The sequence below is a fragment of the Cervus elaphus genome, chromosome 5 (genome assembly GCF_910594005.1).
Source record: "Cervus elaphus chromosome 5, mCerEla1.1, whole genome shotgun sequence".
NCBI lineage: Eukaryota > Metazoa > Chordata > Mammalia > Artiodactyla > Cervidae > Cervus > Cervus elaphus.
In genome coordinates, this window is record NC_057819.1 from 8,466,760 (window position 1) to 8,692,605 (window position 225,846).

Sequence of the window (225,846 nt, forward strand, 5' to 3'; positions counted from 1 at the left end):
ACATGGGCTTAGTTGCCCCAAGGCATGTGGGATCTTCCCCGACAGCAGTGATCAAACCCATGTATCCTGCATTAGCAGGTGGATTCTTAACCCCTGGACCACCAGGGAAGTCCCAGAGGGCAATTTAATTAACTTGTTAGTGATAGCTTACAGTGAATGATGTCAGATTCATGATCTCCTAAGACTTAACTTCAGGATGAGGGACCAGGCTTAATCATTCAAGAGGTTTTGTATAGCAGAGTTTTATTAAATTATAAGAAGGGACAGAGAAATCTTCTGACACAGACATCAGCAGGGGGATGGAGAGTGCCCCGTCCCTAGTCTTATCAAGGCCTTACATACTTTTACCAGACCCACTCCCACAACATACATCTTAGGATAGCAAGATTAGTCAGAAGGTTCTTGATAAGAAGGAGATACATGTCCTTGAGCAAATACATAGTTGTTATATAACCATTAGTCCAGAGCTTAAGGAAAAACATACCCTTAAGCAAGATACATTGTTCTGTTGTGTAATCATTAGCTCTGAGCTTAAAGCAAGTTAGTCTTAAAGAGTGTTGTCAAACCCACAGCAAGCATCACCCTCAATGGTGAAAAATTGAAAGCATTTCCCCTGAAATCAGGAACAAGACAAGGGTGCCCACTCTCACCACTACTATTCAACATAGTGTTGGAAGTTTTGGCCACAGCAATCAGAGCAGAAAAAGAAGTAAAAGGAATCCAGATAGGAAAAGAAAAAGTGAAACTCTCGCTGTTTGCAGATGACATGATCCTCTACATAGAAAACCCTAAAGACTCTTCCAGAAAATTACTAGAGCTAATCAATGAATATAGTAAAGTTGCAGGATATAAAATTAACACACAAAAATCCCTTGCATTCCTATATACTAACAATGAAAAAACAGAAAGAGAAATTAAGGAAACAATACCATTCACCATTGCAACAAAAAGAATAAGATACTTAGGAGTATATCTACCTAAAGAAACAAAAGACCTATACATAGAAAACTATAAAACACTGATGAAAGAAATCAAAGAGGACACAAAACAGATGGAGAAACATACCATGCTCATGGATTGGAAGAATCAATATTGTCAAAATGGCCATTCTACCCAAAGCAATCTATAGATTCAATGCAATCCCTATCAAGCTACCAACAGTATTTTTCACAGAACTAGAACAAATAATTTCACAATTTGTATGGAAATACAAAAAACCTCAAATAGCCAAAGTAATCTTGAGAAAGAAGAATGGAACTGGAGGAATCAACCTGCCTGACTTCAGACTATACTACAAAGCCACAGTCATCAAGACATATGGTACTGGCACAAAGACAGAAATATAGATCAGTGGAACAGAATAGAAAGCCAAGAGATAAATCCACGAACCTATGGACACCTTATCTTTGACAAAGGAGGCAAGGATATACAATGGAAAAAAGACAACCTCTTTAACAAGTGGTGCTGGGAAAGCTGGTCAACCACTTGTAAAAGAATGAAACTAGAACACTTTCTAACACCATACACAAAAATAAACTCAAAATGGATTAAAGATCTAAATGTAAGACCAGAAACTATAAAACTCCTAGAGGAGAACAAAGGCAAAACACTCTCCGACATAAACCACAGCAAGATCCTCTATGACCCACCTCCCAGAATATTGGAAATAAAAGCAAAACTAAACAAATGGGACCTAATGAAACTTAAAAGCTTTTGCACAACAAAGGAAACTATAAGTAAGGTAAAAAGACAGCCCTCAGATTGGGAGAAAATAATAGCAAATGAAGAAACAGACAAAGGATTAATCTCAAAAATATACAAGCAACTCTTGAAGCTCAATTCCAGAAAAATAAATGACCCAATCAAAAAATGGGCCAAAGAACTAAACAGACATTTCTCCAAAGAAGACATACAGATGGCTAACAAACACATGAAAAGATGCTCAACATCACTCATCATCAGAGAAATGCAAATCAAAACCACAATGAGGTACCATTACACGCCAGTCAGGATGGCTGCTATCCAAAAGTCTACAAGCAATAAATGCTGGAGAGGGTGTGGAGAAAAGGGAACCCTCTTACACTGTTGGTGGGAATGCAAACTAGTACAGCTGCTATGGAAAACAGTGTGGAGATTCTTAAAAAACTGGAAATAGAACTGCCATATGACCCAGCAATCCCACTTCTGGGCATACACACCAAGGAAACCAGATCTGAAAGAGACACGTGCACCCCAATGTTCATCGCAACACTGTTTATAGTAGCCAGGACATGGAAGCAACCTACATGCCCATCAGCAGATGAATGGATAAGGAAGCTGTGGTACATATACACCATGGAATATTACTCAGCCGTTAAAAAGAATTCATTTGAACCAGTCCTAATGAGATGGATGAAACTGGAGCCCATTATACAGAGTGAAGTAAGCCAGAAAGATAAAGAACATTACAGCATACTAACACATATATATGGAATTTAGAAAGATGGTAACAACAACCCTATATGCAAAACAGAAAAAGAGACACAGAAGTACAGAACAGACTTTTGGACTCTGTGGGAGAAGGCGAGGGTGGGATGTTTCAAAAGAACAGCATGTATATTATCTATGGTGAAACAGATCACCAGCCCAGGTGGGATGCATGAGACAAGTGCTCGGGCCTGGTGCACTGGGAAGACCCAGAGGAATCGGGTGGAGAGGGAGGTGGGAGGGGGCATCGGGATGGGGAATACATGTAAATCTATAGCTGATTCATATCAATGTATGACAAAACCCACTGAAAAAAAATAAATAAATAAAGGGGAAAAAAAAAAGTGTTGTCATAACAACTCAGAGTTTAAGAACAAACGCCTTATCTGACTAAGACAAAAGTGAAGTGAAAGTGAAAGTCGCTCAGTCTGTCTGACTCTTTGCGACCCTCTTTCCGCTAGACCAGAATACTGGAGTGGGTAGCCTTTCCTTTCTCCAGGGGATCTACCAAACCCAGGGATCAAACCCAGGTCTCCCACATTGCAGGCAGATTCTTTACCAGCTGAGCCACCAAAGAAGCCCAAACAATATAGGAAAAAAAATGTCTTTTTCTCCTCTTTGAGGACCCCAGACCCCTTTCTCCTCCTCAAGGCCCTGGACTCCTTATCAACCTACCTAAGAATTAACTCTCTCATTAGGTTACCAGGATGATCCTTCTCTTGTTATGCCTTCTCTTGGCTTCTACCCTCCCAGGGCTGACTACCTACTTGTGCCAAGTTTGAAAACTGCTAATCTCTCTAGCTATTGGACATGTCATCCAAAATCTTTTTTCTGTATTGGATCATGCTGATTCCTTGATTGTGCCTCTCATTAATTTTCCAACTCTCCCTAACTTCACTTTGTCTTCACAAGCAAGGCTGTGCTAAGCCGCTTCAGTCGGACTCTTCGCAACCCCATGGACTATAGCCCTCAAGCTCCTTTGTCCATGGGATGCTCCGGGCAAGAATACTGGAGTGAATTGCCATTTCCTTCTCCCTTCACAAGCAATATGTTGGGCTAATAACAGAATTTCCTGTCCCCTGTTTTTTTCTTGACTAAACAAATTTGGTCCTCTCCTCATGGTCTTAGATTCAAAAGTTGTTCTTTTTTTTTTTTAATGTGGGACTTTTTTTTAAAGTCTGTATTGAATTTATTAAAGTATTGTTTCTGTTTTGTTTTGGTGTTTTAGCTTCAAGGCACATGAGATTTTAGCTCCCTGACCAGGGATCGTACCCACACCTCGGGCATTAGAAGGTGAAGTCTTAACAACTGGACCACCAGGGAAGTCCCTCTGCTTGGATATTTTTTTTTTAAGACCCTGGTGTCTCCCCCTGGCAAGATTCTACTTGGTCAAGATATTATAGAAACTGTACTGAGTTTTCCCAGGCTATGTTTCTTCCATAAGAACTTCAGTTCAGTTCAGTTGCTCAGTCATGTTTGACTCTTTGCAACCCCATGGACTGCAACATACCAGGCATCCCCTGTCCATCACCAACTCCTGGAGCCTACTCAAACTCATGTCCATTGAGTCAGTGATGCCATCCAACCATCTCATCCTCTGTCATCCCCTTCTCCTCCTGCCCTCAATCTTTCCCAGCACCAGGGTCTTTTCCAACACTCAGTTCTTCGCATCAGGTGGCCAAAGTATTGGAGCTTCAAATATCTGGCATTCTCTGTTCCCCCTCAGGCTACATCTTTGTGGTTTCAGTTACCAATCTTGGGCCTATAAATGCCTTGACAGCTGGTATGTAGGTGGTGATTGTTTATTGGGATCAAAATGTTAACTTGAATCTGGGAACAAGAGAATATTTTCAAATGAATGGTGCTAAATGGTTTGATTCATCGAGCTACACCCCTTCTCAGCAAGAAGGAGCCAGAACAGTTGTTGCCTTTATTTCTTAAGATTAAGGAATGATCCAAAAATAGGGGCAACCGTGGGTTGAATCTATTTCATCTGCCTCCACTAAGGTCATTTTAAGAGTTGTGTGTCCCCCAAGCGTAACTAAAAGTGGAGCATGGACTGTTCTCTGCTCAAAAGCTGATAAAGAAGCAACACTAATGGAACAAAAGTTTGCTTTATTTTTGTTGCCCACAACCAGGGTGATGGAGGAAAGATTTCAGTCCATAGGCTGACTTCTCACCCCCACCCACCACAAACAGTGGAAAAGAGCTTCTATAGGTGGAGGAAGGGGGCTGCATGTAGAAACAGCACCAGCAGCTCTGACAGTCATCTTGAAACTGGTTGTATGGCAGTCTGACCAGTATCGTTTTGATTGTTTTAAGTACAAGTAATCTTCAGTTCCAGGGTCTGTTTCTTCTTATTTTCTTGAGGCCAGTTCTTGGAATTGTGGCAGCTTATGGCATGGCTATTCTGACTATCATGTAGTTAACTTCTTCCACTGGTGGGGGTTTCAGTATCTATCAGACAGCTCACAAGATATGACTTAGAATATTATCTATAGCCCACGAAGAGGAACGAGAAATGTCCTTGATTGTGCATAGTGACGAAGCTATTATTGTTTAATCTCCTTGGACTCTCTTCCTCTGTGCCTGCATTTTCTCACTTCTCCGATTAAACTCATTCTTGGTGAAAGTTTTTCCACAGACAAAAGGCAGGTGGGGGACATGTGGAGAAGGACTATAGGACCCTGCTTCGTTTCAGAAGCTGCCCATAGCTAAACAATAAGATGTTTACCCGAGTTGGAGTCAGTTGTGTCTAGATTGAACTGAGCTGGCTGAGACGGGTTAGGATCACTCACCCTTCACCGGGGCGTGGTGAGGGTCCCTCTGTGACCTTTTGAATGTGTGGAGGCCTGTAGCTTAGTTACGCCTGCACAGAACCATAGTTTTCACACCTTCTTCCAGTTACCTGCCCCATGGTCCTCAAGCCTCCATCCACCCAGCAGCTTTATTCATCTCATAAAACCCTGAAAGTGAAAATGAAATCATTTACCACAGATTGGGACTTAAACCCACATGCTGGGACTCGAAACCAGCCTAAACCCAGTTTGGGACTCAAACCCATGTGGCTCTTGAACTCAGCCAAAATCCTGCTTGGGACTTGAACCCACGTGACTGGGACTCAGTTCAGTTCAGTTGCTGTCGTGTCTGACTCTTTGCGACCCCATGAACTGCAGCATGCCAGGCCTCCCTGTCCATCACCAACTCCCAGAGTTTACTCAAACTTATGTCCATTGAGTCAGTGATGCCATCCAACCATCTCATCCTCTGTCATCCCCTTCTCTTCCTGCCCTCAATCTTTCCCAGCATCAGGGTCTTTTCAGATGAGTCAGCTCTTCGCACCAGGTGGCCAAGGTATTGGAGTTTCAGCTTCAGCATCAGTCCTTCCAATGAATATTCAGGACTGATTTCCTTTAGGATGGACTGGTTGGATGTCCTTGAAGTCCAAGGGACTCTCAAGAGTCTTCTCCAACACCACAGTTCAAAAGCAACAACTCTTGGGTATTCAGCTTTCTTTATAGTCCAACTCTCACATCCATACATGACTACTGGAAAAACCATAGCTTTGACTAGACAGACCTTTTTTGACAAAGTAATGTCTCTGTTTTTTAATATGCTGTCTAGGTCATAACCTTTCTTCCAAGGAGCAAGCATCTTTTAATTTCATGGCTGCAGTCACCATCTGCAGTGATTTTGGAGCCCAAGGAAACAATATTTGGGACTCAAATCCAGCCAAAAGCCTGCTTGGAACTTGAACCCACATGGCTGGGACTTAAACCCAGCCAAAACCCATGGTACCTGGCTTCAGGACCTAATGAAGCTCAGGTTCTTGATTTCTCATCACAGAAAGAATTCAGTGAGAGACAAAATGATAGGTAAGTAGTGGATATATTGAGAAGGCAATGGCAACCCACTCCAGTACTCTTGCCTGGACAATCCCATGGACGGAGGAGCCTGGTGGGCTATAGTCCATGGGGTCGGGAAGAGTCGGACACGCCTGAGCGACTTCATTTTCACTTTTCACTTTCATGCATTGGAGAAGGAAATGACAACCCACTCCAGTGTTCTTGCCTGGAGAATCCCAGGTACGGGGGAGCCTGGTGGGCTGCCGTCTATGGGGTCGCACAGAGTCAGACACAACTGAAGCAAATTAGCAGCAGCAGCAGAGGTAAGCACACTCCACAGATAGAGCATGGGCCATCGCAAAGGGCAAGTATGATGCAAAATGTCGCATGGTTAGTTTTTATAGGCTGGGTAATTTCATATGCTAATGATGGGAGGATTATTCCAACTATTTGGGGACAGGACGGAGATTTCCAGGATTTGGGCCACGACCCACTTCTTGGTCTTTTGACAGGGCCTTGGAACTGTCATGGCGCCTCTGGGTCTTGTCATTTCACTTGCTGATTGAGGATCAAGGTCTAGTCTTGTCTGCCATCTTGGTCCCACTTGATTCTAATTGGTTTATCTTGTGTCCTTGGGCTACATCATTCTTTCAAAAGTTGTGCCTTACCCCTTTCCCTCCTGTTAAAAAAGTCACTCAGTGTTTGCAACCCCATCAACTATACAGTCCATGGAATTCTCTAGGTCAGAATACTGGAGTAGGTAGCCTTTCCCTTTTCCAGGGGATCTTCCCAACCCAGGTCTCCCGCATTGCGGGCAGTTTCTTTAGCAGCTGAGCCACAAGGGAAATGCAAGAGAAACTCAAGTAAATACCCTGAGCCCCTGGCTTTCAGAGAGAAGGATCTTAGATTTGTTCTCCTGTCTCCTCACTTGGCTACCTCTTGAATAAATCCTCTTTGTCATAAACCTCAGCTCCTTAGCATTTTAGCATGCTGTGCATGGCATAAGAGGAACTTGATTTGGTGTCAGGGCTTCTGCAAACCCCAGACTTCAGGGCAAAAGTGAGGCAGGCTGTTAGCCCCCACTTTACAAATGGGGGGACTGAGACTTGCCCAAGGACACAGAGTGGAGGTGACAAAATCTGAATTGAAGCCCAGGTCTCTCTGACTTCAGAATCTGTAGTGGTAACATTTTTTTTTTAACCTCATATACTTAGAGCTTAGCATTTCTGGATGCGTCCTGCATGTTTAATGTCAATATTTGCAAATTAAGATGGAGGTTTCGGCTCTCTGCTTCAAGGAAAACTTCTGTCAACTGAAGAAAAAAAAAAAAAAACCAGAAACCATACAAGCTCAAAGTTGTCTTATTCGGGCACATTACTGAGGACTATATGGCCCAATACAGAGTCTCTCAGCTCTGAAGATCTGTTCCAAAGAGCTAAGGGAGGAGCTAGGATGAGTTTTGGCTGGGGCCATGTGGAGGGTGGGGTGGGGGAGAGATGCAGTTGAACATCCAAACATGACCGTTAATCACAAAAACAGACATCTCAAGTTAATGATTCTACTGCTCTCCTAGATATGAGAAGATGGAAGAATCTAGGCTCATTGAAATTATTCCTTTGATTGCATCTGAACTGTCTAGGCCCCCTATTCTATTTTTCTCCATCCTGAATTCCCCTCAGGACACACCCTCTGGGCAGCTGGTTGATGGCTTGTGGGATGGCCACAGTCTGTTGTTTACCGGAATGGCAGCAACATTCTTTGTCCACACCGGGAGGCAGGAGAACCAGGCTGGCTCTTCGCAAGAGTATGTAAATTTAAAACTTAGGAAAAGAAGGTGAGAGAGAGAAGCCGGCAGACCTGGTAGCAGAGACCAGGCTGTGAATACGGGCTCGGAAGTCAGACACAGGTTTAAACCATCAGCCTCCTCATTTTACACCTAAGGAAACTGAGGTACCCTCCTTCCCAGGGCCCCTTCTCACCCTCCCCTGGGCATAAGGGAAAGGTAATCGGAACCTCGTTTCCCTGTCGCTACCCAGAAGGCCCCAAAGCCGCCTAGGTGGGGGATTTCCCCCGTGCCCAGGGCTCCCGCTGGTCGCCCTGGCCCCGCCCTCCCTATTGCTTATTGGCCCTTTCGAGCACGAGACCGATACAGGAGCCAGCCAATGGGAGTGGCCCACGGCGCGTCTTTCCCGGGAAAGCGGAGGCCGACTCGGGAACCCGGAAGTGCGAGACGCCGACGAGTTGAGGAAGCCAATCCGCTGCGAAGAGGCTGGCGGACCGACCAATGGCGAGTCGCCGAGGGCGGGGCCATGGGCCGGCGGCGGAGGTCCGGGGAGCCGGCCGCCAGCCAAGACTGTGAGCGCTGAGAAGGTGGCAACAGGGCCCGGCAGCGGCGCGAGGTGAGGAGGGGGTGGGCGGGGAAGGGTGCAGCGGGGCAGTGAAACCTGGGTGGGGTTCGGAAAGGGGAGGGTCCCCAGGATGACCTTAGTTCAGTGTCCTCTCGGGTCCTCAGTTTCCCTTTTCCTAGCTAGTGAGCATTGAGATTCGTGCCTCCCAGGAACACACTTCCTCCCCGGCAAGCTGCAGCCGGGCCGGAGAGCCCCGACCACCTAGACGGAGCAGTGACCCGCACCTTCTTCTGTACCTCCCCATTAGAGTTCGTACCAAGCCTTTTAGATGTTCCGTATCGACCAGCCAGGCTCCCCCTGAAACGTCATCAGTTCTGGGTCTTGGGTCTAGTCCCAGGAGTTGGTGCTTGGGCCCTGGTTGTGAGTTAAGGTGGTGGGGAAAACCTAGGTACTCTAGACACAGATGCACTGGGGATTCGTTCCTGATGCCTGTTTACTTCTTGTGGGTCGTCTGGGTGTTGACTTATTCAGTGTGTTAGTTTTCCTCAGCTGAAAAGTTAACGCCTGGGGCAGCTTACCTCCGTGGGATGATGAGGGGGGAGATAAGGCACAGCTGGTACTCAGCTCAGTACCCAGCACACCATAGTTGCCTAATAAATGCTTATTGTTAGCATGGTGGTGCTTGCAGACTGGACTCCTCCACTCCCACTGCCAGCCCCAAGTACCTGCTCACTGTCATAGAGGGCAATCACGCCTCAGACCCACAACCTGAGTTCCTCTTAAGATTCTCAGACTGCCCAAACTGTAGGCCAGATGCCTGCTGGACAGGCCAGAAAAGGAAGGCCAGAGCAGGAAACAGTATTGTGGGTAATATCACGGCCAGGGCAGGGGGAGGTGGTTGCCCAGGTGGCAATAAATCAGGCCCCCAAACAGATGTACTTCTCAAACGAGCCTCAGAACTGCCTTAGCTGTTGGACATGTGTCTTGTGTATCCAGAACACCCAGTTTCGGGTCTGAGGCCACAGAGATTTGTGCATAAGTGGGGAGACTAGAGCCATGGGTTCCGCACTCAGGTCCCAAGGCCGTCACTTGCTGTCCGAGTGCCTCTGGGCAAGGGCCTTCACTTCCCTGAACCTGTGTCAGCCGCAGAGCCAGGCTTCTGCTTGAAGGCCGCAGGAGAGATCGTACGAGGCTGCCACCAGGGTTCAGCACGGGGCCTGGCACACAGCAAGTGTTTAGTAAGTGTCGAGCTGCAGCAGTGTTCCTTTGCAGTCGCACCACCCTGGACATGGCACCCATCTTTGCCTTGCCCCCTCCCCCGGTCATCAGTTAAGAGGCGTGGGGGTGAGGGGGGAGGTCTCTGAGACTCTGCTGAAGCCAGGCCTGTGTCCTGAAGGTGTCATTCCCCTGCTTCACCTCCTGCAGGTCCTGTTGTCTCCCAGGCCCCTGTGGATGTGTGCAAGGGGCCTGCCTCTGGGCCCAGATGACACTCACGCCGATGGCTTCGGTGATGGCGGTGACTGAACCAAAGTGGGTCTCAGTCTGGGGCCGCTTCCTGTGGGCGATGCTGCTGAGCATGGTGCTGGGCTCCCTGCTGGCCCTGCTGCTGCCGCTGGGGACGGTGGAAGAACACTGTCTGACTGTGCTCAAGGGCTTCTACCTGCTTAGGAGCAAGCTGGAGCGGGCGCAGCCCGCCATCACCAAGTGCACCAGGCCGTCCACGGAGCTCAGTCTTACCTCCAGGGGTGCGGCGCTGCTGGGGGTCAAGACCAAGGCCTCTCCAGGTAAGACTGGCCGTCTCTGCTCAACGATCGTTGATCCCACAGGTGTTCAGAGGGCCTGCTATGTCCTGTATGCAGGGCACGTGGTTGCCCTGAGCTCCCAGCTACACAAGGTAATAGGTGGCCAAGATAGGGGTGGTGCTATGGAGCGGAGGGGGCCAAGGGAGCATGCCAGGAAGGCTCCCTGAAGGAGGGGACGCCTGCGGAGAGACCTGAGGGAGAGGGTGTGAGGGGAGAGTGATCCAGGTGGGAAGGGTAGGAGGGCGCCGCACCCTTAACTAAAAGCCTCCCAGGAGGTGTGGCTGGCACTGAAGTTGGGGGGCGGCAGAAAAGGGCCAGGTGTGATGCAGGGCCTGGTTGAAAACCATTCGGTCAGAAGGTCCCGGGATGAGGAGGCCCCCAGGGCCTAGCAGCAGTGGGGCGCCCTTCACACTCAGGGTCTAAAGGGGCAGGGGGGATGCAGGGAGAAGGGACCCGCACCTCCAGAAGTCACTAGAGTGGCTGCAGGCTGGAGCAGCTGTAGGGGAGGGCTGCCTGATGGGAGCTGTGGCCATCCAGGAACACCACCGCTCAGGAGGGGCCAGGGCACCCAGCTGATGCCCGCACAGTGGAGTGGCTCGGGGCCTGAGTGGACAATGACCAGCCCAGGGCCCCACGGGGCTGCAGGGGAACAAACCTGTCTGCACAGACAGGCACACGGAAGGGCATGTACAGCCTGGCTGGAGGGGCCCTGAGGCTGTGGGGGAGACAGCCCAGGTGACGGGCCCCCTGAACATCCTCTGCCTGCTCTGTGCCTCTGGCTCTTTTCTAGCCGGCAAGTTGGAGGCCAAAGCAGCTCTGAACCAGGCCCTGGAAATGAAACGGCAGGGCAAGCGGCAGAAGGCCCACAAGCTCTTCCTGCACGCCCTCAAGATGGACCCGGGCTTCGTGGACGCGCTCAACGAGTTCGGCATCTTCTCGGAGGAGGACAAGGACATCATCCAGGCGGACTACCTGTACACCCGCGCGCTGACCATCGCACCCCACCATGAGAAGGCGCTGGTCAACCGCGACCGCACGCTGCCGCTGGTGGAGGAGATCGACCAGCGCTTCTTCAGCATCATTGACAGCAAAGTGAAGAAGGTCATGTCCATCCCCAAGGGCAACTCCGCGCTGCGCCGGGTGATGGAGGAGACGTACTACCACCACATCTACCACACGGTGGCCATCGAGGGCAACACCCTCACCCTCTCGGAGATCAGGCACATCCTGGAGACGCGCTACGCAGTGCCGGGGAAGAGCCTGGAGGAGCAGAACGAGGTCATCGGCATGCACGCAGCCATGACGTACGTCAACACGACGCTGCTGTCCCGCGTGGGCTCCGTCAGCATCGGCGATGTGCTGGAGATCCACCGGCGGGTGCTGGGCTACGTGGACCCCGTGGAGGCCGGCCGCTTCCGCACCACACAGGTCCTGGTGGGCCACCACATCCCGCCCCCACCACAGGAGGTAGAGAAGCAGATGCAGGAGTTTGTCCAGTGGTTCAACTCGGAGGACGCCATGAACCTGCACCCCGTGGAGTTTGCGGCCCTGGCCCACTACAAGCTCGTCTACATCCACCCCTTCATCGACGGCAACGGCAGGACCTCGCGCCTGCTCATGAACCTCATCCTCATGCAGGCAGGCTACCCGCCCATCACCATCCGCAAGGAGCAGCGGTCCGAGTACTACCACGTGCTGGAGGTCGCCAACGAGGGCGACGTGAGGCCCTTCATCCGCTTCATCGCCAAGTGCACGGAGACCACCCTGGACACTCTGCTCTTCGCCACCACGGAGTACCCGGTAGCACTGCCAGAGGCCAGACCCAACCACTCTGGGTTCAAGGAGACGCTGCCGGTGAAGCCCTAACGCTATGAATCCCTCCTTGGTGGCAAGGGATGTTCCAGCAGAGGGAAAAAAACTCCACATTTCTAGAAACCTAGTCGTCTCCCAGAGCAGAAGGAGATGGGGAAGGAACTGAAAACATTCTTTACCTCCAAATGTCTCTTTAAAGAAGAAAACTAAATTATTAAGCCTTGTCCCCAAGATAACTTATAACTGAGCCAAGTTATTTATTTTCCTTTGAGCTGGCACACGTGTGGTGTCTGCTGGTGGCCCTGGCCCCTGGGGTGGTCCCAGTGGCTTCAGGGGCATCCATGCTCGTATAACTAGAACACAAGTTCTGGAGCAAAATTTGCACTAGGTGAGGAGTGTGGGCTGAGCCCTGGAGGAGTAACTCCTTCCAGCACTTTCTGGAACCAGCTGAGAGGGTCTGTGCCTCCCTGGGACGTCAGCACGGCTGAGGAGGAACTGGCTGCAGGTCTGAGAAAGGATTGAAAGCTTGCTTTCTTACAGGTGTTGGCGCCCCTACGAAGCGATTAGTGTTGTGACTAATCTTACTACTAGAGCAGATTTCTGAGACAGGAAGTGAGCATTCACCATGTATCTAGTTAGACACCTTGCTTAGTCCAAGGAACATGCTTTGAGCCAGTTTCCAAACCTCTGGTACCAGATATGGCTGTTTTTCCGCATCGAGACTTTTTCTAATTAAGAACAGGGGTGTGGCTAGCCTGGTTTCTATTGATGTTTCTCCTATTTGCAGCAATTCAGACCAGATGTTTTAGTCTAAAGTTTCTCTGGGTTTGTCACCCGACAGTTAAATCCTGCTCCAAGTCAAGTGTTAGGACACATCAGAGAAGACAGATGCCAAGTCAGTATCAGACAAGCGTTTGTGATGAGTTAGGATGCCGCTCTGTAGGAACCAAGAAACACCCTCTACCACAGCCAGGATGCATCCCTCTCATCCACTTACCTGCCCCATGGCCCCTGTCCCCTTGGGGGCAGCAGCATAGATGTGAAACGTTACATGTAACACACCCAAACTGTCGTTACAGAGGCAGAGTCTTCTCAATCATTACCTGGCACAGGTGCCAACACCACTGCCGCTGTTCAGAGGCTGGACACCATCGAGCCCCTTTACAGGGACCGAGCCGGTGACGTCCAGCACTGGACTGTCGGTGTCTGAACGAGGGTGAATGCCCACCGAGTGCTGTGTGGGGAGACAGTTCAGATCCTGACGCTAAGGAGGACCCTCTTCTGATGTAGTGTTTCTACAGTTACTTAACTGTGTAACAAGCAGAGTAGTTTTCTAAAAGAGAAGTGAAACGATGTATGCAATGGCCCCAAGTGAGTTATTCAAGCCTTGATACAAAGTATTTTTGTATTTGTATGCCATAAGATATTTCTTAAACCTTGCCTCCTCTACCGTTTTGCTTTTTGTAAGCACACCAAGGAAGCCTGACTGAAGGGCTGGCTTTGTACTGGAGGGAGAAATTTGCACTTTAGCTATATGTGAAGGGTATTATTTTAACAAACTACTAATAAAGTATTTTGTTACATAAATGCCTGAGACTTTGCTACTTTCCTCAAGAGATGTTCCCATCTGTCCTAGGGATGAAGTAGGGACTCTTTCAGAACTTTAGCCCTGTATTGTTGTGAGAAAAAAAGCAGACAGACCCAAGACGGTAATGTCACAAGAAAGTGAGACAGAACTGGTTGGTTATGCTAATGGGGATGAACCACTGACCCTGCACTAAGACTGAAATAACTGGAATGGTTTTTCATGTATCTATTCACCATCAGTTCCCCCTCCACCCCCAACCCCTCTCCCCCCAAGCCAGGGACAACACAAACCCACTCCTATGTTCCTGAAAATCTATTTCTGGAACAGTCAACACCTAAATGGGGTCCTGCTCAAGTCTGAAAGGCCCACCTCTGTAAGGAGCTCTGTGCACACCTGAGGATGCAGTGAGGGCAGAGGACTGGAACAGCAAGAGAACGCCACCGTTAACTAGCACCCCGCAACCTGGATTGAGAAGCAGAGGTTCATGGCCCCTTGGTTCCCACCTGACCCGCAGCCTCTCAGCCACAGAACAGGCCTCTGCAGGGGAACGGATGGCCAGCCACCCCCGGAGAACACAGGCTCCTCCGACAGCTTCAAAGCTGCTGCCTGAATTCAAAAACACCTAACAAGCATTCTGTGCAAAAGATGAGGTACAGAGAACCTACAGATTAAAAGGGTTATTAAGAAACAATAGGAAATTGGCAGTTTGTCTGGATGGCTGACATTAACGTTACTCATGTTTCCAGAAGTAACGATAAAACCATGGTCTTTAAGTCTGTAGAGATAGGTGCTCCAATAGTGGGGGCGCTATGATGTCTGGGGTCTCCCTGCGGGACCCAGGGGGTACAGGAGAGAGGTGGAGACGAAGACCAGCTGAGCAAGGCTGAAGCTCGATGGCAGGCGTGTGGGGTTTAGAGTACTATTCTGTCTACTTACCTGTTTCAAATGGTCCATTAAAAATGTTACACTAGAAAGTACAGTAAAGCCTGACTGATGCCTAAAACCTTTAAAAACAGATAAATGAGCCAATTTTTCACCACAAAGGAAAGAATTCCAGTATTTTCCCCCAGAGTGCCTTTATAAAATCAGTTTTCCCTACTGAACTGGCAACGTCACTTTCAAAGGAATAAATGCTGGATAAAAGAAGAGGGGTAGAAAAGCTGTAAGCGCCGAACTGCTGTAAACTGGAGGTGTTACAGCTGAAATGGTTTAAAGCAAAACAACCGGATCTGACTTACAAAAGGTCTATTTACACATCTATCAGGTAAAGCAAGGTACACCCATTTCAAAATACATATTTGAACACACATCTGAGTACCTTTCTGCAAGAAGTTTTTAAGAGAACTTCAGTTTAATAAACAAAGCTAAATGGACAGAATTTAAGTTTGCACTTGACATGGTGTTTAAACAAAACCAAAGGGCTGAAACTCAGTATTTAGACAAAGAACACAGTTCACTAGTCACTAGGCAAAGAAAATGGTCCATAGCAGATGGCGCACAAAGTTCCTACACAAAACAAATGTCACAAATATTTTGCTTTGAGGAAACAAAACAATGGGTTGACAAGTCATTTACAAATACATAATATAAAAACGCACAGCCCCGTGAACAAAACTCCATCAGATTTTTAAGTGACATCCCCTCCCCACCCCTTTACTAAAATAGGCCATTCTGGTGAATTACTAGCATCTGCCATTTTGTCTTTTAAAAATTAAAAGAGTGACGGGCACATGTGCTGTGCAGGGTGTAGGAAGTGTCCTATAAAAAGGGACCAGAGTTGGCCAAAAACACTGGACAGGTGGGCCTCAGAACAGTGTGTGCGAGTTTCACTTGTTTCTCAACTCTTTCAAGACACACGAGTATCTCAGGAAACTACACCCTGCACCCAGCCTGTGGAGTGATGGTTTTCATCCTCTTGCCCTCAATATGAGGGAGCACTCACAACTTTCCTTAGACACCCTTTCCCAGTCCTGCCTAAACCACAGGAAGCGTGTGGCCGCGCCCCTGCACGGTCAGGGCCCCGCTGGGCACCGGGCATCTTCCCGGCCAGCGTGAAGTAAGGCATTTCCCTTCTCGCACTGTCCCACTCACTTTCTCAGAAGCAACTTGGCGAAGTCGGCATTGGACATCTTGGGAGCCTCGCTGGTGGCCGGGGTGGTGCCTGCTGGCAGGGTGGCGGGGCCGTTCTCAGCCTGGGCGGTGGTGGCGCTGGGGCGCTGCAGGGCGCGAGGCAGCAGAGAGAGCTGGGTCCTCCCCTTCCCCCGCCTGGAAGAGCAAACACTGCATGGACCTCCCAAAGCGACAACTGGTGAGGTGAGCCAGGCCGGTCCTGGACCACCCCAACACAAAAGGTGGAAAGCAACAAGCAAGAAGGCTGAGACAGCCCTGAGCTCCCTGCCTCGCTATCAGGTGAAAGTGACTTTAACAAACTCCGCCTTTTCCACAACTTTTTGGCCAGGGCCACACCTGTGCAACACCGTCACACGTAGTGTGGACAGAACGGCTGTGACCGTACAGACCTCACCAGACAAGCTTGCAACCTCGCCACCTCGTGCCCATGGGCTGAGAACACAGCTCTGCCAGGACTATAGCTGGCGAACACCTGGTTGTCAGGTTCGGGACCCACACACGGGGATCCACCTGTCAAAGGGGACTTCAGAGTGACCACCATCTTAAAAAAAACTTTTTAATACTTAAATAAACCACCAGTGTAAACCAGTGAACACAAGGGAGGGCCCACTTCTGGGCTGGCCCTTGGCGTGGACTTGCTGGGGAACCCCTGCCCCAGGATGGAGCAGGCAGGCCCGACCCTCCGCCTAACTCACTGCCCTGGAGGGAAACAGGGTCACCATGGGGCCCCCACGACCAGGCGGCACCAGCGCGCATGACACTTACGCCCCGTAGACCTGCCGCGGCAGCAGGGCACTCCCCGGGGCCTTCCTCGCCTCCGGCTTCTCCGGAACCTTCCTCTGTGGCGGGTTGCTGATGGCCACCTTGATGACGTTCTCTCTGATGGTCATGCCGTCCATCTTCAGGACGGCCTGCGACGCCTGGGATTCATTCTCGTACTCCACGTAGGCCAGGCCCTGAGGGTGGGTAAGGCCTGGCCAGGTCAGCGCTGCAAGCCAGGACGCAGCTCCCCACGCAGGCCCCCGGGCCGGTTCAGAGAGCCCCTCCCTCGCGTTTCCCTGCCCCGATGTCCCGTGCCTCTGGGCTGCCCATGTATTCGTCAGCTCTCAATTAACCTGGACAAACGTGAAGGGGCCTCTCAAACCAAACTCTTCTTAAACAACCACTCAAAACGTGGTCAAGGATTTCACAGGAGGCTGAGGAACCAGGGGGACACACGCTAAGGGGGACACCAGGGCAGGGGTTCAGGGAGATGCCGGAGGCCTCATGAAGAGGGGTCCAGGCAGGAGGGAGGAGGCTGCAAAGGCGGGCACCTCACCCCGAGGTCCCAAGGCCCCTCAGCCTGGGCCCGCACTGAGCCCCTGCTGATTCGTAGTAGTTTCTCCTGCAACACTTTTTTCTTTTCAGTACAGTGATCCACACACAAGTGAACCTGACTCCAAACGGAAAGAGCCTCGTGCACCTATCCTTGTTAACTTCTTGTCTGTTTCTTAGACAAACCAGAAACCACTCTAGAACCAAGAAATCTGAACAGAGGCTCGCCCGGGCTCCAGGCTCAGACACCGACCTTGGGTTTGCCGGCCCGGTTGGTGACCAGCCGGATGTCCTTCACGGTGCCGTGGGCCTTGCAGATCTCCTCGAGTTCCTCTTTGGTGCAGGAGAAGGGTAGGCCCGACACGAACAGCTTGTGTTTCTCCAGGGCAGTGCTGTACCTGAACACCTGCGGGGGAGGGAGAGGACTCACACCCTGGGCCCAGCCCAGCTCCCCACACCGCAGGGGCAGGCCTCATCCACAGGCCGGGCCAGAGCCGGCTCTGGGTGCGAAGAACTGCTCCCTCGCCCTGGGCAAGTCCCTCACTTCTCGAAGCCTTCACTCCCTCCTCTGGAAAACGGCCAGAATGAAGGCCGCCATTCTCCGAGTCTGGGTGAGGGTCGGAAGGTCACACACCAGACGCTGGGTGCAGCCCCGTCACTCCTGACCATCCCATGGCGAGGAGCTGTTACACGTGCCTACTGTTACCATCAGCTGTCAACACCAGCAGTTCAGTGACCCAGCCCGGCGCAGAGACCTCAGCGAACCAGCTCAGAATGCACCCAGTTCACTCAGGCATTTCACTCTTAACAAACATTCCACTCAGATTCTACATAGGAGACGCGGCAGGAAAGAGCTTTTAGTCTGTCCCACCGCAACCCTACAGAAAGGCGGGCTTACCCCCCAAACCAACCTTGAAGTCGGGGTTTTTGCTCTTGTCCACACAGGGGGAGACGAACATGGGCCGGCCCTCGACGCTCTGGCGGTCCAGCTGCAGCGCCTGCAGGGCTGCCGCCTCCTCTCTGAACTCCACGTAGCAGTAGCCGCGGAAGTCGCCACGGTTACTGAAGATGGGGCGCACCTCGACCACGTCCCCGCAGGCCTCGAAGAGTGGCCGGAGCGTGGCGGCTGGCTCCCCCAGCCCGTAGGGCAGGTTGCTGACGAAGACGGTGACGCCGTCCTTGCTGCTGTCATGCGGCACCTTGGGCACATCCCTCCGCCGGGCGCCCACCCGCACCTCCTTCGGCTCCGAAGGGGGTTCCGCAGCCGCGGGGGCGATGCTCCCAGAAAGATCAGCTTCTGAGCCGGGCTCCGCTTCCCCGGCAGGAAGAACGCTATTCTCCACCCTCCTGCGCTTGGAGGGCTGCTCTGCAGGTTGTCAGGGGAAAGGACGATTAGGTAACGGTCTCCTGGCGCTGGGCTGAGCCGGGACGTGCCCAGCAGGGAGACAGCTCTCCCCACCAGAAGCCGGGACCCCTGTGGATGCCAGGGTGCATGGCTCCCACCCTCTGCCAGGTCTCTCCCAACCCTCCCAGCACACCCCAGTCCTTGCCAGGCCCCAGTGACATCCGGGGGAGGAGACAACTCAGGTGCAAGTGACATCGTAAATGCTCATCGTCCACGCGCAACCACACAAGATGTCGAGGTCGGGGGTCTCTACATTGTCCCAGCAAATCCCTAGGACCCCTCCTGGAAAGCCCGGGACAGAAAGGGGGATGGAGCCCAGGGGCCACATGTAAACAAGCACCTCAGTGACCCGGAAGTGCATACTCCCCGGGCCACCCTGGAAGTGGTACAGAGCACGAGCTTCTCCCCACATTCATGACTGTCCCACGTCCTTCCACAGAGCTTAACAACAACACGCTACTCCAACCCGCACTCCCCACTGCTGCCAGGGGGACAGGACTGAACCAACCAGTGTGGGCCGCCTGCTTCCAGAGCTTTCTGTCAGTTCCCCACTGCCCTCCAGATAGGGTCTGCCTGCGGCACTCTGCATTCCAGAGCACTGATGGGCAGGCTGGCCTGTCTCACGGACCCCAGCACCCAGCCCCCTAGCAGGATCAGGGCCCGAGGCTGCAGAGAACAGGCCAGCCTGCGCTCTGCCGGCCTCTGCCCTCCCTCACTGGACACTCACTCACCCTCCCCCGATGCCGAGGTGCAGTGCACCGCCCCACAGGAAGCCACCTCACCCCCTCCTGCAACCCTTTCGCTGACCCCTGGTACCTTCCCGGCCTCCACCACGGCTCTCACCCACAGCTGCCCAAGTCCCCGTGACACGCCACTGCGGTCACAGGTCCCCTGTGCCTTCCCCTGCAACACCAGAGCCCGAAAGGGCAGCGAGCTACCCACAATCACTTCTGAAGGCCCCAAGAAACGATGGCTACTCCATCACTTTTTACTCCAGCTGAAAGTTCTGCACTAGGAAAACGGTGAGCCTCCTTTAGCGTCTAGAGACCACTCTTTACCTTGAGCAACTTTGCTGAAATAAATCTGACCCACACCTGCCCACACATGAAATGGCAGGGGTGACAGAAACACAGGGTGGAAAATTCTACAAGTCTAACTGCCTGGTGGGAGTCAAGTAAGGGGAAGGAGGGGTACAGGTGCAGGGCAGGGGTCAGCTGGGTGCCAGGGCCTAAGGGTACAGAAAAGCCCACCCTTGGTGCAGAGGGCAGGGAAGAAGGCAGGCACCACTCAGGAAGGGGACGGTGGGGTCAGGCACGTCAGGGGACGGAGCCCAGGTGGGTGCGGGCAGGGGTGGCACCTGGCGCAGGCCTGGGAGCCAAGCAGGGGAGGCGGGCAGCACCACGTGGGGAGGCAGCGACCGGGAAGGCGCTGGCACTTCGTCTGTGTCGCTCGCTCTGCTGTGTCCCACTCCCTGCAACCCCATGGACTGTAGTCCGCCAGGCTCCTCTGTCCATGGGGTTTCTCCAGGCAAGATACTGGAGGAGGTTGCATTTTCCTTCTCCAGGGATCTTCCCGACCCAGGGACCAAACCCGCGCCTTCCACACTGACAGGGGACTTCTTTATGGTCCGAGCCACCAAGGAAGCCTTGCCAGGACCTTATTCTCACACGGTTCCAGCATAAAGTTCTCTGTGTTCAGCACCCTGTCTGGAGGTCTAGGATGTTCCAGTATGAAACTCTTGCCAGGCATTACCTTCCTCATCATCGCCCCATTCCTTTTCATCGTCCTCGTCGGCTCTGCGCTTGTCCGCCCCTCTGGTCTTTTTCTTCTTCTTCAACGCTTTCTTCTCGGCCCGGGCCCTCTTCCGTTGCTCAACCTTCTCTTCCTCTTGCTGGGCCAGGGCTGCTTCCTTCTCCGCAGCCTGGAAGGTCAGGATACGACGCGTCACTGGATGCGGCCGTTACACAAAGTCCACTGACTTGTGAAGGGAGAGGTGAGCGCACCCACAAGACGGCCACCCCCAGGAGACCAGGAAGGGCGGGGGGCTGAGTCCCACCTTTGCAGGCCCTTAAGGAGCTACAGCTCAAGTCTATGGTATGTCTCACACGATCCCCAGGAATGACCCACCAGTAAAAAGAAAAACATCTATAAAACGGGCCCTGATTCATCTGGGGGTGCTCATGCTCCAACCACTAGGCTACATCAGTCAGGCTCCTTTTTCATCTTCTTCGTCTATTTCAATAACCTTTAAGTACTCCACTACTTAAAGTATTTACTGTTGGGGCTAACATTTTAAGCCAATCTAAAAAAAAAGATAGTCTTAAACACTGATTCAAACATCTCATAGTTAACACATTGAGTAAAATACACTTCTTAGGATGACCCCAAAGGTTTTAACAAGGAACAGTCATATCAAACACAGTCAAAATCACTATCAGAATTGTTAAATCCACTATACTCCAATAAGAAATTTAAAACAAAAAGCTTTCAGAGGTTCAAAGACTTGAAACAAGAGTATCATTACCTTAATTCTCTGCTCATTAACTCGAGCTAGTCGAGTTTCGGTTTTCTGAACAGCTATGTCCCAGTCTTCTAGAGTACCTTGAGAGGAAGGAGAAGCGGACTTTCACTTCTCTGGATTTTGAAGGATATAAAAATATAAAATTGTCTTAATTTCCCCACACCTCCAGAAGAGATCTCTTCCATCAAACAGTAACAACTGGAGAATCGGTTTTCCATTTTAAGATTCATTTGTGTAGGTTTCAAGTTTCAGAACTCAAATAGTTCTTACAGGTCTATTTAGATCACCCCTTCTCTTTTAGAAAAAAGACTTGAAAACCAGACTAGGTTCTATTACGAGCTCTCTGTGGCAAAGATTATTGAAAACATTCTAATGCAAAGGTACAAAACATTTGTACTAAGATCAAAAGATTTTAAGAGCTCCTCAGATGATAAATGTTGAGGTGTTTTCCTTATTGATGCTGCTGTTTAGGTGTCTATTTCCAGTTCTAAGTGACTCATAGTACCCAAAATCCAGACTAATGCCCATGGAAACTGTGTATGGAGGCTCTGAAATTCACCAGAGGCACAGGTGATCAGAGAGCAGTCTCGCCATGGGTCTCACTGCGCTGTGCTGGAACACAGGCTCTGCTGATCCAAGGGAGCCCTTGGCAACGTCCGGAGACGGTTCTGCTGGTCAGGACCGGGGGTGGGAAGAGCATTCCTGGTACCCAGCAGGAAGAGAGGGTCCAGGGAAGCTGCACGTGACAGCATCCCCCCGTCCCCCGGGAGGCCTGTGCTAAAGCCTTGTCATGGGTCCCTTTGCACCTGGAGCGTTAAAAGGGCGGCGGGATTCCCCTCACTGCCGAGCACTGCGTGATGGTCTCATCGCAGAGGCCCCTAGAGGGGTGGAGCCGGAAACACACGTGTCCTTACGCCTACAGCCCTGCGGCCACACTGGTCTAGGGACAAGCCCCAAGCCCGAGGCCGCGCCAAGTCCGCACCTTCCGTCCGCTCCATGGTGAGCAGCACCTCGCAGACGTGCTCCGGGTAGTCGCTGGTGCACTGGACGGCCCGGTGCAGAGCCTTCCTGCAGTGCTGCGTGTCGCCGTGGGCCCTGGGGCGGAAAACACACAGTTGGGGCCACAGGGGCCCAGCGGAAGACATGGCGGGAGCACCCCCACACAGCCAACGCCACGGCAGCAAAGCCCAGTGTCAGCTTCAGCTCCGAGGAGACACCACACTCTATGCCAATAGTTTTTATGCTTCCTCCTTGTCCCAGAAAGCTCCCTAGTCAAACAAAACTGAAGGCTTTCTTCTAAACCACTCTTCCCCCCAGCAATGCTGGTGGAAGAGGCACCTGGGGACAGCAGTCCACAGCCAGGCCTTCTGCCTTTGCATGTGCAAGGTGTGTGGAAGGACCCAAGAGCTGGGGTGACAGGGTAAAGTCCCCAGAGATTCTAGGATGCCATCCCCGAGGGGAAAGCCAACACAGCGACTGCCAGGCTTTGTGCCCAGGGTCACAAAAATCTTCCCACACTGACATGAAATGAGATACTGCTCAACACAACAGTTACAAAACAGCATTCTGTTCATCCCAGCCGTTGTAACACACTGTGTTCTCCTTTCTGTTTAAAAAGTTTTTATAAACACTGCAAATACACATTAGGACACTAAGAAAAAATTTAGGGCAACGATTCTCAAAGCACGATCCATGGACACCTAAAGGTCTCCAAGACCCTTTCAGGAGGTCTGCAAAGTCAAAACTACTTTCATTTATATACCGACATACTTATTGGACTTTTTCACTGTGCTGACATTTGGACTGAGGATGCCAAAGCTACAGTGGCCCTTGGCACAAATCAAGACAGTGCACATCTTGATAATATTCTGGGTGACAAATGGAATGCACACATTAAGCACCTCTTCATACCCAGGTACAGTGGTTGGAGCAAAGGAATAACAGATTACTGTCTTAGCTGCAAGCTGGGCTACTTCCCTTTTCTTCATGAAACATCATTTTCACTTGAGAGAGCAGCTGAGTGACAAAAACTACAGTGACTCAGACGTGTGTATTTGGCAGACATTTTCAAAAATTAATTAAGTGAGGCTGTCACTTTCAGGAAAACCACTTAAGAGTTTTTGTTGACTGATAAAACTGGGGCTTTCAAGTGAAAATCAGAACTTGAAAAACCTGTATCTGCCATTACGAGTCTGACAGCCTCCTACTTTAAATACCTTTCTGTGAAGATCAGTGCAGATATGAATAAATGGGATAATGAGATGCGTCAGTATTTAGAAGAGCTACAGTACTTGACGGGTCAGCATTTTCCTCACACACAACGCATGTCGTGGAATCCTGTGTGGGTAAAAAGGTCTGCTCAGTGCAAGACAGACCACTGGATGTTAAACATAACAGTCTCATATTCTCCAATGAAAATGTCACGACAGAGAGGGTGCAGAACCAGACAGGAGAATCCAGCTGTCTGCTACTGAGCCAGATTAGAGAAATTTGTAAAAAGTGTAAAACCAGGCCACTTTCTCACTATGTTACTTTGGAGTCTGGAAAGCAGTCATTTCTTATAAAAATATGTTATTTCTGTTCAATGTCTTCACAGCGAATTTTAAATGAATAAAAGTGTTGTTTTTTTTTTTTTAATTTTTCAGTTTCATTTTCTAATACAGTAAATGTTAATAAAAATACCTCACATAAACAAAAGCTCTTGAGGTGGTCCTGAGACCAAAACATTTGAGAACCACTGATCTAGAGGAATACTCAATAAGCTTTAACTGTGGTCACCTCTGGGGAAGGATTTTAAGGAACTTTCTCACATTCTATAAATGTTCTATTTTAACTAGAGCACATATTATTTTTTTAAATAAGGTGGGGGAGGCAAAATATTCAAAACAGAAAAAAAATATGTTTATTGACACGTAATGCCCAAGATACCCCTTCATGGATTACCTGCATTCTCATGGCAAAGGGCTTGTGTAACTCAATGAAGCTACGAGCCATAATATGTAGGACCACCCAAGACGGACGGATCATAGTGGAGAGTTCTGACAAAACGTGATGCACTGGAGGAGGGAATGGCAAACCACCCCAGTACACCTGCCATGAGAACCCCATGAACTGTATAAAAGGAAAAAAGATATGACATGGAAAGATGAGTCCCCCAAGTCTGAAGGTGTGCAACATGCTACTGGGGAAGAGTGGAGGTCAACTACTAACAGCTCCAGAAAGAATGAAGCAGCTGGACCAAAGTGGAAACAACGCTCAGTTGTGGATGTGTCCAGTGATGAAAGTAAAATCTGATGCTGTAAAGAACAATACTGCATGGGAACCTGGAAAGTTAGGTCCATGCACAAGGTAAACTGGAGATGGCAAGAGTAAACATCGACATCTTGAACTGAAATGGATGGAAACGAGTGAATTTAACTCGGATGACCGTTGTATCTACTACTGTGGGCAAGAACACATAGAAGAAATGGAGTAGCTCTCACAATCAAAAAGTGTCTGAAATGCCATACTTGGACACAACCTTAAAAACGACAGATCTCGGTTTGTTTCTAAGGCAAACCGTTCAACATCTCAGCAATCCAAGTCTGTGTCTGAACCACCAATGCCGAGGAAGCTGAAGATGATCAGTTCTATGAAGACCTGGAAGACATCCTAGAACTAACACCAAAAAAAGATGACCTACTCATCATAAGGGATTGGAATGCAAAAAGTAAGAAGTCAAGAGATACCTGGAGTAATAGGCAAGTTTGGCCTTGGCGTACAAAATGAAGTAGGGCAAAGGTTAACAGAAATCCACCAAGAAAACACATTGGTCATAGCAAACACCCTTTTTCAGCAACACAAGACATGACTTTACACATGGACATCACCAAATGGTCGATACTGAGACGAGACTGATTACATTCTTTGTAGCCAAAGATGTTAAAAGCTGTACATAGTCAGCAAAGACAAGTCTTAGAGCTGACTGTGACTCAAATCATCAGGCTCCTCATAGAAAAATTCAGACTTAAACTAAAGAAAGCAGGGGAAACCACTAGGCCAGTAAGGTATGACTTAAATCAAATTCCCTATGAATCCCTTGAGCTCCCCTGATAGCTGAGCTGGTAAAGAATCCACCTGCAATGCCGGATACCTGGGTTCAATCCCTGGGTTGGAAAGATCCCCTGGAGAAGGGCATGGTAACCCACTCCAGTATTCTTGCCTGGAGAATCCCCATGGACAGAGGAGCCTGGTGGGCTACAGTCCATGGGGGTCACAAAGAGTTGGACACGACTGAGCAACTAAACAATAAAACACAAATGAAAATACAGTGGAGGTGATGAATAGATTCAAGGAATTAGATCTAGTAAACAGACTGCCTGAAGAACTATGGACAAAGTTCCATAATACTGTACAGAGGCAGAGAATAAAACCATCCCAAAGAAAAAGAAATGCAAGAAGGCAAAGCGGTTGTCTGAGGAGGCTTTACAAGTAGCCAAGGAAAGAAGAGAAGTGAAAAGCAAGGGAGAAAGGGAAATGTACACCCAACTAAATGCAGAACTTCAGGGAATAGCAAGGAGAGACAAGAAGGTCTTCTTGAAAGAACAATGCAAAGAAAAAGAGGAAAGTAGAAAGGGTAAGACTAGAGATCTCTTCAATAAAATTGGAACTATCAAAAGACCATTTCATCCCAAGATGGGCACAATAAAGGACAGAAATGATAAAGACCTAATAGCAGAAGTGATGAAGAAGAGATGGAAAGAATACACAGAAGAACTGTACAAAAAAGATCTTAATGACCCAGATAACCACAATGGTACAGTCTCACTCAGAGCCAGACATTCCGGAGTGTGAAGTAAAGTGGGCCTTGGGAAGCGCTGCTGTCAATAAAGCTAGAGGAGGTGATGGAATTCCAGAAGAGCTATTTAGAATCCTAAGAGATGACTCCATTAGCTGCACTCAATATGTTAGCAAATTTGGAATACCCAGCAGTGGCCTCAGGACTGGAAAAGGTCAACCCTCATCCCAATTCCCAACAGGGCAAGTACTAAAGAATGTTCAAACCATAGGGACAATTGTACTCACTTCCCATGCCAGTAAGGTTACGCTCAAAATCCTCCAAGCCAGGCTTCAGCATTATGTGAACTGAGAACTTTCAGATGTTTAAGCTGGGTTTAGAAAAAGCAGAGGAACCAGAGATCAAATTGTCAACACTGACTAGATCACAGAGAAAGCAAGGGAATTCCAGAAAAACATCTACCTCTGTTTCACTGATTATGCTAAAGCCTTTGACTTGTGGATCATAACAAACTATGGAAAGCTCTTAAAGAGATGGGAATACCAAACCATCTCACCTGTCTCCTGAGAAACCTGTATATAGGTCAAGAAGAAACAGTTAGAATTGAGAACCCTGGTGGCTCAGAGGGTAAAGCATCTGTCTGCAATGCAGGAGACCCGGGTTCGATCCCTGGGTCGGGAAGATCCCCTGGAGAAGGAAATGGCAACCCACTCCAGTATTCTTGCCTGGAGAATCCCATGGACGGACAAACCTGGTAGGCTACAGTCCACGGGGTCGCAAAGAGTCGGACACCACTGAGCAACTTCACTTTCCTTTCACTTTCATGGAACAACTGACTGGTTCAGGATTGAGAAAGGAGTACAAGAGAGTTTACTGTCACCCTGTTTGTCTAATTTATACACAGAGCACATCATGAGAGATGCCAGGCCGGACTGAGTTACAAGCTGGAATCAAGATCGCTGGGAGAAATATCAACAACCTCAGATGCAGATGACACCATTCTAATGGCTGAAAGCGAAGAGGAAGAACTAAAGATCCTCTTGATAAGGGTGAAGAAGCAGAGTGAAAAGGTCGGCTTGAAACTCAACTATTAAAAAAACTAAGGTCTTGGCATCTGGTCCCAACACTTCATAGCAAACGGGGTTGGGGGGGGGTGGGCGCGGAAGGGAAGCAGTGACAGATTTCCTCTTCTTGGGCTCTAAAAAATCACTGCAGATGGTGACTACAGCCATCAAATTAGAAGCAACTGCTTCTTGGCAGGAAAGGTATGACAAACCTAGACTGTGTTACAAAGCGAACACATCATTTTGCTGACAAAATTAAAAATAGTCAAGACTATGGTCTTTTCATAATCATGTATGGATGTGAGAGCTGGACAATAAAGAAGACAGAGCACCGAAAAATTGATGCTTTTGAACTGTGGTGCTGGAGAAGACTCTTGAGAGTCCCTTGGAAAGCAAGGAGATCAAACCAGTCAAACTTAAAAGATGTCAACACTGAACCCTTTTTGGAAGGACTGATGTTGAAGCTGAAGCTCCAATACTTTGAGTACCTGATGCAAACAGCTGATTCACTGGAAAAGCCCCTGATGCCAGTAAAGACTGAAAGAAGAAGGAGAAGGGGGCAACAGAGAATGAGATGGTTAGACGGCATCACCGATTCAATAGACATGAACTTGGACAAACTGCAGGAGATCGTGATGGACAGGGAAGCCTAGCATGCTACAGTCCATGAGGTCTCGAAGAGTGGGACAACTGAACACTTGGCAACTAAACACAACCACCATCCAAGATATACTGAATTAAAAAGCTGATCATTCTTTTTATCTTCCCTCATGTTATAAATATCATTTAAAATAATTTTAGAGACTTAGAATATGTATACTGTAATTGCATCACCATTTCTTAAAAATCTAAGCACAGGAAAGTCTCAAAGAACACACCCAAACCATTAGCTAACCACGGTTTTATGTGGGTCTGTCGCTGCAGAAAATTTGGGGGTTTTTTCCTGTTTTTCAGTATTCTTAACTATTATAGACAAAGCGAACATAAAAAAAGAACACAGCTCCCCAAGAAGTCAAATAAAATATTCATGTCCCAAAATCAAAACAAGCCAAAATAAGTGGCAAGTAACACATGGCCGTAAGAAGAGCCAGGCACAGAGTATCACGTGCGGTTCTCTAGGGCCCCGGCCAATCAGCCCAGGCACTAGAGACAGGGCCAGAAAGTGAGCAGCGCCCCGTGAGCCGTGGGCAGCAGCCTGAGCTGTGCGGGCGGGGCTGAGGCCGGTCACACCTGACGAGCGCCTCCCCTCACCCCGGGCCCGTTACCTCTCCAGGTTGTAATACTCGAGCCACATGTTGGCGAACTTGGCGTTCCCTCTGGTCATGATGCTGTCCCAGAGCTCCCGCGCTTTCTGCATGTTGTTGCAGAGTCGAGCCTGAAGGCATGACCAGACCGAGTTAGGAGAGGACTCGGGCCTGACGGTGTCAACACCCGTGACAAAACATACTTCAGACACCGTGCTGAAAACCTCCCACCCCAGAACTATCCGTGCTACTCAGCTCCTCAGACCTTGCCAGGCGCCCCCTGCCCCGGCCCATGCAAACAGCCCGGCCCAAGCACCTCGGCCTTTCTGCAGCGTCAAGCCTCAGGCTGCCTGCCCACGTTAACCTCGAGAGCCACACGGGCGAGCACGGGGGCACTGAGGACAGTGCTGGCCGGGCATCTGCTTTTATTTTTATCAAGCCTTAACTCGAAGTGTGTCATCCGAAGGCCAAGGCAGGGACAGACCACCAGGAGCCAACGCTGCCCTCAGCCTCTGCACCTCGGCTGCTGCATCCTTAACAAGGCTGCAGCACAACCATCCCATCCACCCACACCCTGACACTGGACTCCCCTCAGAGAAGAGAACACAGGGGCAGGGTCCACGATCCAGCAATAACATCCAACTCATCATATCCACTAACCACCTGCGACATCGTCTGTCTTCCACATTAGTTTCAAGGCTTTCTAGCACAGGGACAGAGTCTATCTCATCCGCAGCCCACAGTGGAAGGCCTGGCAAACTGCTCACGCCTAAAACACGCTCATCACTGGGGCCCGGGGCGGCAGAGAAGGAACACGTGAGTGAGCACCCGGCATGCAGACAACTGCTGCGTAACGTGGCTGGGAGCTCGGATGCCCCCAGATACCAACAAATGCGGCGAGTGAGGTAAACAACGCGATCCCCACAGAGCCTAGGTGGTCATCTGGGACCCCGACTCAGCTTCAGCCACGCTATCAGACAAAGGTCCCGCAAAGGTGGGTGAAACTGACAGGTCTGTTAAAAAACATTTACCTCAATCCGAGCCCAGTTCTGCATGATCAGGCAGCTTGGATCTCCACTTTCATTGAAACCTTGAAGAAGAGTAGTAGAGAAAATTAGAAAGTAACTGAGGGACTTCCCTGCTGGTCCAGTGGTTATGACTCCATCTTGCAATGCAGGGCACATGGGTTCGATCCCTGGTCGGAGAACTAAGATCCCACATGCTTCAGGGCATCTAAGCCCGAGGTCCACAACTAGAGTCTGTTGTGGACTCCACACGTCAAGCAACACATCGTGTTGCAACTAAGATCTGACACAGGCAAATGAATGAATATTAAAAGCAAAGAGATAGCAGAGAGGCAAACCACCTTTGACTGAAAAGGCCCCAGGACCAGAAGAGGAAGCACAAGCAGGCGGGGCAGGAGGGCACACTTACGCTCCTCCACCTCCTGCTTCAGGTACTCCAGGGCGCGGGCGAACGCGGACCGCAGCTCCTCCAGCTCTTTACTCGAGTCTGTGAGAAAGCGCAGAGCAGGTTCGACTCTTGGACACCACATACCATGTCTTCTAAGTTCTGTGCAATCCCACACTGACAACCCCGGGGCTCTCACTGGGGACGCTGAATATAACACCGCCAGTTCCTGCCCTGATCACACACAGGAGGGGAGGCAGACCCAGGACAGAGCCCATCACCGACAGGCCAAGGACAGAGGGGTCAGGGGGCCAGGTGGGGCCACAGCGGAGGGGTGCTCCCCAAGCCAGCAGAACAGCCAAAATCCACCTGCAGGCGTAAGCAAGCACCAGTGCGGCGGGGGTAGGAGCATGGCGGTGCTCTGGTTGCTCTTTATTTATTTATTTTTTGGGGAGGGAGGAAGGCAGGGGATCCCATGGAGGTGGAGGTTCAACAACTCAGAGGGAACACAGCAGTCCCACGTAAAGAACTATTCAGGACCCACAGAAGGCAGAGAAGGGAGAAATGAGACTGAAGAGGTTGGCGGGAGCCAGCGTGAAAGGCAAGGACCATTACTCTCTCCCTCTAGGGCCCATGGCGGGGCTCACTACAGACTGAAACAGCTACAATTCCTACCAGCGGCCGGTCTACATCGCTTGCCCCATCGTGAGGTATTTGGGCCACTGCCCCATCCCAGCAAAGGACACGCTAAGAAACCGTTCAGTTCTGACAGGAAACACGGGAACTTCAGTACCTTGTTTGAAGTCAACCCTTCTCCTCAGGTAATCAAGGTATGCCTGCCAGATCTCCACATAGTCGGTGGCCTGAATGAAGCCAGCGCTGAGAGCTTTCTCAAAGGTCACTAGAGTTGAAGAAAAAGCCAGGATTTGTTATCAATTCAAAAAGAAGCTAATATAAAATTATCGAGAGCATTATAAAAACCTCTTATAAAACACTATATGGCTAACAGTAATAATGGGATGCAACCAAGTGAAATGAGCTAGAGAAATATTCAAAAGAAGGGCTACCACAGCGGTGCACAAACTTGTTCTTTCTGGAAAGGGCAAGCCCCACAGGCGCCTGCACTAAAGTGCTCCAGGTCAACCGAGGGGAGGGAAAGACCACGACTCCAGAGACACCATGACCAGTAAAGCACAGAGAGGTTTTAGGAGGTCAAAACTACAACTAGTTTCTCTCTCACTTAGAGCCCCTTTTGTCACTAACACCAAATATTCCAAAATGACCCCTGGGGAAGGCTGATTTAATGACTCTGTCACAGCCCAATGTTCCTGACTTGGGACAAAAAGCTTAGACATCTTCCCACAAAAACAATCAGCACCCGAAATCACTCGGTGTTCAACTCCATGTCTTTCCATGGCCAGGAGGTATCGACTCCACAGGGCAACCGTCCACGGGCAGTTTCTAACAGCGCGACTGTGTACAGACAAAACCAAATCCTTTACTTTCAGCTGCCGATCCTATGATAAAGAATGCCAGGGTCAGGAGAGAAATTTTCATTAAGACGTCACCATTCAAGAGACATTCTCAGCAAAGCCAACCAACAAAAAAAATGTCCTTAAGATGACTGATGTCTTCAACAAAGAAATCGCCAAGGGTTTGAGGGGAGAAGAGAGAGGTAGAGGAAAACCTACAGATCAAAGAGCTTTAAGAGACATCAGCCAATCCTAACGTATGGACTTAGCCGAGATCCTGATTCAAACCTCGTATGCACGTGTACTGAAACGGTTACCGTCAAAATGGGATCTCTGGATTTGCTTCAGAATAACAGGGAAGGGGGGAATAGGTAAGGAAACAGATAAAACTAGTTAAGATTATAGATCAAACTAGACTAGTGCCATTAGTTAAGTGTTGAAGCTGGGTGATGGGTACTTGTCATTTCATTTTACTAATCTCTCTATATTTATGTATTTAATTTTTCCATAATAACATGTTAAAAAAAAAATCAATCTGTCATAAAGTCCTTGATAGTAAGACTATGCCAAATTTTTTTCACAGTTAGTGATCAGTTTAAAATAAAACATGAGAAGACTTCCTTAGTGAATCAAGCAGAGAGGAGCAGCACACCGCCAACTCCTGGCACTCTTTCTGATTTTAAATAGAACCTAAATTGGTAAAAATAAAGTGAGATTAGAACAGGTAGGTTATCTTACTAGGTACTGACTGTAACGGATCCATAAGTCTGGAACAAGGCAGTTCTCAACCAGGGCGCGCTCAAAGATCAACTGAATGCGGGCGGGGTCGCCAATTTTCATCTCAAAATCGATGTATGCTTGATACTCGGCCAGCCTGGGCGCTTCAGCTTGCAGCTGGGGCAAAAGAGAATGGCAGTGAAGTTGCAATGGGCTACACGACACCATCGGAGGGCACACAATGTCCCTAGTAAACCGTGGCGAGAATGGCCACAGCAAGATAAGGATCACCGGTCCCCACTCTCAGAGCCTCTGCACATCGGATCTCCAAGTCTGACGGAGAGAATGAGTCCAAAGTGCCACCTCATGGCAAGAGTTACAGAGGCTCCATAATTCCTCTTCTAAATCCATTCCTAGATCACAGAGAATTGAAACCACCCATCAACCAGGAACTGCATGAAAGAGACACCTGGCCAATGACCACTGCTAGCCATCTTCTGAAACAGAGAGCACTTTCTTGGCCTACTGAGTGGGGTGAATGCAACCACACCAGAGTGACTTGGGGCCCTGTGTCATTTCACATTTGTCATTCCAAGTATCAGCTCCTGCCAGAGTACAGGTACACGCAGGAGACAGAAGAGGCTATATATGATCACTGTGTACTGATCCAAAGACATTTTTAGACAAAATCCTCTTATTCACTTTATTCTCTCCTCAGCCACTCTCTGCTGATGGTCAAAACAAAACAACTGGCCAAGGATTTCATGAATGAGGCTTTGTGAAATATAGTGGTGGTGTGTTAGTCGCTCACTTAGGTCCAACTCTTTGCAAACTCCATGGACTGTAGCCTACCAGGCTCCTCTGTCCATGGAATTCTCCAGGCAAGAATACTAAAATGGGTTGCCAATCCCTTCTCCTGGGGATCTTCCTGACCCAGGGATCGAACCCAGGTCTCCTGCATTGCAGGAAGATTCTTTACTATCTGAGCCACCAGAGAAGCCCCCTGTGAAATACAACTAAATACCAATCATTCACATGTGAAAAAGAGAGTGCTCATTCAGGCCAGCAAGAGAGCACACATGCTCTGCTTTTAGAAAGAAGATGGAGAGGCTCAGTTCCTACTAGATAACGACAAAATCAGTCCCAGACACACTGTGCCAATGAAGACGGCAGAAAATACTAGATTAAATACTAAAGGAAAAAAAAACCTTGCAAATCAACCAACTGGGAAAGAAACAAGAAAGACCACAAACGAAATCTAAATGAAGGTGGTTAAGCTAAGAGAAGGCTACGCTTTTGCCAGTTGAAGAGATAATATTAAGAATTTGATCTTTACAACAATCCCAGGAGGCAATTATCATTTCAATCCCATCTGACATTTGAGGAAACCAAGTCACAGGAGTAAAGTCCTAGCCCAGAGCTAAAAGCTGTGTTCTCACTCACCAGCCCATTAAAGATACCAAAAACAGAGCCAAGAAATCCAACAAACCGTAAGCAGGATAAATACAAAGAAATCCACACACCTGGCCCTACTGTAACCAAACTGCCAGACATCAAACCAAACCAATGACATCCTGGGACTTGACTGGTGGTTCAGCGGTTAGGACACTGCTCTTCAAATGCAGGGAAAGAGGGTTTGATCCCTGGTCAGGGAACCAGAATCCTACATGTGCAGCCAAAAAAGAGAGAAATAAAACAAAAACAAACAAAAGACAATGACATCTTAAAACTGGCCAGAGAACAAACAAGAATTTCCTTTCAAGAAGCAAGAGTTAAGACAGTTGACTTCTCAGCAGCACAACAGAAGCCAGAAAGATGTATTTAACTGCTCAGAGAACAGAACTGTCAGCCTAGAATTCTATATCCTGAGAAATTAACTCTCAAGGAGAACAAAGACCTCTTAAATAAAAACAGAAAATGTGTTACAAGCAAATATCCAAGCACATGTCACTAAAGGGTGGACTTGAAGCAAAGGAAAAGTGACTCCAAGTAAAAGATCTAGGATGTGGTAAGAGGAAGCAAAGAAAGTGGGAAATGTATGCAGTAAATGTAACCACACAGGTGCTGCAAAACGCAGCATTAACAGTGACTTGTGGGTCAACTAAAAGTTAAGACACGAGAAAACAAAAGCATAAGTCTGAGGAGTCGTAAATGAAATAAATATTCTAAGACCAAGAAAAGGGAATAAAGGCCATTTATAAATAATACTGTGTGTGTATTATTGTCAACACAGAAAATTCCCCCAAATCTATACATTACCAGTATTAATAAGGATTGAACAAGTTTGATTAAAATATCACTAAAAAATTTCATTTTATATACCAGGAACAGACAGCTAGAACAGAAAATCTTTAAAAAAGATATTGCTTACAACAGTATCAAAAACATTTAGAAATTACATCTAAAAATGTGTTCAAGGCACTGGGTAAATTTATAAGACCTCACAGAAAGATAAGACCTAAACAGCAGAGGCCTATACATTGTTCATGAACTAACACCAAAAAAAGATGGCCTTTTCATCACAGGGGACTGGGATGCAAAAGAAGTCAAGAGACACCTGGAGTAACAGGCAAGTTTGGCCCTGAAGTACAATGAAGCAAGGCAAAGGTTAACAGAGTTTTGCCAAGAGAATGCACCAGTCATAGCAAACACTCTTCCAACAACACAAGAGATGATTCTATACACATGAAATTCACCAAGTGGTCAATACCGAAATCAGATTGATTATATTCTTTGCAGCTGAAGATGGAGAAGCTCCATAGAGTCAGCAAAAACAAGACCTGGAGGTGACTTTGGCTCAGACCATGAGCTCCTTATTGCCAAATTCAGACTTAAATTGAAGAAAGTAGGAAAAACCACTAGGCCATTCAGGTATAACCTAAATCAAACCTCTATCCACAAGAAGTGACAAATAGGTTCAAGGGATCAGATCTGATAGACAGATTGCCTGAAGAACTATGGACAGAGGTTCGTAAAATTGTACAGGAGGCAGTGATCAAAACCATCCCCAAGAAAAAGAAAGGCAAAATGGTTCTCTGAAGAGGTCTTACAAATAGCAGAAAAAAGAAGAGAAGCAAAAGGCAAAGGAGAAAAGGAAAGATAAATCCATCTGAATGCAGAGTTCCAAAGAACAGCAAGGAGAGAAGAAAGCCTTCCTAAGTGAACAATGCAAAGAAAGAGAGGAAAACAAAAGAAGGAAAAGAGTAGAGATCTCTTCAAGAAAATCAGATACCAAAGGAACATTTCATGCAAAGATGGGCACAACAAAAAACTGTATGGACCGGACAGAAGCAAATGATATTAAGAAGAGGTGGCAAGAACTGTACAAAAAGGTCTTCATGACCCAGATAACCACAATGGTATGATCACTCGCCTAGAGCCAGATATCCTAGCGTGTGAAGTCAAGCAGGCCTTAGGAAGTATTACTACAAACAAACCTAGTGGAAGTGATGGAATTCCAGCTGAGCTACTTAAACTCCTAAAAGATGATGCTGTTTAAGTGCTGCACTCAATACGCCCAACATATCTGGAAAGCTCAGCAGTGGCCACGGGACTGGAAAAGGTCAGTTTTCATTTCAATCCCAAAGAAGAGCAATGCCAAAGAATGTTCCAACTACCACACAACTGCACTCATTTCACATGCTAGCAAGGTAATGCTAAAAATCCTTCAAGCGAGGCTTCAGCAGAACGTGAACCGTGAACTCCCAGATGTTCAAGCTGGATTTAGAAAAGGCAGAGGAGCCAGAGATCAAACTGCCAACATCTGCTGTATCATAGAAAAAACAAGAGAATTCCAGAAAAACATCTACTTCTGTTTCATTGACTATGCTAAAGCCTTTGACTGTGTGAACCACAACAAACTGTGGAAAATTCTTCAAGAGATGGGAATATCAGACCACCTTACCTGCCTCCTGAGAAACCTGGATGCAGGTCAAGAAGCAACAGTCAGAACCAGACATAGAACAACAAACTGGTTCAAAATTGGGAAAGGAGTACATCAAGGTTGTATATTGTCACCTTGTTTATTTAACGTATATGCAGAGTACATCATGCAGAATGCTGGACTAGAGAAATCACAAGCTGGAGTCAAGACTGCCGGAAGAACTATCAGTTACCTCAGATATGCAGATAACACCACCCTAAAGGCAGAAAGCTAAGAGGAACTAAAGAGCCTTAACGAAGGTGAAAAGGAGAGTGAAAAGGCTGGCTTAAAACTCAACATTCAAAAAACTAAGATCATGGCATCCAGTCCCATCACTTCATGGCAAATAGATGGAGAAACAATGGAAACAGTGACAGACTTTATTTTCTTGGGTGCCAAAATCACTGCAAATGGTGACTACAGCCATGAAATTAAAAGACATTTGCCCCTTGAAAGAAAAGCTACGACAAACCTAGACAGCATATTAAAAAGCAGAGATATCACTTTGCTAACAAAGGTCCTTATAGTCAAAGCTATGGTTTTTCCAGTAGCTATAAACAGATGTGAGAGTTTTACCAGAAAGAAGGCTGAGCACCAAAGAATTGACGCTTTCAAACTGTGGTGCTGGAGAACCCTTGGACAGCAAGGAGATCAAACCAGTCTATCCTAAAAGAAATCAACCTTGAATATTCAATGGAAGGACTGATGCTGAAGCTCCAATACTTTGGCCACCTGATGCGAAGAACCGACTCATTGGAAACAATCCTGATGCTGGGAAAGACTGAAGGCAGGAGGAGAAGCAGGCAACAGAGGATGAGATGGTTGGATGGCACCATCAACTCAATGGACATAAGTCTATGCAAACCCCAGGGGATAGTGAAGGACAGGGAAGCCTAGCATGCTGCAGTCCATGGGGTCACAAAGAGTCAGACACGACTGAGTGACTAAACAACAACATACCATGTTCATAGATTGGAAGATTCAATATTTAAAAGATGCAAATTCTGCCCCAAATTGATCGACAGATTCAATGCAATTCCGATCAAAAATTCAAAGGAATCCCCTGGCATTCCAATGGTTAGGACTCTACGCTCTCACTGCCAAGGGTCCAAGTTCCATCCCTGGTCAGGGAACTAAGATCCTACATGCCGCATAGTGTGGACAAATTAAAAAAAAAAAGTAACAATAATATTAAGTAGAACTTGAAAAACTGATCCTCATTCTTAACAGAAGCATTAACAGCTAAAGAAAGTCAAGGCCCTCTTGAAGAGGAACAGCATGGATGGGGCTCATGCTACCCAAGATCAAAACTTAATTATAAAACCATCACATCATTACAACAGTGTAACATAAACCAGTGGGGTGGAACAGAGTCCAGAAATAGACCCACACAGAAATGGACACCTAATCCCTGACAGGCATGGGGCAACATGAGCGAGGGGCGGGGAGAATTATCAAAGTCAGCACTGAGCAACTGTTTCTCTACATGAAAAACAAAGTTAGCCCCCGCCTCAGACCAGCCCAAAGATCCATTCCAGATGAAAGCTGAAAAACAAACAACAAAATTATAAATTTTCAGAAGAAAAACAGAGCTAAGTCGATTGATTACTGACCCCAGAGTACAGAGAGAATTCTTAAGCACAAATCCTAGGGAAAGAATGATAAATCCAATTACATTAAAATTAAGAACCGTTCATTGGGCTTCCCTGGTGGCTCAGTGGTCAAGAATCCTCCTGCCAACGCAGGAGATGTGGGCTGGATCCCTGGTCCAGGAAGATCCCACAGGCCCAGGAGCAACTAAGCCTGTGCGACACTATGGAGCCTGCGCTCTAGAGCCCGGAGCCACAGCCACCGAGCCCACGTGCCGAGCGCCCGCGCTCCGCGACGAGAAGCCACCGCACCACAACGGAAGGGCAGCCCCACTCCCCGCAAGCAGAGAAGAGCCCACGCAGCAACAAAGACCCAGCACAGCCAAAAATAAGGAAAATTACTGGGAAAAAAAAGAACCAGTCCTCAAAACACGCCACTGGGGAAAAATGGCAACGACAAGCCACCGGCTTGGGAGGGAGAAACTGCAGCACATGCAACCAGAAGCATGAACCGAGACCCAGGACACCCAGACACCAGTGAGAAAAAACCTGACAAACCAAGAGAAAAACGAGCCAAAGATCCTAACAGCTACTGCAAAGATTTTTTTTTAAAAAAAGAAAAATCTGAGGTGTGAAAAGACAGCCAACTTCATTAGTAATGAAAGGGAAATGCAAATTAAAACTGTACTTTCAAATCCATGAGACTGGCTAAAATGTAAGTATGTCAATATCCCCGCTGGCAGGGCAATGAGAATGTAAGATACTGCCGGCAGAAGCAGCGACTGACAGCCTGGAAACAGTTCAGCTCCGCCTCAGGACCCAGCACTTCCTCCCACTGTGATATACATGTACCTCAGCAATTCCTACATATGTGCCTAAAGAAACTCTTTTTCACGTGTACCAAGAGGTACGTCTGAGAATCATCAGAACAATTCTCCTCCTCCTAGCAAAACACTGGATACAACCCAACTATCTATGAACGGGACAGTTTACACACAGACAACTTTACAGCAGTGAACACGAATGGACTGTAACTAATCAACATGAGCAAAACTCAAAGACATTTTGAACAAAAGAAAATATACAGCCTGATTCCACTGTATGAAAGCTCAAAAACAAGCAAAACTAAACAATACATTAAGGATACGTTCATAGGGTGTAAAACTATAAAGAAAAGCAAGGGGATGATGATCACAAAAGTCAGGAAAGTGATTACCTCTCGGGAGAGGGAGGAGGAAGCAATCGGAGAGGGGCACAGAGGAGACTTCTAAGGGACTGGCAATGCGCTATATCTTAACCTGGGTGGTGGGTACATGGATGTTCACTTTATTATCAGGATGTAAACTGAATGTACACATTTATCCACTCTACACATGTCATGATAAACAAAGATCCTGTTTTACTTGCAACTGTCGATCTGGGGAAAAGTTGGGAGAGAGACATTTAACGTAAAAGGGGCCAACACTCACCAGGGCTTCCTCATGGGGTTTGTATTTCTCCAGCTGCTGCAGTGCTTTGTTGTAGCTCTGAATTACCGACTCTGGAATTGGGTCTTCGGACCATTCCTCATACTCTGCAAACGTTGCTTCCATGTCTATTGAGAGATGGAGTCAGCCCTGTGGGCCTGGCCGTTGGGTTTCATCAACTCAAACACAGAGTAAACTCTGAGACAGGTGCCCCGGGCCCCTCCCGCATCTGTGGCATGGGCTCTTACTGACTGAACCCTGGGCTCTTCTGCTGAGCCCTGAATTGGCCCCAGACTCTGTCTTGAAGCGCCATCCTGGGCAGCCCTACCAGCTAATCCATCCACCAGAGTAAATGAAACTAATTAACAGCAAGGCTATAACCACACTTACCTACTGCTTCCTATGTTCTAATACTTCACATCCATTACCTCATTCAATCCTCACAATTCTGCAAGGGAGGGTCTACCGTGATTCCCACGTTGCAGTTGAGGAAACACAAGCAGAAGGTAACATCACCTGGCCACAGTCAAGGGCAGAGCGAGGCTCTGAACCCAGGCAGTCTTCTGGCTCAAGTTCATGCTCACTCACCACACTGCACTATCTCACACTGCTATGTGAGGTGAAATGTACAAGCCAGCTCCGCTCTGGCCTTTTCTGCTTGTCACCCAAGGGTTCACCTGGAGAGCCACTTTATAATTTGTCCAATCAAACCCAAATAAACCAGGAAGTAAAAAGAGAAGTAAAGTTGTTCAAGTAAAGTAAAGGGTTCAAGTAAAGTCGCTCGGAGGTTCCGAGGGTGTGTGGTGCATAACCGCATCCAGGGAACACACAAGACGGTGGCCTTGAACTCCTCCCACGCTTGGGAAAGTCCTCCTAGTGCTTCTTGCATTCAAAAGAGGTGGTTTGGCTTGCCAAAGTATGTTCACACAAAAAAGAATCTTTCCCAACCCCCCAAAAATTCAGACAGAGCTACTCCCACCAACTGTGCTCATGAGCCAAATCACCTCCACAGAAGTCCACATAAAATATCCACCCTGTAATAGAGATTTCTTCTGAAGAGAAATAGCTTATGACAGAACTCTTATTCAATGAAGTTTCCCCAGAAAACACAGGGGGTCAGTTTCCCTAGTCCTTTCAGAGACCCTGTCTCTGCCCACCCCTGCACTATGTCTTAACATAGGAAAACTGGGAGTCCCGCCTCTGACCCTCACCAACTCTCCTGAGCATTAACAATCCAAGATACGTTTTTACCCAGGGCCTTGTCAACAGTGACACTGTCCAATGAGAAAACAAACGCCAGCCACGTTTGCCTCACGAGATGCTGGGAAAGGCCTAACCACGTGACATGCCCCAAAGCGCTGACTGCTGACGGGGCAGCTTCTCTTACCGTAGAGTGGGATCGCCAGCTGCCGCCGGAAGAGACTGTGGACTTTCTCCAGCTGTGAATCAAAGGTTTGTTCCCAGTCAGAAGGGGAAAGGAAGCCAGCCATGGGCTAAAGAAGCAAACCCGTAGTAAATGACAAACTTTGGTTCTGCCTACTGCAAAAAATATTTCAGCACATTTTTAGCTCACACACTAAAAAAAATTCATAGGCCCCCTTATACATGAAGTGTTATGCCAAACGTTCTAAGAGGCTCAAATGTCAATGTTATCTCTACCAAGTGACGATGATGGGGAAAGCAAGAAGGAATCTAAGAAATGGACCCCAATGACTATCATGAGATAGGACAGAGGCATCTCAAGTATCAAAGGATCGTGGCTTGCTTCAGGCTGGTTTTTAGGGCTGTCTGCAGCTATCAAGGGAGGAAGTCAGGAAAGACTCCTGGAGGAGCTGGCACTGGGGACATGTCTGCAGGCTCTCCGGAACTAATGAGACAGAAACAGACTCCCGGATGAATGCAGAGCATGAATCAAAGCACAGAGGCAGAAACTGCAGGAGGACTGAGGACAGCGTGGGACCAGAGTCCACGTGGGGTCACGGCTGACACGTGTCAGCCAGAGGCTCTGCCCCGGGCCTCAGTGAAGGTGGGGGACAGGCACCACCACACGTTCTTCAAGAGGGACTCGGTCCAGAAGGGCCTGGGCTCTTGTAATCATGATGATCTAAGTAATACAGGGCTCAACGGTGTACCAACAGTGTGGTCACACACGTAGTGGGAGAGACACTGGGAAGTGGACTCTAAAATTCTATAAATCAGAGTCTAGTCTAAAAAAATACAATTATGGTGAGGTCAAATCTCTCATATTACTATGGGACACGCTCTATATATACAGCATACAAAGATAACCAAGTCACCCCTTCAAAATTATATATATATAATTTATATTTATATTAACATATTTATATTTTATTAACATAAATTATATTTTTATATTACATTAGTAGATAACATGTATATATTAACATAACCTATATTTATATATTATACTAATATAATTTGTATATCATATTGATACATAATTTGGGGGGTGACTTGGTTATCCTTGTACATTCACCTGGAGTCATAACTAAAACAGCAGTATTTTTAAACACTACAAAAAGCTTGTTAGGGTCATCTGCTTTTTAGTCAAGGAAGACATTGCTACTATTCCACAAAGATACATGATTTTATTTACTTTACTGCCCACCCACTAAGGGATGGGCAAAGACCGCTTTGTTAACTGTGTTCTTCCAAGGCCACTAGCAAAGACTGGCAAGCGGCTGTGGAAGGCAGGCACTGGACACTCACCCGGGCGGCTTCCACGATGGCGCTTTCAAACTCCCGGTATGCCTCCCAGATGGCAAGTCCCTTGGTCATGTGTAAGCCGACGGACGAGAGGGCCCTCTCAAACACAGAGCGGACTTTCTCGAGGCCGCCTTTCTGACCAATCCCGCCGACTGAGTACTGGCCGTACTCTAGCCAAATGTTAGGACCTAAAAATGAGAAGTATATTCAGGATAGGAAATGCCCGAATGTCAAAACCTTTATTCTGACACAAACAGAAGAAATGAGCCCACTGAGAAAGTGCTCATTCATGGAGAAAGAGAATAGCATCACTGACAGGCATCCCAGGTTTCCTTTATCAACACTGCAGCCTGAGAACAAAGTCTACCTGACATTCCTACAAAGTATCATCAGTGAGACCTGACTATGTAAACAGTACTTGCCAGGTGGTCATTTGTAATCTTATGACGGGTTATAAAGCTGATTTATTAAAATTGAAGGAACCCTTAACAGATTTCAATGAAAATAGTTAGAAATCTGAGTGAATTTTCAGAAAGACTGCAAAGTCTAGACTGTTCCAACTTTTAAATCTTGATTCATTTTTAAGCCTTCTGATTGAAATGAAAACAAAACAAAATTAAAAGTACCAATTCTATTACCAAAGATTTTAAATCTCTAAAACACAACAAAGAGACCTGGCTGTCTTGTTTCTTTCGCTCCTATATTCTCATTCCTACAGCTTTAAAACTAATGAATTAAACTCTTGATAAATACATTGTTTTTTTACCAAACACATTTTGCCTATTAAGTCACTTTTCAGAGATCTGAAAATAATTTGATGCTTATACACTAATCTTAGAAAATAAAAATTCTAAAAAGATCAAGCTAACGTGAGAATTCCTGCATGTTTTCCTGAGGCTTGCTTTTTCAATGAAATAAATCTATTTCAAAGAACTTAGCTAAAGTTTGTTAGCTGCTCTGTTTTCACTCACCAGTAGAGAGCTGCCACATGGGCTGCAAAATACAAAATGAAATGAACTAGCTCTTTGAAGCAGAATCCTCCCTTAGTGAGGGTTAGTCAGGTTTACCGAGGGGTCTACACTTCTTACAAGGGGAAATGCCCACAGCGGGAGTGAGGACAATTAGACAGGGAAAAGGGATATTTAATTAACAATGGGGAGTTTTTTAAATATTTTTTAAAAAAACATTTTGTCCACAGCACTGTCTGATACAGTCCTCAGTTCTGCAGAGAAAATATTTTAGAGACTTATACCATCAAACTGGATTTAAAGAGATAAAGCGTTCACACTTCCCTTCCACTGTTAAGACCAGCAGACAAGGCAGATCTCCATGGTGATGGAAGATTCTGTAGCTCAAGGCAGTGGAGAAATAAAATATCACAAAACTATTCGCACACGTTGTATGTACTAAGGTCCATTTCCTGTTGTTTGTACTACAGTCATGGGGCTTCCCTGGTGGCTCAGTGGAAAAGAATCTGCCTACAGTGCAGGAGACGCAGGTTCAATACCCAGGTTGGGAAGATCCCCTGGAGGAGGGCATAACAACCCACTCTAATATTCTTGACTGGAGAATCCCATGGACAGGGGAGCCTGGTGGGCTACAGTCACAGGGTTGCAAAGAGTCGGACACGACTGAAGTGACTGAGCGCGCACATACTACAATCCTAAGATAGTGGGGGAAACTGGGTCAAGAAAGTACACAAGACCTCTCTGTACCATCTTCACAAACTCCTATAAATCCATAATAATTTCAAAATTTTTAAAGTTTTTTAGTATTGGGAGAAAACAAGCATCCTGTCCAAAGCTTCTGAAATTCCATTCAATATGTAAAAGGTAACCTTTAGTCACCTGGAAATATCAGCTAAGTTCTCCCAGGAGATAAATGCTGGGGGCGAGTACATTCACCTCCTCCCTTCAACTGCTTCTTCCACATGTATTGTGAAACCAACAGACTCAACTGAAAACCACAGACAAGGATAATAGTAACTGCACTCCCATCTTTCCCACTGCTGGTCAAAGGACTCTTCTGGGGGCAGCACCTCACAGTGTGATCCCAGCAGCCAAGAGGGACGCGAGGGGAGCCTGCCAGACACGCCTGGGCCAGCCCGAAGGGAACTCACAGATATAATCCTTCACCGCTCTCTCGAAGAGGTCGTACACGTGCTCCCGGTCCAGGCCGTCCATGGCCATGCTGATCTCATCGTGCAGCCACTCCAGCCAGAGCTCTGCAAGACACCGCGGGCTGCGTCACTGCCCGCCCCCGCCCCCAAGGCGGGCTGAGAGCAGGGGCCGCACCCCGAGCACACAAAGGTTTCATCTGCCTCATACAACCTGGCCCAGCTCACAGAAACTCAATTCTTATCACCTGCGCTAAGCACACACAAGGTTTAGTTCCCAAGTAAGATCAAATCACTGAGGTCATATCCCTACAGCCGCGGGGCACTTTATATTCTGCAAAGTACCTACACACTTTCTCCTTCAGTATCTATCACATTCCTGTGAGACAGGCAACAGTAACATTGGCAACAATGGCATCTATCGAAGCATTTATGACACGCAGAGCATGTGTTAAGCGTTGCACACAGGATGCCTCGTGGGCAGAAACTACTGTTATCTCCATCGTACTGCCGAGAAAACTGAGTCTTAGAATGATTATACAATGTGCTTAATGGCACACAGCTAGAAAGACATCTGAAAGGCAATCAGATTTCAGCTTGTACACTCCGCAGTCATGCTTTGTGGGAGGGAGAGGGGGACAGATCTGGATCTAGGACCTGTGTTAACTCACTTGTCCCTAAAAGATCTATATTCATGGAGATTTAACTACAAAGATGCTTGGCGTAATCATGTTTCAAATAAGCACGTAAGTAGAAATAACTTAAATGCCCAACTACTGTGGAACAAATAAGGTATGTAACATTTAAATTAAAAATTGCTTATGAAAGTTTAGTTACACTACAGTTACAATTATCTGTTTCTGAGAAAACAGATTAAATACATAAATACCAGAATGGGAAACAGAAAGGGAACGGGGAAATTCTAATTACATACAAATATTTTATTGTAACATTACGACAAAGAAATCAAGATTTGAAATGTGACTCAGTGTTGCATGACCACAACTATGTTTAGCAAAAACCTAGAAGATGACAGGGCTTCCCTGGTGGCTCAGACGGTAAAGCGTCTGCCTGTAGTGGCAGAGACCCAGGTTCGATCCCTGGGTTGGGAAGATCCCCTGGAGAAGGAAATGGCAACCCACTCCAGTACTCTTGCCTGGAAAATTCCATGGAGCGAGGAGCCTGGTAGGCTACAGTCCATGGGGCCGTAAAGAGTCAGACACGACTGAGCAACTTCACAGAAGGTGATAAAATAAAGTCACTGACTCTGGATGGATTTTCTTCTTTCCACTACACTTATCTGTTCTGAGTTTTTTATAAGGAACATGTCCCACTTTCAGCACGGAAAAAAAGACTCTTCAATTCTCTGTGTTTATGAAAGCAGCTCGACTGCGGAAGCGCTACCTTCGGTCAAAGGGAAGATCTCGCTCATCTTCTGGCGCGCCATCCTCACTTTGGTCAGCTCCCCTTCCAGCCGGAGCAACCGGATCAGGTCCACGTGGCAGTTGTAGTCATAGACATTGATAGACAGCTGGAAGGAAAAGGAACACAGGTGGAGATTTAGAATGCGATCATCAAAATAACTCAGCTTCTGTCACCCCTGGTGAAAGCACACGCCTGCTACAAGCACAAAATATGTGTTTTCTGGAAGAGACACAAAAACAGCAAGGCAACATTTCCCTCAGGAAGATGGAGAAAAATATACAAGAGATTTTTTTTTTCTTTCTGACCACACCACTCGGCGTGTGTGATCTTACTTCCCTGACCAGGGATTGAACCTGGGCCCCTGGCAGAGTCCTAACCACTGGACCACCAGGAAATTTCTGAGAGACTTTTCACAATAAATCTAACATTCCTTCAAATCTGTTACAGGTCCTGTGAGAACACACTTGGTTCTCCCAGAAATACAGGAAACAGTCTAATGAAACAAACACAAAGTGTGACCTGAGGCAAGTCACTCACTTTTCTAAGCTTCCATTTTCTCATCTGTAAAATGGGATACATCACCAGATTATGAGAATTCTGAAAGGTAATTCAGTGTCACACTGTAGCACATGCCAGGGACATGTAAGTAAGAGCTCTTTTCTTTTACTGAACAAACAAATGAAAATCCCTACCAGGAGAAACAAGAATGGTGACAGACTGGTACCAGTCTGTGATACGGAGTGACAGGCACATTTTATTTTTATAGGTACAAAAAGATTTATTTCAAACTTTTCAAACTAAAAGTAAATAAATTAAGATCACTGCTTCCAAAGATACTTGACATCTGAAACAAAGGAAAACTAAAAGAATTTGTCACTAGCAGGCTTTTACTCTTGAAACAGTTAAAGGAACTTCTTCAAAGAGAAGGGAAATGATAAGAGAAATCTTGGTGTATCAGGAAGGAAGAAAGAGCAGAAATACAGGTAAGCACAACAGATGAGCCTTCTCTTCTTGACCCTTCTAAATTGTATGCAGTGATGGAAACAATTTTAAGACTATCTGACACCCAAAACAAGGACATTAAAAAGGAAGAATGGTAAAGAGACCTAAATGGGAGGAATATTTCAACACTACTCAGGGATCAAACACAGATACCATGTAAATCAAATACACTGAAATACTCAAAGCAACTACTAAGGAACTATGTAGAGCAAGACTCTAAAAATTGGTGAGCAACCAAGCTGGAATCCAAAGGATGTTCATGTAACCCATACAAAGGCGAAAAAAGAGAGACAGCAGACAGGAAACAAACAGGAAAGAATGAAATGTCAATATCAATAATTACCTTTAGCACCTGGTCTAAACATACTAATCAAAAGGCAGAGAATAGCAGAGTGAATAAAACACAACCTACCTGAATGCTAATTACAAGAAACTCACTTCAAATTCAAGGAGAAGGATGGGGGCCTTCCCTGGTGGCTCACTGGTTTAAAAAAAAAAAAAAAAATCCACCTGCCAATGCAGGAGACATGCGATCGAGCCCTGATCCGGGAAGATCCCACACGCTGCACAACAGCTAAGCCCGTTGCTGAGCCTGTGCTCCAGGGCCCGAGGAACCACAACTACAGAGCGCTCCTGCCGCAATTACTGAAACCCACGCGCCCCGGGCCTGTGTCCACAACAAGGAAGCCACCACACTGAGAACCCACACACCACAGCTGCAGAGCAGCCGCCACTCACACAACCAGAGAAAAGCCTGCAGAGCAACAAAGACGCAGCACAACCAAAAATAAACAAGCAAATAAAAGTATACAAGGCAGAAGGACGGGGAAAGATCCAGCACGCAGCAGACAAAAAGAAGCAGAGGTGGCTATACTAGTATCATATCAAATAAACTTTAGAGCAAAGAAAATGATCAGAGAGAAAACAGGACATTATGTAATGATAAAAGGATCAACCCACCAGGAAGACAAAACAATCCTAAACGTGCAGGCACCAAACAACAGAATCTCAAAATAGATGAAGCAAAAACTGATACAGCTAAAAGAAGAAACAGACATATCCACAATTACACTGGGAATTTCAACAGCCCCCAATCAGAAACTAAAAGAACTATCAGATTATCAGCAAGGATATAAAAGAACTCAACAACACCACTAACCAACATGATCTAATTGCTATATAAAGAACACCCTACCCACAATAACAGAGTAACACAGTATTCTCAAGTGCCCAAGGAACATTCACTGGGACCATATCCTGGGCCATAAAACAAACCTCAACAAATTTTTAAAAAATTGAACCATATAGGGTATGTTTTCTGGTAAGAAGAAAAGCAAACTAGAAATCAATTACTGTAGAAATCAATCTGTCTAAACACTTGGAAATTAAGCAATAAAAAAAATTTTTTTTTTAATTTTTTGGCCACATCCTGCAGCATATGGGATCCTAGTTCCCAACCAGGGATTGAACTCGCAAACCCAGCACTGGAAGGCAGAATCTTGACCACTGGACCACCAGGAAGTCCCAAGCAATACACTTCTAAATAATCTATCGATCAAGGAGGAAATCTCAAAGAAAATTTAAAATACATAGAACTGAATGAAAATGAAAATACAGCAAATCAAAATAAGTAGACTGCAGCTAACACTCTGTAGAGAGGAAAACCTACAGAACTGAAGTCAACGTACGAAAAGAGTTACACGCCATGACTAAGTGGGAGCTACTCCAGGTATACAAGGCGAGTTCAGTCTTTAAAAATTAAGTCACTGTATTCCACTGTGTAACAAAGTAAAAAACAAAATTCATGACATCAATTAATACAGAAAACAACCATTCACAATAAAAACTCTCAGCAAGTCAGGATGCTATCAAAATTAAACTTTTTGCTCTGTAAAAGACTGTTGTGCTCACCTGTGCTCAGTCGCTAAGTCGTGTCCAATTCTTTCAACCCCATGGCCTGTAGAGCCCGCCAGGCTCCTCTGTCCATCGGGTTTGCTAGGCAAGAATTGTGTCTCCTGCTCTGGCAGACAGATTCTTTACTACTGTACCACCTGGGAAGCCCCGTAAAAGACTGTCAAGAGGATGCAAAGACAAGCTATGGGCCAGGGGAAAAAAAAAATGTATAACTCAAGTATCTGACAAAGTTAGCATCTAAAAGATGTAACTCCAAACTAGAGTTAAAATACAAACAATCCAAATAAAAAGTAGGCAAAAGACATGAACCAAAAATGTATACCCAAAGAGGACACAGGTGGCCAGTGAGTGCACGTGAGTAGTGGTCAGCATCGTTAGCTATAAGGGACACACAAGCCGACACTGCAATGAGCTGTCGTCACACACCCATCAGAACGGCCAAAAGGGGACTTCCCTGGTGGTCCAGTGATTAAAAAATCTGCCCGCCAAAGCAGGGGACACAGGCTGGACCTCTGGTCCAGGAAGATCCCACATGCCGCGGGGCAACTGAGCCCGGCTCTCAGAACCACTGAAGCCTGCAAGCCTAGGGCCCAAGCTCCTCAAGTGACGCCACCACGAGAAACCCACACACCACAACTAGAGAGGGGCCCCCACCTGTCACAACTAGAGAAAGCAAGGAGTACCCAGCACAGCCAAAACTAAATGTTTTTAAAGAAAGAAAAAAGAAACAGACACAAAACCAAGAATGGCCAGAAGGGAAAACAGGGGCACCACCAAATGCTAGAGAAGATGTTAAAAAAAAAAAAACAACCAGTTCCCTTTAAAATTCGACAACTACTGGACCACCCAACAAGTGCACCCTTGGGCATTTTTCCAGAGCAATAAAACCTAGGTTCACACAAACACCCATGTAGGACTGTGCATAATGGCTGTACTCCTAACAACCACATCTGGAAAGAACTCAGAGATCCTTCAATGGGTGAGTGGGTAAATGAACCATGGAACACCCACACTATGGAAAACTACTCAGCTATAAAAAGGAACCAACTAATATACACACCCAACTTGGATAAATCTTGAGGGAACTGTGCTGAGTGAAAGTAGCTCCTCCCCAAAGGTTGCCTACTATAGTACTCCACTTACATAATATTCCTGAAATAATAAAACTATAGGAGTAGGGATCAGGTTAGTGCGTGTCAGGGGTCAGGCTGTGGCTCTATCTGGGCTGGAGGAGGGACCTGAGGTGACAGAGCCCATCCGTGTATTGACTCTGGCAACGTCAATACGAGGGCTGTGAAACTGTACTCTAGTTCACCACTGGGGTAAACTGGATAAAGGGTACATAGGATCTGTCTATATTATTTCTTGGAACTGCAAGGAAACCTACAATTGCCTCAAAACGAAGTTTAATTTTTTAAAAAAGCTTTCAAATGAGTGAGGGTATGAGGTCACATTAGGTCTATACACCAAGGGACCTCCTTGGTGGTCCAGCAGTGAAGACTCTGCTCCCAATGCAGGGGGCTCGGGTTTGATCCCTGGTCAGGGAACTAGACCCCACATGCCTCAACTAAGACCCAGTGCAGCCAGACAAATAATTTTTAAAAAAAAGTCTAGGGACTTCCCTGGCGGTTCAGTGGTTAAGAACCTGCCTGCCAATGCAGGGGACACGGGTTTGATCCCTAGTCCAGGAAGGTCCCACATACCGAGAGGCAACTAAACCCAAGCACCACAACTACCGAGCCACGGCGCCAAGACCACCGTGACCAGCAAGGAGCCCCGGTAACCAGAGAAAACCCGCTCGCGGCAACGAAAACCCAGCACGGCCAAATCAGTAGATTTTTTCTAAAGTCTACACACTGAGACTAGATTAGTGTCTACTCTTCCAACATCTGCCACAACATTTCAGCAATAAATATTTCCCTCTCCAGAGACGACAGATGAATGATAATTCATTCAACTAACACTGCCATCTGACAATACACTCTTAGTAATCTAGACACTAGCTATTGCATTAAACTGCAGGTAAGAGGATCTGTCTCAGCAGGTAATGAGTTGGACCACGGAACAGACACAGGACAAAGTGACCAACAGAACACTAGAGAGTGCCTAGAAACAGACCCCCACACACAGAAAGTGTATCGGAGGGACACTGGAGTATCCACTGAAGTGAACTCACGAGCCATGACCATGACCCCAGTTTGAACAATACTGACTCTTACACAGCTTCAAGAGCGGCAGTTTACCAGTAACAATGTTCCCTGTAGCTAGTCTGTATTAGGGGAAAAACTGCAGGCAATTCAAATGCCAGAACACCCGATAAGCTGTGTGCTGCTCACACCCTGGTGTACTGAATACACAGCAGTCGAGATGGATAACTAGAAGGAACATGGTGGAATCTTAGAAACACACCTGAGTGGAAAGCACTCCCAGGTTACCTACTGCATGATATGCTTCCTTAAAAGCTCAAAAACAAACAAAAGCAGACAGTATCTGCTCCCGGCAGCATATTTAGTGGATAAAATTATACATTTTAAAAGAGAAGGGAGCACAAGTCCATCAGGTTCAAGAAAGCAGTCACCTGGGTTTGGGGGTGTGGGGCAGCGGTGAGGATCGAGGCTGGGCAGTGGGAAGCGGGAGAGGCCGTCCAGACCGGCAGCATCACTGATGAAGTCCCCACCCTGAGAGTGAGGGGCAGAGCAAGGGTGCGCACCTCTTTACCACCCTTTACAATTTATAGATGTGAACTGCCCCGTATAGGTCAAGTCACACATAAATAGGGACTTGGTGGCCCAGTGGCTAAGACTCCTCGCTCCCAGTGCAGGGGGCCCAGGTTCAATCCCTGGTCAGGGAACGGGACCTCATAGGCGGCAGCTAAAACAAGAAGATCCCACGGACCCCGCACGCTGCAACTACGACCCAGCACAATCAAATAAATAAAAACATGTTTTTTTAAATTACATGCAAACAGATAATAAAGAATCAATAACACATAAGCCCACGACCCGTAATTTTTTAGAAGAATCTTTAAGCAATGTTTTCCTGCTCATGACTGATAAAACTTGACAGGCTGAACCCACCCCATGATTACATGAGGGACTGAAAAAGGTCAGAATGCGGTCAGGACACAAGTGTTCTAACATCCACCAGTTCTGTTTCCCCATCTGTACTGGAAGGCACTAGAGTGCACCTCTGGATCTCAAGTGGGCTCCCGTGACACAGCAACGTCTCAAAATCAACATTCAAGCGTGTCACACAAGTAACAACAGTGAAAGAAGAGAAGATGGTGAGCGGTGCACTGTCCTCATGAAGGCGTGGGCATGGCTCTCCAGGTCACCCCATCACGCCAACTCACCTGGGTCTGAATGTGTTCTCTGGGCACGAAGGGGTGGGGAATCCTGGGAGTAACATCTACACAAGCCCTCCTATGACCACCACAGGGAGGTCAGCATTGAAATGTACAAAACCCACTGAAGAAATGTCTCTAGGGTGCTTTTCGGTCTAAATTTCTGATTTTTAGGCCCAAATGATGAAGATACTGTATATGGAGAGGCACTCTGGGAGTATGTACTTTAATACACAATGACATGCATTTAAGAGAACTTTCAGAGAGTTCAACCAGAGCTGACAAACAAGCACACGTGCCGATCTAGTCCGGTCTCAGAACATCGCCGAGGACAAAGGACCCTTCAAAGAAAGAGGAAGCCTAGCCATCGTGCAACAGGCTTTGTCAGTCCCTGCCAGCACGACCTGGACCTGGCCGGGGGATGGAGGTGACAGAGGCGCCTGGCGGAGACCGCGCTCGGCCCAATCACGGGAAGGGACCACGAGGCGCCACTCCTAGTTCCAGCCACGACCACACACACAGTGGGACGTCTCTGCTTCTGTTATCAGGACAGATTTCACAGCTGACTACGAGGTTTCATAAAAACACTTGGGGTGAGAAGCGGAATTCAAATACAACAAGGCCGAGCGCTTCGCGGGCCTCTCTGGAAGTTACTGACCATCACGCTCCACCAGGAGAGTCGTTACAGCAAGAACTAGAGGCTGGGATTAGGCAGGCGTGGGAGGGAGTTTTGGAAAAACTGGAAAAGCCCACTTCTGGAGCCCAGGAAGAGGATAAAGCAGTGGCTCTTCAGGTCACCGTCGCCTGCCGGATGCTGTCCTGTGTGGTGGCCTGAGGCAGGGCCGGCAAGTGCACACCACCAGTGGCCAGGAGACCTCTGCACTGACCCGGCCTCCACTCCAGTGAGCAGCGCACCCGCACTGAGGACTTAATCCCTCTGCTCCAGAGCCTACCTTTCCCCTCAGCAGGTAATCCTATTTGCCCGACTGAGCAAGCTAAGGGCTCAGTGAAAGGCCCGAGGCCAGAGCAACAGACTGCCACCAGGACAGTCACAGGCGGCCTGCCACCTCACATCACACTGCAACTGCTGAATGAGGCAGAGAATGGATGGACTTCAGCGTGCTCGTTTATAAAAGGCAGAAACAGTAACCACCTGCCTACCCCTGGCTGGTTCAGATGGGATGACAAATGAGACAGATATACCAAGAGAAGATGTAACTATTTCACAACTTAACAGGCACATCACCGCCAGAGAGAACATTATAAGGAATTTCACACCCAGCCAAGTTAACTGAGAAACCCAGGCTACCAACCTCACATCACTAAGTGCTTTCATAGCCCCTATGGCATTCGGTCTACAGACAACCTTGAAAGGTTCAAATGCCCTTAGGCCTGACTCTGACCAAATCATTTCATCAGTCCTTTTGAGCCTCAGTGTCCTGTCTGTAAAACGAGACGGAGCTCTATCTTTTCCCCTCCAAGTGTACTCCACTCTCTCCCCTCCCTGTCCTGGGACCCACCGTCTGGACCACATCCATGGGGTCTCCGGGTCTCTGGCTTCCAGCAGGGTTTGCCCAGGAGGCCATGTGGAAGCAAGGCACAGAGGTAGGTCAAGGTACTTCTTGCCCACCCCACTCCATGATGGGAAACAGGGGCTACCTCCCTGGAACAAATATCTCAACTCCTCTCAGGGATCCTCTCCACAAAGTATCTAGAAAATCAGTCGCTCCCATCACCTCTACAGGACTACAGGTGGACATGTAAAGGTCCTGCTACTACTAGCTCTGGGGAACCAAACCTTTGCTCCTGACTTCCCTGCCCTAGACTCAGTAGCCTCGCCATTGCTATGCTGTGCCCAGTCTTGTCCGACTCTTTGCAACCCCACGGACAGCAGCCCAGCAGGCTCCTCTGTCCATGGGATTTCTCAGGCAAGAACACTGGAGTGGGTTGCCATTTCCTTCTCCAGGGGATCCTCCCAACCCAAAGATCAAATCCATGTCTCCTACACTGGCAGGCAGATTCTTCACCACTGAGCCAGCTGGGAGGCCCAGGCTCTTTATGAGCCTTTACTCCAAACTCTCCTAACTTGAATGTGCTGCCTATTTCCTGCTGGGATCCTGGACTACATAGGAGACACCACCACCTGTACCTCCTAAGGTTACAGGTTAGAAATCACATAGCTACTATTGCCAGGCCCCGAGCTCTGATTACCGTTACAACAATTCTCTGGGCGGGAACCATTTGTTCCAGTTTATAGAGTGGAGGATGAGAGACGTTAAAATACTGGCCTGAGCGCACACAGGTATGGAAGAGCTAGAACTGGGGCCTTAGCCTCCAGACGCCATTCCGTTTCTATTATCACCGTCACGGTCACTATTTTCCCTACCACGCCAGAGCTCCTTATCTTCGTCATTCCTACAGGCAAATAACTCTTCTTGGAGGAAACGAATCTTATTTCTAGGCCTGGACACAGTTGAGCGGTATGGCTAAGCGCGGGAGTTGAGGAGTTAATTCAAAGTTCAAAGCCTGACTCGCCACTTGCAGGAAGTGTAATGGTGAGCAAGAGAACTCCCTCCACCAGGAGCCTCAGGGTCCTCCCACAAAACGGGGTCTGGCGAGGGTTCAATAGGATAACGCTTGAGCGTTATCCTCTGCCGAGCAGTAAGCGCTCCAACGACCTGAGACGCGCTGGACATCCGCGGTTTGGAGGCCTTGGCGCTTTTTATTACCTCCGTGGACCAGGGAGGTGGGCCGGGGCCTGGGAACCCGAGGGAGAGAGCCCGCCGCCGCAGCCCACCCCCGCGCCCACCTGCTCCTCCAGCCGCTCTATCTCCAGCTGGTTTTTCTCCTCTTCGTCGTACCCCCACTCGTACTCCCCGGGGGAGCTCTCGGCCGAGGAAGCCATGGCGTACTCCTCATCTCCATCGCTCTCACTGACGCCTTCCTCCTGCTGGTCCCACTCTGGCCCCGTGGTCTTGTACGTCGCGGCGGCCACGGCCCGCGATAACACCTTCCTCCTCGCCCGAGCCGCCTTAGCCTCATCCTCCTCTCCCTCGGCCTCGGGCCCGGCCTTGGGCTCAGCCTCCGCTTCAGAAGCCGATGCTGCGGCCGCCGTCGCCATCTTGGACTTCCAGAGACTCCCGGGTCCTCACTTGGCCGCCAAAGACCCGCAGTAGTAAGAGCTGCCCGCGGCGCGCGCCTGGTCAAAATCCCGCTCTTCTGCCACCTGAAGAGAAACTCTGCGCCTCGGATGACATGGAAATCTCGAAATACACGAGATCCATGTTATTTTATGTACTTTCAGTAGTTATTGTTCAGGAAAAAAGTGCTCACCAGCAGGGCATGCATTCCGGCACAACGTCGGACAGCAGTTGGGTCCTTAGGCAGGAAGTGGAAGCCATAGAGGCAGCCGCGGAGTGAGCGTGATGGTTATAGTTAAGGTTTTGGCGCCATCTTGAGAAGGTCAAAAATGATTCTTTGAATAACTACCTTACCACCTAGTCTGACCTGGCGCGTGATTCTGTCTCCCCAGCAACTGAGCCTCAAACGCGCAGAAAAGCCTTAGGTCCTCGGGGAGGGATCGATTGCACCATTCATGAGAATAACTCATTTCCCAGAGATTCCTTCCCTTTATCTAATGCCTGGCGCCTAGCACTTAAACACACGGGAGTTTTGATTTTATAGGATCATATTCTGCAAACCAGTATCAATAAATTACATTAATAAACATTTACTTAGAATCTCTTCATTGCTATATCTTGTGATTTAATCTGTGCCAGTTTGTTTTTTAATAGAAACATAAACATATACACTTTTTAAAATCAGAGTAAAGCATTCTTTCCTTTAGTTAAGCTTCTCACTTCAGAGGTAGAAAAGCCTTGGTGGGTCTATTTATTGCCTTGCTTCCTCATTAGCAAGCTTAATTGTGTCGTTTTTGGTTGTTTTCCCAAAGCACCCTGACAAAAAGTAGATACTCAACACAGATTTGCTCAATGGATGAAGAACTGTCCTTGAATTAGTACAAAAAAGATCGAGGTTTACAAAGACGCTTTCACCTAGGAGCACACAGCCAGTTAGGAGCAGAAACGAGATTCTAACTAAGGACTGTTCGAGTCAGAATCCCAACTGGGCCCCTCTGGGCAACCTAGGGCAAGTTACTAAACCGTTCTGATCCTCAAAATCCTAAGCTGCAAAATAGAGCCAAGAACGGTGGGCTGGTTGATCCCCTGCGCCGAATTCCCGCGGTGGGGGGCGGGGGGCTGCTTTATGAACGCAAAGCTGGGTCCCGATTTCCAGCTCAAGGATCCTCAAGATTCAGAACCCAGATCGGTGGACCAGCCCTCAAGCGATTTCAAACCTTTGGGCTCCGCGCCCCGGGAACAAAACGCGAACACGTGAACGCAGCGGAAAGGCGCAGGCGCAAGGTCTCCGGGACGTTAGAGGGTGCGCGCTCCCAGCTGGGAGCCGACTCGCGCACGCGCCCCTTCCCTCGGTCGCGCGCTCCACCTGCGCAAGCGCAAGCCCGCAAGATGGCGGCGGCTGGAGTGGGCCGTCTGAGGCGGGCGGCATCGGACCTGTTGCTCCGGGCCCCGCGCCTGCCCGCCCGGGAGCTGTCAGCGCCCGCTCGGCTCTATCACAAGAAGGTAAGAGCGGCCAGGGGTTCCGCACCGGGCGGGGGCGGGGAGGGAGTGCGAGGACCACCGAGAGGACTTAGGGGTCCTAGCGGAGGCCCAGCCTAATGGCCCTCCCGGCTCTGCGCGGCCCTGGAACCCCGACTGTAGCCCAGGGCCCTGGCCGCCCCCAACCCCGGATGGAGGGGCCTTCCTCTCAAGATGCCGCCTCGAATGACTTTCCATCGCTGCGCTGGGGCAACTAACCGCGCCTGAAACAAGAACGACAGCTCCCGCTAGCCTAGCGGCCGCTGCCCTAACCCTGAAGCATCCATCCACTCTTTAAACCTCTCGACTGCCCAGGAAGCAGAGTCCTGCTCCGTCCGGGCCAGCCGGACACACAGCGGCGCGGGCCCCGGCTTCAGCCAAAACCACTGCTCTGGCCGAGTGACCTTGGGCAAGTCACTGCCCCGCGCTCGTCAGATGGGGTCTGGGCAGCGCCCCCGTATGCGAGACCATTGCCTGCGGAGTCCTGGGCAGGGCGCTTGGCACAGGGAGGCCACTGAGGGTTGATGTTACCGTTGCAGGAGCTCAGAGCCTCCGAGTGGACACGGACGTGTAACCAACAGTCGTCACGTTTTTGTGTTTGTTTTGGTTTGGTTTGGGGGTGGGGGGACGCTGTGAGTTAAGAGACAGGTTAGGTAGTTGGCAGCCCATACCTTCCGGGGGCTTCCGTAAACATGAGACGTGTCTCACTCGGGAACCGGTTAACTAAAAAAAGAATGCGGTAAATCAACCCCGGGGCAGAAAGTCCAGATTGGATATTATCTTACAGATCCTTGGACTTGGAAGTCAAAATCCATGGTCGGATAGGTCGGGGGAAGGGGACTGGAAGCTCGGAATACTTAACGACTAACTGGGAAGCAAACCGCAAGGTTTTTAAAGCCTCGCGTGTGCCAGTTTGAATAGAAGTCTCCTCTGGTCTGGCTTGCACGCCTTTGCGCACAGACCTCACTCCCCGCGGGCCCGGGGCTGTTTATTGTTGACTGTACACCTGGCCTCGCTGTTGACTGTACACCTGGCCTCGCAGCCTTTCCGCCACCAGGGCGCGCTGCGGCACCGCAGATTTCAAGGCCCCAAAATACAGTCATGGTTGGTATTTATCACCGCACACAAACGGCCTTGTTCCTCCTGTAACAATCTCCTGAAGGCTTCTGGGAAGTCCTTCCCTTTCTGGACCATACATACGTATGGGGTTTTTGAATAGCCATCATTCTTTTGAGAATGGATTTTCTTCCAAAATTACAAAAGTGCTGTTTGAGCCCAACTCTGTGACTTGGGTGGTTAGAGGTCAAGTAATTATTTGTGGTTCAAAACCCCACAGAATTAAAACATGATTTTGCTGATTTTTCTCCAGGATCCCCATATCTCTTAAATCCTACCCAAGTGAAATTTGGTATTTAGTGATGGCCTGCCAGGTCCAGCTTGCTGACTTGAAGGAGCTTGCCATCAAAGTCGGGGAGACCAACAGCAAAAAAGAGTGACTGTGATTTCTCTTCACTGTCTCATTTCAGGTTGTTGATCATTATGAAAATCCCCGGAACGTGGGGTCCCTTGACAAGACATCTAAAAATGTTGGGACTGGATTGGTGGGGGCTCCAGCGTGTGGTGATGTCATGAAATTACAGGTATCCCTGGTTTCCATCTTTACTGGTGGTAACGGTGATCCCTTTGATTGTACAGTGCTCCGTAGTTGACAGAGCATTTACATGTCCAGCATTGCCTCTGGTCCCCATCTTGATTCCTGTGAGGTGGGATAAGTCAGTGTTATAAATGATTCCAGTCAGGGCTGAATCCTAGTCCTACTGGTAAACTGTGCTGACCCCTTCTGACAGAATAAACGGATCTCAGGTTCATACTCACTGCTATAAGTTAGCAATCCCCAGAGGGACAGAAAATGCAATAGATCAAATTCTCCCTGCCCCCACGTTGGAAGCGCCTGGCGCTATGGTAAACCATAGCTTTCTCCACATCTCCTTTGTCACCGTGGTGGGAAGCTGGCCAGATGGCTTCATGCCTATCTTGGAAAACAGAAAGAAGGCAGGAGGGAGCGCACTACATGCAGTTTGATATCAAAGGAAAAAGCACTAACCAGTGACCTTTATTGCCAACTCTCACAGTGTTTAAAGATGCATACTGACCCAGCAGCTGGGAAGCCAAAAATCAGGCTTGGGAGTGGGAGGAGACTGGGGAGGAGGCATACTTTTTTGGTTGATCTTTGCCAGCTAGGCCCGTATAATTCTGTATAGTTGTTCCTGCTTGCAGCTTTTCATTGCTGAACTCTTTGAAACAGAGGGGCCTCAGTAATCAATGCCCAAACTTTTAAGTATGGAAAGCAGGACCAAAACTCTTAGGAAGTGCCCTGTGGGCCTCCTTAGTGCCAGGTTCTGCAGGCAGCACCAGAACCCTGCTAACTCCTGCCCCTTTTCTAGATTCAAGTGGATGAAAAGGGGAAGATCGTGGACGCCAGGTTTAAAACATTTGGCTGTGGTTCTGCCATTGCCTCCAGCTCGTTAGCCACCGAATGGGTAAAGGGGAAGACGGTAAGGCTCTTGAAAACTAGAATTAAATCACATCCCCACACACCTGGCTCTCGGTTAAGGGAAGGGTTTAAACAAACACACACACTATAATTTTTTTTTCTAAATATTCCAAGAATTTTCTTTTTAATTTTGCTTACCCAGATTTTTATCAAATTCTTCTCCACATTGGGAATTATGGATGATCATAAGTGTTTTTTTAGTTTGGGGTTTTCTGTTGTTGACCATTTTTATTTGCTTGGGGGTTTTGGTGGTGTTTTAACTAAATCAAAAAAAGGTCCCCACCTAACCCTAGAACACAACAGAAGTGGAGAGAAATCTTTGGCTTTCTCCAAGGTCACAGATGTTATCATTTCTTAGAAGTCTATGTCTGCTCGGGGGAGGGTGTACCATGGTTTGTTTTATTTCTTGCCATCCGGTTTCAGGAAGGATTGCAGGTGGCTTACAAGGATTCATGAGATAACAAACTAGCCTTTCGAAAGTCCCGTCCTCATTAAAGCCTCTCAGAAAAGCCAGACTGTAGGTGTTCATCCTTGCAGCCCCAACAGCCAGAGTTCAGCGAGCTGAGTCAGGGAGGCCTGTGCCGGACAGCTCTGCAGCCAAGCCGCCTGCCAGGCCACATGCCTTCAGCCCCCTGTGACTCAGGGCCTCCTGGCCAGCAGGCTCCTCCGGGCCAGGAAGCAAAGACCTAGCTTGTGCCGGCCGATCTGTCCAGAACGATCCTCAGGGGAAGAGGGCGTGAGGAGACAGGGCACCTCAGAAAGTGGGGAGAGGGCCTTTCTCTGACCTTGAGAGCCTCCCGTCTGAGTTTGCAGGAACAGAACTTGAAGCTTAATTCAGTAGAGTTAGTGGACTTGGGAGACTAGGAGACAGGCTGGGAAAACGCTTTCCTTAAGGCAGCAGGCCCTGTTCCACAAAGGCCTGCCTCCTGCTCTGCCCTCAGCTTGAGACAAACTCCAGGCATCCTTTTAGTCCTCCTGGAGGCGAAAAGTCCTCAGGGGATGAGCCCCAAGGTCTCCTCGCAGGAGCTGTCTATGCTGCTGGCCCTGGCCTCGCCCACCTCCCTGACACCATCCAGCTCGTAGAATCGATGGACATCAGAGAAGCTCATAGTCACACAACCAACGCAGGAAATCACTGCTGCTGCTGCTGCTAAGTCACTTCAGTAGTGTCCGACTCTGTGCGACCCCATAGACGGCAGCCCACCAGGCTCCCCCGTCCCTGGGATTCTCCAGGCAAGAACACTGGAGTGGGTTGTCATTTCCTTCTCCAATGCATGAAAGTGAAAAGTGAAAGTGAAGTCGCTCAGTCGTGTCCGACTCCTAGCGACCCCATGGACTGCAGCCTACCAGGCTCCTCCGTCCATGGGATTTTCCAGGCCAGAGTACCGGAGCAGGAAATCACTGCCTTTTGACAAACAGGCTCGAGGGGACTTCCTGGTGGTCAAGTGGTTAAGATGGTGCTTCCACTGCAGGGAATGCAGGTTCAATCCCTGGTTGGGGAACTAAGCTCCCTCATGCCTTTTGTCCAAGGGGAGAAAAAAGGCCCGAGTTGCTGGCCTTGGGCAGATCCCTCCGCGACTCCCTGGGCTCTCCTGGCTGTGACCGTGTCTCTGCAGGCCAGGCTCACCCCAGCCAGCAGTGTTTGCGCTTCGGCCCGCCATTCAGAGCACCACTAAAACTGCCCGTCTGTCCTGTCTGCCTTTCAGGTGGAGGAAGCCTTGACCATCAAAAACACAGACATCGCCAAGGAGCTGTGCCTGCCGCCCGTGAAGCTGCACTGCTCCAGTACGTGTCGCCTCCAGCGTGCCAACAGGCTTGGACTGGGGGTGGCGGTGGCAACGGGGCTTCTCTGTAATGGCATCCACATGCATCTGGACAGGGGAATGGCAAGTCCTTTGGGGCCGTGGAATCCACCTTTATAACCTCTGGGGGTTAGAGCCCAGGGAGTCTGTCTTCACAGCCTCCAGAAGGTCGGGGCCCCAGGGTCTCACGGCAGGTGGTGTGGGTTGGACGTCATGCCGAACTGGTCGCGGCCTCACTTCTGACACTTTGGAATGTCCTCCAGTCATGTCATTGCCTCCCCCTCACAGAGGAGGAAATGCGGACTCCGGTTAAATCCACCCAGCCTCCCAGCTCCTCCGTGGAAGGGCCAGAGTCTAAAGCCCAGACTTTGATTCCGAATCGGTGCTGTTCTCACCCCACCGTGGTGAAGTTGGCACCGGTGCAGGAGAAAATGCGGCTTCCACCATAATCCCATCTGCCGTGTGGTTTGTCACTTCCTTTCCAGAGGCCGCTACTCTCGGGGTCTGCATCTGTGTGTATGGGATGACTCAGCCCAGCTGTGCAGTACCCCCTCTTCACTGTCCTGAGAGAAAGCCCAGATGGCGAAGGCTTTTACTTGGCTTTCCCGTTCAGTCTAAAGCTTTTAAAGTCTCACCCTTCTAGGGGAAGGAGGGAATGCGACACGGTAGCCCTAACTAAGTGATGGAGGTTTACTGACCAAATTAGTTAAAAATCAGCAGAGAGCCAGGCCTCGTGCCAGGGCAGGACTCACAGGGCAAGACCTGAGTGCCGGGGCCAGGACGGAGGTCTGCTGAGACCCAAGTTCTTTCCACTTGAGCTGGAATCTCAAATACCCGAGAATAAAGGCCGTAGCTTGTAAACAATTTCACGTGGTTTCAGAGAAACCCCTGCCTTTAGGCCTTCATGGGCGCTGGAACTTTAGCCAGTGCTCTCAGCCCTCACTCCAGCTGTCTCAATGTTTGTTTCCCCCAAACCCTCTCTTTTAATACCGACTGTAAAACAAAAGCTGCCAAACTTGGGATCACTAGAGTGAGCCGGCAAATGCCATCCCACCCCCACACTGATGCGACCCAAGTTATGCTAGCCAGCATCACCGACATCCACTGCGTTATCTCAGTTTCCACGTGAGCAGCTGAGAACTAACATCTGTTGTGTCGTTCCCCACCCACCCCACCCCCAGCGCTCCAGACACTTTAGGTATACCGCCCTCACGCTATCCCAGAGAGAGGCGAAGGAGCTAATGCAGAATCCCAGGTGTGTGCCCTGCAGCCTGTCCCCAGAGGTGCCCCAAGGGAGTGGCTGAGGAAGCAGCCAGCTTGCTCCTGGCCCTGCACCCTGGCGAGGTGACTGTCCAGCCCGTCCCAGCACCACTGCCCAGCTCCTAGAGAGGTGGAAACTCATGGCTGTGTTTTGTTCCGTTACCTGCAGTGCTAGCTGAAGACGCCATCAAGGCCGCCCTGGCTGATTACAAACTGAAGCAAGAACCCAAAACAGGAGAGGCCGAGAAGTGAGCCCCGGGTGATGGGGCCTCAGGCCCCACAGGCTGCCAGCGCCCCAGCCACGCGGTCACATAGATGTGGAGAAGCCCTCGCACGACAATAAAAGCGCTCTGAGATCCGCACAGCCTTCGCTGCTCACGTTGCGAGTCTAACTCAAGCAAAATACACAGCCTAGTTCTGAACCCTGTGGTTTCTTGCAGCTCACGTTCATCGCCTTAACCTTGCGTGTGTCTAGCTCGATTTGTGTGTGACCTCAAAGCTGAAATCAATAGCCAAGTCTCAGGTTTGGGTAGTCGTGAAGTGCACAATATCTAATTTTACCTGAATCTTTTGGGGGAAGATTACCAGTAGAATGCCTCAGTAAGATTATTTGGTAGGACCAAATAACGTACAAGTATTGTACATAAAGCAGATTTTGCATCTATATAATAAATAAAGGATGTTGTAAGACAGTGTCTGTCTCTGGAAAGCCTTGTCGCTGGGTCCCTCCCTCACGTCACGGGATTGCCTTCAGCCCCACAGGGTTCATTCGCAGATGCTGGATGGGGTGATGACCGAGGCTCCTCTCCAAGCAAACTGGGTGGTAAAGGCCACGCATGGAGGTCTTTACAAAGCCGACGTCAGTAATGTCTTCTGAAACAAGGGGGAGGGGGAAAGGACATGGCCATCACTCTTCATTGTTCTTTACAAAAATAACAGGTGGACAACTCAAAGTGACTCCAAGAGATTCTTTTTGTAACTTCACTGGTTTCTAAAATCTGAGAAATGCTGGCTTGAACTCTACCCTAAAGCTGTGGACCAAATACAGATAGAGGCCTGAGGGATGAGATTTAAATGTCAGTTTCTAGGCCCAGGGTTCTGCTCTAGGTCTGGCCAGGCAGTTCCAGTATCTTTTTTTTTAACTTTTTATTTAATGGAGTATAGCCAGTGAACAGTGTTGGGATAGCTTCAGGTAGACTGCAGAGGGCCTCAGCCATACAAATACACGTGTCCACTCCCTCACACCCCTCTCCCGTCCAGGCCGCCGCACAACATCAGAGTTCCCTGTGCCATACAGTAGGCCCTCGTTGGTTATCCATTTAAATATAGCAGTGTGTGCATGTCCATCCCAAGCTCCCTAACTGTCCTCTTCCCCGTCCCCCCCACCACCAGCAGCCATAAGTTTGTTCCAATACCTGACTCGTGAGAACCTCTTGGGTGGCGTTGTGTGGAGGCGCTGAACCAAGCCACCAGGAAGAAGCCTCTTTGGTCCACACCCTGCACAGTTCTGATACTTAAGTAGTTCATTCTGAACTGTCTGTGTGTACACAGTGATCTCAAGTTTTAAAACATCCACCTCTGACCCAGGGACAAATAACAGGCCTCTCATCTCTGTCCTGCCCACCCCATCTGCCCCCAGGGTAGACAGGCGGGGGTGGGGGGGTCACACAGCAGCTCAAAGCCCCACTGAGGGAGGTCCAGTGGTCCAGTGAAAGCATGACCTCAAAATGCCAGCTAAGACTCAGATCTCCAACTTCAAAAGTTAGATGTCCTGACGTTCAGGCGTAGGCTGGCTGTGTCTTCTCTTAAATATACCTCCTTTGTTTAAAAAAAAAAAACGAAACAAAACTCCTCTGGGTTCTGGGGAAGGGCATGGAACTTCAAAGTCCCTTCCCCCGCACCCTGTGGGGAAGGCCACAGAGCAAGGCCTTCATCAGAGCCTCAAATTAGAGAAGGTGGGTGGAACCATGTCATGTTGCCCCGTGTGGCGTGTTCTACTGTTTAATTCACGGTCCCTCTAGGCTGCGCTTGTCTCTTCATTATATGTGGCCGCCCTGCAATTCCCCACCACTGTTCTTTGTGACTTTTTTAAAATGAGACATTTTTGTCCCAGTTACACCCTTTGAGAGCCGAGCCTAAATTCTATACATCAGAAGCTGTTCGTAAACAGCCACGGCAATAGCCCAAACCCCAAAATACATGGTCATGTAGCTGAAAGAGAAGAACATTTTGTTTGAACTTCCACGAGAGACTGTCCTTGGCCCAGACACAGCTAGTCTGAACCACAGGGGGGCACCATGGCCCTGTGGGTGAACTCAAGTCTAGAGATCTTGACATCCCATGAATCTTGGCATCTCCACGTAAACTCCTCCATGGGAGATCCCAGCGTATAAGTGACAGAAGCTCCCTGCTCTCCCACTTCGGGCCAGGCCCTCACATTTGTAATCCCCTACATCCTCACGACAGCCCTCTGCGGTGGGCATTGTTTTCAACAAGCAAACTGGCTCGGGAGGTCAGCTACTCCCAAGCCACGAGGTTGGGCGTAGGCTGGATGGCCTCAGAGGCCGTGATTCTCCTCCCGTTTCCTTCTGGCAGACTCGACAGCATCGGGGGCTCCCCTGTGCCTTGAGCATCAGCAGGAGGTGACCCCCACTCCTGACCCCTCAGGCTGACCTAGGTGCCATCTCTGCTCCCAGAGCACCTGCCCTTCCCTGATCCCGTACGTATTACGGGTGGCTTCTGTTCTCTGCTCTCACCTTATCTTTCTGTATCATTACTCAGAAACTTGAGTCTTTTTTAAATAATTTTTTTCATATTTAAATAGGTGATATACTTTTTTTTTTTTTTTTAATTCAGGACTTCCCTAGGAATCCAGTGGTTAAGAATCCGCCTGCTAAAGCAGGGGACATCTGTTCAGTCCCTTGTCTGGGAAGATCCTACCTGCCGTGGGGCAACTAAGCCCGAGCTCTAGAGCCCACGAGCCACAGCTACTGAGCCTGAGCGCTCTAGAGCCTGTGCCCTGCTCCAGGAGAAGCCACTGCAACAAGAAGCCCCTGCACCACGACAGGAGACAGCCCCAGCTCGCTGCAGCTAGAGAAAGCCCATGCAGCAAAGGAGACCCAGTGCAGCCAAGCATAAACAAAAGTGTAAAAAATAAACATGATTAACTAAATTCCAACAGCCTGAAAAGGAACACAACGATATATAAGCTTCCTTACCACCCCTACTAACTCCCCAGTCTCTCTCCTCATAGGCAATCTCTGGTATTTGTTTCTTAGCTGTCCTTCCAGAAATTTCCAAAGCATATCCACATAAATGGTAGCATACTACACATACTTCTGTATCTTTTTATTTTCCTCTTAACCATATATCTCCATTTCAATTCCTGTAGACTGGCCCCATTAACAGCTACCCAGGATTCTATGTAGGATGGTTCATAATTTAGCCTTCTATTGATGACAGTAATATCAATTATGGCTTCCCTAAAAATGAAAGAGGAGAGTGAAAATGTTGGCTTAAAGCTCAACATTCAGAAAACTAAGATCATGGCATCTGGTCCCATCACTTCATGGGAAATAGATGGGGAAACAGTGGCTGACTTTATTTTTTGGGGCTCCAAAATCACTGCAGATGGTGAACGCAGACATGAAATTAAAAGACGCTTACTCCTTGGAAGGAAAGTTATGACCAACCTAGAAAGCATATTAAAAAGCAGAGACACTACGTTGTCAACAAAGGTCCGTCTAGTCAAGACTATGGTTTTTCCAGTAGTCATGTATAGATGTGAGAGTTGGACTGTAAAGAAAGCTGAGTGCTGAAGAATTGATGGTTTTGAACTGTAGTGTTGGAGAAGACTCTTGAGAGTCCCTTGGACAGCAAGGAGATCCAACCAGTCCATCCTAAAGGAGTTCAGTCCTGGGTGTTCATTGGAAGGACTGATGTCGAAGCTGAAACTCTAATACTTTGGCCACCTGATGTGAAGAGCTGACTCATTGGAAAAGACCCTGATGCTGGGAAAGATTCAGGGCAGGAGGAGAAGGGGATGACAGAGGATGAGATGGTTGGATGGCATCACCAACTGGATAGACATGGGTTGGGGTAGACTCTGGCAATTGGTGATGAACAGGGAGGCCTGGCATGCTGCGGTTCATGGGGTCGCAGAGAGTCAGACACGACTGAGCAACTGAACTGGTGGCTTAGTGGTAAAGAATCCCCCTGCCAATGTGGGAGATGCAGGAGATGCAAGTTCAATCCTTGGGTCGGGAAGATCCCCTGAAGAAGAAAATGGCAACCCGCTCCAGTGGAAATCCCATGGACAGAGGAGCCTGGTGGGCTACAGGCCATGGGGTTGCAAAGAGTCTGACACAACTTAGCAACTAAACAACAAACGTCAATTATGGGGCCCAGCCTCTGGTCCAGCTCTTGTCTTACTAGGGGCTTCATGAATGCTTATTTAGTGAATGGAGGGAGGGAGGAAGGATGTGTGAGGATGGATGGGAAGATGGAGGGGATGGGTGGAGGGTGTGTGAGTGGATAGATAGATGGGTGGATGAAGGAAGGACAGATGGAGAAACAGAGGCTCAGAAAGGTGAAATGACTTGCCTCAGATAGCACAGGGAGGAAGTGGTAGGTTAGAGCTCCAGCTGCGGTCCTCTGCCCACCTCCCACCCCTTCAAAGCACTACACCGTGGCTATGATCATATCTGTAGTCTAACCTTTCCTAGATGTTATTCCTGGGTTCCAGCCACTTGGGACCATATCAAAATGCACTTTTACAACTTCCCATTAAGCACTGTCCTGCCAAAACTGGCTATCTGTATCATGGAATCTTCTTAAAAAGCCAAGCAAATGAGAGGTGATCAAGGCCCCTTGAACTTGAGACATGAAGAAAGCAGGCTCTGTGTCCATCTTCGTGATGGGACAGAAGACTTCTGGGTCCCACTGAGTCTTGGCAGAGTTAGGGGGACCCTGCGGATGAGCTCCGGCCCCAACAGGGAGATGGATGTGAGTACCGCTCCATAGGTGGCTTTGTGGCCTCTCTGCTTGCTTCCTCCATCCCTCAAGATGACATCAGCTAAGCCCTCAAGGGGCCACCTCCCCAGAGAAGACCATCTCCACCCAGGGAGCGGCAGCAGGACAGAGCAGGGTGAGCTCAGGGCATTGGAGTCAGAAACAGTGGGTTCAAATGCTGCCTAGCCCTGTGTGACCTTGAACAAGAGCCCTCAACCATCCCAAGTCTCCATTCATTCATCTGAAACATGGGATGAGAATAGGACCTCCCTGGTCTGGTTGACGTGACCATTAAATGAGATGAAGCCTGTGAAGCAGGTGGCACATAATGTTCATCGTTGTTACGGTCGCACAGCTCTTCAGCCCGAGACATACCCGGCACAGTTGCTGGGTGTTGTATATAGATGAGCTCATTTAGTCTGCGCAGGAATCCTAAAATTCTGTGATCATCCCCCATTTTACAGATGAAGAAACTAAAAGGTAAAGGCATGTGTCCAAGGTCACAGAGCCAGGAAGTGGCCACAGTGGGGCTCCAGCCCAAGATCTCAGCCCGTGACTGGCCTATTCTCTCTCACGGCCGTTATTATTACTGTTAACATCGTCTTACTACCATGACTTGTAGCAACGGTTATTATTAGGACCATTGCTATCACCATGCTGCTATTACTACTTTTAAAATACCAAAAGGAATTCCCTGTGATTCAGTGGTTAGGACTCGGTACTTTCACTGCCAGGGCCCAGGTTTGATCCCTGGTCTGGGTATTATGATCCCACAAGCCACTCAGCATGGCAAAAAAACTAGAGTGACGTGAAATAAAAATTAATAAAGTAAAATAAAATACTATAACTTCAGGCCTCCAACCTATGGCGTCTTTGCCTTGGGATGAGCCCTCACAGCACAGCCTCCAAAGTTACACAAAGTTGTAGTCTGCCTGCCCCTGGGCAGGGGACACACAGACGTGACTTCTGTCACACGTGGCTTGGCAGGCAAGCTCACTCCACTGCACTTGGTCAGCCACAGGGCGCAGCTACTCCCAAGGCCCGGCCTCAAACGCCACCAGCCCCCTCCCTGTCCAGCTATCTTTGGAAATGTCCTGTTAGGCACGCCAGCCTGTGGCCTCGCCTCAGGGAAGCCCACATCCCAGAATAACTCCTGGAGGCTCCCCCGGGTGAGGACAACGCTTAATGCCCTGGAGCTGCTGGTGCAAAAGAGGTCCCGGGAGGCCTCCATCCCACTGCCCCACCGCTGGGGCCTCAGGCTGCTGGAGCAGAGGAAGCCCCAGGGTGGGAGTCGACTGGACCCCCTCCCCACCAAACACCCCTCCACCACACACAGCCCCTTTGAGCAGGACCACAGGATATGAGGGGATAACCTTGGATGGGGATCTAGGGACTTGTCTTCTAATCCCAGCTATGTCATGATCCCTCTGGTGACCTTAAGCAAGTACTTAACCTCTCTGAACTTTGATTTCCCATTCTGAAAAATCAGCAGAATACTAGCTCCTAAGTGATAGAATTGTTGTAAGGATTAAAAGAATGATCACAAGTGGGGAAAAAAAAAAAAAAAAGCACATTACCAGGCATGCAATAAGCACTCAATAAATGTTAGCCGTCATCACGATCACCATCATCATCATCACCCCCATCAACACCACTACCATCATCATCATCCCCATCACCATCATCATTCCCATCATCACCATCCCATCATCCCCATTATCACCATCATCATCCCCATCATCCCCACCATCATTTAAATCATCGCCGTTATCACATCATCACCCCCATCATCACCCGTATCATCATCCCATTATCACCATCACCACCATCATCCCCATCATCACCATCATCACCACCCATCATCACCATCACCCCATCATCATTTAAATCATCACCACTACCATCATCCTTGTTATCACATCATCATCACCCCCATCATCACCCCTATCATCATCCCATTATCACCATCACCACCATCATCCCCATCATCACCATCATCATCCTATCACCCTCATCATCATCCCCATTACCCTCATCATCACTCCCACCATCATCATCCCCATTATCATCACCCCCTGTCATCACCATCATCATCCCCATCAACCCCATCATCATCACCCCCCATCATCCCACCATCACCCCACCACCCTCATCATCACCCTCATCATCACCATCCCCATCATCATAATCCCCGTTATCACCGTCATCATCACCACCATCATCATCATGATCATCCTCAATACTATCACAGTTGTTATTGTCATTATCATCACCACCATCACCACTATCATTAACAACATCATCACCACCATCAGTAGTAGCAACAAATGTCATGGTCACTGCCATCATTATTGTCACCATCATCATTGCTATAGACTATACTGTGCCCCCTCTCCCAAAATTTATATATTGAAATCCTAACCTCACTGTGACGATACTTGAAGATAAAGCCTTTTGGAGGTAATTAAGGTTAAAAAAGGTCATAAGAGTGGGACGTTATAAACAGAGGTCTCCTCACTCATGCTCAGAGGATAGGCTATGTGAGGACAAAGTAGCCATCTAATATCCAGAAAGAAAGTTCTCACAGAAACTGAGCCCTATTGGAAACTTGATCTTGGACCTTCCAGCCTCTAGAACTGTGAGAAAAGAAATTTCTATTGTCTATGCCATGACATATGTGGTATCTTGTTATGGCACCCTGAGCAGACTGATACATCAACCATCATCACTGCCACCATCAGTATCAATGTTTTCACCATCATCAGCATCACACCATCATTATCATTGTCATCATCATCTGTGTCAACATTACCACCACCATCATTATACAATCATCAGCAGTATCAACATTACCACCACCATCAACACTATCATTATCATTGTCATCTGCAGTATCAACATTACCACCACCATCAACACTATCATTATCATTGTCATCATCAGTATCAACATTACCACCACCATCAACACTATCATTATCATTGTCATCAGCAGTATCAACATTATCACCACCATCAACATTATGCCATCATCATATCAATGTTACCACCATCATCAGTACCATCATGATCAGTGTCATCATCATCAGTATCAACATTATCACCACCATCAACATTATGACATCATCATCAGTATCAACGTTACCACCATCATCAGTACCATCATGATCAGTGTCATCATCATCAGTATCAGCATTATCACCACCATCAACATTATGCCATCATCATCAGTATCAACGTTACCACCATCATCAGTATCGGCATTATCATGAACACCATCATTATCATTGCTATCATTAGTATCAATAGTATCACAGTCATCAACATGACACCATCATCATCAGGATCAACATTACCACCACCACCAACAGCATCATTATCATTGTCATCACCAGTATCAACACCATCATCACACCATCAGCATCAGTGTCCTCATCAGTATCAAGGTTACCACCATCATCAATACCATCATTTTAACTGTCATCATCATCAGTATCAACATTATCACCTTCATCATCAACATCACCATCATCATCACTGCCATCATCAACTTTATAACCGTCATCATCACTACCTTCATTATTGTAGGTCAGATTCCCCAGAGAGTTGACTCTCAGGTGGAGTTAACATGCAGGGTGTTTATCCAGGAGTGTTCCTGGGATTGACACCTGTGGAAGGCTGGTTAAGAAAGCAGGTCTGAGCAGAGGGAGAAGATGGGTGGCAGGGTAGCCCCAACAAAGTCTCCATTGACCCCATGGAGAAAAACAAAAAAAAAACTCTGATCGCCCCTCAGAGTTGTTCAGCATCTGGGCCCCTATCACTTACAATCTCCAAATTTTATCACAATATTGGGTTTGAGACATCATCTTCTCACTTTTCTCCAAAGGAGATTTGCATCTTACAAGAAGAGAAGCCCAAAGGAAGGCTTGATAACACCACCAAGTAAATCACTGGTGGAATTCCAGGCATCTGCTGGGCTTACTATCCTGGGGCAAAGAGCCCTTTGGGAGTTTCTCACACTGTCCCATTTGCCCTCCAGCCCCAGATTCTTGCTCACTTTCCCACCACAGCAGAGCCCCTGGGGACCACCTCCCTTCCAGTGGGTGCTCATCCATTCCAATCCCAAAGCCTCAGGCCAGCATGGCCCTGCTTCCTGGCAAGTCTTCTTGGGCAGCCGCCGGGATTGGAGTCGCCTCTCAACCTTTCCCACTCTTTTTCTTCAGGAACTGAACCAAAGGACAAGCTGCTCTTGCAGTCTTGTCCTTTCCTGGCTGAGCTAACCAGGCAGAGGTTCTCAATGAGGGACGGAGCCTGGGCCAGGGATGTCCGCAGAGAGTGCCATGAGCAAGCGTGGGCCTCTCCCATCTGTCCTCCTCCGATGGTCATCCTGGGAGAGACGGCCGCACAATGAAATGAGAACACATGGACGAAGTGCCCAGGACAGCTGGGCACACAGTAGGGGCTTACTAAGTGCTCATTCATGCACAGGACAGGCCCTTAGTAGGCAACACGGGGCAGGAGAAGGGGTCACAACGGGGATCATGCCCCTGATGAAGGGCAGGCAACAGCTTCCCACTGAACCTCTCTCTGGTCTCCAAGGCCCTGCCTGTCCCCCTTACACCTCCCTCAGCCCCCTGGCCTCCCTGCTGTCTCTCAAACTCACCAAACTCATCCCCACTACAGGACCTTTGCACAGACTGGCCCCACTGCCTGCAGCCCTCTTCCTAGAGCTTCTCCACCCTCATCTGCAGCTCACTTCAAATGCCATCTCCCCAGACAGGCCTCCCCCATCCACCCCAGCATCACACTGTCCGTATATTTGTCTCACAGCGTAACATTCTGAATTTCTCTTGCTCGGGGAAAGCGAGTCAGAGGATTCACCATGAAATCTCAGTTACCTAGAACAGTAACCGCGTACAATACAAGGAGGCGGTGCCAAAGGCTTATTTTGGCCACCATCCCTGGAAAAAGCTACGAGGCAAGAGACCCGTTCTTTACTCTCTGGGCAAACCTTTCCCCTCTCTGTATGTGCAGTACCTCTGTCTGCAAAATGAGGGGACTGGACCCGATGAGTCCATACTCCCTTCCAGCTCAAATAACAAGATTCCACATCCTTGGATAACTTCTCATTTTAGCCCATAACCAGCTCCCGCCAGGACATGATTCATCTCTGCCGATTCTGCCTAGCAACCAGCCCTTCTCCCCACATCCCGAGCCAACCCACCCCCCCTCTTCAAGACAAATTCCTCCCCCACCACACACCCGCCCGGCCTCCCCCCTCCTCTGGCATCCTGGGGAGGAGTGCCAGGCTTCAAGATCCTCCCCTGTCTGTCTGCCACCAGCATTTTAACGCAACCTCAGAATGTCTCAGGCTATGTCTGGAACCAGATGGGGGGGAGCTGGTCCCCCCGGGATTAGTACAGGAAACGGCAGCAGAAGTCAGGCAGGCGGAAAGCGCTGACCCAGCACGGGAGATCATTTCTATTCTGATGCCTCGCCCTCCTCTACCGTCCAGCTCCCCGGGCCTAGAAAAGTGTCTGTGTTTAGGTAAAGAGAAAGAAGGGGCAGAGAAAGTGGATGAGAGAGAGAGCGCAAGTTTCCGTGCTTGAGACAAAATCAGTTCATTTGGACTTTCCCAGGGAGGTCTTCATACAGTGCCCCACGGTGAAAAAAAAAGAACCATCTCACCTGCTAGCTCAGTGGTAAAGAACCCCCCTGCCAATGCAGGAGATATGGGTTCGATCCCTGGGTCGGGAGGATCCCCTGGAGAAGGAAACGGCAACCCACTCCAGTATTCTTGCCTGGGAAATCCCATGGACAGAGGAGCCTGGCGGGCTACAGTCCATGGGGTTGCAGAAAGAGTTGGACACAATGACTCAACAACAACATCATCTTCGTAGATACTGGAAAGCATTTGATAAACTTCACTGTCCATCTGCAACTCAAAAATCTTGGCAATCTAAGAATAGAAAGGAATTTCCAAAACTTGAAGAAAAGACATTTACCAGAAAACTGCAGCAAACATCACAGGAAAACTCTGGAAGCACTCCCATAAGGATCAGGAACAAAGCAAAGATGTTCACCACCATCACCACCTCCACACTGACGTCACCACCTCCACCACCACCCATCACCCACCCCCACCACCACTATCACATGAAAAACAAGTGATGTGCAGGGCACAGACTGGAAGTGACGAACCTGTCACTGATGGATGGATCATCTCCCCAGAGATCCTTCTTGAATGACCACTGACAGTCAGCCTACCTGGAGACCTGCCTCCATCTTTTCTGGGCAACTTTGTGTCTCAGTTTCCCCACTTAGAGCTGGAGTGGTGGGACTATACCAACTGTTTGCAAACTATAAGCCCTAGGGGCCCCTGAAGAGGGGGAAGAGGGGCAAACAGGTGATTCCCACCCACTCCTCCAGGAGGCAGCTTTGCTTTCATTCAACTTATGTTAGGATTCCTAGGAAGAATTTATTCGAACAAATGATTCTATAGGCTCAAAAAATGTTGAAAACCAGTGGGTATCTAATCAAACAACACATGTGGAAACTAAGGCTGGAAACAGGTCATTCATAGGAGAGGAACTCCCTGAGGTTAAAAGCCCCTCTCTCTCACAGATAATTAGAGAACCAAAATGAAAACAATGAAATACCACTCCTCATCTCTTTGACTGGAAACTCACAGTGCTGGCAAGGGTGTGGGGAAACGGAACCACTCTTAGACCTAGATGGTGATGGAAACTGGTGACGCGTTTTGGAAAAGTTATCTGGCAGCACCACTGAAAACGTGATGCCTCTATCCCTGGCCTTGGCACGGCCCCTTCAGTAGGACCTGGTGTCTGCAAAGACACCCACATGCAGGATGGCCTGGTGACACAGGGCCCTCCAGCTCTGCCGCCTGTGGTCTCCCCTTGTGAGCTCGCCCAGGGCCCGCTCTACCCCCGCACCTGACCTGGAGGCACCCTGAACTGGTTCCATTGTTGGGGTGCCAAAGCCTGGGTGGGGGAAGTCTGGGCTCACACTTCCAACAAGTGACTCCCAGGCGTGAATCCACCACGCCAGTGCTGCCCTTTCCCTCACGTAAGACAGACCACAGACCACAGGAACCGATGAGCTGCCAGACCAGACCCAGGACCTGAGCCCTCTCCCCGGCTCACCCACGGTGTAACAAGTCCCCTTGTCCCTGGGGTTACCACATCTGTCAACAATTCTCTGAGCATGGGTGCTTTCCTCATTAGCTCAATGAAGCTGATGGAACCGATTTCACAGTGATCTTTCACATGAAATCATTCACGTGAAAAACAAATTGGGACATGTTGACGACAGTCCTTATGTCCAGACCCTTCTCCCAGAAGCAAATTCTCTCTGAATATCCTCTTGAACTAGACAGGACAGCCACCTCCTTAACCCTTCTACAGCGATAGGCACTTAAGTCATTTCCCCTTTTCTCATTTATTCGCATCAACACTAACATCAACCATCCTTGCAGGCCCATCTCAGGGCCCATGCAGAGGTATTTCTGTAGCACCTTCTGGAAAAGAATCTCAGGGGCAAACACAAGGACAAGCTTGGTCGATGTGGCCCCCACCACCTTCCAAAAGCCTCCTTCTCTCTCTTGCTGAAGTCTACTCAAAACCAGACAGTGTGGAGATCAGATCCGGACAAAGACGAGATGTTCTTATCTCGTGAGAGGCCAGGGGAAAAATTCAGAAGAGTTTCTAACTGGCTTGCCCATGGCTGGCCCTGTCCTCCCAGCCAGAGCTTGTGCTGGGGGCTCGGCTGGGGGAAACCAGCCCTTGGGCGGAGCCGGTTCGACTTCCCTTAGGTGGAAAGCGGCTTCCTGAGAGGGTTTGTTCAGATGCTGGAGAGGCTGTCAGAGAAGCTGGGACACCTCTTCCATGGGTCTCTTAAGGTGGGGTGGTGGGTGGTTGCTCTTCCCACAATGGATTCAAGGCGGGTAAAAAAAACCACCAGGTTCTCCCAAGATCTTCTCATCCAAAAATCAAGCGACTCTTTTTACTTCAGGGAAAATGGCTTCCTGCAGCCCTTGCCTCAGCTGCTGACAATCACTGCCTCACACGGGAATAGTTTGAGGCCCACCAGCTGCCTGAAATCTAGATGAGGCCTCCTTCTTTCCTTTGTGGGAGAGGCAGCTGAGGGCCAGAAGGAGCGAGTGACTTCCCTCAGGCGGCGCAACCAGGAAAGGGGCAGAGCCAGACCTTCACTCTGGGGCCTCAGACCCAGGGTCAGTGCCTGCCTTGGGCCCCCCACCTCCAAGTTCACGCCTCCGGAGAGCCCAGGGCCAGTGGGCTAGGCCCCAGAGACCTGGTGGACTCTCGGCGTCGACCGCATGCGGCATCCTGAGCAGGGACAAAGCCTTGATTGGAGCCCAGCAGACTAGCTTGGTCATTCCCCGGCCACGTGGACTGGAAGGCCACTTCAGTACCCTTGGCAACACCTGAAGAGACAGGCCCCAGGTGGTGGTGGGAGGTGCAGGGACGCCAAGCTCCGTCCCCTACCCAGACCCCACCCCCAGGCAGGGTGTGCGCCCGGCGCAGTTGGTGCTTCTGTTCGGTCGCTCAGTTATGTCCAACTCTTCGCGACCCCGTGGACTGCAGCACTCCAGGCTTCCCTGTCCATCACCAACTCCCGAAGCTTGCTCAGACAATCCAACCGTCTCATCCTCTGTTGGTGCATAGGTGGGGCCTGACCCCGTAGCCAGTTACCGTCAGAGCACTCCGCTGCCTTTCCACCTCGTGGAACCACAAGGATGCAGCACCAACAACTGCGATGACGCCCCTGTCACCAGCTGAGCTGTGGCCACATGGAAGTCTGGACACATTGGCCTCGGGCCCCATCAACCCCATTATCCTACATTCATGCGCTCATTCATTCACTCATTCCTTCACGAATAGGCCTGCAGGCAGCGTGAAGCTGTGGTCAGAGCACTACTTAAGGGATACCAGTGTCTTCCCAGCCGGAAGACACCTGGTTAAGAGCTAGTGGTTAAGAGGCTGCCTGCCATTGCAGGAGATGTAAGAGACACAGAATCGATCCCTGGGTCAAGAAGATCCCCTGGAGAAAGGCATGGCAACCCACTCCAGTGTTCTTGCCTGGAGAATCCCATGGGCAGAGGAGCCTGGCAGGCTACAGTCCATGGGGTCGCAAAGAGTCGGGCACGACTGAACAGACTTAGCATGCACGCATGGGATCCCGACAAGCCCAGGAGATTCAAAACCCTGCTCTCTCTGGCTGTGTGACCTTGGGGAAGTGACTTGGCTTCTCTGAGCTTCCATTCCCTCTGTAGAAGGTGGATAATACCCGTGCCACCCTCAGCTTTGTGAGAACCCAGCGTGAAGAAAGTCCTCAGAGCCATGCTTGCTACACAGTGGGTGCTGAAGAAGTGATGGAAATGCCCTCACGGTGGGATTTAAATCCTGAGGAAGGCGCAGGTGGGGGACCTGGGGGTCTCCAATGTGGGCCACATGCTCAAGGAGCATTGTTCTCATCTAAGCCTCACAACAGGGCAGGACCTGTGGTTTCACAGGTGAAGTGCTGAGAGAGAGCAGAAACTACCCAGGGTTGAGCAGCCTGCAGGTGGGATTCGAACGCTGGGATCCAAACCCCAGTCTTTCTGGGATGCAGACACCTTCTGCCCTTCCCCCACCGCGCCTAGAGAAATTTCTGGCCAGTCTAAGCATTTGGTTTGTTCTATACTAGATACACAGCAGAGAGGGAAGGAGAGATATTCTAGGTCACCTGACTATTAATCCCACTGGGTTCCCCTTACCTTTCCAACCCCTCAGAAATAGCCCAAGCACCTGCCCCGCCTCCGCGTCCCTAGGCTCCCCAGCCCGTATCGACAGCCATGTCCCCAGCTATGCCCACCAGACAGTATCCAAACCCTGGCTGGGGATACCACACCCCAGAGGGAGACGGGGAACAGCTGCCACGTGACCCCTGGCCCCCACTGGGCGCCAAGCCCCTACAGAGGGGCACATGGGACGGGGGTGACTTCACCACCCACAAGGCCACAGCACCCTGTTTCTGTCTCTGGCTGCATCTGCCGCCCTCTCCCCGGAGTTCACGGGACTTTCCTGGCTGCTGGTGGTGCTCTGAATCCACCAATCCTGCTAGCACCCTCTGCCCTGCCCCTCAAGAATAGATGTTTAAAATGTGAAGTTCCAAGCATCTAAAATCACTGATCTTAGGATACTGAAGCTTCTAAACCTAGACCTGGAAAGAAGTGACTCCCAGAACAACCAGACATTTAGAGACAGAAGTTTCCCTCTTTTCTCTTCCTGAGGAACTGTACTTCACAGATTATAGCAAACAAGAGCTCACATTCAACGAGCACTTGTGGGGGACCTGTTCTACAAGAATGAACTCAACTCCCACCAACCCTCTGAGGTTCTGTTTCACAAACGAGGAAACTCACTCAGGCCCAGAGAGGTTAAGTGACTTGCCCAAAGTCACACAGCTGAGAAGTGGCAGAACTGAGATCCCAACCCAGGTCATCTGAACCCTTAACCACCAGGCTACCCTGCCCTGCACATTGTAAAGTGCACTCACATCCATTAACCTCACAGCATTCTGGGGAGATAGGGCCCCAGCTTTACAAATAAGGAACCTACAGTTCAAGAAGTCACACAGCTAAGAGGACCCTAACTAGGTCTCTTGGTTCCTTATTTCCATGTCCACTACCTCCTTCTCCCCTCATTGTCCCCAGTCTGGCCTGTGCAATCCTAGTCTTTTCCCCCTCCAGTCCCTCCAGCTGAGACCAACTCTCCAAACCCTAAGGGAGAGGCCACAGGTGACCACCCTAGACCTGGACCCTCCAGCCTTCCGGGGCATCATCAGCGTCACCGCAGGGCCCCAATGGGTGGGGGGGACACCATACTGAGCACTGTAGAGGCCTCTGGCATCAGGGACCCTGGCAAGAGCGGATTTACGAGAAGAGCTATTTTATACTCTGCAGCTGCCACCATAAACCCTGCACCCGCCTGGGGAGGGGGAGCAGCTGCGGGGGAATCTCCCAGGCCCTGGAGCCAGCACCAAATCCTTCCTGCTATTTCTGAGCAGCCGGAGGAATCCCGAAATCAAAACCTCCTGAAAAAATGACAAATCCCTGTCCCACTCCAGACAGATCCTTCCCCCAAACCAGATGAAGAGCCAGGATAAAGCAGAGTGGAGCTGGATACAATGCAAGACTGCCCAGCAGAACCCCAAATTCTCACCCAACTCTAGAAGAGACCCAGCCCATCTGGTCCTCAAATGCCCAAGTATAAAATGAGGGCCTGGTCTGAGTCTCCCTCAAATTTAGAGGTTCCCTAAAGTCACTTAGCTCAAAAATTCTCACTCTTTAAGATTCTATGCTCCAACTACTGGTTGTGTGACCTTGGACAAGTTACTTGACCTCTCTGAGTCTCCATGTGTCTCATCTGTAAAATGGGGAGCACTAACAATCATCTCTTTAAGAAGGTTGGGAAGGAGAGATAAAACAACATCCAGTAGTTTATAGCTTTTTTTGTAATAGCCAAAGCCAGAAACCACACAAACATCCATCAACAGGTAAATGGATAAGTTTTCATATGTATATACAAGGGAATACTGTGTGTGTGTGTGTGTGTGTGTGTGTGTATTCAGTTGTGTCCCACTTGTTGCAACCCCATGGAGTGTAGCCCGCCAGGCTCCTCTGTCCATGAAACTTCCCAGGCAAGAATACTGGGGTGGGTTGCCATTTCCTCCTTCAGGGGATCTTCCCGACCCAGGGATCAAAGCCACATCTCTTGCATCTGCAGCATTGGCAGGTGAATTCTTTATCACCGCATCACTTGGGACGCTCACAAGGGAATACTACTCAGCAATAAAAAAAGTGTGAAATGTTGGTAAATATAATCACATGAATAAATTTCAAAATATTTATGTTGAGTGAAAGAAGCCATACGCAAAAACAGAGTACACACAGTATGGTTCCGCTTACATAAAACTCCAGAAAATAAAAGTGATTCATAGCGGCAGAAAGCAGATCAATAGTTGCCTGGGGACTGGGGTTGGGGATGGGGGAGCAGTAAGGAGAGATTACAAAGGGTGATGGGTATATCCATTATACTAATTGTGGTGATGGCTTTAAACACGTGTCAAAGTTATCAAATTGCTCTCTTGAATATGCGCATTTTATTGTGTGTCAAGTACACCTCGGTAAAGCTGTAAAAAGTAATACGGGTAAAATGCCAGACACGTGCATAACAGTCCACTTATAAATGGTGGCTATTTCCGTTGTTAATCATTGTGGTTGCATCTGGATGATTCTTTGATGAAGTTTCATTTCCTCTGCTAGAATGTAGCCTCATATCTGTTTTGCTAACAGTTCCTCCCCAATACATGGCACAGAGTAGTTGCTCAAAAAGAAATGTACGTGGAAAACAAAAGATCTAGGTCCCTGCTACACACTTCTGGGCCACCTCAGAACTCAGAGGGTTACATCATCCCAGGCAAGGAAAAAAACTGGATGATTCCAAGAGTCTATGAGTGAAAACAAAGGCAGTGGGCAGTCACTGCCATCAGCCCCGGAGGCAGGGTGGGGTCAGAGCAAGGAAGGGGGACCCAAGATTAAATGCAATGGATACAAAATGCTTGTGCCCACCCCACCATCAGGGAAAGGGCTCTGCCTTTGGACCACGAAGTTCTAAAACTAGATGGCAGGCTCGGCACTGAAGAGTCCAGGCTGAGAAGCCAGACAGACCTGGGTCCGAAGACCAGCTATGCCCTGCTGTGTGACTTTAGGTAAGTCACTCCACCCCCTCTGAGCCTCAGTTTTCTCATCTGCAAAATGGGGGGAGGGTAATGCTATTGCTCCTCTCTCCCTGGAGAGTGTGAGGAGAATTAGATGTGGTTGTGGATGTGCGGACACCATCCCGCCTTTGCCCTCCACTCATGCGCACACACAGAGCCCTTGCTATGTGCCAGGGGCAGTGTTGAGTGCTGGGCAGACAGTGGTGCTCAGACCCCCGGCCCCTCTCCCGGTGGACTCTGCATCTTGGCTGTGACAACTGCCTGCCTGTACCCTCAGACACTCTGATCTCATTGGTCTGGGTGGGGGCCAGGTAGAAAGGAGTTTCAAATCTCCCAGGTAATCCCACTGGGCAGGGGGAGAACACTGCAGGCTGGAGTAGGCTCATCTTCTCTTTATCCACAGAGGCCCAGAGAGGCGAGGCGACCCCCCCAAGGCCACACAGCCAGGAAAGCAAGCGTGGAGCTGGCACGGACTCAGGTGGTCTCGCCGGAGAGCCCAGACCACTGTGAGCCCCCCAGGGGGTAAAGATGATGAGCCCAGCTCAGAGCAGCCTGGCAGGTGTGCGTTCTGTCCCTCCTGTTCTCAACAAAACGCCAGCCAGAGTATGGCCAGCCTGCCGGGTGATCAGAGCCGGGCAGGACACGGGGAAGGGGCTCTTCAGCACACCACCCCCACCTCACGTCACCAGAAGCCCCATTCCCACACCAGCTGGGGTTCACGTCTCAGGCGGTTTTGTTCACCCTCCCCTCCCCCTCGAAGGTGGCCATGGGCTGGCCCCGGGACAGACTCCCAGACTGGGGGCAGCTGCGGGGTTTTACAAGGCCCGGGACAGTGGGGGCCTGTCCCTGCCCTGGCAGACGCCCGGATCCCTGGGAGCGCTGGAACCCCTCACCCCCACCAGCTCCCTTAAGCCCTGTTGTGCCCCCCTCCCTTGGACTTGCCACACACACCCCCCACCGTGGTCCCCCTCTGTGGCTGACTCCCCGCTGATGCCTGCCAGATGTGAGGCCATCAAAGGCCCCTCCTGGGTGACTCCATCACAGATGTTGGGGGGCAGAGTAGAGTGGCTCCAAGCCTTAAAGGTCGTGTGGCCGTTCTGTCCTCCCCAAGGGCGACCTTCATTCAACTCGTTCATTCATCGAAAAAGCAGTGGAGCCCAGCGGAGAACTCAGCCTCCGGAATCAGACCGCGGGGCTGGAATCCTGGCTCTGTGATCTGGGACACTGACTTCCTGTCTCTGGAGCTCAGTTTCCCCAGCTGTGACATGGGGATGATAACAGTGCCCGCCTCCTAGGGTTGCCATGAGTTGATGATGTCCGCTGCTTAGAGCGGTGCCTGACACATAACAGATACTCCTTTAACTGTAAGCAATTATCCTTGAGCCCAGGGGACTGTAGAAGAGAGGCTGGGGGCGGGGGGAAGGAGGGTGTCAGGGAAGACTCCTAGGAGGCGGGGACATCTAAGCCAGAAGCTTAAAGATAAGAGTTAACGGGAATTCTCTGGTGGTCCAGTGATTAGGTCTCCGAGATTCCACTGCAGGGTGCACAGGTTCCATCCATGGTCAGGGAACTAAGATTCCGCATGCCGCACTACGTGGCCAAAAAGAAAATTAGAGTTAGCAAAACAAGGGAGGGGGTGGAAGGGTGTCTTCGGCAGAGGGAACAGTAGCTGTAACGGCTCAGAGGTGAGAGAGAGGTCCATTCCTGCACTGGGGCTCAGACCCCCTCCGTAACCACCTCCCCAGCCCCGGGGAAACAGGCTGTGGCTAAAACCACACACCCCACATCCTCTGGCGGGCCCAGTGGACACTCATGGGGAGCCACTGGCCAGGCAGCTGCTGATTGGAGACCCACCCCTGGCTGCTCCCCAGGGATCTCCAGTGTCTGCTGCTGTCTCATCTGGGTTTTGCCTGACTTGGGGAAGCTTCGTGCCCTTCCTAGCCACAGCCCTGTGCCTAGGACCCCACACAGGCTCAGGAACACGGAGAGGGCTGGCACACCCAGAGAGGTGGAGTGACGGGTCTGAGCCACACAGCATCCTGGTGTTCCGTATTTGGATTTCAATTCTCCCTACGATCTTGGGCGGTCGCCTGTCTGGGCTGAGAGCGGGGGAGCCCTTCCCCACTGAGCCAGACAGTGGCCATTGTGTGTTATGAAACCTAAACCCCGGCCCCCTCCTGATGGATGGGGGTCAATGGAGGAGAAGAGCTGCAGGGGGTGGGGGTGGGAATGGCCTCTCCGCCCCCATCACCCCAGGGATCCAGCATGTGCTCCCAGCCCAGCCACATCTGGATTCCAGCTGGCAGCTGGAATAGCAGTGGCCACAGGAATCGCCATCAAAGGCCAGGAGGAGCCTGGTGGGCGAGGAGACAAAAGGCAGGGACTGCCTTCCACCCCGGGCACCGCAAGCCAAGGGTGCGGCCAGTGTGGGTTGTCCCTGAGACCCAGAGCAGCCCTCAGCCATTCTGCAGGGAGGAGGGGAACTAAAACTTCAGCTCCAAGCCCCTCCACGCCCCCTGTCTCCTGGGGCAAACGGAGAGGTGGGTGGTTCTCCGGCAGACACTGTAAGCAGCAGAGGCATGCATGGACACTGCCTCGGTGGCCATGAGCCCAGGGCTTCTGGGGCACAAACTCCGGCCCCTGTTCCCACAGGGCATCCATCCCTTCCTCCATTTCCCACACCCATCCAGCCCCCGAGGCCAGGTTGATGTGTTCCGCCCCCTGAAAGTTGCCCCACCCCCACAGAACAGCCCAGAGGAAATGCCCCCCCAACCTCCTAGCACACTCACTCTCCCCATCCCCAGAAAACCAGAATGCTTAGGCCTGAATAAAGGTTTATTGTGCTGGTTTATTATATTCCAGCACCTGGACAGCTGTGCAGAGGTGGGGGAGCCTGGATGGACGGATGGAGCAGAGGACCCCCTTACAGGGCCTCTCCAAATCCTGGACGAAGCTCAGGCTCGCTTATCAAAGACTAAAGAATGCTGTGGGCACAGGCTGCCAGGCGTGTGTTTGTGTGTGTGTGTGTGTGTGTGTGTGTGTGTGTGTGTGTGTGTGAAGGGTGGGGGGCCATGGACCCCTGCTTCCAGCCTGGGTGTCGGAAACCCTCCCCCATACCTTCCAACCCCTCCTAGAATGGGGTCCCCTCACACACAGCACCCCCCAGCTGACTTCTAGGTCTCTTGGAGTCCCTGGCAAGAAAGGTGAACTTCATTTGCCCCATCCCCACAGCAGTAAGTAGCAGGATGAGAGGCTGAGACCCCAAACCCCACCACCCTCACCCTGGACCATCCAGAAACTGGGGAGGGGGCACGCCGTGGAACATTTAGGGCAGTAACTTCCAGAGGGTTCTCTGCAGGATTTTACTCTGTAGTTGTAAAACAAAAACAAAAGTACTCCACGGTCAAAAGCAGTTTGGGAAAGGCTAAGCGAAGCCGGATTCCATGGGCGCCTTGACTGCAGGACTTGTCAGAGCCTTGGAGGACTTCCGGTGGTGGGCGGGGGCGGTGCACAGAGCGGAGAAGCAATGTTTCCTCGACTCGTTATTGGACCTCAAAGTCCTGCTTCTGGGGAAGCCAGTTTGGGAAACGCTTGTGCTTCGTGCAGGGGGCCCTCACAGAAACCTCCTGATGGATCTTCTGTGGTACCTTCAGGCCCCTGTGCGTCTCCCCATTCATTCAACCTTTTCCAAAACGTCTAGTTATTCTGTTTCTCTTTCCTGCCTCGATGGAAAGCAGCGGCGTCGGCACTGTAACAGGGGACCTGAGACTTCTGTCCCAGCGGACGTGTCTGTGACGGGGACACCCCCACCCCCCCACCCCATCCCCCAGCCCCCAGAGGAGCTCTGCCTTTCGGATGAGCGCCTTGGGGCTGCAGGGACAGATGTTCTCGAAGTCGGTGAGATTCCTGAGGTGGGACAGAGACCAGCATCTCCGCCCACTGTAGTAAGATCAGACACGCTGGGATCTGCAGCGGGAAGTGGCCGAGGAAGCGGGGTGGTCAGAGCGCGGTAGGGACCAAGGGCCTTTCTATGCCCAAGGAGGTGACCGCCAGGGTCCAACAGTCAGGGCCCGCAGTTCGAGAGGGGGCAGCTAGATGCTGGGGGGGACACTGCCGCAAGCACAGGGGTTTTCGGGGGGACCAGCTGGGCCCCCGGCTTCCTGGGAGAGTGAGGGAGCCCCGTCTGGCTCTCCTTGACCTTCAGGCGCTGCCGCTGCGCCTGCAGCTGCGTCCGCCTCCACTGAGCAGGGCTCCTCTGGCAGCGGAGGCACCTCGGGTTTCTCCGCCGGAAGCGCACGTCCCTGGGCTTCCAGGTCCGCCTCCCGGGGGCCTTTCTCCTCTTCCTCCGACCTGCCCTCCGGCGCCTGGGCTAGGTCTCCGCTGCTCGGGGCGGCCCTGGAGGGAGACTTGAGGTTCTGGGTGGCGGCGAGGATGTGAGCCTGGAGCTGCTGGGAGGAATCCAGGGTCTCCTCGGGCCGGCCGTCGGGAGCCCGGTCGGGAACCTCGCTGAAGGCCCGGGGGCCCCCCGCGCGGTCGCTCTGGTCCACGTACTTCTTCTTGGGGAAAGACGAAGGGTAGTAAGCAGAGGCCTTGTGCTTCTGGCGGGTGATGACAGCCGCACAGACGATGAACATCAGCAGGAAAACCAGGGAGCCCACCACGGCGATGAGCATCACGTACTGGCGGAAGAAATCCACGATGCCGTCCAGGAAGTTGGTGGGGGGCTTAGGGCCAGCCAGGGGTGTGGGCTCGGGCCCCACCGACGTAGGGCTGAGGGCCGGGGTCTGGGGCGGCAAGAGGCTCGGGGAGGAGGCCGACGAGCCCTCGGCCTCCCCGCTGCCCCCCGTGTCCTCCAGGAAGCCGGCCTGCAGGGACACAGGGTAGGACGCCGTGGGTAGGACCCGCAGCAGCAGCAGCAGAGACACGGTGAGGCTGGGCGCCGCTGCGGAAACCATGTTGCCTGGGACCTGTGGGGAAGGGAGGCAGGAGAGACGTCAGGGTGGGACCCCAGGGCCTCAGGGGACCCCGAGGAGATGCAGGGGACACAGAACCTCTTCTAGCAAATCGCTTCCCTTCCCTGGACCTGAGCCTCCCCACTGTGCAATGGACCCCATCCCGGGGTTCACGTCGGTTCACCCCCGCCGCCAATTACTCACTTCACTCTGAGCTTCTAGAGGGCACAGGCTGAATCTTACTCATCTCGGCAACTTCAGGGTTTTCTATCATATCTGGGTTCTGGACCCCACAGTAAGCACTCAATAAATGCATCTTGATGGACTTGGCTCAACGAATAAGAACTTACTCTTTCATTGCTTGCCATGTGCCAGGCCCTATTTTACCTTTCTTGGATGAAATTTCTCTTGACTCCTGGGAACCACCTGCTGGGGGTAGTACTACATTCTCCCCATTTTCCAGGTGAGGAAACTGAGGCTCAGAGGGATTAAAAGCCTTGCTAAGGAAGAGCTGGAGTTTGGATGTAGGAGGGAGGGCTCAGTGAGTAACTGAGCAAGCTGACCCCCTCCTCCAGGAAGCCCTCCCCACTGCCCCTGGCCTATCTGCGGTCCTGTCACCAGAAGATTCATAAGTTTTGAAGCATCCAGATTCTGAGCTTGGCAGGGGCCTGAGTGAGCATGTGCCCCACGGCTAACCCCCACCTCAAGGCCCCCCGGGGGAACGCTTGTGCCTGAAACAAAGCTGGAGCCCGAGTCTTGTGGCCGCCACCAAATGGGATCCAGATGAACTCCGCACCTCCCTCCCCGGCGGGTAGGCTGCTCCCGACGTGAACCCCCAGACCCTCCCTGGCCCAGACAGCCCGGATGACTAATAAATTCCTTATGGCCCAGCTTTACAGAGGAGCCTGGCTTCTAAAGCACTAACTCTCCCAGCTGGTGTGAGTTGGCCTGGCCTCTCAGACAAACCCAGGGACCCCTTCTATGCCCCCCAGGCCGCCCCCTGAGAGCCCCTGCCTGGCCCAGCAGAGGGCCCAGGTCCCTGATGCTGGATGAGGCTGCAAGTGCCAGGATGGGAAAACCTCACACGCCCTTGATTGGGGCGCCCCCTCTCGGGGATGCAGATGGGAGAGACAGAAGCCCAGAGAAGGCAAGGGGCAGGCCTCAGGCAACACAGCAAGTTCCCGGACTGGAGGAGTCAGGTGCCCAGCATCTTGCAGCAGGTCCCCGTGAGAGCCCAGGTCTCAGGCCCCACTCTGCAAAGCAGGTGATGGTACCCACTCATGGTGCCTTGGGGATTCAGGAGGTGATGTAGGAATGACATGGGGCCATTGACTGGCTTGTTCCAAGTGACCTGGTGCCTCCCAATAATGACATGAATTTAGACAAACTGGCTCAGATAGCAAAATACAAAAGAAATTCCCAGAACATCAGACAAGGTAACACTCACCCAGGGGCTCTTTTAAAAAAAAAAAACTTTGGGGGGCTCCATGGCATGTGGGATCCTAGTTCCCTGATCAAGGATCGAACCCACATTGGAAGCAAGAGTCTTTACCACTGGACCATCAGGGAAGTCAAGAGGTTCATTTTAAATGAGTAGATCACCGTGTACTTTTACCACAGGTTGCTCCTCTGAGCCCCTTTTGTGGGTGCAATTCCAAAGAAGCCCAGAACACTAGTATTGTCTCTATGTTTCAAATGAGGAATTGGAGGTCCAGAGACAGACAGTGACCTGCCCAAGGATACACAGATGCTGAGTGTTAGAGCTGGGATTGGAACCTTCCTTCTTTGTGATTCTGAGAATCCACACACACACTCACTCACACACACACACACTCCAGTGTGTCCCCGGCTAACCCAGGAATGGGCTCACACTCCCTGGTCGACATCACTGGTCAGCTGGGACCAGGATTTGAGCAGTTCCACGAACTTCAGGAGCCTTCCCCTGCTACTTGTTAGCCTAGGTTCCTACAGACAGCCTCGATCTTTGGCGGTTTTGCCCCTCACAGGTCACCTCCCTGCCTGCCGCCTTGACTCAAGCCCTGGAATGACCTCTCATGGCGGCAGCTGAAACTTCTCACTGTAGATGGCTGGCCGGGTGGGGCCTGAAGACCAGGGGTCTTTCCTGGGGCGGCGGTCGTCAAGGTTCCGCCCTGAAGCCCTGCAGGCACCCAACTGAGGAGGCCAGTTAGGCCAGTATTAGAATCCTGGTTCCATCTGGGTCTGGCTCTGCTGCCGGGCTCCTCGGGGCCTCACTTTCCCCATCTGTAAACTGGGGGCGGGGCAAGGAGGTGAGCACAGGGCCTGCCTCTCAGAGCTGTTAGGATCAGATGAGACCAGACGAGACCACACGTTCAGAAAGCGCCTGGTAGGGAGCTGCTGCTGCCCCGGGGGCCGGGGGGTGGGGCTGGTGGAATTCAGAAGCAGCCCAATTTCTACCCCAGCAGAGATCCAAGACCAGCTGGCACTCTCCCACCCCGCAGCGGACAAACGATGATTACCCTCGCCTGACGTGTAAATGTGCTCACTCTCCCCTCATCCTCCAGGAAAGACCAAATTTGTATTAATACCTCGTTGAGTGAAATCTCCCCAAGCTGTAGCCAACGAGGAATCCAGGACCAGACACACACACACGCACACACACGCACACACACACACACATGCACAGTAATGAGTCACACAGAGCAAAGTGTTCCTTTCCCCAAGAGCCTTGGGGGCTGGGGCAGAGGATACGGAAAGAGGCCACGCAAACTACTTCTGGCTCTTAAAGACTGAGACCCTGACTCTCCGAGTCCATTCATATGCCCCCACGACCTCTCTCCCCTGGGCTCCCCAGGAAACATGCAGGCCGAGTGCAGGGAGCCGGCGGGGCCTCACAGGAGATGGCTGTGTGACCCTGACCTCTCTGGGCCTCCACTTCCAGTCTGTAGAATGGGCGCGCTGCCCTGGGCGCTCTGACGTGATTGTCCTGCCCATCAGCTGCACCCAGCTCCTCCCTGCTCCTCATTTTTTTCCCAGGACGCAGAAATTCACGGGCCATGAGGAGGTGAGGTCAGGCCAACCCCTCTCATTTCATCCAGGAGGAAACCCAGGCCAGACACTGGGAAAGGCCTGCCCAGGGTCACAGAGTCAGTCAGGACGGAGCCTGACTGGAAAGGCAGCTCTGAACACCCGGGTGGAGGTCTTTTCCCAGCTGTGTGTCCTGAGGTCAGGCATGGCACCTCTCTGAGCCTCAGTTTCCATATCTGTACGATGGGGATAAGGCCACCTCCCTGGACTATTGTTAGGACAAGAAATAGCGGTGGCTGGCACAGCGGAGATGTCAATTACTAGCACCACGTGATTATCCAGGACCCCAAGGGAGCAGGGCCCCTCTTCAGAGTCCCTCTCACTCAGAGTTCATTGTTTTCAAATGTGATGCCCCCACTTGAGGTCAGGAATAGGCAGATACTTCAAATCCATCCCTAAGGCCAAGGTATCCCGCCAAGACCTGAGGCAGAGGGGCCAGGGGCTGCCCTGCCCCCACTCAGGGACTGGTGGCCAGAGGGGGAGGGGAGCCCACAGAAACCTGGCTTCAATTAGTGGCCTGGGGGGAGGGGTTCTGGCTGAAGCTCTGAACCCCCCTGCTCCAGGGCACCCGAGGACAGGGACCTGGGCCCCTTGGAGGGGAGGCCTGGGGAAGGACGGGAGTCCTGAAGTCTTGAAACACACACACACACACAAACACACAGACACACAACACGGGGACAAAAGACACAGACGCACAGCGTCTCGACGCCCCAGATGGACGGACCCCCCGCCCAGACACACAGGGAACACACACAGACACACACGCAACATGTGCACCCATGTACCCCCGACCTGCTGGGGGCCCCCACAGATGGGACCGCCCTCATACACACCACCCTCCTGCGGACCCCGGGAATACCCACCCCGGCGCCCACTTTCCAACATATCCCCTACAGCCAGGCCCCAAGTGCACACACACGCCCCTCTCTGGCCAACACGGCGCCGCACTCAGGACGCATCACCCCAGGTGCACACACGGCCGGCCACTCGTCCTGTTAACGCAGGTCACCCACGTACACAGCATCCGACACACACTCACGGCTCACACCTACTTAGACAAGCCCCCTAAAGCACTCACTCTGGCCCCCTGAACTCCAAGACACCCCGAGGCCCCCTGAGAGAGGAGGAGGCCCCAGGACTCACCAGTTCCTCTGCACGCAGGCTGTCCCGCCAGGTGGAGCAGAGCGAGTCGAGTCCGTGGCAGTGCCCGGTGGCCGCGGCTCTGGGCTGCCGGCCGCCCTCCCCTGCCTCCCCCGCCCTCCCCGCCTCCTCCTTCCCTCCCTCCCTCCCTCACTCCCTCCGTCCAGCTTGATTTCATTAAGTGGGTTTGGGGTGGGGACAGGCGGAGGGGCGGGGCCAAGCCCGGCCACACACAGTCCCCCTCCCCGTTCACACTCACAGACGCCCCCTCCTCCACGGTGCCCCCTCTACGGCCCGGGACACCAGAGGCAGCATTTCCTCCCTGACTGCGGGTCCCCGGGGCAACTTGAGGCCGACAGACACAGAGCGGGGCCGTCCTGTGGAGCACCCCTGGGCGGATCGAGCAGGGGTCCTGCCTCCCCTGCCCAAGGCGACGAGGTCAGGGAGGCTCCGGGGGCCCTGGAAGTGAGGAGGAAAATTCCCTGCGCTTGGTTCCAGCTGTGACTCAGGTTTTCCGAAGCTCAGGGCACAGAGTGGGAGCTGGGCTGTGCTTAAAGAATTCGTGGAGGGTCAGGCCTGAGGCAGGGAGGGAATTCAGACACCCGACGTCAGAGCCTTTTCTTCCGCAGGCCTCCATTTCCCCATTTACAGGGGTGGGTGGGAAGCTCTGTGGGTTCCCTCTAACATCCTGAGATCCGCGGCCTCGCGATACCCCAAAATGAAATGGCCAGAGCAGGGGTCATGGCCCCACTTCACAGACTGAGAAGGTGAGGCAGGGTGCATTCTAGAGGCTCCGCCAGGGAACTGACATAAGTCAGTGTGGGCACTGGAAGCAGGCCCTCTGGCTGTCCTGAGGAATCCAGTGAGTCAGCAGACCTTTGCATTCATTTATTCCTGAGTTTGTTCATTCATTCGTCCATCAAATGCTTAATGAACACCTATGTGCACCAGACCCCGTGCTAAGCAGGTTTCAGAGGTGAATCAGACACAGCCCAGCCTTCAAGAAGCTCACGGACTTCCAAGCAGAAGCGCACATACGTTAATTGCTTTTTTTTACGAAACAGAAACGGGTCCATGGCAGGAGAGAAGCCGGGAGCTCAGGGAACCTCAGGACAGACAGAGGTCCGCTGAAAGGCAGGGGTTGTCCTAGAGGTCGTGACTGTGAGTGAGCAGAGAGCCAGGAAGGTCCTTCCGGGAGGAGAGCCCAGCGTGGGCGAGGCAGGGGCTGAGGATGCCAGACACTGATAAGGGGCTGTGGGGAAATTGCGCTGGAGCACGAAGTGGGCGAAAGGGAGGAGCCAATGGGAGGGCGAGGGAAGAGCAGGGCTAAAGGCTCGGGACAGCATTCATCAGGGGCAACAGGCAGCCAGTGAAGGTTTGGAGCACAGGGATACAAGAATCCACAGATCATGCCCACCCTTTAGGAGCCAGGGCCCTAGATTGTAGCTATTCCCTCTGATGGTCCCAGCAGCCCCAACTCCCCTCCCCAAAGAAGAGCCAGCTGTTTAGAAAATAAAACCAGGGAAGTTACCAGGCCAGTGACCCCGTTAGACAGCTATCAGACCATCTCTCTCTCTCTCTCTCTCACACACACACACACCCCTTAAGCCAAACATCCCAACCCACAATCTGAAGGCAGAATAACAAAAACGTCAGTCACCAACAGGAGGAAAAAAGATCCCTGAGTTCCAGCCCTGGCTCACTCATCAGCTGTGAGTGGCTGGGCAAATCTCTGTCTCTCTCTGGGCTACAGCTAAATGTGGGGTTGTTCTCGATGCCCACTACAAGCCTGCCAGCTCTGAACTTCCAATGCTGTGACATTCTAAATTGTATTCAGTCTACAAATATTTCTTGAGCATTGAGTTTACACCCAGCCAGTGTCAGGCCCTGGAAGACAGTAATGAGCAGACACAGGCTCAGAGAGAGGAGACTTGCAATAAGCAAGTAAACAAAGAAATGAATATCTAACTGTAAACTGGGCTAAGAGTTGGGATGGGGCATTTCCAAGGCTGTGAGAGGCCAGTCTGGGGGGCAAGAGTCTGGTCCTGGGGCTCATGTGGGCCTCCATGAGGAGGTGGAAGTAGAACTACTGGTGGAGGTATTTAGGAAGGCAAGAATGCAAGAGGACAGCACGTGCAAAGGCCCTGGGGTAAACAGGAAACCAGCACCTTCAGAGCAGTTCCTGATCATCATCAAGCAAGAGTCCATGAACTAGGCATGCGAAGGGACCAGGAACTCTGCCTGTTTTGTGCATGGCCATAGCTCCAGCATCTAGGGTGGTCCCTGGAACACAGTAGGTGCTCAATAAATGCTTGTGACCATGTCAGTGATCACTCTGCCCTCCACTCTCACGTTCCCACTATCTAGCCACTCTTCATCCATCCTGAGGGACTCAGGGTCCACATTCTCCAGCTCCAGGACCCATGGTGGGGCCTGGCCTGGGTGATCCCATGGCCCACAGCGCCACGCATGGCTCCAAGGGTGGGGGCGTGGGCAGGCCTGTGGCTTGGAGGGGGCCAGGCCACTCGCTTGCAACCCACAATTTCAGAAACAGAGCAACAGGTCCTCTGCCCAGCCTTGAAGCAATTCAGAGCCCCCACCCTGGGCCTAGCCTGCAATTAGCAGCTGTGACCCCTCCGCGCCCCCGCCCCGCTGAACAACCAGGACTGAGGAGGCAGGGAGGAGGAGGAGGAGGAGGGAAAACCTCACCCAGGCTTGAGTCTCTGCCAGAGTGCTCCCCGGTTGAGCCTGGGGCAAGCTGCTTGGCCCACCACAGCCCCCAGCTCCAGCCTCTCGTGGGCTCAGAGCCACTGCTAATTACACAGCCCCTGAAGCCACTGGGGCCTGCCTTCTGGGCAAAAATATCACAAGATTTTTCATGTGGCTGGAGAGACCTGGGCTGCGGCCCCATCACAGCACGGCCTGGCCTGCGGACGGACACCCGTGGAGTAGACCCTGGTGGGGGGCTTCAAGGAGGCCGAGTGGCCAGGACCCAGGTGCGCTGTGAAACCGCCCCATGCCTCAGTTTCCCCATCTGTAAACTAGAGATGTTCACTTATTCCACAGCTCTTTACCAAATGTCTCTGTGAGCCAGGAACTGCCTGGGGCCTGGAGAGAACTGTGAATGAAACAGATCCTGAAGCGACTTGCCTCCGGCTGTTCCCTTGCCTAAAGCACTGTCCTCCTTGCACCCCCTCGCCTGACCTGTCTGCATATCTTGCATCTCTGTTATCACCACCTCCAGGAAGCCCTCCCTGAACCCCAGCCTCTGGGGAGGGAGATGAGCAGCTGCTTTTATGTTCCTGCACCCCTGGTGCCCTGTAAGGGCTTGTTTCTATGTGTCTCTAGACTGTCAGCTTCTCGGGTCCAGAATGAGGGCTTTTTCTGCCACCATATCCCCGGCACCAGTGCCTGGAACACAGTAGGTGCTCAGTAAATGCCCTCTACTGGCTGAATGACTCTCGTCCAACCTGCCCATGTTACAGGTGGTGAGACTGAGGCCCAGAGAGGGGATTCACTGACATAATATTGCTCTGCCTCAAGGAGCTCCTCTCAGGGGAACTGAGAATCAAGTTGAGAAGCAAGTCAACAGCAATTCAAGAAGACACCCTAACACTGCAAAATCAAAGAGATAAGGAGATAAAAATCAAAGAAGTAAAAAGGCCGAGAAGACAGGAAGTAGCTTGGAAAGGGGTGGGGGCAGGTGTCCGGTCATCTATTTTAGTGACTGTGGTCAAGGCTGGCTTCCTGGAAGAGGTGTCAGCACTGACATATGCAGGATAAGAGGAACCAGGCGCTCAAGGAGCAGGAGGAACAGCTTCCAGGGCCAAGAAAGCCAACAGCAAGTGCAAAGGCCCTGCGGTGGGAAAGGGCTCGGCACCAGGCCTCTTACGGGAAACCAGACGGGGTGCTGAATCGGTTCTCACCCGGGAGTCATTCAAGCTTAGAAATCGAGAGACCTGCCTTCTTCACTCCCAGCTCTGCCCCTCCCACACTGTGTGAGCCAAGCCTCAGTTTCCCTTCCTGCACCAGGAAGAGGTTCCAAGGTTCCTCTGAACTCTTTTCGCTGCGTGATCCTAAGTGAATTTCCCACCCCAGCAAGCAACCCACCACTGCGGTAGGGAGAAAAATACCATAGCCACTTTGGAAAACAGTCTGGTGGGTTTTATCAAGTTAAAGATAACGCTTCTCAATGACCCAGCAAGCTCTTCTCTGGGTATTTCCCCCAGAGAAATGACAATACACATTCACATGCAGACAAGAATGTCGCTTTATCCATAAGAGGCAAAAAAAAAAAAAAACCCTGGCAACTACCCAGACATCCACCAAGAGTTGAGGGATGCACAGACTGTGGTCCATGCAGTGACACTTCTCCCCAGTGGGAGGAAGCGATCGGAGGCCGACAGTTTGGACGAATCTCATAGACACTCTGAGCAAAAGAAATGGACGCAACAGAACACGGACTGGGTGATTCCGTGTACAAGTTTTAGAACAAAGGCTAAACCAAGCTGTGGAGACAGAAGTCAGAAGAGCAGTTACCCAGGAGCTCCCTGGGGATCCAGTGGCGAGACTCCACACTCACGATGCGGGGGGCCGGAGTTCGATCCCTGGTCAGGGAACTAGACCCCACATGCCGCAACTAAGACCTGGTGCAGCTGAATAAATAAAGATACACATTTGTTAAAAAAAAGAAGAAGAAGAAGAAGAAGGGAGTTACCCTTGGGTGGGGGGGTATTGACTGGAAAGAGACACAAAGAAACTTCTGGGGCTGGAGACGGACAATGTCTGGGTGGCGGTTATGTGGGCACATGTGTATGGGAAAATCAAGCTTCACACTTCAGATGGTTGTGCTTTAGGTAGGTTATGACTCAAAGCTGTCTTTAAAAATTAAGAACCCTGCCTCCCTCTCATTTTTTTGTGGGGTGGGGTCACCAGAGCCGGTAGGATCTCTGGCTTCCTGTGTCCCTGGAGACCTGGCCAGCTACACACAGCCTTGTAGACATGGACCTTCCCCAGGCCCGGTGCAAGCAGCAGCTCTGTGCGGCCCACGTGGGAGCCTACGTGTTGGAGTGTAGGGGGTGTAGACTCTGCACCCCCGGCTGCAGACCTGGCCTGGCTGTCCCGCTCTGCCAGCTGCCCACGGGGTGCCCTCGGCGAGGTGCCCTCTGGCAGGCCGTTCTGCAGGAGCCCCCCACTGCCCCGCCCCACCCTCCATCAGGAAGAGGAATTGAGATGGTGCTCCTGGACCCCCTTTGCAGCTCTGTTGGAAATCGGGGGGCGGGGTGGGGGGAGAGGGGTGCTACCTGTCTTTGAGCAGAGGGGCAGAGTGGGGAAGGCTCGGAGCTGGACTTCGGGGCCCTGAAGTCACCCAAACAGTACATCATCCTGTGTGTCTCCTGCTCTGCGACCCCTCCCTTTAACTAAGACCGTCTGTCCCATCTTCCCTCTCTCTCCCATCTTTCCTCATCTCCCCTTCCTCCTTCCTTTCCTCTTCCCTATCCTTCCCTTCCATTTCTTCCTTCTTTTTCTCTCTCTCTCAGTCCTTACTGATCACATGTTATATGCCAGACACTTTCCACCACTGGGGCTACAGCAGAGAACAACACAGATGAAGAACCTCTGTCCTCATGGAGCTTGCCTTCTGGGGAGAGCAGAAGACCACTCAAAAGATAACTTTGGGACTTCGTCCCTGGTGGTCCAGTGGTTGAGCATCCAGCTTGCTATGCAGGGGACTCAGGTCCGATCCCTGATGGGGAACTATGATCCCACATGCCCTCAACAGTCTGCACCTCAGTGAAAGATCGCAGCCAAGAACCCGAGTGCCGCAGCTAAGAACAGCCAAATAAGTACATGAAAAGATAACGTTGGGACTTCCCCGGTGGTCCAGTGGTTAAGACATTTGCACTTCCATTCTGGGGGCAGCGGGGCAGAGGTTCCATTCCTGGTCGGGAAACTAAGATCCCACATGCTGCCCAGCACAGCCAAAAAAAAAAAAGAGATAGGTTAATAATTACATACAGAATGACAGGTGGTGATAAGGGGTACTGACCAAGACAAAGCAGGGAAACAGAGATGTGCAAGCAGAGACCTGAAGGACGTGGCACAGTGAGTCAGGGAGATGATCAGAGGAAGAGTGGTCCAGGCAGAGGCAAGAACTAGTGCAAAGGTCCTGAGGTAGTGGGTGCCGGGCTTTTTTTTTTTTTTTATCTCCAGTCAGTGAGAGGCTTGCAAGAGATATCACAGACAATCTTTTTTTCTTTTTTTTTTTGGCGGCACTGGGCCTTGGTCGAGGCACCCGGGACCTTCAGTCTTCTTTGCAGCATGCAAGAGCTTTAACTGCAGCATGTGGGATCTAGCTCCCTGACCAGGGATGGAACCCGGGCCCCCTGCACCAAGAGTGTGGAGTCTCAGAGGCTGGACCACTAGGGAAGCCCCTGCCTGGTGTTTTCAAGGCGTGGAAAAGAAAAGTGTCCGGTGAAGCTGGAGCCGAGTGAGTGAGGGGGAGGGTGGGAGGAAGTGAGGTCAGAGGGCATTGGGGCCAGATCTTGCCAGGTCTCTGCGGGCATTTGCAGGGGGCTTTGGCTCTTACTAGGAGTGAAGGCCAGCCACGGTCCCCCCACATGCGTGAAGCCCTCTCCTCCCTGCATCAAGCTCCTCTCTTCTTTATGCGCGATGCCGCACACACACACACACACACACACACACACACACACACACATGCATGCACAGACTTACCTTTTCTCTCAAGCACCATCATAAAGGGCTCTGGGTCCCACCTCTGGGGATGGGGAAGGGGATCCATGTAAGGCCCCCATGAAGCCCATGCAGATCCCCACTGCCCCTCCTCCAGCCACCAGCTTCTGGTTCAGCTGGGACACTTGGCTCCCGGGTCTCCTAATGAACCTCCTCTCCTGGCAGCTGCCGTGAGTCACCTTCTGCACCCAAGCCCAGGGACAGCCTCACGGAGAGGGTCTTCCACAACCCCCAGATCCATCCACCAGGAGGGAAAGGGCCTCGTGGGGGTGACAGCAAGGAGGGAAAACTCACCCAGGGTGAGCTGAGACCACCTACCCTTCAGGGGCCTCTGGGTCCTGCTGCTTCAGGGCTGAGTGACCTTGGGCTAAGTTCCTCCACCACTCTGGACCTTAGTTCCCTCATCTGTAAAATGGGAGTAACAGTAACTTTCATTTTCTTGGGTTACTGTGAGAGTGTAGTAAGCCTTGGTTATTAGTTATGGTGGTGGTTGTTTGGTCGCTAAGTCGTATCCAACTCCTTTGCGACCCCACGGGCTATAGCCCACCAGGCTCATCTGTCCATGGGATTTTCCAGGCAAGAAAGCTGGAGTGGGTTGCCATGTCCTTCTCCAGGAAATCTTCCCGACCCAGGGATCGAGCCTGGATCTCCTGCACGGCAGGTGGAATCCTTACCACTGAGCCACATGCGTGCTAAGTTGCTTCAGTCATGTCCAACTCTGTGCGACCCCATGGACTAGCCCGCCAGGCTCCTCAGTCCAGGGGATTCTCTGGGCAAGAATACTGGGGTGGGTTGCCCTGCCCTCCTCCAGGGGCTCTTCCTGACCCAGGGATCAAACCTGCGTCTCTTATGTTTCCTGCACTGGCAGGAGGGTTACCAGTAGCGCCACCTGGCACTAAATACGTTCGCTAATAACAATAGCAGCAGCACACGTGGCGCCTCAGACTGAGACTCCTTCTCACAGTGTCTGGACAGCAGCAAATACAGAGGCCTGGCATATAGCAGGCGCTCCACAAGGCTCCTGAATGGAAAAAGGCAGAGCGGTTACCCACCCCAGCCCCCACTCGCCGGCAGGTCAGCTGGCGAGGGGGGCCCCATCCTTACAGGGGTGAGCCCACAAGCCCAGGCTGGCTCCCGCTCTTGCCCCCCCCACCACCAGGGACCCCGAGTGCGTGCTCCGATCCATCTCCCCTGGGTAGAGTCCGACCTCCCCTGGGGCACACGCAGGCGCTGGCCAGGGGGGAAGGGCCCCGACAGCTGGAAACATCTGGTTTGAATTGTCGGTTGGAAGCACCGACCAGGCAGCCAAGGAATTTGTGAGCTAATTTTAGGCCAAAAGACGGCGCGCTCAGCAGGGCGGGGGCTTGCTCCCCAAACCACAGGGGGGCTGGGCTTCCAGGCATGGGGGGATGTGGAGGCCCCACGGTGCGCCTCAGAGGGTCCACGCCTGCCCCCATAGCCGGGGACTGCCTCTCTAACATGGGCCCTAGTTGATCACCTGAAGTGTGCCAGCCATGTCTCAGCGGTATGAATAGCAAGGACTTTTCTCCCCATTTCACAGGTATGGAAGCTGAGGCTCCCAGAGGTTAGCCTTGCCCGACATCCAGAAATAAGCAGTGGAGCAAGGATTGAAACCCAGGCCTGACCCTAAGCCTTACACCTAAGGCTCTTTTGATTTCTGCCTCTGGTGCTTAGATTTTTGCCAGTCCCACAGTTGTCCCTGCATCCTCACCTCCTTGCCAAACTCCCTCGCACATTTGTCAATGCAGTAAATGTTTTCTGAACCCCTGCGGACTGCCAGGCACTGTGCAGTGATGAGGAGAGGGTGAATGTGAGGGACAGAGGCCCCACCCTTGCACAGAAAAATCCATACATCCACACGGTCAGCTGGCTTCCCAGGCGGCACTAGCGGTAAAGAGCCCTGCTTGCCAACGCAGGAGACGTGAGAGAAGCAATTCAGTCCCTGGGTCGGGAAGATCCCCTGGAGAAGGGCATGGCTACCCGCTCCAGTCTTCTTGCCTGAAGAATCCCATGGACAGAGCACCCCGGTGGGCTACAGTCCATGGGGTCACACGGAGTCAGACGCGACTCATCATGAGCACCAACACCACCGCCCTGAAGGGGCGTAGGGGGTTGTCCTAAAGCAAAAGTGGGCACAGGGCCGCAGAGAAGGCCCCTCTGAAGAGGCGACATTCATGCTGAGACATAAAGGATGAGAAGATGCTGGTCCCGCAGACCTCTGGCAAGAGGGCACTGGGCAGATGAGCAGCAGGCGCAAAGGGCCTGGGGCAGGAGCGTGCGGCGAGGAAAGAACCAGCAGGCTCGTGGGGCCGGAGCCAAGTGAGAATGACAGGTGACAGCTTTCCTGCCCTCATCCAGCCAACACATCTGTCAGTAGGTGAGATGGGGGTCCAAACGGGCAGGGGTTGGCTTCCAGAAGCTTCGGCTGCTGGCAGGATTAGGGGAGCCTACCGTCCTACAGATTCATTTACAGCCAGTGATTTGCTGAGGGGGCCACTGAAGCTCTGGGGGAAATCCCCTGAAGGCCGGAGGGGGCCGGAGGCCAGACACAAAGCAACAATCGGTCTCCCGGAAGGACTGCCCCAAGGGAGGGGGCAGCCCAGAAGCAGTGCTGGGACAGGAAGGGACCATGCTTCACCCTTTGCAGGGTTCATGTGCCCGGGAAACGAACTGTGTCTTCACCCCTTTGGTGCTTCTGTCTCCTGCCCTGGGCCCATTCGTTTTTGCTCCTTTCCTCGGAAAAGCAGTTCCAAGGCTGCCCCCTGCCAGGTTCAGCAACAGCATCCTTATTTTGCCAGGCTTAGGCATGGGGCGCTGGCTCTGTGGGACCCCAGGGGGCAAAAGCCTGAGCAATTATGGCTACAGGCTTCCAGCCACCAAGAGGACACTTAGCAATCAAGTTCATGGCCACACAGTTCGGGTTTCCAAACACTTTTGAGAAGGGGAACTCCAAGGGGCCCTCACTGCCAAGTGGGAAGAGCAGAATTTCTCCACCTCAGGACCACTGACATTTGGACCAGACCCTTCTTTGCCTTGGGGGACTGGCCTGTGCACTGCGGGATCTTTGTCGGGGTCCCTGACAACCTACTAGATGCCAGCTCCCCCAAGTCGTGACAACCAGTTTATCTCCAGACATTGCCAGATGTCCCCTCTGGGGGGGCAAAGTTGCCCCCGGGGTCAAGACCACCAGCTCAGAGCCTTCCTGTGTGGGCATTCATAGCTAAAGAATGGATGGTTTTACTCACCAGCTGGGGAGACCTGGGACCCCCAGCCTTCCTAAACACTTATGATTTTGTTCTGCCCATTGAAAAATATTAGGAAAACATAGGAAAGTCAAAAGAACCAAATAAAATTCAGTTATAATCCCATGCTTGGTGGCTAATCTCTCTTAACAGTTTGGTATACTTCCAGCCATTTTTCTGCATTTAATAATCCTAAAAACTATGGTTTATGGAGGACATATCCTGTGCTTAGGCATCAGGTAAGACTCGGCTGAGTGGCAGGCGGGGGTGGGGTATGGAGGAGGGTTTGGGGAGCCTCTGTCCAGATTGACTGCTGGATGAAGCACCCGCAGGGCTGGCAGCCCCCTGCCAAAGGGACAGAAGTAGATTTAGCATGCCACCCCATGTCCCCCATTTCCTGTCTACCCGCCTTCCTTCCCTACTACCAGAGCTGAAGTCAGCGGAGTCTAGTTTCTTAGCAGTGCAACTTGCTGAAGCCAGTGGTCCAGCTTTCTGAATCTCAGTTTCCTAGCAGAGAAGTGGGATAATAATTGTCCTCACCCCATGGGTTGTTGTGAGACCTGAATGCGATCAGGCAGATAAAGCGTTTGACGTGGGGCTGGGCATAGACTGAGTGCCCAGGAAATGCCAGCGCCTTGTCGCGGCCACCTCTCTCTGTCCTGCGTCCCAGGTCTGCTATGTGCCTGCTTTCTGCAATCGGGGTTCAGCTCTGTCATCCTGGGGCTTCCCTAGTGCCTCAGACAGCAAAGAATCTGCCTGCAATGAAGGAGACCCAGGTTCGATCCCTGGGTCAGGAAGATCCCCTGGGAAAGGATTGGCTACCCACTCCAATATTCTTGCCTGGAGAATCCCAGGCACAGAGGAGAGTCTGGCAGGCTGCAGTCCATGGGGTTGCAAAGAACTGGACATGACTGAGCAACTAACTAACAAGTCCCAATGCCTTCTCTCAGCAACTGGGAGCCACAAAGGGTGACTGAGGGGGACTTCCAGACGCCAGGACAGGTCAGCAGGAGTTGGAGTTTGGGGCATGGGATTCCCCCAGAACCCCACTGTGATCTCAAGGACCACATGATTTAGTGGTAAGAATTTGGCTTTCTGGTTCAAGCCTAGATTCCAATCTCAGATCCTCATATACGATCTGGGACATGTGACTGCACTTCTCTGAGCCTCAGTTTCCTCTTCTGTAAAATGAGGAGAATCCTAGTTCTCCTTCATAGGCTGTATGAGGGGATCCATGGAGACTTGGCAGATATTCCTGCTCAGTGGATGGATGGGGCAATTCACGGGGTGATGTTCAAGGGCAAGGGAGGTCCGGACAAGGGGAAGGACACACTAGGGTGCAGGAGCCAGCCTATCAGTCTCAGATCCAGTTGTCAAATTTTCAGAATTATTTGAACCAGCTGTTACATAAAATTAAATTACATTATTTTAAAAACTAAGGTCTTCAATACTTAAAACTCATCACTTCCTCATGATCTTACTACATCCTACATCTACACCATTGGCATTATTTACATTTTTTCTACGATCTAATTGGAGAAGGAAATGGCAACCCACTCCAGTACTCCTACCTGGAAAATCCCATGGATGGAGGAGCATGGTAGGCTACAGAACATGGGGTCGCAAAGAGTCGGACACGACTGAGCAACTTCACTCACTCACTCACTGTATAAATGGTTGGTTGCTCAAAATCAGTCATGGGAGTATTTACAGCAAAGAAATTGGCAAGCACTGCAAATAGTGCTTTGGGCACCAAGCCACCAGTTGGTAAGTATATACCAGCACCCCACTGGGTTTGGAGCTCGGACCTGGCTCCATCCTTCCTTCATCCTCCGAGACTGGACCAAGCGAAGCGCCAGGCTGCCCCTGGCTCCACTAGCTGGTGGTGGGCGCCCCCTGGTGGCATCTTCAAGCATTCGCCATCTCCGCTGCTGACGAATCCTGCGCCTTGAAGAGAGGGCTGCAGGGAGGCGGTCCTCTTCCGGTAGAGATGGAAAACCAACGTGGGGGAGCAGAGGCGCTCCCCGGGGCCCTTAGGGGAATCCGGAGACCTCTCCCCGCCCAGATGGATGGGGTAGCAAAGTCCCAGAGGAACTGCTCAAATGTCCCCCAAGTCCTCCAGCCTCTGGGGCCCCACCCCAGTGATGTGGAATCCACCGGCTGACTTTTCTGATCCCTGATAAAGGGGAAGTGAAATCCCTGTTGCTCTCTTAGGAGCCCGCCATCTCCAGGGTTGGCTGTCCCCGCCCGTGGCGGATACCCCGCTCCACCAGCGCACCCTGAACACACCTTCCTGTGTATCACAGCCGTTCTAGAGGTTCAAGGGCAGGGGGCAGGGGAGGACAGAACCAGGCAGTGCTTATCCCCGACTCTGTCCCCTATGGCCCTGTTGCTTTTCGCGTTCCTCCTGCCTTTCCCCCAATCTCTCTCTCCGAGTTGCAGCCAACACCCCCCCTTCCCCTGCCCCAATTCGACCTTTTCTTTGAATTCTTTCTCTGCAGGTTATGCCACGGAGTGGAGGGGGTCCTGAATTCCCAAAGAGGCCCTTGGAGGCATTTTTCTAGAAGAGAAAAAGTCCCCTGAGATGAATGTTCTAGAAGGTAGAAGAGAGAGTGTGTGTGTTTCCTTCCCCATATACATTAGTCAGCCATTAGTGACGTTGCTCAGTCATGTCCCGACTCTGCGACCCCATGGACTGTAGCCTACCAGGCCCCTCCGTCCATGGAATTTTCCAGGCAAGAGTACTGGAGTGGATTGCCGTTTCCTTCTCCAGGGGATCTTCCCGACCCAGGGATCAAACCCAGATCTCCCACATTGCAGGCAGACGCTTTACCATCCGAGCCACCAGAAATGACTAAAAGGCATTAGGAAGCAAAGATCAAAAGTCTGAAACCCGGCTCAGCCACGTCAGGAAGTAAAAAACCACACCCTTCTCCTCTCTAAGCCTTTGGCGTCCTGACCTGACCCTCGGGGTTCACGTGGGTTTCGATGCTTAAATAGGGCCATTAGCTGTCCTAATCTGCTGGAGCTGAAAGCCTTGTATCCCATTGATATAGGACTTTTGGTGCTGAAACCAGGAAAGTCTCAGGACATCTGGTCACCCTACACTGAAGTCAGGGACAAGCTGACTTATAGAGCCTGACCCAGCCTGCTTCCTGTTTGTAAACAGTTTCAATAAAATTCAGCTAAACCCCTTTATCCATGATGCAGTCAACCGCGGCCTTCATGCCAGGATGCCAGAGTTGAGAAAATGCGACAGAGACCATGTGGGCTGCCAAACCTAAGATATTTATGATCTTGCCCTTTAAGAAAAAGTTTACCGGGCCCCAGACTCTCTATGCTGGAGAAGGAAATGGCAACCCACTCCAGTATCCTTGCCTGGAGAATCCCATGGACAGAGGAGCCTGCCGGGCTACAGTCCAGGGGGTCGCAGAGTCGGATATGACTGAAGCGACTTCATTTCACTTCTTCAAACTCTGTAAGACAGCCAGTCAGTTGTAGGAAGGCCTTGTGGGTTGTAGCCAGGCTCCCCCTGTGAGGAGGGGGCCACTGGGTGTTAAGGGGAGATGAGCCTCATGCAGAACAGAGAGAGGTCAGGGTGGGCTTCTGGGGTGCATGGCATTGATGTTTGGAGAGGGTATCTGGCAGAGATTCGGGGTGTGGGGGACCAAATTCTGTAGGCTTGAACTGTGTCATGGGTGACGCACCGGATAAAGTGGTTCCTGGGGCCAGTATTCTCTGCCCCTCGACAGCCTGAACCCCTGCCCCAGCGCCCAAGGATACACCGAGGTGCCCCCTGAAGTAACCCTAACAGCCTGTGCAGGGGGCTTCCTAAGGGGCCCGGGGCTGGGGCTGGGGGAACAGCCAAAGGACCCACTCCCCACCTGGAGGAGGCAGCTTGAAGCATTCATTCAGCCATCACTTGTTCACCAAACATTTACTGAGCATCTGCGCCATCCTGGACCCTGAGCTGGGCCCTGGGAGACCTCTGTGAGCACCTCAATCAAGGCCCCGGGGGGAGGCGAGGGAGGGCAGGATGGGGTTAGTCTGTCACTAGATGATAGCTTGGCGGTCCACAGAGTCCCCTAAGGAACATGCCCAGCCCCCACAACTCACTGTGGGTTTCCTGAGAGACACCCCCAAATGAGGGGGGCGGGGAATGACAGGAAATGAACTAAGGAATCCAGTTCATAGTGCCCCCTTCCTGTGCAGGGACCATAGCAACCAGAAGGGAACGTTAGCGGGCATGGCGGCAGGGAACTGACTCTGAGTCCTCCTGGGGAAGGGAGGCGTTAGAGGGAGCCCGGGACACACGGGGGCTGGGCAGGGAGCTGGAGGGGCCGTCTGCAGCCTCTCCTGGAGGTTCTGCTTGCCAGGCCTGCTTCGGTGCCTGGACCCCGGCTGCTCTCAGTCCTGTGGATGGCGGCCCAGGTCCCCGCCCAGAAGATTCCAGTCTCCAGGGGTATCTGAGGAAGCCCCACCCGCAGCTTAGAGCCTCGGCATGGGGCATGGGCCGTGGCTCAGCAGCCAGGAGCTAAGGGAGGAAGCTGCGCAGGGTGAGGTCATCCCCTTCGCGGTTGCCCCCCGGCCCCACCTTCCGGCCCTGGTCCTTGGCCTTGGGCAGGTCCCCATTGGGCGTGGGAGCAGGCCCCTCGCCCCCCTCGGGCAGCAGAGACGAGATGCAGACCATCTCACTGGGGGAGTAATCGCGTACGGGGTACAGGTGGCTCTTGCGGGAGAGGCGGATGGCCAGCACCACGGTGCACACGAGGAAGATGGTGGCCAGCAGGGCCAGGATGAGGATGGCCAGCAGACACTGCTTCACGGGGCCCGGGTCTGGCAGGCTCTCTGGGGAGGCCGGGGCCACAGAGCTCCAGGGGAAAAGGCTCTGACCTTTGTTCCCAGTGAAGGCCTCAAACCAGTTGCCAGCTGCCACAGTGGTGCCCTTGGGAGTATCAGAGGCCACAGGAAGGGCTGTGGTTAGGCCCCTCGTGGTAGCAGGTCTCGTGGGCAGGGCCTGCACAGTGGTTGGATCTGTGGGCAGGGCCAGCATGGTAGTGGGCTCCCTGAAAGGGGCTGCTGTGGTGGCCGGTTCTGTGGACAGAGTCTCTATGACTTTGGATTCCATGGACAGGGCCTCTGTGACTGTAGGTTCCGTGGACAGGACCTCTGTGGGCACAGGACCCGTGGACAGGGCCTCTGTGGCCGCAGGGTCTGTGGACAGGGCCTCTGTGGCTATGGGATCCATGGACAGGGCCTCTGTGGCCACAGGGCCCATGGACATGGCCTCTGTGGCCGCAGGGTCCGTGGACAGGGCCTCTGTGGCCGCAGGGTCCGTGGACAGGGCCTCTGTGGCCGCGGGACCCGTGGACAGGGCCTCTGTGGCTGTGGGTTCTGTGGACAATGCCTCTGTGGCCACAGGGTCCGTGGACAGGGCCTCTGTGGCCGTGGGGTCCGTGGACAGGGCCTCTGTGACTGCAGCCAACTCTGTGGATAGATCCTTCATTTTGGGAGGGATTTCAGTGACCAGTTCTCTGGTCAGAGGGACCAGTGTGACCAGTTCTGTGCTCAGGTTCTTGGTGGTTGCCCCTGTGGCACTCAGGACAGCAGAGTCCCTTGTGGACACCTCCAGAATGAATGACTCAGGTGTCGTAGGCCCTGCAGGCTCTCTCTGCCCCAGCGTTGCTACCATAGGCAGAAACTTGGGGGCCTCGGTGCCACTGTCAAGCATCTCTGGAGGGTCTGTTTCTGCTGTATAGTCATATTCTGGATCATAGTCTTCCAGGTCTCTCCAGTCACCACCTGGGTATGGGGGGTCTGGGGCCTTCACAGATTCGTTCTTGCTGGTCTCCCGCAGCTGGAGGCTGCTGCCAGGGCCCAGCAGGACCACCAACAGCAGGAGTTGCAGAGACATGGCACCTGGAGGGGGGACATGGACAACGGGACGTCAGGACAGCTACACTCCTGGGCCCACCAAGCGCCCTTGACCGTGACCCTGAGCAGCCACCGCTGGTAACACGTCTGGTCTGGGGCATCCTCACCACCCAGCACATGCCTGGGGCACAGAAGCCCCTCCACAGATAGCAGCCATTACTACTTACCAGCACCAATGAATCCATCTGGGGGCGCTCTTCAACTCCCTTGACCCAGTGCACAGAAATGTATTAATAGTTTCCTCAGACCTCTCTGGTGGTCCATGGTTAAGAATTCACCTGCCAGTGCAGGAGACATAGGTTCAATCCCTGGTCTGGGAAGATTCCACGTGCCACTGGGCAACTCAGCCTGCACACCACACCTGCTGAACCTGTGCTCCAGAGCCCCTGAGCGACAGCTACAGAGCCTATGCTCCACATCTATGGAAGCCTGAGTGCCACAGAGCCTGTGCTCTGCAACAGAAGAAGCCGCCACAACGAGAAGCCTATGCCCGCAACTAGAGAGCAGGCCCCCATTGGCCAAAACTAGAGAAAGTCCATGTGCAGCAGCGAAGACCCAGTGCAGTGTGGACAAGACTGAGGTATAGAAAGGTAACATTAGACCTTCTAGTTATATGAACTTCTGTGCCACTTAACTTCTATTTCTGTACACATTTACAGTGTCTCATGAACACAGCAGTACCTGTGTACAATTCATCAATAGATCAATGTACCTATCTTGTCCACCAATGGGGTCCATGAGCAAGAGTTTGGTGACCACGGGACGACAGGATAAAGATGCTCGTTTGGCCCTCTGAGGCCTCTTGGAGTCTGATGCTGATTCCTCTCTCTGCATCCCTCTGTTCCAGTTTCCCTTATCTTGGCTCCCATCCCACACAACCCTGGCCTGTCCCTCAGATTCTCAGTCTCCTCATCCTTTCTCAATGTGTTGGCTTGATCCAGTTCCCTTTGGCTAGGTCCTCGCTTACCTGTTGGGAATGATAGCACCTACCCGTAGACTATTGTGAGGATAAAATGAGGTGATACCTCCAGAGCCTTTAGCATTTTGCTCCCATCTCCAGCTCCTGCAAATATCAGCTACTGTGGTTCTTTCAGTAAATCTATCCTGTAAGTCCTCAGGGGCCCAGAGCCATCTACTGCTCCATCTGGGGCCAGGAGAAAAACTCAAATCTGTTGTGAACAGCCTGTCCTCAGTGAGCTGACAGTCATCTCATTTGCCTGTGGGTAGCAAAGGCGATTGTCTTCGTATCACCCCTCAGCCTCCTGACCAGGGAGACAGAAAGGGCAGTGCCTCTCCCTGTGGCCATCTGATTGGTCTTTCTTCTTGGCCTTGTGAACACTCATGCCTCCTGGGTTTCTCTCTCTCCCCTTATTCTCCCCCTGGCAGTGGCTGGTATTTGTGGGATTCAAAATCTTGCAGCTGAGAATCCTGTGGTGACCAACAGCTGTGTTTTGGGGTGAGATTCCTCGATTCCCTGACATAGTACCCTTCAGCAGTATGCAATCCAAGGTACTGTGGAAGGGGCCAGGTTGTGATCCCCAAGATGGGCTTTCCCCCCAACCCACCCCTGCACACAGAGGCAGCCCAGGGCAGAGGAGAGACCGCTAAGCTGCTGTGTAACCTGAGCAGATTGCGTCACCAAGTCTGAGCCTCAGTTTCCTCATCTGTAAGATGGGCGGCATTGTCTCAAAGAGGAGAACGGAATGACATGCTGCAGGAAGGTCCCCTGATGCTGGCACCTAGCAGGAGGCTACGGACAGAGGGGCAGAGAGGATGAGGGGTGCCTCTGACTCAGGAGGGTACAGAGGTGGCGACCTCCCTACCTCCCCACATTAGGGAAGCTGCAAAGACCTGTGTGAGAGCAGAGACCTCCCTGCCTGTTTGGGATGCAACAGGGAACACTGGGAAAAGCCAGTATCTCCCTTCCTGGGAGTAAGCTGACCAGCTCATTCCAGAGTGGAGCAGAGCCTGGATAATTTCCAATACTTTTCCTTGTGATTTTTTTTCAGTTGGAGTATAGTTGATTTTACAATGTTGGGTTAGTTTCAGGTCTACAGCAACGTGATTCCAGTATATATTTATTGATACCTCTATCTACTTTTTCAAACTATTTTCTCATTTATTCAATACCTTTCCTTGTACATCACGTAATTCAGAGAAGAGCGCAGTTGTTCATCATTTGTTGAATGACTATAACTCACTCACAGACCCTCTGCTTCCAGACTCAACCCAACCTCTCACATGTTAGTTAAAATTACGATGGTTTCTAAAATGCCAGTCTGATCTTATCTTAAAATAATTTCTTAAACTAAATGATGATATTTGCACCAGACACATCTGGCTCTCACAGATACCCTCATTTTGTTGAGGAGGGATGAAGCTCAGAGAGGTAGAGCGACTTGCCCAAAGACACACAGCTGCCAAGCCACAGAGACAAGATTTGAAGCTAGCGAGAACTCAGGAAGGCTTTGTGGAGAGAGACCTAACCTAGCTGAGAGGGCAGAAGGAGCAAAGGCTTGGAACACAGCTTAGCTTGGTGGGTTTGTGCCTGCCACTGGGGACCCAGTGAGGAGAGGGAGGGCAAAGAAAGAATCAGGAGGAATCTGATTCTGATTCAAGGCCGTAACACCCAGAAAGGTCGGTGCTCTCTGTACTGGGTACTATGCAGGGCATGAGATTGAGAGCACAGATTTTGAGGCCCAACAAAAGGATGTTCAAGTCTCAGCTCTGTCCCTTACAAGTGAAATCACCTTGACTCAGATCTTTGCCTTTCTGAGCCTCAGTTTCATCACCCGTAAAATGGGAACAACAAATGCCACCCATCTCATAGGGCTGTGGGGAGAATGCAATGAGATAATGAATTCAAAAACGCCAGCTCACAGCTCGTGCTAAATAAGGGTGTCATTCAAATGTGCACACACACACATTCTTTGCCTCTGAATTTGCCTTTGGGAGGCAGACATTCTTTGCATCTCAGGAAAGAGTACATGGCCTAATCTTGGCCCCACTTTCCTGACGGCAGGGGACTTTAGGAAGACGCCCTATTTAGGACATATTGCATAACTATGAGCTTGGGCACTGCCCCCACTTGGGTAGTTCTCGGTTCCTGGAAGGCCGAGCTCTTAGCCACTTCCTGGAAGCAGAAAGGGAGAAACAAACACAGAAGACCCAGCCCACCAGCCCCTGGGTCAGGGAGGTACCTGGGTGAGTCAGGGAGGATGGGAGGGTACCGTGGAAGGGGCCAGGTTGTGGTCCCCAAGCTGGGCTCTCCCCCTGCACCCACCCCTGCACACAGAGGCGGCCTGGGGTGGGAGAGACCGCTGAGCTGCTGTGTAACCTGAGCAGATTGCGTCACCAAGTCTGAGCCTCAGTTTCCTCATCTGTAAGATGGGCGGCATTGTCTCAAAGAGGAGAACGGAATGACATGCTGCAGGAAGGTCCCCTGATGCTGGCATCCAGCAGGGGGCTACGGACAGAGGAGCAGAGGAGATGGGGAGGCCTCTTGACTCAGGGAGGGTACGGAGGTGGTGACCTCCCTACCTCCCCACATTAGGGAAGCTGCAAAGACCTGTGTGAGAGCAGAGACCTCCCTGCCTGTTCGGGATGCAACAGGGAGCACTAGGAAAAGCCAGTGCCTCCCTGCCTGGGCCTAAGCCGACCGTCTCATCCCAAATGTTCCCAGCGCTAGCACTGACCATCCCTCGTCCCCATCTGTCTCAGGCAACCCAGGACCCTGAGGCCTGCCACACTGTGAGCTTCAAGGGGAAGGTTACCGGGGACACAGCGGCCTGCAACCAGGCTGCAGCTGGGCAGGCCTCACCCATATGACGGAAACCCACACGGTTCCCAGAGGCTCTGTGACTCAAAGAGCCTCACCGGTAACAAGGAGTGGAGCAGAGTGTAAGCACCATCTATGGCAGGTAGGATAATGACTTTCATCTTTGCTAGGACACGTGTATTGTACCCTAACGAAAACAAGGCGGTATAAACCCCCCACTGTGGATGGGTCGTTTCACTACCTCATCATCTGGGGTGCTCGTTCGTCTTCCCCCCAGCGCTGGCCGCTCTGGTTCCTGTTACACAGATTAGGGAAGCAAGGCTGAGGGCAATGAAGCCATTACCCTCAGCCCCCAGCTTTTGCCTCTTCTCTCCTCTGATGGCAGGAAAACAGTCACTTACCACCAGAGAGGGATGGGCGAGGCACAGAGAGGGGCAGAGAGATGCCACATCCTATTTGTCTTGTCGCTTGCCCGACGGAGGCGGTCAGACACTGCCCGTTTCCTTCCACCCTAAACTGGGGTACTTCTGCCTGAGCCCCACTCAGGCAGTGTAGACTAGCGAGCTGCCAGGAGGCACCCCCCACCCCCACCCCACCAAGCTCTGCACGGCTGCCCTGGACCACTCAGGAAAGACGTTCCTGGGACTCAAAAAGTTTGGGACCTCCCATCTGGAATCCTGAATCCCAGCATTAAAAAGCTTGAAATTTGAGGATCCGAAAGATGGAGCATCTCAGGGTGTGGGTTGAGCAGCCTCAAGAGAGAGGATCCAGTGGAGGCCCAGGTGTCCCCCTCCGCCAGATCCAAGCTCAGGTCTGAGTGCTGTTGGACTGGACATGTGACCAGGCAGGACCCTATGGGGCCTTCCTAGGACAGACCCCACCCCCACCCCCGCCCACATATCCTTTGCTTTAGCTCCTCCCTGAAGTACCTAGATAACAGTATCTGCTGCACATTTCCTGAGCTGTTTTACAGATGCTAACCTTTCCCCCACCAGGTGGATGAACACGTAGCCCCCAGACCTGGCACCCGAGGATTGATGATGTTAACCCCTGTGATGCTGCCCTGTTACCTAACCATCAACCAATCAGAATTGTCCAACGCTCCTCCTTCCCTCATCTGGCCTTTAAAAATGCTTTGTAGGACTTCCTCCGTGGTCCAGTGGTTAAGACTTCTCCTTTCAAAGCAGGGGCTGTGGGTTCGATCCTTGGAGAGCTAAGATCCCACATGCCTTGCAGCCAGAAAAATAAAAAAATAGAAATAGAAGCATACATTGTAACAAGTTCAATAAAGACTTTAAATATGGTCCACATCAAAAAAGATCTTTAACAAAGAAATGCTTTGCAAAGGCTCATAGGGGAGTTCTAGCTTTTTGAGCCCTAGCTGTCCTAGATTCCTTATCTGTTACCCTGCAATAAACAGCCTTTTCCTCCCCCACAACATGGTGTCAGTAGATTGGCTTGACTGCACGCAAGTGAGTGGACCCCAGTTTTGGTAACAGATAGGCTCTGGCCCCGCTCAGGATCAAATCCAGCATCAAACCAGATCCAGTCCCACCTCTGTCATGTACAAGCTGTGTGACCTTGGGCAACTGAACCCACCTCTCTGAGCCATGAGTTCTTTATCTGAAATACAAGATTCCAGTAGTGCCTATGCTTTGTGGGGTTGTTATGGGTTGAAGTGAGCTGGTCCGGGTTGAACATTTAGTATCTGGTAGGCGCTCACTCAAGGCCAGCTGTTGTCATTGTCATTCTGCGTGACATAAGGTCATATCCCTGAAAAACCTGCAACCCTGGGGCAGCTGCAACACACTTCGGACCTTGTTAGTCAGAGAGAGCCAGGGCCAGAAGCCCCAGAAGCCTGGGTAGTATACACAGCCTCAGTCTCCTGTGGCTTGTGAATCACATGTGTCCAGTGTAGACAATGCCCTGGGTACTGTTCTAAGAGCTATGCATGAATTACTAGCTCACTCGGGCCCCACAACCTCCTCATGTTAACTCCATGTGAAATATGGGGAAACTGAGGCTCACTTGGTGCTTAGAAGCACATGGCCAGTAAGAGAAGGAGCAGGAATTTGAACCTGGGTGGTCTTGCTCCAGAGCCCACCTCACAGTCACAGCTCCGTACCACCTGTGAACCAGGCGTGGACCATCTCCAGAGCCAGAATAAATGCTGCTTCCTCCAAGAAGCCCTCACAGATTGCCCAGCATGATTAGTCCGGTCGTTTAAACCTTTTTAAAAAAATGCTTGTTTACTTTCAAAACATTCATTCCCATCAGCCCATAAACGCTAAATAGGAACCAGAGACCCTTATGACTCGTGCTACATGCCCAGGGCTTAGCCGACAGACAGGTGCTTGGTAAGCGCTGTGATATTGGTCCATTGGAGTACGGGCAGCATGGCCGGCCACCTCCATCAGATCACAGGTCTCCAGTGAATGCCCAGTCCCCACAGGCCTGGCATCCTGGCGGCTCATTAAAGGCATGTTGCAGGAGTGGACACCAAAGTGAGGCCCGGCAACAGGCTCACAACTGCACAGGACGTGCCGTCTACAGGCTTTTGGCCTCACATTTGTCATCCTGCACTTCCCAACCTTTTCTTATCAATGACCCCAGTCCCATCAGGAGCCTTTCCAGACATTACCACATGCTCAGTTGCTTCAGCTGTGTACGACTCTTTGCGACCCCATGGACCATAGTCCGCTAGGCTCCTCTGCCCATGGAGTTCTCCAGGTGAGAATACTGGAGTGGGTAGAAGGGCTTCCTTGGTGGCTCAGACAGTAAAGAATCTGCCTGCAATGCAGCAGACCCGGATTCAATCCCTGGGTCAGGAAGATCCCCTGGAGAATTCCATGGACAAAGGAGCTTGGTCGGTTACAATCCATGGGGTCACAAAGAGTACGATGCGACTGAGTGACTAACACTTTCATTTTTTTTCATAGCTGTTGAATGTTATATGGACCTTTACAGGCACACAAACCATAGTGACATCTAAGGATTTTTTTTTGCCTTCCTCTCATCCTCCAAAAAACCCAACTCTTGGAACTTCCCCAGTGGTTTTAGTGGTGAGGACTCCAACCCAATGCAAGCAGCATGGGTTCAATCCTTGTTGGGGAACTAAGATCCCACACGCCCCTCCAGTGTGGACAAAAAATGGACAAAAAAAAAAAAAAAACAACACTCAAGTCTCAAGTGTCGTACCCAGATTTGCTGGCCTGGTAACAGAGGAGGTGAGGTCCTTCCACAAATGAAGTCACTGAGACCTACACTTGGTTTTAGTTTAAGAACTGACAATTTTCAGAGGGTATCTGTAGACAGACAGACGGACCAGCACACGGACACACATACACACCAGCCATCCTGTAACAGAAGAACAAGCCTGACTCCATCTTGTCTGCCTTTAATAGATGGGGAATGTTTCCAAAAAGAGTCCTCTGGGGGTGCATTTTGGGTAAGTGAGAGGTCTGATTATAGCCATGAACCCATGACTAAGAGGAAGAGGACATTTTATTGTAATGATGCAGGGCCACCTAACAGCAGAACCTATTAGGATCTGAGAAACCCTGGCCTTTGGATGGCTCTCTAAATTACAATACAATAGTGAAATTGGAGCCATTCTGTGAAGAAGTGGGGAAGAAGGATAAAATCCCCTCTGAGCAAGCAATTACATCGGGATGAGAAAAGTCCTACAGTTGTTGCCTTACACAGGCTATTCAAAGGCTTGAAAAGAAGCCCGAGGGAAAACCTGTCACACGGGAAGAAAAGGAAAGCATCGAGATTGAAGCCACGTTGCTCCAGACCTTACGTGCTCCTCTGGCCGAGCTGGCTGTCCCAGCCACTCCAGCCACTATGCCAACATATCCACTCCTCCCACTGCCTCCCGTTCTTCTTGCTCCAGCGCCACTTCCCAACACCAGGGCTCAGGAAGTGATTGGACTGGTTCCCTCTCCTTAGGGGGATCAGTTAGCTTCCTGGGCACCGGAACCTGATCTGGTGTCACTCTCCAAGACCCAACAGGGCACCCAACTTGGACTGGGAGCCACTCCCAGAGCAGGGCAATTACCCCATAGAAGGCATAAGTGAAAAAGGCCAGGTGGCTGGGTTTCTATGGATGCACAGACCCTTCTCAGCCTTGGATTTGTTTAATTGGACAACCCTCCTTATAGGGAGGATCCTTTCTGAATGACAGAATTGTTTTGCTACCCATCAACCAACCTTCTAGAACAGACATACACAGTCTTCTCAATATGATCTTCATAGGAGATGAAAGGAGAATGGTCACTGATCAGGCCAGGGAAGAAGCATACCAGCTCCACCTAATGGACCCAAATGGTACACCCAAAGCCCACTTGGCAGCACCCACAGCTGAACCAAACTGGGAGCCTTAGTCGGGGAGCAATGTCCGTTTTTGCTTGTTTTTGGCCATGCCGCACAGCATGTGGATCTTCGTTCCCCAACCAGAGATCAAACCCGGAGCCACCGAAGTGAAACACTGAGTCCTAGCCACTGAACCCCCAAGGAATCCCCGATGCCCTTATTAGAGCACTACCGTACGTGCGTCTTGGCAGGGCTTCAAGAAGGGGTCCCAAAACGAGAGTTTCAAAAAAAGTTCAAGAGATTCAGCACAAATCAAAGGAAGACCCCTCTAAATTTGGGGGAAGAATTTATCAGACTTTATAAAGATGCAGATCCCGAGGGCCCTGAAAATACTAGAAAGGTAAATGCAAACCTTATGGGGCAAACTGCCCCAGGAATCAGGAGAAAGTCATAAAAATTAGGCGGTGCGTTTAGAAGGAATCTTTCTCAGTTGGTAGACATTGCTTTTGAGGTATTCAAAAGTAGAGGACACAGACGAAAGAAGACCAAGGGGAAATGCTATTTTTCTAACGGCTCTGTTGGGTTCCTGGAAGACAGGAGGCTCTAAGAAAGGTAAGCCAGCACTTCGTACGAAATAATGGACTTACTGTAAAGAGAGAGGACACTGGGGAAGAGAATGCCTGAAATTAAAGAAAAAGAGGGCTAAAGACATGGAAGCAAGCTAAATGTTCATTGACAAATGAATGGATAAAGAAGATGTGGTGTGTACATGTGTATATATACATACACACATAAAAAGGAATGCATTTGAGTCAGTTCTAATGAGGTGGATGAGCCTAGAACCTATTATACAGAGTGAAGTGAGTCAGAAAGAGAAAGATGGATACCATATTCTAACACATATATACGGAATCTAGAAAAATGGCATGGAAGAATTGATTTACAGGGCAGAAATGGAGAAGCAGACATAGAGAACAGACTTATGGACATGGGGAGGGGGAGGAGAGGGTGAAATGTATGGAAAGAGTAACATGGAAACTTATATTACCGTATGTAAAATAGACAGCCAATGGGAATTTGCCCTGTGGCTCACGAAACTCAAGCAGGGGCTCTGTATCAACCTAGGGGGGTGGGATGGGGAGGGAGGTGGGAGGGAGCTTCAAAAGGGAGGGGATATATGTGTACCTACGGCTGATTCATGTGGAGGCTTGACAGAAAACAGCAAAATTCTGTACAGCAATTATCCTTCAATAAAAATAAATTACTTAAAAAAAAAAGATGTGGTGTGTACATGTGTATGTATACATACACACATACACAATGGAATACTACTCACCCATTAAAAAAGAACAAAATAACGCCAGTTGTAACAATATGCATGAACCTAGAGATTATCATACTGAGTGAGGTAAGCTATATAGAGAAAGAAAAATATATCATTTATTTGTGGAATCTCAAAAAAAGATACAAAATAACCTTTTTATAAAACAGAAATAGACCCACGGATATAGAAAACAAATCTATCGTTACTAAAGGGAAAGGGGGTTGGGAAGGAATAAGAATATGCAATTAACATTTATATACACTGCTATATATAAAATAAACAACAAGAAACTACTGTGTAGTACAGAGAACTATACTCAGTATTTTGTAATAACCTATATGGGAAAAGAATCTGAAAAAGGATATAGACAAATATATGTATAACTGAATCACTGTATTATATACGTGAAAATAACACAACATTGTAAACCAACTATACTTCAATTAAAAAAATTTTTTTAAAGGAGGGCTAGAAATGGGTAGGGAAGGATAGGAGTGGGGCCTATCAGATGGTAGAGAGGGAAGAATATTCAGATGATGAATGAAGAGGCCTGGGGCTCCTCTGGATTTACAACACTCAATTCAAATATCCCCACAGGAGCCCTGGGTAAAATTGACAGTGAATAGCAAACTGGTTGATTTTCTGGTAGACAGGGGGGAAGCGAACTCCATGCTAAACCCTCAGTTCAGTCTTTGAAAAGACCCCGATGCTGGGAAAGATTGAAGGCGGGAGGAGGCGGGACGACAGAGGATGAGATGGTGGGATGGCATCACCGACTCAATGGACATGAGTTTGAGTTAAACTCTGGGAGCTGGTGATGGACAGGGAAGCCTGGTGTGCTGCAGTCCATGGGGTTGCAAAGAGTCGGACATGACTGAGCAACTGAACTGAATTGAAACCCTCAGTTAGCACAGAGAACCTCCCAGTCTACCCCAGTCACTGGGGTGTCAGGGGAAGTACAGAGGTGATCATTTTCACAACCACTGGAATGCCAACTAGGAAATCTGATATTAAAATATAGTTTCTTGTACATGCCTGAATTCCCTATCCTCATCCTGGGCCGAGATCACCTCTGTAAACTAAATGTTCAAGTGACTTTTTCGACAGGACCACTAGATATCAGAGTCCCACCGAAACATGCTTTGAAACCTACCGAGGGCTCTCCTAGAAAACTCAGAAAAATGGACAGAACTTAGATGATCTCCCTGAGGTTTACAGAAAGGTAAGACCAGAAATATGGGCCAATGGCATCCCAAGAAAGGCAAATTATCCCCCAATCTGTATTGCCTAACACCAGAGTGACAACGTGCTTGCTTTTATCTACAAATATAAGCCAACAAGTATCATATTGATTGGAAACTATTCACGTACCTGGGGATAAGGCCTTGCCAGTTGCCCTGCAATGGATTAGACTGGTTCCCAGAAGCAAGCTTAAATTAAGCCCTTTTGAAATATTGGATTCCTGGTGTCTGCCTGACCAGGAGAATCTGTAGCCAATAGGTCCACAGACTCGGCCTTGCAATCCATTAGATCTTAAGTTGCTGTTTCAAGTCAGCCTCGTACCATATAAGTAATGAGGACTTCACTCTCTCATGTCACTGGTACTTGTTGGAAAGAAATGCTTTAATCAAGTTCTGTCCAAGTGTGGCCAACAGGGGAAATATACAAAGATAGCACATGGCAGAGCAGCCTCGGTGCCCTCAACTGCTAGAGTTTATATATATGTAAAGTGGAATTATACACACACACACACACATGTGTGTGTTCAAGTGCTCATCTAAGTGTGCATACATGCTCACTCAGTGGTGTCCAACTCTTTGTGACCCTATGGACTGTAACCTGCCAGGTTCCTCTGTCCATGGGATTCTCCAAGTGAGAGAACTGGAGAAGGTTGCCATTTCTTCCTCCAAGGGATCTTCCTGACCCAGAAATCAAACCCAAGGCTCCTTCAGGTTCTGCATTGGCAGGCTGAGCCACCTGGGAAGTCTGCTTGTCTAAGTGTGACAGAACTGTAAAAAGGCGGGGCAGTGTCCTCATAATGCAAACTGCTTATGCTCAACGAATTGGGAATACTTTCAAGTTGATAGATTCCATTCCACCCTCACTCCTTCCTTGCCTCTGTTCAGCAGGAAGTAGCCAGAGCGATCGTTTACCCGACCCTCCCCCATCCCCCACCCTTCCCCCACCTTCCCCACCCCCACCACTGCCAACACTGTGGAATGGACATTGACAGTAGGGAACTGTAACAGAGAAGAACAGACCTGACTCCATGTTAGATCTATCCCTTTAGCTCTAACCTTTGTATTTTGTTGCCTCTGGTTAGGCCTTCTGGCTCTGCACTTTTGTAAAGAAAAAAAAGTGTCACCTATAGCCAGAAATACACATAATACTGTGTCTCAAGGCTCTGCCTCCCAGACTTGACCTTTAAAGGTATAACACTTTTCCATTCATATAGAGACTAAAAAGTTGCTGAACAGAAAATAATTGTCTTGTTAGAAGTTTACAGGAACACTGTGACCAGAACTATTGTGGACAGTTGCAAGAACAAAGGATTCCAACTCCAAGAAGTTTGCTTCAACCAGCCACCCCACCCCTCCTCTTTTAGTATAAAAGAAGCCTGGATCCTAACTCAGGCAAGATGGTTCTTTGGGACACCAGTGGGCCATCTTCTCAGTCAACTGGCTTTCCGGATAAAGTTGCTCTTGCTTGTACCAACACCTTGTCTCTCGATGGAGTGTCCTGTCCTGCAGTGAGCAGCACAAGCAGTAACAATGCTATTTCCTTCTAGCCAGAGGCCACACCCACCATCTGCCTGCTCCAGCTCAGCAAAAGGAGGCCGAGAGACCAAAATCTGGGATCTCTGTGGGCTCCACGAGGGTCCGGTGACCAGATGGGGCCGCCACAAGTGCAAGCCTGGCCACCTCCCAGCCGTGCTGCCATGGGCAGCTGCCTCACCCCTCTGAGCCTTGGTTTCTTCATCTGTTAAAAGGGGGCACAGAGTTCTCAGATGACTCCCTGACCCCTCTGAAGGCTGAGGCTCCCAGGCAGTGCTCACCCTGCAGCCCAGCCCATTCTGCTCAGTTTCAGCCTCCCCTGTCTGCCGGCCAAGCCCTGCGACCGTGCAGGGTGTGGCCTGCCTGAGGCAAGGGGAGCCACATTCCGAGAAAAAAAGAATTCCAGGCAGCCAGCGCCTACCCACCCTGACCCTCTCCTTGTCTCTGTGTATGTGTGTGTACAGGGGACAGTGCTTGAGCCACCAGCCCCCCACCATCCCTATATGCCCCCTAAAGCACTCCAGACACAAAACAGGAATATTCTCATCATTACTCTGACTTTCTCTTTTGCTAGCAGTAGTTTCTTAATTCTAACATTTTAATTATTTGTTGTGCACACGCATCCCTTCCTCAGTCCTATAAAAATGTGAAGAACACAGATTTGAAAAATGCTATTTTAAATGGATCCACAGCTTGAGCAAATCCCTTCTCTGGGCCTTGGTTTCCCACCCATGAAGGGGTAGGATGATTTTTAGGGAAACATTCCTGATTTCTCCATTAAAAAAAAAAATTCACAGTAACCCCCAAGCCGGCAGCTGCTGGCAAAACTAGTGGGAAGGGACGGATGGAAGTTGAGGTGGGTAGGACCCAGAAGAGACAGCAGAATAAAGCTATGAACTCTAGGCACACCTCAATCCCGAGTGCCCAGAGTGCTGGGACGCCCTTTGCAGGGGCTGCAGCTCAGGCCCTGCCCGGGACTGGCCCCCAGCCTGCCCTTGTCTGTCAGGCAGGCCTGCTGGCCCCTGGGGACTCCACCACCCAGCCACTCCCCGTGGTTTTGCAAGCTGGCACCTACCGTGCTCAGCAGACCATGGGACAGCCGCCTCGTGGGCCCAGGAGAAGTGGTTCCTCTGCTTCAGCGACGAGGACCCAGCCTGTGCTGCCAGGCCCGGCTGTGGCACCCCTGCCGTGGTCTCGGATCGCGCCAACCCCCAACGGCCGTGTGTAAAAGAAGGAAGCGAGAGTGTGGTTACTCAAAGCCACGTGACAGCCCACACCCCCTTGTTTGTGACAGCTTCAGGGACGCTGATCAAGCCTGGTGGGGAGTGGGAGACAGGGCCCCGCGGAGTCTGAGGTCACTCTCGGGTTCCTGTAACCATGAAAACACCTAGAACCACGTGGGAACTTGTGGCGGAGGTTGTTGGGAGGAGGCTCCAGTTGAGAAAGGCCACGGTATTACTCCACGGGGATGGAGGGTGGGGGTGAGAAGGCACCCCGCCCTGGAAGGGAGGGATTGACCAGATGCAAAGGGGGATGGGTCTCGATTCTTGGCCAAGAAAAGAATTGGGGGTGGGGGAGATTCAAATCACAGATCTTCTTGAGCTTTGCAAATCAAATGCAACCATTCTTTGGAGATCCAAGAATCTCTCAAAGGTGCCCAAGTGGTCCTTTTAGCTGCAATCAAGAACCTCTCTGGGGAGACAGACTGCAAAATCCATAAGGGCAGGTTCTGCCTGTTTTATTTCTCTTTCCTGTTTTGGTTCTTTAGCCAACTCTGACACCCCATCATCTTTGCTCTGAGACCCTAAGGCAAGTAACTCTGGGCTCTGGCCTTCTTGTGGCTGTTCATCTGATGAGGAAGCCAGCAAGTAAACAAGTAAACAGATCATTAGGACAGAGTGGTGTGGTCATGTCACCCCCGGGTAAGCCAGGGAGGGGCCCCAAACCTACCCTGCGCAGGGGAGGGAGTTGACACGAGGCTCTTCCAAGGAGAAGTGACCACTGAGATGACAAGTAGCCGAGGGAGAAGGCAACATCCCAAGGAGAGTGTAGAGCATCAGCCCAGGTTGGGAGGCCTGAGAATGCACAGACTCTCAAGGAAGGCAAGGGACAGGGAGGGCTGCCTTCCAGGGCCTGGCCAGGGCCTTTGTGTTAATACAAGGTGGGGCTCGGGACACTTGCTCACAGAGGACCACACATCCTGGCTTGTTGTCTTAAACTGAAAATCAGAGCCCCCGTGGGTGTTCACATGACAGAACCTTGATGGCTTTAGGAAGCTACAGCCAGAAGGGGACCCAAACACACTCAGTCTGTACAGGCAGGGAACCTGAAGCCCCCAAAGAAGAAGGGAGACACTCAGAGATTCTTGCTCCTCCCCAGCAGGTGTGGGAACAGCCAGCCCTCATGCGCAGGGGCTGAGAAACTCTGAATGCCTTACCCAGGGGAGGAAGGCCATGCCCTGATCATAAGCATCTCAGATATTAATACATCTCTTCGGGCCCGGCTTCACAAGCCCATTGGAGGTGGGACAGTCCCTCTGCTAGGCTCCGCCCCAGATGTCCACCTCAAACCCCAGGTCATCCCAAACCAGAGCCCATCACCTGGCCCCACAGGTGTGAAGTCAATGACGATTTCCTCAAGACGCAGAGGTCAAGGGAACAGCGCAAGCCAGGAGTCAGAGACCTGTGTGACCCCAGGGTGCCTTTCCCCATCCAGGTCCTGGTGCTTGATCCATAAAACAGGAAGCCCTCCAAAGATGGAAGTTTGTCCTAGAACTAGGGGTGGATGCTAATGGCCAAGTCAGAGAGACAGGAGGATGGCTCTGATGGGAACGAACAATGGGGCAATTGCCCACCAGCGGGGTGGACAGGGGAGCAGCCCTGACTTTGCAGCAGGAAAGACCCTGTGAGAGTTAGGCTCTAGGATGACAGTCTACACAGAGTGTGATCAACGATGCAGGCCATTTGGAACTAAAGGAGCTCCTGGGATGTGGGACTTTTAGTGTTAAACCTGAATCAGGTGCTCGCTTCGGCAGCACATATACTAAAATTGGAACGATACAGAGAAGATTAGCATGGCCCTTGCGCAAGGATGACACGCAAATTCGTGAAGCGTTCCATATTTTTCTGAGGAGACCAGATCTGAAAGAGACATGTGCACCCCAATGTTCATCGCAGCACTATTTATAATAGCCAGGACATGGAAGCAACCTAGATGCCCATCAGCAGACGAATGGATAAGGAAGCTGTGGTACATATACACCATGGAACATTACTCAGCCATTAAAAAGAATTCATTTGAATCAGTTCTAATGAGATGGATGAAACTGGAGCCCATTATACAGAGTGAAGTAAGCCAGAAAGATAAAGATCATTACAGCATACTAACACATATATATGGAATTTAGAAAGATGGTAATGATAACCCTATATGCAAAACAGAAAAAGAGACACAGATGTACAGAACAGACTTTTGGACTCTGTGGGAGAAGGCAAGGGTGGGATGTTTCGAGAGAACAGCATGTATATTATCTATGGTGAAAGAGACCACCGGCCCAGGTGGGATGCATGAGACGGGTGCTCGGGCCAGGTGCACTGGGAGGACCCAGGGGAATCGGGTGGGGGGGGAGGTGGGTGGGGGGATCAGGATGGGGAATACATGTAACTCCATGGCTGATTCATGTCAATGTATGACAAAACCCACTGCAATGTTGTGAAGTAATTAGCCTCCAACTAATAAAAATAATTGGAAAAAAAAACAAAAAACTGAATCAGTCCCAGGCAAACCGGGATAAGTTGATCATCCTAGAGCAGGGAGCAGCCTCTCCCAAGCCACAGGGCTAGGGGACCTGGTCATTTGTTCAATTATGAATGGGGTGCCAGAGGCTGTTGGCCCCACCTGCGGAATTGGGGTGGGGGTACTGGCTAGGGGGTCCACAGCAAGCAGAGGCAGGGCCCCACGTCCCCCAGATACCTCCTTTCCTCCCTGGCCCCTGTGCAGCTTCAAGCTGCTTCTCAGAAGATTCTGGCACAGCTGAAAGGAAAGTTAACTCTTCCAAAGGCTGGCCCCAGGCCCTTACGCCCCTGTGAGCTTTGAAAAACCATCCAGGAGCAGAGACCCAGAGGGGACCACTCCCAAGACCAGGGGCCTGGCAACTGACCTTTTACAAGCTGAGTGACCTAGGCAAGTCCCTTCTCTGGAGCCTCAGTTTCCTCTCCTGCAAAGCCTTAAAATACAGAAGTTTAACATTACCTTGGCTTCTGCTAAGCACCAGTTGCTGTGCATCTATCTGCTTGTAGGCTCACAGCAGCCTTTGGAGCTTAGGATGTGGAGGCTCAGAGTGAAGTTGTGCCTTGTTCAAGGTCACACAGAGTCAGTGGCAGAGTCCAGGAAGCCAGAAAAAAGGCCCCAGTCTACACCCCGGCTCGTGTTTGTGCCGGGGTGTGAGGCAGGAATTGCAATCAGCAAAGCCACTGAGTGTTAATTTCCTTTGTCAGAGTTCAGGGGTGAGCTAGACTGGGAACCAAGGGCCATTTAGGGGTCTTCTGGGGAAAATGTGTCCCTGAACATTAACTAAAGCCTGGAGCAGTCTCGTCTTAAAGTGAATGGTGTGGCTCCTTGGGTTCCCAGCTGGACAACCAAGGATTTGCTATCCAAACAGCCCGCAACCTTCTTACACTCGGACATTCCTAAATACTCATCTGGGGGCTAAATGTGGTCATGCTGCTGCTGGCTGATGGGTCAGCGTCACACGGTGGGCGCCCAGTCCCAGCAGCCTCGCTGCCACCTGTACATCTCTGCTTGTGGGAAGGACTCTCGTGTGGTTGCATTTGGTTCCTTAGTTGTTTCTGGGTGGGGACTGGGGTGGGGAACACTGTTCTTATGAAACAATACCATAGAGACAAAGAGAGGAAGCATTAGGTGGCCAAAGTCAGCAGAATTTAGCCTCAACCTGGAATTTACCGGACATAAGCTGGTCAAGGATTGAGGAAAATGAGAAAATAAAAACAGACAGATAAAACTTGTGGAATTCTGGAAATATGTGGAGAAGCAGGGACTGTATCTGAAAGGCCAGGAGTAGCTGAGATCTGATCATCTTTGCAATTTGCTGGGGACTCGCTGGGGCCCCTGCCCCACAAGATGTCCATTTCCTGCGTGACCCTAGGTCCATTTCCCTAAAAATGGAGGAAACTGCAGGAAAATGGGGGTGGTGTCTCATAGAGTCATGCCTGCCTGCCTAAGTGGCCACTGCGCCAATGAGGAATCTGGGGATCAGGCAAGGGCCCAGGGGATCGGAGCCCAGGTAGACCAGATGGCAAAGCCTCTGGCTTTCTCTCAGACAAAGAGGAATCTGGCTTCCCAGGTGGCACTAGTGGTAAGGAACCTGCCTGCCAATGCAGGGGACATTAAGAGATGCAGGTTCAATCCCTGGGTCGGGAAGATTCCCTGGAATAGGAAATGGCAACCCACTCCAGTATTCGTGCACGGAGAAGCCCATGGGCGGAGGGGCCTGGCGGGCTACAGTCCACAGGGTGGCAGAGAGTCAGACACGGCTGAGTGAGTGAGCATGGCACAGCTGGAGACGCAGCAGTTTTCAAATTTACCTGCCATGGGACCCTTGGTTCAAGCGAAAACAAAGGTCTCCTAAAATAGAGAACAGAGATATTGTAATAAAAGGTCCTGCCCTGGAGAGGCAGAAGGGACTACACCCAAATGCTTGCCCTTTCCTTCCCCTTCCCCCAACACCCTCATGGACACAAGGGAGGGTTCACAGAATGCCATTTGCTGATTTGAATGGCTGAAGGGGAAAATGGCCACCTTAGGGCCCACCAGAGCAAGGATGTCATTCTGTTAGGGGAAACACTGAAACTGCCTACCCTGGCCAGGCCCGATAGTAACCACTTGCATGAGTTATCTTACAACAGGGAGGTTCTGGTAATAAACTCAGAACTACCAAGCCACCACCAGTGAGAATTCGGGAAAGGTGAAGAGGAGAGAGGAGACACCAGTCCATATTTCCTATGAACCTCCCAGCATCCTTGCTGGAATCCATCTTGGCCTCTTGGTCCACACCAAGAAGGACCACATCTTGGTGGTCCTTCTGCCACCAAGAAGGACCCTGAGTCAGAATGATTGGCCAGAGACAACCCGGAAACTAACCCCATCACCATAAAACCTGAGACTGTCAGCTACCTAGCAGAGTTCTCCTGGGTCCCCCACCCAGGGAACTGGAACCCCTTCCCAATAAAGTCTCTTGCTTCATCAGCACCTGTGTCTCCTAGGACAATTCACCACTCAGTGCTAGACAAGAGCTGACCCTTAGGCCCTGGAAGGGGTCTCTTCCTGCAACAATTCCCCTTCTCAATGAGAACAGAACTTCGGGGAGTTGACCTTCAGCCCGATTCTGGGTCCATCTCTGAGCAACCACAGGAGCTGGCTGCTTTCAATGGAAGCCTACAGAGTAAGCCAGTCCTTCAGAGTGAAGAGGGACTCTCTAGGGCTCACTGGATCAGCTTAGGGTGCACAGGGGCTGGTCCCAGACCAGAAAGCCAGACGACAATCAAATCTTAAAAAGGTGCTCCGGACTCAAGCGATTTTTCCAAGGAGCATAGCAGTTGAAGAAATCAATGCCTCCAACAAGCTACCCCAAGCCCTGGGCCTTCCTTGGCCCTAAAGGTACGGAGATGAACTCTGGACCTCGGAACTCAAGGGCCCCTGATGGGGGAGACAGAGCTGTGAGGAGGCAGTCTTGGTTGCAGACTAACTCAACTCAAACTGGCTTAGGCAGCAGTAGGCTTCCTAGGGTGTTTCGGAAAGCTGGATCTCAGGCATGGACTCAGGGAGCAGAAGGGAATCAGGATGCTTTCTCCATCACAGCACACCTGCCCTGCCCGCTTGCTCCACGCACCCCAAATCCAACTCCTTCATAAAGGGCTTGCTGCCACTGAAGGTGGTGGGTTCACTGGTCCAGCCTAGGGTGGACAGTGGTCAGGGGAAGGTCATATTCTGGAAGCAAAGTACTGTTGCCCAGATATTCCACTAGGCACCTTCATCTCTGATGTCTGTATTTTCAATTCACTCGTTCAACAAATGTTTATTAACAGCATATGCCAGATTCTAGATACCAGCATCAAGTATTGGTCCTGTCCTCATTCCATTTGGGAGAGAGAGAAACTTAAAGAGTTGATAGAGCTGGTGGTCACAGGTGTTAGGAGCTCTGCAGATACTGGGGGTGGGGGAAGGACGGGTGGTCCTGAGAGAATAGCAGAGGTGGAAACTCTGAGGTAGGAGGCCTCTGACAAACAGAACATTAGGAGAGGTCAGGAAGCCAAGGGCCAGTCTCAGGGCTCTTCCAGCTTTTTATTCTGAGTGGGATGAAAAGCCATGGAAGGTTTGGAGCCTACAAACAGGAGTCAGTCTACTTTTTCTAAAACGGCCGGAATGCAAATTTCAGGCTTTGTGGCCACTGGGTCTCCTAGTACCTACTCATCTCTGAGGATGTAGAGTGAAAGCAACCACAGATGCTGCTCAAATGGGTGTGGTTGTGTTCCAGTAAAATTAGGGACACTAAAACTTGAATTTGATATAATTTTTACTTGTCACTGTTTTTGTGTGTGTGTGTTTGCTGTTTTCTTACAGCCATTTAAAAATGAAAAAAACAAAAAAACAAAAACACTTCTTAGCTTGCGGGCTATACGGAACCTTCCAACAGGCAGGATTCCGCCTGTGGGCTTTTGTTTACCCAACCGTGCCTAAATACCTTAAAAGGTTACTCTGACTGCTGTGCCAAGAACAGACTAAAGTGGGGGCTAACAGGAAGCTTGGTGAGGAAGACGTGATGGTTAACTATTATATGTCAGCTTAACTGGGTCACAGGGTACCTAGATATTTGGTCAGGTGTTATCCTGGGTGTGTCTATGCAGGTGTTTCCGGGTGAGAGGCACATTTAAATCAGTGGACTGAGGAAAGCAGATTGCCCTCCACAGTGTGGGTGGGCCTTATCCAATCAGTTGACGATTAGACTAGAATAGAAAAGGCTGAGTAAGACCGAACTCCTTGCCTGACTTTGAGTACTGTTTTGCTGCCTTTGGACTCAAAACTGAAACACTGGGTGTCCAGCCAGCTGACTGGAGATATGGGGATTTGGCCTCTGTAATCATGTGAGCCCACTGTTGATTAATCTCTCACTATATACATATATGAACACATCTCATTAGTTCTGTTTCTTGGGAAAACACAATACAGGTCAATTCGTTTCAGAGAGGAAGGGGGCACGAACTACGAGGCTCACAGTGGTGGTGTGAGAAGTAGCTGGAATACGGACGTTATTTTCAAGCTGGAGCTGACATGAGTGATTCATGGGCTGTGAGAGAGGGGACAGGAACCAGGTGGGGTGGGTGGGAGGCAGGGGTGAGTCAAGGGGGCTCTCATACAGGGGGGCCGAAGAGCTGGAGACAAGAGGGGAACCATTTGTGTCTCCCCCAGAGACCTTGACAGACTCTATTCTCGGAAATGTCACTCTGGAAACAAAAAAGGGAAGAGGCGGGTAGGAGTAGGGGTAGAGGAACCAGTTACAAGGCTGTTCAAATGGCTGGTCACTCTGTAAGAGGCATGAGATTTCTAACAGGTGCTCAGGGCCCACATGGGGATGGATCTCTACCTTGCGGACTTTGGGGACATTTTAATCCACTGCCCTGGTAGAAGCTGGCCAGGCTGTAAGAACTGGCTCGTCACTTTGGGAAACTGCAGTTGAGGATGGCAATGTGTTGACCAGGAACTGCTTTGTCTTACCTTTTACAATCCAAATAGCATCTTGGCACAGAAATGAATCTGCAGCAACTTCCTGTTATCTATGGGGCAACTTCCCAGCTCTCAGGTCTCACCACTAGAGCCCCAGAGCTGGGATTTTGTTGCTGAAACCCTGAAGATTGACTTCTTGACCCACGGGGCACTGAGCTTTGGTTCAAACAACCTTTCCTGGCTGGGTTGCTTGGGTCATTGGCTCTACTCCAATTTTTCTACAGGCCTTTAAAAAAAATCTCACTGTAAAAATAAGTATTTCCTCAGTGAATGCCAAGATGAATGGAACCATGGTGGGGAGGGGTGGTTTAGAAATGAGTAACGAGAAGACAGCAGGGCTGTAAAGGAGGTGAAGGCTGCCCTGCTCCCCCGCTCCCCAGCTGCTGCAGCACCTCCGGCTCCCCCTGCCCCCAGGTCCCTGTGACTCCTTCACACTGTGACCTGTCCATACCCCCCCGGAATAGCCAGCCGTGAAGGTGGGATGGTACTTGGTGTTTAAAGGCCTCGTGCACAGCACCCGACACCAGACCAGTTCTTGCTCTTCCCCTTTCAGACATGGATGACCCCCCTCGCCTCTTTCGACCCAAAGCTTTTCCTATACCCGAAACTGTCTGCAGGCCTTTGTCTGAATCATTTCTCCCCAGTGCTGCTCCAAACCCACCATGTCATATTTTCCAAAAATACTGAGTCTTTCAGATCACCATGAGGAAGCCTCCATTAAAAAAAAAAAAAAAACAACCCTCAGCACCTAATGGTTTGGTAACAATCTGTCCACTTGCTTTTCAATCTTCTGAGCTGACTGCTTCAGTGGATTAACATCTGGTCTGACCCCAGCTCCAGGCACTGCTCTCTGCTCAGGAGAGCTGGGTTCCTCCCCCCAGCACTCGCCACCCTCCACTCAAGAACTCAGGCTCTGAAAATCAGCTTTCTCATTTTCATTTCCACGCAGTAATGTGATACTACACTGAATCTCACAGAGCCCACCAGCTTCTCTCAACTCACCTTCCTCAACGTTGTAACCCAACTACCAAACCCGGCAGCCACCTGACCCCCCAAAGATCTTTATATCCGGAGTAATTTCTCTCTTTCCACTTTGCTTTCAGAAACTTCAAACAGGTGTTCTATGACTAGCGTCTCCTAACAAACCCCTTCCACTTCTAGGTCTGTGTTAAACCAGTAGGTGGTGGACTAAATTCCAGGGGATGGGACAAAGACTGTTGCTACCTGCACATCAAAACCCTCTTGGACTTATTAATAAAATGGGACATGCCCCACCAGGGAGGTGGAACCATCCCTGTTCAAACAGAGGTGGCAGCTGGGACTGAGATTAAGCACATTAAAATATGTTACCCCATATCATGTTGGTTGAAAACATATTTCCCACTTTCCGTGGCCTTCATTTTTTATGCCAAGTATTGAATATATAATTTGCTTTTTATGCAGCCAATCTATCTTTTCCTCTGGGATTCATTCTATTGCTTTAGGATTTAAAATCTTTTACCCACTCTCAAGTCTAGATAAGAAGGGATTTATTTTTTCCTTCTGAATTTGAAAAGAGAAGTTTCCTGAGACCCAGACATAGAGAAAGATCTCACGGACATAGTGGGGGGAAGGAGAGGGTGGGACGAATTGAGAGTAGCACTGAAGTATACATACTTACCATGTGTAAAACAGATAGCTGGTGGGAAATTACTGTACTGCCCTGGGAGAGCAGCCGGGTGCTCTGTGATGACCTAGAGGGGTGGAATGCGGGGGAGGGAGGCTCAAGAGGGAGGGAATATATATAGACCTCTATCTGGGCTTCCCTGTTGACTCAGACAGAAAAGAATCTGCTTGCTTTCTCAATGCAGGAGACCCGGGTTCAATCCCTGGGTCGGGAACATCCCCTGGAGAAGGAAATGGCTACCCACTCCAGTATATCTATATTTACATCTATAGTTCTGACTGGTTTGCGTTGTTAAACAGCAGAAACCAACATAACATTATAAAGCAATTATCCCATTTTCAAAAAAGTTTCCTTTTGTTTAACTACTGACATCATGACACATGGACACTGGTGTTGCTGGGAGGCCTTAAGGGTCCCTGCCCCCACTGCGACTTTAATGTCCCACCACTGAATGACAACGCCTCCTGCTTCAACCAAGTATTAATTTATCACTTGTACATTATTAACTTCTTTCTGGGAAATAAGACACTTATAGTAAATTGAGAAATTCAGAAAAAAATATCCAGTTAATGAAAAATTACCCACAACTGCTACCCTATATAGCAACAATTGTGGTCTTTATCCTACATATAAATATTCATTACATATACATGTATCCCTAAGCTGTGTACTTAGTCACTCAGTCATGTCCAACTCTTTGTGACCCCATGGACTGTAGCCCACCAGGCTCCTCTGTCCACTGGATTCTCTAGGCAAGAATATTGGAGTGGGTAGCCATTCCCTTCTCCAGGGACCTTCTGTTCCAGGAATCAAACTGGGATCTCCTACATTGCAGGCAGATTCTCTACTAGCTACCAGGGAAGCCGCCATATTCTTAAGAGGGTTTGTCAAAAACAACCTATTCTGGGGTGGTTAATAATGAACCTACCCTGCTCAAGTAATTCCTACTCCTCTAATTCCCAAACATGCCTCCCACTAGCATCCTTGGGATAGAATTTCCAGAGGTGCAAATATCTAAAGCTTCTGATATACCCTATCAACCTACCCTCGGCAATAGTACCAGTTTATATACACTCTCTCCAGGAGTGGAGGAAAAACTTTTCAGCCCCAACAGAAGGAAAGGTGGGTATCCTTGACCATGACTCAGGTCTGTGACCCCATGATGGCTTTAGGACCTGGAGATGTGCTGGCGGAAAGAGAAGGGCCACTTAGGGTTAAGATTCTGAAGCGCCAACATAAGTTCCTCTGGACACAGAACACCGAGAACGGTGGCAAGGGAAGTAGCCTTTCGAAAAACAGAAGTTCTCCCTCGACGGGGCCTGGCTGACTGTCTGGGGCTAACACCCTGGGTCTTCTGGCAGTGAAGCAAGGCGGCCGAGGGGAGAAAACCACTCAGTCGTAAACACCCTGCACCACGAGTCTGCACCCTGACCGGTGGCGCTGAGGGGCTGCAGACGGACACAGCCGACTTCCATTTCCGTCCGTGCAGACACGGACGGATGGGCAGACCACGGCCCTGGCTTCTGTTCTCCCCACAGACTACAGCAACTTTGGGAGAGGGAATTTGAGGAGGAGAGGCTTTGCGCCAATGAGTCATCACAGTCACAGACATTTAGAGAAACCAAACAGTGGGAAATTCTTTGCTATGATCACTGAAATGTCACAGGATAGTACTTTCAGGGCAGAAAGGGGAGCTGAGAGAGGGCCACGAAATTCAAATGACCTTGGAAACCTTTTGTTGGAATAAAAATCACAGCTAAATCAAGGGTATTGTGCTTCTACTGAAGAGAGAGGTGCTTTCCTAAGCCCTGATGCCCAGGGAATCAGCTCATCACAGAAACTGGCGGCCGTGCAGGGGCTCCCTGGGTGACCGGACACAGCTGTTTCTCTCACCCGATCTCTCGCCCCTCCTTCACAGTAAGGGGCTCAGCCCGACGAGGCAGTCTGCCCCAGGTCCACCCCGGGGAGGCTGGAGGCGGGTTCTGAGCCCCACTCCATGTCCAGAGCCAGGGGCCCACCCACACATGCCCCGTACTTACCCTCCGAGAAAGGTGGGGGGGGGGTTCCACTGAGTCAGAGACACTGTGTCAGGCAGCAAGGCACTCACTGCCTCAAAGACAGCGGACATGTGAAATAAACACGGACACCGTTTTGTAATCAATTTTTTTTCTTTTATCTTTTAAAATGGAAGCAAGTGTTTCGACAGAATACGATGGCTGCTCTATAAGAGCTGATCTAGGAGTAATTCACTGGGTCTTCTCTCGGATAGCTCGGATTTAAAAAAAAGAAAAAAGACAAAACAAGAAAAATAGCCCACAGAGCGTCAGACATCAACTCTGAGCCTGGCGGGGAATCCGTTCATTAAATAAGCCATAAGCTACACACTCAGGTCAGAATAACCGGCCCCTGCCTCCTTGTCTCTCCAAACCATATTCCCTAAGGTGTTTCACCACCACCACCAATTTTCCTCACTTAATTAATTGGGTATCAGAACCTTAGAATGTTTCTGAATCTTAATAATGAAGGTCTTCAGCAGATTGTGTTGATCAAGAAACACATACAGGCTTGAATATAAACCACTGTAATTATTGTTTTCTTTATATCTCATTATCCACTTGAGTATTTAAAGCACACACGTACACACATGTACACACAAAACCACACCAAACATTCAAATACCCTGAAACTGTGGAGACAGCAATCCCAGGGTTGGCTAAGAACATGGTACCTTTTCTACATGGACACATGGACAGCTTGGACATGTGTCCCAACCCACCGACGCCACACTCTGCCTCAGCCTGGCCCCCTGCTCACAGACGATTCCAGCCAGTCCCGTCCCAGCCCCACACCTGCAGGCGTACATGCAAGCGTCCCCGCCGTGGCCCCAAAGGCATGACATGATTCCTATTCCATCACTTAGCTCTTCCAAAAGGGCTCCTTACACCTTTTTTCCCTCAGGCATGCGCTCTGAGAAAATAGAAATGGAGAGGGGTTCCTGCTAACCCAGGAGCGGGGCAGGCCTGAGAGCTCAATGTCTGGCCTGGGACTAGGCAGCCTCTGGGTTTGGACCCAGCCTCGGAGCCGCTGCAGGGGGCGCGAGTGAGTCTGTGTGGAGGGTGCAGAGGGACAAGTGACACCACCAAAGCTACAGCAGATGTCTGCTTCCTTCTTGGCCCTTCTCAGTCTTGGTGTTCAACAGCACCCTCTGGCCTCCGCTTAGCAGAATGCCGTTAGGACCGAAATGCAAGAGGGAAGCCCTGAGAGGGAGAGCTACATACAGAAGAAGGGAGAAAGGAAGGGCAGGAGCTCCAGTGATGCTGGCGGGGGGCGGGGGGTGGGGGGTAAGCTGTCCAGCACAGGACAAGCGGGAAAGCAGAGAATCAGGCAGGGCGACACGCGGGGCAAACGCTCCCCTCCGGGTTCCCTCGTCTGTGTCCCGCCTAACCTTGGGTCAGCTGCTGAAATTGACAAGAAGGAACACTCCACAGCGTGTGTGGCTCCTCGTCCTGGACACCCTTGTCAAATATTGACCAAAACCTGAAATATGACATCAAAAGGGATGAAGGCAATAGACTCTATGTGTGTAACAAAACCGCAGAAACACATGCGAGTTTAGGTTAGATTATAATCATCTGAAGCACAGGATAACCAAGAAGCAAAATTCCATTCTGGTACAACCACCCAATTTCTAGAAAAGAGAAAGAAAATGATTCAATATGAGCCTTTTTTTTTTTTTTTTTTTGATCAGAAGACTCAATGGGAGGGGAAGGGTGGGAATACGAATCCACGTGATTTTTCAAGTCTTCCTTTTATACAGTCATTAAGATGACCAGGTTTGTGCTGCAGAGAAGTCAGCACCGTGTGGCTACGGCTCTGATTGTTCTCAGATGAATGTTTATACAAAATAATATCTTATCTTCATTTAGTTTATAAACATACACAGTGCTGTCCCTTTCAAATTAAAGGAAAAAAAAAACCCACACACAAATACTGCAAAGTAGCAAAATACAAAGAAAAAAAAAGCTACTTTTGGTTTTGGCAACATTAAAAAAAAAAGAAATACAAAAAGCAATGTGGCATTGGTCCCTGTTTGTAAAAAAAAAAAAAAATAGAAAGGAAAAAAAAGGTACTTGGGCAGGACACTGAATCAGAATTGGTTGGGTTTCTAAAATTCAGAATATCTGGGATTTTCAAAGTAGCACTTTTGTCTTTTAGAAGTTCACAAGACACATAACACTTAGAACATCAAAAAAAGTTTTCTGGTAAAAAGCTCAGCTTTTAAATCACATTTTGTTTCTGCAAATTTGGGAGACGAATTGAGTTCTTACTGGAATGTGGCCTATCGCTGGTCCACAGATCTGAAACGGAATGTCTCCAAAGGCAGTGCCTCCCTTCGCCCTCCCCGGGACCACACCTTCCTGCTCCCATCTTGGGGTGGGGTGGACCTTCAAGCCGCTATCTTCGCCATCTGCTGTTCTAACTTGGAAATGCGTTCATCTTGATTGCAGATTGTGTCTTTTATAGATTTGATCTCTTTTAAAATCTCATCCAACTTGGCTTCATTTTGCTAGGGAAACAAAAAAGAGGGGAGGGAAGAGGGTGACTAAAGGCAGCGAAGTTCAGCATAGGTAGCACGTACGGGGCATAAACGAGCTGTTCTACTTGGAAGTAGCAGGTCGCGGGCTGGGCCTCGTAGGAACGCAATGAGCACTGGCCAGTTCCCCTGACCCCACAGCAAAGCAACTGTGCATCACGGCTCCCAGCCCCTCACCTGTGCACCTACCTGGATGGACTCTTGGGATACAGTTAAGCTGTAGAAGGAGACTGAACCCTGCAAGGCTGCCCCACATTCCAAACACCCCCGTCACCCTCCTCAAGCAGGAACACCCTCTATGTGGCCAGGGTGAGGGTGATATTCTAGAGGCTGCCGAGCACTCATCAGCTCCTGGAGAAGGTCCTTCCTGGGAACTACACCCCCTGCCCTGTGGCTCCTCTAAGAGGCTGAGCTTCTCCCTCGTAGAGCTGATTCTTCGGGAGGAAACCCTGCTGTCTCCAAAGTCATGGGGCCTCAAGGAGCCTCCCTGGCCACAGCCTGAGGGCACCTGTCCTCTGCTTGCTGCTCCTCTCGTCATTGACAACGCTCGGCCCTCCTGGCCCCCAGAACTCCCTTCCGCAGATTGCCAGCGCTCCACCCTCTCCCCTCCCTGGCTGGCCCCTGCCCTCCCCAGGGCCACATGGGTCTTCACTGCCAGCCTCTGCTCCTGACATGACTCTCGTTAATACACCCAGGGTCATCTCAGCCTCTGAGTCCCACTCACTCCAGATCCTTCCATCACTCGAACACCCGGCAACTTCTACACTCTCTCACCACTCTTTCCTTCCAGGACCTCCTCTCCCCAGCATCAGTAACAGGCTGACTTCTATCCCAGTCATCATAAAAAACAGAACTAAAGGAATCAAACCCATAAATGCCATGTGGCCAAGGTAGTTCCTACAGACAGTGCCTGTTATCATGGCTGGAGCCCGCCTGGCCGGTGGGGACAGTGCTTGCAGACGCCCAGGGCTGGCAGGCGCCTCTGGAGGAGCAGGCCAGGCCAGCCCACTCCCCTAGGCCCGGCAGTCCTTACCCCGCTGGCCGCATCTGCTGTCTTCTTGGGGATGCTGATCAGGTCGCACTTCTTGTTTGCCGTGGGCTTGCTGTCCAGAATGTTTTTCTTGACCACCTTGAGGTCCCTGTTTTTGCCAGGGATGTATCCGTGCTTCAGCGAGATGAGGAGTGGATCGGCGTTCTTCCCCTCAAACCACTCTTCTGCCTCCAGGGCTGCCTCAGGCCCTGCCGTGTCGGGGTACAGGTCATCTTGGAAAAGGTCAGACTACATGGGACACAGAAGAGAAACCCACAGGTGAGGAAGAAAGGTGTGGAATGCTTAAAATTCTTTTTAAACACAGATCACCTAGACAGCTGGGCACTTACCTTCCTGGGGACAGTCATGATAATAGGTTCACACTTTCTCTCATGAAGTTTGAAGAATCTTCAAAGGAGAGATAAAGGCAAAGTTGTATTAAGTGAAACAGGCCAAGTAACAGGCTTAGCAAGCATTCTTGTACATGCTGCGTTTGCCCGTCGCCTCATCTGACAGATCCTGGGGAGCAGGGAGAACCCAGCATTCCCATTCACAGAGGAGGAAGAGGAAGTGAGAGGAGCTATGCCGGGCAACGGCGGACAGGGGCGTGAACCAGGAGCAGAGGCCTGTGCATTATGGTGACAGTCAAGTTCCAACTACTGGGGGGCTGATGAGCCGTGGGGAGATGATTAACATCACCAGTAGGACCGCCTGTGAGAGAATTACCGCGTCGACAGCCAGGAGGCAAGAACACCCACCTCTCAGAGAGTATCTACGACCTGGATGCCAGGTCTCCCGCCAACATGAGGTGGTTGAACATTCCTAAGTATAAACAGGGTTTTTAAAAAGGAAATGAGAACAATCCTAGGAATTAAATGTTGGCATCTGAGCAAACCACATCAGGGGTTAACACTCAAGAAAACTCTGGAATTATTCAGAGCGTGAGAAGAGTAGGAACAGAAAGCCCCAAACCTGTGCAGTCGCTCAGCGGTGGGAAGACGGGTCTAAGCTGGATGGCCAGCTCCACTCCCACGCCAGGGCTTGTGTCCACCTCAGCCGGCCTTGAGCTCCTCATTCATGAAGGGGGTGTGCTAGCACCCACCTCGCGCATGGAAAGGGGATCTGGGCCATGTGGTTAATACAGTGCCCCACATGTCACCAACATCCAGAAACAGAGTCAACAGGAGGCGTCCTGACTGACCCGCTTAAGCGGTCGGTCACTCCTCAGTATCCACGGGGGATGGGTCCAGGACACCCCAAAACACGGAAACCTGAGGATGCTCTCAAGTCCCTTACAAAAAACGGTGCAGCGCTTTACAGTCTAAATCATTCTAGATGACTTATGACGCCTAGGATGATGTAAATGCTAGGTAAACACTTGTGAACACAGTGTAAATGCTACGTAAATTGTGTCCCACGTCCCACAGATTCAAGTTTTGCTTTCTGGAACTCTGTGGAACTTTTTCCCCCTCAGTGTTTTCAATCCACGGATTCAGAGCTCGCAAGTTCCAAGGGCTGACTATGGTCTCTTCAAACTTTTAGATGACAGTAGAGTAAACCTGTTCCCAAACCCTGAATGTAATTTTAAAGTTCAGATTCAGTCTGTTTTGAACCACGTTTTGCTTTTGGCTGCCCTGTACAGCCTGCCTACTTCCCTGGCCAGGGATCGAACTCATGGCTCCTGCAGTGGAAGCACAGAGTTTTAACCACTGGCCCAGTGGGGAAGTCCTTAAACCACATTTTGATTACTTTAAACCACAATTTAGATGTGACAGCTTCCTTTCATTATTCTAGCTATAGAGTTGGAGTATTTAAAAAAAAACAAACCTGCAGTGATTATATAAAAATGGGCCTATAAAAATTTCTTTTATTTTTAAAGATGTGTCAATTATCTGTGTGACCAGCTTAGCTCACTTAGAAAAATGTCCACATAAGCAGTGTTATAAAGATGTGTGGTATGATCATGTGCTTGACAATGTCGTGCTAGTTATTTTGTTGTTTAAAATGGCCAGCAGTCAGTTGGTACGGAGAAAAAGAGCCTGCCCCTTAGGAAAGTCACTAGCATCATGGAATATGCATTTTTAAAAACTCCACAGAGTAGCAGAGAGAGGCAGACATTACACAGCACAGATGGGCTTCCTAAGCCAACTAACCTAACACCCGCTGTGGATCTCTGCTTCCCTAGTTTCAGATCCACGGGGTCCACGAGCCAGTTAGGAACCTGGCAGGTCCCCTCATAGGGCAGGAAAACCATCCCTCAGTTCCATCCTGGGGACAGGCTCCCTGGTTGCCTCCCAGGGGACACTGGCCACAGCTGCAGCCTGAAGACAAGAGACGAAGATTTCACTAAATCAGGGTGTGAGTCACCTCAGTGAAGCGACTTAGCTGTATTTCAAATTTATAATCTGGGGGACGGGGAGGGCACAGTTGGATTAAATGATTTTGAATGGTTCATTCTTGCTCTCAAGCCCCATGTTTCTAAGAAGGAAATGAGACACTAGTTCTACGATTCTACTGCACACACACAGGTAGAAAGACTGGGCACAGCAGAATCATGTGCTCTCACAGAATACAGACGGCGTAAGCCTTCTAAACACTTTCTGATACCAATTCTTTACCTGGCAATCTCACATTTGTTGACATCGAGTCCCCTCTTAGGCATGTAGCCCATTCCCCTCTGAGGCTCCTTGCTGCTGAACGTGTTGAGGTAGTGGACATAAGGGGATTCGTCTGTGATCTCGAAGTAGCGGATACTGCTGTCGCCCTGCGAGAAACGGGAGATGTGAGCCAAAACACCTGGTTTAGGTGGGTGTCCCACTCCTCCCTGAAGTCAGCGCTGACTGGGACTTCGCTGCAGTGCGACCTTTTCCTCCTCTTACGAGGCTTAGCCTCTGATGGTTTCACTTCCGGGCAGAGCAGCCCCTCGCTTGTGCAAGGCTAGCATGCCCTCTAAAGGGCCTCTGCTTGAGGGCTCTGACTGTCCTGCGCTGAGTCTGACACCGAGGCAGAGTCGGGGAGGAAAGGCTCATCGCCCAAAGGGATGATTTTAACATTCCTTCATGGCACAGGTCTGAGGGCACAACACCAGACAACAGAATAAGAAATAAGATTTCTAATGAAGAAACATTAGTTCCAGCAATTAACTTCAGATTGGAATGCAATCTCACTGCAATGTATTAGGTTCTGTGATCACTGCGTAGAAGGTCAGAGTTTTCTGAAGACCTGAATATACTAGCCTGAGTGTAAATAACTATCATGCAGTTACAAGAAACTGAGAATGAAGGCAGTCCTGCCAGGCAGAGGGGAGAGAAGAGGTCTGTGGAAGAAGTGATAAAGAGCTGGGCGGTACTCCACCCTCCTCTCCTTTCCCATGATCTCCATCTCTTTCAGGGATGTAACTGTCTAAAGCAATGAAGACAAGCTAATCACATACTGCTTTCTACATACTCACAACAACTTTCCACCCAGTGCTAGTAACATCTGGCTGACGATGTGCTCTATGGCTGCTGTTAACATCGCAAGTATGACTTTCAAGGAAACAGACAAGATCTCAGTTTCTAAGTAACTGACCTATAAAAATGTCAAGCAGGTCTGCAGCTCACTCCATCAGTTGTGAACAGAAGTAATAATAAGACCCCCAGCTTCACCCAGTGAGGGACTATCTGACAGGTTTAGGGAAGGGAACACATCAACAGATTTATTTTTATTAATTCAATTATTTCAACTACAAAAATTCTACATGATTATTGAACCTACAAAAAAAGAAGGGATGCTGAGGTCACCACCTTCTAAAATGATGTAACAGTAATGAAGATAAAGCTACCAACACTTTAGTTAGGCAGAGATCATCAGGCAGCAGAAAGGGGTTTTGTGTGGGGTCTTCCTGTAATGACTGTCACATTCTGACACTTGAGTTGGGCCACATAATCCACGGCCTGGCCCTTAACACAGAACTCCAGGAGTGAGAACCCTCTGGAGAGTCTCTGAGGCCCTCAAAAGCTCATATCCACAAAGCGTTATTCCCTATACGACTGCCCATCTACTAAAGCTCTGAAGGATAAACTTTTCTTCTCACAGAATTAAATTTAAGATCAAACAGGAAAATTATTGCTTACCTTTCCACACAAGTAAATGATACTGGTGTCGGGGTCGTAGAAAGGTAGCAAAACCCCATTGCTAGTGTCCATTTCATGAAGAGCAATTGGTTCCTCCATATTTTTCTGGAAGAAAAAGTATAGATATATACACACACATATATGTATACACACACAAACACACGTACACACACACACATTTTAAAAGATGAATTTTCATAAGACAGTACATTCTTTCATCTCTAAGTTAGCCATTTCCCTAAAATAACGAAAGTTTAAACAACATACATGTAATATTCATACATGTAATTACCAGTAAGAATACTACATGAGATCCAGCTCACTGAAAAGTGTGTTGACTTGACTGCATAATTAATGCACCCATCAGTGTGATCCCATAAGAGATGAGAGAGTCCATCTTTTTTCTTATTAAAAAAAAAAAAAACTCATGTTCTTTAGAAAGTTAAAAGGTACAGGAAAAATACAAAAATCACCCCATACGCCATAATCCCACAGTCCAGTGTGGGGCAACGACTGCTTTGGCCTACTTCCCTCCAGCACATAGGCACACACAGAGTGGGATCATACCATATATGCAGTTCAGTACTTTTTTCCCGCTTGTGCTTTCATGAACATTTTCCCAAGCATGACTACTGTGATTCAGACATTTGATCACGTTCTTTAGGAAACATTTTAACTAAGTTTAGAACTTATTTCCCAAGTCTAAAACACTGGATTCTTCATGCATTCTTTTGAAAAACAACAATCAACATGGACTCCTTGGGAGTATCAAGAATGTATTTTTAAAACACACTCAGCAGTAAGTCTCCAGTGAGGATGAGAACTTCACATCCAATTTAAGATGAGCAGGAACTCAGCATATGACACTGAGAACCCTATCCTCTACTAACCCACCTCAAGGCGTGCTCAGAAAAGGGAAAGCTTGAGGCTGCGAAGGGCTGGCAGGGCCGTGAAGGCACGTACCGGGTTCCAGAGAGCCAGCTGCCGCTCGCTCATGCGACTGAAGCCAGTGGTGAAGACATTGCCGTCGGCCAGGAAGATGGCTCTCATGGGTCGGGCCCCTTCATGTGCTTTCTCCTTCTCCTGGGTGAGAAAGCAAAGAGGCATTTTACACACAGTCAGACCAGACGCAGGAAGGAAAAGTGAGGGACGGCAGGGGCTCAGCGAACCCAGCTACACCCCACAGGCCACTCACATCAAAGGTGTAACTGTGTGTGCGCACACACATTTCAGTACTGACCACCTCCCCTCCCTGAAGGAGGAGGAAACAGACACACCGAGGGATCTGGCTGAGGCCTCTCAGCTGGCAAGCAAGCATGCCAGGCCTGGACTGAAAGGCCTCAGCCCTGCCACCAGCCCCTGCCACCAACTCCAGTCCAGCCTCCGCAAAAACACGTGAAAGGGCTCTGCCAAACATTTGTTTCTCAAAAGCATGATAATAACCTAAAGGTGGATATATGCTATGGCATCCAGCAATTTCATGGGACAGGAAGTCGAGTCTGGTTAACCCCTTCCTTGGCCTCATCTGTTCAATGGGAGCCCACCAGCTCTGCCCTATGGAATGTTCTAGTGGAGAAACCACACGCACAGGGCCTTGATAAACACCAGCCGCGCCTGTCGCCTGCTTCATAAAAAGCAATGCCAGCCAAGAGCTACCTTCTCAGAGAACGGCTATGACGGGGCACAGAGTTGGGGAGAAGTGACTGAAGGCCTGACTGTCCATCTCTGTCATAATGTGTGATTTTGTGGAGGCCTAGCTCAGAGGGCAGGACCAAGGATGTTAATGCTGTGGAAAGAATGCTCGGCATCATCAGGCCCTTTAACAACCAACTGAGGAGCAGGGGAGGGAATCCACTGAGCTATCTGCAGTCCCAGGCCAGTGTGCAATTAAACTCTGTGGGTTAGCTGATCTAGACTCGCCAAGCCTTTTTTTTTAAGGGTGATATTGTATCTTCAACTTAATTTTTAAATTTTATTTACTTATTACTTATTATTTTTGGTCATGCTAGGCTTTGTTGTTGCATGTGGGCTTTCTCTGGTTGTGGTGAGTGGAGGCCACTCTCTCGTTGCGGTGAGCAGGCTCCTCACTGCAGTGGGTTCTCTGGTTGTTAAGCACGGGCTCTTGGGTGTTTGGGATTCAACGGTTGCAGTCTCAGGCTCTAGAGCTCGGGCTCCACGGCGGTCGTGAGCGGGCTTAGCTGATCCACAGCATGTGGGCTCTTCCCAGATTAGGGACTGAGCCCATGTCTCCTGCACTGGCAGGTGGATTCTTCACCACTGAGCCACCAGGGAAGCCCTAGACTTGCAAATTCTTAAGCACACTGATAAAAAAATTTGTCTCTCTGTGAGAAATGGTTGCCAACTGAGAGGGAGAAAGGAAAAGAAAGAAACTGAAGTCGCTCAGTCGTGTCCGACTCTTTGCGACCCCATGGACTGTAGCCTATCAGGCTCCTCCGTCCATGGAATTTTCCAGGCAAGAGTACTGGAGTGAGTTGCCATTTCCTTCTCCAGGAGATCTTCCTGACCCAGGAATTGAACCCGGGTGTCCCACGTTGTAGGCAGACGCTTTACCGTCTGAGCCTCCAGGGAAGCCTTACCAGGAAGGCTGGGTAAAAGCTGCACATGCCCAGATCTGAAGAGAAAGGCAACTGGGAGACAGAAGCCCGGACAAGCCTTTTCTGATGCACAGTTGGGTCTCTGTACACAGCAAGGGTCCACAGACCGGCAGCCCAGCCTCTCTGGTCTGCGTTAAAAAGCAGAAAGCTCTCACCCACTGGAGCACGACAAAGACTGGGGCTGTTGTCCTAAGAATACTTACAGCAACAATCTCCTGTTTCCTCGGATCGATTACTCTCACTTTCTTGTCTTTGGAGGCTGTGCAGATTAGACTACCGTTCCGGTTCCAGCTGACATTGTAAATCATGTCTGAATGCATGTCATCCAAGTTTATCAGGGCTTCCCCGGTCCCCACGTTCCAGATGATGATGGCATTATCACAGCCTGCAAGCAAGCAGAACCACACCCTCAGGGATGAGAAACGCCTGCAGAACAACACATCTGTGAAAACCATAAGCACAGGGAGGATAAATATACATGTGTATTGAAATGAAGATGCTGATTATAAGAAGCCCTACTTGCCAGAAGTCAAAACATGAGATGACCAAAAGAAAAAGAGATTTGTGTAAAACAAACATGGTAAAGGAAAAATACAGCTTGTTAAGTCTGGGTTCATGTGAAACAAATAAGAAACCAAACAAAAATAAAGAACTGCAGGAAAATAGAATCCTATTTTTTTTTTTTTACATCGAGTTAATGGGGTTAGTGGACCCTGAGTGACTGTAAGTTTCCTTTTCTAGTAAAACATGCATCAGAATGAATACAGCTTCTTTCTTTTCCGGAGAAACTAAAAATAAAGGGTTTAAATGATGGTTTAGGAGGCTCAAGACAAAGACTAGATAGGAGGTTACTGCAATCAATGGTGCTGTAAGACACGGTCTTGGACCAAAGCATGTAAATTACAATAAGTGAAGGGAAATGCCCAGCCATATGCTCAGAGCAGATTTTTATCTTCAAAAAGGAGAGAAAAATAGGCCAAGGCTGGCCTGGTTTGAGAAGCACAAACTGCCGTCAAATAGGCGTCAAATAGGTAAATTCAGAACCTGATCCCCAATGAGGCCACAGGTCAACCGAGCCAGAGCCCCTCAACTCATCAACTTATCCTCCCTCCACGGTCAGCGCCCTGTCCCCAAAGCCCCTTTAAAAAGAGGCACCATTTGCTGCTTCCAGGACATTAGCACAAGGAGGAAGCAACATAAAGGATGGACATCCTGAAGGTGAGACTCTTGTCAATAAGCCAATTCTGCAAACACTTAGAAAAATTAGCTACCGATAACCAGGACACCTAAGTTACCTAAGGGTTCAGTCAGTTCAGTCACTCAGTCGTGTCTGACTCTTGGAGAACCCAGCACACCAGGCCTCCCTGTCCATCACCAACTACAGGAGTCTACCCAAACCCATGTCCATTGAGTCAGTGATGCCATCCAACCATCTCATCCTCTGTTGTCCCCTTCTCCTCCTGCCCTCAATCTTTCCCAGCATCAAGGTCTTTACAAATGAGTCAGTTTTTCGCATCAGGTGGCCAAAATATTGTAGTTTCAGCTTCAACATCAGTCCTTCCAGTGAACACCCAGGACTGAACTCCTTTAGGATGGACTGGTTGGATCTCCTTACATTCCAAGGGACTCTTCCAACACCACAGTTCAAAAGCATCAACTCTTCGGTGCTCAGCTTTCTTATAGTCCAACTCTCACATTCATACATGACTACTGGAAAAACCATAGCCTTGACTAGACGGACCTTTCTTGACAAAGTAATGTCTCTGCTTTTTAATATGCTGTCTAGGTTGATCATAATTTTCCTTCCAAGGAGTAAGGGTCTTTTAATTTCATGGCTGCAATCACCATCTGCAGTGATTTTGAAGCCCCCAAAAATAAAGTCAGCCACTGTTTCCACTGTTTCCCCATCTACTTGCCATGAAGTGATGGGACTGGATGCCATGATCTTAGTTTTCTGCATGTTGAGCTTTAAGCCAACTCTTTCACTCTCCTCTTTCACTTTCATCAAGAGGCTCTTTAGTTCTTCTTCACTTTCTGCCATAAGGGCGGTGTTATCTGCATATCTGAGGTTACTGATATTTCTCCTGGCAATCTTGATTCCAGCTTGTGCTTCCTCCAGCCCAGCGTTTCTCATGACGTACTCTGCATATAAGTTAAATAAGCAACGTGACAATATACAGCCTTGATGTACTCCTTTTCCTATTTGGAACCAGTCTGTTGTTCCATGTCCAGTTCTAACTGTTGCTTCCTGACCTGCATACAGGTTTCTCAAGAGGCAGGTTAGGTGGTCTGGTATTCCCATCTCTTTAGAAGTAGGAAATGGGTGAAAAAGCTGCACAACAGTATGAAGAGTTGGAACTAGATTCTGGGATGGAGACTTGACCCATCCTCTTCCTCCTTCATCACAGGCAAATAATAACTCCAGCCACTATGGATGGATCATATAGTCTTAAAATATGCACAACGCTGCAATCAACCATTCTCCTCAGCTTGTGCAAGGGAGACTGGGCTGAGTATGCCGATGATACCCTAGGTCTGACCTCGATGAGGCAGGCAGTAGGGTATTTTCCATGATGGAATTCCACCTTTGGAATTGTTTTCTCTCCTTATCAGACTGAGGTTCTGAGTAAAACACTGGAAGGGTTCCCAGTTATAGTCAATTGTGATTTAAAAAAAAGAGAATCTTACTTTTCTTTTTTTTTTTTAAAGTAGTTCTTGGTTTCAATAGGTACCAGGCATTAGATTTTTAAATTAACTCACTACATCAGAAATATCTTTCATTCCTAGTTAAAAACTGGACTTCTCCCCTCCTTTTTTACTGGTAAAGTGAAAGACTTTAAAATTCTACCACTAACATTAGCACTGCACTTTTAATAAGCCAATTTTTTTAAGGTACAGTTTGCATACAAGGCACCCATTTTAAGTATACATTGGTTGAGTTTTGACAGACATACATACTCAACTAGCCTCTATCACAATCGAGATCTAGAACATTTCCATTACCCCACAAAGCTCCTTCCTGTCCTCTGTATTGCTTCTATGATAGCAGAGAAATGCTCATATTTTTGAACAAAGAAAAAGATTTCTTTAAGATGAAACTTGGAAACTACACAAGTGGGAAAGCAATAGGGAACAACGAGGACTTGGTCACAAGGGTTCACTGCAGTGCTGTTTAACAGTGAAAAAGCAGAAACAACCTCAATGTCCAAAAACAGAGGACTAACTAAATAAACAGAGGTATCCAGACAATGGACTATTAATGGAGTCATTAAAAATATCACACAGTATGTATGAAAAGGGCCACAGTGTACCAGCAAGGGCAGAAAGCAGGTCACGTGAAAGAGGCTGAACCCTTCTTTGTGTGTAAAATCGTTTATGCACACAGAAACATCTTCTGGAAACATCAAAATGGGGTAATAATGATGTTTCCTCTAGGTGATGGGGTTATAAGTGATTTTTATTTTCTCCTTTTTGTTTATATGTATTCTCTATAATATACATGGACTACAAGGAGAAAAATGGAAGTGTTTTTAAAAGGAAAGAGCATATTTAACTAACAAGATCACCCCAACATTGGCAGCAATACCAGAGTTCCTGACTCCCAGTTGGGCTCCTTCTACCACATCAGGAGTAACTACAACTGAGGGCTGTGGAAGCCCCGGCAGGAACCGAGACTCTGCTGAGATTCACTAGACTCACAAAGTGCTAGATACACTAAGTAAGTACGTGCCTGTTCCTGCTTCTAGACAAGAAGTCCACAGCTTCCACTGGATCTGCCCCAGTGGCCTCAACACACACACACATACGTACGCGCACGCGCGAGCGCACACATGGGTTGGGGGACACCTGCACCCCACCCTGGGTTCTTCTGATTTCACAGCTGCCAGCACAGTCAGAATGCATCTGTTGCTCCCTCTACACGGGGCCGTGGGGAATGAGGGGAAGGGGAAAGCAGAGGCTGCTCAGTTCCTACCTGCACTGAGAAGCACGTTGCGGGCCGTCGGATGCCAGGCTACGATGCCAACTCTCTTTGAGTGGCCTTCTAAGATGACCACGGGCTCAGTCAGGGAAAGGGTGAGTCCATTTTCTGGGATCTGCCATACCTGTTGGAAGAGGAAGAAAGGTGATCCACATGAAAGTGGTCGGCTTTTGTTATCACATTTACTGTGACCATCCTGTGTGAAGCCTCGCTGTGTGTAAACAGAACACACAGTGGTCTCTGGATGAAAGGCAGAACGTGGTGAAACACGAACAGCTGTTTTTCAAATGGAGTAGGATAGCAAAGAGCAAAATATCCACAAGCTCTAAAAATATTAGATCTCTCTGGCTTTTATTTACTATTAGTGGAGATTTTATTTTATATTCCCTGTTAAGTTAAAAACTCTTCAGTTAGAAGCATACCAAAAAATTGAAAGAAAAATAAAAAATGACTGAAGCAAGCACCCACAAAAAGAAGCACTGGGGTGAAAACCCCTAGGTAAGCCCATGGTCTTGAGGGGAAAGCAAACTCTATCCACCAAAAGTTCTTGGGAGATGGCATAGTTTTTCAAACATATTTTCTATAATTTTACATTGGGAAAATAAAAAAGATACCTAATAGTTTTGTAACACGTACTGAAGAAATCTTCTTACAAAAGAAAAACCTTAATTGGACTTCATCAAAATGAAAAACTTTTGTGTTTCAAAGAATACTATCAAGAAAGGGACAAGACAACCCACAGAATGAGAGAAAATAATTTATGTCAAATATCTGAAAAACGAGTTTTATCTAGACCATATAAAGAACTCAATAAGAAAAGAAAAAATAATCCCATTTTTTTAAAATGAGCAAGAAATCTAGATATTTCTTCAAGGAAGATATACAAATGGCAAAAAAGCATATGAAGAGCTGCTCAATATCATCAGCTACCAGGGAAAGACAAATCAAAACCACAATAACATATCACTTCATACCCACTAGAAGTTTGGAATCAAAAAGACAGATACCAACAAGTATTGGGGAGAATGGAGAGAATTCAGAGCCCTCATACACTGCTGGCTAGAATGAAAAATAGTGCAGCAGCTTTGGGCAACAGTTTAGGAATTCATCAAATGATCAAGCACAAAGTTACTCTATGACCCAGCAATTCCACTTCTAGGTATCTACCCAAGAAAAAGGAAAATACATGTTTTGCACCATAAACCTATTATTATTCATCATAGCCAAGAGGTGCAAACAACCCAAATGTCCAGCAACTGATAAACGAATGCAAGAAATGTGAAACAAAAAGGAACATATGACCAAAGAAAGGAGTGAAGTTCTGACACACTGGGCTTCCCTGGCGGCTCAGTGGGAAAGAATTCTCCTGTCGATGCAGGTTTGATCCCTGGGTGGGGAAGATTCCCTGGAGGAGGAAATGGCAACTCACTCCAGTAATTTTATCTGGAAAAATGCCATGGACAGAGGAACCTGCCAGGTTTCAGTCCATGGGATTGCAGAGTCGGACACGACTGAGTATGCATGCATTGACAGATGCTACAATGTGGATGAAACTTGACAATGTTAGGTTAAGAAAAAGAAGCCAGTGATGACAACCCGCATACTGTAGGATTCGTGCGTATGAGACGTCCAGAAAGGAAAATCGATAGAGGCAGAAAGTATATTAGTGGTTGCTTAGTGCTGGGTGTGTGCGTGTGCAACAGCTTAGAACGTGGGGTTTCTGAGGTGGTGAAAACATTCTAAAATTGTCTGTGGTGAGAGTGGCACATATCTGTGAATATACTAAAGACCACTGAATTGTACACTTTAAATGGGTGAGCTATATGTAAATTAAATCTCAATAAAGCTGTTAAAACCAGATATTAAATAACATTTAAGCTTGTGAAAAGGTTAAAAATTAAAACAATTATTGTCTTCTGTATGAAGATTAAGTAAATCTTCTACCATAAAAGAGTTTATGGAACTAGTTCATAACAAATTTAGAACTTGCCAGTGGAAAAAATCATGCTCAAAAGTGGAACAAGTGAGAAACAGAATTTTCCTTTGTTGGGGATTTTTAAGGAGGAGACAAACAACTGTCTGTTTTCAATTGCTTAGTGGAGGCAGAGTCTGGATTAGGAGTGGTTAAGGTTCAGCTCGGTTCTGTTGTCCTGCAAAGAATCAGAACAAAAAGGGTGCCAGTCTGAGGACTGTAGGAAAGTGGTGAATTATGGGATTATTCATAAACCTGCCTTCTGAGGGCTTAAGAAACCACCTAACTTCCCCTGAACGCTCCATCATTCAGCGGGTTTTAAGGCAGATGTGAACCAGCACGGGAAGGCAAGGGGGACCGACCTTGCTCCTTTCCACCCCTCACCCAGACCAGGGTTCCCTCCTCCGAAGAGAACAGACTTCTGGCCTGTGGCCCCCTCTCCTGGAGTGTGGGTGTCTGCTACCCTCTAGTGTTATCTGTTTGCTTTCCCCTGTTTTTATTCAAGGGTTTATGATCAGTAAAACAGTTCCACATTGAACTTGGCTACTTGAATGTAAAGCAGGACAGAAATTTTGAACAGAAAACAAGTACTGATTTAATCAAAGCACGAAGTCGGCAGAGAAACAATTAGGAAGTGGGACTTTAATGACTCAACAGGAAATGCATTTTGCAAAATGAATTCTGACCAGGCTTGGGACAGAAAGCATGTAATTCCACATGCTGTCTCCAGGCGGCACTGTGACCGCGGGCTGCCAGGTTTTCCCACAAGGATCGTAAAACCTTCAGTGCCTGACTGACCCCGATTAAATAGTGCATTTTCTAAATCCCTAATGAGGCGTGGAGTGATGGGTGGCTTTGGATATAATCAGCATTTCCTGTCTTAAACATGAGAGCTTATAACGGGACTTCATCTCTTCTTTCTCTAGCTTCTTCATCCATCTTTTCTTTGGATGGCAAGGAGATTTTACTGATGGAGCATAATGTTTATTATATACTTTTAAAAATGAGGAAATTCTTTGTCTCTTCTTTATCTCACTTTTGGCAGACCTCATGGTTCTGTCAACAAGGCTTATGCATTTCACCCAGACACCTAACCCATCTTACTACCTCAGTCACTCACTCAAGAGCACTTTCCTTGAGTAGCCACCATAACCCGGGCCCGTTACCAGGCAAGGAGGGGAAGGACAACTAAACTCAGATCCTGTTCTCAAGTGGTTTATAGTCTTAACAAAGCAGAGTAGTCGGTCTATGAGACTGAAAGTCAAAGACAGCAAAGTCAAGCAGACAGATGGAGCATGGGCTCAGGAACCAAACAGATCTTGGTTCCACTCCAGCCCAGGCCTCTTACGGTGATGGCCAAAGGGCTCGGCACAGGGACGCATCAGACTTCATTTAGTGCCATGAGGACCACACGAATCAAGAAAGTCCTGGAACAGTGCCTGACACACAGTCAGTGCCCCCGGAACAGTGCAGGGGTGAGGACTATCCTAATTCTTCTACATATCCACTGCATGACCTTGGGGACATTCACCTAACCTATCTGGACCTCAAACTTCCTCGTCTATAAAATGGGAATAATAAGGAATCTGCTCTCACTGGGCCTGTCTGGAGACCAATGTGGCAACATGAATCTAAAGCACTCAGAACAATGCCTGGCCTAAGGCAGGCTCTGGGTAAGTGTTGGCTGTAGTTATTACTTGTCTTTTTCACTAGGAAACCACAGAGTCCTCATTACCAATGCGACACTTGTGTAAGCTAAGTGGAGTGAAAATTGTCACGAGGTTGCCTTCCTGCACCTGAGTCTGGTACATCCAGGAGATTCCCTGAGGAGACACCTCTAAGGATGAATGGGAGTTAGGTGACAGGTGGAAGCAGGAAAGAAGGAAGGGGAGAAGGAAGGAAGGAAATCAAGAATCTAGTTTCAAAATAAAACAGATGTAGGGAGCAATTTTCTAAAGAGTGGATGCTCCAAAGAGGCTGGCTGAGGGGCTGAGAGACAGCAGAGTAAGATAAGACTGGCAGGGGATTCCCAGCAGGAGGGGACAGTGACGGGAAACTCCTGTGCGATGATACGCAAAGACAGCGGCCCTCCAGCCTCTGCAGGGAGGAAGGTGGACTCGGGAAAGGACTGGCACACCTATAAGTCCTTCCACACAAAGTGGACACAGCCCTGCTCGGTGCCCGCTGACCTGGCTCACAGGCCCGTTGGTATGTGGCTCTCTGCCCTTTGCTGGGCTCCCTGCTACAGCTACAACGGCCTTCCAGTTTGGACTGGAGAGGTCACGGGAGTCCCATTCAGTCTACGTTTAGTTTTCCTGCGCACAACCTGGGATGCAGCCTGGTGTGGACACTGGCCAGGATGTCAGAGACCGGGTCTCCGCCAGAGCTGGGACACTAACTGGCCACGTCAGCATGAAGAAGGGGCTTCACTTCTGGGAGCCTCGATTTCCTTGTTCCATTCAGGGGATAGCAGCAGCTCTACCCTCTCAGGGTAGCTGGAAACGTCAAACGAGCTGAAACATTCTGCACCCCCAAGCACCACCCGAAGGTGAACTACTGCAAACAGAGTGACCTTTGACAAAACTGTCACTTCCCTTGGGCCTGGGTTTCCTGAGTGGTAAAATGGGACACGCTCCTGCCTCACTGTGCTGTTAACAGTGATTAAATATAATCACCACATGAAGGCTTAAAACAGTGCCTGGCCAAAAAAAAAAAAAAAAAAAAACCCATCTACATTCATGATTATTTTTCTTGTTGGAACTGTGACCCCTATGACCCCAATATGTAATTTTAAGTCTGAACAGCAGGATTCTTGGCAATGAAATTAATTTGTCTTCAAATTAATTCAGCCCTGTACCCAACTGCCTAATTTATGTCCAAGATATCACATGTGTGAAAGCTCTAGTTCATGCCCGGGCCAATTAGCACAATGAGATCAGCTCTCATCTCCAGGCTGGTCCGTTAGCTCCTCTGTGTTCTGTGGCCGCAGCAAGGACTCTACCACCACTTGCTCTCCCAGACACATCCTTGGGGGCAGAGAGGAAGAGAGGCGTAAGACACCCTCGCTGAACCCTCAGCGGGCACTCAGCCTGGCAGCCACTTCAAGCTATCCCATCGCCTCCTGGCTTTTTTCTTTTTTTAAAATAAAACTGTGTATTCCTGGCATTTTCTGTGTGGATGATACATTACTATGGCAATGTTTTATCTTGTTTCATTTTGAAAGAAAGGGGGGGGAAATGCCATCAGTCTCTAGGGCTTCCAGATGAAAAAGTGAATCAGTGGGTGAAAAGCCAATGTGGTTCTGGAAAAAAACAACTTTAAGCCCCTGTTCAGGAATAGTTCTAACAGGAAAAAAGTGAGGAAAATTAAGAAAAGCGGGTTTCTCTCAAAGCAGTCATTTTAAAGTGTATCTGTTTGACAGTTTTATTTCTCAAACACAGTGCAAATTTAAAGCAAACACAAACTGTTTCCAGATACCGCTTCCCTGTTTTAATTACCCATTGTGAACTTGCTACCGGGCCAGCTACTGGAGTTAGGGCCATAAAAAGGAGGATTCCCCACAAAGGCCGCATTATTGTAATGCAGAAGAAATCAATTCCAAAGGCAGAATGGAGGAAAGTGCTGATCTGAAGGGACAGGGAGAGGCTGAGACTGCAGCCGCCGCAGAGCAGCAAACCCCCTGCAGAAGCCGCTGTGCAACCACCCCAGCGGGCAGGACGCAGACTCAGAACATCCCTCAACGAACCATGACCCCGAGAACAACGCTGGTCTTGAGAAAATCAAGAACTGAGAGTGGGGTTCCGATGTGCCAAGGAATACCCACTTGGCCGACAGCCCAGATGCAATCTGGACAGAATGGAAATAACAAGTCCTGCTGAATGACTGAGAGGGCTGGAGCCCTGGGGAATGTGCTCTTATCACCAACCACGTCACCTCCATCTTTATTTCAAGGCAAAGCCCACAATAGGAAAATTTACAACAGACGCAAAACTGGCTAAATTAGGGAGCTGATCACTGTTGATGTCCACAGGAGTGTTAAGACTGATTTGGGGAAAGGAACAGTGTCCATTTAAGCCTCGTCATTTGGGACCATCAGAACCTCCAGGTGAAGACAGGTAAGAGTGCGCCTCCTGTAGGAACCTTCCCTCTCCCAGACTCTGGGAGAACCAACCAGGTGGCCCCACTGTCTGGGCAGCTGGTCTTTGCATCTGTGTTTGCAGATAAGGGACAGTGTTGAATCGACACCATTCACTAAACCTACCTTGGCTGCTCTTTGTATTATATAAGGTGCTGTTACTTTCTTGGAGCTAAAACTGTCCCAAGTGAAATACTCAACAGCTGCAATCTTTCAAACTCTCTGTGAGGAGATTTTGTTAAGAGAACTCATAGTATCAAAAAATCTGGAAAACCTAGGAGCAGAGTATAGTTTCCAGGAGCAGGGTTTATATCATTGCTATTTGCTTGTACAAAACATCACTTCAAGAAGCAGTACACCAGGACTTCCCTGGTGGTCCAGTGGTTAAGACTGTGCACTTCCACTGCAGGGAACACAGCGTCGATCCCTGGGCAGAGAACTAAGATCCCACACCACGTGCCAAATGGAGTGGCCAAAAAATGAGAAGAAAAAAACAAGCAGTACATCAAAAGCAAACTATGCCTGTAAAACTCACCTCCAGGCGGCTTTAAGAAGCCACCTCTAGACGATGAAGGGGTGTACCATAGGCTGGCGTTCCTTCTCTAAAACTGCAACCAACACTAACATCACTGTCACAGAGTCAATGCTCACACGATGCATAAACCACCACTTAAATGCAGAGGACATCATAGAATTATACCATAAATACAAAAAGCAGTTTTTAAAATTAGTTTAATCATTTACCGTTCACTTGGTAAACTGGTTTTGTTGTATTTTTTTCCTACTGAATTATCTGCTGAAGATATTCTTACTGCCATGAATCCACTATAAGTATACATCAAAACTCACTGTAAGAAAAATAACTCATTATATATTCATACCTCCTTGATCCTCTCAATTGGTGTATTTGTGTGTTTATTTATTTATTTTAGTTTTTGAAACAAGTAAGGTAACTGAGGCTGAGTGCATATATATATATATATATATATGTGGCCTGGGACTTTCTCAGCATCCTTTCTCTACAAGAGCTGGGCCCTGATAGCAATCCACATTTGCAGCTCCTGGGCTATTACCAGGAGGAAACTACAGTCAACTTCTCTTCTTCTTTTTTTTTTCATTTATAAAAGCTGCTGTTTTAAATCATTTGATCTATTGTACAGCGTTCTTTTATCTTCAGAACAAGTGGAAAATGAGGTATTAAGAAGCAGGTGGCGTAGGAGATCAAATACTTCTTAAAATTTTTTTTTTCAACTGCTGAGTTATTGAAGCATTTTGTAATTAGCCCAATAATAATATCAAATGATTTGAGGCAAATTAAGCAATTAAAACATCAGCCCCATACTTAAGGGACTAAAAAAAAGCTGGAGGAAGATTTATTCCAAATTTACAAAATGTTCACTTTATTGGCAAAACCAATAAAGGGGCAACACTGGAGGATTCTGGGAAGACGGTGGTATCAGCAACAGATCTCCCCAACTCCCTGCAGAAAAACACAGAGCACTCAGATGACAAAACAAAACACAGGGACCACATTTACAGAAAACGAGGTGATAACCCAGCCAGATGCAAGTGGGTGGAGGAAAATCACCAACAGCCGCACGACCCGTGTGCTGTCGGTCTCTGTGTGAAAACTCATGGGGCAGCAACAGGGGCCCCACAGACCTCAGCAGAGCAGGCCGTTACGAGACCACAGCGGAAACAGGAGGGGCTCTGCCTTCTCCAACAGTGGACGAGAACAGGGACCTGAAACAGCAAAGGTCTGAAGGGGCTGGAGAAATCTAGGCCCCAATATTCTAGAAGTCAACCAGAGAGGACTCCCTTCTGAGACAGGCCCACACTGAGAGGCAGCTCCAAGAAATGGAAGCAAAGCTGAGCAGGACAGAAGATGGACAAAGGAATCAGAAAGGTCAAATAAAAAGCAGGTCAGGTAATACACAGCAAGCCACGGTGTTCCTCAACACTACCTGAAAACGACAGAAGAGGGCGCTCTGGAAAGTTTGAATAGCTTTATAAAGAAAGCCAGCTTTTGAAAGCTTTGGAAAAACTAAATTCACATAAAAATAAGAGAGGAAAATAAATAAATAAAGGCTCCAAAACTACTATAAGAAAAAAAGAAAATAAGGTAAAGAATAGCATCCCGACAGACAATACAGAACACTAACAAGATCAGTGCCAAAAAATGATTTAAATGCTATCACACACACTTCAAAAGACATTATTAAGAGAACAAGACATTGGAAACATTATAAGTTCGAACTTGAAAAATTCAAGAGTTAGGTGGTGGAAATCAAGAAAAAATTAGAAATCAAAGTAAAAGTACTTTAGAAACGAAGGCTAACAAAGAAAGTAAGAGCAAACAGACAAAAATAACACCCCAAAGAAATAAAAGGTAAAAAGCAGAAAAATTTTAGCCTACAAGAAATGAGTCAGAGGGATGTCTCTGGTACGCCCATGCAGGGGGCCAAGGCCCGCAGATCCCAGCGTGGCTGAGGTCTGCAGGTCCCACCATGTGAGAGCACCCGAGGGGCTCCTGAGCCACCTGCTGCCAGTCCAGTGACCCTGGGATGGAACCCTCGGAGGATCCGAGCCTCTCCACTCCTCTTGTAGGCATCCGGGTTCCACGCCTTTCAGGCAGGACTTGGCCCAGGTGTTTGGGGGACCATTTGCTTTCACCAGCACCAACCTCAGCCCTCAGGCCAGCTCTCTGAATGTCAAAGAATTCCAGGACCTCTGGCCTTGTCTGTCCTTGGTGATTGACTGAGGACCAACTGGGGACAACCAGAGCCCTGAGGATGACGAGGCTCAACGGTGGTCGACTTGCCTGTGCCTGGAAAGTCTGGCATCCCTTGTCCTGTTGCGCCCTGGGGAGTACTGGGCCATCCTCCAGCAGTACGGGCTGCCCCCCTCACATGGGTCCCGCCTGCGAAACTCTGGAGAGGCAGGCCTGGGGACTGGTGCTGGACACTGTTGTGTCTGACTGCTGGTGGCTGGCAAGGCCTCTTTGCAGAGGCTGCTGGGGCTGCAGTGTTACTGGTCTGACCTTTTAAGGCAAAGTTTCTTTCTGAACACGAAAGATAGACCAGGCCTCTGAAGCTGCTGGTTAAGCCTCACACCTGGTTGGGGAGGGGATATTTATTTATTTATTTATAATCTCATGTATCAGCCACAAGCTGAAGAGAGATTTTATGAACATTCCTAGGATGGCCTTGTTCTCAAAAGTTTCTTCTTGCTTTGATTTCTGAAAAATAAATAACAGATTTGGAATCTAGTGAGAGCCTCTTCTCTGGTGGACAGTGACATTTTAGGTCCAAATCAGCTAACACCATCAGTTGGTGCTTTTTAAAAGTCTCAAGTGACCAAAGGCATGAGTTTGTGCTTCTGAAGCTGGGGCGAAGTTAGGATATAAACTGTAGAGCCAAACACTGCTTCCACTGAACCACGGGCTGGTTCTGTGCTGTAACTGCCTGATGGAGAGTCATCATTATGGTTTAATGGCGGGAAGTAATAAGTTCTTGGTGGGGCAGGGGTGTGATGTGTTGGGTCCAAATGAAAGAATAATGAAAAATAAATCTCTACTGTCTTTTTCAGCCCTTTTTTCTTATTTATTCATAATATAAATTGTAATGAATTATACCTACAACACCTTTATTTAAATCCAATGTCTACTCAGCAGCGTTTCTCTTTATTCAAATGTATATACCAAGTGTTAAACATAATTAATGTTGGGCATTTGAACTTTGTGTTTTCTTTAATAGACAGGAGTGCTATTAAACATCTTTGTAAATGCTAAAAAAAAAAAAGAAGAAGAAGAAGAAAAAAAAGGTTTGGAGAGAAACTGATAAATATCAAAGCTAGATAGATAATATCAAACATCAAAGAAAGAAGATAAAGCATTTGCATAACAGGAGTCCCTAAAGGAAAAAACCAAAGCAAAAGAACAAACTTTGAAGACTTCTAAGTCAAGAAAACTTTCCTGGAGGGAAGAAAAAAAAAAGACCTGAAGCTACACTGAAAGAGAACATCACATACTCAGAAATACCAACTCAGAATAACCAAAAACAGTCTAGTGAAATCTACTACATTTTAAGAAAAAAACAAAAATCTTACGAACATCTAGGCAAAAAGAACATACTCTATAAGGAAAAGAAAATTACACCATCATCTGGTTTTTTATAGCAACACTTTATGCCAAAATAAGATTTAAATACTCAAGGAAACGCTGCAAGTCAAGGAATATCCAGAAAAATTTACCTTCAAGTATAAAGGTCACAACAAGCTACCGTCAATATCAAAGAGCTTAGAGCACTTGTTCCCACAAACCCTTCCTAGTTGATTCCATCCCTTAGAACTGCTCCTCAGTATGGATCCAGACCATCCCAGGAGGGCGCCCTCTCAGGTTGGTTTCCAGAGAACTGGGGTCTACAATCTATCAGAGGAGGAGTGTCAGATGATCCAAATGACTTTTTTTTTTAAACTGCTTTCAGCAATCATGATAGTGGTGATACTATTGATATTTTTAGTGTGAGAATACTGTGTGTATACTGTGAAACAGCAAATGAGATAGATTAGAATATTTTAATTCATCTTGAATCCCTGAAAACCAGGATTCTGGGTGTGAAAGAAAGGAGACAGAGATGTATTATTAAAGTCAAATAAAAACTCTATAGTCCTGACTTTGAGCTAGAAAGATTAAAACTAAGTCACAAGGTATTGTATCTTTAGATATATATGGATATTCTGAACAAATTTACTGCACTGTCTTAAAAACAATGATCACCACAGTAACAAGGAGCATCCCTAAACATCCGGACAGTGACCTAGAAATTCCATTTTTCACTCAAAGAAACCAGAGCTTCTGAGAGAAAGGCCAATTCGAGGTGTGGGGCCAAAGATGTCCAGGAAGGGCCTTGGACACTTCGACATACCAAAGAGTAAGGAAGCAACAGAAACAAGTAGGGTCATGTCAGGACTCGGGAACTGCAGACAGGTTCCCATTAACAAAGACTGAATGAGCTGAGCTTTGAAAGAAGAACTGTAATGGATCAAAACCTGTGAAATAAGTTCAAATCCATGAGTTCCATATGAAATGAAAGGGGAAGAAAACCTCCAAAGGAAAAACTAACTGGTCACCTTCTGAGGAAGACCGTGAACCAATTCATTATCTTGAAAACTGGGTAAATAAAAGGAAAGAATCAAATGTTTACCCTGCTTTCCTGTATGAACTGTACTCCTGGGTAACTAAATAGCAGATAAGAGGGAGGACCAGCTTACAACTTTTATCAGCTGAAAACTGAAAACAACTGATATCTAGTAACTGCGCAAATTAAAAAAAAGAGAAAAAAACAGGTATCTTGAGACCTCATGCCTTGAGGGAGACCAGAGCTGGAGCTCTAGGCTTGTCAAAGGGTTGGAATCTGAATCTAATCACACTCCAGGATGCAGCTGCCAACTTGCAGGGAATCTGAAAGACAGTAGAAGCAGGTTGAACTGGACCATGAGGGTGTAATCAGCAGAATCTGTACTGCTGGAAGCTTCAGGTCGAAGGTCAGGCATCTTCAACAAGAAAAGGATGGAGGAGGAACTCCTCCTGTAGACTAGGAAAGACTTAAAAGACCTATCAAGCTCTTAAAACTTGGAAGAGCTCTAGCATCATCCAGAGATGCACATTTGCATGATTAAAACCACAAAGAGGAGGCAAGGAGGTGAATTTACTGGTTACTTGCGGAGGGAGGGCTGGCTCGGGATTGGGGTGGGCACAGGAAGAGTCTGAGGGGGTTGGGAGAGTCCCACTTCTTGACCTGGGTGGTGGTCACAGGATGTTCACTCTGTCATAAATCTCTCAATTCACTTTTTCACTTAACTGTTTAGTGTGTTTTATAATTCAAAGGTGGTTTTTTTTTTTAAAGGGCAACATGACCAATAATGCTGGAGATGAGGAGAGATGGGTCAAACACCCTGCTCTAAGAAAGGTTAAGGTTTCTGAGATTAAGATTTTGGCATTGGGGCTGAACACTGTTCCTCTCCCTTAGCAAAATGTGTCTGTAGCCATTCAAATGATCAATTTAGCAAGGCATGTTAAATGGAACAATTCCTTTTAATAGCAGCATATTTCTTTAATATGCTTTGGCTGCCAAAATCATGAGATCACAGGAGGAGTTATCCTCAGCCAAAAGTCCATGAGAAAAATTGGTAAATGTTTAAATGGCACAGTTCAGGAATTCATTTGTGTTTATGTAAAATAATTATAATTAACAAAGCCTTCCAAACAATGTTTCTAGGTCTGGTTCAGTGCACAGAAAACCAAGAGGGAGCTCCCCTAGTGCAGTTCTTGCAGCTCTCCACTGCCAAGTGAGAGGCTGCCTTAGGGAAGACCTGCCCCCATCCAGACCTGACTTCAGGACTCCCCTTCCGCACTCATGCTCAACCTTTCCAGGAGATGCTGGGATAGGGTTAAAAATGGATCCAAACCCATAATTACATTTGCAGGCTAAGAAGAACATAATCAAGAACAAGAAGCTTCACTTTCAAAAGTACTCCTTCCCTCCACCAAAGCCTGGTTTCACATATAACCTACTTTCAGAACCTAGGGAACATAAAGAACTTACTTTAAAAATCTTTGAAGTTGGATGTTTGTACACTTGCATAGAAAGGACTTTCTTAATCGGGGTCCACAAACATTAGCTTTGAAATAAGCACTTGCAAAAAACTCATTACTATCTCTCAGTATCTGTTTCATGTCCCATTTATCTGTATAACCTCTGGCATCGTATTTCACTAGAATATGCAATTCATGATAACAATTTTGTCTGCCTTTTTGGTGGGGAAGGAGGTCATGTCATCCAATGGCATTCAAGGAAATATTTGAAAGTCACTCTACCTTTTCTAAAATCTTCCCAACCAAGCAGATGTGTTAACTGTTAACAAGGAAGAACACACACACGTACACACACTCATTCGGAAGAAGAAAAAAGACAACAGGGCCCAGCTCCTTGATATAAGGGCTTGTAAAATGGTTTATCAACGCTAAACGCTGATGTTGCTAGATTCTCACGTAACACAACGGACAGTCAAAGCTACTACGATTTTCTGCACTTCGAAGCTCCGTGCACGCACTCTTGCAAGGCAGCGTGTGAGCCGCGCTGGCCCGCGTGCCCACCACACCGCACGGACTTACCATAACAGTGCAGTCCTCCGAGCCGCTGGCAATGACCTGGTCGTTGTGTGGGCACCAGTCTATGTCCAGCACTGGTCCTGTGTGGCCACATACTGTGGGGTAGGATTTGTCAATTCGACCAGTCTGAAAGGAGAGAGAAACAGATCTATTAAGTATCATCAAGGCCACAGAGTCTGTATGTTTTCTCACAAAGATTTTTCCTTTATTACCTCTACCCCGAACTCTCAACACTCTACCAATGAGGACGTTCAGATCAGCCAACATCAGCCACTAAGAACTGTCAACTTGCATTTCTAGAAATAGTTACTACTGAGGACACTCTATCAAACAAAGGGAGCTACATTTCCAGAACCAGACATTTAATTAATCAATGGCATTAAGAGACATAGCAAAAAACAAAGTCTTTTTACCAAAATACAATTCTAACAAATAGCTGAACTATAAATTATAAGTGTTTCTACTGTTAAAAAAAAAAACAAAACCCTAGTATTACTCAAAGTGTAAAATATAATCTTTAATATAACAAGCTAATACCCTTGAATATACAAGTGGATGGCACTGTGAGCAAGTAAGTGAAGGTAATACAAAGAAAAGCTTTCAACACTGCTCAGGGACTGAAGGACACAGGATGCGCTAAGGTCTCTGCTGTTTTCAATCAACAGAAACGTCAGCCGGGCCTTCTAATTAACCACTTTAGCACTCAGTCATTACCCAGATCCAGATCTCATTAAGAACACAACTTTTAAGATTGGTCATAGCAACCATCACAACGTGTTCATGTTACACACTCAAACCAATGTGGCTTACTGGACCAATTCTGTGTTAACCAAGACAAATGCTATTACAACAACAGGGGTATAAAAGCTACTTCCTTTTTAAAAGGTTAGTGCCAGTCCTTTCTGAGGTTCTTCTACATCTGCTAAACGCAGGAGGACAGAAAGGGATCACCACAGCGTAAAAGCAAACCCTCTCCTGTTATGGCCAACTGTCACAACACAGGGGCAGGCTTTTTGGAAAATGTTTAAGATCAGTAAATTTGGATTTCTCCACTGACTATGGAAATCTCCAGGGAAGCAGTGTGCTAAAGCAGAGATCACAGGCTCAGAGTCAGAGAGAGATAGGTTCAAACCCAGGCTCTCTTGGTTAAACAGCGTATGATCTCAGACAACTAATTTCTCTAAGCTTCAGCTCATCACTTGTGAAATGAGTAATAATAATACTTACCTCCTAGGATTACCACAAAGAGGAAATGAGAAATAAGGTAAATCATAGCGCAGCATTACAATGATCTATATAAGATCTATAAAAAAATTATAGTACCTGGAATACAGTAAATACTCAATGAAAAACTGGCATTTATTATTAGTTTTTCCTGCATAACATATTAACTTACTCCATCATTAAGAATTACAAACGTGTGTTATCTGTGAACTTGGACCAGACACTGAGCTGAGTGTTGGAGACACAGAGGTAGGCAGGAGGCCTGTCCTGGCCGAGTGTGGAGTCCACCTAAAGCTCCAGGCACAGTGCAACACAATAGGGTGGCACCAGGAGAGGCCCAGGGCGGCAGGGACACAGGAGGACACGCAACCAGAGGCATCGGGGTTAGTCGCTGGGAAGGTTTTCTGTTGAGAAGGGTGAGTTCTAAGTTGAGGGGTGAAGATGGACCAGCCTACAGACCTGAGGCCTGGGTTTTTTCACACACTCCCCCTTTCTCTTGCAAAACTAAGTCAACCCAGAGTGTGGGTCTCCTGAATTAGTATTATAGAGAACCTGGGTCATATATGAGAAGCCATGTGGGTCACTGACAGGCCACGAAGCAGCAGAAGTCAGGGACCAGGTGCCAGGGCTGGGGTGTGGCACTGCCACTTCCTCTCTGAGGCCCTGGCCGAGCCTCAGTTCCTCACCTGTAAAATGAGAACCCTGGAGGTCTTTCTTCCAGAACTGACGTGAGAACTGACTGACACAATCAAGGGAAAGCACTTCGAATGATCAGAATATGTTACCAGAATTCACCAACTGCTAGAACCCACTCTATCAACATCCCTGACCATATCCTTCCTTAAAGAAGGAACTGCTACTCAGCACCGAAGCCAGGTGTTTCCACCTGACCCCCTGTGAGCACTCCTCCCTGGAGCTCCCGCCCCAGGTGATGGTCTACTGCTCAGTGCGCTGGTGGCAAACTCACACGTGTTTGTTTTCTAATGTTATTATCATTATATTATGCATTACTATCATTATTTAAACTATATAGTAGTTACTCTCTTGAATGTGTGATATTTTATAATTTAAAACATTCTGAGACATGAAGCCCAGGTGGGATCTGATACACATTGCAACAGACATTGCAGAAGGAGAGGATGCAAGACAGGCAAAAACTGAAGAGGTGAAAGCTGAGGATTTTCCAGGTTTAACTGAACGTGAAGTCTTCAGATTGAAGAGGCACAAGACCCAAGGAGAATAACTAAAAACAAATCCACATCTATTCACATCCTAGTGCAATTCCAAAACACCTAAAACAAAGACAAAATCTCAAACAAAAGCAGCCAGAGAGAAAAGACAAATTACTTGAAGAGAGTATGACTAGGTCAACTGTGGGCAGACTTCTCAAAAGCAAGTACAGAAACAAAGATGTGGGGAAAATATCTTGGAAATGCTAAGAAAAACAACCACCTGTGCATTCTATACCCAGATACACTATCATTCAAAAGTGATGGATGGCCAAAAAAAAGGACATTTTAAACAAAAAGATAGTGAAAACTTACCATTTGAAGACTCTTATGCAAAGAATTAAGTTCTTGGACTTATTTCAAAGTTAATTTCAAAGAATTAAGTTCAAGGGCTTATTTCAGGAAAAAAAAAGTTAACCAAGAGAAAGATCTGGGGGCAAGACCAAGGGAGAGGGACCCTATGCGGATCGATTTCCGGCTGAATAAAATTGCCCTGCACAAAAGAAAAAAAAAAAAGAAAGAAAGATCTGGGATCCCAAATCAAGCAGCGAGCAAAAAAACTGGTAAACGTGACCAGTGTAAATGGGCATTGACTGTATAGAACAGTAGTAATTATGAGTAACTGCAGTAGAGGTAAGACAAGGCACACATTAACATCATTTCCAAGCACACATTAAATATTTATTTTTAAAATAACCAATTAGGATACCGCAAAGTAAATCCCCAAAACTACCAAGGAATCAATATCCTAAAGTGCATGTTCTGAGTACAATGCAAAACAATTAAAAATTAACAGAAAAATATAAACCAAAAATCTCCAATGCATCTGAATTACTAAATAATTCAGATAGAAAATCAAAACTGGCCAACAGCCAACAGAAAAAGGTTAAAAAAAGAAAAGCAAAAGTATAAGAAAAAGGTTAAAACTGGTCAGTAAATACATGCCATATCAAAACTTGTAGAATATAGCTAAAACAAATCTTAAAATTCCAGACAAAATAAGCCATCTCCTAGAAAATATGTGATGTATCAAAAGTTTTTCAATAAACAGGAAACCTAGAGAGACCCAGAACCATAAAAGAACCAGTACTGTAAACTCCATATATCACTGCCCACTCAAAACCAACCAGTTAGTAAATTCCAAATGTAACAGACCTGGATGGTTGTACAGATGAGTTTTAACCAACATTCAAGGAAGAACTCACCTCCAACCAACATTCCCAGAGAATAGAAAATCAAGGCACACTGCTGAACCCACTGCCTAAGGAATGTACCACCTGACATGAAGGAAACCTACAGGACATAAATATTGATGCAAACAGCCCCCAAAACGGGGGGAAAATGTAAACTAAATTCAGTAGTGTGGGTTGTTCTCAAAAAACATAAGTAAAAAGATAAGTTGCAGAATGGGAGGAGATTTATTTATTTATTTATTTGAGAAGATTTAATATTTACATCTGTATTGGTACACTACTATATGCATGTATACATAAAATGTATATCGGGCAAAATCAACAACACTTTAATAGAATAAGGGGCAAATGACAGGAACAGGGATCCACAGGGAAGGAAGCCTGAAAAGCCAACAGACGTATGGAAAGCACTCCATCTCACTGGTAATCAGGTGACTGCAAATTAAAACAATATGGTAATAATATTTGACCCCTATTAAAACTGGCAAGAATTTAGAAACCTAAATACAAGTGCTAGCAAAGATGTTGGGAAAGGGGAACTCATAGAAACTGCGCCCAGGAGAGTATCCTGCCATAATTCCTTTGAAAGCAATCTGGAAACAACTGGAATGGAAGGTGCCCATCCCTCAGCAATACCACTTCTACATGGTCTGTCCCATATTTTGCACAAGAAGGGTATTCATGGCAGCACTGTTGGAAACAGTGAAAAAAGCAGAAGCAATTTAACTGCCCTTTGGTATAAGAATAAACATCACTTACATAAAAGTTTAACACATAGAAAATAATAGTCTGTGTTATAGATATATGTAGATGTAATAAAAGTACAAACATATGATACACACCAACTTTGAGAAGATGATTACCTCTGGGGAAGAAGAAAAGATGGAAAGGGGAATGGTCGTTTCAGCTACATCTGTTATGCTTTACCGTTTTTCAAAAAAAAAAAAGAGATATGAAACAAACATAGCAAAATTTTAACATCTGTTTAATCTTGTGGGTGAGTACAGGAGTGTTTAATTATGTATGACTTGCTTCCTAATTTTAAAAATAATTAAAATATAATAAAGTTGAGAAACACACTAATGTATTGCTACTAATTTACATTTTTAAAAAATCTTTAACTTTTGAAAGCTTTTCTACCTGAATTGTTTTATTCGATCTCAGGGTCTCCGCATTCTGGGGCTCTCTCCAGCAAACCACTTGTGGCATTCTTAATGGTGGAGTACAGTCACTAAGCTCTCAAAAGCTAAGGACACCAAATAACTTTTTTCAATCTGGGCTAAGAAGAGCTTTTGCTTAGGTATACAGCAACAAGGGGAAGCTGGGAGTACATTAACGCTGTGCTGTGCGTGCTCAGTTGCTCAGTCCTGTCCGACTCTTTGCGACCCCATGAACTGCAGCCCCCCAGGCTCCTCTGTCCATGGGATTCTCCAGGCAAGAATACTGGAGTGGGTTGCCATGCCCTCCTCCAGGGGATCTTCCTGATGCAGGGATTGAACCCAGGTCTCCCGCACTGCAGGCTAACTCTTTACTGGCTGAGCCACCAGGGAACTAGTTGTTCTTATATACTCAGAAGTTTACTGAATAACTTTTCTTTTTTAGGTTAAAATTACACAACCCTGGCCAAAAGTTAATAGCTACTTACCAGTATTCTTCAGTCAAGTAAGGTACCTGAGAATAGTAAGAAGCATTTCTGCATTCTCAACTCAGCCCCAACAAGTCTACAGCATAAAAGTACTAAAGGGCCCAACATTTTCACAGGCACTTGGATGTCATTTAAAGGACAAGTGTCACTTATTTCCCTCCTTTCTATTAAAAAAAATCAATAATAAAAATCGCTAGTGGTTTCAGAAGACTTACATTACATGCTAAGAACTGTATGAAGATCTTTTATCTGCATTATCACAACTACCTGCATGATATAGCAACTCTGTTATTCCCACTTTCTAGACAAAGAAATAGCAACAGAGAAAGCCAAGAAGCAGAGATCGAAAATATCACTGACAATCCTACAAGGTTTCTATAGGGAAAGATAATTTCCACTATGCCATGAGCTTGTGAAAAAGGCACAAGAGTAATGTGGAAATTATTGGCAGCTGGTCATCAGAAACCCAAAGTTAATCAAAAATGATACCCTGCAAACAGCTGCTTCCTCTGGTTATAACATCGCCCTAAATGCTTACAACAAATAAAGCAGGGAAAGTCATATCCTCCTACAGCACGGCAGGAAGGGAATCGACTCAATGTCTGGTAGTGATAAAGGAACACAAGGCAGAACGTGTGAGGAACACTGCAGTTTTCAATGTGCACTGATGGTTTTACACACAGGATGCTCTCCACACACGGTCAAGAATCAGCTACCTTGATTCCAAGGGCTTGCACCTCCAAATAGTTTCTTACCCGCAATAAAATCAAACCCAGAGCACAACAATATATTTCACCCATGAGTATGTATCTTTAAAAGGGCGGAGCTGGGCAATTACAAATTACTGACAGCTCAAGTCCATGGAAACCGAAGGAGACCATACAATACGGCCTTATATGGTAAAGATGAGGGCATATCATTTCTGAAAGTCCTTCTGCGCTGGGATCTAATGAGAATGCACTTCTCATTCATAATCATGACACATCCTCATTTATCATCCAGTGAATAAACTGAGGAATCCATGTCTAATTCTAGATTGTGAAGGGCCATTCAGAAAGACATGACTGCAAGTCATGGTGACAACATGGCTTACCTGCACATCTAAGCAGCAAGTTTAAATGAATGCAGAGGATGGAAGGAAGACTGATAAGAACTTAATAACAGCTTTTAAAGTATCATCTCTGGCTAAACAGTGATTTAAGAACTACTCATCAATTTCCCAAGGCTTATATATAGAATAACTTCATTTACTAACAAATCAGTCCACTGTTTCATTAAGGATGCGTCACCTCAGTTACATCATCTAGAATATTACTACTTTGCTAGCATGGAATCCAAAGCTTAGCTGAGACTAACCAGTCAGATGTAAATTTACTGCTTTAAATAACTGTTTAAATGTATTGATTACTTACTAGTTATCCCCGTCACATGCCATAGGACAACTGCTATTGTACCTCTCCAGCTAAAACTCCAAGAGATGAGAATTACCAGCAAGTCAACAAGTGGCGAAAATGACCAACACCAAGGTTCCCAAAGGCTCTGGCTCAGACCCCACTGCATACATTTGTGGGACACATCAGTGAAACAGGTCAGGGAACTGGCTTACAGACTATTATTATCTAAAGGATTCAGTGGCCCACCGGAGACCCAGCAATATGAGCCCCAGGGAAATGTAGCTCCGAAATGCACGTGTGGCTGGCACCAGGCAGAGCTGCGACAGCAGTTTCCAAGTGGCAGCCCAGGCTGAGGCTGACGGTTCCGACAGGTTCCAGCCAGCACTCCTGGTAGTTGAGAACCACCAGGACACTGGCGCTATCATTTACTCTGGGTTTGAGAAAAGTCCTCAAACATTTCAAAGTGGCTACAAGCCTCAGCACAGCTCCTAGAGACTGACGCTTCACTAGAGCCACAGAGTTAGGGAACACTTTCCTCCTATAGGTTTTCTTTTCTTTCGGTGGGAGGGGGGGTGTGGTGAAAAATCAAAATTTAAGCATCAGTAAATACATCTTTGTAAAACTGCTCTAGGAAGGAATGCTTGCAATTTTAAATAAGTTGGCAAAAACATTCCTCCTTAGGCATAGAAAGTTCAACGTAACTCTTCAAAATATTTCTAATTGCAAAGGTATTTCCCATTAGTGTGAATAGGAAACCACAACTGCTTCCATTTACATCTAATAGTGTATCTTACTTAGGTGTCATGGAGTGGAGTGCTACTTGCTCAGTCGTGTCCGACTCTTTACAACCCCACAGACTGTAGCCTGCCAGGCTCCTCCATTCATGGGATTCCCCAGACAAGAATACTGGAATGGATTGCCATTCCCTTCTCCAGAGGATCTTCCCGACCTTACCTGTCATATCTTTCAAAAAAGAATCCATGTTTAGGAAGTGCACCCATCACATTCACTGAAGACACTGCCATGCAATCAGAGCACTTTGGATACACACAAAACAGACACATACAAAACTCTTGTCACAGACATTTCTATAAAGGAGTTCTACTCTGGGATGTATTTTCAAGAAAGCTAAGGGTATATTTTACAGGTGCAGGCAGTTTACCTTCCCTAAGTCTCAAAATACAACTCTGGAACGCTTCCATAAGACCTTTGCATTAATCATTTAGGATGACTGTTTCTTCATTTAAGACAGACTGCCTGACATGGTAACTGCTTTCAATCTACACATTAGCTCGCTCAATATTAAATTGAAGATGCTACCAAACTGGTGCCAAGAAGGCTCAATCTGATAATTACTGGTTACTTCCAAAACCGACTTTTGTAAAAGCCACACAACACTTTACCCGGCAGGCTTCTTCTTTCTCACGACCAACATGTTTCCGTAAAGTTTAAAAAAAAAAAACAAAAAACACAAAACTCCCATGGTGTCAAAAAGTGACACGTGTTAGTTCTATCATTCAAATCAGATATTCCCTTTGAAGATGCTGAGGGTATGTCCTTCTAGTCTACGCTCTGGATTCAGTCATAGAAACGCAAGCTGTTCCGGGGCGGTGGGTTCTGCCTGCTTCCTCAGTGGTCTCCCTCAGCCAGTGCAGTACAGGCAGCTCCCAGGACTTCCCTCTAAACTTCTCATCTGCACTCTTCTTATAATCCAACCATTTTATAATCCATTACGATAATCTGAGTTTCTTATCCAGACTGGTTACACCATCCTCAGATCTAAGGCCCAAACAGCTTCCCCCCCATCCTGGCTCAAGAAACAAAGATTTTTCCAAACTGTTCATCCCTACTTTATATTCATACAGGTTTTCATTTTAGGAAAAAATGCTGATCAAAATCACTTGACATGTCCAAAGTTCTGTAACTATCATACTGTCGATATATCAGCAGATCTTTTCAGAGGCACAGATCATACCTCACCACTGGCCTTGGAGTAATTCCCTGAATACTCACTCTCCGCAAGGAGAATGGTAAGTCAAACATGTGCTCGGACGCAAAGGAAACGTTTGCAGAGCCTGGGCATAAGGCCTCCATTCACACTGTGGAGAGTTCAAAGGAGTCAAAAAAGGGTATCTATTGAAGTGGGTTTTTCTTTTTTTTTTAACTTCCTTTTTCTTCGAGCAGCATTATTTATGTGGATATGTGTTCTACTGAAATCTCTTTAGGCCCTGCTCCTCCACAGGAAGGAGCTACAGTGACTGATAGGAGTGGTGGGGGAGTGGGGGGGCGGTGCAGGGGAGAGTGGTCCACAGGGCAAGGCTAGGTGCCCAGCAGCTGACCGGGAAGACCAATGCACACGACACAGGGCCTGCAGACAGGCGGTCACCAAGAATGACAGCTCATACATGGCCCAGGAATGGAACATTCTGAGGAGGTTTTACTTTAAGGGAACCAGAAACGCCAACCTTAAGGTGGAGGTGAGAGGAGGTGCTCAGGAAGAGCACACACAGATTGGGTTACCGGGTGCTGGAAAGGAAGCCGGCCACCACAGCCGCCAGGCTCGGTGTGGGAGCCCTCACCTGCCTGCGAGCAAAAAGGAACAGTCTCTATGGGCACAAGTGAAAATGCCAGGCAAACTATTCTGGCACTGCAGGTCCTCTTTAAAAACTGGGTTGAAGAGTAAAAAAAAAAAAACAAAAAAACTGGGTTGAAGAGTGAGGAGACCATTTTAAAAGTCCATAAGGAATCTGACAGCAGTTACTGTAAAACTATGGATATTTTATCATCAGAAAGCAAAAAGGTGGAAGAGTTGGCATTTCCTGGCTCTGCCACGCCTAAATATACAACAGCAAACAGAGAGGCTCTATCTCCTAACTTCTTGACTTAACAGAAAATTTATAAAGCAAAAACCTCATCACTGCAGACAAATAATTCCATATGATACCTCTGGTCTGAGAACAAAGAAAAACTAGGAACCCACAACGAGGTAGAAATGAGTCAAAACACAGTTCAGCTTGAAAGGAAATGCTGGAGAGCAAAAGAACAATCAATGTAAGAGCAACTACGGGAAACTAACACAAAGCACTCAGCACCCACTCAGAGAGGAGAGTGACTGGTGGCCGAAGCCCCGCCCGAGTGGCATCTCCCTGACCCTGGGGGCTCCTCCCATAGGACCCCCCGAGAATGAGGAAAAGCCCCAGCGCCACCCCTTCCAATCCCAGCTCTGCACTGGCTTACCCACAAGCCTCAGAGCAGAAACCCACCCTTCCTTTAAGTGGGGATGAAAACCAGAAAAATATCACAGCTTTTTCTTTCTTTCTTTCTTTCTTTCGGCAAATGCTTTGGGCTGCATGGCCAAGGCAGCTGACATCTTGCAGTGGTTGTAAACAAGCAGGAGCACCGGAGCAGAGACCCAATTCAGTAGCCTGTATCATTTACTCCCGACTTACAGCTCAGCCAGAAAGGAAACCCAAGTCCCCGCTCCTCTGAGAAGGCCAACACGTGCTCATCACTGCCCTCCGGCTCAGCCTGGACTCAGCTCAGGTCCCACCCCCAGTCAGCGTGGAATTCAACTTGGCCAGAGCAGAATGTCTACTACATATGGTTACAAAGAGGCTTCTGGACAAGCGGGGACGGCAGGAATCTGTCTACGGCACCTGGAGTCTATTTCAGTAGCGTAATTGGTATGTAGAAACCTGCCCCTCGCTGCCTGCCCGACGTGGGGTCATCATCACATTTATACACAGAGGCTTCTGCCAGCAGCACTGCCTGTGTGCTCAGCCCGGGCTCACACGCTCCAGAAAACCAGCAAAGAGTTAAACGTTCTTTGCACTTGACTCAGTGGCTTCCCCTCACCACAGACTCCCAGATCCCACCATTCTCCAAGCCCGCTGCGCAGCCAATCAAAGCAAAGGAAGGAAACGATGCTGGCCGGCTGACAGCCCCAGAGCTCTGATGGCCATATATGGTAAAAACCACTGTCAGAGCCTGTCAGGCCTGCGGGCCGGCTGCCGTGGACATATCAGTGAACTGCAGCAGCGCCAGAGGCCAGCCACGGAAACGCACAAAGGACAGGCTGCCTGCTCATCTCCAGGGGAGGGCGGAGGACGAGGGGGGGCGGCCGTCATCTGCCAGGGCATACTCTGAGACACAGCCACTCGCTGTAATCAAAAATAGCCCCTGGGTACATGGTGAGTTCCTTCTGCCAGGACTTTGTGCTCCATTGTTAACAACGGGGTGAGGAGGGTGTCCCCCCTGGCCCCCCACCCCCGGCACGACTGTGGAGAACAGTCATTGGGAGAAAATGAAAAGGTCCTTCTGTGGCGCTTCATGTGGTAATGAGGCTGTGCGTGGGGCTGGCAGCTTGGGACACAATTTGGAAGTCATTGTTCTGCACCTGGTGCCCGCCGCCACTGCCACCCCCAGCCCCCGCCCCCTGGCCCTTCACAGTTGTCCACACAATCGACAGTTAAGGTGCTCAGGGCAGCAGACAGCATCTACTTCAGAAGGCAGTGAATGGGCATCCCGGGACACATTAGGACACTGGTCCTGAGCAGAAGCCCTGGCCCGTCATACCAAAGCTACCCTGTGCCAAACGTCCACATCTGTACAAAGGGCTACCGGCATCACCAGCCCTCTCCAAAACGGGGCACCACTATTTGTGAGAATGGAAATTGCCTGCCAGCGGTGTACAGTCGGGGGAGTCACAGCCAATGCAAATCCAGCAGGTGCTGGCAGTGACTGGGGGTCACAGAGAAAAGCGCCATCGGGAGACTGCCATTCCTTTTGAACTAGTTCATGAAAGAAGGCACTTATCAGCACGACGCCTGGCACTTAAAGGAAGCCCTCAATGATGTGAGCTGCTGCGACTCCATCACAGCCGCTGTCTGTGCACGAAGCGCGGCGGAGACCAAGCACTTTCCAAACCTCGAGACAATTCTCAAGCTGCCAGAACCAAAGCCCTGACAGGCTAGTGTTTTTTGTTATTAAGCCATCCAACCCCAGAGAAAGAATGCAAAGGATTAAGTGTCAATTAAGCCATGGTTTCTATTTTTTTAAAAAAATCTTTCACCCTCAGTGGAAAAAATAAATGTTAATCAAAAATATACATGTACAAATCAAATAGAGACTCAAAGTTCTAATCCACGGAAGAACTCGGAGCTCTGGACAGTCACTCGGTCTGAGCTTCAATTTTTGCAAGTGTAGAACAGGTGTATGACAGCAAGCCCACTGTATGCAGAAACTAAGACGTGATACGTGAAGGGGACCTGCCAAGCACATTCTTGCTGTCGTGAATATGCCATGAAGTCCCCACCGCTTTCTGAAGCTGAAACAGTGCAAAGATGCTATATGGATCCAGTTTTAACAATAATCCTAAAATGCAGAGCAATGCTTACTCTGGTTTTCCTTCATATAATGGTGAAGGAAAATACCACTTCTGCACTATTTACACCGGAAGTGAAAGGAAAAAACAACCCTGAAGTGTGAGATTTTTCTACCAAAAGGCTGTTCTACAGCTCCTCCTAATCCCCCCCAATCAAACACTGCATTTCTCCAACATGAGAAAAGGTCCTTCCAACGCAGGAAGGAGGGACAGGGCTCCCCGGGGACTGGGCCCCTCTTCTCACTCCTGAGTTTAGTGAGCTGGCTGGGCTCTTCTGCTTCACCTCTGGCTCCCACACCCAGGAGAAACCCACCTTCCAGTACTCTATCCTGGAAGACTTTATTTTCACAGACTGTATCTATTCTCTGTGACATCTTCCTTGACTTCTGAGGCTCAGTGAGAACTCATTTCCCATGGCTGTGTCAGAGCCCTCGAGGCACAAACATATCTCCCCATTGCAGAGATCAGCATCAACTGTTAGCAAAGCCTTTTTAAGAGCAAGAATCCAACACACGTTCTGGCACAGAGCAGGTGCTCAATGTCTCATAAATAAGCATGTGAATGAATTAATGTAATTTTTCTAAACTACTGATTTAGCTTTCATTAAAGTTTAAACAATTAGCTCTTCGTATACACTTTGTTAATATTAATGATAATGCCTTTTAAAAATAATATTTACATGTAATAAATTCATTATAAAACATTTTGAAATAAGTACAGGTAATTATAAAGGAGAAAATAAAAATCACCTTTAGTCCCACCATCTATGTTAACATTACAGTTTTCCCCTGAAATTAATAACATAATTTGAAGTTAAACATAAGGCAGACTATAACCTTGTAACACATTTTTTTGTTTTTTTGTTTTTTTTCTCTTATAACACATTTTTAGGTTGTATGACAAAATCACAGAACATAGAATAAAAGTATCTTGCCATTTAACATAAATTTCTCTTGCTACTGTACACAATCCCTCATTATTCATTTAAGATTTATTAAAGAATGCTATATATCTATATGTATTTATCTACATAGATTTTTTTAAAAGGAGAGATGGAAAGAGTATCTAGAATTACCCAACAGGCCTTTGAGCCTCGTAAGAGACATGGGTTCGATGGCTGGGCTGGGAAGATCCCCAGAGGAGGGCATGGCAACCCCCACCATTATTTCTGCTTGGAGAAACTCCATGGACAGAGGAGCCTGGCAGGCTACAGGCCATAGAGTCACGAAGTGTCAGACATGACTAAAGTGACTGAGCATGCACACAAAGGCCATTTAGGCTATTTTGAGTTATTTATTTATGCACTATGTGATCTAACATTATGAGTCAAGTAAGCATCATATTCTGAGAATACAGCTGATCCTTGAACAACATGGGTTTAAACTATGCAGGTCCACTTAGGATACAAATTTTTTTCAGTGAATATGTACTATAAGATCCACAGTTAGTTGAATCCACAGATGCAGAACCATGAATACAGAAGACCAACTGTAACCTTAAATGTGTATTTTCAACTGCCTGGGGGTCTGTGCCTGTAACCCTAGTTGTTCCAGCGTCAACTGTACAATGTTTTAGTTATCATTACTACTTAATTGTGGTTTCTCAGTCACTCAGTTGTGTCCAAGTCTTTGCGACCCTGTGGACTGCAACATGTTAGGCTTCCCTGTCCTTCACTACTTCCTGGAGTTTGCTCAAACTCATGTCCATTGAGTCGACAATGCCATCCAACCATCTCATCCTCTGCCTCTCCCTTCTCCTCCTGCCCTCAATCTTTCCAAGCATTAGGTCTTTTCCAATGAGCTGGCTCTTCATATTAAGTGGCCAAAGTATTGGAGCTTCAGTTTCAGCATCAGTCCTTCCAATGAATATTCTGGGTTGATTTCCTTTAGAATTGTCTGGTTTGATCTTGCTCTCCAAGTGTCTTGGACTGCTTAATGAGTCATCCTGAAATTTAGCTACTTAAAACAATAAATATTTCTCATCTCACAAAGTTTCTGTGGGGTCAGGAGTTCAAAAGCAGCTTGTCTGGGTGGTCCCAGCTGAGGGTTTTCTTAAGTCAAGGAGTCGGCCAGGGCCGCAGGGACCCCCCTTCAAGATGGCACACTCACGTGGTTGGACGTCAGTGCCGGCTACTGGCAGGCGGTCCCAAGGGCCTCTCCCTAAAGCTGAGCGTGCTTACAACATGGCAGCTCCGAAGGAAGCAAAGTGGGAGTCAGTATGCTTTTAAGACCTAATCTCAGAAGCCACACTCCATCAATTCCTCCTATCCTAGTGGCGACAAAGGTCACTCCTATTTAATGTGGGAGGAAACCACATGAAGGCATGGTACAAGGAGGTGAGGACCCCTGGAGGCCATCCTGAAGGCTGCTACCAGTGAAGCAAGGTGAGATGACGGGGAACCCCACCATACAACAGCCATCCAGCGTGCACACCATCCAAGTAAGCGACAAGATATCAAGCGCGTACCATTCCAATCACCCTCCCTTTCTCTGTTACGTGGCTAAATACTTGACAATGTGATGATGCAGCCTGAGACAAGCAGGAAATCCAAAGTTTGATTTCCACTGTCTCAGTGAATCAGAAGTAAACTCTGAGCTGGATACTAAATATCAAGCAGCAGCACTTAGAATACTGACTACAATGAATCAAGATTTCTTCCTCAATAAATTTCTTCTTCAATAAATATGACAGAAAAGTACTCTAAGCAGCCCTTGCCAACCTGAGTTCATGGATGAATTAAGTCCTAATGCCCTAAGGCAGCTACTTATGTAGTGGATTAACTTCTTTCCTATGCATCTATAAGGCTTAGCAATGTCCATTCCTTGAGAGAACTAAGAAAATATTCACTGAGATGATTTCTGTAGGGCTGAATTCTTTCACAAAACTCTAGTTGTAAAGGGCTACAGATGAGTTGAAAAAATAGTTCACGGACATAAATAAAGCAAGATCCCAAATATTCCCACAAAATATATGGGAGAAACATAACGATGTATAAGAAGGCAGCACACAGCTACACCAGGGGAGCAAGAAGAGAGAGGAAACAGAGACCCAGAAGGTTAACAAAGACTTAGCCACATCCAACCCATCGTGGCTGAGGGCAGACCTGCTCTCCAATGCAATTACTGGGAAGAAGAAATCAGTGATCACTTCAATCCTCCGAAGTAAGAACCGTCCAGGGAGGAAGGAAGACAGGAGCCCTCCAATTTGCATCCTACACCCGAGTGGATAAGAGATCGCGAGCAAAGAATTCTAACCAACTTCCTCAACCCCTGTTTAGGTTAGGGTTTCCAGGCTCTCTGTGATCGGCAGCTTTAGTATGCGTGTGTACACACGTGCACGCACACACCTACCCACAAACACTGTGTTCGTGTGAGCCGCGGTGGCTCACAGCAGGGATGGGAATGCCTCGGTCCCACGTCATGAGCGTGGCTCCCACTCGGGAAGGCTTGCTCAGGCCCGCATGGTAGAGCACACAGGGGCTGAAACCTGTCTGCTTCTGACATGGCAGCTTGTGCAGTTGTGGACAAAAACCCCCACGGCCAAAACCACAGAGCCGACTTTTGTTCAGCAAGACTGCTATTATTCATCCTCTGAAAGACCAAAGGATAAGAAAATGTACTAGGCCACACCTTGAGAAGTCATGACAGGACAGCATGCCGCAGCTTGATGGAAGCATTATGGAAGAAACCCTGAATCATGCATGCTAATCTAAATTGCCCCACCTCAGGGCTCAGTACTTTCCACATTCCCCCAGCAGTGACCCCTTAAGATCCTATAAAATCTTCTGGATAAAAACCTCATAAACCAATACACTTAAATAAACATTCATTCCGAAGCTTACATCTTGCTGTGTACATGTCAATGTATTTGTCTCTAATACTCTTTCCATTTTTAATTCTAAGTCCTGGAAGACAGAGACCATGATTCTCCTGGAATCTAACCACAAGCCTCATGAGGCTGCAACAATAAGTCTTATTTACTGCTGACACTAACTTTGAAGAGAAACTCACAGGGGCCATGTTTTAAAACGCGGAGCCTTTCAGAGTCACAATACATCTTAAGATCAGTACACACATATTCAATATTAATATGGACAGAAAACCCCAAAGCAGCACCAAAAACCAGCCTGGCTGACTACAGCCAGGGGTAAAAACTGCAGTGGCAGAGGGCATGGGGGGAGGACGTGCGGGGTGGCGAGCAGGGGGCGACACACATTACCAGAAATCTCTGAGATATTTATTTAAAACCATACACATCTTAAGTTCATGTTTAGAGAAATCCTAGACTGGCATCTTCACACACAGGAGTCCAACACACACCCAGAGCATCATTTCCTGCAACCTTCAAGCATCACTTCATATTGCACGTGGGAATTTGGTTTTCCTTTCCCTCATTATAAAACTATTTCAAAGTTGCCAAGACACTGAAGTTGCAGGATCTCTTTTCCAGGGCAGAATCCTGTTCAGGATCAAGGGTTCAACATGCATTCAGGGTCCCCAGTGTTTTCCTCCTTCAAGGCTGCACTTCTAAAGGGGAGACAAACTTCTCAGTACCAGCAATCTTCGGGGGGGTGGGGGGAGGGTGTCAGGAAACCGACCACAATGAAAGGCAGACAAGGCACTCCTGGAGGACAGAGATTATAGACAATCAAACCAACCGATCACATGTGCACATCTAACAATGAACTATCACCTGTGAAAACGTAAAACTTATGATCCTCATTCAAATATATACTATTAAACCAAAATTAAAAGGAAATAGATATCCTGGGGCAGTCGGCCCCACAAAGCAGGCAGAAATGTAGGTTTCCTGACAATGTGGAACACAGTTCTATTTTCTAAAAGTACAGGTAGTAAGTAGTTAAGGGACAGGGTCTTAGGAAGAAAAGAAAGAGGAGTGTTACCTGACACTCCAGGGCTCTGGGCTAGGCCCTGCCATCCTAGCAGAGCCTTTCAAGAGCTCCTGAGACACAGGACTGTCTACAGGGGCCACGGATTACTTTTCTTTGCTTGGCTCAGCCTTGCCTTTGGTGGAAAAGCAACCAGAACTTTGCAAAGTTATGTGTTGGCACTAAGGAGGGAAAAAAAGGAACAACAGCATTTCCCTTGCTGAATTCTGGGTAGCAAAATGAGCAATTATATTAACACTGAGTGCCACGGGAGACGAGAAATACTTCCAAGATCATCTGGAACTGCCAAAGCAGAAAATCACTTTCATATATTACAGAGCCTTTCACGTTCCAGATACAGAAATGGGACAGCAGAAGGACAGAGTGAGGAATCCACGCCCCACCAGAAGTCAGTGACGGAGCCAGCACTGAGCCCCTGGCTCCCTGACTCCCAGGCCCGTGTTCCTTCCTCAACACCACACTGATCCTAAGGGCACAACACACACACTTTAATACACAAAAATCCCAGAGTATGTGTGAACCCACTGATTATAAAATTTGATAACCCCAAGTACTGGCTTTATTTCCAACGGGTGTCACTGGGGTTAGTTCATGCCAATGTCACCTTCTCTAACACAAATTAATATTTAAGGAGCAAAACCACACAGAATGCTATTATAAGCCTGGGAAAGATAGGCCCTGGAGGCTCCTCTAAAACCACCACTTTGCTCAAACATGATAATTTCTGAAGCAACTTATTCTATCCTAATTCCTACACAGTTGCTTAAAGAACAAAATGCTAAAATCTACTTATTAGACATTGACCACTTCATATTAAAAACCAAAGCACATGATCCAGTCAGCTTTGGACCTGCACACAAGTCTCCCTTACATGGTATGAGCAGGACCTTAAGCTTCCCATGGTTGGTGAAAGCTAAGGTGGACTCACAAGGCCTTCTGTGGATGTGGGACTTAAAGAGAAATGTCTGAATTCAGAGGAAGATTAGCCACTCGGAAGTTTATTTTGGGCTTAATTGGCTTGTTCCATTTCTTTGAAGCAAAAAAAAAAAACAAAAAAAACCCAAAGTCTTAAATTTATGCTCTTAAACTCAAGAGAGATCACGGTGCCTCAGAGCCTGATCTTGGTCAACAAGCTGAGGTATCTTCTCAGCTAGCCACCGTTAAGACACCACTGAAAGTCAAGTTTTCAAGTGCTCCTTGCTCTTGATGGACAAATAAACTAAAAAGTCCTGGTGATCAAATGCAAAACTGGCATTAGATTCCAAATCCCACTACAAAATCAGGTAAGTATAGTTTTAACAGTGTAATGTATTATTCTGCTGGGAAAGATTGAAGGCAGAAGGAGAAGGGGATGACAGATGATGAGATGGATGGCATCACCGACTTCAATGGACACGAGTTTGAGTTGGTGATGGACAGGGAAGCCTGAGGTGTTACAGTCGATGGGGTTGCAAAGACCTGGACACGACTGAGCGGCTGAACTGAACTGAATGTATTATTCACCACCAAAGCAGATGTTTTCTCCACAAAAGCAAATGTATCCGAGTACAAAATTTAATTTCAATTTAATGAAAAGAGTCTCCTTTAAAAAATGATAGACAACTTTGCCAGTAAGAAAGTACGTTTGGAGACATATATCAGATTTGTTCCCCAAAGGCATCCATCTCCTGTTTCTGTAGTGAGATGGTTCTGTTGTATAATACCACATCAATCCAGTCACTGAGGTGCAGATCAGATGCTAAAATAAAACAAGTTTAGTCACGAGCATCTGAGAGAATGAAAAGTCCAAGAAAACTGGAAGCTTTCCCAGCAAGAGTCTTCCTAAGAAAAAAACACCAAAATACAATGGGAAACAAACTTGGACAGAAATTCACGGACTGTAACCATTTCAGAATCACACGGCCCTTCATGAGGAGACAGGCCCCTAACAGGCATGGCTCGGGCTCCTAGAGACCACTGTTCCCAGCAGAGTGGAAACAGCTGTGACGTGACCCAGCCTCTGCGTCCTTATCACGAGGGCTCAGGACTCACCAAACCTATTTTCCTCCCAAAAGCTAATCAGAAAATGACTCTTTCCAGGCTCTCCCTTCACAGTGTTTCCCGCCCGCTCACCCCCCATTATTTGCAATTCTGGGATTTCCTGTTAAAGCTTACACAGACTCTCATCTGCAATTTTCAAGAACGGTCAGAAAGTTACAAACCGCCTATCTGCTCACCCATATTGGAGAGGGTTCTCTGGAAGGATGAAATCAGGACAAGGTAGAACTAAGAAGTCCAGCAAGGCTGAAAATCACATGGAACCACTTTCAGTAGAGAACCTTTATTTCTACCACTTGTGAACGCTGTTTAGATCCTATGCTGAAACTTACTACTGCACAGACTTGCAATCTGCATTGTTTGGGGACATTTTCTTGGGCTTTCATCCCACTTACCATTCAAAAACAAAACAAAACCAAGAAGTCTCAGTCCTCATGATCACTCACACACACACATACACAAGAGTTTCTTATAAGTCTTTTACAATTTCTGCCCATTTAAAAACATAACTGCTTTTAAAGTTGCACTCTGGGAATCTTGTAAGGCAAGCAGATGATTACTAACCAAATCATTAAGTTCCTGTGCCTGTCCACACTCACAGCATCACTCTAAGAATCTTTCCTATCCATACAGAGCACGTCCAGAACAGAGTTCACCATTCTGTTTACCGATTCTCTGTCAGAGAAAAACTGATGTGGTTAGTAAAGCGTGTGGAACTTAACTTCAATTACATCAGAGTCTAATGGTCCCAGAAATCACACAATGCTTAGTGAACTATCAATCTCCAAAATCAATCCATTACAGGCTAAACAGAGATTACTGGAGGGTGTCATCTCACAGGATGGAAAGTAAGATGACTTACCTTGTGCAAAGGGAGTACAAGGAATGCTCCGCCCCCGCTCGCTTCTATGATGATGGCAACGAATCTGGGATTGACAGCGCAGAAGGAACTGTCCCAGGTCACTCGAGAAACCCGAATGTCATCGTAACACTGGTCATTCTTCACTGCTTGCCCAAACACATGCCGAAACTTGCTCTGTCGTACCACTCGCCTCATCGTGTCTGTGGGAGGACAAAAAGTAAGTTAAAATCATGCCCCTGAGAGAAAGTTTACTTTTACAAATGAAGTTTACTTTTACAAGTCAGGGAAAAAAAAAAAAACAGAACAGTATAGCATTTTGTCTGCTCTCCTAAAGGGTGGCCAAATGGCAAATCCAAATTTCCTTTAGCAGCACGTACTCAGAGAAAACTGCGAAATGCGTCAGGGAAAGAATTACAAAGAAATGAAAAATTCCAAATTCGAGATCCAGAAACAGCTCATTAGTTTTAATTTTAAGAGAAAGATCAAGGTAAAGAATGAGGGAAATTAGCCTTTTAGGGCTGGGTGGGAATGGAAAGACAATCCACTATGACCCCCACCCCTTTATAGATAAGAAAAACTCCCAAGTGAAGTCATTTGGTTGATTTGAAGTTGAGGAACCTTCCCCAAATTATGACACTGTGGCTTTTTCCTCAGTCTGCCAAGGTAACTTTTCCATTTTGAAGCATTTTCCCCAGACATCAGCACTCTGCCGTCTGAGAGCAGCGTCTGCTCACGAGTGTTTCCACAAGACCAGCTACGAGAAGTAGAGATATTCAACACAAACAAACCGCCCTTGCCTTCAAGAGGCTTCCAACACAAGCAGAACAATCAGAGCAACTGAGAATCACATCTCTGGTGCTGACTGTTACCTGGAGTCTAAATACGTCTGCTATCATGGGGCCAAAGCCAGGGTGAGGGAGAGAAAAAGCAAGGCAAAAGTTTTCATGAAAAGTGGAGATGACAAGAGGGGTGCCGCTAGCACACTGGATTGATCAGGCAGAAAGGGGCCAGGCTGAGAAGCTGCTGTGATGGAGAAAGGCCTGGGGTCATCACAGCAGCAGCAGTGAGCACAGGAAAAGAAAAACTCAGGGAGGGGAAAGGAAACCAGTCTGTCAGAGCTGATCGCTCCCCACGGCCACCTCCCAAGTAACCCAGAGCACCTGGGGACAGGAAGTGACACCCAGCTGGTGTTCCCGGCTTCCTCACGGGTCATCTCAGACCCCAAATTCCACTGGGTTGTCCAACACTGGAAGCGTGCAGGCTTTAGGAGCAGCAGGCCCCACCTGACTGAGGTCTCCTAGGCTGCTCCGCAGCGTCATTTTCCTGTCCGCTAACACAGGACATTCCATTCATGCTGGCCAGGGAGGAAGGAGCCCCCGGAAAACACAAGAGACGATGGAACACAGGCAAACCTTCACAACTCAGCTGAAAACTAGTCCCCCTGTCCCCAAGGACAGAGGAGGGCAAATAATACCTGTCCACTCGTGCCAAATGGGACACACGTGGGGTGGCCGCTAATTACCACCAGCCCCCACCCTTGAATTCCCTTCCTCATGGCTCTGGGCCCACTGCTAAGTGCAGAAGCCCAGGGCATGTGGCTGGGCTGAGGCAACAAAGCCTTGGCAGGCTGGTGAGCACCCGTGTTCCTCAGCGCAGCTGCTGCCAGACCTTCCCAGCTGACTGGGAAGAGCAGATGCCCAAAGCCTTCGGTGAGGAGACAGCAAATTATTTCCTCCCACTTGGCTGGGGCCCTCTATCTGTGCAATAGAATGAATTCGTCTCAAGCTGGAGAAGAGAAGACAGCTTCCACAAGGTGGTGAAACCTAAAGAAAAGCACGTCCATACAAAAGCCAACGTACAGTCAGCTGGTCTCAGGGTCCACTTCCCTCCCCGACCACCTACACAAGTCACAGAAGCTGGAATCCCCGCCATGACCTTCCAGCAGGCGTTTCAGAAGTGCAGTTAATGCAGAGGAAGGGAGAACTGCACCGTGTGCCAAAGAGTTGATCCCGCTTAAGTAACGATTTTACAGATTTCAAACATGAAAATCCCAATGAGAAATCACACAAAGGACACGATGAGGTAATTTACAAAAGAAATTCACAAATGGCATTTCCCGGAGTCCTAATAGAACGACAGTAAAGGAATAAACCCAGGTCTAAACGCCGGAAGAGAAGCAAGGACACTGGAAAGGGGCCCAGAGAGCGAACGGGGCCACGAGCTGTGGGGCTGAGAAGTGAGCGCTCTCCCCGCAGCGGAGTCTCGGAGGAGCAGCTCACAGAAGGACGCCAGGCCCAGCGCTCAGAAGGGAAGCTGATGTGGGAGGGGGGCTGCAGGGAAAACTGACCGACAGCCTAGTTAGGAGCAGCCAGACACCCGGCTCTGCTCCTCCCGTGTGGCAGAGTCAGGGGCTGCCCCCACCCGCCCCAGAAACCACACGGGGGCCCCGGACAGGACAACACAGGACAAGGGAGCAGAGGTACCAGCAGGTGCCACCCAGACAGCCTGGGTCCGGACAGCGGAGGCTCCAGCCCCAGTGTCCCAGCAGTTCCCGAACACTGGCTGCCAGGCTGAGACAGCACTCGCTCGGCCCCCCAGGTCAGCCTTCACCGCCGTCTGGGAAGTCCTCCACCCACCCAGCCCCTCCACCCACACGGGCACTGGGTCAGCTTTGGAGGCCACCATTCAGTCAGTGTGAACAGACACGCGAGGAAGCCCTCTAACTTGAAAAATGGAGACAGTTTTTCCTCTTCGCTCAAACAGGCAAGGATACCATCTAATCTCACCAACAATATGGATATTAATATAAATATGCCTTGAATGTCTTCACTGGGAAACATCTCACAAAGCTGCTGTCTGTCTGACGCACTAAAACACCTTTAAAAGTCACTTCTGTATCACAGAGTGACATATGCTACACAAATTTCCATCCCAAGTACACGAAGTCAGAGTGAGAGGTTCTTTTGCTCCAACCATGGAGCAGAGGGTTAGCGACAGAGCAGAGAGGGGGAAGGCCAGGGCTCTGGCCGTGCTGCATGGTCTGGGCCAGGCCATCCACATCCGAGGCGAGGTCGAACCTCATCTGGGCTCAGCTGCCCACATGTGGCACGGCTGCTCACACCGCACACAACAGAGAAGAGCACCGAACAGGGCGGGCTGGCGAATCGGCAGCTTTGTGAGTGCGAAGCACAGCGTTTACTTCCTGGCCATGGTTCAGTAGGGCAAGTCTTAATCTCCTTCAGGGCCAGGTGCTCTGCCTGGAAGTGGGCACAATACATATACAGTTGAAGTGACCATTAAACGAGCACTTGCTAATGGGACTATAGCAGGAGAGTATTTTATTAAAGTACCCTATATAGTTAGAAACACATAACTAAGTACACAGTAAACCAGCTATTTTTGTCATCCTAGTATTTGACATAAGGTAATCCGGATTCAAGTTCCACTTCTGCCACTAACCTTTCTGAGCCTCAGTTTCCTCATCTATGAAAGAGGAGGATACCTTATAATAAGAATTAAAAACGATATTTGACATACCGGGTCCAGGTGACCTCACTGCTGAAGTCTATCAAATGTTAAAGGATTAATACCAGTTCTTCACCAATTACTTCCAAACTAATTTTATGAGGCCAGTATTACTCTGATACCAAAATCATACGAAGACATCCCAAGAAAACTAGACTAATATCTTTTATAAATATGGATGCAAAAATCCTCAACAGAATACTAGCAGACAAAATCTAGCGACATGTGAAAAGGATTCTTCTACACCATGACCAAGTGGGACTTTTCCCACAATGCAAGGTTGGTGTGACATCTGAAAATCAATTAATGTGACATGTATCAATCAAATAAAAAACAAAAACCACATGACCATCTCACAGAAAAAGTATCTGACAAAATCAGAACAAGGACAGACATGTAAGTTAATGGAATAGAACTGAAAGTTCTTCCCATATCTTTGATCAAGCGATTTTAACAAGGGTGCCAAGATGATTCAATGTGGGGAATAAGACTTTTTTTCAACAAGTGGTGCTGGGACCGCAGGATAGACACAAAAGAAGCTGGAAGCGGAACTATATGTAACTTTGTTCTGTATTTTCCAAGTCTTCTGTAAATGTGTTATCATATTTTCATTAATAAATGCATGATTTAAAAAAAAGGCTGGACCCTGACCTCACATAATATAAAATAATTAACCCAAAATGGATCAAAGATGTACCTCTAAGAGCTAAAATTTTAAAACTCTTAGAAGAAAACACAGGAGTAAATCTTCATGACCTTGGATCTGGCAAATGATTCTTAGATATGACACCAAAAACACAAGCAATAAAAATAAAAAGTATACAAAATGGATTGCATCATTAAAAACCTTTGTGCTTCAAAGTCACCATCAAGAAAGTAAAAAGACAACTCACAGAATGGGGAGAAAATTTTTGGAAATAATATATCTGATAAGGCACTTTTATCTAGTATAAAGAGTTCCTACAACTCAGTAATAAAAAAGACAAATAATCTAATTTCAAAATGAGCAAAGGACTTGAATAGGTCTTTCCAAAAATGAAATGTCCAATAAGCACAAGAAAAGATACTGGATATTTTTGGTCACTGGGGAAATGTAAATCAAAATCACATTGAAATACCACTTCACGCCCACCAGGATGGCTAGAATCAGGCCAGAGAATAAGTGTCAATGAGAATGCAGAGAAATCTGAACCCTCAGACACAGGTAGTGGGAATGTAAAACAGCGCAGCTGCTTGGGAGGGCAGTCTGGCAGTTCTGAAACGATTCAACAGAGTTAACGCTATGACCCTGAAATTCCACAACTAGGAACATACCCCAAAGAACTAAAAACAGGTAGTCAGACAAATTCTTGTACAGGAATTTTAAGAGCAGCACATTCACAACAGCCAAAGGGTGAAAACAATCCAAATGCTCAAGACCCACTGGACAATGAAGGGACAAACAAAATGGCATATATCCACACAAAGGGATATTATTTGGCAATTTAAAAAAATACTAATACATGCTACAACTTAAATAAACCTTATTATGCTAAGAAGCCAATTACAAAAGCTTACATATTATGATTCCTAGTCACACAAAGGCCCAGAATAGGCGAACCCATGGACACAGAAAGCAAATTAGTGATTGTCTGTCGGGGAGGAAGAGGTATCACAGAATAGGAGGTTATAGCGAAAGAGTTATAGCCTTCCTTTCTGAAGTGATGAAAATATTCTACGATTTGTGGTGACAGCTGTACATATTTGTGAATATATTAAAAACCATTGAACTGTATACTTTAAGTAGGGTGAGTTGTAAGATACGTGAATTATCTCTCAATAAAAATGTTTTTTAAAAGTATGCAAAGTGCCTAGCATAGAATCTGAAGCCTAGTAAGCACTGTCTGATAAATGTCTGCAACTGTTATTTCAGAGCCTGCTAATAGGTTTCTCTACCCCAAGGGAAAAAAACCAAGTCAATTTTCTGCCAATCTATGAGCCAAAAGTATGATTTTACATTAATGAGCTAGCATCAGTTACCAACGAACCTTTACAAAATTTTATATTCTCCCACATCAGCATGGTGTTTACTACAGAAAAACAAACGTCTTCTTGAGAAAGAAGCCTGTAGTATCAAACCATATTAGTTTCACCAATTTTTTTAAATGTTCAGCTATAGATTTCCAAAGTGTCATACCATCAAACTTAAGTTGTTCTTTTATTAAATATCATATCCCAAATTACACAACTACAGCATCCCCCAAATGAAGGCATTTAATAAGTAAATTTAATTTTCAGTTTTATTAAAAAGAATAGATGAAACAATCCTGAACAAATACACAGACACAAAGTCCAAGGATAGGATACATTCAATTTCAAATGTCTCATCAGAGTTCAACCTTAGAGAGGCTGCCTGCCCATTAGTCTTTCAAGTACAAGTTCTTTGAACTGCATAGGGCCTTTTCTTTCCAATGATCATAGGAATTAAAGATCCACGTGGTAGTAAAGAGGGAGACAATGTAGCAATCATTAAGCAAATCAAAGAAATATTTACAAATTTCAAAATAAACTGATTTTAGATAGAAAGAACGCAATGTGGTCTTTGTTTTGTTTGCAATGTGTTTTTTAATTTCCACAAAATGTTGGGAATTATGAACCTTACCCAAGGCCTTATAATAAGCAATTGATCATTCTCCCCAAATTTCCAGTAAGACTGGGACTGTTCTGGAATGATTTTCATTATAATAAAAACTGATGAATCTCTGAAAGACAAAGACTGTGAGAACAGGCTGAGAGCATAGATCCAACCATAAAACATTCTCACAGACACGTCTCCTCTGCCCAAGTTTCTAGATGATATTGAAAGCCAAGCAAGCAGATTAAAAGTTGTCTTGACTGTTTAGTAGCCATCATGGCAAGCCTCTTTTTAATTCATTTACCCTTTTTATAGTCGACAGGCTATATATTAGGACTTATTTATAACCAGAAGTTTGTACCTTTAGACTCCTTCACCCATTTCACCCATCACCTCTGGCAACCACCAAATGTGCTATTTTCCTAGAGAGTTTGGGTTTTGTGTTGGCTTTTGTTTTTAAGATTCAGCATGTAAGTGATAAAGAGTATTTGTCTTTCTCTGTGATTTACTTCACTCAGAATAATGCCCTCAAGATCCATCCATCTTGTCACAAATGGCAGGATTTCCTTCTTTTTAATGGCTGAATAATATTCCACAATACTACACTTTCTCATCCATCTATCTGTCAGACATCTGGGTTGTCTCCATTATCTTGGCTATTGTAAATAATACTGCAATGAACACAGGGGTACACATATCTTTTCAAGACAATGATTTAGTTTCCTCTGGATAAATACTCAGAAGTAGAATTGTTGGATCATATGGTAGTTCTATTTTTACCTTTTTGAGGAACCTCCATACCATCTTCCATAGTGATTACACCAATTTACATTCCTGCACAAATTTCTAATCAGTAGATAATATGTTCTTGTGTTTAGCTTCATGAAGAAAATCTAGGGCTTCCCTGATGGTCCAGCGGTTAAGAATCCACCTGCCAATGTTGGGGACACGGGCTTTGATCCCTGCGCTGGTAAGACCCCACATGCTGTGGGGCAACTAAGCCCATGCGCCTCAACTGCTGAAGCCCAAGTGCGCTAGAGCCTGGGAGCCGCAGCAAGAGACGCCACCACAAAGAGAAGCACAGGAGCTGCCACCAAAAGTGCCCCCACTCCCCGCAACTAGAGAAAGCCCAATGCAGCAACTAAGACCAGCACAGCCAGAAATAAATAAATACGGCTGATCTGTAAAGAAAGACTCTTAAAAAAAAAAAGAAAACCTACAAGCTGACTATTAATCCCCACAATACTTAACAGTTCATCTAAGGAAACAAAAAATTATTAAAATTTTCTTTACATGTTGGGTAAACATTTTAACCAAAAACAAACTGTGAAAAATAAGGCCCATGTTTTAAGGACCTATTTTATAGGCATCAGAACAAAGTTTGCTAAAAATCATTCTCAGAAGAAAACTTCCATGTCACAATCAGGTGATCATCATCGACCTCGTTGAGAGTGTAAAGGTGTGCTTCTTGCAGTAATGCCTAGTCAAGTTAACAGAGAAAATTGATTTCAAAGGCCATAAAATAAATGTGTTGGGTGTTTAGAGGGGAAAACGTAGACAAAACAGGGTGTTTATTATACTGTAATGGCACCAAATAAAACACAAACACCTGAGTAAATGTTACTACGTTTTTTTCTCCATTCTCTCTGCTTCCACCAATCTCATAAAAAAGGGACCACAATTTTGACATTTTCCTGTTTATTGAGAAGTTATCTGTTTAAAGATTCCAGCAGATGCACTTCTACGGTGTGTATGAAAGGAAGCACATCCTGCTAGGAACACATACAGGAAAACCCCTACTAGCAGCAAAATCCTGCTCAGCACATGTGCTGAGACCATTCCAGAGATCACTCAAGGGCTCAGGAGGCTGAGCAGCAGCAACCACAGGAAGACTGCAGAGTGTCCCAACAGGGAAAGACATGTTCCCTCTGAGCTACTGCTTTGGTGGCCCTTTTAGATGTGGGGAGAGATCAGACACGTTATTTAACAGAAAGTGGCAAGCAGGACAGCAGAGGAGGAAACAAGGGTCCCCAAATCCACTATAAATGGCAGCGCCAACAGCTGAAGTCTTTGTGAGAAGTTGGAAAGGTGTTACGTAAGCCTGTGCAGGATATACATTCGTGAGACAGCAGACACCAAGAGCAAATACAGGAGGTACTCTGATTAAATACAAAAATTCAAGGTTCATCACTTCTGGATATGAGATGGCTCAGCTTTTTTCAATTTCCTTAAACCAAACCCACCAGTGACACTTGTAGAGTTCACCTAACAAATTACTTTCATTGCATCCAATCCTTTAATAAACAGATCCATATATGAGATCCTCAAAAAAAAATACACCTAATTTACTCACTTTAATAGAAGCTGTTTTACAAAGGAAGAAAAAAAGACCACATGCAACAATCTGCTTTATATAAAGCACAGCAGAAAGTCAGATAGACACACAACATTCCTTACATACAGCAGCTAAGGCCGAAAGTTTGCACTCCAGAGATGTTGGAAATTTTTTTTTAGAAAACTGCTGACCACTTAAGACAACTGACTACAACTATGGAACAGCCTTGATGTTGGTTCAATTCATCATGACACCGGGAATGGTGACAGGGCTTCCCTGGCGGTCCAGTGGTTGGGACTTGGCCTTCCAATGCAGGGGGTGTGGGTTCCATCTCTGGTCAGATAGCTAAGATCCCACAGGCCTCTTCACCAAAAAACATAAAACAGAAGCAATATTGTAACAAATTCAATAAAAGACTTAAAAAAAAATGGCAAAAGTAATGGGTGAAAATTCACTCATTATAGCTTTCCAAACACTGACATCCCCTTATCCACTCAGGTTCTAGGTAAAATGCCATGAATGAGGCATACGGACAGTAAGTGCACTTTGCTTTGACCCAAGAATCCTACAACATTTTGGTTTTTAAATGCTTCTTGGAAAGAAAATACAAAGAAATGCAAGCAAGATTTACCAATTAGTTTCCAGACCGGGCCCCACAGAAGCCTGGAGTAAAAAGGGTCATCAGTTCCAGGCCCTTCATTTTTAGTCCAGAGACACTGCGTGACTCGCCCAAAGATAAAGGACTCCAGAGAGAGACAGGATGACCTCGAACCACAAAGTACAGGGCAGTTCAACTTCTCACCCCCTGAACTTTCATACTTTTTCAGTGATAAACTCCACACACACATACAGTCTGGGTTTCCCACATCAGCCAGAAACGCCTCTCAGAACTCCATGCGGTGCCTCCACAGTTCACAGTTCCACTTGGCCTGCTGGTGCCATTTTTAAATAGGAAATGACACTTGACTCACACTTTATAAACTACAGAAGCTGGCTGTTTGCATTCAAATATACTGAGACAAATGACAGAGCACATTAGGTGTGCCCAAGGAAACCAATCTTTGCTTCTGATTGAAAACCCTTAGGTTTAAGTCAAGGAACTATGTGCTCAACTGTCCAAGAGAAGAGCTGGGCATGTATAAAAAGCCGGAGAGCTACATGTCAATAATAATTTCTGGGCTTCCCTGGGAGCTGCTAAGTTGTGGGAGACATGGGCTCGATCCCTGATCCTGGAAGATCCCACATGCCTTGGGGCAGATAAGCCCGAGTGCCTCAACTACTGAAGCCCACGAGCCTAGGGCCCGTGATCCACGAGAGAAGCCACCGCAGTGAAAAGCCCATGTACCACAGCTAGACAGCAGCCCCCGCACGCCCCAACTAGGGAAAAACCTGCACAGCAACCAAGATCTAGCACAGTTAAAAATAAGATAAATTATTTTTTAATAAAGAATACTTTCTAAAAAAAAAAAAAAAAGAATACTTTCTAAAAGAAGAACAGGTTTACTCTTTTTAAAGCTTTCTAAGAAAAGAACTCCTACTTGTACAGTTTATAACTTTGTACTCATTTTAGGAACTGGTTACAAAGAGTTCCTAAAATGACATCAGTATAGGCACTCCCCGATGACAGAGTAGGATGCGCAGCTCAGAGTGACAGCAAAAAATGCAGGGACAAGAGGCCAGACAAGCTATCTACCTGCACCAAATCACCACGAGGTAGACCAGACATCTTACAACTAACTGTCAACTACACTCAACAAGGCTGAAATTTTTAAAAAAGAAATGAGCATGATGTGAACAGCAAAAGAGCAACAGATAAAGATCCTAAATACAAAAACTCAAAATCCCACTTCAGCTCTCGCATGCTCATCTTAAAGAAATACCCTTCATCAACCAGAGAGGTCTGTGCTGGAACTCCCTTAAAATAAAGAATGACATGCCATGAATTTTAGTTACTAAAACAAGAACTTTTAAAAGGTTGCAAGGGTCATCTCTAGCTCTTCAATGACAGATTTTTTTTATTACATTATCAAAGGAAGGGCATATTTTCCCCCAAGATAACATATAAGGATGACATGTTTACAATCCCTTGTATCTCCCAGTTTTTTGCTATCACCAGCATCTTTATAAACACACCCATGCTATGCTTCCCTGGAGCTTTAAGAAAGGATCGCTGAAGAATCCCCCATCGAAGAGACAGGCGCCACCTGCCCAGACAACACGATGGAACCGAATAAAATCCTCTGAGCTGAAGCATCTCCCTAAAGTGCCCCACAGGAGACCAGGCTTGGAAGCTCGGTTCTGCCTCCCTCTTCAAAGAGCCAAATTAATCCCAAGAGTGCTCATCCCAATTGCAGAACCTTTACCGACATGACTGGCCCAGCACTCTCACTTAAAAATTAATGACGAATGTGTTTTGAAATGCTCTTTCTATACTGATGACCTACTTTTCTTATCAACAGCTGGGGGAAAGCACATTGTGTATGACTGCAAACTTGCTAAGTCTGTTTCCACTACTGAGATGGAGTTTCTCTTGGAATAAAATTTTAATAACTCTTTAGCAATATATTTAGAGCAGGAAATGAAATTATTGGGCTCCCAGATCTTTCTGTGGGTTTTTAAAGGCATTTTTATGAAGACCCTCATAAGGCTAGCCATAAGAAAAAGTAGCAATGTCAAAAAACACACTAATCTCCTTCAACTGAAAAACTGCCGCCTTCCCTTTTTAATACCATATATCCTGGGCAAGCAGTGATCAAATAAACATACTCCTGACCCTGTTTCAAGGGAGGTAGAGTAAAATAACTCTGGCCTGGATGCAAGATAAACTTATACTGACACAATCACCTAACCACTAAATCAATTCAGTCCTATGGTTGGTTGTTTCTTCATCTAAAAGTAGGAGAACTAAAATAAATTATTCTAGGGTGCTATTATTAATACAATTATTATTAAATGTATTAACCTAAAGCCTACAAGTCTATATGGAACATTTCTTTCACTGGGATGCAGTCTACATCCCCCCATAAAACACACACAATTCAAGGAGAATGGAATTATCAGCACCCATAGGGTTATACTCATAACACACATGCTTGACTGTGAATGCTGAAGAAGTCTTTAACCCCAGTCATTCATCATGCATTTATTCACCAACTATTTACTGAGCTCTGACCATGTGCCTGGCATAATGCTAAGAAAAGAAGAGGGGCCAGGCTCCCACGGAGCTGACAGTCTCCAAGAGGAGACACTGCAATCGAATATTCACACCAAAGTCACTGTGCTGCTGGGACGCAAAGTACATGGGGCAGGGAGTCAATACAGGGTGAAGAACCACCTTTTTAGGAGTTCCCAAGAGCCTTCTCTTTACAAGCAGAGTGTCTGAAAATAGCAAAAAACTAGGGGAAAATATTTAAATTACTTATTGTGACTTTTCAGATTAGTAACCACCTGTGGCTTTAAAATTAAGGTAGCAAAAATAAATAAATAAAACAAAAATAAATTAAAGTAGCTTGCCCACAGAGACGCCCCAGAGCTTGAAGGTAAACATAATGAACAAGCTATCTGAAAACAAAACTAACACTGTTTAAAATAAAAAATCTCCCTGTTTCCAGAATTTTCAGCCACTTTATAGAGACAGGAAAGTGCACATGTGTACACAGCTCAAAGATAATGCAGGTTCAGTTTCAAACCACTGCAACAAAGAATGTCTCAAAGTAAAGTGAGTCCTAAGAATTTTCGGGTTTCCCAGTGCATATAAAAGTTCCGTTCACGTTATCTGTAGGACAAAGGAGCCTGGCAGGCTACAGTCCACAGGGTCACAGAGTCAGACACGACTGAAGCGACTTAGTGTGCACATAGTCTATTAAGCGCACAATAGCACAACGTCTGAAAACAATGTATACATCTTTATTTTAAAATACCTAATTGCTTTTTTGAAAAACCAGCTACATCTGAGCCTTCAGTGAGTGATAATCTTTTTTGGTTGACGGCTAACCGATCAGGGTGGTAGTTTCGAAAGGCTGGGTGGCTGTGGCAATTTCTTAAGAGAATAGCCTGCCACATCAATTGATTCTTCCTTTCACAAAAGATTTCTCCGTAGCACGCGAAGCTGTTTGATAGCATCTTACCCACGACAGAACTTTTTTCAAAATTGGGGTCAGTCCTATCAAACCCTGTTGCTGCTTTATCATCTAAATTTATGTAACATTCTAAATAAAACCTTTGTTGTCATATCAACAATCTTCACATATTCACCAGGAACAGAATCCACCTCAAGAAACCATTTTCTTGTCAATGTATGACAAAAACCACTACAATATTGTAAAGTAATTAGCCTCCAACTAATAAAAAAAAAAAAAGAAAAAGAAACCATTTTCTTTGCTCACCCGTGAGAAGCCACTCTTCATCTGTCCAAGTCTGATCATGAGACGGCAGCAATCCAGGCCCATCTGCAGGCTCCAGTTCTAGCTCTCTTGCTATTTCCATCACATCTGCAGTTATTTCTTCCACTGAAGTCATCCATGATGACTGGAATTAACTTCTTCCACACTCTTGTTAATGTTGGTATTCTGACCTCTTCCCATGAATCATGAATGATCTAAGTGGCATCTAGAGTGGTGAGTCCTTTCCAGAAGGTTCTCAATTGACTTTGCCACAATCCATCAGAGGACTCACCATCTATGGCAGCTATAGCCTTACAAAAAAGTATGTCTTCAATAGTAAGATTTGAAAGTCAAAACTACTCCTTGATCCATGGGCTACAGAGCTGAAGCTGTTAGCAGGCATGAAAACAACATTCACCTCATTCTGCCTCTCCACCAGAGCTCTGGAGTGACCAAGCATGTCGTCAACAAGCAGTAACATTTTGAAAAGAATATTTTGCTGCACAGTTGGTCTCAACAGTAGGCTTAACATATTCAGGAAACCATGTTGTAAACAGATGTGCTGTCATCCAGGCTTTATTGTTCCATTTATAGAGCACAGGAGGAGTAGATTTAGCGTGATTCTTAAGGTCCCTAGGATATTCAGGATGGTAAATGAGCACTGTCTTCACCTTAGGTCACGAGCTGCATTAGCCACTGAGAGTCAGTCTGTCCTTTGAAGCTAGGCACTGACTTCTCCTCTCTTGTTATGAAAGTCCTAGGTGGCATCTTCTTCCATTAGAAGATTACTTCATCTGTGTTGAAAATCCGTTGTCTAGGGTGTCACCTTTGTTAATAATCTGAGCTAGATCTTCGGGATAACTTGCTCCAGCTTCTACACCAGCACTGCTGCCTCACCTTGCACTTTGATGTTACAGTGACAGTTTCTTTTCTCAAACTTCATAAAGAAACCTCTGCTAGCCTCAAATTCTTCTGCAATTTCTTCACTTGAAGCCTTCACAGAACTGAAGAGAGTTAGGGCCTTGCTCAAGATTAGGCTTTGGCTTAAAGGAATGCTGTGGCTGGTTTGGTATTCTCTCCAGACCACCAAACTGTCTCCATATCAGCAATAAGATTGCTTTGCTTTCTTATCATTCCAGGTTCACCAGCGACCTTCAAGAACGTTTCCTTTGCATTCACAACTTGACTACCTGGCCCAAGAAGTCTGTTAGCCTCCCTCACTGAGCTCAATTATTTCTAACTTTTGATTTAAAGTGAGAGACCTAACACTCTTCCTTTCACGTGAACACTTAGAAGCCACTGCAAGGTTATTAACTGGCCTAATTTCAACACTATTGTGTCTCAGGAAATAGGGAGGCTCAAGGAGAGAGGGACAGGGAGCAGCCAGGTAGCGGAGCAGTTATTGGAAAACCCCTTTATTAAGTTCACCATCTTACATGGGCGTGGTTCGTGATACTCCAAAACAACTACAACAGGAACATCAAAGATCACTGACCACAGAGCATCATACCAAGTATAATAAAGAAGAAGTTTGAAATATTGCAAGAATTACCAAAATGTGAACACAGACATGAAGTGGGCAAACGCTGTTGGAAAAAATGGTGCTGATAGACTTGCTAGATGCAAAGCTTCCACAAACCTTTCATTTTGTGAAAAAACAGTATCTGTGAAGTGTGATAAGGAAATGGCAACCCACTCTAGTATCCTTGCCTGGAAAATCCCATAGTCAGAAGAGCTTGGTAGGCTATGGCCCATGCAGTCGCAAAGAATCAGACACAACTGAGCGACTGAGCGTGAGCATGCCTGTACCTCTTGAAGTCTTACTGCACCTTTGGACAGATCGTTTTGACTAATTCTTTTTGGTAAAATTAGAAACTACTTCCTCATCAGCACACCTCTCTTCTAAAGGGGGGAAACACAAAAAACTCAGAATATCAATGTCTACAACCAAGAAACTGTAAAAATGTAACATCACTAGGGAAAATGTAATTACTATCAAATAAATACTTTACCACCACTCAATACTTTTAGAAGGTCTCAGTTCTTTAAGCGGGAAATGTCACACATCTTCTTCTACTAATAAAATGAAAATACCTCCGGGGAAGTGGAGACAAATAAATAAGGCTCACTTTCAGAAGCAAAATGAGCTTTCATTTGGGCTAAGTATTTTGGGAGTAAATTCTCTATTACTAGAAGCTTTTACCAGCCTTAGCTGGTAAAACTGTAACCTTATCCATTCCAAATCCAATTTCCCTCCAAACTGGATAAAGATTTGAAAAGAAAATCATAGTCCTTAATCCTTTATGTTAAATTAATTGGACTACATAATAGTAACTAAAAGAAAAATTTCAAATGCCTCAAATGAAAGCAGGAAGAATCCTTTAAGCATTTGAGTAGAAGGTCAGAAGAAAAGATCAGAGGTGTCCCACCCCCCAACACTGCTTGTCTAAAAAACTACATTTATAACGAACTTACATGTATAGTTTGCAGGAACCTCTAAAAATGGCCAAAAATAACACACACAAAAACGCAGCTACAAAATGATTCTTTTTTTGTGATCACATGTTATAACAGGATATAAACCAAAGCCTACGGATTTTCAAATTTTAATACTGCACAAATGAACTCCTAAATGATTCAACAGCTGGAAGGGTGCCCAATTCACCCTATCTTAATGTACTTGGTTCTTGTCAATTTTTCAAGTGAAATGAACCCAAGCACATTAAATTCTTGGCGATCCAGGAGCCACTGAAATGAGCTGAGACCTGCCCTGTGACTCCCCGGGGCTGGCCTGGGGGCCCTGCAGTGTCCATTATGGGCACTTCACAGCGAGTACATTAAAAGACAGGAAACGGGACAGAAGGAGAAAGACATGAAAGGGTAACTCCATTTTTTCAAGGGCTACCTTAACGGGAGAATCCCATGGACAGAGGAGCCTGGCGGGCTACAGTCCACGGAGTCGCAGAGAGTCGGACACAATTGAGCGACTTCACTTTCACTTTCACCTTAACTATAAATCCTCACCTTGATACAGATGAGGGTTCTTCCCATACCTCTTTCGACAAAAACTCTCCAGCCGAAGGCACACTTCCACTAGGATGTTTCTTAAGATTCTTTCTAAAGTCAGAGTTGCAAGAATACTGGGGAGGGGTGCCATTTCCTACTCTAGGAGATCTTCCCAACCCAGGGATCAAACCTGCAGCTCTTGTGTCTCCTGCATTGGCAGGCAGGTTCTTTACCACTAGTGCCACCTGGGAAGCCCCAAAGTTGCTAACCAAACCACAAATCAAAGCCCTAAGAACTCCATGCTACCAGTACTTTCAATTTACTCAATAAATTAGTTCATCAGAATTCATGCTTTAAATAACTAGAACTCCAAAATTTGCTTCACAGATAAAACATGTTTCAGTAAGTAAATGTGTATATATATGCTAACACATTCATTTAAATGAAAATGATGACTAGCTTATCATAAGATAATTTAACCAGCAAATGTTTACAATCAGCAGTCCTTCTACACCACAGAAAATTTCCTCTATTCCTTTTAGCAAACTAGGAAGACTAACAATCCCTAGCACAAGTACAACATGCAAAACTGAAATTCAATTATTTGACTAGCATTTACTGAACATCTACTGTAGGCCAGGCACACGGCAGCAGACTGGGAAATGAAAGCACAAAAAACATGAGACTTCCATGCCTTCAAGGAACATGGCATATAGTGGTACTAGTGGTCACTTTCACAAACTGGAAAATAATAATTCCACACTTCTTTGTTTTAAACTTTCTACTCATTTAGCTCAAAATGTAATTAGTATTAGCACAGAAATCAATAATGTTAGTGACACCCGTAGGTTACATTTCCACCTACCTTTATAACTCCATAGCTAAACCATACTTCCATTTTACTCAAATGCACTGTATAAACGTGTATTCTGTTCTCATGACCTTGGACAATCTGGGTCATCTGCCTTATCCGTCACATTACTCTTCCCCTGTTACACCTGCCCTGAGTCAACCCAGTGCTATTTCGTAAACCCGAGGGCAGAGCCTCAACCCAGTGTCCCAGAGACACTGACTCTCCACCGCCCTGTCCTTTCAACCCCCACAGGGCTCATGCCCCACACAGAGAATTCAGCATCAAGAAATGTATACTTGGGGGCTAGAGGAAGCTTGTAATGTTATTTTTACAACTATTACACATTTTAAAAGTAAATCAAAACATTAAGCCTGCCATTAACACTTCGTGAAGAAGTCTTCTCTACCTGTACCAGAAAAATCAAGTCCCTAATCCTTATTATACTTAGTTTCATAAAATGTTGAAGATGTTCTTAAAAACCAGACAATCCAAACCCCTTAAAGAGGTAATAACAAAAAGGAAAGATCAATTATTTCCCTTTGTTTGAGGAAAGAAGGGGCTTTGTGATAAGAGTCTATAAAGGATTAGAAATACAGGTAGAGACTAGCACACAGCTCTGGCAAGCACAAGTCACCCCAACTTACAGCCATTACCCTGCCCTGATCTACCACTACTCCAAGATTCCAGAAACCAAGTCACTGCCAAAACTTAAAACCCTTTCAAGCTGTGGTTCCCCCCGCAAAAAAAAAGAGGAAAAAAAAGGATCATGAGTGCTTTGAAAAAAAGCTGAGCAGATTCACTGTTCTCAATGAGGAACTTTTCTTTTTCTTGAGTTTAAATGCATTTTATTTTTAGACAACGTACATGACATGTTTTCTTAAAAAACAATGCCTTCGCGCCAAATAAATCACCGTTCAGAACAAATGAAGAGCTCGAGATGACATCAGTCCCATTTGTCCAAGCCCTGGTGCTGTGTGGATGAAAAGCAGCAGCCAGCCAGTTATGACGACAGGTGACAGGCCCAAAGTAACTGCCAACTGTGTTACCATATTCCATCCCTAAAGAAAATCATATACGGGGTCACACCATGCTCACGGTAGTCCAGCAGAGCGACCCTGCCATCTGGATTCATGTTTTTATCAATAAAGAACTGATAGTTTTTGAAATTAGCAAGGATGTGCTTGATTTGTTCTGTAGCCCCTATCATAAAAGGTTTTACTCTTTCTGGTCTCTGTTCTTCAAGTTTCCCTTTGATTGATTTTATATCATCTTTGATGTACTTTTTGTAGACTTCTTTTGTGACGTTGGTTTCCTGCAAGTGATAGTTCAAGACAACATCAACACCAGTGATTACTTTCAGCAGCTTCGCCCTTGGGGATTTCAGCAGACGCATAGCCACCAACGCGTAAGTCATCAATGTTACCCTCTGTCTACTGACCATATTCCCCTCCACCTTCAGACACAGCCCGTCCTCAACCTCCCAGGTCTTGTGGATGTGGGAGAATATGTTATCATCTGCTCTCCAGAAGGAACCTTTCTAAAGCAGACAAGGCTTCTTCCCAACTCCAGGAACCAGGGCTGCCTCCTACATGGGCTCTGCCTGAGCCCGCTCGAATTCCCTCAACCTTTCCCTTGAAACTCTGGTACATTGACTACAGGCCAACATTTCACAGAGATGATGTTTATCAGTAAGGAATCTCCTTTGTAAAAATAATAATACTGTATCTCTAAGAGGGGCAAGAGACATGGGCGAAATAAGCTAAGACAATTAAGGCCATAGTTGTTCTAGCGCTGAGTAACAGCGGTAGTCTAGTAGGAACTGTGGCCCTCTAGAAGCACATTAGTTATAGAAATGCATTTGAACCCCCTGCTTTGTGACTACTATCTAAAGGAGATCAGTTGAACAGAGGAGTGGAAGCCTCAAGTCAAGAGAGGAGGAGGCTGAACTAGGAGGGCTGCTGGGGCCTGAGGCTGCAGGGTGTCCCCGCACGGACAGGCACGGGCAGAGACAGGCGCTGGAGAGCTGGGTCCCTTCCTTACCCCCAGCTCCCAAAGCCGGGAATTCAGCTATCAGCACTAACAGTTTACAAAGGTGTGCTGTGACTTAAACAGATTTCTTCAGTCTAGGCTGGGAACTCACCCACCGCTACAACACTGAACCTATACCAAAAAAATGCCTTCTCGGTTCCAAATAACTGAGTTAGACTTGGGAACGCAACCCAGTCCTGGGTTGGGGACTGAATGGACATGCTGCCTCCAGAATAGAAGCTGCAGCTGGGCTCTCAACCGTTCAGGGTCAGGGAACCTCGTGACTCACAGCTATCCTTTGCAGGTAAGACATATCACTTGTTCCACTTGACATTGTAGTTCAGCCCAGGGCATGCAAGATAGCTCTATACTGCATAAGATCAAGGACACCTCAGGGTTAAAATAAACAAACAAACAAACTTCCAGTTTCCCTTTTCCTCTGTAACACTGTAAAGCAACAGTGGTTCACATAAGAAACAGAGAGCCTAAGGGTACAGTTACTTTATTTCTAAAACAGACAACGCGCATCTTATTAAGTATCACCCCAAAGAGCTATGGCCAACACTTGTTGGCTCTGGCCTCTTGCCTGCTTGCCAAGAAAAACTAGAATGACAATGTTAAACTAAAGACACTACTAACCACAAAATTAATTTACCATCTAGCTTGTAAAGTGACTAGTCTCCTAATAAATCCTTCTGCTTAACGGAGATGATGGCTCAAGCTTACATATGTTTCTCAGTCACCGCTCAGGCAGCGCTTGAGTTCTTATATTAATAAATCAGCCTCAATTCTTTAAGTTCCTAAGAATGAAAGGAATTAGAGTCTTTAACTAGAAAAGAATGCTTGACCATTATGAAAAGGAATTTAAGTATCTTTCATGTGAAGTAAGCAAATAATGGTGAGTAAACATTCATCCTACAGAGGGGGAGCCTGTGAATTTTGTGAAGAACCCTGATAATGTCAAGAGTGGAAAATACACCCCCAAAGGCTTCACTCTCCCAACACTTCCTTTCCCACGTGTGTTTATGGCCGTTTGCAAAACTGAAAAAACTATGGCTTTGTTCATACACGATGAAGATCTCAGCAATTGTCACAACATGGGGACATACTATGAGTTCACAGTGGGGCAAAAAAGGCTCTTACATCAAATGGCCACCTGCCCAGGTTCCCAGGCTATCGTGGTTCCCCAGAGACATAATGATCACACTGGGAAGCAATGATCAACTTCTGCCAACCCTATGGGGTTTTCATTACACCTGTCTGTAGTTCCAGGACCCGTCGGATCTTGTTGCTGTCAAAATGAGCCTTTTCATGTACGGATAGCCTAATGGGGCTGACCTTTGCAATATTAATTGGTCTTTGAAACATCCAAGATAAATCCTTACCATAACTACATACTATAATGGTTGGATTACAAGACTGAGGACACAAAAAGGGGTCAATATAATACTGTCAAGGAGCTTTACATGAAAACTAGGATGTCTACCCAAAGGCTTATCCGAGAGATTCCATGTATTTTCAAGTTTCTCCAAACTATATCTAAAAAGACACCCTGAAAATCTGGACCAAGTTTCCTAGTTTAATACATGTACAAGCTGAAGATGAGAAGCGGAAAGAAGAAATTGGTGCTAACTACCAATCCGGATGATGAACTGAAGTGAACGACAGTGAGTGGGCTCAGTGTGTAAATCTGGCAAAAGACCATGGTGGAAGCTTAAGAGGGAATTGCTGAATTGTGTCAAGGACTAAAAATTAAGGAAAGCTCATCGGGGTTCAAACTGTAAAAAAAAAAAAAATCCACACTATAGCATAAATCCACACCACCAATTACAAAAATGAACTCACGCCATCCATGAAAGGAGGTGGGGGCGGAAGGGAGGGACAGTCAAGTTCCTGATCTTGGGAAGTCTCTCAAGCGCCTGTGACCACAGTCCCCTGGTCGTCAGATGAGGAACAAGCCAGTGAGGCGCTTTCCGCTCAAGCTGTGATTCAGAGTCACAAGGGAGCTGGAGCCCAGGCAGCTGGACTGACCAAGCTGATCCTCACGGGCATCAAGTTGAGGACCTCTAGGCCTGAGAAATAATCTCCCAAGCCCACTAAAATGATACATTCGTCAAAAGACAGTGACCTACCGGTGCTAAAATTATGATCCATTATTCATAATTTTTTTAAATGTAGATAATTGCATGACCAAAGGGGGAAAAATATGTATTGTGAAATTCCCACCTTCAGTCATGCAAAATACAAGTGTTTCTACTCCCACTTAAGAGTACACCTTCACCCCAACCTCCGCATTAATTTGATTTCTCTTGACTACGGCAAATCAGAGGAACGATTTTTGTCACTAATGTAAGATTCAAATGACAGGCCTAATTTAACATCCCATGAGACAACGGAGGCTCTATTCCCACACAGAACATTACATTTGATCACAACACTGCCACTCACATCGTACTCCATCCCGTGAGCATCTCACACACTGTAGCATCCTTCCAAATCCTACAAAGATCAATCTTTTTGCCAGTAGCTAAACCTTTTTCCTTAAAATACACAGACAGACTGAATACAAGCCTAAGGCCTACATAAGAGAAGCTCGTCTGAATAGACAGTTCCAATTCAGATCGATGACCAAAAACGGTCTCATTTTTAACACTACCTTCCCATTCTAAAATTAAACACTTTTTCCTCTCCAGTGATTCAAGTTTGATATGAAGTCGAAAATAGAGAGGCAGGAGTGAGAATCCATACACTAATAGCTTAACATCAAAAATAAAATGTGTTAAACTTCCCCTCATTGATTCCCCCCAATTCCATTCATTAACAGACATTTAAGAGCGAAGACAGAGAAAAAAAAAGGAGAAAAAAAAAAGAGTGAAGACAAAGGGCACACAAATTTATTCGGAGTCTACTCAAAACCTGGTAAGGTACCATTAGCATCTCCATATCACAGAAGAGGAAACTGAGGCTCAGGGAGGTCCGGTAATTGACAAAATCGCAGCTGTTAAAAACAAGGGTAGAGAGTGAAACCCTCTCAGTCTGCTCTGAAGGTCTGCATTCTTCGTTGCTTCAATTTCTCGAAAGACAAAACCCTCAGAGCAAGAAACAATGTAAGAACAGATAGCTCATTGAGCCTGATGAGACAAAGAACAAATCTGAAATTTTTTTTTCTTAAGTATTTATTTATTTATTTGGCTGCATCAGGTCTTAGTTGCAGCACATCGGATCTTTGTTGCGTCATGAGGGATCTGCTCCAGACTCTAGATGTGGAGCAGAGGCTCAGCAGTCGAGGCACCCCGGCTTAGTTGCCCCTTGGCGTGTGGGATCTTATTAATACGTTTCCCAACCAGGGATCAAACCCATGACCCCTGCATTGCAAGGCAGATTCTTAACCACTGGACCACCAAGGAAGTCCCAGAAATTTACCTCACTCCACTCCAATCACTTCAGTGACCACACAAAAAAGAAAACATAACCTCAAATGGCCAACTGGTTTTTTTCTAATTCTTAGGAAGATACTAAATGGAGTATTTTAATTAAAGTGTTAATCGGATGCTCTGAGAGAAGCAAGAGCAAGTGAAAAGGAAGGCAGTATGCACCTTTAAAAGTCAATGTACACCCACCATCAAGGGTGCACAGGAGCAGTTCCAGCACTGACTGACTGACTCAACACCATCAGGGCAGGCCTGCTTGCACTTGGTGTGGCTAAATCATACCAACCAAATGTGTTCCCTGGCCATCTGCCCTGCTGAGAAGGCTGTGAGCCAGTCATCACTGTTTGTTAGGGGGAAAGAGCCTGGACGAGAATATTCTGCCCTCAGGAAAATGTTTGAAACACTCGGTTTACATCTGAGCAATTTTTTGGTAAGAGCTGGACTTGGGTGCCAGAAAAGCAGAGGGGAATTACCTCTGCACTTCATGTTATTTTAACATAGGCAACAAAGGTGTAAATAATAACCAGAGAAACAAACCCACTGACCTCAGGATCTTTCCAGTTAACTTCAATAAAAAAAATCATTCAGCAAATATCCAGTAAGCACTAGAGACCATGCTGTGAGCAAGCGAATCTCCACCTGCCTCTCGTGTCCATTTCTCTCTCACATTCTGCCTTCCATAGGAAGGCGCCTTTCAGACAGCGAGCTCAAGTTCAGATACAGTTCCTTGTAGCAGATGGGAGTGATGAATGTCCGAGGTATGAGGACAGGGACAGTGTCTGCCTGTGAGGACTAAGGAAGGTTTCATGGAGGATCCCAAAAGACAAGAGGGAAATGCAAATCAAAACCACAATGAGATACCACTTCACACCCACTAGGACGGCTAGTATCAAACAGTCAGAGGATAATAAGTGTTGGCAAAGATGCAGAGAAACCGAAACCTTTATACGCTGCGGGTGGGATTGTAAAATTGTGCAACTGCTTTGGAAAAATCTGGCAGTTCCTCTAACAGTTTAACACAGAGTAACCAATATGACCCAGTAATTCCCAAGAGAAAGGAAAACATTATGTCCATACAGAAACTTGGACACAAATGTTCACAGAAGCATTATTCATAATAGCCAAAAAGGAGTAACACCCAAATGTCTATCAGCTGATGAATGGATAAACAATGGGACGGAGTATTTTTCAACTATTACAAAAAGAATGAAGTACTTACACATGCTGCAGCAGAGATAAACCTTCCATACACTATGCTTAATAAAAGACACAAAAGATCACATATTGTATGATTCTATTTATAAAAAATGTCCAAAACAAGGGAAATCCATAGAGACAAAAAGTAGATATGTAGTTAGTTGTCTAGAGCAGGGGAGGGAGAAGAATTGAGGGATGGGGGTAAGACTGTTAATGGGTACAGGGTTTCTTTTGGGTCGATGAAAATATTCTAAAATTGTTATGATGACTGTACAACTCTGTGAATATACTAAAAATCATTGGATTCTACACTTTAAATGGGTGAATTGTATGACATGTGAATTATAGCTCCAAAAAGTAGTTATAAAACAAAAAAGATTACATTATGTGCCACTGAAAAACAAAATAAGCTCTCAAAAAGAGTGTAGAATCTTGTTCACTCATTTTAAAGGATCTGAACTAGGGCAATGAAAACCCAGAGAGATTCTATTACTTAACATTCTGGGTACTAGGTCATACTAAAATATTCATGAGTATTTCCATGTTTTAATAGAGAAAACGCATCTTAAGTTTAAAAAGACATACACGTGTCAGAAAACAGTTCTCATAACTCAGGAACAGGATGCATCCAAAGGAACACAAACCTGGATTTGTACCCTGCATCTGAAAATAGCACCCCAAATTTATTATTGTTCCACCTCTGAAAAAGAAATCAAAGGTGAAACAACTTGGTTAATATAATATTTCTAAAACACTGTTTGCGACAAAACAAAGTATTAAGAAATAATCTGCCATCTTACAGAAATGAATTTCCACACCCCCCGTGACATAACTAAGAACTGATCGCTTCTCCTTTTGTACATTCCATTTCGTAGGTATCTGAGTAACTCTCTTTCATGGGTGGAGTGAATCTCAACAGCGATAGCTGTGTTAAGCATAAAACTTAAATAAAAAAAATCCATATTTAAAAAGGGCTGTATGTCAGGCGTGAACAGAGTCAAGAAGTACAAACTTCTAGTAACAACATGCATAAGTCATGGGATTTTACAGACAACACAGTGACTATAGTCAATAATCTAGTGCCTATTTGAAAGTTGTCAAGAGACTAAAAGTTCTCATCACAAAGAAAAAAGAAATGTAACTTTGTATGGTGATGAATGGTAACTAGGTTTATTGTGGTGACATTTCAGTGTATACAAATGTCAAATCATTATGCTGCACACATGAAACTAACAATGTGGCATGTCAGTTACACCTTAGTTTAAAAAAAAAAATAATGAAGTAGCACACACATCACACGTCCTGTCTGTCAACCCTGAATCTGATCCCAAACTATATAAAGTAATAGACATAACTTTTGATTATTAGCACAATCTGCAAAGAAACAAATGATCATGAAAAATGTAATATTTTGTGCAGTGATCTCTCATTAGTATGTGTCCATTAGAATCCATCAGGCTTTAATGTACCTTCTACAAATAATTGAAAACAAACAGGGCATATTCCTAATTTGTCAAAAAGGTGTGTACCCAACCTTTATCTTTGTTCAATCCCCAGCACACACGACAAACATCTACCACAGAACATGGCACCCTAATATACAACACAATTCCCAGTTTTATTTCACTTTCTCCCCCTATTTATTTATGCAAACTCCCAGACCCAAGAGTTACTATTAGGCTTCATATCCAAACATGGTGCTGTGACTCTGAAATGTACCTCCAAAGCAAAAAAAAAAAAAGTTTCCTTTAAATTTTCTGAAATACATAGAATCAAGTCCAAAATAGAGTCTTCCCATGTCTTCAGTTTTACAGGCAGTGCAGAAAATGCAATCCTATAAACAGATATCTATTTGCCTTCACAACTGAACAGCAGACGGTACAAAGCAACTGCTTATACTTAATCATGTTTCTGTCTATTCTAGCAGGCTGGTGTCAGGAGAGAGTTCTGCCAGATAAGGACAATGAAATGCATTATTATAGAGTGACTACCAGCCCTACAAGTACTGTTTGAGGATGGAACCCTGGGCAGGAAAGCTGCAGTGAGAGGGCCTGATCTTTTGTTGTAACCATTTCCAAAAGTAAATACATTCGTTCCCCAGGACCAGTTTACAAACGCGCACTATATTCAATTCTGCTTAAATGTCTTATAGGAAAGAAAGGCCTCTGTATCTTGCTCCCCTGGGGAAGATGAGCGACTTGCAATTTGCTTCTTACCCTGAATCCCACGTTTGCAACATGTAGAGCAAGGACTTCAGATACCACAAAACAAGGACAGCCTACATTAAAGCCAAATATAGGATGTGATTCTAAACCGCGAAGCAGTAAAGCCTACGTTTCCTTTTCCAGCCATCAAAACCCTTTGAACACTCCCAAAAAAGGACGGGAGGGCCAGCGCCTCTCCTGCAAGAGGAAGCCCCTTTCTTCTCGGCTCTCTCCGCAGCGGGCCACTTGCCCCCAACACATTCATATCATTCGAGAGACGGAGGGCAGCGTGTGCGCGCCTGTGTGGACAGGCGGGAGGGCTCGGTTCCCGTATTTCCAGCCTCTACATCTGAGCTCATCCTCAGTCATTTAGGCGCAGCGGAGCCCCACCTGCGCCGTGCTCCGTCTTAACTGCGTCCCTCGCCAGCTGCTCCGCTCTCACCGGAGCCTAGCTCTGAATCACCCAGCGCACGCGGACGCTCCAGGCCCCCGACCCTGCCGCCTTCCTGCCCCATTCTTCCTCTCCCAACCTGCCCCCTGCCCCTCCCCCGCCAGTCCCAGATCTCGGCTCCCTACCGCCCGGCACAACCTCCTCTCAAACCGCCCCCACCCACATCACTCCAGCCCCAGCCCGGCTCGCCCTTCCCGACCCCCAACCCAGCTCTTCAGGGTCCAGAGCCGGCCTCTCACCCCAAAGCAGGCACCCCGAGGCCAGACCGCCGCCCTCACCCCTCCCGAGCAGGACCCAGCTCCCCCAGACCCCACGTGAGCCCAGCCCCTGGCACCGCCCCCCCAACCCGCTCCCCAGGGCGGCTCAAGCCCCGCCCCCAGGCCTGGCGCCCCCGGGCTCAGCGCCCTGGCCTCTCGCAGCCCCACCCCACCCAAGACCCCACCCAACCCGGCGGAGCCCTGACCCCTAAAATCCTTCCCGGGGTAGCCCCATTCCCACGCGGCTCCTCACCCATCCAGGAGGGTTCCGGACCCCCAAAAGTCTCCCCTGAGCAGCCTCCTCCCCACAGGGGACCTGGGTTCACTCTCCTCAGGCCGAGCGGTTCAGTCCTCAACTCCCCGCCCCGCCGGACCCCAAGTCTCCCGAAGCAGCCCCGACCCCTGTCCCCTGCACACCGGCCAGGGCGGGCCCCGTGCTCACCGGCCAGGGCGGGCCCCTGACCCAGGGACCCGCGCCGCGCGCGCCCACCCAGCCCTGTCCGCTCCACCGGGCCCTGCCCTACGCCCCGCCGGCTCCTGTCAGCCGGCGCCCTCACATGCTGAGAGGACAGGTCCGTCCGCCCGCCCCGCTCGCTCCCAAGCGGCCCTGCCGGGCGCGCGCAGCTCACCGGGGCCGAGGTGCCTGAGGCGCCGCTGCCGAAGTCCCCACTGCAAAGCCCGGCAAAGCCTCCAACCGCTACCGCCTCCCGCCTGGCACTGAGCGCCGCGCGGGGGAGGGGCGCAGACAGCCGCCACCGCCCCCGCCGCCGCACGCAGGCCCCGCCCCCGCGCCGTGCTGCGCCCAACCAGGGCCGCCGGGCTGCGGCACGCCACACCCACTTCCGGGAGGGGAAGCCCGCTTCCCACCCCGCGTTCCACGCCTCACTCTCCCTAGCGCCTCCTCTGGTCGCGCCGAGGGATGCAGGTGGGCCTTGGAAGAAGGTCGTGCCCAAGAGCAAGCACCGCCCACTAGCCCTCGGAGTGACCGGAGAGCCACGCCCACTGCCCCCTCAGAACTGGGAGCGGCGACCTTAGAGCCCGCCCACTGACCTGCTTGGTTCGGCCGAGCCACATTCTCTGGCTCCTCAAAAATTCCCCCGGAGTCCCTGAAAACCGGAACATCAGCTCCTCTAAGCCCTGCCCACTGCCCCATCCGAACCCTTCGCCGGCTTCTTGGGTCCTTAAGCCCAGCTCCCCTCCCATTCTTTCAGAACTGTCCCTTCTGCGTCACAAACCCCGTCCCAACTTCTAGAAGCCCCGCCCACGGGCGAACAACCCTTATTTGTGGCATCGCAATTCCCGCCCGGGAGTTGGTGATGGACAGGGAGGCCTGGCGTGCTGCGGCCCATGGGGTCGCAAAGAGTCGGACACGACTGAATTCCCGCCCAGGGCCCATCTAACTGTTTTAAATCTCAAGCCCCGCCCAGAACCGTCGAATCCCCGCCTCTGGCTCCCGAAGCCCCGCCTTTCCAGCCAGCACGCCCTCCCACCGCTCTTGGGAACTCCTGAGGCTCAGATCTTCCTTCCACTACACCTTGTCACTTCGCTAGCACAAGGTGGCGGCCCCTGGACTCCCACACCACTACATAGGAGGGCCTGTCTTGACCCAATTTCGCAGGTGGGGAAATGAAGGATTACAGGGTCCCTCCCTTTCTTTTCCTGGCCGAAGTCCCTCACTTAATAACTGGGCGACCCAGGCCTAAAAAAGTCAGAACGCGGGGCTTCGAGTCCATCTCTGCTGCCGTCAGACTGTGTGTCCTGGGGCAGTTGCCTTCATCTTTCTGGACCTGAATTTCCTGATCTGTAGCGTGAAGCTGTTCTCTTGATAGCCAGAGTCCCTTTCTCAAATACCAAGCTCTGAAATGTCAAAATTTGGGGAAGCGAATCTTCAGGCCTGGTAAACTGAACTGATAAAGCAGATCTTCTGATGGGCTAGGCTATTTACTTCCCAAAGCAAAACACCTTTGCAGTTAACAGTGAAGAATTTTTCATTTTCAGCATCAGCCACAGAAGTGTGTGTTATGTAAAGCAGGGTCCACCTGAACCAAAACAGTTACCAAAGCAAATTATGTCTCCTCTCTAAGCCTCAGGGTTTCTTTTTTTTTTGGGGGGGGGAGTGCTGCACCATACAGCATATGGAATCTTAGTTCCCCAGGGATCAAACCAGCACCCCCTACATTGGACCCACAGTCTTAGCCACTGGCCCACCTAAACCTCAGTAAAATAGATAATAGACGCACCTTAGGAAGGATTCCATGAGGTCCCAGTTAGTAATACACTTATCAAGGAGCCTGACTTGGCATAAGCCCTCAGTTAGTCATTACACTAAACATTAAAATGCCTCTCTGGCAGCATGACAGAATAGAAAAAGCATGGACTTTAGATTCTGACAGACTTGGCTCTAAATCCAGGCTCCACTTCTTACCAGTTGTGTGACCTCAGGCAAGTCACTTCCCCTCTCTGCACCCAGCTCTCCTCCTCTATATAGTGGGATTCATCCAAGTGCTTACTTCAGGGAATGGTTTTGAAGATTCAGGAGTTTAGATTCAATGAATTAAGGCATGGCAAAGCATCCAGCATAGTGCCCAGCATTCAGAAGGTATTTAAAACGTGTTGATCCCCATCTCCCAGTTCTATAAATGATAAAGCAAAATTTCCCAGGACATCAATTCCCCGAAGATGACACCACCATACCACAACCATGAAATATACTGAGAAGGATCCCAAGGCATTTGTCTTCCAGTTCTATCCTTAAGGTGAGGAAGATGATTCTTGCACAGAAAGCATCCAAAGTCAGGAGCAATGCCACGTCCCCACCCCACCCGACACCTGACCCAAATGTGTTCAGTGGCGAGCTGCTACTTCCAGAAGCAGCTGGAAAATCACGTAACTCTTTGAGAAAAAAAATCATCCCATTGTTCTTGAATCCATAGCAACCTCTTCTTGGGTCTGAAAGGAAACCTTGGTTCTGTCCAAGTTGGCCCCAAATGGAGAGATTTAGGTGCAGGTAAGATGCTGAATTTGTAAGTCTTCTGCTCTCAAAAGCTGGTGATTTCTGAAGTAGCCTTAAAAGACAGACACTAGATGAAGATGAATTTAGTGATCAGGAAAAAAAAGAATGGTCCCGTATCCTACATGATACACACGCCAGCTCATGTATGAAGAAGAAAGAGCTGTGAGACCTGCATTTGGAAGCTCCTAAGAAAATCTTTTTTTCTAGTTTCTCTTAGTAGCAAATGGGGACCTTAGTCTTAGGTTGCCAGGGCAACATGGAAGCTGAGCTGGATTAGCCCTATGGAAGCATAAACAAATGATAAAACTATTAATTAAATGAAAGACTGGAAGTAATCTCAGATTACTGGAATAATCTCAGTAGGTAAGACCCCTGCTTGAATTGACAGAGAGGACAAAACTTGGGGAATATTAAAATTCACCCTCCACTGATCAATTTTAATTCTCACTGCTTGGAGTGCTTCTTTCTGCAAAATAGAACTAGAAATGATTGATTGGCAATGGACAGGATGTCTTTTTCAAGAATTTATTTTACTGAAGTATAGTTGATTTATAATGTGTTAATTTTACTGTACAGTGATTCAGCTATACATGCATATACATTCTTCTTCATATTCTTTTCCATCAGGGCTTATCACAGGACATTGAATATAGTTCCCTGTGCTATATAGTGGATCTTATTGTTTATCCATTCTATGTAATAATAGTCTGGAAAGCCTTTCTTAATTTAAATGTTTGATTCTGAGATAATCGTAGGTACACATGCAAATATAAGAAATAATACAAAGAGATCATGTGCTTTTTACCCCAATGGTGTGTGCTTTGCTAAGTCGCTTTAGTCGTGTCCGATTCTTTGCAACCCATGGACTCTAGCCTGCCAGGGTCCTGAGTCCATGGGATTCTCCAGACAAGACTACTGGAGTGGGTTACTATTTCCTCCTCCAGAGGATCTTCCTGCCCCAGGGATCGAACCAGTGTCTCTTACATCTCTTGCACTGGCAGGTAGGTTCTTTAACCACTAGCACTACCTAGGAAGCCCTCCCCCAGTGGTAACATCTTGCAAAACTAGAGTATAATCTCACACTCTGGATATTTTTATCTTGATACAAGACACAGACTATTTCCACCACCAGGAAGACCCCTGCCATTGCCCTTTTACAGCCACCCCCACTTCCCTCCTGCCCCCATTCCCTCCTAACCTCGGGCAACTGCTCATCTGTTCTCAATTTCTATAATCTTTGTGATTTTAAGAATGACAAATGGGACTTCCCTGGTATTCCCCTGATTAAGAATCCACCTGTCAATTCGGGGGACCCAGCTTTGATCCCTGGTCCGGGAAGATCCCATATGCTGAAGGGCAACTAAGCCCATGTCCCACAGCTACAGAGCCCCTGGGCCCCCCTAGAGCCCATGCTCTGCAACAAGAGAAGTCACTGCAATGAAAAACCTGTGCACCACAATGAAGAGTAACCCCCCTCGCTGCAACTAGAGAAAACCCACTCACAGCAATGAAAGACCCAGTGCAGCCAAAAAGTACATAAATATTTAAAAAAAAAAAAAAAGAATGGCAAATGAATTCATATATTGTGCAACCCTAGGGGGCTGGCTTTTTTTTCACTCATTATAACTCTCTGGAGATCTGAGACTGTTACATGTTTGTTCCTTATTACTTTTTGTTGTTATCTTTTCATTTTTCTTTTGCCCTTTATTATGACTAAGTACTATTCCATAGATAGAGAGCAGAATTTGTTTGACCCTTTATCCATTGAAGAACATCTGGGCTGTTTCCTATTTGGGATCATTTGTTATGAATAAAGCTGCTATGAACACTATACACATTCATGTACAGGTTTTTGTGTGAACACAGGTCCTCATTTCTCCTGGAAAAATGTCCAGGATTTTAATTGCTCAGTCATATGGTACAGGCAGACCTCAGAGATACTTTGGGTTCAGTCTCAGACTACCATAATGAGTCCATGTACAACAGCCCTATTGGATTGAGCTGACGGTAGAAACTCTGATGTAATGACTGGTCCTGCCATTTCCTGGCTCTGACAACTTGGACAAGTCATGTTACCTCCCTGGGCTTCAGCTTCCTTATTTCTTCAATGGGGAGAAATAACATTAACCTATGATTATGTTTGTAAGCGTACCTGCTACAGATCTTCAATACAAGTAAATGCTATGATGGAGCTTGTACTTATTAAGCGCATACTGCTCACCAGGCCCAGAGTTAACCAACTTGCCAGACACTAACTCTTTGACCCCTCATAAGTTGACAGGAAATAATATGGCTTTTTAAAAATCAGCGTTGTACAGAGGCGGAAACAGGTTTGTTACACAGTAAGAACTACCTGATACAAACTGAAAACACCTCAGTAGAGGCATTCTATGTGGGCTCAGTAATTCCATTCTCAGAAATTTAACCTAAGGCAATAATCGTGGTGACGTGCAAAAACACAATCAACTCTCATTACTCAAGAGATATATTCTATAAAGTCACCACAAACACTAAATGAGTGAATATTGAATCATTGCTTCTGGGAGAAATATAAAATTAGGTTCCTACAGGCTTCTGGTTACATGTTTGCCAACCAAGCAATATATAACATGGTTTTATGTGTGCTTCTGTTTGAAGACATCTTATTTAACATGTACATTGTTGAAATATATATATGTGAGAGAGAGTGTGTGTGTGTGTGTAGTTGATTCAACTTCCCAGGTGGTGCAGTGGTAAAGAACCTGCCTGCCAATGCAGGAGATGTGGGTTTGATCCCTGGGTTGGGAAGGATCCCTGGAGAAGGAAATGACAACCCACTTCTTGCCTGGGAAATTCCATGGACAAAGGTCCCTGGAGGGCTACAGTCCATGAGTTGGTCTCAAAGAGTTGGACACGACTGAGCGACTGAGCACACACGCATGCACAGAGGTGATTCACCAGCACTGAAGTGACAGCCAATAACACCACAGCTCATGCCTGAATGAAACTAACACAAGTATTTTCTCCATAAGGCACCATACAGCCTTCTTGTCCTTAGGAACTCTAAACAGCACTTTATCACTATACTTGGGTATCATTATAAGTAGCAAAATCATGCCAAAACACACAAATGCTAAAAACCTGGCACTCGATTTACAGGGAAAGGATACTTGCTTACAGCATGAACTGAAACAAGAAGACAGAGCTTTGCCTCCTTCAACCTCAGCTGGCAACCTGTGCATTGAGTAACTCAAATTTTTCCCCACTCTGTATGCGCACATGCCCACACATGGTTTTGTGGGGGGTCACAAATTTTAACGAGTAGCTGAATTTGAAAATACAGAGTCCACAAATAATGAGGATTAACTGTTTATGTGGAAGAATGCTTATCACACCACTGTCGGCTAGGGAAACCACCCTCAAGGGAAACAGTGAGACGAGACGGGTTAATATCAATACACTCCAGGGCAGGAAGTGGACAGAAGGCTATAAATGAGGGACATGATCAGAAAGACAGACGGGGCTAGGCACTGGAGACAATACACAGCAGCCAGAAATGTCTACATCTCACCCCGGAGGCAAGAATGACCTCCCAGAACCCAAGCACTGCCCTCTCCTTTCATGGGGTCCACGGTCTCTGCCTCCATGTGTCCAGGCAACACCTGGACAACGTGAGTCAAGGAGTGTGACTTCATCCTTTTCCCCCTGTGAATCCTGCCTATTTCCAGGCTGCCAGGAGCCACAGGAGGTTTTCAAGCAGGAAAAATAAAAGAATTTTATGGAAGAATATTTGTTGTTTAATGATACATAAAAATGTTCCAGACGCTGTTAGATGAAAAAGGCAGGTCAGAAAACAGTATGTCCTGTTTTTATAAAACACACGTTTTGTAATAGTATTTTTGCATCTATGCTCATCAGTGATACTGGCCGGTAATTTTCTTTACACATACTATAATAGAAATTATCTCTGAGTGACAGGATCCCAGTTATAGGTGAGTTTCCATTTTACACTTCCTGTTTTGTGTTTTCTACTTCTTTTGCAAAGTTCATTCAATGATATAAATTTTGAAAAAAATTATCTTTTTAAAGGGAAAGGAGAAATTCTATGAGTTCAAGGTGTTCTCTCCAGACTCCAAGCCCAGTGTCACCCTCTGACAACCTCAGCAGAACCCCAGCTGGAACAATTTCTCCAGACAATGCTCCTGTAGAGAGTTCCCAAAATTTAAACATGAATTTTGGCAAAAAAAAAAAAAAAAAAAATCACTCATCCGCGTCAATCTCATTACTGAGATTGAGGTTTATTACAAACCTTGCCACTGCAGCAGCAAGAGCTGCAGCTTCCAAAGTTCAGCCTGGCCTCCCCTTGCAAATCAGGTGCCTCAGCCTCACATGAGAAGGGAACTATTGTTCATAATAGCAACAAGAAAGGACCCAGCAATCCCACTCCTGGGCATACACACCGAGGAAACCAGATCTGAAAGAGACACATGCACCCTAATGTTCATATCAGCACTGTTTATAATAGCCAGGTCATGGAAGCAACCTAGATGCCCATCAGCAGACAAATGGATAAGGAAGCTGTGGTATATATACACCATGGAATATTACTCAGCCATTAAAAAGAATTTATTTGAATCAGTTCTAATGAGATGGATGAAACTGGAGCCCATTACACAGAGTGAAGTAAGCCAGAAAGATAAAGACCATTACAGTATACTAACACATATATATATGGAATTTAGAAAGATGGTAATGATAACCCTATATGCAAAACAGAAAAAGAGACACAGATGTACAGAACAGACTTTTGGACTCTGTGGGAGAAGGCAAGGGTGGGATGTTTCGAGAGAACAGCATCGAAACATGTATATTATCTAGGGTGAAACAGATCACCAGCCCAGGTTGGATGCATGAGACAAGTGCTCGGGCCTGGTGCACTGGGAAAACCCAGAAGGATCGGGTAGAGAGGGAGGTGGGAGGGGGGACTGGGATGGGGAATACTTGTAAATCCATGGCTGAGTCATGTCAATGTATGACAAAAACCACTACAATATTGTAAAGTAATTAGCCTCCAACTAATAAAAATAAATGAAAAAAAAAAAAAAAAGAAAGAAAGGTTCTCAACCAGGCGGGGGCAGTTGTGCATTTGGCATTGTCTGGAGACATTCTTGGTTGTCACAGCTAGGAGGGCGCTCCTGGCATCTACTGTGTATAGATCAGAGGTGCTGCCTGATATCCTGCAGTGCCCCATCCCAGCCCACGACGAAAGAGGCTTAGGTCCCAGAAGTCCCTAGTGGTGAGACTGAGAAACGCTGGGTCAAACATGTGCTGTGCTTTGTCGCTCAGTCGTTGTCTGACTCTCTGCAACCCCGTGGACTGTAGCCCACCAGGATTCATGGGGATTCTCCAGGCAAGAATACTGGAAAGGGTTACCAAGCCCTCCTCCAGGGGATCTTCCCAACCTAGGGATCAAACCCAGATCTTCCTTATTGCAGGTGGATTCTTTACCGTCTGAGTCACCAGGGAAGCCCACACAGAACCTTATGAAGTCTGGCTGGGCCAGGGGATTTACAGGAAAGATCCCATTTAATCCTCATAGGAATCTACCTAGGAGATAGGGCCCATTACTCTCCCATTTTACAGAAGAAGAAACTGAGGCTTCTACTCAGCAGGAAACCTGAGATTATGACTCCGTCTTGTAGAATCAGGAATCGTGTTGAAGGAAGGGGACTTCCCTGGGTGGTCCAGTGGTTAAGATTCCACAATTCCAATGTAGGATATGGAGGTTCGATCCCTGGCCAGGGAACTAAGATCCCACATGCTGCGAGGTGCAGTCAAAAACAAAACAAGAATCATGTTGCAGGAATTCGTGGGCAGTCCAATGATTGGGACCAGGGACCATGGGTCCTGGTTGGGACCTGGTTGGGTCCAGTGCTTTCAGTGGCAAGAATGAGGTTCGATCCCTGGTTGGGGAACTAAGATCCCACATGCCATACAGTGTGGTGCAGCTGAAAAAAAAAATTTTTTTTTCCTAACTCAGCACCTGCACCCTTCTCTCCCCACACCCTGTACCCAAACTGCTGAGACACTGTTGTCTCAGGGCTGCGTTTGGAACTAAATGGGCGCTGGATTCTTGTACAGAATCTGAACTCCCTGAACATGCAGAGGGGCATCACACCAGCCTGTGGTTCTCAGGGCCATGGGAGCGCCTGTGGATTTGGATTTGTTCCCTTTTTCTTTACAGGTTTTGATGTTAGTCCCCATCAGTGGCTGCCTTTCCCAGCAGAAAAGCTGGATGAAGGATCATCTCTCTTCCCCAAGGAAGTGTACCTCCATTTCTGAGAGGCGAGAAGAATGTCTTTTCCCAAAGGGAGGCTGAGATGGGAGAACAAATGCTCTGAGACACAGACGTTTTTGCCTCCAAAATTGCTAGTAGTAGGAAGGAACCGTGTAATGTGGGAGTCTAGGGAGTTCTCCCTCCATGTCTGCAGGATGCAGAAATTCTCCCAGCTGATGTATTCCCGGTGCCGAGAACAGTGCCTGGCAGTAGTACTGCGTTAGTTGCTCAGTCATGTCCGACTCTTTGTGACCCCATGGACGGTAGCCTGCCAGGCTTCTCTGCCTATGGAATTCTCCAGGCGATAATACTGGAGTGGGTAGCTATTCCCTTCTCCAGCAGATCTTCCCAACCCAGGGACGGTACCATTTCACTGGGGGACCCTCAAATGTTCACCAGTCCCCTCTGTGTCCTAGTCACCTCTTTTGTGTATCTCAAGGCCAGCAATGGAGGAATGCAGGACCTTTCTAAAATATGGATCAAGGAAAAATACTTTCCTTCTAGAAGGTGGAATAAAACAGCAAAAAAAAAAAAAAAAAAAGCACTCAGCAACCTGCTTTACACGCTATGACACAGCTGTCTTCATGGTCTGCCTCATTTTATCCTTCCCTAAACCCCAGGAAATGAAAGTCGCTCAGTCATGTCTGACTCTTCAAGAACCCACGGATTCTCCAGGCCAGAATACTGGAGTGGGTAGCCTTTCCCTTCTCCAGGGGATCTTCCCAACCCAGGTCTCCCGCAGTGCAGGCAGATTCTTTACCATCTGAGCCACCAGGGAAGCCCAAGAATACTGGGGTGGGCAGCCTATCCCTTCTCCAGAGGATCTTCCTGACCCAGGAATCAAACCAGGGTCTCCTGCATTGCAGGTGGATTCTTTACCGGCTGAACTAACAGGGAAGCCCGGTAGTGTGGTGAGAAGTAGCTGGAATATGGATGTTATATTCCATATTTTTTTATATTCCATATTATTAAAAAATAATAATAATACAGCTGCAGAGTTAAAAGGGCTTCCCAGGTAGTGCAGTGGTAAAGAATGTGCCTGCCAATGCAGAGATGCAGGTTCAATCCCTGGGTGGGGAAGATCCCCTGCAGAAGGGAGTGGCAACCCACTCCAGTATTCTTGCCTGGGAAATCCCATGGACGGAGGAACCTGGCGGGCTACAGTCAATGGGGTCACAAAGAGCTGGACAGAACTTGGCAACTGAGCACACATGCGCGCACACAGAGTTAGAAGAACACTGGCTGAGGACTCAGATTGCCTGGGTTTAAATCCTGGCCAGGCCATTTTCTAGTGAAAGATCTAAGCTCCCTGTGCCACGCCTTCCCCATCTGTAAAATGGGAATGGGACACTAGCAGCTGCTTCACAGGGCTGTTATGACGACTAAGTGAGTGAATGAACATAAACCCTGAAAACAAGGTCGGCACGTAGCTGGCACCCACGTCATCAACACCGCTTCACGGATGAAGACGCAGAGGCTCGAAGACGTGACTGCATTGATTAATTTCACTTAGCTAGCTGATGGTGAGCAGAATCGTGGACCCTGGTCTGACAAACTCTCCTAACAGCTCCATCATTCCTGGAAGTTCCAGGACTATCTGCCCGCCACCCAGGGTCCTGCCTCTGGAGCTAGAGTCCCAGCCCCAGAGTCAAGTGAGGACTTGCTCCGTCAGCTCCTAGCTACACAAATGGATTGCAGGATGGTTCCTCAGAATTCCACGTCCAGCCCTCAAAAGCCATGGGAAAGACCTGGTTACAGCGATTATAAAACTGCATTGCAATAATTTGCTTTTCTGATCATCTTCCCTCACAGAAATAGCTACTGTATATTACAGGTCTGTGTGCTGAGTGTCCACAGGCAGACACGGTCTTATTAAACCTGCACAATAAGCCGGGAAGGTGCATTGATTAGACGTACCTGGTCTACAGATCAAGAACGGAGGCTCTGACTGCTGCAGGCATGTGTGGGCAGTCACACAGTCGGGACTCAAATAGGAATCTGTCTTGTTTTGCAATGTGGGCTCGTTCGAGGCACTGTGTCGCTGTATTACCAACAGTAACAAAGTCAGTACTCGTTAGAAACAGACTCACAGACCCAGGGAACAGATTTGTGGTTGCCTCGGGGCAGGGGGAGGGATGAATAAAGAGTTTGGGATTAGGAGATGCAAACTATTATATATAGGATGGACGAACAACGAGGTCCTACTGTAGAGCGCACGGAACTACATTCAGTATCCTGTGATAAGCCATGATGGAAAAGAATACGAAAAAGAATATATATTATATATAGATGTATAACCAAATCACTTTACTATACTGCAGAAATTAACACAACATTGTAAATCAACTATACTTCAATAAAATTAAAAATATACGTATATGAGTCTGTTGTATTTCCTGATGTGAGTTCATTCGAGGCTCTGTGGGACCTTTTACTATCAACCGTAAGAAACTCAGTACTTGTTAATTCTTGCCAGGTTCTAGGTCCAGAACTAATTGTTTCACAGGCATATCTCATGTAAACCTCAAACTATTGCAAACAGATACTACTATCATCTTTTCCTTTTAGAACAGGCAACTGAAGCTTGGAGAAGGGCAGAAACCAGTCCAGGGTCACAGTTTGTTAGACAGGTTAGCTGGGATTTGAACCCAGTACAAACTGTTACAACTATGGACTTTTTACACCATTTGCTGCCTCTGTGAATCACTTCAAGCACAAAAACCATGACTTACACTCCTCTGAATCGTCTCAACAGTGTCTGAGATGCTAAATAAATATTTACTGAGCATATTAATGATTGAATGAATGGAGCCTTTGGTATTTCTCCAAGTGCTCAGGCAGGTTCCCCAGGTCTGTACTTCACGTGGGAGCACATGAGTCAGAGAAATGGAAGCCGCCTTCCTCATGATAACCCTCATTCGAGTTGTATGGCCTCTGGTGAAATAGTCCTCACGACCCAGATGTTTTTATCTTTGACACTTTCAAAAGCTTTTGAGAATCCAGAAAAAGCAAGGAGCAATTAACTGACAACAGACTGGGCTTTCTCTGCTGCGCGACTCAGGTTATTGGAAGGTTTAGCTGGGCATAGAAGCAAGTTGTGAACATCTTTCCCTAGAAGGGCTCAAGGCCACAAATCAAAAACCAATCTGCATCTGAGAGCAGCCTGGGAAGGGTTGTTGGTCACATACATGTGTGTATGCGTGTTCAGGCATTTCAGTCCTGTCTGACTCTTTGTGACTCCGTAGACTGCGGCCAGCCAGGCTCCTTTGTCCATAGGGATTCTCCAGGCAAGAATACTAGAGCGGGTTGCCACTTCCTCCTCCAGTGGATTTTCCTGACCCAGGGATCAAACCAGCGTCTCCTGAGTCTCCTGCATTGGCAGGTGGGTTCTTTACCACTAGCGCCACCTGGGAATCTTTGGTCACATACAGTGCTTTCCAATATACTTCGCATCTCCAGAGCTAATGGGAACTCCTATCGAGAGGCCACTTTCAATCATAGGTCAATTACATGTCAAAGTCAGTGCTAACAATCTGGCAATATAAAAAGGAAAGAAAAACAATGGCACTCTCCATCATGCATCTAAAGAATGCTCTGGTCTTTGGTTCAGCATATTATTTACCTATGGCTGTGAAACAGATCACCCGAAACACATTGGCTTAAAACAGAAATATCATTTATCATGTCTGGTGGGCTGGAGATCTGGAAGAAGCCTCCGCTACATGGTTCTGACTCAGGGCTTCTCAAGAGTCTGAAGTTGGGTGAAAGCCAGGGCTGCAGTCAGCGGAAGGCTTGCCTGAGACCCCGCTTTCATTTCCAAATTGGTCCATGTGCATGGCTGACAAATAGGGGGGGCTATTGGTGGGAGGCCTCAGTTCCTCCTCAGGTCTGATTGAGTGCCCTCAAGACATGGCGGTTGGCTTTCCCAGACTGAGGGATTCAAGAAGCCAAGGCATAGGCTGCAGTGCTTTTTATAACTTAGCCCTGAAAGTCACACGCTGTAGAGACTTCCCTGGTGGTCCAGTGGCTAAGACTCCTCCCTCCCAATGCAGGGGGTCTCAGTTTGATTCCTGGTCAGGGAACTAGATCTCACAAGCTAAAACTAAGATCCAACGTGCTGCAACTAAGACCCAGTGCAGCCAAATAGATTAAATAAAAATGTGAAAAAGAAAGTCACACTGTCCACTCAGGTCAGCATAATTCAGTATGGAAGACAACATAAAGTTGTGAAAAGTGTGAAAAGGTGTGAAAGTCAACACCTGTGACTATTAGGTGGTGTGGATGGCTAGGGGTCCCCCCTTGGAGGTAGGCTGCCATTTCTGAGAACCAGGTCTAAGGAAAGATGGCAGGTGCTACAAATGATTTAGGCACAGAGTTATTCATCACAGCATTGTTTACAATAGTAAGAAATTGTAAACAACCTATGTGTCCTTCTACATTAAGACAGCCTGAGTTGGCTTCAGCACAGATAAACAGAGAGGAACTGGGAGGACATTATCTCACTTTGAGCAATGGCTATTTCTGCGGGTGGGCGTGGGACTGTCACATAGGTAGAAAACTGAGGTTCAGGGTGCCCCGATGTGGGCCTGAATGAAGTAGGAAGGAGGACAGCTCTTCATTGACAAATCCATCCTGCTAGGTTCTTTCTCAACACCCCCAGAAAACTGAAGCCGAGCACTTCAACTTCTCAGTACCTGGGTGGCTGAAACACCCTCTTAACCAGGCTACCTTTCCAAACAGAGGGTTAGCAGCCAGCTATAGGGTTTGATCCCAAGAAATGGACGGCCCAGCTCAATGTCAGGGGTCAGCTCTCATCCACTTCTCCAGTCTTCTCTGTCACCTACCCTGATTAAGACACCGCGGGTTCTCTCCAGTATCCAGGGCTGGAAGGGCCACGGAGATGCCTTCTCCTGTTAATTACCAACAGACGGTTATCCCTTACTCCCTCCCCCTCCACCAGTCCAGTGGAAAATGACCAGCCATTTTCCTGACCTCCCCCCCTCCCCCCACCTCCAACACAGTAATTATCAGAGATTGCAAAGAAAATGAGACCATTTCTGGAAGAAATCTATGGCTCCATCTGTCCCTACTTCCCTACGGCTTCCAGATCTCAAAAAGCTTTTAGTGGCTGCAAACACGGGTTTGTCCAGCCAGACTGATGCAGTCTCCCTGCAGAAAAAACTGAGTCCTACCCCCAGAGCCTGGGAGAATTCCATCCCTAAGGGAGAAGAGAATGAGAGCCTAAAAGAGAACTGGATGCCAACTCTTCCTCTGCCTCAGTCAGCAAACCAGAGGTGAGAGAGAAAAAGAAGAAGCCTTCCTGCTATAATCTGAACAGAGATGAAGCAGTTTGGCACATGAACACAGGTTTTGGCAGCAAACGGACCTCATTTTGATTTCCGTCTCTGCCAAAGACGTGCTGAGCGGCCTCGGGCAGGTTGCCTTGTCTCTCTGTGCCTCCCTTGTCTCTCCTTAAAAACGGCAGAGTAAGAGGGTCTACATGGGTTTCCTTGGTGGCTCAGTGGTAAAGAATCCGCCTGCCAATGCAGGAGACGTGGGTTTGATCCCTGGGTCGGGAGATCCCCTGGAGGAGGGCATGGCAACCTGCTTCAGTATTCTTGCCTGGAGAATCCCCATGGACAGAGGAGCCTGATGGGCTCCAGTCTGTGGGGTCTCAAAGATTCTGACACGACTGAGCACATATGCACACACGCTGAAGAAAGTCTACCTCTCATGGGTGCTGTGTGGTGTAACGAGATCGCATTTAAAGGCTTAGCAAAGTGTACGGCACAAAACATGAGCATAGTGAATGGTCCTCAGGATTAAAATGGGGCAGTCCCAGTGAAAGCAGGGCTTCCTTTGTGGCTCAGCTGGTAAAGAATCCACCTGCAACGTGGTTCGATCCCTGGGTTGGGAAGATCCCCTGGAGAAAGGAAAGGCTACCCACTCCAGTATTCTGGCCTGGAGAATTCCATGGACTGTATAGTCTACGGGATTGCAAATAGTCAGGCACAAGTGAGCTACTTTCACTTTCAGACCCACGGGACACTGTACTTGGGAATGCGGTGCCGGCAGCACACATGTGTTGTAAGTCTGGAAATACCAGCACTAAATGAATGGCATCTCTTTTTCTTTCTCTCTGGCTAAATGATTCCCACTTGGGAATCGTGGTGCTCCTTTATCACTTTATGGTTTGTTGAGCCCCAAAAGAGGAAGAGTCTGGAACACACCCTGGGGTCAGAGCTGGAGGGGCCAGATTCAAGACCAAGCCCTGCTGGCCTAGACGGAGCCTCTGCAGAATTAGGAGAAGGTGACCAGAGTGATGGGGGCAGATTGCTGAATGCGTCTGACCTCAGTTTCTTCATCTCTGAAGTGGGGATACATAAGACACAGCTACCTGGCTGGGATGTTGAGGTCAGCTACTGGATCGCGTGTAGATGGTCAAGCAGGATTCGAACCCCACTTACTGGACCTCACCGAATTAACTGCACCTGTTCTTCCCCCCTAGTCTTTAACATACCCCACCCCGTTTCCCCATGACCTGTGACCAAGCTTGGGTTTTTCCCATCTCCAAGAAAAAATTCCCTTCCTCCACCCAGCATCGCCTTCAGTAACAGCCTTCACTCTTTCACCAACAAGCTTCTCGAGACTTGCAGCCATTTCTTCAATTCCAGTTGGCAGGGCCAGCTGTCACTGTCCTCTTCTCTCTCTCTCTCTCTCCCTCCCCCACCCTGAATCATCTCTTTCCAAAGTCACCAGAAACCTGGCTGCACACAGGCCTGGCTGGTCCTGGTCGACAGGTGCCTAGTGATCCTGGCCCTTCGGGCACTGCTTGCCCCCGCCTTGCTGCTGCTCTGGCTACGTCATCTCCCAGGAACCCCCCCAATCCCCGCAACCTGCCACTCCGCCACCCCCCTACCCACCCCTCCCCGCCACCAGCCCCTTCTACGTTACCCGCATCCTCTCCCAGGGTGGGGGCAAGGCGTCTCTTGCCAAACCGCTGCCTGACCCACACCTCACTGCCGGCCTCCGGACACCAAAATCCAACGGCCTCCCGAACATCTCCACGTGGCCAGTGCACCAGCACCCAGACACAAGCTCATCCTTGTCCCCCACCCCCCACCTGCCTCCGTCCCAGGTCCCCACCTTAGGCGACAGCCCCACCGTCCACTCAGCTTCCCGAGCGAGAACCGAGGTGCCACCCTTGGCTCCTGAACCAGTCACCTCACTCTTATCAGTTCAGCCTCCTGCCGGCCTCCCGAGATCATCCTCTCATCTTCATTCCCATGACCTCGCTCAAATCCAGCCCATTCGTCCATTCAGCGGCCTTTTATTGAGCACCTGCTGTGTTTCCAGCAGCATGGGAGGTGCTGGCCACCGGCACCTCTCACTGGATTCCTGATACCCCATCTTCACTGGTCTCCTCCTCTGCCAACATTTTCCACCCAGAACCTTGAGTGATCTGTCCAGTATAGCACTGTCCACAGAACTTCCTGCACTGATGAAAATATTCCTTATCTGTACTGTCCAATATGGTGACCAATGTAGGCACTGAGCACCTGAAATGTGGCTAGTGCAATGAGGAACTGAATTACTAAAAAATTACTCATTATTTGGCTGCTCCAGGTCTTAGTTGCAACAGGCAGGATCTTTAGTTTTGGCATTCGAACTCTTGGTTGCAGCATGTGGGATCTAATTCCCTGACCAGGGATGGAACCTGGGTCTCCTGTATTGGGAGCTCGGAGTCATAGCCACTGGACCACAAGGGAAGTCCCAGCGAACTGAATTTTTTTTTTTTTTTTGTTAGGAACTGAATTTTTACTTTAGTGAACCATGTATGTATTAGTCATCTTGGGCTGACTAATACAGTCATAAAAAAATATCACACTGGGAGACTTAAACAAAATAAGTTTATTGGACTTCCCTGATGGGTCAGTGGTTAAGACTCCACATTTTCAATGCAGGGGGCACGGGTTCAATCCCTGGCTGGGGAAGTTATGATGCTGCACGGTACAGCCAAAAGAACAAAAAAAAAACGGAAAGAAATTTTTTGTCTTAGAGTTCCAAAAGCTGGGGAGTCTAAACTTAAGGTGCCAGCCAATTCAGTTCCTGGTTCAACCTGTTTTCCTGGCTTATAAACAATATCCTCACATGATAGAAAGCTCTGTGTCTCTTCCTGTTCTTATAAGGGCACCAGCCCTAAACAGTTAGGGGTTCACCCTTGCTGTTGTTTAGTCGCTAAGCCATGTCCGACTCTTTTGCAACTCCATGGACTGTAGCCTGCCAGGCCCATCTGTCCATGGGGTTTCCCAGGCAAGAATACTCGAGTGGGTTGCCATCTCCTTCTCCAGGGGATCTTCCCGACCCAGGGATCGAACCCAGGTCTCCTGCATTCTTTACCTCTCTCCTGGATTCTTTACCACTGAGCCACCAGGGAAGCTTCAGGGCCTCATACCCTTGTGACCAGATTTACTCTTTATCACCCTCACAGGTCCCATACTTGGGTACTTGGCTTCCACATGACTTTGGGAGAGGGGCAGAACTATCCAGTCCATGACAATGGGGCTGGGGACAACCATACTGAACAATGGGATTCAGGAGGGAGAGCCAATCATGTCCTTCCAGAGTCTACAACCTCCTCAGCTCCTCAGCGCCCTCAGGATCAAGTCCAGACCCTGGACAGTGCTGTACAAGGCCCTGCATAGTCTGCACCTGGCTCCTCACTCTAGCCCAGGGGTCCCCAACCTCGGGGACCTAATGCCTAATGATCTGAGGTGGAAGAGATGTATTAATAATAGAAATAAGGTGCACAGTAAATGCAATGCACTTGAATCATCCCAAAATCATGCCCTCATCCCGGTCTTTGGAAACACTGTCTTCCACAAAATCGGTCCCTGGTGCCAAAAAGGTTGGAGGCTGCTGCTCTAGCCTCTACTTGCTATCTTGACTGCTGAGAGTCTGCAGAAGCCAGAGCGCTGGCCCCCATCGCTGGGCCTCTACACCAGAACCCCCCTCTGCCCAGAACACATTTCACCTCTAGCTCCCCACCCAACCCCCACTTCTTCACCTCACTCTGATTCCCAAACCGAGGATCCCCCTTAGACTTCTGTGAGGGGCCCTCCTCCGCTGTGTGTGGCAGCTGTGAGTGACAGTGACAAGCTGGGCCAGTGACACAATGTCCACATCCGCGGTCCCTCCTCCCAAGGATGTTCCCCGGGGATAAGGCAGAAAGGTGGTCTCAGGGACCTGAGGGTGCTGACCAGAGACAGGAGCAAGGACCCCTTGACCTTTCCTCTGGGAAGCCAGCCCTTGTGGGGTTCAAGCGGATGATCTGAGGAGGAAGTGTTTCAGTGGGATGAGCATGGGGCTTTGAAGTCAGGCCTCAGGGGTGGAGGGTTTCTGGACCCCATTTGTGCAATTCTCATCCACCCACTCAATCCTAAAGGAAATCATCCCTGAATGTTCATTGGAAGGACTGATGCTGAAGCTCCAATACTTTGGCCACATAATGCAAAGAACTGACTCATTAGAAAAGACCCTGATGCTGGGAAAGATTGAAGGCAGGAGGAAAAGGGGACAACAGAGAATGAGATGGTTGGATGGCATCACCGATTCAATGGACAAGAGTTTGAGCAAACTCCAGGAGATGGTGAAGGACAGGGAAGCCTGGTGTGCTGCAGTCCATGGGGTCGCAAAGAGTCGGACAGGACTGAGTGACTGAACATCAACAACATCCATCCACTCATGACCCTCTTTTTTTGGGGGGGGGGGGGGGAGAGCATGCCGAGTGGCATGCTGGATCTAGTTCCTCCACCATGGATCAAACTCATGACCTCTGCAGTGGAAGTGCATAGTCTTAACCACTAGACCAGTAGGAAAGCTCCACAACCTCGTTTTCATATCAATAAAATGGGTAACAAAACTTTCTGGGAGGGTCACTGTGAGAATTCAATAAGGGGAAAGAGGTTTGCAAGGACCAGGCACTGTTATAATCCTACAGGTAGAGCCTTTCACAAAATGAAGTCTCGTCTTCGAGTTTTAGAGGTGGAAAGCCTGGCTCCAAGCTATGGTGGCAGAGAAACGGAAACTGAGGGTCAGAGAGGACGTGAAGTTATTGACAAATCAGTAGCGGTACTGAGAACGCAGGTGCCCAGATGCCCCCGAGGATTAACTGCCCAAACAGCCTGCAGGTCCGACGGAGGGAAGGGACACCCCCAAAGGTGCTCACCTTTTCGAGTGGAGGGTTCTGCCTTCCTCCTTTTCGGACCTTGAAACTAGTGGGTCCTCGCGTGGGGAGACCGAGACGGCTCCTGGTGTATCCTGGTGGGCTGCCTGGAGACGGTGCACCTGGACGCCAGGAGTCCAGGAGGCGCACTGAAAGTGCTCTCTCCTCCAGACTGTACACGACTGACCCAGTGGGTCCGGGTGCGGAGTAGTCCGGGGGAGGAGGCGGGCTGGGCGTCTGCTTGGGGCTGGGGGGTGCTGCACTGGCCGCACCCCGTGGGCGGGGCCGCAGGAGGTAACGCCCCACCCCGCCCCGCCCCTGAGGCTGCAGAAGACCGTCCGAAGTTCATTTGCCACCCCTGGGAGGCTTCTTGACTCAGGAGTGGCCGATAAGGATGACAGGGTTCCCCATTTCCATACTGTGGGAGCTACTAACAATACCCCACCCCTAGATGCTGCCGAAATGGTGTCCACCACCCCCACCTCTCATCCCAGGCTCGGGGTGGGGGGGGCGACCGAACGCCCCAACCCATAACTCAGTGGTCCTCATTGTCCACTGTCTCCTCCTTTATTCAACAAGCAGATCTGGGGCTGCGGCCAAGACCCTTCTTCCCATCACTGTGTGATTGGAGCAAGTAATTAACTTCACCTCGTTGAGCCTCAGTTTCCTCATCTGTAAAATGAGGATGACAATAATACCGCTTTTGTAGCTCTTCCAGGATTTATTGAGAAAACAAGTAAGGCCCTCTTATTCCTGTTGATGCTCTCCTCCACTCCACCCTCTCCCCATCGACTCAGCCCAGGAGACCCCCTGTCTGTCCACCCAGAGGCCCAGCCCTGCTGGTATTTGGGGTTGTACAGGAAAATAGCTAAAGCCAGAGCTGGAACCAGCAAGATAAAGGCTCTGTGACCTTGGACGAGACACTGGCCCTCTCTGGGTCTCAGCTTCTCCATCTGTGGAAGACAAGAGCTGTACTATAAAAAGAGAGACAGCTGTGCCCAGTGCATCTATGCGGTGCCAACTGTGTGCCCCACACTTCTCCTGCCTCCCAGCAACCCCAGGGGGCTGCCAGCGTCATCGGCGGCCGCACTGTACAGGAAGGGAGGCTCAGAGCGGTGGGTGACGTGTCCACGGTCACACAGCCAGGAGTAGGGGTTCTGGGCTTGAAGCCCCACACTTTCCTGCCTGAGGAGCTTGGGCCCCTGGGAAAGCAGGGCTGACTCTGGAGGGGCTTCGTCTTGCCCTCCTTCCCAGCACCCACCGGGAGGTACACCCCGGAGGAGCAGCCGCCACCCTGCCTCCACCAGGCTCAGCACGAAGCGGGGGCAGAGCTGGTGCTCCGACTCCAGCTCATCGGAAATGAGATGAAACACAGGAGAGCTGGCCTGGGAGGGGAGGGTGCTCAGGAGCCGGCGCTGGCTCTCTGGGGCTGCAGCACACAGAGCTGAAACAAGATTCCATTCCTTTGAGCGTGTGAGGACCCCCTGTGTGCCTGGCACTGAGTGGGGCCAGAGGGTGGGTGGGAGAGTTAGGAGCCGTCCCTGCCCCAGAGAGCTCACTCTCCATCACACAAGCCCTCCAAAGCATCACTCACTTAGGAAGCTCACTGTGTCCCTTCCCTCTCACCACCACGGAGCTACAGGTGCTGTTATCACCCCCAAGGAATGTATCTGGGAAATGAAGCCCAGAGAAGGAAAGTGATTTGTCCAAGGTCACACAGCTAGTCTGTGTTGGAGCTTGACATTGGGCCTGAATTGTCTCTCTACAGGGCTTTTTACTGAGCACCTACTATTAATGTGTGTAGTCATGGTAGGCCATCTCCGGCTCTCCCCCAGAAGGAAACAAGGTCAGAGAGGTTAGGTAACTGGTCAAGGTCACACAGCCAGGAAGTGGCAGAGGAATGAATCAAACTCAGGCCTAATTCTCCCAAACTTCTCCTGGCCCAAGTGGGGAAAAGAGAACAGTTTCACCATTCACTCATTTAATTGTCTATTCATTCAACAAATGTTTATTGAGCACCTACTCTGTCAGGGACAGGGACAGGGTGGACCACAATAAACTTGAGCCAGCCTCTGTCCTCAGGGGGTTCATGGTTTCTTTTAATATTTATATTTATTTTGGCTGCACTGTGGCATGCAGGGTCTTTAGTGGTGGCATGTGGGATCTAGTTCCTGCATGCATGCTCAGTCACTCAGTTGTGTCCAATTCTGCAACCCCATGGACTGTAGCGTGCCAGGTTCCTCTGTCCATGGTATTATCCTGGCAAGAATACTGGAGTGGATTGCCATTTCCTCCTCCAATTCCCTGACCAGGGATCAAACTGGGCTCCCTGCATTGGGAGCATGATGTCTTAGCCACTGGATGGCCAGGGAAGTTCCAGGATCCTGGTCTTGAGTGTGCCCATGGGGTGCTGGGACAGAACAGCCATTTCTTCTAGAATTGGGGCGGGAGGAGATGCTGCTGGGGATGGCTTCCTGGAGTTGACTCTGGAATTGTCTACCTTCTGGTTGGGCCACCTGGCCCCAAAGTCATTTACCTTCTGAGTCTCATCTGAAAAATAGTGATAACAAAGTCCACCTTGTCCAATATGGCTCAAGAAATGTCACTGTTATTAATAACATTATGGTCTCAACTGAGCCCCCATGGCAGGGGGCAGAGGAAAGGGGTGTGATGCCACCAATGTCTAGGCCTTGGGGAGAGGCAGTGAGTACCAACACCCTGAGAATGTGGGGACACAGCGCAAACCTGTGAAATGAATCCCCAAAGGCCTCAGACCTGGGGTGGCTGCAGGGAGTCTAGGGCCAGGTCTGTGACCTTGGCTGGACCCCTGAGGCCTCCAGCAGAAATGAGGTCAGGGCTGGGGCCTGTGATCAGAGGGATGGAAGGGACCCTGCAAGGTGTTCAGGAAGCAGGAAAGGGTTGGGGTTTGAGAGGCTGGAGGCATCTGGGCTTGGCGCACTAGGGTTGGCATAACTTGGGTTCAGATCCCACTGGGCACCTCTAGGCCTCAGTCTCCCCCTCTAGAAAATGTGTTCTGACACCTGCACGGCAAGATGGAATCAGATCATGCTGACAAATTGTTTTATTTAACAGACAGTGTGTACTATGGGTCAGGTGCTGCTCCATGGACTTTCTGCCCGGGGTATTTTTTTTTTTTTTTAAGTATTTCTATTTTATTTATTTGGCTGTGCCAGGTCTTAGTTGTGGCACGCAGGATCTGCGTTGCTACCTGCAGGATCTTCTAGTTTCAGCATGC

General features: G+C 48.1%; 6 protein-coding genes, 1 non-coding gene and 1 pseudogene across 10 annotated transcripts; 3 read left to right on the forward strand and 5 right to left on the reverse strand.

Moving 5' to 3' along the window:
- Window positions 1-8,603: 8,603 nt before the first annotated feature.
- Window positions 8,604-13,860, forward strand: FICD (FIC domain protein adenylyltransferase). Its single transcript, XM_043901533.1, has 3 exons — window positions 8,604-8,710; window positions 10,085-10,443; window positions 11,252-13,860. The coding sequence occupies exons 2-3, from the start codon at window positions 10,143-10,145 to the stop codon at window positions 12,325-12,327; spliced, it is 1,377 nt and encodes a 458-aa protein (XP_043757468.1). The 5' UTR covers window positions 8,604-8,710; window positions 10,085-10,142; the 3' UTR covers window positions 12,328-13,860.
- A 1,231-nt stretch (window positions 13,861-15,091) lies between these two features.
- SART3 (spliceosome associated factor 3, U4/U6 recycling protein) lies at window positions 15,092-54,573 on the reverse strand. Of its 2 annotated transcripts, none has more exons than XM_043901531.1 (19): window positions 54,229-54,573; window positions 45,140-45,266; window positions 43,739-43,843; window positions 41,623-41,807; window positions 40,280-40,385; window positions 38,896-39,020; window positions 31,937-32,092; window positions 31,105-31,243; window positions 30,520-30,627; window positions 29,751-29,828; window positions 29,348-29,406; window positions 28,338-28,447; window positions 22,214-22,326; window positions 21,235-21,311; window positions 20,463-20,631; window positions 18,217-18,671; window positions 17,559-17,711; window positions 16,757-16,947; window positions 15,092-16,126 (listed from the first exon to the last, which is right to left on the reverse strand). In XM_043901531.1, exons 1-19 carry the CDS (start codon window positions 54,538-54,540, stop codon window positions 15,949-15,951), a joined length of 2,946 nt encoding a protein of 981 aa, XP_043757466.1. In that variant the 5' UTR covers window positions 54,541-54,573; the 3' UTR covers window positions 15,092-15,948. The 2 variants fall into 2 exon arrangements, with proteins under 2 accessions (XP_043757466.1, XP_043757467.1); XM_043901532.1 differs by having other exon boundaries at window positions 40,280-40,331; window positions 54,229-54,572.
- Window positions 54,574-55,890: 1,317 nt separating this feature from the next.
- ISCU (iron-sulfur cluster assembly enzyme) lies at window positions 55,891-62,388 on the forward strand. The gene is made up of 5 exons (XM_043901535.1): window positions 55,891-56,062; window positions 57,604-57,717; window positions 58,522-58,632; window positions 60,338-60,416; window positions 61,863-62,388. The coding sequence occupies exons 1-5, from the start codon at window positions 55,949-55,951 to the stop codon at window positions 61,943-61,945; spliced, it is 501 nt and encodes a 166-aa protein (XP_043757470.1). The 5' UTR covers window positions 55,891-55,948; the 3' UTR covers window positions 61,946-62,388.
- A 19,932-nt stretch (window positions 62,389-82,320) lies between these two features.
- On the reverse strand, window positions 82,321-88,797 carry TMEM119 (transmembrane protein 119). The gene is made up of 2 exons (XM_043901540.1): window positions 88,665-88,797; window positions 82,321-84,470 (listed from the first exon to the last, which is right to left on the reverse strand). Exon 2 carries the CDS (start codon window positions 84,456-84,458, stop codon window positions 83,595-83,597), a length of 864 nt encoding a protein of 287 aa, XP_043757475.1. The 5' UTR covers window positions 84,459-84,470; window positions 88,665-88,797; the 3' UTR covers window positions 82,321-83,594.
- Window positions 88,798-102,597: 13,800 nt separating this feature from the next.
- Window positions 102,598-119,851, reverse strand: SELPLG (selectin P ligand). 2 transcript variants are annotated; one of them, XM_043901539.1, is made up of 3 exons: window positions 117,877-119,851; window positions 104,779-104,889; window positions 102,598-104,596 (listed from the first exon to the last, which is right to left on the reverse strand). In XM_043901539.1, exon 3 carries the CDS (start codon window positions 104,589-104,591, stop codon window positions 103,212-103,214), a length of 1,380 nt encoding a protein of 459 aa, XP_043757474.1. In that variant the 5' UTR covers window positions 104,592-104,596; window positions 104,779-104,889; window positions 117,877-119,851; the 3' UTR covers window positions 102,598-103,211. The 2 variants fall into 2 exon arrangements, with proteins under 2 accessions (XP_043757474.1, XP_043757473.1); XM_043901538.1 differs by lacking the exon at window positions 104,779-104,889 and having other exon boundaries at window positions 117,877-119,847.
- LOC122695748 lies at window positions 119,820-119,926 on the forward strand. Its single transcript, XR_006341504.1, has one exon. It is a non-coding gene; the product is annotated as a U6 spliceosomal RNA (small nuclear RNA).
- A 9,489-nt stretch (window positions 119,927-129,415) lies between these two features.
- Window positions 129,416-204,199, reverse strand: CORO1C (coronin 1C). Of its 2 annotated transcripts, none has more exons than XM_043901536.1 (11): window positions 204,087-204,199; window positions 176,754-176,953; window positions 156,881-157,003; window positions 143,594-143,723; window positions 139,824-140,005; window positions 137,969-138,088; window positions 137,006-137,110; window positions 135,509-135,654; window positions 133,241-133,298; window positions 132,894-133,139; window positions 129,416-131,833 (listed from the first exon to the last, which is right to left on the reverse strand). In XM_043901536.1, the coding sequence occupies exons 1-11, from the start codon at window positions 204,187-204,189 to the stop codon at window positions 131,714-131,716; spliced, it is 1,533 nt and encodes a 510-aa protein (XP_043757471.1). In that variant the 5' UTR covers window positions 204,190-204,199; the 3' UTR covers window positions 129,416-131,713. The 2 variants fall into 2 exon arrangements, with proteins under 2 accessions (XP_043757471.1, XP_043757472.1); XM_043901537.1 differs by lacking the exon at window positions 204,087-204,199 and adding an exon at window positions 203,666-203,812.
- Window positions 186,568-197,956, reverse strand: LOC122695642 (annotated as a pseudogene).
- Window positions 204,200-225,846: the final 21,647 nt, after the last annotated feature.

Bases quoted from the DNA above. Each gene is read 5' to 3' on its own strand.
- FICD (XM_043901533.1), top strand. From the start codon at position 10,143: ATGACACTCACGCCGATGGCTTCGGTGATGGCGGTGACTGAACCAAAG. The intron at 10,444-11,251 runs GTAAGACTGGCC...GCTCTTTTCTAG, and splicing joins CAAGACCAAGGCCTCTCCAG to CCGGCAAGTTGGAGGCCAAA.
- SART3 (XM_043901531.1), bottom strand. From the start codon at position 54,540: ATGGCGACGGCGGCCGCAGCATCGGCTTCTGAAGCGGAGGCTGAGCCC. The intron at 32,093-38,895 runs GTGAGTGTTGGC...CTTTTGCCCCAG, and splicing joins AACCCCATGAGGAAGCCCTG to CTGCAAGCTGAAGCGCCCAG. The intron at 17,712-18,216 runs GTTGGTTTGGGG...CCTCCCCCGCAG, and splicing joins GCAAAAACCCCGACTTCAAG to GTGTTCAGGTACAGCACTGC.
- ISCU (XM_043901535.1), top strand. From the start codon at position 55,949: ATGGCGGCGGCTGGAGTGGGCCGTCTGAGGCGGGCGGCATCGGACCTG. The intron at 57,718-58,521 runs GTATCCCTGGTT...CCCCTTTTCTAG, and splicing joins GTGATGTCATGAAATTACAG to ATTCAAGTGGATGAAAAGGG. The intron at 58,633-60,337 runs GTAAGGCTCTTG...TCTGCCTTTCAG, and splicing joins AATGGGTAAAGGGGAAGACG to GTGGAGGAAGCCTTGACCAT.
- TMEM119 (XM_043901540.1), bottom strand. From the start codon at position 84,458: ATGGTTTCCGCAGCGGCGCCCAGCCTCACCGTGTCTCTGCTGCTGCTG.
- SELPLG (XM_043901539.1), bottom strand. From the start codon at position 104,591: ATGTCTCTGCAACTCCTGCTGTTGGTGGTCCTGCTGGGCCCTGGCAGC.
- CORO1C (XM_043901536.1), bottom strand. From the start codon at position 204,189: ATGGGGCAGTGGGCAGGGCTTAGAGGAGCTGATGTTCCGGTTTTCAGG. The intron at 137,111-137,968 runs GTACGTGCCTTC...TTTTTCTTCCAG, and splicing joins AGCTGGCTCTCTGGAACCCG to AAAAATATGGAGGAACCAAT. The intron at 133,299-135,508 runs GTAAAGAATTGG...TCTCCTTTGAAG, and splicing joins AACAAATGTGAGATTGCCAG to ATTCTTCAAACTTCATGAGA.